The sequence below is a fragment of the Papio anubis genome, chromosome 1 (assembly GCF_008728515.1).
Source record: "Papio anubis isolate 15944 chromosome 1, Panubis1.0, whole genome shotgun sequence".
In the NCBI taxonomy this organism is placed as follows: Eukaryota; Metazoa; Chordata; class Mammalia; order Primates; family Cercopithecidae; genus Papio; species Papio anubis.
Window position 1 is genome coordinate 17,513,968 of NC_044976.1, and position 285,852 is coordinate 17,799,819.

General features: G+C 48.7%; 5 protein-coding genes, 3 non-coding genes and 1 pseudogene across 19 annotated transcripts; 2 read left to right on the top strand and 7 right to left on the bottom strand.

Annotated features, from left to right (window-relative positions):
- Positions 1–3,397: 3,397 nt before the first annotated feature.
- LOC101009235 (aflatoxin B1 aldehyde reductase member 3) lies at positions 3,398–9,625 on the bottom strand. Its single transcript, XM_003891222.5, has 7 exons — positions 9,348–9,625; positions 7,024–7,211; positions 6,730–6,834; positions 5,866–5,962; positions 5,533–5,632; positions 4,835–4,964; positions 3,398–3,726 (listed from the first exon to the last, which is right to left on the bottom strand). Exons 1-7 carry the CDS (start codon positions 9,559–9,561, stop codon positions 3,565–3,567), a joined length of 996 nt encoding a protein of 331 aa, XP_003891271.1. The 5' UTR covers positions 9,562–9,625; the 3' UTR covers positions 3,398–3,564.
- Positions 9,626–29,716: 20,091 nt separating this feature from the next.
- Positions 29,717–37,904, bottom strand: LOC101010515 (aflatoxin B1 aldehyde reductase member 2). The gene is made up of 7 exons (XM_003891225.3): positions 37,590–37,904; positions 34,187–34,374; positions 33,891–33,995; positions 33,049–33,145; positions 32,738–32,837; positions 31,758–31,887; positions 29,717–30,136 (listed from the first exon to the last, which is right to left on the bottom strand). Exons 1-7 carry the CDS (start codon positions 37,885–37,887, stop codon positions 29,975–29,977), a joined length of 1,080 nt encoding a protein of 359 aa, XP_003891274.1. The 5' UTR covers positions 37,888–37,904; the 3' UTR covers positions 29,717–29,974.
- Positions 30,827–30,933, bottom strand: LOC116271933. Its single transcript, XR_004180663.1, has one exon. It is a non-coding gene; the product is annotated as a U6 spliceosomal RNA (small nuclear RNA).
- Positions 37,905–37,964: 60 nt separating the features above from the next.
- Positions 37,965–54,033, top strand: SLC66A1 (solute carrier family 66 member 1). Of its 5 annotated transcripts, XR_004176076.1 has the most exons (10): positions 37,965–38,124; positions 38,520–38,679; positions 43,319–43,560; positions 49,153–49,282; positions 50,006–50,093; positions 50,743–50,885; positions 51,029–51,121; positions 51,730–51,915; positions 53,308–53,539; positions 53,646–54,033. XR_004176076.1 is itself a non-coding variant. In XM_003891226.4 (9 exons), the coding sequence occupies exons 3-9, from the start codon at positions 43,358–43,360 to the stop codon at positions 53,380–53,382; spliced, it is 918 nt and encodes a 305-aa protein (XP_003891275.1). In that variant the 5' UTR covers positions 37,965–38,124; positions 38,520–38,679; positions 43,319–43,357; the 3' UTR covers positions 53,383–54,033. The 5 variants fall into 5 exon arrangements, 4 of the variants coding, with proteins under 4 accessions (XP_003891275.1, XP_031506414.1, XP_031506369.1 ...); XM_003891226.4 differs by having other exon boundaries at positions 53,308–54,033; XM_031650554.1 differs by lacking the exon at positions 43,319–43,560 and having other exon boundaries at positions 38,032–38,124; positions 53,308–54,033.
- A 9,705-nt stretch (positions 54,034–63,738) lies between these two features.
- Positions 63,739–209,607, bottom strand: CAPZB (capping actin protein of muscle Z-line subunit beta). 8 transcript variants are annotated; one of them, XM_003891230.5, is made up of 10 exons: positions 209,408–209,607; positions 146,536–146,625; positions 111,096–111,217; positions 104,396–104,509; positions 82,090–82,231; positions 80,989–81,105; positions 69,743–69,808; positions 68,919–68,995; positions 67,377–67,489; positions 63,746–64,248 (listed from the first exon to the last, which is right to left on the bottom strand). In XM_003891230.5, the coding sequence occupies exons 1-9, from the start codon at positions 209,408–209,410 to the stop codon at positions 67,387–67,389; spliced, it is 834 nt and encodes a 277-aa protein (XP_003891279.1). In that variant the 5' UTR covers positions 209,411–209,607; the 3' UTR covers positions 63,746–64,248; positions 67,377–67,386. The 8 variants fall into 8 exon arrangements, with proteins under 8 accessions (XP_003891277.1, XP_003891278.1, XP_003891279.1 ...); XM_009200670.4 differs by lacking the exon at positions 209,408–209,607 and adding an exon at positions 208,177–209,187; XM_009200681.4 differs by lacking the exon at positions 209,408–209,607 and adding an exon at positions 156,238–156,261.
- On the bottom strand, positions 75,636–79,680 carry LOC103882058 (annotated as a pseudogene).
- Positions 115,591–118,560, bottom strand: LOC103882056 (protein GVQW1-like). The gene has a single exon (XM_031650716.1). It carries the CDS (start codon positions 118,299–118,301, stop codon positions 117,807–117,809), a length of 495 nt encoding a protein of 164 aa, XP_031506576.1. The 5' UTR covers positions 118,302–118,560; the 3' UTR covers positions 115,591–117,806.
- Positions 209,608–233,430: 23,823 nt separating the features above from the next.
- LOC116271901 lies at positions 233,431–233,565 on the top strand. The gene has a single exon (XR_004180643.1). It is a non-coding gene; the product is annotated as a U4 spliceosomal RNA (small nuclear RNA).
- Positions 233,566–255,954: 22,389 nt separating this feature from the next.
- LOC116272460 lies at positions 255,955–256,059 on the bottom strand. The gene has a single exon (XR_004181135.1). It is a non-coding gene; the product is annotated as a small nucleolar RNA U13 (small nucleolar RNA).
- Between the last annotated feature and the right edge of the window lie 29,793 nt (positions 256,060–285,852).

Here is a 285,852-nt window from a genome sequence, read left to right on the forward strand (position 1 = left end):
GGCTGAGTGTGGTGGCTCATGCCTGTAATCCCAGCATTCGAGGCACTAACAGGGGCATATCAACTGAGGTCAGGAGTTCAACACCAGGCTGGACAACATGGCAAAACCCAGTCTCTACAAAAATACACAAATTAACCAGGTGGGTGGCTCACACCTGTAATCCCAGCTACTCAGGAAGCTGTGCAGGAAAAATCACTTGAACCCGGGAGATGGAAGTTGCAGTGAGCCGAGATTGCGCCACTGCACTCTAGCCTGGGAGACAGAGTGAGACTCCATCTTGAAAAATCAAATCAAATCAAATCAAATAAAGCCAGTTGGGATTTGGACAAGGATTATGTTGAATTTTCTCATCATCTTGGGGGATTTTGTCATTTCAAGCAATTGAATTTTGGTGTGCTTTTTTGTCCAAAGATAACTGACAGACCACTACACATCAGGGAGAATCTATGTTGTATGGATAAAAAGAATCAGGGGTTGACTTCTTTTTATAAAGAATAAATTTTGTCTGGAGGGTGTCTCCCTCTGGTCAGCAAATGGGACTTTTCTTGGGGTCAGGCTTTGGATGAGTGGTGTTATCTAAATTTCCAAGTTGGGCCCCTTTCATCATTTTAAGGGACTGTTCCAAGTATTGCCTGCTGCCCTGCCCACGGCTGAAAGGATTTTGCTGCAATGGTCAAACAGCAACCACCACACCTGGGATTTTCCTTTCCCAGCCTTGAGTGCCTCCTGTTTGGAGGAGGGGTGTAGGGGTGTTCTGAGGAAAATGTGGACCCCGCTGCCCTTGCCCCCAAGCCCAATAAAAAGAAGCCCAGAACCACCACTGAGAAAGTTATGGATGAAAAGACAGGAGGCTTAGCTAAGACAAGAGGAAAGCCATTGCGGAGATTATGGAATATTAAAAAATGTTCCACATTAATACAGTTTGAATGTTCCCTCCGCTTCAAATCCCGTGTTGAAATGTGACCTCCAGGCCAGGTGCTATGTGGCTCAAGCCTGTAATCCCAGCACTTTGGGAGGCTGAGGCGGGCAGATCACGAGGTCAGGAGTTCGAGACCAGCCTGGTCAACACAGTGAAACTCCGTCTCTACTAAAAATACAAAAATTAGCCGGAGTGGTGGCATGCGCCTGTAGTCCCAGCTACTCGGGAGGCTGAGGCAGGAGAATCGCTTGAACCCGGGAGGCAGAGGTTGCAGTGAGCCAAGATCGTGCCACTGCATTCCATGTGGGTGACAGAACTAGACTCTGTCAAAAAAAAGAAAGGGAAGGGAAGTGGAGGGGAGGGAAGAGGAGAGGAGGGGAGGGGAGCGGAACCTCTAGTGTTGGAAGAGGGCCTTGTGGGAGGTGTTTGGGTCATTGGGGCAGATCCCTCATGAATGGCTTGGTGCTATCCTCATGATAATAAATTCTTCCTCCATTACTTCACATGAGACCTGGTTGTTTAAAAGAGTCCGGAACCATCTGCCTCTTGCTCCCTCTCTTGTCATGTGATATGCCCGCTCCCTTTTTCCCCTTCCACCGTGATTGTAAACTTCCTGACGCCCTCACTAGAAGCAGGAACTGGTGTCATGCTCTTCGGACAGCCAGCAGAACTGTGAGCCAAATAAGTCTCTTTTCTTTAAAACGTACCCAGCCTCAGGTGTTCCTTTATAGCAATGTGAATGGACTAACATAGAAAATGGGTATTGAGGAGTGCAGCATTACTGTAACAATACCTGAAAATGGATGCGGAAGCAGCTTTGGACCTGGGTAATGGACAGGAGTTGGAAGAGTTTGGAGGGCTCAGAAGATGACAGGAAGATAAGGGAAAGTCTGGAACTTCTTAGAGACTTGTTAAGTAGTTGTGACCAAAACGTACTAGAAATACAGACAGTGAAGGACAGGCCGAGGAGGTCTCAAATGGAAATGGGGAATTTATTGGGAGCTAGACCAAAGGTCACCCATGTTATCCCTTAGCAAAGAGCTTGGCTGCATTGTGTTCTTGTTCAAGGGATTTGTGGAAGGTTCAACTGAAGAATGATGACCGAGAGCATCTGGTGGGAGAAATTTCAAAGCTGCAAAGCATTCAGGATGTGGCATTCTTGTTTCCAAAAACCTACAGTCAGATACAGGAGCCAAGGAATGAATTATAGTTGGAATTCATAATTAAAAGGGAACCGGAGTGTAATAGCTTGAGAATTAGCAGCCTGGCCATGTGATCAAGAAGGAAAGAGCATTTCAGCAGGGGAATTCACATTGGCTGTAGAACAACCACTTGCTAGAGAGATGAGCATGACTAAAAGGGAATCAAGTGCTAAATAGCCAAGATGATGGGAAAAGGGCTCAAAGCCATTTCAGAAGACTTCAGGACAAACTTCACAGATGCTGCTAGGGCAATGCCGGAGGCAAAGTGAGGCTGGAGCCCCCCGCCACAGTCTCCACTAGGGCACTACACAGTGGAGCTGTGGGAAAGAGGCTACCACTCTCCAGACCCCAGGATTGTGCAGCCACCAGCAGCTTGTGCCCAGAGCCTGGAAAAGCCACAGGCACTTACTCCAACCAGTGAGAGCAGCCATGGGGGTGCATCCTGCAAAGCCACCTAAGTGGAGCTGCCCGAGGCCTTGGAAGCCCACCCCTGGCACCACTGCGGACAGGATGTGGGAAATGGAGTCCAAGATTATCTTGGAGCTTTACATTTGTCATGCCTGCCCTACTGGGTTTCAGACCTGCGTGGGCCTGTTGCCCCTTTCTTTTGGCCGATTTCTCCCTTTTGCAATGGGAATGTTACCCAAAGCTGGTACCACCATTGTATCATGGAAGTAAATGACTTGGTTTAGATTATACAGGTTCATAGGTGGATAAAACTTACCTTGAGTCTTGGGTGAGACTTTGGACTTACGATTGAGTTGATGCTGGAACAAGTTAAGATTTTGGGTGACTATTGGGAAATGATGACTGTATTGTGCAATGTGAGAAGAACATGACATTTGTGGGGAGGTACTGCTACAATGACATCATTAGGGTTTTTTTCCCCTCCAAATCTCATGTTGCAATGTGATCAATGTTAGAGGTGGGCCTGGTGGGAGGTGTCAGGGTTTGGGGGCAAATCCCTCATGAATGGCTTGGTGCCATGCGGACAGTAATGAGCGAGTTCCGGCTTTATGAGTTCATACAGGATCTGGTTGTTTAAAAGAGCCTGGAATTTCCTCCCGTCTCTTGCTCCCTCTCTTGCCATGTGACACACTGGCTCCGCTTCCCCTTCTGCCGTGATTGTAAGCTTCCTGAGGCCCTCGCTAGGAGTAGATGCCGGCACCACACCCCCTTGTACAGACTGCAGAACCGTGAGCCAAAGAAACCTCTTTTCTTCATTAATGACCCAGTCTCAGGTATTCTTTTATAGCAACGCAAACAGACTAACACACAGCATCCTGGGAGGTTTTATTCTTCATTTGGTGGTGACTCTACTGTTAGGTTTTTGTTCAAATAATTCCATTCCTAAGAATGTACTGAGGCAGTTCTAAATTAAAGAAAGCGTGAGAGACAAAAGAGGTTACAGAAGAGCCTTGGGCAGCCTGAGAAACGATGGGCCTAGCGGAAGTAGTTGGCACATTCGTAAGCAACCAAATTCCAGGCTTGATTAAAGGCGTCCACAACAGCCGGCTTCAGGGGCCCTTCCTCTGCCGCTGCCAAGTTCTGCTCCAGCTGCTCCAGGCTGGACATGCCCAGGATGACCGCATCCCCGTGGGCACCCTGCAAGGGAGATGGCCAGACTTCAACCTTCTGCTGCACAGCAACTCCACTCACAGCCCTCCCAGCCACTTCCCTGCTGAGATTTGGGCTCTCTTGTATCCCAGACGTCCAGAAATAAGATGCCTTGGATACCTGTACCTATGTGACTCGAAACCTGTATTCTTTCACCTACTGCCACACGATACTTCCAAACAGACCTACATTCACAGCCCAGTTCTGCCCCCCAGCAGCTGTGTAAACGTGGCTAAGTTATTAAACCTCTCTGACACTCAATCCTCTTCTCTATTTTCAACATGGTTATGGGTGTGAAAAATTATGTAGAGTGCTTAGCTCCCATTTATTGAGCACCTACTGTATATATGCCAGACACTATTGCAACATCTGAGGCTGAAGCTGGATATAAATTTGAATGAGGAAGACATGGTGTACCAAGAGAGGGAAACTCCAGCTCCCACCAAAGGATGAGACTAGTGGGTTTTACAGTTAAACCTGTGTTAAAATGTTAAAATGTCTGCCCCTTTAATAGCTGGGCGAAACTCAGGTTCCTCATCAATAACACCGGGACAGTCATTTCATAAAGCTGAAGGAATAATGAAATCCCTGCAACAAAGCCCTTCTTACAAAGCCTGGTACTCAGATACCATCAACGCCAATGGGAAGGCCGAGCGCAGTGGCTCACACCTGTAATCCCCACAATTTCAGAGGCTGAGGAGGGTGAATTATCTGAGCTCAGGAGTTTGAGACCAGCCTGAGCAACATGGTGAAATCCCATCTCTACTACAAATACAAACAATTAGCTGGGCATGGTGGCACATGCCTGTAATCCCAGCTACTCAGGAGGCTGAGCAAAAGAATTGCTTCAGCCCAGGTGGCAGAAGTTTCAATGACCCGAGATCATGCCACTGCACTCCCACCTGGGCGACAGAGTGAGACTCTGTCTCCAAAAAAAAATGAAACATAGAAAAAGACCAGTGGGAAGAATGTTTGTGAGAGTTGAAAGAAAGAGAAATTTTAGAGGAATCAATAAACAAATGTTTTAGCCCTCATCGAAAGACATTGCTGGTCCCCCTGGAAGGGAAGGAGCTGTGGGCCCAGGGTTGCTGGTTACCTGCAGCTGTGAGTGGTGGTACATCCACCGGAGGGTGGCCGAGGTCATGCTGGGGGCGCCGGCGCCATACGCAGCCTGCAGGGCCTTCTCCACCAGGGCAATGCCCTTGAAGTGGTTCTCCTTCCAGTAGCTGGGAAGGGGGGGACAGTGGCACAGGGGTCAGTACCATGGGGGTCACACTGGGAGCCAAAACCAAAGAGCCAATGATGGCCACTGCCCCACCCCACACCCTGCAGCCCTGAGGGACAGGTGCGCTCTCCAGCCATGCATCTCCCACTTTGCTGGGCGTCAGAACCACCCAGGATGCTGGCCCCTCAGCAGAGACCTCAAAGAGTCTTTATTCCTGACGACTCAGCAGCCTGCTCTTATTTTCATTAGGGACACGAGGGCCACTGGGATGGAACAGGACTCGGCCCCAGGCCTCCTGGACCTCCCTCCAGGGCGCCTTCTTTCCTTCCTAGCAGGTGATTGCTCAGGAAAGAGCTACGACTTCAAGACCCTGAGGTCCAGGGAGCCTCATTTCCTCCTGGAGGTCCCAAGACAACAAGAAAACCCACGGAGGGTTTGGAAATTCCTGAAGGAATGCAGGGGAGGAGGTGCAGCAGCGAGGAAAGGCCTTACCCCAGGAGCAGCCAGGACTTCATTCCACATAAAGCCGACCCCACCCCAGCCATCCACACCAAGCACCCCCAGCTCACCGATTCCTGTACAGTTCTGCCCACTGATTCCCAAAGAAGCGGCTCACGGGCTGTTTCCCGTCCTTGTCCTCATACTTGTACCTGCCAGTCAGCAGGCCCCCTGCGGGAAGGCAGCAATCAGCCCCCGGGCCCAGAGTGCCCCAGAAGCTGCCACATCCCTCAGGGCTCTGGGTCTAGGGGAGGGGCAGGGATGCAGGAGGGCTGAAGGATGCAGCCTTGACTTCTTTGACCTGAGAGGTCAAAGTTTGTCAAACCCTCCCTGCTTCCCAGGTCCTGGGCTGAGCATCTGTGGGTTGGAAATAGGCGAGTCAGGGCCAGGAATGCTCCACGTACCAGCCAGAGGGTTGAAGGCATAGAACCTCAGTCCAAAGTGCCTGAGGCAGGGGAAGAGCTCCGTTTCCACCTGCCGGGTGATGGCGTTGTACATGCCCTGCAAGGAGAGGGGCCCAGGGGAGAGGGTGGATGTGTCAAAAGAAGGGACCTCAAATTTACCCTTATAGAACCCTTATTTCAGACCTTAACAATTCTAGCACTTTAACCATCTGGGCATTTACTTATTCTTACTGGTGCTGGTGAAAGGGGCTTATGCCCGAGGAAAATTCATTCACTGAGCCAACTTTCATGAGCACCAACTACGAGCTGATTGTCAGATTTAGATTCTTAAGCCAAAAGGACAGGGTCCCTTCTCTCAAGGTTTTATAATAAGGTCAAGTATAAATAGTTATAATCGAGTAATGAGGCATTCACAATAGACTAGAAAGTTCCGTGACCAGTGCCTGGCACCAAGCAGGTGTACAAACATTTGTGGAATGAATGATGAGGAGGTAAACGAGGATCTGAGGTCTCAGGGTCTTCTGGGCCCATCTAGAAAGGCTTCCAGAGGAAGACACCATATGTGAGACCTGAACCGTTCTCCCAGGGAAGGGGCAGTGCAGGGCAGGGCGTGTTCCAGGCTGAGTGCAGGGCCAGGTGGGGAAGGAAGGGTCCAAGGTGCACAGATAGGCAAGAAGGAAGCAGATGCCTAGTGGCCAGCCTGAGGAGCTTGAATGGCATCCTGAGGGTATGTGGGAGCCATCTGCAGGGTTTGAACAGGGGGTGGCTGCTATGTAGAGGGTACCGGGGGAGTCAGAGGGGAATAGAGAGCCCAGGATGAGCAGGAGTCCTGGAGACCTTGGCCTCTGCAGCCCCGGCCCTCACCTGGTACACAGTGGGCACGATCCAGCCATTGCTCTTGCAGAGGGTACAGATCTCAGCCACTTCCCAGGCGGCATAGTTGGAGAGGCCAAGCTCCACGAACTTGCCCTGCAGGGGTGAGGTTCCAGTCAGAATGCAGTGCAGCCCAGACCAGGAAGGGGAGGCCAGGGTGGGGCCCCTGGGAGTGGGGCTGTTCCCTGCTCCACCCTGGGACTGCCCTGGTGCCTCTGATCTCACCAGTGGGATCAGAATGAGAGCAGCAGTGGGCCACCTCCTAGAGCTCAGGGGTCCCCTCACCTCCTGGTGCAGCTGGTGGCAGGCACGCAGTGTCTCTTCCACGGGGGTGCTGTGGTCTGGCAAGTGCAAGTAGAAGAGGTCCACTCGGGGACACTGCAGCCGCTTCAGTGACGTCTCCAGCTGGAACCGGAGACTGTCAGGCTTCAGGGAGTTCCCAAACAGTGGATTGGCCTTGGTAGCAATTTTCACTGAGAGGAGAGGGAAACGAAATTCAGGGCCTGGCACCATGGCTCACACCTGTAATCCCAGCACTTTGGGAGATCGAGGAAGGCAGATCAGGAGGTCAGGAGTTCGAGACCAGCCAGACCAACATGATGAAACCCCTTCTCTAATAAAAACACAAAAATTAGCCGGGCGTGGTGGGATCCGCCTGTAGTCTCCAGCTAGCCAGGAGTCTGAGGCCGGAGAATTGTTTGAACCCAGGAGACGAGGTTGCAGTGAGTCGATATTGTGCCATAGCACTCCTGCCTGGCAACAGAGTGAGACTCCTTCTAAAAAAAAAAAAAAAAGAATCTTAGTTCTCAGTGAGTCAGTGAGCTGGACTAACAGGGGAGTGGAGAGTCCTCTTCCCACTTTTCACACTTAGAAAGTCACTTAGGCTGGCAGGAGGGCCGTCACTGGAGCCCTTGAGACCTGGGAGGGAGCAGGTTTGAGGAACTATTCATTTGGAATTCTTCCATGCCACCTCCACCCCTCTGCTTCGCAACTGAACTTCACTTCAGATCTGAGATCTGAGGATTTTCACCAGCCAACCTTGGACTCAAAGACAGAAGACAAGAAAGGATTTAAAAAAAAAAAAAAAAAACAGAAATAAGGCCCAGGCAGAGGGTGCAGATCTGTGTTGGCTCACACCTGTAATCTCGGCACTATGGGAGGCCAAGGCAGGAGGATCACTTGAGCCCAGGAGTTTGAGACCAGCCTGGACAACAAAGTGAGACTCCCATCTCGATGAATAATACAAAAAATTAGCTGGGTGTGGTTTCACAGGCCTGTGTTAGTCCCAGCTCCTCAGGAGGCTGAGGTGGGAGGATCACTTGAGCCCTGAGAGGTCAAAGCTTCAATAAGCCATGATCGCACCACTCCACTCCAGCCTGGGCAAAAAAAGCAAGATCCTGTCTCAAAAAAAAAAAAAAAAAAATCAGAAATATGGTTAGAGCTCTCAATGAGTGGCAGCGGGGTGATCTAGAAAGCGTGTGGCACTGAGATGCACGCACAGGCTGGGTTCGTTCGGGATCTACCATGTGGTGAACCAGAGGAGAAATGACTCCACTCAGACACTCAGAGTGGAAGGAGGCAAATGGTGCTAATACTAAGAACAAAGAAACAGCTAACATTTCCCAGCCCTCACTATGTGCTTGCCAGGCACTGGCCTAAGCACTGCACATGGCATCAGACTGAGGGCGGTTCCTCCTGCCCCTATACACACATCTTCCCCTCAGGCTACACCTGCTTCCTCCAGCACCCTCGGCATTGCCAAATCACATTTGCTTTTCCACACCCGTGCCCACTGCCCTGACACCCTTGCCCCTCGTACTCTTCCTGGCAAACTCCTCTCTGTTCTTTCTTCACGGGGTCCCTCCCAGGGAGGGCTCACTCCGGGCTCCCCAGCCATCTCTAGAATTGGAGCTTCCTGGAGTGGGTTAGTGTCCATTTCTCTCCAATAGCTTCAGACAGAGCCTCCCACAGACAGGGCAGTGAGAACCTGTACCACTGCAATCCCCCATCCCCCTGAGGGAGCTGCCAAGGCTCCCGGGCACTGCCACCCTGGTGAGGTGCCTTTGAACCTGGTGAGGTGCCCTTGCGAATACCACAAGGTACTCAGAGCAAAGTCCAGGGAGCGAGCAGGCTAGCACGTGTGAAGAAAGAAGCAGAGAGTGTGCTGGGTCCAAACTGATTTCGGACTGTGCCAGGGAGTGCCAGCCGATAAGCACAGAATTTCTGCAGATCGGGCCCGTCAAGAGCACCTGCAGGGCACAGGTGGGGACAGGAGCTGCACAATGCCAGATTCCAATGTTTTTCGTGCTCCAGAGAGGGGCTAGCCAAGTCATTCCAGGCAAGACCAAGTCATACAGACGTCAATGAGGGTGGTGGCTACCTCCCGAAGAGAAGAGAGACGAAGAAAAGAGAAGACCAGAGAAAAGTTGTCCGGAGCTAGATGTGCCTGAAAAGCCTGGGGTTCCCAAGGGTGCGAGGCGGGCCGGGGTTGGAGGAGCGGGGAACAAAGCCGTGGGTGCTGCCTGGGGCCAGGGAGAGCTGGGCGGTGCACGGCGGTGGACAGTCTCAGTTCTGCACGGTGCAGGGGGAGGATCAGGGGCCAGTGTTACCTCTGCAGTCGCTGCCCCCCAGCCCGAGTCCCAGGCCGCCCAGGATGGTCTCGGACTGGCCGTCGCTGTACACGAAGGCCGTGTCTATCTCGGTGTGACCGCGCTCCAGGAAGGCGCGCGTGGCTGCGGCGCTGGTGGGCGCGTCCATGCGGCGCCCCATCTCCATGGCGCCCAGCACCGTGGCGGGCCGGTCCAGTGATAGCTGCCGGGACATGACGGCGGCAACGGGATACTCCGATAGCAGCGCGCAGCGGTCGATAGCACCTGCTCCGGAACCGGCAGCTGCTTGCCTTTAGGGACTGGCTCGGGCCCCGCCCACCGTGGGGTGGAGCTGACAGCGCCCCCGAAAGTCCTCAACGCCGCCCACGCGCTCGACTCTGCGCTCGAGTAGGACCGTCTGCATTTGCACCGAGCAAACTGCGAAATGGCTGGGGCTTCCTACCGGTGACTCTCGTCTTGGAGATTTTAACACTCTTCAACGTCCCTAAGGGTGAGGGGGTCCAAGGGTGGCGACGATCCCAAAGGGCGGGGACTCCTCGGGCCTCCCTGCCGCGTCGTCCCTCCTTCCTCGGCCTTGCCCCGGAGCTGTCCCGGGTCTCTGTCTCCTCCAGGAGGGAGCTTACGGGGTGGGGTGGACCTAGGGCTGTGGCGCCTGCCGTGTGGTCCTGGAGAACGAGGCTTACCAAAACTCAAGACAGCGTCCTCATGGAGTGACATGGTTAACGTGTTGAAAGAAAAGAACTGTTGGCATTGAATTCTATACCTAAGTGAAAAAAACCTGACTGACTCTGGTGACTTCCGCCTGTAATGCCAACACTTTGAGAGGTCAAGGCAGGAGGATCACTTGAGCCCAGGTGTTTGAATCCAGCCTGGGCAACATAGGGAGGCCCTGTCTCAACAGAAAAAAAAAAAAAAAAAAAAAAAAGATAGAAAAATGGACCAGTGCCCAGCTGCAGTGAGCTGTGATAGCTCTACTGCACTCCACCCTGGGTGACAGAGGGCATATCTGTCTGCAAACACAAAAGAAAAAAACATCAATAGACAGATGGAACAAATGAAAAAACAATAGCAAAACTGATTTAAACCCAATCATATCAATAATGACATAAATATAAATGATGTAAATGCTCAAGGTAAAGGGCAGTGATTGTTAGAATGGATAAAAAAGCAAAACTGAACTATATGGTAAATACCAGAAAGGTATTCAAATATAAAAACAGAGATAGTTTAAGAGCAGAAAGATGGGAAAAGGCATATACTGACAAAACCAAATTTTAAAAAGTTGGAATGGCTAAATGAATATCAGAGAAAGTAGATTTCAAAACAAAGACTGCCCCCACAGTGGGCGACATACTGGCCCACACCTGTAATCTCAGCACTTTGGGAGGCTGAGAAGGAAGGATTGCTTGAGCCCAGGAGTTTGAGACTAGCCTGGGCAACACAGGGAGATCTTATCGCTACAAAAAAAAATTAAAAATTATGAAAATGTGGTAGCATGCACCTGTGGTCTCAGTTACTTGGGAGGCTGAGATGGGAGAATCATCTAAGCCTGGGAGGTCGAGGCTGCAGTGAGCTGTGACCACACCACTGCACTCCACCCTGGGCAACAGATTGATACTCTGTCTCAAAGCAACAACAGCAACAACAAAAACTATCAAAGACAAAGAGGGACATATCATAATGACAAATAGGTCAATTAATAAAAAAGATATAATTCTAAATATATATGCACCTAAGCATAGATCATCAAAATACATGAAAAACAATAATAGAACTAAAGAAGAAGTAGACAAATACAACATTATAATTGGAGATTTCAACACACCATTCTCAATAGTTGTAGAACAGTTATCAGTCATAATTTACAGAAACTCAGTAAAGGTGTACAAGACTCAATGCTATTAACCAATTCCACATAAACAACATGAATGGAATATTCAACAGCAGAATATGCATTCTTTTCAAGTGCATATCCCCCAAGATATACCATATTTGGAGGCATAAAACAAGTCTTAATAAATGTAAAAGAGGCCCGGAGCGGTGGCTCACACCTGTAATCCCAGCACTTTGGGAGGCCAAGGCAGGTGGATTAACTGAGTTCAGGAGTCTGAGACCAGCATGGACAACACAGTGAAACCCTGTCTCTACTAAAAATACAAAAATTAGACAGGCGTGGTGGCATGCCCCTGTAATCTCAGCTACTCAGGAGGCTGAGGCAGGAGAATCACTTAACCTGCTTGGTGGAGAGTGCAGTGAGCCAAGATCAGGCCACTGCACTCCAGCCTGGGCAACAGAATGAGACTCCATATTAAAAAAATAAATAAATAAATAAATAAATAAATTTTAAAGGATTCCAATCATACAAAGTACATCTCTGAACACAATGTAATTAAACTAGAAAATAATAATAGAGGCTGGGCATGGTGGCCCACGCCTGTAATCCCAGCACTTTGGGAGGCAGAGGTGGGCAGATCACTTGAGGTCAGAAGTTCAAGACTAGCCCGGCCAATATGGTGAAACCCCATCTCTACTAAAAATACAAAAAAAATTAGCTGGGAATTGTGGCGTGTGCCTGTAATCCCAGCTACTCAGGAGGCTGAGGCAGGAGAATTGCTTCAACCTGAGAGCTGGAGGTTGCAGTGAGCTGAGATCATACCACTGCACTCCAGCCTGGGCAACAGAGAAAGACTCCATCAGACTCCGTCTCAAAATAAAAAAAGAAAAAGGAAAAGAAAAGGAAAATAACAGAATTTAGAGCCTGAGAGGGAACTGAAAGTAAGTAAATAAGTTAATAAATAGAAGAAAAAGGAAAAATAGAAAATAATAATGAAATGATATCTGGACAATCCCCAGATATTTAGAAATTAAATAACCCATGGGGCAAATACGTAATCACAAGGAAAATTAGATCATATTTTGAACTGAATGAAAGTAAAAACAGGACATATCAAATTTTCTGAGATGCAGCCACAGTAATGCTATGAGGGAAATTTATAGCACCACTCTGACATATTATAAAAGAAGAAATATTTCAAATCAATAATGTAAGCATTTACTTTTTTTTTTTTTTTGAGACAAAGTCTCACTCTGTCGCACAGGCTGGAGTGCAGTGGTGCAATTTCAGCTCACTGCAACCTCGGCCTCCTGGGTTCAAGCAATTCCCATGCCTCAGTTTCCTGCGTAGCTGGAATTACAGGCATGCATCACCGTGCCTGGCTAATTTTTTTATTTTTAGTAGAGAAGGGGTCTCACCATGTTTGCCAGGCTGGTGAACTCCTGGCCTCAAGGGATCCCCTTGCCTCGGCCTCCCCAAGTGCTGGGATTACAGGTGTGAGCCACTGCACTGGCCGAGGCTTTTACTTCAAGAAACCATGAAAGGAAGAGTCAAGTAAAACCAAATTAGCAGAAGAAAGGAAATAATAAAAATTATAGCCAAAATAGGCTGATGTGGGAGAATTGCTTGAACCCGACAGGTGGAAGCTGCAGTGAGCCAAGATCACTGCTCTGCGTGCTAGCCTAGGAAACCGAGCAAGCCGCCATCTCCAAGAAAGAAAAAAAGCCAAAATAAATGAAATAGAAAACAAAAACATTAGCCAAGGTCAGTAAAACCAGAAGTAGGTTCTATAAACAGATCACTAAAGTTGATAAACCTCTGACTAGACTGATCAGGAATAACAGAGAGAATACACAGATTAACCACACCAGAAACAGCAGAAGAGACACCACTACAGATTGTTCAAAAATTAAAATGACAATAGAGTAGATGATTAAAACCTCTATGTGAATACATTTAATAAGTTAGATGAAATGGACAATTTCCTTGAAAAACACAAACTACCAAAGCCCACTAAGGAAAAACGAGACAGCCGGGCATAGTGGCTCACGCCTGTAATCCCAGCACATTGGGAGTCTGAGGCAGGCAGATCACTTGAGGTCAGGAATTGGAGACCAGCCTGGTCAACATGGTGAGACCCCATCTCCACTAAAAATCCAAAAATTAGCTGGGTGTGGTGGTGTGCACCTGTAATCAGTTACTTGGAAGGCTGAGGCAGGAGAAACGTTTGAACCTGGGAGGCAGAGGTTCCAGTGAGCCAAGATCACACCACTGCACTCCAACCTGGGCGACAGAGCCAGACCCTGTCTAAAAAAAAAAAAAAAAAACACCCAACAACCTGAATTTTTTTTTTCTTAAGACAGGATCTTGCTCTGTCTTCTAAGTTTGAGTGCAATAGTGCAAGCATAGCTCACTGTAGCCTCAATCTCCTGGGCTCAAGCGATCCTTCTACCCAAGCCTCCCAAGTAGCTGGGACTACAGGTGCACCTCATTACACCCAGATAATATTGTAAAAATATTTTTGTAGGGACAGGGTCTGGCTATATTGCTCAGGCTGGTTTCAAACTCCTGGGCTCAAGTATTCCTCCTGCCTCAGCCTCCCAAAGCGCTAGAATTACAGGTGTGAGCCATCTCGTCTACCCCAGATATTGAATTCTTAATAAAACAATATTTCCGGCCAGGTGCGGTGGCTCAAGCCTGTAATACCAGCACTTTGGGAGGCCGAGACTGGCAGATCACGAGGTCAGAAGATTGAGACCATCCTGGCCAACACGGTGAAACCCCGCCTCTACTAAAAAAAATACAAAAAAAAACCACAACTTGCCGGGCGAGGTGGCGGGCGCCTGTAGTCCCAGCTACTCGGGAGGCTGAGGCAGGAGAATAGCGTAAACCCGGGAGGCGGAGCTTGCAGTGAGCTGAGATCCGGCCACTGCACTCCAGCCTGGGCGACAGAGCGAGACTCCATCTCAAAAAAAAAAAAAAAAAAAAATAAATATATATATATATATATATATATATTTTTTTTTTTTTTTTCCAGAAAGAAAACTCCAGGTCTCCATGGCTTCATTGGACACTTAAGGAAGAAACTACATCAATTCTGCACAATGTTTCTAGTATATAGAAGAAAGATCACTTACCCACTCCTCTTGAGGCTACATTACCAGATAACAAATGACACAAAGATGTTACAAGAAAGAAACTACACACATATCCTTCATGGATCTAGACACAAAATCCTTTTTATGTTTTTCAAAAGTCCTTTTAAAACTTAGCAAAATGAATACAGTAGTATATACAAACAATAATGCATCATGACCAAGTTAGTTTCATCCCAGGAATATAAGGTTGGCTTAATATTTTAAAATCAATCAATATAATTTACTGTACTAACAGGCTGTAAGATAAAACCCATATGACCATCTCAATAGATGCAGAAAAAGCACTTGACAAAATTTAATACCTATTCAAAAAAAACCTCTCAGCCAACTAGGAATAGAAGGGAAGTCCTGAAACTGATACAAGGCATCATAGGCCAGGCGCGGTGGCTAATGCCTAGAATCCCAGACTTTGGGAGGACAAGACGGGCGGATTGCTTGAGCCCAGGAGTTCAAGACCAATGTGGGCAACATAGCAAGACTGTTCTCTATAAAAAATAAAATAATTAATAAGTGGAGTGCAGTGGAGTGATCTCAGCTCACTGCAAGCTCTGCCTCCCGGGTTCACGCCATTCTCTTGCCTAAGCCTTCTGAGTAGCTGGGGCTACAGGCGCCCACCACCACGCCTGGCTAATTTTTTTCTAGTTTTAGTAGAGACGGGGTTTCACTGTGTTAGCCAGGATGGTCTCGATCTCCTGACCTTGTGATCCACCTGCCTCAGCCTCCCAAAGTGCTGGGATTACAGGCATGAGCCACTGCGCCCGGCCAAAATAAAATAACTTTTAAAGGGCATACACGAACACCTACAGCTAATATATTTAATGATGAAATCAGACAGTTTTGCCACTAAGATTGGGAACCAATGATGTCCACTCTTATTCAACATTGTATTGAAGATGCTAGTTATTTCAACGTATTTCTGTTTGTTTGTTTGTTTTTTGAGACAGGCTCTTGCTCTGTCACCCAGGCTGGAGTGCAGTGGCATGGTCTTGGCTCACTGCAGCCTTGACCTCCTCCTGAGTTCAAGAGATCCTCCTACTTCAGCCTCTGGAGTACCTGGGACTACAGGTGCACACCACCAACCTGGATAATTTTGGGGGTATTTTTTTTTGTAGAGATAAGGTTTCACTATGTTGCCCAGGCTGGTCTCCAATTCCTAGGCTTGAGTGATCCTCTTGCTTTAGCCTCCCAAAACGTTGGGATTACAAGGGAGCCACTGTGCCTGACCATGAACGTATTTCAGTACATGAGTAATAATAGACAATTTCTTACATAACTATAATACCCATGTCATGCTAACAAAATTAACGACTCTTTGGTGTCACCTAATACTAGGTCCATATTCTTTCTTTCTTTTTTTTTTTTTTTTTATGGAGTCTTGCTCTGTCACCAGGCTGGAGTGCAGTGGTGTGATCTCAGCTCACTGCAACCTCTGCCTTCCAGGTTCAAGTGATTCCCCTGCCGCAGCCTCCCGAGTAGCTGGGACTACAGGTGTGCACCAACACACCCAGCTAATTTTTTGTGTGTGTTTCAGTAGGGACAGGGTTTCACCATGTTGGCCAGGATGGTCTTGATCTCCTGACCTCGTGATCCGCCCACCTTGGCTCCCCAAAGTGCTGGGATTACAGGTGCAAGCCACCACGCCCGGCCCACCAGGTCCATATTCAAATATCCCTGAGTGTTTAAAGAAATGTATGTTTCAGTTGGTTCGAGTTAGGATTAAAACGTGATTTACATACTGCATTTGGTTGGTATATTGTATTTCTGTATCTATTTTAAGTATCAGCCGTCCCACCCATCTCTCCACCCTTTTCATACATTGGCTTGTTCCAGAAACCCATTATTTGGGCTATTGAATGTCTCGTGTTCTATTTGCATAAGTCATGTTTTTCTCTAACTTGTTCCTGTCTTCCCTCATAATTCTTGTCAAATGGAATTTAGTGCTAAAGGCTAGATCATCTTCTGGTTCAGCTTGTTTTTCTGTTTTGTTTTGTTTAGTTTTAGTTGTTTTAATATTATTTTTTTTTTGTAAGAATACTTCTTCAGTGGTGTGTGTACTTCCTAATACATCACATAAGGGAAGCACACACAGCAGTAATGCTGAGACGATTTCTTACATGCAGGTGTAAGAAACAATACAGAGAGATTCTTATAAACTTTCCCCAGTGATAGGGTTTGGCTGTGTCCCCACCTAAATCTTATGCTGAGATCGAACAGTGGGTTCATGTGGGGTTAGCCTGCTTCCTCCACTGAAGAGCTCCTCATTAAACCTTTCATCCTATGGTTTCTTTGTTTTTAGAGGCAAAGTCCCACTAATTTGTTTTATATGATTTGTGGAATATCTTTAGAAACTGCAAAAATATCCTCACACAAAGATTACTTGAGAGATATGGCTTGGATTTTCTCCTCATTCAAGACCTGTTCATTTTGTTCAGCTGTCTTGGATGGCATGCAATGACAGCATTTTATTCCATGGAGGCTACTATCAGAATCTGCTACTGAATTTCATTCTTATAATGGAATATTGGCAAATATTATTGTGCTAGTGTTTCTCTACCCAAACTCCTGGCTTCAAACAATCTACCCATCTTGGTCTCTCAAAATGCTGGGACTACAGGTGTGAGCCAACACACCTAACCTCATCTTATGGTTTTATCTATTGATGATCTTTGCCTGAATCACTCAAAATAGAGTTTTAAACTCTGGGACTATGTTTTGTGCATCCTCGATATATTTTGTACATCCTCAAAACAGATCTTAGGACTGTAAGATTTATAGGTACAACCTCTGTTATTTTTATTTTTATTTTTTTATTTCATTTTTATTTATTTATTTATTTGAAATGGAGTCTTGCTCTGTCACCCAGGCTGGAGTGCAGTGGCGCGATCTCGGCTCACTGCAAGCTTTGCCTCCTGGGTTCACACCATTCCCCTGCCTCAGCCTCCTGAGTAGCTGGGATTAAGGCGCCTGCCACCACGCCCGGCTAATTTTTTGTATTTTTAGTAGAGACGGGGTTTCACTGTGTTATCCAGGATGGTCTCGATCTCCTGACCTCATGATCCACCCGCCTCGGCCTTCCAAAGTGCTGGGATTACAGGCGTGAGCCACTGCACCCGGCCTATTATTTTTATTTTTAATTTTGTTTTTTTTCTTGAGACAATGTCTTGCTGTGTTACCCAGGCTGGAGTGCAGTGGCAGAAACATGGCTCAGTGCAGCCTCTACTTCCCAGGCTCAAGTGATCCTCCCACCTCAGCCCCTCAAGTAGCTGGGATCACAGTCATGTGCCACCACACCCAGCTAGAATTTTTAATTAAAAGTTTCTTTAATAAGAAAAAAAAATTGGCTGGGCGCAGTGGCTCACGCCTGTAATCTCACCATTTTGAGAGGCCAAGGCAGAAGGATCACTTGAGGTCACTTGAAGTCAGGTGCTCGAGACCAGCCAGGCCAACGTGGTGAAACACCGTGTCTACTAAAAATACAAAAAAATCAGGTGTGGTGGTGCGCGCCTGTAGTCCCAGACACTCACAAAGCAGAGGCAGGAGAATCACTTGAACCCAGGAGACAGAGGTTGCAGTGAGCCAAGATTGTGCCACTGCACTCCAGCCTGGGTGACAGAGCGAGACTCAATCTCATAAAATAAAATAAAATAAAATAAAATAAAATAAAATAATAAAAATAAAATAAAATATTTAAGAGATAGGTTCTTCTCTGTTGTCCAGGCAGGAGTTCAGTGGCAGGAATATAGATCACTGCAGCCTCAGACTCCTGGACTCAAGCGATCCTTCCAAGTCAGCCTTCTGAATCACCAGGACTGCAGTCAGCCTACATTTAAATGGAAAGTACAGTTGTTTGGTTTTTAAAATAAGCCTTAAAATGTTTGAGATAATGTTGGAGTCACAGGTGTAAGAAATAATACAGAGAGATCCTTGTACCCTTTCCCCAGTGATACGGTTTGGCTTTGTCCCCACCCAAATCTCATCTTGAATTTCCACGTGTTGTGAGAGGGACCCAGTAGGAGGTAATGGAATCATGGGGGTAGGTGTTTCCCGTGCTGTTCTCATGATAGTGAGTCTCATGAGATTTGATGGTTATTATAAAGGGGAGTTTTCCTGCACAAGCTCTTTTTGCTTGCTGCCATCCATGTAAGACGTGACTTGCTCCTCCTTGCCTTCTGCCATGATTGTGAGGCTTCCCCAGCTGTGTGGAACCATAAGTCCAATTAAACCTCTTTCTTTTGTAGATTGCCCAGTCTTGGGTATGTCTTTATCAGCAGTGTGAAAACGGACTAATACACCCACTTTTCCCCAGTAGTAACATCTTTCAGAACTATAATATATCACAACCTGGTTGCATTGATACAGTCAAGATACTGTTGTTGTTGGGCCATGTGTCCTATAAATGCTGATTAGGCCTTGATGTTGATGGCTTCTTTGAGTTCTTCTATATCATTGCTAATTCCGGGCAGTTGTTCTATCAGTTGTTAAGAGGGGGGTGTTAAAGTTCAACTATAATATGAACTTTTCTCTTTCTGCTTTCCAGTCCACCAGTTTTTGCCTGACATATTTTGGGAGCCCTGTTTGGTGCTTACACATTTAAGATTGCTATGCCTTCTTAGTGGATTGACTTTTTTCCCCTCATTATATAATGTCCTTCTCTGTTTCTGATAATTTTCTTTGTTCTGAAGTCTACTTTATTCTAATATCACATTACAGTATCTCTTTTTTGGACCTCATTCATGTGGTATTGATTCAGAAAGAACTTATTAAGGATGGGAATGCTGGGTCAGAAAGTCAGAACTTCTTAAATGAGACAATCTCTCTCTACTAGTATCTAGTAATAAATTAGCCAGAAGGGCATGCACTGCTTAGCAGCAAGAATTTCAAGTTCAAAGTTTAGGGAACAGTAAATGCCACCAGTGTCAAAATGCCATAGCCGCCAATTAGTTAAGTGATTATTACAGATATCTGTAAGACTTTAGGGGTTTGAATGAGACAGAGGACTTGAAAGCAGACTTGGATTTACTAGTACCTGGACCACTTACAAAGCTTTTTGCTGTAGGAGGCTCCTTTCACATTTTGATGTTTGTCTTATACCTTGGTACAAAACATGTAATAAAATTTCCAGGTGCAGAATATGCTGTCTGCAAGCCTCATGATGTTAGGATTTGTCCTTCATGACTGTGGGCTATGAGCCACTAATTTGTTTTATATGATTTGTGGAATATCTTTAGAAACTGCAAAAATATCCCCACACAAAGATTACTTGAGAGATATGGCTTGGATTTTCTCCTCATTCAAGACCTGTTCATTTTGTTCAGCTGTCTTGGATGGCATGCAATGACAGCATTTTATTCCATGGAGGCTACTATCAGAATCTGCTACTGAATTTCATTCTTATAATGGAATATTGGCAAATATTATTGTGCTAGTGTTTCTCTACCCATTAACCAAAAAATCCGGGGAATTTTCCATAACTCAGTGAAAGGAGTACCTTTGGCCAGGTGAAAACATGGAGTTTCAGCATTTGTCTGAATGGAAACTGAAAAGAAGACATTAACAAAACACAAAGTCAAAAAGTGCCAGTAGTGGCAACAACTCAATCACTAATGTTCAGTGTTGATGGAGCAAGCTGGGTATGGTGGCACGTGCCTATAGTCCCAGCTACTCAGGAGGCTGTGGCAGGAGAATCACCTGAACTGGGGAGGTGGAGGCTGCAGTGAGTTGAGATTGCACCATTGCATTCCAGCCTGGGCAATAGAGCGAGACTCTAAAAAAAAAAATAAAAACAAAATAAAAATAAAAATAAAATTTTTTAATGCTTTTGACAGCATGTCAGGCTTCTGGGTTCTGTTCCCCAAGCTCAACTCTAAGGCAAGCATTTTAAGGTTTGGGGAAATAAACTTCTCCCAGTTTGGAGGAACATTATAGAAGAAGAGAAAGGAGCCATCTTAAATCATGAATGAAGGAAGGAAAAATACCATAGAAAAGTCTGGGAGTTTGGGTGGAAGAATTGGAGAAGGTGACAATGTGAAAGCAAGGAAGGGCCAGGGCATCTGGAAGTTGCATTTGAAGGTTTCCTGGGGGTTTGTTTCTCTAGTTTTGGGGAATCATTTGGGCCTGTCTGATATGACTGCTGAAAGAGCTGAGTCAATTGTGCAGTGTTAGAAAAAGTCTAGTACAAAGGCCATGCTCTTGTGCAAAAGAAAATGTGCTGCTTTTTCTTCAAAGTTTCAGGGTCAAAGGAGTCCCAGTGCTTCAGAATGCACTCCAGAGGAAGGGAAGGGGAAGACAGTGAGGGCGCCACCCCTACTGTTTTCCCTCCTTGGTTCCTGGGTCCCAGCATCTTGTTAAACGTGTCCCCATGGTTGCAGGTGTGACCCCCTGCCATGGAACCAGAGGAACTAAGTGATTGGGGTTAGTTGTGCTTACCCATGTGACTCTAGTCCTGCACTTGTGATTTCCTTTTGACTTCTAAGACTTGTGTGACCTGTGTGGCTCCCAGAAAAATAGATCTTGGGAGAGGCTATGTAACAGTTGCATTTGGGCAACTGTTGCATTTCCCTCCATAATGGAGGAAGTGTGCAGGTTTGAGCTCTATATCCTGCTATTATGACCCATGCTAAAGTATTACCCTTAGAGTATGGTTCCAGTTAACTTCGGACTTAAATTATCCTTACTATTTAAGTACTATTTTAATTAGAAGCAGAATAGATGCCTTAAAAGAAAGATAGGAACCAAATGGCTATTTTCCTGCTTATGGGACAGTATTGAGACTAAAATTTGGTTTTGGAGGACATTTTCCTCCTTATTGTTGAAGGCAGAGTTTTCCCATTTATGGAAGTAGCATAAAGGCTGGTGTCTAGCAGAGGGGTGCAAAAAGGGAGGAGAATTGGGAAGCTAGAGTGTTTTGGGAAAGGGCTGACAATGTGCCTCATGGAGAGGATTCCTATGCCACTGGGTGGTGCTGTTGACCTATAAATGTCATGTGCTCTCCAGACCAAGGGCAGAGAGAGACCTCACTACCGGGGGGAGGAGGGGAACACCCACCGTTCCTAGAAAATCACAAAAATGGCATTACCTTGAGCTCTACTTCAGTTACTATGGCATTTCCTGATCTTGCCTAACAGGGTTACTTCCTTGAACTGTAAAAATTCCCAGTGCTTCAGAATGTTCTCCTCAGCAAGCCTGTCCCCCAAGTCTTGTAAAGCTGCCAGTCACACTAATCATGTTTAAATAGCTGAAGGGGGCCCACTATTTGATTTGATTTTAAAATGGAGGCCAAGAACCTTGGAATGAACAGACAGGGTTGAGGTCCACTCCTGTCCTCACTGTTCTGATGATGATACCTTGATCCCACGTGGGGCCCCAAAATGAAGCAGTGTCGTTCATCTGGGTAACACCCAAGGTTCATTGCCTCATGTCGAGGAGGTCAAGGACACGAACACATGTGAAGTGAGGTTAAGAGCAGAGGTTTAATAGGCAAAAGAAAAAGAGAAAAGCTCTCTCTCCGGCAGAGAGAGGGACACCTGAGTGGGTCTTCCCACCTGCAGCAGCATGCACAAGGACAGGCATGAGGAGGCAGTGTCTGATTTACACAGGGCCCAAAGATTGGTTGGAACAGGTATGAGGTGTGATGTTTACATAGTGCAGAAAGAAGCTCCCTGCCCCACCCTTATCTTCTATTATGCAAATGGATCTTTTTTTTTTCTGAGATGGAGTTTCACTTCTATTTCTCAGGCTGGAGTGCAGTGGTGTGATCTCAGCTCACTGCAACCTCCACCTCCCAAGTTCAAGAGATTCTTCCGCCTCAGCCTCCTAAGTAGCTGGAATTACAGGCGCCTGCCACTATGCCCAGCTGATTTTTGTATTTTTAGTAGAGACACAGTTTCAACCCGTTGGCCAGGCTGGTCTTGAACTTCTGACCTCAGGTGATCTGCCCGCCTGGGCCTCCCAAAGTGTTGGGATTACAGGCGTGTGCCACCGCACCTAGCCACAAATGGCTTCTCTACCTGGCCGGCGCTATGTTGCCTGCTCCTTTCTGTACATGTGGTTGATAAAGAAAAAGGGAAGATAGAGCCATCACTTTGAACATGCCTAGCCTCCAGGGGGCCTTTTCCTATTAGCAGAGCTGCCAGCATTCACCCCTGCAAGCTTCCAGCTTGCTTATCTATGTCTGCAGCTTGATTTTACAGGCTGTACTTTGTTAGGAAAGAAAGGATTCGGGAGCTGCTTTTCATTAAAAGGAAAACCTGCCGGGCGCGGTGGCTGAAGCCTATAATCCCTGCACTTTGGGAGGCCGAGACGGGTGGATCACGAGGTCAGGAGATCGAGACCATCCTGGCTAACGCAGTGAAATCCCGTCTCTACTAAAAAATACAAAAAAAACTAGCCAGGCGAGGTGGCGGGCGCCTGTAGTCCTAGCTACTCGGGAGGCTGAGGCAGGAGAATGGCGTGAACCTGGGAGGCGGAGCTTGCAGTGAGCTGAGATCCGGCCACTGCACTCCAGCCTGGGCGACAGAGCCAGACTCCGTCTCAAAAAAAAAAAAAAAAGGAAACCTTACCTGAGGACTTCCTTACCCTCACTATCTGCCTAAATAAGTTCTTAGATCACAGGGAGTGTCCAGTGTGCCCACTGGCCTCCAGATGCCTGAGCCTGTAGACCACACACATCTCCACCTTCTTCCAGCACTTCCAGTGCATCATTGCACTCACAAGGTTCAGGAGTTCCAGGACAGCCAGCCGTGGAGCCTGTGGACAGGGAGTGCATCGTGAAGGCTGCCAAGGCAGCGGAGGCCCAGGTTATGGCAGCCCAGGAAATGAGCTGGGAGGAAAGCATTCAGGAACTAATGAGCATGGAGAAAGAAAGCATTTTGTAGAAACAGATGAGGAAGATGTGTGGGATGATGTACAGAAGTTACAAGTGGAGCTGATATTAAACAGGATTTTGCTGGAAAGAGAAAAATGCTAGAATGTATACGAATGCTTTTTTTTTTTTTTTTTTTTTTTTTCCCGAGACAGAGTCTTGCTCTGTTGCCCAGAGCTGGAGTGCAGTGGTGCGATCTTGGCTCACTGCAACCTCTGCCTCCCGGGTTCAAGGAATTCTCCTGCCTCAGCCTCCCAACTAGCTGGGATTACAGGTGCCGCCACCATGCCCAGCTAATTTTTTTTTTATTTTTAGTAGGGATGGAATTTCACCGTGTTGGCCACTCTGGTCTTGAACTCCTGACCTCGTGATCCGCCCATCTCGGCCTCCCAAAGTGCTGAGATTACAAGCGTATAAGAATGCTTTTATCCACACCCCTAAGAAGAGAATTGAACATGTTTTGAAAACACAAGAGGAAAGGCAGAAACTTCATTACAAATATTCTAAGCAGTTTCTGACTTGGTTTCAAGACTGGAACACACATGGGGAAGGCTGAGGAACAAGAGGAACAAAAACTAGCTGAAACTTTTCGAGAGCAACAAAAGAGTTGTCTACAAGCTAGAATGGTTCAGAGAGAGAGAAAGCGAAACAAATTAAACTGAAATGAGCAATTCCTATGGAGTTTGGAGGACCTAGAAAAGAATCAGAGTTCATCTTACTGATGAACAAAGTGACCTTAGAAAAGAAATGGCCAGTTGCAAACAAAACTTATGAAGGAAACTCTGCAGCAAGACTTGGCACTTATTCATTTGTCTCTTCTACCTGTGTTACTCTTGTGACTGAAGAAAGAACTTGAACCAATGTGTAATGGTTAATATTGAGCATCAACATGGTAGGATTGAAAGATGCAAATTACTGTTCCTGGTGTGTCTGTGAGAGGGTTGCCAAAGGAGATTAACATTTGAGTCAGTGGACTGGGAGAGGCAGACCCACCCTCAATCTGGGTGGGCACCACCTAATCACCTGCCAGCCCAGCTAGAATAAAGCAGGCAAGAGAAGATGGAAGAGCCGACTTGCTGAGTCTTCCAGCTTTCATCTTTCTCCTGTGCTGGGTGCGTCCTGCTCTTGAACATGAGACTCCAAGTTCTTCAGCTTTTGGACTCTTGCACTTACACCATTCATTTGTTGGGGGCTCTCGGGCCTTTGGCCACAGACTGAAGGTTGCACTGTTGGCTTCCCTACTTTTGAGGTTTTGGGACTCAGGCTGATCCACCACTGGCTTCCTTCTTCCTCAACTTGCAGACGGCCTATCATGGGACTTGACCTTGTGAATGTGAGAGTCAATTCTCCTTAATAAACTACCTCCCCGTTTTTGTTTGTTTTTTGAAACAGAGTCTCACTCTGTTGCCCAGGGTGGAGTGCAGTGGCACAATCTCGGCTCACTGCAACCTCCGCCCCCCAGGTTCAAGCGATACAGTCTTAGCCTCCCGCATAGTTGGGATTACAGGCACCTGCCAACATGCCTGGCTAATTTTTGTGTTTTTTAGTAGGATGGGGTTTCACCACGTTGGTCAGGCTGGTCTTGAACTGCTGACCTCAGGTAATACACCTGCCTCGGCCTCCCAAAGTGCTAGGATTACAGGCGTGAGCCACCACACCCGGCCAATAAACTCCCTTTCTTATATACATATATCTTGTTCTGTCCATCTAGAGAACTCTAATATGCTATGTTATATGACATAAGCATGACATTAACTACACTAAACCGCATGACAGTGTTTTTAAAATTCGTGTATAGAGCAGTATCTCATTAGTTTGTGTGTTAAATCCAAGACTTTGCTTCTGTAGTCTGTTGAATGAACCCCAAACAGTTATATCAGTAACAGCAATTGCACAGTTATATACACAGTCAATTAAGTTTTAGCACTAACGATAATTTAATTTTAGGTGTGGCCTCTGTAGATCTGTATCAGTCCCAAAATTTAGAAAGCACAGGCATGAAAGGGTACATTTTTCTCACCTAAGGAAAAACAGTAAGAGAAGACAAAATGTTAAAATAAAAAATCGATGCCACCTCCTTCTTCAGTCTTTCATACAGCACAGAGCAGCTTCCCGAGTTTGAGGATGATTAAATATACGAGATGCTCTCCAGATCCAGTTCTGCTTCTGTAGACTTTTTTGTTCTCTCTCACTTATTTATTACTTTTTTTGAGACGGAGTCTTACTCTGTTGCCCAGGCTGGAGTGCAGTGGTGCAATCTCAGCTCACTGCAACCTCAGCCTCTCGGGTTCAAGCAATTCTGCCTCAGCCTCCTGAATAGCTGGGATTACAGGCGCATGCCACCACGCCTGGCTAATTTTTGTATTTTTAGTAGAGATGGGGTTTCACCATATTGGCCAGGCTGGTCTTGAACTCCTGACCTCGTGATCCACCTGCCTCGGCCTCCCAAAGTGCTGGGATTACAGTCATGACCCACTGCGCCTGGCCTCACTTATTTATTTTTAAATTAACATATAAAAATTATAAATATCTATTTAAGGTGTACAACATGGTGTCTTCAAGAATCTCTTTATATATGCAATAGCTGAATTCAAGAGACCATCAACTATGTTTGAAATACAGTAGCCGGAAGAGTCTAACAGATGGGATGTGACATAGCAGAAAATGCATCTCTGATGGGGATACTCAAGACACAGTCTCCTGGCAGGTCCCGGGACTCACCTTCTCCACTACTCAGGACTGTTGCTCCAAATGTTAGAGTTTATTTTCCAAAGATGACCACTCCATTCTCTCACATGCTCTTTGCACAGGTATCTTTGACTCTCCTCCCAGGACACAAGAGTGATGCTATGGACTTCTGCGGGATATAAAAGGCCACACGGCTTCTGCCTAGTTTGCTTGGGATGTGCTCCCTTGGAAGCCACATGCAGAGGCCACGTGTGTGCTGGTTGATGACAGCAGCTGATATTCCAGCTGGCCCTCAGCAGCAACTGCCACATGCTTGAGTGAATGCCCTCAGGCGATCCTAGCCTCCAGCTGCTAGATCACCTCTCAGACACTGAGGAACAGATGAGGCTTCCCTGCTGGGCCCTGCCCAAACAGATTTCTGAGCTAATTGATTGTTTTATTACACATAATTGAGGCATTATATACAATTGACCCACTTAAAGTATATAATTTAATGGTGTTTAGTGTATTCAGAATTGTGCAACCACCACAACTTCAGAACATCTTTATCACCTCCCCAAAAGAAACTCTGTACTCAGTAGCAGTGCATCTCCATTTCCTCCCAAACCCCCTCAGTCCTAGGCAACCACTCATCTATTTTCTGTGTCTAATAGATTTGCTTATTCCAGATACTTCATATAAATGGAATCATACAATATGAGGCCTTTTGTGATGGGCTTCTTTCACTTAACATGTTTTTAAGGTTCATCCATATTGTAGATGTTTCATACTTAATTCCTTTTTTGTTTTGAAAAATGTTCCATTGTACATACAGATATTTTGTTTATCCATTCATCTATTGATTGACATTTGGGCAGTTTCCACTTTCTGGCTATTATGAATAATGCTGCTATAACATTCATGTAATTTTTAATAAGGACATATATTTCTTTTTCTTTTTTTTTTCCAAGACAGAGTCTCGCTCTGTTGCCCAGGCTGGTGTGCTGTGGCGAGATCTCAGCTCACTGCAACCTCCATCTCCCAGGTTCAAGCGCTTCTCCTGCCTCAGCCTCCCAAGTAGCTGGGATTACAGGCATGTGCCACCATGCCTGGCAAATTTTTGTATTTTTAGTAGAGATGGGGTTTCACCATGTTGGCCAGGCTGGTCTTGAACTCCTGACCTCAGGTGATCTGCACGTCTCGGCCTCCCAAAGTGCTGGGATCACAGACGTGAGACACTGTGCGCGAACTCATTTCTTCTAGGTATACCTAGGGAGTGAAATTTCTGGGTCATATAGATGCTTAATCTTTTAAAAAAAACTGCCAGAATGTTTTCCAAAATGGTTGCACTGTTTTACCGTCCCAATGGCAGTGTCCTAAGGCTCCCATTTCTCCAAACCCTCAACACTTGTTATTTTCTGTATTTTACTGACTCTGATCATCCTAGTGCTTAGTGGATTTGAAGGGGTTTTAATTTGCTCTTCCCTGATAAGTACTGATTTTAAGTAGCTTTCCATGTAGTTACTGACCACCTGTATAACCTCTAGAAAAAGGTCTATTCCAATCATCTGCCCATTGTTTAATTGGGATTTCTTTTCTTTTCCTTTTTTTTTTTTTTTTTTTTTTTGAGACAGGTCTTGCTCTGTTGCCCAGGCTAGAGTGCAGTGGTGTGATCTTGGCTCACTGCAGCCTCCACCTCCTGGGCCCAACAGATCCTCCCACCTCTGCCTCTCGATTGGCTGGGACCACAGGTGCCCGCCACCATACCCGACTAATTGTTTTGGTATTTTTTGTAGAGACAGGGTCTTGCCATGCTGCCCAAGCTGGTCTTGAACTCCTGGGCTCAAGTGATCTGTCCGCCTGGCCTCCCAAAGTGTTGGGATTACAGGCGTGAGCCACTACACCTGGGTGGGTTTTCTCTTTTATTACGTTGTAAGAGTCCTGTATCTATTCTAGCTACAAGTTCCTTAACAGATATGTGATTTGTGTGGGTTGTCTTTTCACTTTCTTGATAGTGTTCTCTGAAGCATGAATACTTTAAACTTTGATGGTGTTGACTTTACTTTTTCTTGTCACGTGTGCTTTTGGTGTCAACATCTAAGAAACCACTGCCTAATCCAAAGTCACACTTACTCAAATATTTTCTTCTAAGAGTTTTATAGTTTACCTTATACATTTAGAAGGTGATTCATTTGAGTTAATTTTTTGTTTATGGTATGGGGAAGGGGTCCAACTTCATTCTTTTGCAGGAGGACATCTGGATATTGGTGAAGATGATTCTTTTCCCTATTGAACTGTCCCTATTGTCACTCAACTCTAAAATCAGTAATTTATTTCTGGACTCTCAGTTTTGTTCAGTTGCTCTACTCTTATGCCAGAACCATTGTCTTTATTACTGTAGCTTTGCAGTGTTTTGAAATCAGAACGTGTGAGTCCTCCAACTATGTGTTTTTCAAGACTGTTTTGGTTCTCCTGGGTGCTATGAATTTCCGTATGAGCCTTAGGATTAGTCAATTTCAGTATTAAGAAAAAGCCAGCTGGGAGTAAGAGGAATTATATCAAATCTTTTGATCAATAAGAAGGATTTTTTTTTTTTTTTTTTTGAGATGGGGTCTGATTGTGTCACCCAGGCTAGAGTGTAATGGCATGATCTCGGCTCACTGCAACCTCTATTTCCAGAGCCCAGGCGATCCTCCCACCTTAGCCTCTGGAGTAGCTGGGACCACAGGTATGTGCCACCACATGCAGATTAATTTTTTTGTATTTTTGGTAGAGACGGAATTTCACCATGTTGCCCAGGCTGGTCTCAAACTCCTGAGCTCAAGTGATCCACCTGCCTTGGGCTCCCAACATGTTGGGATTATAGTCATGAGCCACTGTGCCAGCCTTGGATTTTATCTTTTCAAGCAACTTATTAATGTGGTTTGTTGTGCAAAGATAACTGATACGCTCCTCCACATGGGTGAGCATCTGTTTTGTTATGGGTAAAGAGAAAAGATGGTGACAACATAGGGAGACCTCCACTCCACAAAAAGAAATAAAAACTTCTTGGGAGGCTGAGATGGGAGGATCCCTTGAGCCCCGGAGGTCAACATTGCTGTGAGCAGTGATCATGCCACTGTACTCCAGTGCAGGTGACAGAACGACAGCCTGTCTCAAGAACAAATAATAAATATAAATGAAAAAGTAAATTTCCAGGTTGGGCCTCTTGCATCGCTTCAAGAAGCTGCTCCAAGTGCTGCCTGCTGCCCTGCCCATGGCTGGAGGGATTTCACTGCACTGGGAATGCAGCAGGTTCAGCAACCACTGAACCGAGGATTCTTCTTCTCAGCCTTGGTGCCTCCTGTTTGGAGTAGGGGTTTCTAAGGGAAATGAGGACCGTGGCTGCCTATGTCCCCACGCCGAATAGAGGCCCAGAGCCAAGGCTGAGAACCTTATGGGTGAAAAGACAAGAGGCTTTAGTTAAGACAAGAGGAGGCTGAGACTGAGAGCGTTCAAGATGTTCCACAGATCCTGGGAAGCGTTCTGCTTGGTGGTGACTCTAATGGTAGTTTCTTTGCCCCAGTTGTTTCATTCCTAAGAATGTACTGAGGCAATTCTGAATTAGAGCAAAGGTACTGCAGGTGTACAACCCTCTTTTCTATCGTGTGTAGAAGAGTGAGAGGCACCTCAGTGTTGAGAGGTCAGGTGAGTATTCAGACCAGGGGAGACCGCGGAGACCCTGGGAGGACAGTGTGCTTCTGAGGCCCTCCCACTACCTCTGTCCTCTGAAGACTCCAGCCCATGGTTCTGCCCTTTCTCAGTCCCCAGGTAGGATGGGAAACAAGGTGTCAGCAGCAGAGAAAACAAGTTTTGGGGGTTCACTCAAGACCTGGGCGACAGCCAGGTCAAGTGCCTGCTTTATTCAACAGGGAGTGCTCAAGTGGGACTCACCCCCGCCTTTCACAGTGTAAAGTAAACAGGGAGCAAGGCAGGAACTAGAAAAATAATGCATGGATCTAGACAATCCAGAAAGACTCTGCTGAGTCAGCTTAAGGCCAAGACTGGTCAGTGTGAGAGAACAAAAGAGGTGACAGAAGAGCCTTGGGCAGCCTGAGCCACGATGGGCCTAGCGGAAGTAGTTGGGACATTCGTGAGCAACCAAATGCCAGGCTTGATTAAAGGCGTCCACGACAGCCGGCTCCAGGGGCCCTTCCTCCGTTGCTGCCAAGTTCTGCTGCAGCTGCTCCAGGCTGGACATGCCCAGGATGACCGTGTCCCCATGGGCACCCTGCAAGGGAGACAGCCAGACTTCAACCTTCTTCTGCTACACAGCAACTCCACTCACAGCCCTCCTAGCCACCTCCCTGCTGAGATTTGGGCTCTCTGTTTATATTTCTATCCCATATGTCCAGAAGGACGTAAGGTGCCTTGGATAGCTGTACCCATGTGACTTGAAACCTGTATCCTTTCCCCTACTGCCACACGACGCTTCCAGACAAACCTACATTCACAGCCCAGTTCTGCCCCCCAGCAGCTGTGTAAAAATAGCTAAGTTAGCTGGGCACAGTGGCTCATGCCTATAATCCCGGCACTTTGGGAGGTCGAGGTGGGAAGAATACTTGAGCCAAAGTGTTCAAGACCAGCCTGGGCAACAGAGAGAAACTCTGTCTCTACAAAACACAACAAAATGAACCAGTGGTGGTGGTGCATGCCTCGTCCCAGCTACCAGGGAGGCTGAGGCAGAAGGATCACTTGAGCCCAGGAGGTTGTGGCTGCTGCGAGCTATGAGTGCACCACTGTTCTACAGCCTGGGTGACAGAGTGAGACCCTGTCTCAAAAAAATAAAAAAGCAGGCTGAGTTATTAAGCTTATTTTGACATTCAATCTTTTTTTTTTTTTTTCTTAAACAAAAACATTTTTCCTTGTGTTTTGTACAAAAAAGGGGGTGGGAGGTGGTGCAGTGCGGTGGTGGCGGCGGAAAAATATGGAACGTTTCACAAATTTGCGTGTCATCCTTGCGCAGGGGCCATGCTAATCTTCTCTGTATCATTCCAATTTTAGAATATGTGCTGTCGACATGGGCACGACATTCAATCTTTTTCTCTGTTTTCAGCATTGGAATGAGAGAAAACTTATGTAAAACACAGCTCCCACATGCTGAACATCTACCGGATACATGCCAGACACTATGCAACATGGAATGCTGAAACTGGAGGTAAGTTTGTTGCTGTTATTTTCGTTGTTGTTTGCTTGTTTTTTTAGACAGGGTCTTGCTTTGTCACCTGGGCTAAAGTGGAGTGGTGTGATCTCAGCTCACTGCAGTCTTGACCTCCCAGCCTCAAGCCATCTTCCCATCCCAGCCTCCAGAGTAGCTGGGAACACAGGAGCAAGCCATCACACCTGGCTAATGTTTTTGATTTGTTGTAGAGATAGGGTCCCACTTTCTTGCCCAGGCTAGACTCAAATGCCTGAGCTCAAGCAATCCTCCCATCTTGGCCTCCCAAAGTGCTGGCCTACAGGTGTGAGCCGCTGCCACCGGTCAGGAAATAAGTTTTAACCAGGAAGACAGGAGGCATCAAGAGAGGGAAACCTAAAGGGTGAGATGGGTGGGCTTTAGTTAAACCTGTGTTAAAATGTCTGACACTTTAATAGCTGGGTGAACCTCGGGTTTCTCATCTATAACACTGGGATAATCATACTCCATGAAGCCTAAGGAATAAGAAGATCCCTGTAACGAAGCCCTCACTACAAAGCCTCCACTCAGATACCATCAAAGACCAGTGGGAAGAGTGTTTATGAGAACTGGAAGAAAGAGAAATTTCAGAGGAATTGAGAAATCAAATGCTTTGGGCTTCACCTAAAGGCTCCCCTGGAAGGGAAGGAGCTGAGGGCCCAGGGTCGCTGGTTACCTGCAGCTGTGAGTGGTGGTACATCCACCGGAGGGCGGCCGAGGTCATGCTGGGGGCGCTGGCGCCATATGTGGCCTGCAGGGCCTTCTCCACCAGGGCAATGGCCTGGAAGTGGTGCTCCTTCCAGAAGCTGTGCAGGGGGGACAGTGGCACAGGGGTCAGTACCATGGGGATCACACTGGGAGCCACGACCAAAGAGCCATCCAGGGCCACTGCCCCACCCCACACCCTGCAGCCCTGAGGGGAGGGTGTCCTCTCTAGTCATAGGTCTCCCACTTTGCTGGGCATCAGAACCACCCAGGATGCCAGGCCCCTCGACAGAGACCTCAATGAATCTTTATTCCTGAGGACTCAGGAACCTGCTCTGACTTTCCCCTAGGGACACAAAGCCTGCTCAGATGGGGCAGGACTCCCTCCTGGGCCTTTTTTTTTTTTTTTGACACATGGTCTTACTGTCATCTACACTGGAGTGCAGTGGCATGATCATGGTTCACTGCGGCCTCAACCTCTTAGGCTCAAGTAATCCTCCTGCCCCAGCCTCCTGAGTAGCTGGGGCTACAGGTGTGCACCACCACGCCTGGCTAATTTTTTTTTTTTTTTTTGTAGAGACCATGTTGCCCAGGCTGGTCTTGAACTCATGAGCTCAAGCAATCCTCCCACTTCGGTGTCCCAAAGTGCCGGGATTACAGGTGTGAGCCACCATGCCTGGCCCATCCTGGGCTCGCTCTTTCCTTCCCAGCAGGTGATTGCTCAGAAAAGAGCGACGACTTCAAGACCCCAACATCCAGGGAGCCTCATTTCCTCCCGGAGGTCCCGAGACAACAAGAACACGCCCAGAGGGTTTGGGAATTCCTGAAGGAATGCAGGGGAGCAGGTGCAAACAGCAAGGGAAGGGCTTACCTCAGGAGCAGTCCAGGACTTCATTCCACACAGAGCTGACCCCACCCCAGCCATCCTCACCAAGCCCAACCCCAGCTCACCGATTCCTGTAGGTCTCAGCCCAGCTATTCCCAAAGAAGCGGCCCACGGGCTGTTTCCCGTCCTTGTCCTCATACTTGTACTTGCCAGTCAGCAGGCCCCCTGCGGGAAGGCAGCAATCAGACCCCGGGCCCAGAGTGCCCCAGAAGCTGCCACATCCCTCGGGGCTCTGGTCTAGGGGAGGGGCAGGGACCCAGGAGGGCTGAAGGACGCAGCCCAGCCCCTTGCCAAACCCTCCCTGCTTCCCAGGTCCTGGGCTGGGCATCTGTGGGTCGGAAATAGGCTGAGACAGGCTCAGGAATGCTCCACGTACCAGCCAGAGGGTTGTAGGCATAGAACCTCAGTCCAAAGTGCCTGAGGCAGGGGAGGAGCTCCGTTTCCACCTGCCGGGTGGTGGCGTTGTACATACCCTGCAGGGAGAGGGACCCCGGGGAGAGGGTGGACATGTCAAGAGAAGGAACTGTTGCCTTCCACTTTTAAAACTCTAAAGCAACACCAGCCCAGGCCTTCAGCAATCTTCTAACATGACTACTGTTAGCAGGGGATAGAGGGACGGTGTTGGGTCCAAGGACAGAAAATTGAAGTGAAATGATATCTTTCCACAAATATCTGGTGTGTCAACTCCACGCTGGACACTGGTTACAACCACAAGTAGGTGTCACAAAATCCCTGCCTCCGGGAGATGTTTACTCAAGTTTAAAAAAATAGACAGGAAGGCAGTTAATTACAATAAAGTTAGGTTCTACGATCAAACAAGGAGCTGGAAAGTACTCGCTGAATGTATGAAGATGAGGTTTGGAGACTGGAGACTCCTGTGGGGCTGTCTAGAAAGGCTTCCGGAGGAGGAGACCTCTACGTAAGGCCCGAGTGCTTCTCCCAGGGAGGACGGCAGGGGAAATGTGTTCCAGGCTGAAGTACGAAAGGAGGTGGGGAAGGAGGGGTCCAAGGTGCACAGGCCGGCAGGAAGGAAGCAGACGCCCAGTGGCCCGGCTGAGGAGCTTGAATGGCATCCTGAGGGTACCTGGGAGCCATCTGCAGGCTTTCAGCAGGGGAGTGGCTGCTATGCAGAGGGCATGGGGGCAGTCGGAGGGGCAAAGACAGCCCAAGATGAGCAGGAGTCCTGGAGACCTTGTCCTCTGCAGCCCCAGCCCTCACCTGGTACACAGTGGGCACAATCCAACCGTTGCTCTTGCAGAGGGTACAGATCTCGGCCACTTCCCAGGCAGCATAGTTGGAGAGGCCAAGCTCCACGAACTTGCCCTGCAGGGGTGAGGCTCCAGTCAGAACCCAGTGCAGCCCAGACCAGGAAGGGGAGGCCAGGGTGGGGCCCGGGGAATGGGGCTGTTTCCTGCTCCACCCTGGGACCGCCCTGGTGCCTCTGCTGTCATGAGTAGGATCAGGATAAAGAAAGGAGCAGGAGCCCACCTTCGGAGCTCGGAGTACCCCCTCACCTCCTGGTGCAGCTGGTGGCAGGCGCGCAGTGTCTCTTCCACTGGGGTGCTGTGGTCAGGTGCATGTAGGTAGAAGAGGTCCACTCGGGGACACTGCAGCCGCTTCAGTGATGTCTCCAGCTGGGACCGGAGACTGTCAGGCTTTAGTGATTTTCCATCCCAAGGGTTGGCCTTGGTGGCAATTTTCACTTGGAGAGAGAATGGAATGGTTAAGTAACCTACTAAAGCCATTTGCCAACTTGTGTAACCCTAGCTAAATTACTAATATTCTCTTGGCCTCAATTCTATGATCTGTAAAAATGGAGTGATAATAATCAAACTGTCCTCATTGGGAGGTCCTGGGGATTAAATAATGTCATATATGTGAGTTCTCAATGTTCACCAATTAGAATAACTATCATTAGTCACCAACCTACTGGCTGTGCAAGGCCTTGCACTAGAAACTGAGTATGCAGAGATGAACTGAACACAATGGATCTCTGCCCTCCTGGAGCCCTAGAGGATGACGGTACAATATGGTAAGCACAGGAGGGAAAGGCACACTGTGCCAAGGAGACCAGATGAGATGCATGAAGCCAACTTGGAGACTCCAGGGAAGGCTTTCTCTAGGGGATCACTGCCAGAGTCCCAGCCAATAAGGAGGAGCAGGAAGTACCTTCCAGAGCATAGGAACCTATGCAAAGTCAAAGAGGCAAAAAAAAAAAAAATTAATAAAATAAAATAAAATAAAATAAAATAAAAAACCAGTACATGAGGCTCCAAACCTTCAAGTCTAAGTTATAAGAGCATAAATTCCAGAGCAAGGAGCAGTGGGACATAGGACAAGACACAGGGACAGACCTGATCCCAAAAGTTCTTAAATACCATCCCACTGAATCTGAACTTGATCATTCCAGGTTTTGTCAGGGTGTGAACCGGTCACCTGTGTTCACACTTGGCTGCAGTATAGAGAAAGAAGTCAAGGGGGTAGGCCTGGAAGAATTTAGGAAAGCGAAGCAGTCACATGAATGTGGCCTAGTGGTAGAGATCAATTTGTGAGCTTAGAAGGCAAACTGAGCAGAATGTAATTATAATTCTCCCCTCCCCTTCCCGACTCACAGAAGCATGAGCATACATCCAACTACTGTAGAGACACATCGCTATGACAACAGTGTTCTGCATCCAAGCAGCTTGGAAATGAGTTAATTTTCCACTAATCTTTCACCTAGAAAGAACCCCAGCTGTTGGTCCAGGTATAGTGGCTCGAGTCTGTAAACCTACTTTGGCAGTACTTTGGGAGGCTGAGTAGGGAGGATCACTTGAGCCCAAGAGTTTGAGATAATCCTGGGCAATGTAGCAAGACCCTCCCTCTATAAAAATAAAAATTAAAAAAGAACCCCAGCTGGGCCAGGAAAGGTAGCTCACGCCTGTAATCTTAGCACTTTGGGAGGCTGAGGTGGATGGATCACCTGAGGTCAGGAGTTCGAGACCAGCCTGGCCAACATGGTGAAACCCCATCTCTACTAAAAATACAAAAATTAACCAGGTGTGGTGGCAGGTGCCTGTAACCCCAGCTACTTGGGAGGCTGAGGCAGGAGAATCACTTGAACCCGGGAGGCAGAGGTTGTAGTGAGTCCAAATTGTGCCATTGCACTCCAGCCCGGGTGAGAGAGTGAGACTCTGTCTCAAAAAACAAAAAACAAAACAAAACAAAAAAAAGAACTCCAGCTGTCTGGATTGGTGGGTGGATGGATTCTGCACTTTTCACACTTGGCAAACTCAGCTCAGTAGCTCAGAGGGGTGTCATGAGATCAGCTGGGATATGGAAGAGAACAAGTTCCACAGTTCCTCATCCAGATTTTCTCCATTTCCCCACAGCCCTGCAGGCATTCTTGGCATGAACTTTGTCTCAGGCCTGGCTTGAGGACTTGGGTCCAGTGAGCTCCTGGCCTCAAAGATGGAAGCGGGGAAGGGCTGGAGAAGAAAAACCAACTCAGGGACAAAATCTTCATTATTAATAATATGTAACCTGGCTGGGCACGGTGGCTCACACCTATAATCCCAGCACTTTGGGAGGCTGAGGTGGGCAGATCACTTGAGGTCAGAAGTTGGAAACCAGCCTGGCCAATATGGTGAAACCTCATCTCTACTAAAAATACAAAAATTAGCTGGGCGTGGTGGCGTGTACCCGTAATCCCAGTTACTCGGGAGGCTAACACAGAGGTTGCAGTGAGCTGAGATTGTGCCATTGCACTCCACCCTGGGTGACAGAGCAAGATTCCATCTCAAATACTAACAACAACATGCAGCCAGGTGAACTAGAAAGCACGTGGGCCTGAGATTCACATTCACCCTCTTCCCCCAACCCCACCCACCACACGCTACGACTCTAAGGTGGGCGCAGAGAGAGCCTCTCCTCAGGGGTGAGCAGCAGAAGCCTCAGGATAGTCCAGTGGGTGAAGCATGGTAAGGGTAACAGCCCATGTTCCCTGGGTCCTCACTGCGTGCCAGGCACCCTCCCAAGGGCTATCAAGGGCACCAGGCTCACAAGGAACAGTCCCCTTCATCCTCCGCTCAAGCCCCACCTGCCCACTGGCCTTCCTTTCACACATCACACACACTGCATTTCCAAACCAAGTCTTTGCATAGACTCTAATGCTCCTTTCTCCTGTTCTCCTCCAACCTACCACTGAGCCTTTAAGGCCAAGCTCCATCCAGCATTTGCTGAGCCTTCCCTAGTGCCTCTCCCTGGCCTGCAGCTCCCCAAAGTACTCTCTCTTCTGGGCTCTCCAGCAATCGTTATTTCAGTCTTCCCCATTAGACTCTGAACTCCCTGTGGAGGGCTGGAGTTACTTTCTCTCCTATGATCCATGTCAAAGCTTGGCATAGAGTGGAAAGTCCCTACCCCTCACGCGTCTGCACTCCCAAACACCCCCACTCTCCCAGCCAGCCTGAGGCATCGCCACAGTTCTCCCTGAGACAGGCAGAGGTACTGCCAGCTGAACAGGGCAAAGTCTAGTAGTTAAGAAAAGGCCAGGATGAGAAAAGGCTGCCCAGAGAGTGCATGGGTGATGATGGCAACGAAGGGGTAGAGAAAAGGGGGAGAGCCTGGATAGGGACCGGTTATGGGCACCTGGCAGGTTTGGAGGCGGGGGCATCAATGGAGGTGGGAAGCGACGGGCCAGACCAGGCTAGGGGGGTACTCTCGCGCTGCAATTCCCAGTGGAAGGACGGTGGGGGAAAGGAGTCAGGGTAAAGCACTGTCCAGTTGTCCTGGGGTTCCCAGAGCTGCGGGGTGGACGTGGGTGGGGCGAGGGACAAAGCCGTCGGTGCTGCCCGCGGCCGGGCCCGGGCGGGGTGGTGCACGGCTGGGGACGGGCTCAGCTCTGCACGATGCATGGGGAGAATCAGGGGCCACTGTTACCTCTGCAGTCACCGCCGCCCAGCCCGAGCCCCAGGCCGCCCAGGATGGTCTCGGACTGGCCGTCGCTGTACATGAAGGCCGTGTCCAGTTCGGTGTGGCCGCGCTCCAGAAAGGCGCGCACGGCCGCGGCACTGGCGGGCGCGTCCATGCGGCGCCCCATCTCCATAGTGCCCAGCACCGTGGCGACCCGCGGTGGCGGTGGCCGGGACATGGCCAGCGCGCGGGCCTCGGGCTGCGGGGAGCGAAGGGCGCAGGGGACGGCGGCCCGGGAGACTACGCGAGACGCGGCGCTCAGCATAGCAGCAGCGCTTGCGCGTTGGGAGCCGGAGGGCCCCGCCCACGCCGGGGCGGAGCGCGGAGGTGGTTGGGGGCGGGGACACCAGGCGCGGCCCCAGGGGCGCCTCCAGGCCGGGTCCGCCCCGCAAGCGGCGTGGGGGCGGGGCCTGCGGTTCCCGGGGCCGGGCGGCGGCGCGCGGTCAGCTGACCCGGCGGGCCCTGACCCAGAAGCTGGGTCCTGGCGGCGGATCTGGACGTGGTGAGCCGGCCCGGGGACAGGTGGCAAACTCCACGGCTGGGGGTCGGGGCTCCTGGGCTTCCCTGCCACGTCCTTCCAGCCCTCTCCTCCGGCCGCTGGACTGTCCGGGCTCCTGCGCCCTCCTTGTGGCGCGACATCCTGGGGCGAGGCTCCGGGCCGGGACTGGGTGGCTCTTGGGAATCCGCAGCCCCGTGGCCCCCCACCTCAAGGGCGACCAGCGCAGCCTCTCGAGCTGGCCTGGCCAGGAGCTGGGGGCCGGGTCCCCTTTCACCTCCTGTCCCGGCCGACCGGCCCCTTGGCATCAGATGGCTGCTTCGTTTTTCCCGGGCCGGTCGGGCGAGGGGCCCTCGCGGCGCTGGCCCCAGCAGCTGTCCTATCATTATCCCTCCAAACAGGCGGCCCGCGCCGGTCTGAGTCACCAGGAGGGAGCTGTGGCCGAGGACGCGGAGGCCTGGAGTGGGTGGTAGCCCCGAGCCGGGACGCTCCTCCCCCCACATTCTCCCCAGGTCTGCAGGGACGAGTACCCACACTGCCTCCTCCCACGCCGTGCTTAGGGTAGGTTTCCAAACGTGTGCATGGAGAGTCTGAGTCTGAAAGTGTGAGAGGTCCTGGGCCGGGGTCACAGGTCATGTCTGATCAAGGCTTACTGAAGGCACCTGTGTGCCTGGACGCTGGAGGAGCTACAGCGAGAACAAATAATAGTCATTTTGGGCTGTTGGTGTTGAGTGCCTGTGCCAGGCACCCTTGTAATCGCTTGGCCTGGATTGTCTTATTTAACTCTGCAGTCAGCCTAGGTGGTGGGTATTGCATTATTCCCCTACTTTTCAGATGAGCACTACAAAGCTAAATCACTTGAGTTCCAGACTGGTAGGCATCGGGCAGGTCTGTTCCAGAGTGCTTTTCTCCTCAACCCTGGACTGTTCGAGCTCACAGCTATCCCCTCTTCCTCCTTTCTCCTTTCCTTCCTCTTCTGTCTCTTTACCCCCTTTCTCCTTTCCTCGCCCCTATTTCCTGTCTTCTTCACTCTGTCCTTCTCTCTGCCTCTCTCTCTTTCTCTCTCTCAACATTTGCTGAACCTCTAGGTGTGTTTAGACCTGGAGAATAAGAAATGCACAACCCAGAGTCGGGAGAGTATGTTTCAAGGACACTGGTCGCAGAGGACGGTGGTAGCGTTCTTCAGGTGTGTGGAGGAGGGGAGAGGGGAAGGTGGCAGGCCTTATCCAGCCAACTCTCACGGGACATCTTTGAAAGGGCAATTTAGAAGTGAGTCTTCTTATTTCATGACCAGGCCCTTGAAGGGGAGCAGGACACTTCTAGGGGAAGAGATAGCACGTGCAAAAGCCTGGAGACCTGAAATGACTGAAGACGTGGGTCAGGAGGCAGGAGATAAGGTTGGGAGGGCAGTTCTTGGAGTAACTTGAGGCCTAGCCTCAGATAATTTGGACTTGATTCTGCAGACAAAGGTGGACACATGATCGGCTGTGATCATGTGCCTGAAGCATCCCTGACTCAGCTTGGGATCAGGGAGAAGAGTTTGGGTGTGGCAGGAGATGCCATCTCCAACCCAGCCTTTCTCAAAGTGCACCAGATGGAGCAGAGTCGCTGGAGGACTTCTTAAACCCAGAATCTCTAAGCCGCAGCCCAGGTGCACTGACTCCAAATTTTGAACATGCACCCTCCAAGGGTGATTCCAGGGTACCCCTTCTGGGGTCCTTGCCATCCTTACAGATGAGGTCAAGCTCCATTGCAACCTTGGACATCCATTTGCTCAGTGCTGTATGAACAGGAAGTGGGCCCATGCCTGGCTTCTAGGTGACAGGAACTACGCAGGATGGCCCTCAGAGCAAGGCCCTTCTGTTCGGGGATCAGGTGTGTCTCAGAGTGTCCTGAGTTGCAGATTGCATATGGGTCCTGTCCAAGGTTAGGGGGCCAGCCACCCAGTATCCTGGATCCATAAACCAAGGTACCTTCCTCAAGACAATTCCCCAACACACACATATTGAGATGTGTCCGTTTCATTTCCTCCCTAACCTGGGGAAAGGGAAGTGAGAGACAGGCTGCAGGCTCCATAAACCAAGGTACCTTCCTCGAGACAACCCCCCAACACACATGTACTGAGATGTGTCCATTTCATTTCCTCCCTAACCTGGGGAAAGGGGGAAGTGAGAGCCCCCAAGGTGGTTGAGATGCTGGACTCTCATCCTGAAAACAGTCGCTGCCATGTGTCGTCAGGCACAGGGGCTGAGAGCTTTATGTGCATTTAGTCAGGACAGCTGCCCCAAGGAGTGAGTGTCATTAGCCCCCTTTTATAGACAGGCTCAGGCCGGTCAACTCACTTCCAAGGCCGCTCAGCCTCACCTGTCAAATGAGCACAGTATACCCGACCTTGCTGGGGAGTGGTGGGGATGGCAGTAGATGAGCTGCAGCCTTGTCTTCAGATTCTGCTAGGGGGTGTGGGGTTGCAGCCCAGTTGGGAGTGGTGGCTGAGAACATGAGGACTTGATTTGAAACGCCTTTGGCATTGCAAACGTGTAGTTCTCACCTGGACTATATGGTTTTTTTGTTTGTTTCTGTTTTGTTTTGTTTTTGAGACGGAGTCTCGCTCTGTCGGCCAGGCTGGAGTGCAATGGTGCGATCTTGGCTCACTGCAACCTCTGCCCCCTGAGTTCAAGTGATTCTACTGCCTCAGCCTCCCGAGTAGCTGGGATTACAGGCACGCACCACCATGTGCAGCTAATTTTTGTATTTTTGATAGAGATGGGGTTTCACCATGTTGGCCAGGTTGTTCTCCAGCTCCTGAGCTCAAGTGATCCAACTGCCTCGGCCTCCCAAACTGCTGGGATTACAGGTGTGAACCAGTGCGCCCGGCCACACGTGGACTCTATGCTAATTTGAAGTGGTCTTTCAGGGGCCGGAGATGGGGCATCAGGTGAAGGCTTCTAACATCAGCTGTGCTGATGGTCCCCCAGGTGGGCCACGAAGACACAAGGAAGAGGCTTTCAGCCTCCCTGCCTGTGCCAGGCCCTGGAGGTAGTCCAGTGACCTGGGGCGCCCTTACCTTCAGGTCCAGGGCCTCTGCCCATAGCGAGTCACATTAGGGCTGAGGGTCTGCGGCTTCCTGAGAGGAGGTGCTGACTCACTTCCTTTCCCTCCTGGTGCTCCCTGGTCTCTGTCCTCAGCAGTTCCGTGGGGCCAGCCAGGGACTAGCTGGGGAGTCTAGGCCTCCTGATACAAGTGGGAATGAAGGCAGCTAGAGACAGCCGCCGCCTGCGTGAGGAAATCCCCTCTGAGCACAGGGAGAAGAGGGGAAGCCCACGTTGTGGCTGTGCTGTCCTGCCAGACCACAGAGGCTTCTCTCTCTCTCTCTTTCTCTCTCTCTCTCTCTCTCTCTCTCTCTCTCTGCGTCTGCTTGCTAGGCAGCCACAAAAGGCTTCTGCTTCGGTGGTGACAGATGCACCTGAGGCGGGCGGTGTGGCAGGTGGCCGTGAGCAGGGGTGTCGGTCTGAGTCTTGGGTTTGACTCTGTAGCTTCCTGGCTGGGTGGCCTTGGCACATCACTTCCGCACTCTGGCTCAGGCTCCTTGTGGATATCAGTGGTCCCCACTTCATAGTTGCTGTGAAGATGAAACATGAATGCATGCAGGAGGCTTGGCTCACTGGTCCGAGCTGTGGTGACGATCGCTGATAGAGATGGCCCAGCCGAGCCTCACTTTCCCTCCCTCCTCTAAGGTGTCACGCAGGCAATGACTGCCTTACGCACTGTCCAGGATGCCCGGGTACCGGGAGAGGCCTCCCTGCCCACCTCTGTGATCAGCCATATTCTGGCTTTGTCAGTGTGACAGTGAGGAGGTGGCTGTGGACTCCCTGCTGGTAGGCGTCCGCCACGCTCTGTGAGCTCCTGGGAGAATACAGGCTGCAGTGTCCCAAACTTGAGTCCTTGTCACTCAGGCAAACCCGGGGATCCCTTGCTCCTCTTCTCCACTTGCCTCATCTGTGTGGGGCAACCTGCTTTATGGTTTGTGTGTGTGTGTTTTTCTTTTAAGACAGAGTCCGGCTCTGTCGCCCAGGCTGGAGTGCAGTGGCACGATCATGGCTTGCTGTGCACCCTCCACCTCCTGGGCTCAAGCGATTCCTCCACCTTAGCCTCCTGAGTAGCTAGCTGGGACTACAAGCGTGTGCCTCCACACCTGGCTAATTTTTGAATATTGTTGTAGAGACAGCGTTGCCCAGGCTGTTCTCGAACTCCTGGGCTGAAGTGATCTTTCCCGCCTCAGCCTCCTAGAGTGCTGGCGCAGTGCCTAGCCCTTATCTTTTGTTATTGTTGTTTCGACACAGGGTCTTGCTCTGTCATCCAGGTTGGAGTACATTGGTGAGATCGTGGCTCTCTATAGCGTCTACCTCCTAGGCTCAAGTGATCTCCCACCTCAGCCTCATGAGTAGCTAGGACCTGAGGCGCACACCACCTTGTTTGGCTAATTTTTGTATTTTTATTTTTATTTTTATTTTTTTATTTTTATTTTTATTTTTTTAGAGATAGGGTCTTGTTATGTTGTTGCCCAGACTGCCAGGCTGGTCTCCGTCTCCTGGGCTCAAGCTGTCCTCCCGCCTTGGTCTCCCAAAGTGTGGGGATTACAGGCATGAGCCATCGCTCCTGGCTACAACCTGCTGTAAATTAGATGAACTTGATGGGCCTGGCCTCAGCAGATCCTTACAGAGTAATTTACAATAATAACAATAAATTAGGAACAACCTAAGCGTTCAAGAGTCATAGGAAAAGATAACATGGAGGGCTCCGTTCATCACACTGTGTATGAACTCACAGAACCCACACAACATCCGTATGTGGGAGGAGCGCTGTGAGGACCCCAGTTACAGATGAGAGGGCTGAGGCACAGAAACGCTGAGTCTTTGCCCAAAGTCCAGCATGAATGTGTGGTGAAGCAGGGGTTTGAACACGCCCGTCCCTTCTGCAGATCCAGCGCGCTGCCTGCACGCGTCTGTAGCTGGCATGTGTTTGCTGTGATCTGTGTACCTGGGGGCTGATCGGGTCTTGGTGGGTGAGGATTATGTCTTTGCCCTTCTCTGGTTCCGGGCGAGGCACCCGGTGAAAAGGCTGGGATGAGCTTCGTTTGGGATGACCATGAATAGGACCTGGACTTCCCAGTGCTGAAAGCCTCCTCTCTTCCTCCCTGTAGAACCCTTGCCAGCCTCGGAACACCAGCACCCTCCCTCCCATGCAGACCCGCCTGGCCGGGGGCCCCTCCTCCACAGCCATGGTCTGGAAGAAACTGGGCTCCCGCAACTTCTCCAGCTGCCCTAATGGCTCCATCCAGTGGATATGGGATGTGCTGGGTGAATGTGCCCAGGACGGCTGGGATGAGGCCAGTGTGGGCCTGGGCTTGATCTCCATTCTCTGCTTTGCTGCGTCTACCTTCCCGTGAGTAGTGTCTGGGTGGCAGGACCAGGGCAGGGCTGTGGGGTTGGGGCAGTGGCTCCAGCTACTGCTCAGAGAGGGTGTGCCTGGTGGGCCACAGGCCTCTCCAGACTGGAGGCTGGGTGTGCTTCCTTGATTTCCTACCCACCCAGGAGAGACCTGCACTGGTCCCTCCCACAGGCCAGACCTTGTGCTGGGCGATGCTGATGCAGGGATCATCACCTTTGCAACAGTTTATTAAGCGCCTGCCACATACCTGGCTTGCTTCTAAGCACTTGCCGTATTTCCACCTCATTTAATCCTCACAACAACCTTGTGAAATAGGGGCAGTTACCATCCATCTGTTTTACAGACGAGGGATCCAAAACCCAGAGAAGTTAAGCAATTTGCTTTAGGTGGCACAGCTGGTCAGAGATGGGGCGGGAGAGTGGGAGGACTGGAACGTATCAAACACAGCCTCTGTCCTCCAGGCTTTGACGGTCAGGTGGTGGAGATAACAGCAGTGAACACAACATTGCATGGCCGCTGCTGTGATCGGGGAGCGAGGACACGATGCACAGGGGTCAAGAGCATCCTGACCTGGGCGTGTCACCTCACTGCTCTGAGCCTCAGTTTCCTTGCTTGTGTCATGGAAATGTTGTTACCTAACTGAGACAACTGCTATGAAGATGGCATGTGGGTGTGTAGGGAGAGCTGCCCACTCAGGATCTTCACACAATGTTTGCACAAGCCTGAAAGCTGTCAGTGGTGACACTGCTATTATTACGTGAAGCACAGAAAAGGGACACCCACCCCGATCTGCAGAGGTGGAAGAAGATTACAGTCAGGAAGGACCTGGAGGCCAGGCACAGTGGCTCACGCCTGTAATCCTAGCACTTTGGGAGGCTGAGGCAGGAGGATCACTTGAGGTCAGAAGTTCAAGACCTGCCTGGCCAACATAGTGAGACCCTATCTCTACCAAAAAAATTAAATTAAAATTAAAAAAAAGAAGGGAGCTGGAGGTGTTGGCATCTAGGCTAAAAGCCGAAGATAGGACAGCATTGAGGGGTGAGAGCCAGGGGCTGGGTGTGGAAGAGCAGTTCAGGCAGAGGAAGCAACAGATGTACAGAGAAGGGGCGGCTGCGTTTATATGGCAGACAGAGTGTGTGGGGGTCAGGGCAGGGAGAGGGGAGGTCACAGGAGTCATCATAGGCCCTATGGCCTAAGGGGCATGCTGTGCTGTTAAGAAATGTGCTCTTTATCCTAAGGGATAAAGACAAGGGTTTGATCAGGGGCTTGACATTGTTTTCACAGCTTTATTGGGAGAGAATTCACATTTCATGCAATTAACCCATTCAATGTACAAGTTATTTTAGTATAGCCACAGAGTTGTGTAACTGGCACCACAACTAATTTTAGGACATTTTCGTTAGCCCGAATGGAGAGCCATGCCCATCAGCAGTCATTCTTCATTCCTCCCGGACCCTCTCAGTCCCTGCCAGCCACTAGTCTACTTTCTGTCTCTGTCGATTTGCCTCTTCTGGACATTTCATGGTTCGTATAAATGGAATCACACAAGACCTTTTGTGATTGGCTTCTTTCACTTAACATGTCTTCAAGATTCATCCGTGTCATAGAATGTATCAAAGCAGTACTTCAGTCCTTTTTGTGGCAGATACTGTTTTACTCTGTGTATGCCACATTTTCTTACCCATTCACCCATTGATGGACATTGGGTTGTTTCTACTTTGTAGCTATTACGATTAATGTTGCTATGCACATTCATGTATTTTTGTTTTGTTTTGTTTTGAGACAGAGTCTCCCTCTGTCTCCCAGGCTGGAGTGCAGTGGCCAGATCTCAGCTCACTGCAAGCTCCGCCTCCCAGGTTTATGCCATTCTCCTGCCTCAGCCTCCCGAGTAGCTGGGACTACAGGCGCCCACCACCACGCCCGGCCAGTTTTTTGTATTTTTTTAGTAGAGACGAGGTTTCACCGTGTTAGCCAGGATGGTCTCCATCTCCTGACCTCGTGATCCGCCCGTCTCGGCCTCCCCATGTATTTTTTTTTTGTTGGGTGCAGTGGCTCACGCTTGTAATCCTAGCACTTTGGGAGGCTGAGATGGGCAGATTGCCTGAGGTCAGTTCAAGACCAGCCTGGCCAAGATGGTGAAACCCTATCTCTACTAAAAATACAAAATTAGCCGGATGTGGTGGCGCATGCCTGTGGTCCCAGCTACTTGGGAGGCTGAGGCAGGGGAATTGCTTGAGCCCACCAGGCGGAGGCTGCAATGAGCCAAGATCACACTACTGTGAAAAAATGGAATTTTTCTTGTTTTTTTTTGGTAGAGACAAGGTCTCACTGTGTTGTCCAGGCTGGTCTCAAACTCCTAGCTTTAAGCTATCCTCCTGTCTCGGCCTCCAAAGTGTTGGGGTTAAAGGCATGAGCCATCATGCCCAGCATCTCTTGTTCTAAGAGTTTTATAGATGTAACTCTTAAATTTAGGTGTTTGATCCATTTTGTGTTATATTTTGTAAATGATGTGAAGTAGGAGTTCAGTCTCTTTTTTCTTTTTTTGAGACAGAGTCTTGCTCTGTTGTTCAGGCTGGAGTGCAGTGGTGCAGTCTCGGCTCACTGCAACCTCCGCCTCTTGGGCTCAAGTGATTCTCCTACCTCAGCCTCCTGAGTAGCTGAGATTACAAGCATGTGCCACCATGCCTGGCAAATTATTGCATTTTTAGTAAAGATGGGGTTTCACCATGTTGGCTAGGCTGGTCTCGAACTCCTGACTAGTCATCTACCTGCCTCATCCTCCAAAAGTCCTGGGATTACAGGCATGAGCCACTGCACATGTGGATATCCAGTTGTCCCAGTGCCAGGTGTTGAAAAGACTGTCCTTCCCCATTGATTTCTCCGGGCACCCTCTCAGAGGCTTGACATTTTTACTGAGTCACCTTGTTCCAGGTGCCATGTTGGATGTGGGACAGGTAAGCCAAACAGACATTGTCCTTGCCTTTGGAGAGCTTCCATTCTGGTACCCTTGAAAAGATAATCTGTGAGTGATGGGGAGGAAGGAGCAGAGTGACAGAGAGAGAGTGGAGGCAGGGAGGCCGCCATGGAGGCTGTGGAAGCCTTCAGAAAGCATCAATGGTGAGGGGATTGGAGAGGCCCTTACCAGGCAGTCTGGACAGGTGTAGGTAACTGATGGGGCCAAGGGTGGGAGGCTCCCTGTCCAGGGGTGAGAGCTTCCTCAGGGCTCTCCGAGGAGCTGGCTGAGGCTCCCCCTTTCTGCCTGGGCTGGTTGATTAACCAGGGAGGGGATTGGAGGCCTGGGAGAGAGCCCTAAGTGATGGAGGGAGGGTGGCTGCGCCCTTGGTCTTCCCTAGGACTCCATCTCTCCTGAGTGGGACAGAATCACTTTGCTGCAATTGATGAAGGCAAGTTGAGTCATAGCATCTTAGGAGGAGCTTTACTGTAAGGGCCATGGGATAAACCTTGGTTCAGGGCCTTCTCAGTGCTGGGCCTATGCTCGTCACTCCCCCTGTCCTCAGGAAATTTGAGTGAATCTGGGAGGGACGGGGATGTCAAGTGTTACAAAGGAGGAAGGAGAAGATGCCAGTGGAGCTCGTGTCAGGGGAGGCCCAGAGGAGGAACCGACATTTCCTGAGATGGAAAAGGTGACTCCGAGGCCTCTGGGCCTGAGGAGGGGTGGGCGGGACATATGAGACCAGAGCTGGGAGGAGAACAGGCATCCTGGGGCGACGAGCCTGGAGCCTTGCAAGGGCCCCCTCTCAGAATGGGGGTCCTTGTCGAAGAGCACTGGAAGACTCTGACAGTTTTTGGTGACACTGGGATTTTAGTTTTTTTATTTGTTATTAAAGACAATTTTTTTTTCTGAGACAAGGTCTCACTTCCAGGCTGAGGTGCAGTGGTGCAGTCCTAGCTCACTGCAGCCTCAACCTCTTGGGCTCAAGTGATCCTCCCACCTCAGCCTCCTGAGTAGCTGGGACCACAGGTCCCCACTCCACACTTGGCTAATTTTTTTTTTTTTTTTTGGTAGAGGCGGGGTCTTGCTGTGTTGCCCAGGCTGGTCTGGAACTTCTAGGCTCAAGTGATTCTCTTTCTCAGCCTCCTGAAGTGCTGGGATTACAGGTGTGAGCTACCACACCCAGCCTCCAAAGTGTTGGGATTATAGGCATGAGCCACTGCTCCTGGCTGAGATGGGGGTTTTAGAAAGATTTCTGAAAGGGAGGATTCATCTGAAAGGAGGGAGGCTTGTTAGGAGGCTGAGGGAGGCGGATGGAAGGACTGGCTGTGGGAAGAACCCAGCCAATGCCCGTTTCTTAGTTTCTGGCTTGGATCATGGATGGGATGAGCTGCCATTTAGTTAGTTTCTTTGTTTCTTTTTATTTTCTTTTTTGAGACAGGGTCTTACTGTGTTGCCCAGGCTGAAGGGCAGTAGTGTGATCTCAGCTTACTGCAACCTCCACCTCCTGGGTTCAAGCAATTCTCATCCCTTAGCCTCCTGAATAGCTGGGATTACAGGTGTGCACCACCATGCCTGGCTGATTTTTTTATTTTTGGTAGAGATTCACCAAGTTGGCCGGGCTGGCCTCAAACTTCTGTCCTCAAGTGATTCACCTGCCTCGACCTCCCAAAGCGTTGGGATTGCAGGTGTGAGCCACCATGTCTGGCCACCATTTAGTTTCTTTCTGTCTGTCTATTTTCCTTCATGCATGCAGGTGGTTAAAAAGAAACTGGAACAGTAAATGGCAGTATGTATAATGGTTAAGAGCAAGACCGGAGGCTCAGGTAGGGGTTGAATCCGAGCCGTATGGCACAGCTTCCTCCAGGCCCAGTGAGGAGGTCATCGTGGTAGACTGGACAGCACAGGTGTCTTGAGGACAGAATGAGTCAACACACATACAGAGGGCTCAGAACTGCCCTGGGCCTCAGTGCCATCACCAGCTTTGGCTTCAAACCCGCACCTGACCAGAAGTCCTAAGAGGGTCCCAGCACCGGGGACCTTTGGGAAAACAGCTAGGGGACCAAAAGCCCACCATCTTGGTAGTGGAGCCCCAGGCACCTCAGCCCCGCCCTTCTCTGTTGCCCTCTAAAGAGAACCGGGCCGGGGTTCTGCCTGTCTTGGCTGCAGCTGCTCCTAGAGACCCGGCGTGCCCAGGCCTTCGGTCCCTGTGTCCCTTCCCCAGCACCGTTCTTGTTGCGGTGCCCCTCCCTGCATCCATAGGAGAAAGGATCCAGGGTTCTATGCAGTGGTTCTCAGGGCCCAACACAAAACTGCAGGACCCTACATAAGCCCCAGATCCCCACTGGAGACCCCAGGGTGTGGTGGAGAAGAATCTGAGTAAGGCTGGGGCTTTCCCTGGAGAGAGGCATAGCCTTAGAGCCCTCGGCTTAGAAGGGATTCCCCGGGAGACTCCTCCAAAGAGCTGAGAAGGCTCCTGAGGATCCTGCCCATGGGGAAGGTGGGCCCCCAGGCCATCTCCTCTCTGTTACCGCCTCACTCCCCTGTGGTCATCTCTGGGCGGTGTCCCCTGTAAGGCGGCATTCCCTGTAAGGTGGCCCGAACATGCGTCCCCTCCTCTTCCTCTTCCACAGCCAGTTCATCAAAGCCTACAAGACGGGCAACATGGACCAGGCGCTGTCCCTGTGGTTCCTCCTGGGCTGGATCGGTGGAGACTCCTGCAACCTCATCGGCTCCTTCCTTGCCGACCAGCTGCCCCTGCAGGTGGGCCGGTACCCGGGCAGGGTGGCGCTGACCCTAACCCTGCCTCACCCTGCAGGGTTGCCTGAGGAGATGCCAGGCTCTTTGGCCCGCCTGGTCTCCAGAACCCTGACCCGTCGTTGCATCTTGTGAGGGCCCATCCTTCTGTCTGCCGAACTGCGGCTGTGGGCAGGCCACTGCTCTTCTCTGGGCCCCAGTTTTCCCATCTGCAGTGTGGGCGTGTCTGACAGGAAGGCTTCCGCTCTTCCGCCTTCAGGGTGCTGGGATGCTGGCGAAGCTTCCAGAGGGTGGGCCCTCGAGGAGGAAAGGCGTTTTTCCGTGGGAGGCCTGGGTGCCATCCCGCTCCTGTGGGCAGGCAGAGCTGGGGCTCCCAATCAGGAAGGCATTGTCTTCCCACGTGGGACCAGAAAGTTGACTGTCCCGGCGTCAGGCGAAACCAGAGCCATCTCTTCACCGCGGAGTCCCGCTTTGTCCTGACTGCTGGCACTGACCACCAGCTCATTGGCACTTCCTGGGCTAGATCCTTTCCTGGGTCTTTTGCCCACCTGTTCTGTCATTGCCAGGGGGGAACTGTGAGCTCTTCCTTGCCAGATAAGGAAACAGAAGCTCAGAGAGGCGAAGTGACTCGGTCAGGGTCACTCAGCTGGGATGGGACAGGGGGCTGCGGGGGCGCGGTCCCAGATCCCGGCACCACACCAACCCCCGGGCCCGCTGCGTCTCTTACAGTCCTACACAGCTGTGTATTACGTCATGGCAGACCTGGTGATGCTGACGCTGTACTTTTACTACAAGTTCAGGAAACGCCCCTCTCCGTGTGAGTATGGGGACCGCTCTCTGTCAGATGCTCCACCAGCAGTGGGGGGCTGTGGGCGATGGGGGCGCCTGGAGTGTGGGAGGAAGCGGGTTTCCCATGGCTGGGTGATAACCCGAACCTCAGAAAGGCTTCCCCGGCCTTATCTAAGAGCCTGAGCCTTAATCGGCCAAGATAGAGACTTGAGGGCAGTGAGTGTATCCTGGCCCAGACCACAGGCCGGTTCCTCTCACCCAGGGGCCCGTTCAGCAGGCACAGCTCCAGCTCCTCCTCTGTGTCCAGCCCTGGGCTTGGAACTGGGGAAACGAGGACAAGTCACACAGGCTGCCTCTGCCCCAGCCTTCAGGAGGAGCAGGAGACAAGGTCAATTTGAGGCCATACGGACATGGGGAGGGACCTGGGAAGGATTGTTTTTCTTCAGCATTTCTGCTTCGTATAACCCCTCCTGACCTCCCTGCCCTCAGCGTTTCACCTTTATAACTCTAGGAGAAGGGTACTGTTGTACCCATTCAACAGATGAAGAATTAAAGCTCAGAGAGGTTAGGTCACTTGCCCAAGGTCACACAGCCCCTGAGGGGCAAGGCCAGGACTCAGCCTCCCCCCGCTGCCACTCAGCCATCTAACCTCAGCTTCCCTCCTGCCTTGTGTGCAGTGTCTGCCCCCATCAACTCCATGCTGCTATTCCTCATGGGGACAGCGTGCGCCACACCGCTGCTGAGCGCTGCTGGGCCCGTGGCTGCCCCGCGGGAAGGCTTCCGGGGACGGGCGCTCCTGTCCGTGGAGCCGGGCAGCAAGGTGAGCCGTGGGTGTGGTGGTAGAAGGGATGGAGGCTGGCTTGTCCCCAGGGCTCTCCCCTGCACAGCCTCGTGGGCGCTAAGTGGGGAGGGGGATCACCTCTGGCTCCTACGAGGTACCAAGTGCCCCCTTCTGCCCCACAGCCCTTCACCCGGCAGGAAATCATCGGCTTCGTCATCGGCTCCGTCTCCAGTGTGTTGTACCTGCTCTCCCGGCTGCCTCAGATCCGCACCAACGTGAGCCTCCAGCAGGGGCTGGGTGGGGCCAAGTAGAGGAGAGCCGGCCTGGCCACCCGGGCCCTCTGGGCTAAGGAGTAGCACGGCATAGGAGCCTTGGTTCAGAAAGTCTGGGCTGCTCCCACTGTTGGCTTGGGCAAGTTAATCCAGTCTCCGAGCTTCCATTTCTGCTTCTGGAAAACAGGCACGATGTGGCCTGCCAGCCAGGCTGCAAGAGACCCATGTGTGTCTTGGAGGAGTAGGAGTTCAGGGGAAGGTGAGGGGCTGAGCTTGGAGGCCTGAGGGGAGAGGAGAAGCTGGGGAGTCGGGGAGGGGAGGCTTGCTGGGCAGCTAGAGCCTGTGTGGGGTGGAGTGCAGGGTGGCATGGGGCCGGCAGGCCTGGCACAGCCACGGTCTCCTGTGGACCCGGGCAGGGGCCTGGGAGGGCTTGTCTGTGGGTGAGAGGAGGCTCTTCTGTGTGTCGGGCCCATGTCAGATACTGGGCACCCAGGGAGAGGGGAGCTCAGGGCAGGTGCACTGTGGTGGGGCAGGTGGACATGTGGACAGTTACAATCCAGAGTGACAGGAGGCCTGTTGGAGATCTCTGACCCAAACTCCTTCTGCCTCAGTTCCTCCGGAAGTCCACCCAGGGGATCTCCTACTCGCTGTTTGCGCTGGTGATGCTGGGGAACACGCTGTATGGGCTGAGCGTGCTGCTCAAAAACCCCGAGGAGGGCCAGAGCGAGGGCAGCTACCTGCTGCACCACCTGCCCTGGCTTGTGGGCAGCCTGGGCGTGCTGCTGCTCGACACCATCGTATCCTTCAGGGCGTGTGGGGCTGGTGGTGGGGGTGTGGGCAAGGAAGCCCCTGCCTGCGCACAGCTTCAGCACTCACCCGTCTCTCCCTCCCTCCCTCCATCCATCCATCCCTCCCTTCATCCATCCGTCCCTCCCTTCATCCGTTTCTCCCTCCCTCCATCCCTCCCTTCATCCGTCTCTCCCTCCCTCCATCCATCTGTCTCTCCCTTCATCCGTCTGTCCCTCCCCTCATCCGTCTGTCCCTCCCCTCATCCGTCTTCCCCTCCCTCCCTTCATCCATCCGTCCCTCCCTTCATCCGTCCATCCCTCCCTTCATCCGTCCGTCCCTCCCTTCATCCATCCATCCCTCCCTTCATCCGTCCAGCCATCCCTCTCTCCCTCCCTCCCTCCATCTGTTCACCCAGTTGTGCACACCTGCGTGCTGGGCATCCAGCTGGACCCTGGAGCCATGAGTGAGCAAGAACAGCCATGAGTGCCTTAGAAGCTTACAGTTCAGGGGGGGGAGGGAGGACACAACGTTATCATCAAAGAATTAAGTGGCACCAGGTACTGCAGAGAAAAGCAAAGCGTCTAGCCAGGGGCTGTCCAGGGGCTGTCCAGGGGCTGTCCTGGTTAAAGTGGCAGCAAAGGCCCCTGTAAGTCTCATTGAAGCTGTGACCTGACAGAGAAGGAGAAGTTAGTCAGGTGAAGGCAGGAGAGGAATGTTCCAGGCTGTGCGAATGACAGCTGGAGTGTGGAGACACACATGAGTTGGGTGGACAAACCTGGGTTCAAATCCTGGCTCCTCCCCTGCTTCCTAGCTGTGTGATGCAGGGCACAGGGTCAACCTCTCTGTGCTGCTGTCTTCACCTCAGTTAACAGCTGCTGTCTCGTCCGGATATTGTGTAAGACGAGGTATCTGGAAACAGAACCCCGTGATCAATGAGGGCTCAGAACGTGTTTGCTGAATGGCTGGACAGAGCGTTATCTGGGTCTCATTTGGGAGAAAGTAAACATGGCCTTGGTTTTAATATTTGCTAAGTCCCTGCTGGGTGCAGGGAGAAGTGAAAGTGTAGGCTCTTGTGCCCCCAAAATGGCCCAGCCACCTGGCAAGCTCCAGGATGCCACAGGGTGAGAGGAAAAGAAGATCCTGGGCCAGAGTCAAGGGAGGGAGAAGTCAGTGCCGGGCTTGGAGGCAAATGGAGCTTGGCTAGGGCTTGAGCAGCCGGACTGGTGTTCCGAATGGAGGGCACAGCTAAGGTAGAGGCCAGGAGGGTATGGCTGGCCCTTCCCAGCTGCAGCGTGGGGGTGGGAGGGAGGGGAGGGGGAGGCAGCTTCCGGGAGTGGAAGGCCCCCAGGGGCGGGTCCAACTCAGTCTGCTCAGCTTGGCCTTAACTGCGGCACCCCCAGATCTCCATCCAGTTCCTGGTGTACAGGCGCAGCGCCGCCGCCTCGGAGCTTGAGCCCCTCCTCCTCCCCAGCTGACCGAGGCTGGCTGAGCGCAGGAGGACAGGGACCACCGGAAGCCACACCAGGCAGGGGGAGGTGTGGGCAGTGATGGTGCTGCAGCTCTGCATCAGTGTGTGGGCGGCCTCTGGATCCCCCATGGACTGAACCGTCCCCTCTGGGAACACACCTTCAGGTAGACCCTGAAGCCTCGAGGCCAGGGCTGGAGCGGAGACCCCAGGGCCTCTCAGGAGACAGGCTGCCCCTCCTACCACCTACCTCATTCTGCCTACTCACCCCAGGGGCCACAGCTGCAGCCTGCGGGACTCAGGACTGTCCTGTCAACTCCAGACAACCGAGTAAACAGGCCGGGTGTGGTGGCTCACACCTGTCATCCCAGAACTTTGGGAGGCGGAAGCGGGTGGATCACTTGACGTCCGGAGTTCGAGACCAGCCTGGCCAACGTGGTGAAACCCCGTCTCTACCAAAAATACAAAAATTAGCCAGGTGTGGTGGCACACACCTGTAGTCCCAGCTTCTTGGGAGGCTGAGGCAGGAGAATTGTTTGAACCCGGGAGACAGAGGTTGCAGTGAGCTGAGATCGTGCCACTGCACTCCAGCCTGGGTGACAGAGTGAGACATCATCTCAAAAAAATAAAAAAGACAACCGAGGAAACGGTACCTCCCCGCGAGACCTGCTTCTGTTGCTCCTTCAAGGTGCTGATGGATCGGGGCTGCTTTGGGGACCCGAGTGGTGGATGTGGATGGGGATCCAGGATGAGCCAAGCAGAGGGGAGCACATCTGTCTGTAGCCCTGGCCCAGCCTCCTGGGGCCTCTGGTTTCTGTAGCCTGCTTGTCTGTGCCCTCTTCTGACAGGCTCCACACCTCACGGTGGGGACGCAGCAGGGAGAGAGACTCCCCACGGGGAGCCTGCCCCTCGGTGCGCAGGAAGCAGCAGAGTGGTGAAGGTTCTGTCGGATCTGGGTTGTGCATTGCAGCTCCTCAGTGCCTAGCTTATCTCATCTGTGAAATGGACAGTACTACCACTTCCTATGTCCCCTCAAGGATTACATAAGATGCTGACATTATGCAGTTTAGCCCCAAATGTGGCGCATAGTAAGGGCTCAATAAAGGTTAGTTTTGAGGACTTTTAGTTGGAGAAGAGGAGCAACCAGATCTCCTTGGAGATCAGGGAGAGCCTCCTGGAGAAGGTGACAGGTCAGAAGGATGAGCGGGAGATATCAAAGGGAGAGATAGGATTGAAGGCAGGAGGAAGAAGTGGCGGGTACAGAAGCAAGGTGGGAGGGTGGAGAGGAAGGCAGGGCTGAGCCCTGAGTGCTTCCTGGACCCCCAAACTCAGTGTTTTCCAGACCCTGTTTTTTTATTTTTAAATTTTTTTTAGCCCAGGCTGGAGTGCAGTGGTGCGATCATAGCTCACTGCAGCCTCGAACTCCTGGGTTCCAGGAATCCTCCTGCTCAGCCTCCCGAGGAGCTGGGACTACAGATGCTCACCACCACGCCTGGCTCCAGACCCTGTCTGATTCCACTTTGCTGGGGGTCATGACCCTCAGGTACTTGGAGCACAGAGGCGCCGGCTACCCACCTTGCCGGCCTGATCTCAGCCCACACACCCAACCCTAGCTCTGGAAAACCAGAACTAGGGACTTGGGGCATCCGGTGGGGTAGTCTTGGGGAGAGAAGCTGTGTCTCCAGAGTGAGCCTTGCCTTTAGAATCTCACTTCCCAGCCCCGGAGAAGGGAGATAGCGCCGCGCCATTCTGGCGCTGCAGATGCTTGGTGAGTGCAGCCCTCCGCTCGGCCTTTGCCATGTCAGACACCCGGGCTGTGGTGAACCAGCTCCAAGACCCTGCCTTCCAGGAGAAGAGACGGTTACCATGACCAGAGGGCAGAAAGGCCAGGAAATGAGCAGATGAGACCAGCCCCAGGAGGGTCAATCAGGGAAGGCTTCTCAGAGGAGTGGCCTTTGAGCTGGATCTTGAAGGCAGAGGGGAGGGCAACTCAGGAAAAGGGAGGGGCAGGTACAGAGGCCTGGAGTTGGGTGTCTGGGCTGCTTCCAAGGCGGGGCTGCTTCCAAGGAGCCTGAAAAGCCACACCAATGCCAAGGACAAGGTCCTGGAGCACACCCAGCAGCAGCCCAGCAGCAGCCCAGCAGCAGGGGATGGGGTTTGGTCGGGGAAAGAGCCTTTTGCTGGAGAGAGGAGGCGAGGCTCACCTCTGAGACCCAGGTGAGCAGAGAGGGCCAGTCTCCCCTGCCCCATCCTCCTAGGGTCACCCACGGAGCCCGGGATGCCATCTGGCCTGCAGCTGTTAGTTGCACACTTGCTATATGCGGGCTGCGTCGCCTGCCGTCAGTGCGCGAGATCTCCCGTCTTCACAGCCAGCTCTGAGATGGGGGAGTTTTTATTTTTATTATTTTTTTGTTGTTGTTTTATTTTTTTTGAGACAGATTCTTGCTCTGTTGCCCAGGCTGGAGTGCAGTGGCGCGATCTCAGCTCACTGCAACCTCCACCTCCTGGGTCCAAGCGATTCTCCTGCCTCAGCCTCCTGAGTAGCTGGGATTACAGGCGCCCGCCACCACACCCAGCTAATTTTTGTATTTTTAGTAGAGACATGGTTTCACCATGTTGGCCAGGCTGGTCTCGAACTCCTGACCTCAGGTGATCTGCCCGCCTCAGCCTCCCAAAGTGCTGGGATTACAGGTGTGCCACCACGCCCAGCCAAGATGGGAGTATTCTTATGGCCATTTTACAAATGGGAAAACAGGCTCAGCGCAATTGAGCAACTTGCCCAGCTAGGAGCAGCAGCAACACGAGGCCCTCCAGCTGCGGGGGCCACCCCATGCCTGGCCAACATTGGCGACCCGTGTCCCTTTCCTCCGTGCTGGGGGCCCAGGGCTTGTGGCAGTCCAGCCTCACCCTCAGGAGTGGCCCGAACCCTGCCGGGCCCAGGCTCCCTTCTCACCATCCTGAATAGTGACTTTCCTGAGCCCCTGGCCCTGCTGAGATTTCAGGATAAGTTACCCCCAGGTCCCCAGCCCCCGCTTGCCCTGGCCTGTGCCTGCCTCAGGTGCCAGCCAGATGTCTTGCTCCACCTGGGTCTGGGACCCGGCTCCACACCAGTTACCTGGGACCAGTAGGTGCCCCTTCAGCCTGAAGATCTGGGGGCACCATATGGCCACATGAGTGCCATGTGTGGGCCTGAACTGGTGCTGGGTGGGGAAGAGTGAGACGGGATAACACAGCCCCTGCGTGGAGGCCCTTGTCTGATGGGCTGATGTAATCCCTTCCTCCTGGGAAACACCAGCTTTTGGGGTGATAGCACTTTCAGGCAGGAGCTGTGGTTCCTTCCTCCCCCTGGGGAGTGCCCTGTGTGATGGAGGCAATACAGCCCCTACCCTCAGAGAGCAGCCGGCCTGCAGCTCATCCAAACCGGAGTCTCCTCTCCCTTGGAGGCCTCATTCCAGTGCCCCAAGTAGGATTCAAACGGCTGGGGCTGGAAGAACTTGGTGGCCTGGGTGCCTGGAGCCCTGTTGAAGGAGCTGGTGACATCCAGATGCTGGAGGCAGGTGGCAGGGAGCACAGACTTTGTGTCCTGCATACTGAGCTCCAAGTGTGCTCCAGCCACTGTGAGCCTTGTGACTTGAGCAGACATCTGAAGCCGTTTCTTCATCCCATGAGACCAATAACACCGCCTGCCTCAGAACAGAGCCGTGATCAAGATGAGTACGGAGGCTCGTGTCCCGGCACCTGGCACACAGTAAGTGCCTGGTAAATAAACAATGGCTCTATTTGCTTGTCACCAGGGGGCTTACCAATGCCTGGAACCTCCCCCAGGTTCCTCCCAAAGAGAAGGGCCAAGGCCCGGCATGGTGGTTCACGCCTGTAATCCCAGCACTTTGGGAGGCTGAGGTGGGAGGATCACTTGAGCCGAGGACTTCAAGACCAGCTTGGGTAACATAACAAGACCCCATCTCTACAAAAATTTAAAAAATTACAATAAAGGTGAATCTCATCAATGGGATTCTGCCATACTGATGGGGCCATGGTTGCTGATGGCAAACATGTTACCAAGTTAAACGCCTCCGCAGGTGGCGTTTCTTTCTCCCTGGCTCACACCTCCTGCTCCTTCCTGCAGGTCACAGGATGGCAGGATGCTCATCTCCAGGTGTGGCCTGAAGGGAAAAGTGTGGATGTTTTGGTGTGGTCAAGGAAATGGAGCTATGCTAACCAGTTGCCTTTGTCCAGGAAGGGCTGGCTCCCTTAGGACGCCCACACGGAGCATGAGGCTGGGCCAGGCACCCCCAGAGGTCCCCGCCTTGGCAGGTTCTGTTTTACCTGTTGAACAAGAAACTGTATGGGGAAGTGACATGCGCAGCGCCTGGCCCAGCTCCTTTGCTTCCTCAGGTTCCAGGGATGGGATGGGACAGAAAAGCTGGTTTCTCAGTTGGTGGCATTCTCCAGCAAAGCAGAAGGGATGATCCTGGCAGCCCTGTGCTCAGCACTGGACCCCATGGGGCTCTCCCAGCCCCGAGGTCCCATTGGTTATCAAACCTGGTTTTTTGTTTTTGTTTTGAGACAGAGTCACTCCGTAGCCCAGGCTGGAGTGCAGTGGTACGATCTTGACTTACTGCAGCCTCCACCCTCCTGGGCTCAAGTGATCCTCCCAATTTAGCCTCCTAAGTAGCTGGGACCACAGGCATGCACCACCACGCCCAACTAATTTTTGTATTTTTGGTAGAGATGGGTTTTCGCCATGTTGCCCAGCAGGCTGTTCTTAAACTCCTAAGTTCAAGCAATCCTCCCACCTTGGCCTCCCAAATTTGCTGGGATTCCAGGTTTTTGAAGCCACAGCCAGGACAACATGGCCTTCCATTCCTGAAGCTGAGGTAGGGAAGAAAGCCTCAGCCTCCACCACTCCCCACCCTTTCTGTCTGACTTGGCTTTCACTGGAGCTGAATGGCTCCGATGGGGACCCCAGAGGTGCTGGGTGACAGCCAGGTGCAGAGCCTCAACTACCGCAGATGGTAGAGCTTTAAACAGATCCACTGGCCAGGCGAGGTGACTCACGCTTGGAATCCCAGCACTCTGGGAGGCTGAGGCAGGTGGATTGCGTGAGCTGAGTTCGAGACCAGCCTGGGCAATGTGGTGAAGCCCTGACTCTACAAAAAATACAAAAACTTTAGCTGAGCGTGGTGGTGTGCACCTGTAGACCCAGCTACCTGGGAGGCTGAGGTGGGAAGGTGGGAGGATTGCTTGGACCCTGGAGGTCAAGGCTGCAGTGAGTTGAGATAGCACCACTGCTCTCCTGCCCGGGTGACAGAGACCTTGTCTCAAAAACAAACAAACGAACAAAAAAACCCCAACAACAACACAGGAAAACCTGGATCTGCTTAGCATTTGCCCTAGGGCAGGGGGTGGGTTACCTTCCACTGTGGATTAACTCAGTTCAACTGATAACTACTGCTTCAGGCCCCCAGCCTGGGACAGCCCTGGGGACACAGTCACCCAGTAGCAGCACTGTGCCCAGCATAGGTAACCACTCAATAATGATGACGGTTACTAAGTACTCCACCCCCACCAAACAGTAGGCAGAGACTGTCCCCTGTTTGCCATCATAACCCCAGTACTCAGTAGGTGCTCAATGTTCAGTGAATGAGTAAGTGAAGGGAAAGCTGAGGCACCAACCCTCGGGGAGCCCTCGGTCTGGTGGGTGTAACCAACAACCACAGAACTACAGAATTGTGTGGTATACGAATTATATCTCAATAAAGCCATTTGAAAAAATATCAAATGTGCCATTGAGTATTAAGATTTGGATAGGAAGCTATGGGTAATGAGAATATAGTGACATCTTGCAACGTTTTATCAAGAAAAATATAAATTGAAATGTTTTATCATATTTAACTTACATGATATTTAATTTACAGTATTTAACTTATACTATTTGAAACGAGGCATATTTTTTTTTTCTTTTTTTGAGACAGCCGTGATATGTTTGCCAGGCTGGAGTGCGGTGGCACAATCATGGCTCACTGCAACTTTTGCCTCCCGGGTTCAAGTGATTCTCGTGCCTCAGCCTCCCGATCTAGCTGGGATCACAGACGTGCATCATCACACCTGGCTATTTTTTGTATTTTTAGCAGAGATGGGGTTTTGCTATGTTGCCCAGGCTGGTCTCGATCTCCTGGGCTCAAGCGATCCACCTGCCTCGGCCTCCCAAAGTGTTAGGATTACAGGCGTGAGCCACCACACCTGGCCAAGACAGAACGTCTTCTGTCCCAGTGGGGATCACGCACAGGGGAGGAGGGAAGGTCCTGAGTGCATTGTGCTGAGGTGCCATGGAGGTGGTTTGGCACCAGAAAAAGAGGAGCTGTCCCACCTAGTAAAATCCACAATGCCTGCTCCACCTCACCTGCTGAGAGGGTGCCACACCTTCGGGCATGACTAGCCCAGGGCCCGCCACAAAGCAGTCACCTAGAAAGTAACCTGAATGCGGGAGAAAATGTTGGAGACTAGGAGTCTTGAACCTAGGGTCCCAGGAGAACCTCAGGAAAGGCTTCAGTCTACGCGCAGTGGCTCACACCTGCAATCCCAGCATTTTGAGAGGCCAAGGCGGGAGGTGCATTTGAGCTCAGGAGTTCAAGACTGCAGTAAGACCACTGCACTCCAGTCTGAGCGACAGAGTGAGACCCTGTCTCAAAAGAAAAGAAAAGGCCGGGCGCGGTGGCTCACGCCTGTAATCCCAGCATTTTGGGAGGCTGAGGCGGGCAGATCACGAGGTCAGGAGTTTGAGACCAGCCTGGCCAATATGGTGAAACACTCTCTCTACTAAAAATACAAAAATTAGTTGGGAGTGGTGGCGCGTGCCTGTAGTCCCAGCTACTTGGGAGGCTAAGGCAGAAGAATCGCTTGAACCCAGAAGGCAGAGGTTGAGGTGGGCAGAGATTGCGCCACTGCACTCCAGCCTGGGCGACAGAGCGAAACTCCATCTCAAACAAACAACAACAAAAAAAGGCTCTGGAGGCTAATTTGTTAAGGCCAAGCAAGGGAGGAATGAAAGGGCTTCAGAGAGACAGGGAACCCCCTGGATTACTCACTTAAGCCCTCAGCCCTGGAGAGACCCTCACCAATGCTGCCTCCCCTTCTGTTAGTTGGCACCAAGGGGACCTCCAGGAAGCATCTAGTGAGCCCTTGGGATGGGGGACAGCTCTGCTGCTGCCAAACCCCAGGAGTCTGTCGCCTGCAGCCCACGAGCCCCAGGGACTCCCATACGCCTTTGTTCTCTTCTCAGGGATGCCTGAGGTGCCCTGCTGGACCCCAGAGCTTTCCCCACCAGGCAGCCAAGGAATGAGCAGGGAAAGGCATGGCCAGGAGGTGGGAGAGGGTCCCAAAACACACCCTTGAGGCTCACTGTCCCTAATCTCACCAGCTGAATTTAGCATCAAAACACTAGCAGTGAGGGCCGGGTGTGGTGGCTCACACCTGTAATTCCAGGAGTTCGAGACCAGTCTGGCCAACATGGCGAAACCCTGCCTCTACTAAAAATACAAAAATTAGCTGGGTGTGGTAGCGGGTACCTGTAGTCCCAGCTATTCGGGAGGCTGGGGCAGGAGAATCACTTGAACCTGGGAAGCGGAGGTTGCAGTGAGCCGAGATCACGCCATTGCAGTACAGCCTTGGTGACAGAGCAAGACTCCATCCTAAAACAAAACAAAACAGAACAACACTAGCAATGAGGGCTGGCCATGGTGGTTTACACCTGTAATCCTAGCACTTTGGAAGACCGAGGTGGGGGGATCGTTTGAAGTCAGGAGTTTGAGACTAGCCTGGGCAACAGGGTGAGACCCCATCTCTACAAAAACAAACAAAAAAACCCAACTGGTAGTGAGGGTCCCTGTGGAAGATTCCAGATAGCAGAGCAAGATCAGGCCTGGCATACATCACAGTCACAATTTCTGGGTTTCAAGCATGATTTTTGGTCCCAGGATTGTACGGCTGATGAAGGCGACAGCGCAAGGAGCAGCTGGTTTCCTGAAGGGAAATGCCCTGAGAGGAGAGCGGGCCTGAGCCTCCGGGGGTCACTCTCAGGTGAGTCAGTCCACTCCACCTCAGCAGCTCTGCGAATCGCCACTGGCGTGCACAGGAGCTCCCGGCCTGGCGGCCTCTGCTGCAGGAGGGCAGGCCTCTGCTGTGACTCTCCGGGTGAGCCTGTCTCACTGACTTCAGGGCGGCTGTTTCCCTTGCGACCTCACCAAGGAGAGGTATTTTCCATTTGTCCAGTTTCTTCTTGAAGTGACAACTGACAAAGATTATTTGCTTGGCCAAACTTTACTCAGGCTCCTGAACCTTCCCATAGGCCCACCTGTGGGCCCTTGTAAAACCCAGTTTCAGCAATCCCTTGCTAAGTCAATTTTACAAGAACGCCCATCCTTGACATTTTTTTTCTTTTTTTTGAGATAGGATCTCACTGTCTTCCAGGCTGGAGTACAGTGGTACGATCTCGGCTCACTGCAGCCTCGACCTCCCAGGCTCAAGTGATCCTCCCAACTCAGCCTCCCAAGTAGCTGGGACCACAGGTGCACACCACCACGCCTGGCTAATTTTTGTGTTTTTTGTAGAGATGGAGTCTATGTTGCCCAGGTTAGTCTCGAACCTCTGGGCTCAAGCGATCCTCCCAACTTGGTCTCCTAAAGTGCTGGGATTGTAGGCGTGAGCCACTGCACCTGGCCTCATCTTCCATCCCCGCCCCCAGGTGATGTCTGGTCACCCTGGCCTGTCTTCAGCAAGAATCCTGTTAGGGGTGTTTGGCCAGAAGGCCCCTGACCCCTGAGACTTCCTCTGAGTCATTTTCCACCCACTGCCCTGCCCTGCTCCTCGGCTCTAATCCCCAGCTGCCCGTGCTGCTGCACTCAGAGTTGAGCTCTCTCTCTCTCCCCATCCGCAAGACCCCACTGCAGTGGCCCCTGTCCCTACCTTGATGGTCCTGGATAAAACTTTAGCATGAAAGAAAGTGAAAAGCAAAATGTTTGCTTTCCCAGCCCCTTCTGTGTGCCAGGCACCTTGCTAACATGACCCGGGAGGCTGCAGCACCCGTGTGCCCATGGGGAGTGGCTCGCTGGTGCGTCTCCTCATGGCCCATGGCTGGAGCCTGCTTGTGTTCTCCACCTGGCACTAGGAACTCAGGGGGCAGGGGCTTCTCTGCTCTCTGTATGCCATGGTACTTGCACTCCATAAAGATACTGCAACGGCCGGGCGCAGTGGCTCACACCTGTAATCTCAGCACTTTGGGAGGCTGAGGCGGGCGGGTCACCTGAGATCGGGAGTTCGAGACCAGCCTGACCAACATGGAGAAACCCCATCTCTACTACAAATACAAAATTAGCTGGCCGTGGTGGCACATGCCTGTAATGCCAGCAACTGAGGAGGCTGAGGCAGAAGAATCGCTTGAACCCGGGAGCGGAGGTTGCGGTGAGCCGAGATTGCACCATTGCACTCCAGCCTGTGCAACAAGAGTGAAACTCTGTCTCAAAAAAAAAAAGGTGCTGCATCAGACGCAGGAGCCAGGGACCTCAAACAGATGGGCTGGCCAGGATGTGGAGCCCGCTGATTGGCCACGGACAGATGGGGGGTGGTATCGGCAGGGACTTTGAGATTTGCTTCAGATCTTCCCTGGGGCATTTTGGAGGGGAGAAGGCAGACTGGCTCTGTGCTCTGTGCGTCTTGGCTGAATTACTGCAACTGAGCCTCGGCTGCCTCACATTTGCACTAGGCACAGTGGGAAGGCGGTGGGAGGCGTGTGGGGCAGCGCCAGAACACAGTGTTTGCTGCTGCCTGTGGCCTCCAACGGCGGAGAGCGGAAAGGGACAGGGACCTTGCACCTCATCACATGCCCGCTGTGTTTTCAGGGCGGCGGGGCCGGGGACCGGACACTTCCTTGCTGCTGTGAGCAGGGCCCACACACGTCCCCGCTTGGAGCCAGCGCGCAGCCACGGCCACACGCGCTTGGAAAGTGAGGCCGGCGAGAAGGAACACAGAAGGCCAGCGCTAACTGTGTCCCAGTTTCTTTTTTATTAATTTTTTTTTTTTTTTTTTAAGTATGGAGGCTCAAGTATAAGATGTAGATTTTTTTTCTTAAGCTTTACAAAAAAACAAAATAAAACAAAAACCTCCTTTTGCATTCCATAGAAATTGACAGAAAAGCACCTGGCCGGAAGAGCGGAACGGTCGGCGGCCCCCCCCAGCCCCCACCCCACGGCCTCCGTGGGACGGGCGAGTCTGTGCAGGACGGCACCGAGGGCCACCTCTGCTCCCAGAGCTGTCCCCTGTCCCCACGACCCCCAACCCCAAGCAACTCCCAAACACACACGGAATAAGATTTCCAGTTTTTCTTCTCTCTTTCACACACCACAGTTAGTTCATAAAATTTTTTTGTTTTACATTTTTTACACCAATGTAACAAAAAGGTGGGAGGGAAGGGAGGCTGGCAGACAGTGGATTTTATGCCTATAAATGGGGGGACGGGGAGGAAGACAGGGGGCCTGGGTGAACAAAAACCACATGGTCTCTATGGAAATGTGGAGAGAGCTGAGAGCGAGGTGTGGCGGAAGCAGGCTCGGAGCCGGAGGAGGGTGGCTATCGGCTTTATTCTCAGGGAGAGATGGCGCTGTGCAGTCAATGATGCAGCTGTTATGTGACCTGTCGGGGAGGGAAGGGACGAGGGGAGGGAGCAGAAAACGAGTTTTCTAAGAAAGGAATCTAACGAGTGCACGGCGTGTCTGGTTAGCATGAAGCAGAGGTTTAGCATTGCTGCTTTCTCTTCAAAGCCTCCACCAGGTCATTCTTCAGAGCTTCTTGTTTTGATTTGTCTGCAAAAGTCTGCACAGACCTGCAAGGGAGGAAAGGCGTTATCAGCAGATTGAACAGGGATTGGTGAGGCGGTGGGGGCCTGGGGGCCACCATGCCAGTGCCTGGCTGGTTTGCTGCATGGACCCACCTCCCGGGGTGAGGCTCTGGGTCACTGGGCTGGGCATCTGCCCCTCTCAAAGAGGGGTGAAGGGGCACATGGCCGAGACCTGCACCCTCTGCACCTTGCCAGGCCCTGGGGGGGTGGCATATGCCTTACATGGACAGGTGCTCATCTCTGCCCCTGGCCGCCGGTGACCCGGCCATAGTCACTAGAACCCTAAGTTCACTCCTCTGTGTGTAGATCCCCATGTCACCCTAAGCCACAAGGTGGCTTCTGGGCTTCCAAGCACAATGGAACAAAGTTCCTCTGCTTCAGAACAGCTACCCGGGGTTGCTGGCTGGGGACTCAGGCCAGGGGCTAAGATGTGAGGGCTCTGGCGCCATGCGGGTTCCTCTAGAAAAGCTTCCCCCTTGCCCAGGCCCTGCCCAGCAGAAGAGCCTCATTCCTCACCCCACAAGTGCAAGGTGCAGCGTTCTCCCAGCCCTGGCAGTGGGTAGGAACCAGTGTCTCTGTTTCTGAGCACACCGTGTTCAAGGCTCACGCAGCAGGTGCTTCAGGCCTCTGCTGTGAGTACCACCCGCTGTTAACTTGGCCCAGAAAACCCCTCAGCCTGGACTGCAAAGGGCGGCACAGGAGAGCCAAGTGCCCCCGGGATCCCTGCTGTCAAATTCTGGATTTGTGGGGAAACGTTCAAGGTGACTGCATTCACGTATGTGTGGGGACACTCATCAACAAAGCCAGAAACAATGAAGGCTTGTGGAGATTTCGTAGTCTACAAAACACCTTTCACATATATTATCTCATTTAATTCTTACGGGCATCCTGGGGTAGTCTCAACTATCAACCCAGCCAGATGTGGTGGCTCAAGCCTATAATCCCAGCACTTTGGAAGGCCAAGGCGGGAGGATCATTTAAGGCCGGGAGTTCGAGACCAGCCTGGGCAACACAGTGAGACCCCATCTCTACTACAACAACAAAAAAGAGCAAAGTCAAGGCTTTAAAAAAAAAAAAAAAAAAAAAAGCTATCAATCCAATTTACAGATCCGGAAACTGAGGCCCAGAGGAATGCCCGCTAGCAATTCTTTGATCATTTTGTCAAATTTAGCCAACATATTGGTTAGGCAATGACTTCCTAAAAGTGGGTTTTATAACAGTTTAGAAGCAGTGGAAGGAGTGGGTAGAGGGCTGCCCAAGAGTGCTACGGAGGGTGCACTCAGCTGGACTCTCACGTTTGATTCACACCAGCCATGGGAAGGAAGAATCAGAAAAATCAGTCCCCAAATGCAAAAATGGGTAAATAGAAGTGAAGCAGGGCCCAGGAGAAGCAACAGCACCCAGATTGAGTTCCGGCTACTGAATCCCTACAAGTCACAGGAAGAGCCCTCAAAATACTCAGCAGGTGCCATAGACAAGACCTGGAAGCAAGCTGCATACAACTGAGAAAACTCCCAGGAGAAACGCGGACATTTGGTTCATGCTGGGGAACTACACGTTTCTGAATATCTTCCCAGGACTGTCCCTGGCTCTGCGGCGGCCAAAGGCATCAGCCCTCACGACCCTCAGGCTCCAAATCTCAGCCGATTCCCCAGGGGCTTCTTGCCAAGCTCACAGCGGGAGGTCAACATGGCCAGCAGGAGATGCGGTGGGCAAAGCAGCAGCGCACAAGACCCCTAGGCTGGGTGGTCACTGGCTCTTCTGGGAAGGAAGAGCCAAGCCCATCAGGTCTTGGCTGGACTGCACAAAGGAGAAAGTTCCAGAGCCAGAATCAAGTTAGACACAGGAAGTTAGAAGTGAAATGGTGGAAGGCGGAAGGAGCAGGGGGCTCATTTAAGGGACAGAGCTTGGGAAGGTCACGGCCAAGCACCCTCGAATCAGCGCTTGGAGACAGAGCTCGCCTCTGTGGGAGGGAGGAGTCGTCCTGAGCAGACCTGGCTGTCAGGGTTTCTACGCCAGGACGCCCCCAGTGGGTGGCCAGGTAACTGCACCATCACAGTGTACCTTAAACAGGGTTTTTTCTCAGTGCCACGATGGAAATGCCTGATGGCCCCACTGTGAGGCTGACCGGAGTCTTCGGCCTTAGTTGGCACACACAGACTAGACTGGTGCACTTAAGTCCCACGGCCTCGGAAAAGCAGCTCCGCCCGGTTTTCTAAGTGCCTGACCCCCACCTCCACCTTGGAAAGCCTGCTGCACCCATTCTGGGGTGGGCCTTCAGTGTGGAGCCCCTGGACCTGGACTCTGCAGCCCCAGCTGGCAGGGTTCCAAATGCCTTCTTTTACAGACAAGTTTCCCTCCTGCTCTCCAGGGATGCTGCCTCCTTCCCTACATCTGGATCTGTCACAAGCTCAAGTCATGGTTCTTGGCCATTACCAACAAGCAAGACTATTTTCCTTTCCATCCGCGGAACCTGTTTAAAGGAACAGCTGCAGCTCGTTAGGGGCGGAAGGTTATGCTGGTTGAGGCCGAGTCTGCACTGGGCGTCCAGGCAGCTCCAGCAGAGCATCGGGGCCGGCCGGGGTGGAGTCCAGCCCTGACTCTGCCCTCCAACCCCAGAGACTCAGAGATCAGAGCGTGAGGTCACCCCTTCCAAGCCAACTAGCCCTGGACAGCCAGTGTACCGCTGAGCAGGGGCTTATTTGGCTTCTGGGATCCCTGCACCAGCATCCGAGGCTCCTCTGAAGCATGGGGAGTGGACGGCACGCAGACCCCTGCCCTGGGGACAGTCAGGCCGGTGCACACAAGGGGCTGCTGCTGGAGAGGCAGCATCCGTCCCTTGGCCTGGGCTTTTTCACAAGCAAAAGCCAAAAAATCAGCCGTCTTCCCCACACCCAACCTCCGCCCAGAGTGGAAAGCGCACACACGTGATAGGTGCCGTGTTACACGGGGCCGCGGCTACACGGGAATGCGGCTGCGCACCGGCCGGGAGCACACGTGGGGGTTAGTGGTGTTTTAAATGGCCGCGCAGCAGCAGCCGGACCGGCAGGGTCTCGGCGGGTTGGTGAGTCCTGTTTTAGTGGGGAGGGTCTCGCGGCTCTCAGGCAGGGTACCTGGATCGGCTTAATTATCAGGCTGGATGTAGATCTGGCGCTGGGTCAGCACTTGAGAGAGCTCCCTCTGCAACTGCTTAAACTTTTGGTTGTCAGGGATAGCATCAATAGATCTACAGAGAGTGTTCAAGATGAGTGGAGTGGGAGGGAAGAGAACCACGAGAAGCCAGGAACGCAGGGGGCCACAGCTGAGGAGGAAATTCAGGGAGACCCACGAGGCGGAAGGGGGGTGCCGCGGCGGCTCTGGGCTGTAGAGTGGTATCACCGCTGCAGAGGCCCACGCTGGCGGTGGCCGTGGTTTTCAGGGGCTCGCCACCACCACCCATAGGCTCTTCCGCTTCTCTCCCCCACTTCCCAGCCACTGCCTGGGGACTGTGTATGTTGGCTGGGCGGGAAAGTGCGCTTGGTGTATTGGGCAGTGGCTGCAGGTGGCAGGCCTAACACCAGGGACCACTGGGCTCTGACCCTGTCACAGGTCATGAAGACCAAACCTCCCCCAGGTGGGCAGGAGATCAGAAGACCAGGGTCCAAAGAGGAGGACTCCTCTGTTTTAAAACTGTAAAGCAGGCGACTGAAATCTGTCACCCACCCCAGTCCATGAGCTGGTGCAGCAACAGAACTGCAACCTGCCTCTCCTCTGGGCTGGGCTGTGAGAGCTACGTCACGGCAGTGGGTGAGAGGGCTGGCTGCTAAGGGCATAGCATGGCCCGACTCACATGGTGCTGCTGGACTGCAGAGCGTGTTCTAGATTCACCATCTCAGCCGACCCTGCCTCCTCCATCGGACAAGGGCCTCTTCGAGGAGTGCCAGAGGCCACACAGCTCAGGATGACAGAGCTTAGGGGAGATCCCAGCCTCCTGACTCCAAGGCCAGTGCTCACTCCACAGCTGTCTACTGCCCCCAGCTGGGCTCTGGCCTCATGTCAGAGGCCTGCCTCCTACTCTGTCCATCATGGACCTGGAGGGTCCAGAGAGCCCCCAGCTTTTGTTCAGGCTGACACTGCAGAGACGAGGGCACGAGGTGGGTGGGACGGTGCAGGACATTGGCCACTGGTAGCAGAGCCCTGGCAGAGGACGTCAGAGAGGCGGGGGGCCCCCTGAGAAGGCCCGGGCTGAGGGCCCTGCCTGCACATTGTGCTCTGCTGTCTCGGAAAGCAGGCCAGCCAGAGGCGGCCGGGCTGCCTGGGATGTAGTGTCAAGGCTCCCCTAGGCCCAGGCTGGAGGGGCTGGGCAGATTTTTGAGTGGGGACTGACAAACTGCAGGGCTGAGGAGGCTCTGGGGGCAAGGGTACCAATGGCTGCTAGGGTGAACGTGCCCCAGAAAACAAACGGTACAGGTAGGGACCGACAGCTGCTACTGAGAGTGCAGATGACACACCAGGACTTTACTTTCCAAAATCACCATAATGATCATCCTAGAAGAGGGGCACTGCAGCCTGAAAATGAGAAAACCGAGGCCCAAGACCACACAGCTAGTAACTGGCAGAGCCAGGGTTCAAACCCCTCTTTCTGCTTCTAAAGCGTGTGCTTTCTGGTACATTACCTCAGCCCATTGACGATATCCTTTGTTTTTCCAAAGTAGATCTCGTTCAGCGTACTTCTGATTTTATTTTCCATGTCCTGGAAGGGAGGTTGGTCAGCGCCTTGGCAAACGGTCAGGAACCCTGAGGCCAACGCCCTCTCTCCACCCGCCAGCCCTGCAGTCCCCCCTGTGGCCACTGGAGGGCAGCACACACCTGCTCTGGGACACGGGTGAGCGAGCTCCAGGCTGCCAAGACCCCACCTGCCATCTGTGCTCCAGGCGCCTTCCCGTCCTCAGGAAGGGAGGAAGCCAGTACCCAGGTATTGGCGGCCAACTCTGCCCATGCCTGGGAGCTGGTCTAAACCACATCACCGCCCCTCAGACTCCCCACTAATTTTGTGAACAATTCTGTGAAACCGGAGAGCACCTCCCTGCCTTCCCAAACAACGTGGTGACAGGAGGGCCAAGGCAGCCGCAACTGAAGCCACGCCAGGGCCCACTGGCATTTCTGGGATCTGCTTCCTCTCCCAGCGCAGGGCCCTGTTCACACCCAGGCGATCAGGGGAGACAAGACCTAGTGCGCCCCAGAGCCAGCGCCTGAGCAGAGTCTTCTGGGAGCCCGGGTCGGGGGGTGGAGCAGGAGGTGGCCCTGAAGCCACAGCCTGCTGGCATCCAAATCAGAGGCTCCGAAAATATGAGGCCAGGGCAAAATCCAAGCAGCGCTCTGCCGGCTGCTGTGGAGCTGGGAGAAAGCAGCAGAGAAGGAGGCCAGCACAGCGGTGCCGGGGGTGCAGTGTCACTGCCGTGGGCCAACACAGGAGCCAGCCAGAGCCCCGGCCACTCACCTCTACCAGGCGCCCGATGTTGGCTATGTGTGGGGAGCAGTCACCCACAGTTTCATCTTTCTCCATCTGCAAAAGACAGAAACATTCCAAGTCAGAGAAAGCTGGGGCTTTCTGAGAACGGCAGACAGCCCAGCCCATCTCCACGGTCTGCAAAGAGCCTATTGTTCCCACCGTGGAGCCAGCTGCAGGTATGACAAGGCCACTTTTGCAGCCTGGGAATTGAAGCACAAACCGACTTCAGTTTCAGACCATAAAGAGCCCAGCCGGCAGAAGCCCAGGGCCCCCACTTTCAAGGGAGAAGATTTTGCTGCTGCCCATGGTAGAGCAGGCAGATGCCCAGAGCCACAGCAGGGAGGGCAAAGGCAGAGGCTCTTGACAGACACCGGCTCACCCGAGCCAACTGGAGAAGACTCGCTCAGTTTGTCTTCAGGCCTTTACTGGCAGGCCCAGGCCAGGCCGTCCACCCCAGGTTCAGGGCCTGACACTGCAGGGGAAGCTCCCAGGCTGCTGCTGCGCCCTGACGCTCCCGAATGGTGGCTTTGGGGTGCCATCTGCTGTGGTCTCGCGGGGAGGGACAGACAACCTCTGATGGAGACTCCAGGCCACAAGGATTCAGTGGCTCACCCTAGTCATGCAGGTGGCAATGGCAGAGCCTGGGTCAAACCCTTCCTCGCACCAGGGCCCGTTTGTTCTATTCTGTGAGGGGAGTTTGAGCGAGAGTCTCAATACAGACTGAGGTGCTGAGGGGTGCAGCAGCACTCAAGCCCCATCTCCTCTTCCCACGCCCAGGAAGAACTGGCTCTGACCCAATCATCTCCATTTGGAGGAGGGAGGAAATGGAGGCAGGTTAGGGAAGAAGGAATTTGGCACTTCCCCCCCTCCATTTTTTCGTATCTGAAGCCTTATTTCCCTGACAAGAATATAAATTCTTTAAGGAGAGATGTGCCTGTCTCATAACTCACAGGGTGCCTGGAAGAGTGCTAGGCACATAAATGCTCAATGTTACTACACTGAAAGTAAGAATCTGTAGCTACCATGACCGATGTTGTTGAAATAAAATGTGGAAGCTGAAATAAATAATCAAGAAAGAGGAAGAAAAGAACAGCATCAGAAAGGGTAGAGTTCAAAATGAGTTCAGGCCCATAGAAGAAAAACCAGCAAAAGGCGGGTTCCTCTCTTTGGAACCAGGAGACAGGGTGGAGGCTGGGGGGAGATCCTGTCTCAGAGGGTACGGCTCTGTTGCTTCTCACCTATTTCTACTTTTCCTCATCAGGGAGATCGACTTTCAGGCTGCGAAAGGTGGAACCAACCTGGTTACGGGGGTGAGCAGAGGGCAGGAAAGAACCAAGTCACTTTAAACAACCAGGCTTGCAGGGTCGGGGCAGACCTGACCTGTGACTGCAATCTTTGACACTGGGGGGCGGCAGTGGCCGACCTGACTTTTGTCTATTTTTCTTGTTTTTTTTCTTTTTGAGATGGAGTTTCACTCTTGTTGCCCAGGCTGGAGCGCAATGGCGCAATCTTGGCTCACTGCAACCTCTGCCTCCCGGGTTCAAGTGATTCTCCTGCCACAGCCTCCCCAGTAGCTGGGATTACAGGTGCCCGCCAACACGCCTGGCTTTCCTTTTTTTTTTTGTATTTTTAGTAGAGATGGGGTTTTGCCATGTTGGCCAGGCTGGTCTTGAACTTCTAACCTCAGGTGATACACCTGCCTTGGCCTCCCAAAGTGCTGGGATTATAGGTGTGAGCCACTGCGCCTGGCCGACCCGACTTTTGTCAAAAAAGGAAGAATGGCCTCTGCAAGGAAATGCTAGCTTGAAACTGATCCAGACAACAATTTTTGATGGGATCATTACAATCATCTGCTGGCACATTTTAAAGTCAGAGATGACGAGGAGCCAGCCAGGCTCACTATGAACAAGCCCTGCACGAGAATACTTCTTTTCCTGTTTTGGTGGGGATGCTGGGCTGGAAGAAAACACAACTACTGAAATAGGGTTGCATCCTTCTGGCAAGTTCTCGTCTACCATCCTGCACCTGTGGCTGAGAGGAAGGGGAGGATGGAGCCTGTGCCGATAGGGGTGGGGACCTGGCCACAGTTCCACAGCCCCGTCGCCCACCCCTGCCCACTCCCCTCCACACCTGGTCAGGGTCAGCTCACTGGCAATACCGACCCACCAAAAATAGAACGATTTGTGCACTGCATATATTATGGGGCACCCTGTGGCAGTCTTTGCATGCCCTTGGTCAACTTGTTTGTCCACGACTTAAGTAAAGGCCCGGCTGAGAGAATGACTAGCTTCCTATCGACTGTGTCAAGGATTTAGATGGTCACAGGGTTAATACAGAACCCGGAAACCTAGGCTAGCTACAGAAGAAAACCGAAGCTTAAAGATGCAAGAATCATACAGCACTGTTAGATTCCAACGCCTTTGCTCTTCCTACTTCACCATGCCAGTTAAATGTACCGGGGCAAATTCAAGTCAGATATTTAGGCTCAACGGTGCATTTCATGGAGTACAAAATGGGGAACTGCTGACTTGCAAACAGTTCCTATGAAGAGACTTGCGGTTTTTAGATAATTTCAAGCTTGACAAGGACGAGATGTGGCTACTAGGAAAGCTTTGGTGCAACTTTAAGGTGCATAAATGATAGTATTCCTTGTGCCCAGATAAGGGGAGGCGTTCCCATCCCATCGCATGATGAAGACACTGCAGCTGCCAGGTCCCACCGCTTGCTTGAGAAGGCAGTGGTTCCCCTCTGTTCTGTCCTGGCCTGGCTACATCTGCAGGGCTGGAATCAGTTTAGGGCTTTTTTTTTTTTTTTTTTAAAGAGACGAGGTCTTGCTACGTTGCCCAGGCTGGACAGGAACTCCTGCAATCCCCCACACAGCTGGAACTATAGGCGCGTGCCACTGTATCCTGCTAAGGCACTGGGTTTTAAAAGTTTTGAATGAGTTAGAGTTCATCTGCTTAAAAGGTCTGAACACCCTGACACCAAGAAATGGAAAAGAACTAGGGCTATCCAGGCCTCGGGGGGGCACGGGGGAGATGTGTGTGGGTTAGGGGAGACCCAAGAGAATCTGGCAGGGCTCTGAAGGCCTGCTGTCTTCCAGGGGAACAGATCCAGCCTATGTCGCTGCAGATGGCAGAGGGGGACCGAGCAGTGAGAGAACACCATGCAGATCCAGCCTATGTCGCTGCAGATGGCAGAGGGGGACCGAGCAGTGAGAGAACACCATGGCTCACTGGGCTAGACTCGGTCTGTTCTGATAGAGCTGTCCCTGACAGGCATCTGCTCACAAAGTAATGTGGTCCAGGAGACCGACGAGTCTGAGAAAGCGGATGGCATCTGACAAGGAGGGGGGTCTAGGTGAGGGCAACAGTCCAGAACCTGCTGCCTCCCAAGTCATAACAGTAAATCTCTGCAGAAAAACAGACACCTGATTCTGGCAAGACTGTTTTGCTGAAGGCTAGTGGAAAAGAGGGAGAGAAATGCTAGAAAGACTGGCTTCTCTGCTCCCATCTGTCCTGGCACACTCTGGTGAGTCATCCTGAGGAATCTCGACCCTCAGACTCCAGGGGGTCTCCATAAAACAGGAGTAGTGAGTGCCCATGAACTTGAGACTGACAGTTCTCATTTCGGGTCTAATAAACACGCCACCTGTGGCAGCACTGGAGCGTCTGCTGGAACATCATCTTTATCTGCCACTAGCAAAACCCTGGTGCCAAGATGATGGGGTGGGCTGTCTGCTGAACAGGAGCTGGGGCGCACCCTCAGGAGGGAGGGGGCTCCATCCACCCATCTTCAAAAAGAACTTTGCCTGCCGGCCCCCGGGGACCGTGTGTTCTCCCCGACGTGGAGGTGGTTACTGTGCCCAGGCTCAGGGCTGGGTGGAGTCAGCTCTGCGGGCAGGGAAGCCTGGGGGTCAGATGGAAATGAATGAGGTCCTTCCAGCAAATCAGAGTCTCTCCTCCTCCCCAGCTCCATGTGGACGGCAGCTTCCCGGCCACCCTAGGGAAGGAATGAGGGTTTGGGGCTCACTGTGGGCCCCATTTTAAATGGGCACCAACAGCCCAAAGTGAGGCCTGGGCCGTCGGCAAAGGTCCTGGGTCATCTGGGCAAGTCCAGTCACATCAGCAATTTGGCCTCTTTGTTCCTATCTTTGTGTTTCAGAATCAAGAGCCATCTTCCAACAAACAGGCCAAACCCCATGGCCACCAAAGGTAGAAGAGGTTGGGTGGAGAAGGCTTGCAGTGTGCAGCGCTGTCCCCAGGAGCAGACTTGATTCCCCAGAACACAGGGGGCCTCAGCCCGTGGTCGGGAGGCTGAGCCCACGTAAATGGCCACGCAGGGGCTGGGGAGGGAAGGAGAAAGGCACCTGGGGAGTGAGGGGCACAGGGCTCAGCGCACCCGGCCATATTTCCACAGCCCCCTCACCCACCCCTGCTCACTCCCCTCCACACCTGGTCAGGGTCAGCTCGCTGGCAATACCAACCCACCAAAAATAGAACCATTTGCGCACTGCATATATTATTACATCCTTATAAAAGTGGCTGCCAGAAGGAAAACATTTTTATGTGCTGTGGCTGCACAGATGTTCCACAAGGTGGTTCCAATGGAGTTTGAAGCCAGAGCCTGGCCCGCGTGTCCCCAGCAGGCACCTCTCCCCCTCCCCATGGCCCTAACACAGGCAAGCGTTTGGAAGCCGGAAGCCTTTCCCCCAGAGGGGCTATATTACACCTCCCACTGCCACGCAGCATCTTCTAGCAGGACCCAGAGGGCACGGCCCTAAGGCGTGGGCCCCACTCAACAGCTCTGAGGCCGCCCAGCTCCTGTGCTACAGCCCGAGAGGAAAGGGCCTGGACCAGGCCTCCGTTTCCTTGCCTTCACCTCGCACTAAATAAACAAATGTACACAAAAGGCCTAGAGCGGGGCCTGCCAGAATGGCAGCTCTCGCCGACTGTCAAAGCACAGCTCCATCCCCAGGCCTCTTCTGGCCTCTGGCGTCCTCCTGGTCACCACACTGTGCTGTGGGTCAGAGGCCAGGAGCCGGTGTGCAGCCAGGCCAGACGATGGTGGTCAGACGGCCTCCCAGGGAAAGTTAGGGTTGCCCAGGTTAGGAAAATTTTGAATCTAGAAATTGTACATGTTCTAAAAGTCTCTCCTTGCAAGACATGTGGCAGTAGCAGTAAAAGCTATTGTTTGTATTTTTATTTTTGAGACAGGGTCTAGTTGTGTTGCCCAGGCTGGAGTGCAGTGTTGTTATCACGGCACACTGCAACCTCTGCCTCCCAGGTTCAGGCCATCTGCCCACCTCAGCCTCCTGAGTAGCTGGGACTACAGGTACATGCTGCCTCACCTGGCTAATTTCTGTATTTTTTGTAGAGACGGGGTCTTACTTTGTTGCCCAGGCTGGTCTCAAACTCTTGAGCTCAAGTGATCTGCCCGCCTTGGCCTCCCAGTGTTGGGATTACAGGCATGAGTCACCACGCCTGGCAAAGTTATTATTTATTGAGCATAAAACTGTGTGTAAAAATAGTTTTTTATTTCTACTTTACAATGATCTTTCCTTTATTTTTGAGATGGAGTCTCGCTCTGTCACCCAGGATGGAGTGTAGTGGCGCGATCTCAGCTCACTGCAACCTCTGCCTCCCGGGTTCAAGCGATTCTCCTGCCTTAGCCTCCTGAGTAGCTGGGATTACAGGTGCACGCCACCACGCCCAGCTAATTTTTGTATTTTTAGTAGAGATGGGGTTTCACCATGTTGGTCAGGCTGATCTTGAACTCTTGACCTCATGATCCACTTGCCTCGTGATATACCTGCCTCAGCCTCCCAAAGTGCTGAGATTACAGGCATGAGCCACTGCACCCAATTTTTTTTTTTAAATAAAATTTGTTTATTATGTTTTTTAGAGATAGGGTCTTGCTCTGCTGTCCAGGCTGGAAAGCAACGGTGCAATCATAGCTCACTATAACCTCAAACTCCTGGGCTCAAGTGATCCTCCCATCTCTGCCTCCCAAGAAGCTGGGACCACAGGTGCCGCCCCACCGGGATAACTTTTTGGTTTATTGGGAGGGGGGAAGGGGTGGGGAGCAGGGCAACTGTTGTCCAGGTTGATCTCGAACCCGGAGCCAAGCAATCTTCTTGTCTCAGCCTCTCAAAGTGCTGGAACTATTATCTTTGAAAATGAGCACTATCAACACTGAGCTTCAAAGAGGAGGAGGTCTGTCTAGGCCACAGAGCTGGAAAGTTCCCGGGTTAGGATCCGAACCAAGGTCTGGGTGATCCTGAAACCTGCTTCCTTTTATGAGATCTCTCTGCTGGCTCAATTTCATCTACATCTTTTACCAGAAAACTGAAGGACAAACCACAATCCAGGGCTCAGAAAACCTGAGCAGGGTCCATCCCTGCCTCAGCCACCTCCTGCCAGGGATCTCCAGTCCCTTCCTCTCCTGTTTCCGTCCTTCACAGCATGGGATGGTTGTGGGGAGCCTGTCTCAGGCCAGCTTTCCTTCTCAGCCAGGCGCTGGTCACTCCACCCCAGGTCATCTGACAAAAACCCAGCCGCCCCTCGAAGCTGTGCTGCTCAAGCATCTCCACCCCCGAACCCAGGCAACCCCACGGGACACGAGGAGCATGTGTGCAGCTGCAGCCAGGCCTCCCCAGCGAGCGTGCACTCCTGGAACTGCCAAGCTGGGCCCAGCCCACCCTTTGTTCCCTGCATCTGGAAGGGCAATGGGCTTCTTCCCTGTGACAGAAATATACTGCCTGGCCTAACTGCCAAACACGAGTCAAAGAGCATGTTCCTGCTAGGATACACAGGCAAGTGCCTCTGCCGGGGTTTTACTGCCTCAAGATATATTGGGGGTGTCTACTGCTGAGTGGGGAGAGAGGGCTCACTAGCCAATGACCCGCCTGATCTCCCCACTCAACAAAACATTCCACCTTCATTTCTAAATATTTAGAAGCTGAGAAAATATCAAACGAACATCTGCAGGCCCTTCCCCGGATGGGAAACCTTGGATCTCTTTCCAGAGATTTACAGTTTCGCCTCTTTCCCACGTCTCTGCTGTCACACAGAAGAAGTGACCTCTCAGTACAACTTCCTCTGCAACCTTTTGGAACTGGGGGCTTGCAACCTTTTTTCACTTGCTCTACAACCCTCCCACGGGGGCCCACGTGGCAGTGTGCTAGCGGGTACCTTCTGCCCGCCTTTCCTCACACGCATCCGCAAGTCTTGGCAGGAAGGTACGATCTGGCTGGCTTGCGGCTCACCTTCTCTCCGACAGTCCCACTGCCGCGGGAATCTGCTAGAAGACTAGCTATTTACCTTGTCTTCCAGTTGACGTCCCTGAGAAACATCTTTTGGTGGTTGGAGGTGGGAGAAATAAAAGGTAAAATGACGGAGGCAGGGCTGGGTGGAGGGAGCACCGCCTGGTCTGGCTGTGGTCTGGCTGGCGGGCAGGCGCAGCTCAGGCCCTCCACCTCTGTCACACGTGCCCAGGAGAGTGGCGCTCTGCCCCGGTCACTGGCCTACCATCAGCCACCTACACTGGGATATGAATGGGCCCAGGGTATACCCTCATGTGCCCACGGAAGGGACCCCTGTGAGATGCCAGCAAGCCGAAGCTGGCGGCCTTCTCCAGATGGGCCGTGGGAAACAGGAAGACGAGGGTGCCCCTAGGACCACACACACGGAAGGGCAGCTACTGCTGCCAGGGTGAGGCAGGCTGGGCCACAGGACCCTGGGAAAGCTGGGGACCCATGGGGCCTTGCTGAGGGTGCTGATGCTGGCTGGGATGGCTCTTGGGGCTAGGGCCTGGCACTGTGGGCCTGGGGAGATGGCTCCAAAACCAAGCAGCCTTCCTTCCTGACATGTGGGGCAAGGGCATGTGAGCGTGGGTGACCTGGATGAGGCCAAGTTTCCAGAGGAAAAACTCAGGTCCAGGTTGCTGTGAGGACTGTGTAAGGAGGAACTCGAGTGAGGGGGCTCTCATCTGACGCCTGTCTCACATCTTGGTCGTCCAGCCCCTGCCCACTCCACTCCAGAATGCCTCCCAGCCTGCCCTTCTTCCCCTGCCCTTCTCTGTTTCCGCCCTTGCCACCTCCTGCCTCAGATGGACGCTAGCTTCTTCACTGACCTCTCTGCTGCAGGGCTGTCCCCTCCAACCCTCCCAGGGTTGTCTGATCCAGGCCCTTGTCGTCTCTCTCCTGGATGACTCTAACAGCTTCCCTCTGACCACCCATCCCCCAAGCCCACGGGCAGAACCACCTTCTGGAAACGCAGATCCCATCAGATCACTGGACTCCCTAGAAACCTCAAAGCCCTCCTGACAGCCTCTAGCAGTGAATGCACCCCAGTGGCCAAGTGGCCTCCAACAGGAGACCATCCTGAAAGACAAAGGCACACCTGCAAGAGGGGCCCAGAGGGCAGCACTGCTCAGCACACGCCTAGGGAGCCCTGACCCCATGTGGGGCTCTGCAGGGTTGGTCCCGCTTGCTTCTGAGGCCACAGGTCCACTGCAGCTGCCCACGCCGGCTGCTGAGACAGTGTGCCGTCTACACCGAGCTGACTGCTCCATGCACTTCCATCTGACAGCTTATTTAGCAGTCGCCGAATGGCAGGCACAGAGGATGAATCGAGACCACAACAGCTGTGGTGTGGTAGAAAGTAGCATATTTTTTTTCTCACCAAGCAAATGTGGGTTCACATCCTGGCTTTGCTTCTTACTGGTTAAGTTATATGGGCATATTATTTAAGTTTGAACCTCAGTTTCCTCACCTGTTAAACGAGAATAACCTGACCTTGGTCACGATCTAATCCAAGGGGACAGCTTGCAAACCATGCGTGTTCATGCTACCACCGATCCGCTCACCTCTCCCGGAACCCTTCGCCTCCCACCCAAGCAAGCACAGGCATTCTTCCAAGGCTCCTCTGGGACCCGTAGCCAAGTTCTGCAACCCTCACTTCCCCTGTTTGCTCAGAAGCTGTGCATCATTAACTTAGATTTGTCTACCTCGTTGCAATCCCTCCCCCTTCTGCAGTTACTTACATTGGAACCCAGCCCCAGCTTTAATGCACCTCAAATGAATGATGTGATCAGCCGTTAGAATGATGGCAGAGCATGAATTTCCTCATTAAAGCCCCTAGAGCAAAAGGCAATGCAAACAAGGTCCGAAGCCCTGGCCAAGGTGTGCTGAGGACAGGCACTCATCAGGCCTGGGTTGAGCTTGGCAGGAGACACTGCTCACGGCAAGCCGGAACCAGACTCTGGCCATGGGCTGACAGCTTTGATTTAAACTATTAGGAAGGCTGAGGATTAAATATTTGTCCAGGTCACTGTAAACCGGGTGGAATTATCAACAGCCTGGAGTGGTAAGTGATGCAGGAAGCAGTCTCTGGATACAGATTCAGGATTTTCCACCCACTCCCCAGGTGGCAGGATGTGGGAGAGTCAGGCTGCAGGGGAGCTGGCTGTCTGGGGATTTGGCTGCTCCTCCCCAGCTAATGGCCCCTGGAAGATAGGAGTCCACTTCCATGCAAAAAGGCTAACCACCACCCCCTCCCCCCCGCACTGTCAGCACTAGTGAGTAGTTCCGGGATGGGACCGCGATATCCCTGCTCAGACGCCAAAAAGAGGACCCCAACATCCCTTCTGGCCTCCAGCCCCTCGGACACAAGAGAGGCAGTGGAGCTTCTATAGGTGGAGGGAGGCTCCCAGGCATGATGGCTGACATTCACCTTGCATCACTATTTTTTAAAAGTATGTAGGTGTTGTTGTAACTAGTAGAATACAAATTCACTTAAAAGATTTACTACACTGGGCTGGATGTGCTGGCTTATGCCTGTAATCCCAGCACTTTGGGAGGCCGAGGTGGGTGGATCACTTGAGGTCAGGAGTTCGAGACCAGCCTGGCCAACGTGGTGAAATCCCACCTCTACTAAAAATACAAAAAAACGAGCTAGACGTGGTGGTACATGCCTGTAGTCCCAGCTACTCGGGAGGCTGAAGCAGGAGAATCGCTTGAACCCGGGAGGCAGAGATTGCAGTGAGCCGAGATCACACCACTATATTCCAGCCTGGGTGACAAAGCGAGACTCCGTCTCAAAAAAAAAAAGATTTACTACACTGATCCTTTCAGTCATATGTTTTCTATCCACAGCTATCGAGAGCATAGTTATCTTACTGAAAGATATCTCTGATGTTAAAAGGAATTCTCACAGTGGAAAGTCAGGGACTACTGGAACTGAGAATGGAAGGGCATCCTCGCAGAAAGTGGCACCCCTCTGAGGCTCCCAAGGCTGTGCCGTTTCTGCCAATACCGACTTCTCCGAAGGCAGAGCGGGGTCCTTGTGAAACCCAGTTGTGCACCTGGTCTATGCTTTCTCTTCCCCCTTTACGCCAAGCATCTTGTGGCCCCACACCAGCACAAGATTAAGGCCTTCTCTTGGGATGGGAATGTAAAGGGTCCTGAACATGGATCCTTACACAAGGTTCTTAAACCCACCTAGATGCTTATGGGAGCATCTAAGGTAGAAGGGGAGGCAAGTTTGCTCAGGGAAGGCAGTACCTTCCAGTCCAAGTCCAAGTTTGCCTTAGACAGAACCTGGGAACAACGTCGTGGAGAAGGGTTGCTAGAGATACCCAAACAAAAGATGGATAAGAGAGAGGTATCCAGTAGGGCACGTCTTAAATTTCAATGTGCACACACATTACCTGGAGAATTTTGTGAAAATAGAGATCCTGATATGCTAGGTCTGGGGGCGCGTCTGACATTTCTGCCTTTCTGACAGGCTCTGTGGTGATGCTGATGCTGGTCCTTGGACTGGGCTGAGGGCAGCAAGGTGCAGACACTCTGAGCTCAGGTAAGCAGCTCCCGGAGAGCTGGCCTGACTGATGAGCTGGGCATGGCCACAGAGAAGGCAAACAGAGCCAAGCACCACTTCTCACAGCACACCATGAGCCGAAGCATGGGGATGTGCGGTGCCCTGAGGAGTAAGGAGGAGCCACGCCAGCACCTGACCTCCCTCAGCAGGAGGCCAGCAGAGTGCCAGCAGCTATGGGCAACCTTGCACAGCCCAGAGAGCTTTCATTTGAAACTGCGAAGCCCTCCTTAGGTGGTGGATTTATAGCTGGCTGAACATGCTTACCCTAGGGCACCTGCTCACTCATCTCTGCAGGTCAGCGCTGAGGCCAGCACCTGTGGGCACTGGCAACTGGCTATGAGCGGGTAACTCTACCTGTCTGGTAAGGCTGCCTCCGAGGTTCATGGTGCCAGAGCCGGATTTGTTGGTCTGCAGCCACAGCATCACCGTGGAGGTCAACTTGTAATGGGCAGTGCGGCCACTGGATTTCTCCTGGAAGGACAAGACAGAGATCTGTTGAGCTGAGGGAGAGCCTGAAGTGGCCCCTTGAATTCAGGGTCATCCTAACATCTCCCTTCCTAGGTCATTATCACAATATTACCTTTTTTTTAATTGGAGACAAAGTCTTGCTCTGTCACCCAGGCTGGAGTGCAGTGGTGTGATCTCAACTCACTGCAGCCTCCACCTCCCAGGTTCAAGCAATTCTCCTGCCTCAGCCTCCCAAGTAGCTAGGATTACAGGCACCTGCCACTAAGCCTGGCTAATTTTCTTTGTGTTTTTGGTAGAGGTGGGGTTTCATCATGTTGGCCAGGCTGATCTTGAACTCCTGACCTCCAGTGATCTGCCTGCCTCAGCCTCCCAAACTGCTGGGATTACAGGCATGAGCCACCGCACCCGGCCTCACAATGTTATCTTTCTTATAAAATCCCAACTGGTTTTTAAAGGGACATTTGTAATTGTGTATTTCTTTTGGGAACTTAATCATCAATGACTACTGCAATCTTTTTTTTTTTTTTTTTTTTGAGATGGAGTCTCGCCCTGTCGCCCAGGCTGGAGTGCAGTGGCCGGATCTCAGCTCACTGCAAGCTCCGCCTCCCGGGTTCACGCCATTCTCCTGCCTCAGCCTCCCGAGTAGCTGGGACTACAGGCGCCCGCCACCTCGCCCAGCTAGTTTTTTGTATTTTTTAGTAGAGACGGGGTTTCACCGTGTTAGCCAGGATGGTCTCGATCTCCTGACCTCATGATCCACCTGTCTCAGCCTCCCAAAGTGCTGGGATTACAGGCTTGAGCCACCGCGCCCGGCGACTACTGCAATCTTGACTTATCTTTATCCAAATGGCTTGGAGGCATTTCTCAGAATGAGGGGTTCAGAGATCACAGCATCCCCCTCACTGCATCTGCTAGAGAGCAGCGCGGCACTGTTTGGTGTGATTCTGTACTTAGTGGCCCCGGCCACCAGCTGCTGGGAGGCGGTACCTGCACTTCTACCACGTGGATGGAATCCCAGCAGCCTTTGATCTTCTTTGATCCATCTCCAGCCTTCTTTATGAGGATCACTCCAGCAAAGCCATGATCCAGATCCCAGAGGTAGACAGATGAGACGCCGCCTTCAAAATACCTGCAGGAAACAGGCCAATGTGCCTGTTAGATGCTAAAGGACAGACCATCAGCCTGGGTCCCAGGCTGTTGCTCAGCAAAGATTCTGGCATTTGGGGTCCTCCCTGCAACAGTTATAGGAGCCGATCCTTGGGTGTGTTCTGATCGTTCTCTGGCTCGGGGAGGGGGTGCAGCATTTTTGGGGGTGTAGTAGGTTTAGGCATCATAAAGATGAACTTGAGTTTGGGCTCTGCCACCTCCCTTAGCTTTGTGGTCTTTGGCTTACTGGACCTCTCTAGGCGTCACATTCCTCCCAGATAAAGAACGCAGCACGAGTGACATCCAGTGACAATCCATGCAGGCCATGACTACTGGAGTGACCACGGTTGTTCAATATTTCTGTCTTTTGGGTTACAAGGCAGATGAGAAAATACAGCAACAAACTCCCTACACGCTGATCCCTCCTGAGCCTGGCAGACCAGGGCTCCAGCTGGTCTTTCGGAGCAACTTCCTACAAAGCGCTAGCCGGAAATGAAGGGCTCAGCTTGAGACAGTGCTTCCTCCTCAAATCCGAGTCAATACAAAAACATCTCTCTCTCTCTTTTTTTTTTTTTTTTTTTTTGAGATGAAGTCTTACTGTATCCCAGGCCAGAGTGCAGTGGCACCATCTCGGCTCACTGCAACCTCCACCTCCCAGGTTCAAACGATTCTCCTGCCTCAGCCTCCTAAGTAGCTGGGATTACAGGTGTGCACCACTGCGCCCGGCTAATTTCTGTATTTTTAGTAGAGATGGGGTTTCGCCATGTTGGCCAGGCTGGTCTCGATCTCCTGACCTCAAGTGATCCACTGCATCTGGCCCAGAAACATTTCTAATTATGATCAAATGGAAGAGGGAATGAAAAGGTTAGATGAGAAATGGGAATCAGTCTGGGATCCCAAACCCAACAGACCCAGGTCAACCACTGTGGCTCGCTGGGGCTGCCGTGAGCAGAGGTGAGGGGTGGAGTCAGCTGATGGGAACTGCAAATGCTGGTGATAACCAGCGAAATCTCATTTCTTGTGGCGAAATCTGTAGCCTCTCCGACCCCAATTAAGCCCCAAAAAGAGAAATCTCATCTCTGCTGATAACCAGTGAAACTGTAAGCAATCGCATCTCTCATGGTGAGCACATCTTTATCAGAAAGTCTGGGGCCTCTCTGACCCCTATTAAGCCCCAAAGCCCTGGTGCGGCAGGCGTATTCTGGGAGCACGCCACCCTCAGCCCCGGACAGCTGGGAAGGTGGGCCCAAGCTTGGGAGTCAGACGGACCCAATGACAGCTCTAGCACGCCCAGCCCCAGCTATGAGCTATGCTCACGCATGCATGCGTCCAACTGTTTACTAAGGGACCAGTGGCGTGAACATGGACTTTAGGGACTTAATCTACTTTCTACGGCTGTTGAGAGACAAACAATTAGGAAAAGCAGACACCTACCAAACGGTTAATGTAAAATTAAGTACTAGAAATTAACATGTATCTGTAGATTATGTCTCACCAAAGCTATTCTATAATAAAAAATACACACGGCAAATGTGAATATTTACAGAATGTGGGTGATGGGTATACAAGAATTCTCTGTACTTTTTTTTTTTTTTTTTTTGCAATTTGACAGTAAGTCATACTGTTCCAGACTAAAAAGCTTTTGTGAAAAATCAGTACGCGAATACACCAGAGTGTAATGTAACTAAGAGACCACCAGACCAAGGAAGCAAAGCATCCTCCCAGGAGAATGAGGGTGCCCTGGCTGGTCTGCTCTCACTCCAACCCTCAGACCTGTGGAGCATCCAGGAGGGCTGATACTCAGGTGGGCTACCCTTGGCTCCGCCCCGAGGGCTCCCTCAGGCAGGCTGCAGCCAGCCCCTGCGGCAGGACCACATTCTGTCCCGTTCCCTCTGTGGCACTAACCACTATGATTAAGCTATCAAACCGAATACACCATGGTGCGTCCACAGGCGAGTCTGCAGGAGGGCAGATGAGGGCAGGGCTGCCTGGCTAACACAAGTGCCACTCAGGGAACACCTGTGGGATGGATGTGTCAGGTGCCAGATGCTGAGCTCATCACTGGTCAACTGCACAGGGTGGGGAAGGGCCTGGCTCTGGCAAGGTGTAGCACAGGCACCCTTTCCTTCTACAGGAAAAGGACCACTGGATGAACAGACACACCTGTGGGGCTCAGCGCTCACTGCTGGCAGAGGTGATGTCCAGGACACCGGCCAATACTGGCACTCAGAGACCCCACTCCAGAAGATCATTTCCTTTATTCCAGTCTGTCTCCAAACTCTCCCTTCTTGGGGCAAGGCGAGCTAAGCAGATGAGTGTTTTGGTCCAGGGCCCAAAGCCCCATCTGCCTCCATAGGGCCCTCCTGGTCTGGACCGGCCCCATACAGAGTTGGAGAGATCAGGCCATTCTGGAATGTTCCCGGAACACCTGGAGAGGGACTGACTGCCCCTGCTAGACCTGAGGTTTAGCAGGGCTCAGATGACTGGCAGCATGGGCTCTGTGAGCCTTTCTGGCTTATTCTCCTGGATTCTTGCAGGTTAACTTACGAGGCACACGAACACTACCGAGAGAAGAGCAACTCAGAACAGACCTGCTAATACCCTTTCTGTTGGCGACAGATGGCTTGGTTCTAGCACACGGTTTTCTCTTTCAGCCAGCTTATAGGGAGAGCAGCCCCACATCAAAAGAGGGGGAAGAAAAACAAACAAAAAAACCCTACTTTGCTGGCAAAAAGGATGGGCCAATAATTCCTTCTTTCCTTTGGCCATTCTGGAAAGAAGGCTTGCAGCCCAGGGGCATTTCATCCTTCCGCTCCTTCACAGATCCACACAGAGCTGCGGTGCTGTGCCCGCCCAAGGCTTGCTCTCCTCTGTGTGCTGGGACACTGGGGAGAGGCAGGTCAGGCTGCCCTGGAGGGGAACCAGGAGAAATCCCGATGGCCTGACACTGTCGACACCCTCCGGCGACCAGTTCAAAAGCACCAGGTGGCCCACGGCTGCTTCCCCTCAGTCCCATCCCTGAGCGTTCCGTTTCTTCCAGAAAAATAAAACAACCGCATTAAAGTTTTATAGGGTGGAACTGGCCGTTTCCACTCCAACGTCCCACCCCGTGGCCTGGCTCCCACTACAGGCAGCTTCTCCTTGGCAGGCCACAGTGACCAGATCTAAAGTTTCAAATGCTGGAGCCAGGGGAGGTAAAAATGCAAGCTCAATTGTGACCTCCTTGCGGGGTTACTATTCTTTTACCCACAATTTTAAAACTTACTGCAGGAACATCATTGTTTTTTAAAAAAGGAAATCTGAAAATTAGCCCACAATACCATAAATCAACTTATCCCATAAATCTGATTTTTCCAAATTCCCGTCCAGTCCAGATGCATTTTTATATAACCGTAAGCACAGCAAGAGTACCACGCTGAATTTGGCTTTTTACACTTGGCATAGAATCATTAGCATTTTTCCATGGAGCCGCATGATCTCCATAATCATTTTTAACAGCAAGGATAGTATTCAGTCGGATAGTATCCTAATTTACCGTCGATCTGACTTTTAATAAAGAAACGACGATGACAGAGTTAGAGGCGGCGTGGTTGGTCTCTCGCTTTGAATCTGTTCCCTCTCTGAATCGGGGTGTTCCAACTGAGGTGAGTCAGACGTGCTGAGACCTGGCCTCTGCAGGTACAGCTCAGACACTACAATAATTCAAGAATGGGCTTGCATTCCATTCACCAAAAGGGATCACCAGGGACTGGAGCAGCCACAAGTCTCAACCTGACATTCCGAGACAAAGGGAGCAGAGGACTGCATGGTTAGAAAGGCTTGTTTCAGAATCGCCCAGAAGCACCGGCCTCTCCTGTGAGTGCTGTCGGGATGGCTCCGGGACCTTCAGGTGGGAGGTGACCGCAGGGCGCACAGGCAGCGCCCCCACTACTTGGTTTATGGCTCTGCTCTGCGCGTGAAGCATTAATTAAAGAGGGACCACAACATGTTTTTGAAAATTTATTTCTTACCTACTGTACTTTGATCATAATGACATGAAACAAGGAAAAAAATAATTTTTATGTGGTTTGCATTTATGAGTTTTTACATAAAGGCTTTTGTGGGTATTTTAAGAATGTGCTAAAACGTTGTCTGAAACCACATAAAGCCATCTGAGGAGTCGCCCGCCAGAACTAACAGCACACACATGGAAGCACTTTAACTGGCCTTTGTATATTTAATGAGTCAAATAGTATTAATATTGTTTAAATGCTAACATGCTATTTCAATAAGGTGGCTCTACCATCGCCTGCGACTCACTCTCAGGCCTCGCACATCCATGTGAGTGAATGATCAAATGTGGCCAAGCGCTGAGAGCAGGCTGCAGAGGAATTCACCCGCCCTGCCTTGGCCCCTGCCCATGCCTGATAATTTCAAAATCCCCCAACTCTGCAGGGAGGGAGGAATGGGCCCAGGACTCACTACCACAGCTCAGCTGATTTGGGCTCAAGAGGAAAAGCCCAGAGAGTCCCTGCAGTGAGATCTCTGGTCAAGGAGGCAGAAGGAGAGCTTTTTATTTTATTTTTTTGAGACAAAGTCTCGCTCTGTCGCCTAGACTGGAGTGCAGTGGCATGACCTCAGCTCACTGTCACTTCCACCTCCCGGGTTCAAGTGATTCTCCTGCTTTAGCCTCCCAAGTAGCAGGGATTCCAGGGGTCTGCCACCACGCCTGGATAATTGCCTTTTTTTTTTTTTTTTTTTTTTTTGAGACAGAGTTTTGCTCTTGTTGCCTAGGCTGAAGTGCAACGGCACGATCTTGGCTCACTATAACCTCTGCCTCCCAGGTTCAAGCAATTCTCCTGCCTCAGCCTCCCAAGTAGCTGGGATTACAGGCATGCACCATCACGCCTGGCTAATTTTGTATTTTTAGTAGAGATGGGGTTTCTCCATGTTGAGGCTGGTCTCGAACTCCTGACCTCAGGTGATCTGCCCACCTCGGCCTCCCAAAGTGCTGGAATTACAGGCATGAGCCACCGCGCCCGGTCTAATTATTGTATTTTTAGTAGAGATGGGATCTCACCATGTTGCCCAGGCTGGTCTCTAACTCCTGGCCTCAAGTGATCCACTAGCCTCGGTCTCCACTTAAGTGTTGGGATTATATAGGCGTGAGCCATCGCGCCTGGTCAAGAACCTCTTTTAAACATGCAGGCCTAGGACCAGGCACAGTGGCTCACATCTGTAATCCTAGCACTTTGGGAGGCCGTGGTGGGAGGACTGCTTGAGCCCAGGAGTTCGAGGTCAGCCTCTATAAAAAAAGAAAAAAGAAAGAAAAAAACAAACCGTGAAGGCCCAAAGAGAAAAGCATGGGCTTTTCCTAGGCTTCTTTCCTAAATGGAAAGCCAGGCAGCACAGGGAGCACAGGGCTGAAATCAATACCCACAGTCAAGAGGCTGAACAACACGCTCAAATCAGGGCTCCCCAGTGGCCAGGACAACACAGGGACTAGCTTGCAAAGACTGCGGAGAAGTCTGCTTAGACAACTGTTGAACCATGAAGTCGGGGGGGCCTCAGAAGCTCCAGGAAGATGAGGAGGGGGTGAAATGACAGACCAACTCAGGAATGACTGGGAGCAAACTGCTGGAGTCACCCGTTTGCTTGTGTCCACCGAAGAGCTAACTCCTTCAACGGAGAGCCATCAGTTTTACCAACGGTCCTGGCGCCTTTTAAAACTTTCCTAACATAGATTAACATTATGTTTTGTTTTGTTTTTTGAGACAGGGTCTTGCTTTGATGCCCAGGCTGGAGTGTGGTGGTGCAATCATGGCTCACTGCGGCCTCAACTTCCCGGGTTCAAGTGATCCTCCTCCCCCAGCCTCCCAAGTAGCTGGGACCACAGGCGTGCACCACCATGCATGGCTAATTAAAAAAATTTTTTTTTTTTGTAGAGACAGAGTCTTGCTATGTTGCCCAGGCTGGTCTCAAACTCCTGGGGTCAAGCAATACACCTGCCTGGGCCTCCCAAAGTGCTGGGATTACAGGTATGAGCCAGCTCACTCAGCAAAGATGAACATTTTTAAGGCAAACAGAATGGCAGAGCACTCAGTCAGCTGGGACTACTGAGTGGGGTAGTGGGGCCACTCTGAGCTGGATCTGTAAGTCCTGCCATTTGAAAATTGCTCATCACAACAGGCAGATGCAGGTTTCAAAACGCCAGGAGACTGGCAACACAGGGGGCACCTCTCTGGAGGAGCCAGGAGGCAAGGGCAAGGCCCTCCCATGGGACCAGCTGTCTATCAGCACAGCCGATCACAATTGAACATCTGGTTGGGTTTGTCTCTATCATCACCTTAGTCCCTAAATGTGGATCAGCTAAAAGCCTAATGTGTCAGTAATTCTCTTCTTCTCAGAGTTTTAGGTCGTTTCTCCCCGAAAATCACTCTTCCAGTTGAATAATGTCATAGTCACGGATATAGATTCTATGTCCGTAACTTTTTAACCACAGGACTTCTGGGGGGAGGGAGAAAACAGGGAAAACATAATACTTCACACTCAAAATGACCTACTTCACCAAAGTAAAAAGAAAAGAAAATATTTCAGCTACAAAAGCTTTATGGAGTGTCTGAAGCTGAGGTGTGCGTGGAGGCCTGGGGTGGAAACTCGCTCCGGGAATCTGAGCTGTAACTATGAATTACCCAATTCCCAGGCCTGGCCAACACTGGGCTACAAATCTAACAGGGAAAATGGGAGGGGAAGGGGCTTTGAAGTTGGTCTTTACTCCTTCCTTTCAAATCACCTCCTGGGAGAAGAGCTGGATTCGTGGCTCGAATACAAAGTCTCCCAACAGGTAATGAGTACATGCCACAAGAACCAAGGCCACGACAGAACGGCTGGGAGCAGGGCTTTCCAGCACGAGCCAAGAAACAGACTCTGTGGTTCTTGGGTTCACTGAGACGTGGCCTTCTGGCTATTGGCGGGCTGGGCCACACTCAACAGGACTTGGACCTCTGGCCTGAGTCGTCTGTGACACTGAGGCACAGGCAGCACCCACAGACACTGCCAAGTTAGGGGCATCATAAGGTAAGCTCCATAGGTGCTGGAACAGGGCCTTCTCCTGCAGTCAACTTCACTGAATAAAGCCAAAGGAAAGGCAGTACTTGGCACCAACACAGTGCAAAAGACTTTTTTCTTATTTGTAAAATCAAAGAGCTGGATCAGAGGCCAGTATAGAGGGGTCCCTCCCAGCTCTGACTTTCCAGGATTCAGTGGTTGCATCAAGGCCTGTATGAGGCAGACTGAGCACCACAGGGCAGGTTCCTAACATCTTAAGTCTCTGTCAAACCTTTGCTTACACACCTCCAGTGACAGTGAACTCATTACATTTCCGAGGCAAACATTTCTGTTCTGAACAACTCAGACAGTTCTCTCTGGACGTGAGTGAAAACTTCTCACTACTGCCTTCCGGAATCACAGAAAACAAGAACTTAATGCCCTTTCCTTGTACAGTCCTTTCAAACATTTAAAACTGGCGCACATAAACTCCATGATTTCTCTTTTCTGACCTTCTCCTCCTTGTATTATTCCTCATACGACTCAATACCTTGTTTATCCTTCTGAACATACTCCAGGTTGTCAATGTCTTAAAAGAACAGAAAACAATGCCCCAACTAAGTGTTAACCAATGCATAGCATAGCAGAGACCAGCACATCTCTTGGCAAAAAGGCTACTCCTCCTTCCAGCGCTCAAGACCACATTCGCTTTCATAGTAATCACACCTAATTCATGCTACACATACTGAACTTGCAGTCATCTCAAATGGAATATTTTTTCTTTTTTTTCTCTCTCTCTTTTTGACACAGGGTCTCATTCTCTTGCCCAGGCTGGAGTGCAATGGCATGACCATGGCTCACTGCAGCCTCAATCTTCTGGGCTCAAGTGATCCTCCCACCTCAGCCTCCTGAGTAGCTGGGACTACAGGTGCATGCCACCACACCTGGGTAATTTTACATTTTTTTTGTACAGATGGGGTCTCACTATGCTCAGGCGGGTCCTGAACTCCTAGGCTCAAGTAATCTTCCCACCTCGGCCTCCCAAAGTGCTGGGATTATAGGCATGAGCCAGGGTGCAAAGCTGAATATTTTTTCTTATGTGTTGCCATGAAATTGCCTCTCATACCCTGGACTTGAGAACTTGGTAGACTGGACCCAAAAATGTCACTTTCCACTCAAATCTGTTACAGATCACTCTCGCAGACATGACTTTAACATTTCAGTCTCTTCTGGGATCCCAAGTCTGTTGTGATCTGTATTCTATCCAAGCCACTCTTCCCCCGAAGTCTTTATGCACGGGAATACATGTGGAAGCAGGGGACCGTGCAGATGAGGATGTCACTGAGTTACAGATCGCGTGGATTTCCAGAAAGAGCACTGGCAGCTCTACTGAAGGCTTCTGTGGAGAAATTGATGGTCCACTAGGAAGGAGGGCTCTGGTCTGGGCACTTTTTTCACGTTGGAGTCAGTATAAAGATGGAAACCAGGCCGGGCGCAGTGGCTCACGCCTGTAATCCCAGCAATTAGGGAGGCTGAGGTGGGCAGATCACCTGAGGTCAGGAGTTCGAGACCAGCCTGACCAACACGGAGAAACCCTATAACCCTTCTCTACTTAAAAAAAAAAAAAAAAAAAATACAAAATTAGCCAGGCGTGGTGGCGCATGCCTGTAATCCCAGTTACTTGAGAGGCTGAGGCAGGAGAATCGCTTGAACCTGGGAGGCGGTGGTTGCGGTGGGCTGAGATAGCACTATTGCACTCTAGCCTGGGTAACAAGAGCTAAACTGCATCTCAAAAAAAAAAAAAAAAAAAAAAAAAGATGGAAACGCCCACAGCCTTGACTGAGTCGAAGGGACCTGCTATGGTTGATGAGGGAGAGGTAAAAGGGAACACAGGAGGTGAGGCTGGCTGGAATGCTGGCTGAAGAGTTCAGACTAAAAAGTTTGAAATGTTGATGTAACTGAAAAAAGCAGATTCCTCTACGATCTGGTGCTAAGCTAGGGAACCCGGGCCCTCAAACAGCTCCAACATGTAAGATTCCACGAGTCTTCCTTTCCCCACCCTATGTTCTCCCATCACACGTATGCTGTGCTCTGCTTCTGGGATCTCACCAAGGAATAGCAGCAAGACCTGGGACAAATAAGTGGTCTTAGGCCAGGCGCGGTGGCTCATGTCTATAATCTCAGCACTTTCGGAGGCCGAGGTGGGGGGATCACTTGAGCCCAGGAGTTCAAGACCAGCCTGGGCAACACGGTGAGACCCTATCTCAAAAAAAAAAAAAAAATATATATATATATATACATATAAATAAATGGTCATGAGGGATACTTTTTGCTGTAACTGGTGCTTGGTCATGACAAAGACAAGGTCACACAGGCATTAGTTCAAACAAACTCGCGGCCGGGTGCGGTGGCTCATGCCTATAATCCTGGCACCTTGGGAGGCCGAGGCCGGCAGAACACCTGAGGTCAGAAGTTCGAGACCAGCCTGGCCAACACGGTGAATCCTGTTTCTACTAAAAATACAAAAATTAGCAAGGCGTGGTGGCAGGTGCTTGTAATCCCAGCTACTCAGGAGGCTGAGACAGAAGAATTGCCTGAACCCGGGAGGCAGAGGTTACGGTGCGCTGAGATGGCGCCACTGCACTCCAGTCTGGGCGACAAGAGCGAGATTCCATCTCAAAAGAAACAACAACAAAAAAAGAAACAGAAACTCTCAAGCTCCATGACTGATTTTATGGCAAAGAGGAAGAGAATAAAACCCAGAGGCAGAACCATTCCCCGGCAGCTGAGGTTCTGGCCCCAAAACAATGCCTTTTTGTTCCCTCCTAGGAACAAACTGCTATCAGCAGTAGTTTGTTTTTCTGATCATCCTTAACATCCTTACAACAAAACAGGCACCTGGTGTTCACAGGTGGGAACAATTTAACTCCACCCCAGGAAAAAGAGAAAACTGTCCATTCTGCTCAGAGAGGCATCTAAAACTTGGCCCCCTTCCTCATGGTGTAGACCAACATTCCTTTTTGCTCTGCCGGCTGCCCTCTAGCCAACTTCGAAAAGAAGCCGAGTACATCCTCTGTCCAATGGATAGGCGTGGGCGCTGCCCAGTGGGCACAACGTTGCAAAGTCCAGAGAGCTGCAGACGGCACACGAGGGGCTGCAGAATGTGGCTTCTCTTCCTTATGCTGTTGTACCAGCCTGCACTCAAGATGCATCTGGCAAACAAGCATGAGGAGATACAAGCAAGATCACAAGAGAAAAAACAAACGGGCAAGCACTTGCCATGGCACCTGGCAGAGCAAGCACTCAACAACTGGTGGCTGTTGGTTTTCATCAGGCTCTTACTGTCTGAGCAGAGGGGAGAAGGCAACCTCGACATGTTCTGAGCTGCCCTGGAAACGTCCCTCGGAAACACAAAGTGCCGCTTACTAGGAGCGGTTCCGTACCCACAGGCACAGGCCCCACACAAAATGGAGAAAGATCTACACTTGGCTTTGGGCGGACCGTGTCCAGAGCTGATGCTGAAACTCGACCACCCTTGTTTGTGTGTTGAGACCAGCTGTTTTCACCACGGTTTAGGGAACACGGCCCAGAGGCTGCCCGTCGACACGAGACAGGTATTCAGCGGAAATTCCTTCCAGTACACACAGGTGCAACAATCCCTCGAGTCAACATACCAATCAGCTTAGGCATGTGCGACTTTAATGCCAGTTGCGCTCAGAAGGCACATCTGGACTGCGGCTGCCGTGCTTCAGAGCCTCTCTTTTACGAGACTTTTATTTTTTTACTTAAAGAGAAATAATGAAGGCCTCTCTGGAAACAATGGTGCCGCTGCAGGGGCCGGCTATCTGGCTCTGGAATCTGGTTTTGGGATCTGACCAAACTGTCCACACACGGCACCACTGCGACTGTCTTCTGCCCTCTGGACTACTTGTGAAAACACCGCTGGCCCCATGGAGCTACCTCATGAGCCGTCAACAGTCAGGGCTTTCTGGGCTTCCAAGTCATCACTCTCATCCAAAGTTGCCATTGTTGAGAAATTCTGTGTCGGGGGCTTTGCATATCTTTTTTTTACAGTTAAGAAAACTGTAACCCAGAGGGATAAGAAATGTGCCCAAGTCACAGGCTGAGAAGCAGGGATCTGGGAGGAGATGTCAGGCTTGGCTAGCCCCAGTGCCCGTATTCTGCCCCATGCCAGTCTGCCTGGCCATCCTGAGACATGCCAGCTGTGGTGGGATGGAGTGCAGATGGACAGAACAGGGTCGGCCTGTAGGTTAGATGCACGTATGAAGCCACATCACTGAACACAAAGCTGCCCCAAAGTGGAGAAAGTCAGGCCAAATGCGGTGGCTCACGCCTGTAATTCCAGCACTTTGGGAGGCCAAGATGGGAGGCTCACTTGAGGCTAGGAGTTTGAGAGCAGCCTGGGCAACACAGTGAGACCCACCTATCTCCATTTTTTGTTTTTCTTTAAAAAAAAAAAAAGGGGGGGAGAGAGTCAGGGTTAAAAAGGGAGCCCACTGGGTGACCAGGAATCTGGGACATACCCTGAGCACCCCGTACTGGGGATTTTGGAGGGTTCTCTGCCTCAGTGAGGCAGCTGGGGCTGCTGGCTGGGTCACTGCAAGAATGCCTTTTTTTTTTTTTTTTTTTTAATTAGACATGGGGTCTCACTCTGTCACCCAGGCAGGAGTGTGGTGCTGGGATCATAGTTCACTGCAGCCTCCACCTTCTGGGCTCAAGTGATCCTCCCACCTCAGCCCCCAGACACTGAGATTACAGGTGTGAGCCACTGCGCCCCACCCCACCTACTCTTGATACTAGCACAAAGCAGCTTTCCGTCACAGAAGCCCGGGAAACATCTTAGCAAGGGGAGTGCAGGGTCTCTGGCAGGACGGCAGGGCTTGACCAAGGGAGGGAACTGGTCCCTGCTTCCAGCCACGGGGTTTCACTCCAGCATGTGCAACGGCCCGAACCAAAGCATGACTGTGTGCCGTCTGGTCAGAGGAACCCAAGAATTCCAGAGGCATCAGAGTCCCTGATGCTGACGTGGGGATCATGTTTATAAGCAAACTTGTTTTCTGCACACTCCTGTTTTCCATTTAACTTTCTTTCAGCAGATGAAAATCAGACCGCGCATGCCAAGCAACCAGACACTGGCCTGCAGCCTTAGGATGCCAGATGAAAGGGACCCCCAGGACAGGGGGCAACATGCAAGCCTGTCTAGACCCACTCTTTAGGGGCTTGCTAACTGTAGCAGACACCCCCGCTAGGAGCAGTGGTCGCGAAAGAGCTGAAACGCACTGTGAGAGCAGGAAGCAGGCTCAGCTCTACTCCCCCAGAGCTGTGAGGTTTCTCCAGACCTTTCTCCCTGCTCTGCGAAAACAACACAACCGAGGCGGGCTTGGGTTTCCCCATTAAGTGCTTCTGGCACTTTCTCACAAGCCCCAGGCAGTGGCAAGCCAGTGTCCCACAGCAGGCAGGGCGGGTTCTCAGAGGCCTGTGCGCACATGGCTGAAGACACAAACATGTTCAAACCCAAGTGCTAATCACACTGCGGACATGCCAAAAGCCAGCGAGGGCCTGGCCCCACCCTGCTGTCCCGAGTGCAAGAGGAGTGGCAAGCGGTGCCCATCACAGGACCCCTCTGGAGGCCTTTACATCCGGGGAAAGGTCCTACCTCTGGGGAAGGAAATGAGAACACAGACCTCACTGAAGGGGCAGGGAGTGAAGGGGGATGTCCCCAACCAAACCGTCCCAGCAGCTCCAGAACATTCCTAAGCATTCTCCGTTACTCCCCTTATTCTGCCCACCTCCCAGTGGGACTCTGACTCCGCAGGCCTGGCTGTTTCCAGCGGTGGAAAAAGGCCCGGGGTACCTGGAACTGCAGCGCTCACTCAGCCAGACCAAGGGAAGCAGCCCCCACTCTAGCTGAGCTGTCAGGTCCTTCCCACGACCGGCCTCTCCAATCCAGCCCCCACACTACTTCTGAGGAAATTCTCAGGATGCACCTCAGAGCTGTCCTACCCTTGGAACCTTTCAGACAATTCCCAAGGCTCCCAGAATGACACCCAGAGCCGGCGCCCCACAGGCCTGTGCGCCTCTCCCCACTGCCTTGTCCTGTTCCGGCCTCCACTCACTGCCCACGACCACTGGGAATCGCTTCAGGGCGTGGCCCAGGCGGTTCCCACTGCTCAGGGCACTGTCCTTGTCCTCCGCCACCACGGTACAGGGCTGTGCTCGGGATCCCCAGACCACCCGAGGCTCCATAATTCGCTACAAGGACTCATGGAATGCGGTACAAACTTGCCCTTGGGGCCAAGGGTTACTGCAGTGAAAGGGAATAGGGCAAAGGAGGCCGAGGGAGAAGGCGCAGGGGCGGGGGTCCTGAGAAACCAGGCGCCAGCTTTCAATGCCCTGCTCCATGAAGTCACACAGGACGTGATATACTCCCCCAGGGATGGGTTTGACTGCATGTGTGAAGTGCCGTCTACTGGGGAAGCGCGCCAGGGACTCAGTGCCCAGGGCAGTATTGCTAAGCACCCTCTACCTAGCACTCAGTAAAATTTCAGATGCCCACAAGGAAAGGAGAAGGAAGGCCATCCTGTTTGCACACAGTGCAGGCGTCGGAAGCCACTCTTATCAGGGAGTGGTGAGACCCCTCCCAAAACCCAAGTTCCCAGATGCCAGTCACAGGCCAAGCTGGCAAGCAGGCCTCCAAGGGACAGCAGTCTCAGGGCAGCTCTGTTAGCTCTCTCAACTCAAATGCAAGCCCCCTGTAACTGACCCACAGTTCCTTCCTCAGAGCCCTCCCTAACTCCACACCCTTCGCTCTTCCCCACCGCAGGACCCCGCTCTCGTTCCTTTGCAGCATTTATCAAATTGTGCAAGTACTGTGTTCATCTGTTCACTCGTTCCTGTGTTGAAACATGGGCCCCGGTGAGGGAGGGACTGGGCCTTACGCGTTTGCCACTGACTCTGGGCGCATGGCATCGTCGCCGGCAGGCTCTCGGTAAGGACCTGGTGACCGATCCCAAGGACTCTCTCTCCAGTCACTGCAGATGGGCACTACACCAGCATCTCTGTTCAGCCTCACTGCACCCTGATGATGTGGACTGAGCAGCAATCATCAATTCCATTTTTGAGACAGATTTCCTGGAGGCCTTGCTGTGGGAGGTGGTGCAAGAGCTCCATCCCGAAACCACAGCTTTCTCGAATGATCACGAAGCCTGCTACGCCACCCAAACAGCCCCATATCCGTGATCATAAACGCACAGAATGTAAGACGCACATACAGATACCTGCTGCACAATTCAAAGAGCCCTGTCACCCAGCAGCCTGGAAGGTGCTGGGTGGACTCAAGGCCTGAGTGCAGTAGGGGCCTGATGCACAGTGTGTCACTGAGTGACACCTCAGCCAGCAGGATGGGTAAGGAAACGGAGGCTCAGAGAGGTTAACTCACTCGCCCACAGTCGGTCAGCAAGAAAAGACCAATAGAGAATCCAGTCGAAAGCTCTTTAAAGCCGAGGTCCTCTCCGTTCTGTGGCCGGGCCTCAGACACCTTGGTGAGGGTCAGAGGCTTTTGGCGGGAGGTGGTGGTGTCTTCTGCCTGGGAAGCCTCCCAGCACTTACAGCTGCCTGCTCACACTTCTGCACCATTTCCCTGGAAAACCTCCCCCTATCGCCCGCAGTTCCTCCATGCTCGCCTCTCGAGGAAGGGGCGCCCTGAGGGGCCCGGGGCTGGGAACCTGTAGTTTCAAGGACCCCGGAAATCAGGTGCCAACATTTCTCACATGTGAACGTGGACGTCCTGCCCTTCCTGGGCCAATGTTCCTCAAACATCAAATGGCAGGAAGGAGCAGGAAAAACCGCAGTTCTGAAATGGCCCAGAGAGGGTACAGGTGTTGGAAAGCCTGGGAGTGCCCATCCACCAAGCTCCTGGCTCCTCCACTCCTGGAGAGGCCCTTGGGCCCTGGGACTGCCACGGGGACGCCAACCTTGTTTCACTCTATAAACTTCTTCCAGACAAGGAGGCCTGATTGGAAAAGCTAATTAAAGCTTTTGAAGATTATCTCGGAACTGAAGCAAGGAAAAACACAAAATTCCCTCCCACCCTGCTCCTCCACCCCCCAGACTCTGGCCTTCATTAGGCTTTGATTTCAATCAATTGCACACCCACTAAAATTAACTTATAAGGCCAATAAATTGCAACCGCATGTTTGAAGGTATTATCTGCTCCAAGCCAAGAGCCAAGGACTTCAGAGCATGGGGCGAGATGTCTGGCGCAGATGGGAGTAATCATCTTTGGAAGAAGGCAGTGCCAGCCCTTTGGTCAGAACATCTGGTCCCAGGCAGAACCCGGGGCCGACACAGGCCAGGGCCAGACTTGCTGCAAAAGCTCGAGCAGGGAAGGTTTCCTCTCTTCTCCAGGAACCTGACAAATCAAAGTGTTAATCTTTGGGTTCATGGCAGCCCACTGGTCGCTCACACCAGCAAGATGTTCCTCTGAGAGCTGCCGGTGCCTGACCTACAGCAAAGTCTCCACTTCTAAGTCTCTCCCAAGCAAGATCACTTAGGTCAAAGATGAGGCTTTGTGACTGATGAGCTAGACTAGGCTTGGACCTAAGAAAGCAGAGTCGGCTCTGCCGAGATAGAACGTCAAATGATCCTCCGAGCCAGCGGCCCAGGAGCTGGCCCGCTCCAGTGCCTTTCCCTCTGCCTCAGCACTGAGTTCTCGTGACATCCCCTGGATGAGCCAGGCCCATCAATTACAGGCAGAAAACCATCTCGGGGCTTGGTAGAGAGAATAGCCTAGATGTTGGGGACCAGGTGGGTGGGCTGGCTGGGGAGGGGAAGTGATGAAAATGAAGGTGACTGGAGAGCAGATAATACCCTCACCTGGCCCCAGCACTCCAGCAAAATGTGCTTGTCATCTCCCAAGCATTTGCACAAATTGGCTCTTTTAATCTAAAAGCAAGGCTGTTTGGGCAGTGCTATCCACAGGGGCTTGACGGTTACTCTCCTCGGGTAAGTGCTACTATGATCCCTTCTGCCCCTGAGGATGGCAGAGAAAGGAATCATCAGTATGGAAGGGACGTGGAAGTGAGAGTGCCGCAGGGACCCAGCAGGGGCAGGGCAAGCCAGGAGCTAGCGGACTTCAGAGGAAGCCGTGAGGACACACAGCTCAGCCCCCTGCACCCTCACTTGCCTTTTGCCCACCTTAAGGAGTCATGCTCCCAACTGCTGGCCCTTTCAATCCACAGGGGAGAGGGGCTGCCACATCTCCAAGGAGTTACAAGCCAGAAAGGCCTGCTGGTCAACCCGTCCCCTGGCCCAGCTCCATCATTCTGACATTGATTCCATGTGCTGATGATTAAATCCAACTCCCTACAAAGTCAGAGCCTTTACAGAGCCAGGGATCAAAGCCCAGAGCCTGAAGACAGAATCCACGTCTTTCCCTCAGGATCCAGTGAAGAAGATTTTTCTCTCCGGTGGCAGAGGGAGCCTCTGGGGAGACGGTAAGTTCCGCTCTCTGGGAAGGCTGGTGTGGCCCATGGGCCGCCTGGATCATGCTCTAGGTCTCTGGACCCTCAAGCCTGTCTCTTCACCAATGTCTCCTTTCACATATTTTTTTGGTTGTGTTTTTCCCCCCCCCAGAGACAAGGACTCACTCTGTCACCCAGGCTCGTGTACGATGGCATGACTATAGCTCACTGTAGCCTTGAACTCCTGGGCTCAAGTGATCCTCCCACCTCAGCTGAGTAGCTAGGCCTATGTGTGTGTGTGCCTCTATGCCTGACTAATGTTTATATTTTATTTTTTGGAGGTACAGGGTCTTGCTATGTCGCCCAGGCTGGTCTCGAACTCCTGGCCTCAAGCAATCCTCCTGCCTCGGCCTCCCAAAGCACCATTCATCTTTTTAAGCAGGGCCCCAAGGAGTAAGGACAAAGCTAACGGGCGAATGGGTGGGGGACAAGGACCTCGTTCCAGACTGTGGCACACACACGGCCAGTGCCTGTGGGTGCTACGTCAGCCGACAACAAACATACCCACAGACGGCAAGTCCAGTCTTCTGGCACGAGCCAGGAGGATACAGCAGGGGCAGGAACGGGGGTAGAACAGGGTATCCGAGGCCTCTTTATTCCTTTTTTTTGGGTCAAATCTCTGTGTGAGCAAAGTCCAGTGTGACCTTCCCAGCATAAAGAGACTTTTGAGTCCATAAAATAAGTGGCTCCCTGGAAGCTGGCTGCAGCATGGTGTCCCCACGGGAGGATTCTGAGCTCCACCATGGCAGGAGCCTGGTAGCTCTCAGTCATTCAATGGGGTTGGTGGTCATGAGGCTGGAGCGCAAGCCAAACATAGTCCTAACTGCGATTCATCAGAATCCGAGAATTCAGAAACACCTGGAATCGTTGTGAATTAAAGACCCTGTCAACACAGTCTGCTCTTCCAACCCCCAACCACCAGGGGCGCAGGCCAAGCTCTAGCTTGAAGTGTGTGGCCTGAAAGTGGCAGCTGCACCTATGCAGTCCTCCTGGGCACAAGGGCAGGCCCAACCTGCTCTTAAGGGGTGGCTTCTCCAGCCACTCCCCTTTTCTCCTCGCAGGGTGGGTCTGGCTGAAGCTCCGGCCATCTCTCACCAGGCCAGGGACACCGACCACTTTCCTGGCCCCTCAGGCAGCAGTTCAGGGTGACCAAGCCAGCAGACAGGAGCATTGGGTAGAGGTCTCCTCTCAGAGTGACCCTTGCCTGAACCCATCTGCCAACCTGAACAGAAGACAGGTGGGAGAGCTGTGGCCTCGCTCAGGGGACAACAAACAAGTCTTTCTGCGAGAAAGCATTTGTACGAGGAAGGGCTGGACGAAAGATGAAGAGAAAGCGATGGCCGGCTGCCTCTCCACCCCACGGAACAGCTGGTCCCTAGAAAACCCAGTGTGACCCTGGCCAATGCCCCTCAGGAGACAAGGCCACCCAGCTGACTCCCCTCTGCTCCAAAGCCATGAGGAAAAGAGCTTGCATTCCAGGGCCTGCTGTGGTCACTCACATGGCCACCAACAGCCTCGCGGGGCACTCTGGGAATGGGAACTTCTGGAGATGGGCAATATACACCAAGATGTTTTTTAAAAAGAAAAAAAAGAGACTTGTTCTCTTAATTTTTAGACTATAAATGGGTTTGTTCGTCACATGTGGTTCAGCCGGGAAAATGTTCCTCGCATATGGTCCCAGGAGAGAGAGCTCCTCAGCACACCCCAATGGCACTGGGTGACTCAAAATTCATGCCTCTGGTATCCTGGATGACAGCTCCAACTGCTGTCCCTTTGGTGGTCTGCGATTCCTGTCACCCAAGAAAAGCCTGGCCCCACTGCCCCTGCACATGCAAGGGAAGGAAGGGCCTCCTGCCTCTCCTGCGGGGCTACTGAGCCCTTGTGCTCCCCTCTCCTCCTTCCTCCTGAGGTGCTGGGAACAGAACGGCACCGGCCTGGATCCCACTACACACTGTCACAGACCCTCGGGGTCTGGGTTATCCAGTTTAACCCCCAACTGGGCGCAGGATGCTGTCTTGTCACCCCTCTTTCAACTCCACCGAGTCAATTTACCTTCAGAGAGGAGTGTGTAGGCAAGTCAAAGGCACACAGAAATCAAACGCCACCTTACAAATACACATTTCCCAGGGAAGGGAAAGGCTTCACCAGAGCCAGCACGAAGAGTGAGGCCTCAGCTATGGCTTCCGGCTCCTGTGGTTTTCTAGCTGTGTTAACCAGCTTGAGTACTTCTCTGAGCCTCAGCTTCATCAGCTGCCAAATGGAGTAACTCCCACTTGTCCTACAGTCACTGTAAGGATTCAGTGATTATTCTGAAGAGTTTTAATGATAATAGGGAAATTCTCATGATAACAGGCCAACCAAGCCCCTGCAGAAGCACACACCATGTATCGTTACATATGTGAACGATGAGATGGGAAGGGAGGACAAGGGAAGCAGAAGTTCAAGATGAAACTGGGCTCCTCCCCAAGGCTGGCCCTGAACGGCAAAGTAAGGTAACACATCTGAATCACTTTATTAAGGGAGTAACAACATGAACGCTTAAGTCTCATTAAAAAATCAGAATCCCCCTCCTCCATATCTCAACATGTAGCCCAGTAAAAAGCCAGAGTACAGCCTCCTCAAAGAACAGAAGGGGTGAGGCCAGGCAACTTCCTCAGGCTTAGGCGATGGCATGCATGGCAGGTTAGCTCCCTAAGCTGGGGGAAAATCTAGCAAACACTTTCAAGGGGGAACATTCCACTTCCACCTTCAAACTTGACTGAAAAGGCAGGCTGTATTCCTGGAGTATCCTGAGATGGCTCCTGAGAAGCTTACAAAGCTATAAAAGGGGCCAATTTTGCCCAAATCTCTTTCAAATCGACTTGCAATTTAAAAGAGGCTGAAGGTGTGCACTTACTGGTTGACAGCTATGTGTGCACATCAAGGGGCACCCATCTCAGGGCCTTAGACAGGTGAGTTTGCCCCCGCCTCAGAGACCCTGCCACAACCAGCCCCGCTGCCTGGCTGGCTTCCTTGATGTTAGACCTCAGTCAAGTGTCTCCTCAAGAGGCTTCATGGGCCGCTCTACATAACAAGTCAGCTGCTCCCTGTTATCACCAGCAGCACTGACTTGTTCACTTGTCCACTGTTTGTTTTTCCACAATGGAGCGTGGTGAGGGGCCTCATCTACCACGTACGAGGTGCATCCCTGGTACTCAGCGAGCACCAGGCTCATGGGAGGCACTCAAACATCTGCTAAGTAAATAAATTGATGTTGGACTCTGGAGCTGGATCAGGATGGTTTGATATCCCAGTTCCATCACTTACTGGCTCCGTGAACCTGGGTCAGTTATATCACCTTTCTGATCTGTCAACTCGTTTGTAAGAGGGGATAGCCCTCTCTCATGGGTTCTTGTGAAGACCGAATGACAGAACACCTAGAGGCCCACTGGCATGGCCACTGGTAACTGTTATCCCCATCGTTATTTTATTACCAGTAGTATCACTTTAATATCAAACTGATTCTACCTGGCATTCTTGTTTAATAGCTGGATTGGCTTCTTACCAAATGGGCAGGTAGAAGACAGTAAAAAACAATGACAAGTAAACTACCACAGAGCAATGAGTCAGCTTTTCAGTATCACTGGGGAAGGAGCTATTCTACAATAGGACAAAGTTCTAGATATAATAACCTTTAAAGACTGAAGCCTATTTTAACTGTGAAAATCAACAATTTGTGGGAATTTCAGACAAATATGGGTTCAAATCCCAGCTTTTCATCTCCATGTCCTGTGGTCTTGTGTGAGTCATTTAACCTCTTGGAACCTTGGTCTCATTTGTAAAAAGAGGAACAAAACCATCTTCCCCAGAGGTTCTTGTTAAGGAGTAAAGGTAACGTATATAAAATATTCGTACATAATAGATACTGAAGATAAGGTTGTGTTACATACTGATGCATTTCAAGGACACTGAAATGTTTAAGGCCATTTATTCCTGTCTTCTGTAGATCTGTGCTTGTGTATTTCATTCTACTAAGTGCTATGGGTTTTCTGTTTGTGTGTCAGATATTGAGAAGTATCACTTTTCCTCGAAAATCAGCTTCTAAAAGAAACTTTTTAATTTTTTTGAGGCAGGATCTCACTCTGTCGCCCAGGCTGAAGTGCAGTGGTGCCCTTACAGCTACTACTGCAGCCTCAAACTCCTGGGCTCATGTGGTCCTCGCACTTCAGCCTACCAAGTAGCTCAGACTACAGTTGCATGCCACCATAGCCAGTGAATTTTTGTATTTTTTTTTCGTAGAGATGGGGTTTCACCATGTTGCCCAGGCTGGTCTCAAACTCCTGGGCGCAAGCCATGTGCCCACCTTGGCCTCCCAAAGTGCTGGGATTACAGGTGTGAGCCACTGTACCTGCCAGAAATTCTTTATGTGATACAGCAAGCTGCCATGAACTATACAGCCACTCCGAATACTTGCAAAGTGAAGACATGAACCCCTCACACTAAGTAGGGCAGCACTACCTTTCTGACACTGTTCGGATGATTCCTTTTCTTATGTCCATTTTCTTGCTTACATCCTAGGCCAGGGGTGGGCGAACTACAGACTGGAGGCCAAGCCCCACCCATCTCAAAGCTCAAGAGGTGAATTTTACATCTTAAAGGTTAAAGAGAAAACAAACCAAGAAGCAGCAACAGAGACCTTATGTGGCCTGCAAAGTCTAAAACGTTTAATATCTGGTTCTTCACAGAAAAAAGTCTGCCAACTTGAATTAGTATTGCCTATTTTACAGTTTAGATGTATTTTCAGTATAGAACTTAATTATAAAAGAGATTCTGTTGATTATGGCTAACTTTCTCTGGAGTCCTTCCTTGTAAGCCTGAACAATTAAGTGACATGTTGGTGTTGTGGTGCTGAGAGGCAGGATTAGACAGAGCAGGAAGAAATCTCAACAGATCTAGCAAAACGCTTTTTAAGGCAGGTGCCGAGGCCGCGAACAACTCAGGATTCAGGAAGATGTTTGGTGCTCTGCTCCCACCCTGTAAGGACTGCGCTCGTCCTGGCCTGGGAACAGCTGGAAGTGGAGGCCTCTGAGCTCCAGGTCAGAACTGAGCCTGTGGTACGGCAAAAAATCCATAAGCGCCTTTGGAGATAAACAGGCCTGACTTTAATTCCTGGCTCTACCCCTTACTGTGGACAAACACTTTAATCTGTGTCTTAATTTCTTCATCTGAGAAACAAGGACTAAACTAGCTATGTTTGTGAGGACTTGAGATGCTATGTAGAAATACCTGGCACTGTCTCTTACACACAGTAGGCGCTGTACTGTGGTACCTGCTGTTATGATGAATCATGATGCAGGGGAACAACACATAGTGAAGTATGGTAGCATTCTATGACCGAGTCATCTCATAACTAACCCAATCACCAAACGAGTGCCCTGCATCCTGCTATGGAGGGCTCCCAATTTTAGTTAGGTGAGCCAGTTAACAGACTCAAGGGAGAATGCCTGGCCAGGTAACAGATTCAAGATAGAACACTGCCACTTAGGATTTACCTCTCAAAAATCACAAGAGCTAAAGTACAACAGGAGAAAGTGACTCACAGGTCTCGATACTGGTCAAAGGCATTGTTGGCTTCCACCTCCAGCTTTCTCAGCCGAGCCGACGGCATGGCCCCATCCTCCAAGGGAGGGTCATACTTGTTACTCCATGGTGACCTGGAGGGAAGGAAGGAAAAGTACATTCCATGAATCATTCCATGAAGACATGGCCAGTGAGCAGGGAGCCTGAGCTCTGGCTATCTGAAATCTCGGAGGCAAAGCTGCTAGCTCCAACAAAGGTTCTTCTGGGTCCTGGCAACAAACAGGGCTTTCTGGAGGTTTGGACAAGGGCTCTGATGCAGGCAGACTGGGACACACGCCCGTGCTCCACCTCTCACTGGCTGTGAACGCTCAGCAAGTGTCCCAACTCCCTGAGCCTCACTTTCCTCCTGTGTAAAATGCGGCTGCTACTCGCTCTGCACACAGGGCTGTCATGAGAAATGAGACAAGCAGATCAAGCGCCCAGACCAGAGCTTGCCAGACTGTCAGTGTTCAACAAATGCTAGTTCTTTCTTACCCGCTTTCTCAGTTTCGTGTTCACCACCTATTTATTCTTTTTTTTTTTTTTTTTAGACAGAGCCTTGCTCTGTCGCCCAGGCTGGAGTGCAGTGCCACAATCTTGGCTCACCACAACCTCCGCCTCCCGGGTTCAAGCGATTCTCGTGCCTCAGCCTCCTGAGTAGGTGCAAGCCACCAGGCCCGGCTAATTTTTGTATTTTTAGTAGAGATAGAGTTTGGCCGTGTTGGCCAGGCTGGTCTCAAACTCCTGGCCTCAAGTGATCTGCCTGCCTCAGCCTCCCAAAGTGCTGGGATTATAGGTGTGAGCCACTGCGCCTGGCCATGTGTTCACCACCTTATAGTTCAATAGATGCCCACTCTCCTCCCTGACTTGCTGGAGGCTCTAGATAAACTTTAAGACCTTCTTACACAGTAAGCATTAAGAAGAGAGCTGTCAGTTACAGAGGCAGGCAAGAGACACAGCTCCACAGGGAAACGCTGATTACATTAGAAGACCTGAGCGATCAGGTTCTCCATGTGAACAGAGGATAGCTTTTCCAACATCCAAGGGCTATGCACACATATAAAGACTGCTAAGTAATGAGAACCAGTCTTTTTGCAGCCCAAAAGACTTGCTGTATTTCTTGAAATGTATTTTGCCACATCAGGAAAGCATTTAATCACACAGAGAACTGGAAAGGGGGTTATAAGGGAAAGATCTACTCATTAATTCCTGCAGGTGGGGTTCAGAGGGCCGAGTGTTCAGAGAAAGTAGCAGAATTAAAAAGGTGAAAGAGGAATGAAAAGACAGAGAAGACAACATGGAATTCAGAAAAAGTCCTTCACACTCTTGGTCTGAACGCCTCGGTGTTTCCACTGTCAGAGACCCACACTGCCTTTTCCACATCCCCTCCTGACCACAGACCTTCATTCACATCACTGTGATGTGGAATGCATGTTAAGGAAAAAAAGAAGCATGCTCATCATCTTCCAAACCCCAGTTTTAACGAATTCTGTGCACAGACATCTTTCTTCTTGGTTAAGTGATGCTCCACCAGGCACCTCCATCAGTAGATCGTGGAGCATGGAACCAGAATAAGCTGGGCAGCCTCTTCCACCAGCCACCCGCAGGCAGCTTTCTCGGAGGCTGGTTCACAGCTATGTGAGGGAAGAGTTGCTGTGCTTGGTGTCCCCAAAGAGTCTCCAGGCAGGCATTACACTCCTGATCACCTCCAAGCAGAAGGAGTCTTTGGAAATCCTTCTTTCCAAGCCGACCACTTTTTGCTGCTCATTGCAGTTTTGGTAGAGACTTTGCAAGAATGGGATGAGACACCCCTTGTGGCCCCACGACCAGCAGCCAGTTTTCATGGTCACACTGGACCACGTGCACACCATGGGAAGGAAACCGTCAACAAGCTGGGACCCCAGATGGCTGGGAAGACAGGCATGCCGCCCACAATAGATGGCTCGGTTCTCCTGGGAAGCCAAGCGCAGGCTGGCGTGTCGGTTCTTGTAGCCTGCTGCTCCTCCCTCTGAAACGGGGATGCCCAACAGAACTTCCTGAGACGTTGGAGATGTTCTCAATCTGTGCTGTCCAAAACCAGTCACGAGCCATGTGGGGCTGCATGAATACTTACAATGTGACCAGTATGACCAAGTGACTAAATTCTTAATTTTATCTAATCGAAATCAATGTGAATGTAGATAGCTCACTCTAGAACCTCAGCTATGAGGGGGCAAGAGCCTTTTCTGTCATCTTCTCTTCGGGTTGTTCAGCACCTAGAACAGTGCCTGACACTCAACTACACGCTCATTTTTTTAAAAATGTTTTTAAGAATGAATCTGGCCAGGCGCAGTGGCTCATGCCTGTAATCCCAGCACCTTGGGAGGCCGAGGCAGGAGGATCACAAGGTCAGGAGTTCAAGACCAGCCTGGCCAACATGGTGAAACCCCATCTCTACTAAACATACAAAATAATAGCTGGGTGTGGTGGCGTGCACCTGTAATCCCAGCTACTCAGGAGGCTGAGGCAGGAGAATCGCAGGAGAAGGCGGAGGTTGCAGTGAGCCGAGATTACACTGCTGCACTCCAGCCTGGGTGACAGAGCAAGACTCCATCTCGGGGAAAGAAAAAAAAAAATGAATGAATTCTTCTTGCCCAATCACAGTTGTAAAAAAATAAAAATAAAAAAGAATGAATTCTTGCACCCACCCCGCAACAGAACCCACCACTCCCTCCTCCCTCCCACTCCCTCTCACACAGACGTTGATCCTCATGCCTGTCATATTCTTGCCCTTCTTCCCTCACCTTCGATTGCAAGAGGCCTTTGAGAGAAGAGAGCCTGTGCTGCCTGCCTTTGTCCCCAGTACCCGGCCCTGAGTCAGTGCCAAGCGGATGTTGCTGGTGGACCGAAGCCTCACAGCCCGGGAGAGGAAGAAAGGGGAATCTGCTGGTGTTCTGCTCCTCCAAACCAAGAGATGGAGCAGCTTTCTGCCTTTTTATGCTGAGGGGCACCTAAGCACTAAAATACAAAAACACCAAATCAACAAAGGCCTCTCATCAGATCTCAGAGACAAAGATCCAGGTGAAAAGATGCTGTCGCCATGATTTATCTATAAACAAGGCTTGGTTCTTCTGCTGGCCGGGGGAGTGGATATGAATCTGAGGGTGTGGAGCTGAACTCCCTCCTTCCCCGGGTGGCCCTTTGAGACTCTGCAGCACTCACAGGCAGGACCGTTCCCACAGTTCGATGACGGCCATTGCCTTCCTGTAGGCCAGAAGACCCGACCCAAGCGGTGTTCACTTCAAGGCACCCTGATTAGACGCAAGAGCCCATCTCTCGGGCAGACTGGGGGCCTGCAATTTGCAAGAAGCCTGTAACTCACATTTCTACTGGCTCACAGACAATAGCATTTCAAGCTGTTAGTCCCGAAGCCAGGGTAATTGTAGCTGAGGGAAATATCATAACATTACCCAGAATATTCTTAGTGGAAGGGGCACTCAGAACACATTTAAGAGCTTAAATGGAGGCCATTTGAAAAAAGACAGATGGACAGGAATGCTTAGATTTCAAAAGTCAGGCCTTTCATTTCCCTCCGAGTAGGCTTTCTGTTTCAGCTAACAGGTTTCAAACGGTGCTGCTGGCAACGGTCACACCATAAGGATCTTATTTAAGTAAACCATCAAAAACAGTTAGGATGGAAATCTGTGGAGAGAATCAGAAGACCTTGAAGTTTCATATCGAGAAGAGGAGAAAGGAAAGACATACTTTCTGCCTCCACACCCCAGGCTCCTCTCGAAAGGCCTGAGATCCCCCAGAGCCGGTGGTGGGGCCTCAGGAATGCAGGTGGAGGATAAAGGGGTGACCTGGAAGGGCTGCAGGTACCAAGTTGCCCTCAGAGCCTGGCCTGGCCACGGACCTAGACATGATCCCGTCCTTCTACCAGCTGCTACAGAAGAGCTGCCTTACACAGTAAACTGGAGTTTTTAGGTGCAAATAATAAATATAATAATGATGTTGATTAAGTAAGACCAGTTCAAGGACCACCTTCTCCCGGAAGCGTTCCCTGAATTGCATGCCGGGTGCGAATACTCCTCCCTGCTTGCTCCCTGGTCTGTCAGACCACTCTCCACCTTCACTGGACTACTCTAAGGGCTGGTCCGGTCTACCCACCTCATCAGTGGCTCCCTGGCTGGGCAATGTGGCTCACACCTGTAATCCTAGCAATTTGGGAAGCTGAAGTGGGAGGACTGCTTGAACCTAGGAGTTCGAGGACAGCCTGGGCAACAAGTGAGGCTCCCATCTCTACAAAAAGAAAAAAAAAAAAAAAAGGAAAGAAAGAAAGAAAAAAAGTCAAAAAATTAGCTGGGGCTGGGCGCAGTGGCTCATGCCTATAATCCCAAAATTTTGGGAAGCCAAGGCAGGAGGATCACTTGAGGTCAGGAGTTCAAGACCAGCCTGGTCAACGTGGTGAAACCCTGTCTGTACTGAAAATACAAAAACTAGCTGGGCGTGATGGCGCACACCTGTAATCCCAGCTACTTGGGAGGCTGAGGCAGGAGAATCCGCTTGAACCCAGGAGACAGAGGTTGCAGTGAGCTGAGATCGTGCCACTGCACTCCAACCTGGGCAATAGAGTGAGACTCTGTCTCAAAAAAAAAAAAAAAAAAAAAAAAATTCACTGGGCATGGTGGTACATGCCTATGGTCCTGTGCAGTGGGCCACGTTTGCACCACTGCACCACTGCACTCCAGCCTGGGCGACAAAGCAAGATGCTCCCAAGAAGCACAATACCTGGATGCCGTGCCTGTGACCAGCAGTTCCAGGCACAGAACAAGCCCTTCAAGGATGAACTTGACCAGCCTCAGGGCTGTATCACCACCTATATGCTGTGACATCTGCAGCCACATCCCCAGCCGAGACCTCTCTCCTGGAACTCCACGTGGTACATCCACAGCCTACCTGGTATCTCCACGTTGATCTAATGGGCCTCTCAAGCTTCAAGTGTCCCTATGCCAGCTCCTCCCTGAGTCCTCCTCACCTCAATCAACAGTGGCTCAGTTCTGAAGCCTTGTGATTACCCTTCACACCCCACCTCCTCTCCTTCCATCCCCACCCACCTGCAGATGCCGCTGGCTCTACCTTTAAAAGTGACCTCAAATCTCACCACTTCTCACCATTTCAACTTTAGTCTGTGGTCTGAAGGAGGGCAAAATATATTCTCTACCTACTTTCCATTTGAAGCTAGGAAAGGGACATGATTATAAAACTTGTCTAGTCGCTTATAAGTCAGTATTAAACTTTTTACATATATGACAAGGTCTGTGCCATTCAACATTTCATGTGTGTTACTTCTTTTATCCCCCAATAAACAACCCTGTGCTAACTTTTGTTACCCTCAGCCTGGGCTTCAAGACCCTGCCAGACCTGCCCTGGCCATGCCTCCTCCCTCATCTCCGCCCCCACCGCCCTCCCCTCACTGCCTTCTCCACCTCTGGCCTTCTGCCAGCTCCATCCTGGCGAGCTCATCACCCAGGGCCTCAGCACCCAGCAGGCTCTTCCCCAGACCTGGACCTTTTCATCCTCCAGTTCCCACTTGTGGGAGAGCCTTCCCTGCCTGCCTGTCCTCTCCCTCTCCCACTGTCCTCTTTATTTTCTTTAGGAAGCATTCTGTTGAGTAAACAAATACTATCATTTCCATTTTACAGATGACAAAACTAAAAGACCAGCAACAAGAAGTGATTTGTCAAAGTCCCACTGACACAGGGAGCTGTGCTGGTTTGAAGCCCACACTGGCTGACTCCTGATCATTTTTTCTGCTTTGACTTCCCAGAAGCGTTGCCCCGTCTCCAAAGAGAGCATTAGGGTGAAGCTTCAAGACAGCCCTGGTTCTGTGGCCGCCAAATAAACCTAAAGCAGGCTGTGTTCCTCTACTGTTCTCTAAGGCAGTGACTACTGCAATTCATCATGGAAACACTGGGCTAGTTTAAGAATTCTCACTCTTGAAAAATAGAGGTATAACTCCTACATGCTCTTAAAACCCAGCTCAGACATCACCTCCTTCAGGAAGTCCTCCTGGAGTTGACCATGGCCTCTTCTGTGCTACTCTCCCACCCTGAACAGACTTTGCACTGGCTGTATGAATTACATCGTACAGTTATCAGTTACCCAATGTGTCTCCTATGCTAGACCTGGTGATCAGACACCCAGGGCAGGGACTAATGTCAACTTAGTTATTTACAGCCTTGGGCGAGGTGACGGAAAGAGAGAAGAGAGCTGCGTATCTGACAGAGCTGCGTTCGTAGATCCCTTAACCACAGAGATCCTCCCTGCCCTCAGGATCCCCATCATAGGCACACTCTGTATGCTGCCCTTTGCAGGCCTGAACGCAATTATAACAGAACAGCTGTTTTCGGGAACAACATCCCTCTCCTATTAGATTGGAAGATCCATAAAGGCAGGGGGCCTTTTGTCCACTGCTCTATCTCCCATGCTTGTGGGTGGCCCTCCTCACACATCCGCTGCCTGACTGGAATAACAGATGGAAGGAGGAGAAGGATGGGGAGGACAAGAGAAGAAAGGAGAGGAGGGCAGCCAACGGGCTGCCAGCTGCCCAAGTCCAAGGTCCACGTGCTCTGCAGCAGGCACCTACGGCAGCCCGCATGTGGCTGGTGTGCCTGCTGCATACCCGGGGCATGAGCTCACCTATAGGAGTCCCCATCTCTGTTGTAGTCACACAAAAGGTAATCCTTTCCCACCACCTTGTCTCTGGCAATTTTCAGTGGCTGGTCAACAGAAGACAGGAGATCCTCACATAGACTGGGGACCTGGCAGAGAGAAAGGACAAGGTCGAAACAGAGGTTAAAATAGCACACCAAACTCAGGTGGCTAACAATACTGCAGCTATATCATGGTCAGTACCTTTAACATCTGGCCCTGGGTACTGAGCCAAAATTATGGGCCTGTTCTTTTCTTTTCCACGTGTCTGACACCAACTGTGTCCCTCTATTAAGAAACCCGTTCTTGAATTACAGCGGAGCGTGATTTCCAATACGGTCTTCCTTCCAAAAACTGTGTGCAGCTTTAACGACCTGGTCACCAGGGTGGCCTAGTAAATTTCAGTGTGTATGTGCTTGGTATTGGTCTCTGGTGGGCAAAGTACAAGCTCAAGTCCCGAGAAGAAGGTCAACATTTCAAATACACAGGAATCTAAAGAACTCGGAGTAGAATAACTCGTCCGTGCCGGGGAACTCCCACAGGCTCCCATGCTGGGTGGAGTCTCCAATACTTTCCAGGCCCCTAGCCAAGTGTTACCAGTTGGCTTGTAGAGTCAACTCTATCTGCTGCAAAGACAGCTTCACCCCGGCTCCCACAGCACGGAGCCCCAGTGGGCTCAACCCCGGCTGGCCGGCCAGGGGGCTGCCTCACCAAGAAGGATGACCCTGTGGTTGGGGGCTGGCAGGACTCAGACTCTGGGTCAATGCTGCGACTCTGACACAAGGCTCTGCAAGTAACCAGGCCACTGGCCTCCTCCTCCCAACTCAAACATCAATTTCTACCAAAATCTCCCAGACAGGGATGGCAGCACTTTCAGAAATGGATTCCTTCAGGCTTGAGTCACTTCCATGCTATATTTTCAATGTGCTGACTTATTTGTTTCATGGGCCTGGGTTTATGGGGGCCCCACCGTATCATTTACCAGGAAAGTGCCTGCCAACTGCACCAATAACCCTTCCCAATGGAAAAGTTAAATTGTATGGCAAAGACAGCAGCAGAGCAGCTCAGCAGATGGGATGACAGTGACAGTGGTTCCTGTGTTCTTCCAGAAGACCCTTGCCACCATCCAAGAGACAGGCAGGGACAGGGAGTCCCACCACCACAGGGACCACCCAGCCTCCATGGGCTCCTCCGCTGCCCCTCCAGGGTGCCTCAGAACTCAGCTTGGAAAGCAATGTCCAGCACAACTAAAGGACTGTAAACCTGCCTCGTGACTCACAGAAATTGTGGCCTTGGTGAGATGATCTGTTTCTTGTACAGGGGACAGCACCGAAAGAGACAGACATACACCACCAACCCCTGTGTACAATGTGCTGGGCTTAAAGGTGTGAGCCCCCAGGCCTGGCCTGTACCTGTGCTTGTTTTCAGAATTCTCTCCATGTGTATCTGCCCCTTCCAAACAAACATAATAAAATTGGGGGTTACTTTCAAAGTTGGTTTTGGTGATAATATCAGGCCCCTTACCATTTCCATGTGCCTGTCATGCACCACGCACTATGGTAGGCCCTTTATAGAGAGCATATTGTTGACTTGAAAGCTCACATGCATTCTGCAAAGTGGCTATGCAAAGCCCCATTTTACAGATTAGAGTTGAGGCCCGGAGTCATTAAGTTACCCAAGGGCCACACAAGAAGCAAGCAGTGAACACAGAAAACAAAACCAGGGCCAGATGAGTCCAAACTCCCTACTCCTCCCCTTCTAACTTTGGTTTACTGTCCAGCTAACGGGAAGGACAGTGCATGCCAAAGGCACCCTATAGTGGCAAAGCACCCTCTCCTAGCCCCAGTCCTGCTCAGCTGTGGCCACAGAGCCCTTTACCTGGAAGGAAGTCCTGGCTGAGGAAGGAAGGTCTAACAGCTTCCACCCAAGCCCATCTGGGACCTGGAAGGGGCCCTGCTGTGCTGCCACAGCCAGTGAAGCCACCTTGCCTAACACATCACTCCTGTCCCTAATCTCCTCCATTTATAATACTGGGCTGTTGCCTTGGCTTATCTGTTGGGCCTCAACTTTTGCCTGGAACCCATTCTCTCTGGTTGGAGTCCTGACACCAACAGCCCAATTTTTCCTCAATTACAGTAGAGACTGAGCAAATAGGGTCTGAAGTTAGACTTTCTGACTCCACTGCGTACAAGTAGCTTTATGGCCTGGGTAAGTCATTTTACTTCTCTACTAAGATTTGGTTTCCATACTTGTAAAATGGAGATAACAAAACCAACCCATCTGGGTGCCCATCCCCATGTGATTTTGAGGAGTCACATGAGATAATGCATTCAGTGTTCAGGGCAGAGCTGGCACAGGGAAATGCACGTATGTTACTGACTGACATATTCAGTCTCTGACATATTCAGACTGACATACTCCTCTCCCTTCCTTTAGACAGTATCATCTGTCACCTGTTACTCTCAGATAACAACACTAGCCTGGATCACACCTGAATTCACTGTGCTGCTTCAGGCACGGGGTACACACGTACTTGTGAGGATCCGGTGCTTCACCCCAGTTCCGCCTGCAGCCAGCTGCTTCCCTTCTCCCGCCAGAAACACTGCTTGCAGCCAAGTCGCCGCAACATAGGAAAGCTCACAAGAAAATGGGGTTTGGTATAAAAGAGGCTTGACTCTACTCCTATCCAAGAGATTCATCTATGAATCAAAAGCATCTGAGTAATTTCTTCCTAGCACTTAACACCAGGTGGAATATTTTTTCATTGATCAGCTGTCTGTATCCCTCACTAGAATGTAAGTTTTACTGGGGCAAGGACTCAATCTTATTCACTGCGGGATTATCAGTGCCTGTAGCTGTGCCTGACACACAGTAAATGCTTAATATATTTGGGAGGAAGGAAAGAAAGGAGGGAGGAAAGGAGAGTTTTACAACATGGAGCCTTCCAAACTCCAATCAACTTTATTTTTAAATTAATAAATTGGCAGGTAATAGGAATCTTTAGCAAAAGCACTTGTCCAGAACTAAATTTGAATGGATGCTTATGACAAGCTTCACGTGTGGTTCCAACCCAGCACTCTCAGATACAAACCATGGTGTGGTAGGAAAGCACTGAACAAAGAGAACCGGAGCTGTCATGAAAGCCCTGGCATTTTTAGTAACATATGACCTCAAGGAGCCACAGCAATGGTGGGAAGAGTGAGAACTAAGAGACCTGGGTTCTAGCCTCTGCTCTGCTGTGAGCTGGCCACGGAACCTTAGGCAACGACCAAGATGGTTCATTTGTCAAACACAGTAGATGAGCTGCACGGAGACAGACCACCCTTGAAGATCTGTGACAGGACTTCTGAAAGCCAGTATGCCAGGTACTAACCAGCCCCAGAAAAACATATATTTAAACTGGAACTAAAACACTGGCACTGCTTGTCCTACAGTGAAAAGCATCTGGGACTTGATATGGTCAACTGACTTCACCCAAGCAGGCACCGTTTTTGCCTTTTGGAACAACTCGCAAGTTGGGCCATAGTTTTGGCCGTATTTCCATCAGCCCTGTTTCTTTTGATGAAAGACAATCTGCTCTGGAATAGTAACATTTTCGTTGTCATGGGAAATGAGAAGTGTGGAATAAGGCATGGTGTGCCCATAGACTTGGACCACAGCAGCCACCCAAAGGTGCATGAGTCATGACCTGGCACCACCACTGATCCCATCTCATACCCACGCCATCTCTCTGCCTCTGCCCTAACATCCTCAAACAACCACACGGTCCCATTCACCACTCCCTGAACATGCATGTGCATTCCTCCACTTAAACATCTTCCCCATTGAGGGCTGCTGGGTAAAATAGAGAAAGGCTAGTTCAATCTGAATTTTAGATATACAATGAATAACATTTTAGTATGAATACTTCCTAAAGGTTACATGGGTCATGTGTGTTTTTTTTTTTTTCTCAATGAGATGGAGTCCAGCTCTGTCACCCAGGCTGGAGTGCAGTGGTGTGATCTCGGCTCACTACAACCTCCGCTTCCCGGGTTCAAGCGATCTTCTTCCCTCAGCCTCCCCAGTAGCTGGGACTACAGGTGCATGCCACCATGCCTGGCTAATTTTTGTATTTTTAGTAGAGACAGAGTTTCATCATGTTGGCCAGGCTGGTCTTGAACTCCTGACCTCACGTGATCTACCCATCTCAAGCTCCCAAGGTGCTGGGATTATGGGCATGAGCCACTGCGCCTGGCCAGGTCATGTATCTTTTTTCTTTTTTCTTTTTATTTTGAGATGGAGTCTCGCTCTGTCGCCCAGGCTGGAGTGCAGTGGCGCGATCTCGGCTCACCACAAGCTCTGCCTCCCAGGTTCATGCCATTCTCCTGCCTCAGCCTTCTAAGTAGCTATGATTACAGGCGCGTGCCACCACGCCCAGCTAATTTTTGTGTTTTCAGTAGAGAAGTGGTTTCACCATGTTAGCCAGGATGGTCTCGATCTCCTGACCTCATGATCCGCCTGCCTCAGCCTCCCAAAGTGCTAGGATTACAGGCGTGCGCCACCGCGCCTGGCCAGGTCATGTATTTTTATTTGCTAAATCTGACAGCCAATCCCCACTGCTCTCTTAAATCTTACTGATCCTTCAGGGCCTGGCCCAAACTCCAACTTCTTTATCAAGATGTCAAATTCTTCAGAATTCCTGCAATAACACTAATATCGACTGAATCCTAAATGCTTTGAGGATGGCTGTTCTAATACTGTCAATGGCTTTCACCTTACTCCTTCCTTACCACTTAGCATTTTTCACTGTGAATTGACTCTACACCTACAGAGGCCAAGACAGGCCCTTCAGTCTCAGCGCAGCATCACGCCCGCGGCAGCAGGGATCGTTCAATGCATGCTGATTCTATGTAAGTGGATATTAATCCTGTGGTCTGAGGTCATATTACAGAACCAGAATAAAAACAGTGTATCTCGGTAATCTAACCAGTCCCTACGCTCATCTGAACCCCGGCCCCCGCCCCCTACTCATGTCGAGTGCTTAGAGCAGTGGAAGAAATCACATTAAGTGTCACGGGCCATGGGTTTGTACAGCGATTTAAATGAAACGACAGGTCCAAACAAAGCCAAGAGTTCACTTTGGGGTGCATGTGGCACCGGCTCTGTCGCCTCCAAAGCCAGGGAGGGCCTCTGAGGAGGAGGAGTGGTGCCAACATGCAGCAGCCGGATGGTTTCTGTCTAAACCACCCATCTGAACTGCCTAACAGCCTTGGAGGGGGACGTTCAGATAACACCAAAGGTGTCAGACCAATCCAGGCTGTTGGGGGGATTTAAACATAATTCCCAGTGACTTGGAATAATAAACACTGCACTGGTCAGGACGGTGCCTGCCGTCTTTCTGGCGGGGAGTTCAGGGCTCCACCACTTCCTCTGCTGCCACAGGAGTGTGCCCACCCTGGGGAGCAGAAGCCGCAAGTCCCTCACCACCGAGACTTTCGCCGGGCTCAGCGGTACCCGGGGGCCACTGGAAAGATGGGTAGGGAGTGGGTAAAGTGAACCAGGGCAGGGAGAAGAAAAACCCCAGAAGGTAGAAGGTAAGGGAGAGACTAGGACGCTATTAGCAGTGGCCTCAGGTGACACCTGAATAATAATCTGTAGAAGGACCAGGTAATCGTAACAGCCCTGTCCTGCAAGGTGGGCACTATGCTAGCCGCTCTCCCTGCCCTGCCCCACGATCCTGAAAACTGCTCTCCACGCAGACATGCGCTCCCGTCCTTGTTTTAAAGAAAGGGAAAAAAGGGCCTTAGAGAAATAACTTGACCAGAGCCACGCAGCTAGGGGCCAATGTCCGAGGAAGGACATGCAGACCCAGCACGGTTAGGTTGAAAAAGAAACGAAAGACATTCTTGCTTTTGCCCAAACTGAACCCTTTTTTTTTTTTTTTTTCTCCCTCAAATCACCCAACCCAACAGCTGATCACACGAAGAGATACAAATCAGAAGTTTCCGGCCACAAGTGAGGTTCGTGTTTATGCCGCCATATGGTTCTACTTTTGCCTCTTCCTCTTCTCCATTAGTTATTAATGTTGAAAAAAATTGTTCAACCAGAAAAAGAAACTTGAGATGAACCCTTAAAAAAAGCACAAAAGCCAGACCAGCTCAGACCCACGGAGTCTAACCCACGGCGCCCTTGTCTTTAAGAAGTGCACCCTTGTACCTCAGTTTTTTAAAAAATGGCCAAATGAACACATTCCGTCTTTTGATCTGCCTGTTGGCCGAGAGCCCACCACCAGCGAGATAGGAATCAAAAACAGACTCTGCGTACTCGGGTGCGCTCAGAGGAAACCACCACGCCAGGATGCCACAGCTGCCGACGTCCACCAGAGGGCTCTGTGACAATTTGTTCCTTTTATTTTTGCAGAAGGCCCAAAACTCTTAAAAAGATAAAAGTGGTTTCAAGTGGCACGCACACTAGTGTCAGAAGCAGAATATACAGCGTGGCATTCGGTAAAAACACCAACCTTGAAACCAAACGGCCTCAAATCCTGGGTCGGTCACTTGCTGGCTGAGCATAACCTTCCCAAGTCTCTGGAACTGGGGGTTACGACACTCATGTCAAGGAGAAATTCATGCTGTTCCATAAACCCCGAATGCCAGCTCCAGGCCCATGTCAGGTGCAAGGGCTCAGCACGGGAAGAGATGGACATGGGCGGCCCTGCTCTCAGAGCAAAGTCCAGCCACAGAGGCGTCCCCAAGAGGTAAGGGTAGGCTGGGCGCGGTGGCTCACGCCTGTGAACCCAGCACTTTGGGAGGCTGAGGAGGGTGGATCACTTGAGTTCAGGAGTTTGAGACCAGCCTGGCCAATATGACAAAACGCTGTCTCTACTAAAAAAATACAAAAATTAGCCAGGTGTGGTGATGTGTGCCTGTAGTCCCAGCTACTCAGGAGGCTGAGGCAGGAGAATCGCCTGAACCTGGGAGGTGGAGGTTGCAGTGAGCCGACATTGTGCCACTGCACTGTAGCCTGAGCAACACAGAGAGACTCTGTCTCAAGAAAAAAAAAAAGAGGCAAAGGTAGGAAGCAAACCTGCAGGACACGACGGAAGTAGGATGCCACGGGGGGAGTCAGCAGTCTACGAGGTGGGACAGAGATGACATGTGAATAATGACCAATGAGCCAGCCCTCCAAGACTGCAGGGAAAAATAACAGGGGCATCCCAAGCAGAGGGAAGAGCCAGCATGAGGCTCTGCTGCAGAGGCCACTGAGGCAAGTTCAAGAACAGAGAGGAGCAAAGCGCGGCTGGAGTGAGACCCAGCAAGGGAGCACCTCCTGGTCCACTCTAAGTGCAAGGGCAGGCCCTGGCACACTGCTTTTCTTAAGAATTAAAAAAAAAGGCCAGGTGCGGTGGCTCACTTGAGCTCAGGAGTTCGAGCCCAGCCTGGGCAACATAGCCAGACCTTGTCTCTACTAAAATAATAATAATAATAAAAATAGCCAGGCACGGTGACGTGTGCCTGTAGTCCCAGCTACTCAGGATGCTAAGGTAGGAGGATTGTTTGAACCTGGGAGGTCGAGGCTGCAGAGAGCCGTGTTTACACCACAGTACTCCAGCTTGAGTGACAGAATAAGAACCTGACTCAAGAAAAAAAAGTGTTTACTTACATATAATAGGTAATACATTCATATAGGTCAGAATTCAAAAAGGTACAGAGCACAAGCTGGGAAAGGCCTCCCAGTGAGGGCCTGCAGGCTAGCTGCCCTCACCTAGGGAGATGGCCTCCAGGTCAGGACCCCTTCAGTGGGGCTCCCTTCACCGGTCTGTCCAGGTGGACACGTGGCCTCCACCAGCCTATGAGAGATGCAGGGATCCCCACCCCACCACCACTGCTCAGTGTGGAGAAGACATAAGCCCGCTCCCCAACTCCCCAAGGGCAGCTTCGTTACAGGGACCTCAGTTTGCCATTAGGAACACTGAGCCACGGAAGCACAGCTTCGTGTAGCTGAGGCTAGAGCTTCCAACCCATTTTGCCTAACGGCTCTCTAAGCATGGCCACCCCTGCAATGAGAAGGCACCTTCACAGGCGGCAGCTTTGCACCGGGCCTGAAAGGCACACCCAGGTGGTCAAGCTTGTTTTGGATGGGAAGCAGCTGTGCTCCCGGAGACTCAGGCAAGTGGTGCCCCTGAGTAACCAGAGGGTAGCCCCACAGGCTCCTGCTCACTCCAGGAAGCATCAAAACATATCTCCTTAGGATAACAGCCACGTGAGCTAGGGTATGGCTCACCTATTCAGAGACAGGACTGAGGGCACCCTTACCTGCGGATAAGAAAACCCAAGCACGGGGAAGCTGCTGGTCCCAGCTGTCCCAGCCAACATGAGGTGGAGAGGAACGAGAATCTCAATTTGAGACTGACCCAGCTCTTCCAAAGACCAAGCCCCACCAGGTCAACAAGGCGAGCTACCCCCATTCCCAGTCAAGCTCAAGGGACAGGGGAGGAAAAAAGAACAGAATCGGGGGAACTATGGGACTGTGAGGACCAAAGCTTTCTCCCCCAAGGGCCCAGTCACGGCAGACCCAAGGTGCCCAGGGTCGCCTGGGAAGGGCTGCAGGGCTGGGCTCTCCTGCTGCCTCACCACAGCCCACAGCAGATCCAACAGGTGACCTTTCCACTCTGGGCCTCGGGGACTCCTGGAGTATGGGCAGGGGCTCAGTGCCTACCACCCAGCAGAGCCTGGTGAGAAACGGGCCCCTCGCCTGCCAGGGCCACACACAAGGGGGACTCTTCCAGTTCCAGCCCCTCTCCTCTTTAAGCAGTCCCTTGGCGCTGAGGGCCTTATTTTTTTGTTGTTTTGTTTTTGAGATGGAGTCTCACTCTGTTGCCCAGGCTGGAGTGCAGTGGCGCGATCTCGGCTCACTGCAACCTCCGCCTGCCAGGTTTAAGCGATTCTCCTGCCTCAGCCTCACGAGTAGCTGGGATTATAAGTGTGCACCACCATGCCCAGCTAGTTTTTATATTTTTAATAGAGATGGGGTTTCACCATGTTGGCCAGGCTGGTCTCAGGTGATCCGTCCGCCTTGGCCTCCCAAACTGCTGGGATTACAGGCATGAATCACCTTGCCTGGCCAAGAGCCATATTCTTTAAGTGCAAGCACAGCCTGCTTTCTTCCTGTGAAGGTTGTAAGTTGTAAGATGCACCAGTAATTATAACATCACTAAGTGTACACATTAAGTTTAAGAAGTAATTTCCCAATTTTGGCAACATTAAAACGTGAGTGATAGCTGGGCACAGTGGCTCATACCTGTAATCCCAGCACTTTGGGAGGCTGAGGTGGACGGATCACCTGAGGTCAGGAGTTCAAGACCAACCTGGCCAACATAGTGAAACCCCGTTTCTACTAAAAATACAAAAATTAGCCGGGCATGGTGGCGCATGCCTGTAATCTCAGCTACTTGGGAGGCTGAAGCAGAATTGCTTGAACCCGGGAGGCGTAGGTTGCAGCAAGCTGAGATTGTGCCACAGCACTTCAGTTTGGGTGACAGAGAAAGACTCTGTCTCAAAATACAAAACAAAACAAAACAAATAAAAAAAAAAAAAAGTGAGCAAGTCACGCACCACAGAGTTGAGATAATGGTACATGCAGCACATCTGGTGGAGTAACACAGATGTTTCCGACTTAAGATTTGTTTGACTTTGCGATGGTATTCAGTAGAAGCTGTAGTCTGAATTTTGATCTTTTCCTGGGCTAGCAATGCACGGTCCAAACCTCCCTCATGACGCAGGGAGACAGCAGCTCCCGCAGCTCCCCACCAGCCCCGTGATCACAAAGGTGAGTGATGACACTCTACAGCCACTGCGCACCAGGTGCTTTCACCAAACTGTAGGCATGTTCTGAGCACGTTTAGGGTCAGCCAGCTGAAGCCATGATGCTTGGCAGGTTAGGGGGATTAAAAGCATTTTCTACTTCCAATGGGTTTTCCAGCATGTAACCCCTTCGAAGGTGCAGCAGCATCTGTACCTGCTCATATGAGGCACACGACTCGAGGCGGGCGTTGTGGTTGGTTACCTCGGGTTTAATGTAACTGAGGCTGGCCAAGAGGGCCAACATTAGGAAATCATTTTTGACCAACAAATGATTTATTCTACTTAGAAATGAGTCTTCCACATGCCATTAACAACAAAGAGTTTTTTCAGGAAATGGTAAGTCCCCTCCATCTCTTTCTTTTCTCAGACAGGTGCCCTGACCATCCGGAGATAAATAATAAACAAAAGCAGGCCTCCTGGGCTCGCTTGCAGCCATTCATACTCCAGACCCCAAAGCTTTGCCCTCTGGAAGCTCGCAGCCTGGAAGGGGCCACGACAGTTTCCTAAAGAAAGGGTCAGGAAGGGGCAGAACAAAGACGACAAATGGAAAGGAGAAATGAAAATCACTATATTTGGGTCAACCACAGTCACACACAAGGCTCCTGTTGTCCACATGTAACCTTAAGCTTCCCTGAAGGGGATGAACCAGGCCCTTGGAGCCTAATTAAATTAACCGTTTCCTGGCCAGGCGCACAACCCATCACCTGTGTGCAGAGAAGCCAGGGTCTCTCGAAGCTGCCTGGCTGCTTTTAATTAAGGACTCATCCCTGAGAGATGAAGCACAATATACACAACCACCTTCGAGTCCCCAGAATGGAAGTGATCTTGGACTCAATGCTGAGAACTGCCTGCCGTCCCCCAGCCGGCAGGAGAAGCTGCCGCCTACAGCCAGGCGGTGGCCTCGGGCTAAGGAGCACAGGGAGGCTCCCCCGCACCCCTGCCCTCCACCCAACGTCCTGCACGTCTATCCAGACCACCTTCCTTCCCCGCACTCCACCTAAGTCATCCTTCAGGGTCTGATTTGGCCACGCCTGCCTCTTCCACTGCAACCTCCCAAAGCTGCGTCGGCAGAGACCCTAGGCTCCTGCATCCTGTGCAGGATGCGGTGTTGAGCCTCACAGGTTTGTGATGTGCATGTCTCTCCCCAGGGCAGGGATGAGCTGTCTGGACTGCCTTGTGCCTGGCTTGATGCTGGCAGGACTTCTGAAGCGCTGGTGGGATGGTGGAAAACGAGGGCCGCTCAGGTCAGGTTCTGATCTTTTGAAGCCCAAGCCTGCCTTGGTGGGAAGCAAGTTCTCAGCACTTCAGCGCCTCCCTTAGAGGAGGGACTACGGGGTCTTTGGTGGGTAGGAGAGAGACCGACCCTTGACATGGATGGCATTTCATCCTCATGACTGCCAGCCCTGAGTTGGACGAAGGTGTGCACCCACGGGGCGTGGGCTGCCGCCTGCTGTAGGGCTGCCGCCAGCTGTGGCACTGATGCTGCCCCTTGTACCCTACACAGCCTCCTCCTAAAGCCAGACCTACAGCCTTCCCAGCATGAAGGCAAGCACGGGGTAGCTGCTGTTCTCTTCTGGGACGGTCCTCAGTCCTTGGTCTGGCTTTCTTAGTCCACATTTTTATTAGGATTATTGGCCAGATGCAGTGGCTCATGCCTGCAATCCCAGCACTTTGGGAGGCCGAGGCAGGCGGATCACTTGAGGCCAGGAGTTCAAGACCAGCCTGACCAACATGGTGAAACCCCCATCCCTACTAAAAATACAACTCCCCCCCCCAAAAAAAATTAGCCAGGCATTGTGGCGAGCACCTGTAATTCCAGCTACTTAGGAGGCTTAAGGGAGGAGACCGCTTGAACCTGGGAGGTGGAGGGTACAGTGAGCCGAGATGGCGCCACTGCACTCCAACCTGGGCAACAGAGAGAGAGACTCCATCTCAAAAAATAAAAAAAAGTGATTATCACATTGGTTTGTATTCTTCTGTCACCTGAAATCTTTTTGGGAAAAGACCAGGTAAAAATATACAAACATAACTCAAATATAAGATGATTTTTCTCCAAAGACACTGTAATTTCACAGAGGGATTCCATCCTCTGGTTTAAGTGAAAAGATACATAGTGAAACCAATTTTTTGTTCTCGTCAACATTTTAATGAAACAACATTATTCAAGGGCTTGCTGTAGGTCATAATTCCCAAGAACCTCAGGACGACGTTAAGTGAGGACTCACTGAACTATCAAAGTTATGAAAGGAATAACAGCAAAGATGTTTAAGTCTTACCACGTAAGAGGCATGTAACACACATCCTCATTTTATCATCACAGCAACCCTGTAGGAGGCAGGGGTGTTATTATCCCACATTATTGTTTACAGGTGAAAAAAAGAGGCACAGGTAGGTTAAGCAACTTGGCTACAGTCACACAGCAGGTAATTCAATGAAAGCCATGCAATCCCACCCTAAGGTCATGGGGACTCTAGAATGATGCCTGGTGAGAAACCTAGCGGGCAAAATACTTCAGCTGAAAGAGTCACCAGCTGGATGGTGGCAGAGAGAAGTACTTGGCAAGATGGGGTTTTCACACAATGAGGTCAATGTGAATGGAACCTCTCATACAAACCTCCTAGGGTAGAGCATCAAGGCCTAATTGCAGGGAGGGTAACGGGAAATCCATCCATTTCGTCATCACTGGATAAAGGGTTAGGCCTCGCCTCAGGCTTTAAAAACCACATGTGTGCCAAATGTCCACGTCTGAACTTAAGAGTTTAGGGTGAAAACTATGAATGGACTACCATGGAAGTTACAAAATAAGAATGCAGCGGGGAAAACCTGAGGGCGTGCCAACCGAATGCGGGAGGAGCCAGACGGAGCAGCGCAGGAAGGGCTGTTCTTTGCCACTGATCTGGGGGGCTCATGATCGCCCAGGAGGACAGACCAACGGCGTCGGGGTCTGTGGTTGACAGTTACCTGCACGTCGACACTGATGGGGATGCCAGGGAAATCTCACATACTCTGTTGGGCAGAAACGAGATACCCGAGGCAGAACGTGACAGTAAGGAGTCACATGGCCAGGCCACCATGGGCAACGGCAGCGCAGGGGATACTTTGGAATCTGAAAGCCCATGAAACACCCTCGAGTCCAAGAGGATCTGCTCCAAGATGAGGAACTCCGTGACCTCCAGGGCCCATACATGGAAGTGAGCCACGGTCATCCTGCCGCACCTGCTCAGTCCCCCAACGAGCCAGGCGAGGTGCTGAGTCCTGTACTCCTCACCCCATGGGTCCTGACAGCCCCCTGGGAGGCGAATGACCTTTGAAGCCACAGCAGAGGCTGACCAGCTCAGAGCACGGAGCCACTGAGTCAGAGGGCGGAGGTCTGGCTCCCTCCAAGATTCTCCAAAAACCCTCACGACCACAAGCTTCTAAACCTCAACGACCTACCAAGATTCCAGTAATACTTCTGCTTCTCTTCAAGCGGGAGTGTTTGTGCCATGTTTGTGTGTCTGAGTCGGGGGGCGGGTGCTGAGGTAGACTCAACAAGTCGGTGGCTTCCCTGTTTTCAACACAAAAGTCACCCAGGCTGTCTGGCCACAATGTTTCACGCTGGATTCCTTCCACTGGATGGATGTCTCATCAGGTTTTGCTGTAATTTCACTGAGTCACCCACAGAAATGACCAAGCAGGGGAGACGGGAGGGGACATCTCCAGGGGGCCACATCTGAGCTGAGTTACAGGAAGTGAGGCGGGTGCGGCAGTTAGGGCAGGTCGCAAAGCAGCCCAAGGATGAAGGTGCAGAAGGAGGGTCTGTCGGTCAAAGGCGGGCAGCGTGGGATGCCGAATGCTGATGGCTGCACAACTTTTATTTTTTTTATTTTTTTATTTTTGTCATCACCCAGACTGGAGTGCAATGGAGCGATCTCGGCTCACTGCAGCCTCCACCTACTCCCAGGTTCAAGCAATTCTCCTGCCTCAGCATCCTGAGTAGCTGGGACTACAGGTGCTCGCCACCATGCCTGGCTAATATTTTCTTTTTTAGTAAAGACGGGAGTTTCACTATGTTGGTCAGGCTGGTCTTGAACTCCTGGCCTCAAGTGATCCGCCTGCCTCGGCCTCCCAAAGTGCTGGGATTACAGGCATGAGCCACTACACCCAGCCAGCTGCACAACTCTTGAGTGCACTAAAAACCACTGGACCGTACATTTTAAAAGTGTAAATGTCATGTTATATGAATCATATCTCCAGAAAGCTGTTGTTTAAGAAGAAAAGGTGAATCAAGAGAGGATATTTTAGGCAGAGAGAACCACAGGGATCCAAGACATCACAGGTAGACATGCAGGGAACCAACGGTTTCAGAATACGAGTACGTCATGTGACCCAGGGTTAGGCTGGTAAAAAGCGAGCCTGGGTGTCAGGAACCATGGGCAGTGTTGTCTTTCTCCGCACTCTCCGTTGTAGTTGTTTGACTCTTCACTCTTACCACCCAGAGCTTCTCCTACATCAAAATAAACCAAGGGAATGCAGGGACTCGCCACTGGCCTGGAAGTCAGAGCTGGTTCTGCCACGAAACGGTGCTACATTGGGCATGGGCCGCGGCTACCTGGTCTCTGCAATGGATGGTTCTTTGAGACAGGAGCGCCTTGAGGGCTGTGAGTACAGAGGGAGGAGCTCAGGGTGACAAGCGTGGGAGAGGAAGTCTGGGCCCATCACTTTCTACCTGGTTTATTCAAGTTCTAAGATCTTGCTTGAAAAAAGGGTTGTACCAATTTTCAAAATGTTTGAAAACCATTAGATGAGATAATCAGTAAGGTTTATTTTAGTATCAACATCCTACAAAGTTTCATAGTTCAAGACTTGAGAGTTAATCAAAAGTTTGTGTCATCCTTCCTAAAACAAACCTTTACTGAGCAAGGTACTCTGAGGCTCCAACCAACTGTGGCCTGCCCGGCTCTTCTGCTCACAGCCTTAGGACACAGGCGCAAGCAGCTAAGTGAATTATTCACAACAAGGGGAAGAAGGAAAAGGCTTGCACCCCATAAGCTTCTGACCCTGAATGCCATGTTCAAATTTAAAACTCTCAGGGAATTTCTATATTTGTATACAGAATCCAAATTCCCTCCTCTTTTCTCTTCCAGGAGAGATTCCGAGTCCACCCCTTGCCTGCCTCAGACCCCAACACCATCCTGCTTACTAAAGGGAGCCCAGTTTTCCCTGCTACCCATGGCACAGAGCTTCATCAATTTCATTGTGCCCTTCATGAATCTGGCACGTGGTCACTGGCAGTTACAGGGGTGGTGATGGAGAGAAGAAACCCCAGGCTCCAACTACAAAGCCCTGCGGGACACACAGGCTCCTCTGGGCTTCCGGGCCCACATTCCTGGCCTATTTCAAACATCAGGGAAACAGACTGAGCATGCCATGCCCTCCTCAAGTATTTTTAACCTGCTTCCAAAACCAGACATGTTCTAAGGGGGGCGACCCAGGAATTCCTCATCCAGGGCCAGTGCCTGCCAACCGCGAGATGTTGGCTTTCTAACAGCTCTGGGGAGGGAGTGTTGTCTGCCTTTTCTGGCAGATGGGGAAGTGGGATCTCTCTCCAATTCACTTTTACATCTCACATTTCTCATCAACCAGAGGGCAGGATCTAACTTAAAGAGATAGTCTTCAGACCCTCCTCAATGGAAGCTCTCCAAACACTGTTCTCTGGCTTCCAACAACAACAGGAGCCCATAAGGTTCCCCAAATGAAGGAGCTGGATAGATCGTGTAGGAAAAAAATCCTATGAGGACAAGGCCAAGGAAGGGGCCTATAGGCACTTCACTTGAATTATGCCTCCCAGCTCTAGGTGACAAGAACCATCTTTTTCACTGCTGGAGAGCTCAGCTTCCTACCACCTTGCCCTGATCCTGACCTGGTTCAGATTCCTCGCTTACGTACTTCTCTCACCTTGTAGCACTGCTGCACGTTAAACAGGAGGGAAAAGTTCTTTTGTTCATTTTCCTTAGAATGGAACCAAAATGATACTCCAGTAACTCCATCTAAAAGCTCAAGTGGCAGCTAACAGCACGGACACCAGGGGCATCCCTTGCCAGCTTCCAATGCCATGGTGAGAGACACTTATCATGGTTTTATCATGAGTTTTATCAGAGAGCATTTTCACAAGCAATTCCTAAGAGACTTAAATTTCCTACACATAGGCAGAATAAAAACCAAAAAGGAAAAAAAAAAAAAAAAAAAACCTTCCCCCAAACAAAAGTGAGGGCTTTGGAGGAGACTTGCTGAGTGGGCAAACATTTTGGAAAGATGGAATTTTAAACACAAACACAAAAGGGCAGAGATTTGCAGCAGAAGAGCTATGCACACAGCCGGGAGGCCTTTAATTAGGGAAAGCTTTGCAAAGCCCACGGAGCATCGGCATCGGCAAATCTCCCCTTGGTCTCCGGAATGGAAAGAATGTGGAAACCAATGGGTGATCAAGGAGTTCGAATTTTGCCTGACACTCTTGCTGGGAATGAAGAATGCGGTCCTGTCTTTTGCCACCTTTTCAGCAGCCTCAGGTGAGCCTTTTAAAAAGGTGAAAGAGGAAGGAACACCTAGCCTGGGAGAAGCCAGGCTGGATCCTCTCCTTCCTAGAGTGCTTCCTGCAGATGGCACATAGGAAAGTTCTTCTGGTATTTGAAGGCATTAACAGAATTCAGGGGAGGACTAAACAACCCCCTTAGAGCTACGTGCTCTATTGTTTGCATTTTTACAAGTCCAGGCATTTTTACAGGTATTTCCAATGAGACTGAAATGGCGTGCACATAGGCAGACGACCTACAATAACATACGAAAGTGAGGTTAGCCCCCTGCTCCGCCCAGAGGGGACATCTGCCTATTTGGCTTCCAGGTTGTAGCAGCAGTCGTTTTCCCTAAACAGCTGATACCCTTTCAATTCTTTGCTTTCTGTATCATGAAGTACACTGGAGTCTGGAGCACAAACGCTTTAAACTAGTAATTTAACTCTACTTTTGAGGATACCCTATGTCCCCAGCAGTTAAGAGAAGGGCTGCCAAATCTTAACTCATGAGGGCGACAGGATCAGGAACAAAGGCCCAAACTCTCCACCATTCTCCTCTGCCAAAATCTACGAGTTCAGGAAAATGGCAAGCCAGGAGTTTACTTCAGGTTCCCTCAAGAGCAGCAGCTGTTCCCACCAGGGCTGTAAAGGAGTCAGCAGGAACTGAGAGACCTGAATGGTCTGATTCAGAAAGTCCCAGCTCCCTGTGAGGTCAATAAAGAACTCTGTCTCAACAGAGGCAACAAGGCCACTGACTCCCAGGAAAAGACTGATGTGGGCTTTTCTAGAGGCAGGCAGGCTCTTGGATCAACAGGCTTACAAGGGCACATTTCTCAGTTATGATCTTAAAATTGCAGGGAACCTGCTGATCTCTGTCCCTTACCCATCCAGAAAGTCTGAGTGGGAGCTAGCAGCTGATCCTCAGCAAAACCAGAGTGTGCGCCCATCACCTGCTTTTTGGTAAGGGACCCATGTGGCCTGAATCAAAACTCAAAGCTCACCAGACACCAATTCACAGGCTCTATCTAACAGGGCAGAAACCCACCTGCTCCTGCTCAGTCCCTGACCAGTTAGTTCCTTCCCACCACCCACCAGCTGTGTCTCGGGCTCTGCCCACTCTAAGCTTTCCCTGGGACTCGTCTGCCAAGGGTGGGCCATGGTGTCCTTCGTGGTGCTCCACAGCGCCCATGTTCCTCATATCAGAAGCCTTGCATTCTGGCCAGGAGTGGTGGCTCACCTCTGCAACCCCAGCACTTTGGGAGGCCGAGGCGGGTGGATCACCTGAGGTCAGGAGTTTGAGACCACCCTGGCCAACACAGTGAAGCCCCATCTCTACTAAAAATACAAAAAAATTAGCCGGGCGTGGTGGCAGGCGTCTGTAATCCCAGCTACTTGGGAGGCTGAGGCAGGAAAATCACTTGAACCCGGGAGGCAGAGGCTGCAGTGAGCCAAGACTGCGCCATCACACTCCAGCCTGAGCAACAAGAGCTAAACTCCATCTTCAAAATAAAAAAGAAGCCTTGCGTTCTATCCATCCTGAGTATCTGTCTCCCACCATGGCTATGAGCTCTTTAAAGACACAACTATTCTCTTGTCACTCTGACCCTGGTGCTTCAGCTTAGGCAGGGCCTTGCATTCATAGAGGCTCAAGTAGGCGTGCACTCACTGAATGTCCACTTCAGGCTTGACAGTGGGGATACAAAGGTGAACAAAAGACAAGATCCCTGCCCTCCCAGAGCCAAAAGCTCCTAGGATCGAGCAACTCCCAAGAGACAGGAGAAGCAAGGGGCATGCCTGGGGGCAGGGTGGGGGCGTGAGGGAAGTGAGGTCCCAGCGGAGGTGTGAAGATGAGCAGTTAGTGGGAGCAGAGTTGGTGTGGACATGTGTCCCAGTCAAGGAAACAGCATGTACAAAGATGCAATAAGACAGGGCACAGGCCCGGGAGTGTGCAAGACGAGGAAGCAGGAGGAAGGGACAGGGCCAGATCAAGAGCTCTTCCACCCAGATGTGTTCTCCGGGCTTGATCCCGACAACGTGGAGTCATAAAGGGACATTATCCGAAGTGCATTTTGGCAAGACTACTCCGTATGCAGAGCAGGCTGGCGTAGGCGTGGACGACAAGCAGGAAGGCCTGTCTACAGGCTGTTATGATACTCCAGTAATGCAGGGAGGAGCAGTAGCAATAAACATTCATTGAACTGCTCTAAAATGAGGATTGGGACATACCTTTACATAACAGGCTGGATAAGGTGGATGGCACTCTATAAAACAGTGAACCTTCTTGGGCAGGAACTACATCTCCACTGGCCTCCAGCAGCCTAAGCTGCACCCAGTGCCCCTCCTGCCTGCCTCCCTCCTGGACTCCAGCTGCAGTTCCTCCCTGTCACATGCCCTGCTTAATGCCTGCACTGTCAAGACTTAAGAAGTGAAGTACAAGAGGTAACAGCAGTAGGCCGGGCATGGTGGCATCACTTGAGGTTGGGAGTTTGAGACTAGCCTGGCCAACACGGTGAAATCTCATCTCTACTAAATGTACACAAATTAGCTGGCTGTAGTGGTACGCATCTGTAGTCCCAGCTACTCGGGAGGTGGAAGCAGGACAATCGCTTGAACTGGGGAGGCTGAAGTTGCAGTGAGCCGCAGATCTGGCCACAACTGCGGCCTCCCAGCCTGGGAGACAGGAGTGAGACCCATCTGCAACATCTCTCATCTCTCATCTATCTTATCTCTACTTCATTCTATTTCTATCCCATCTATCTATCTATCTATCTATCTATCTATCTATCTATCTATCTATCTATCTATCTATCTACGGCTGGGCGCAGTGGCTCATGCCTGTAATCCCAGCACTTTGGGAGGACGAGGCAGGCAGATCACTTGAGGTCAGGGGTTTTGAGACCAACCTGGCCAAAATGGTAAAACCCCATCTCCACTAAAAATATAAAAATTAGCCAGGCACAGTGGTACAGGTCAGTAGTTCCAGCTACTCCAGATGCTGAGGCTGGAGAATCACTTAATCTTGGGAGGCGGAGGCTGCAGTGAGCCGAGATCACGCCACTGCACTCCAGCCTGGGTGACAGAGCGAAACTACGTCTCAAAAAAAAAAAAAAAAAAAAAAAGAGGTAATGGGAGAAATGCTTGCTTGTCATTGCAAGATCTGAGCTCACCTCACAGTCTCTCTCCCACCTGGAAGAAGGCACGACCTTTCAGAGCCTGATCAAGCAGCATCCACCCACCTACCTGGCCAAACAGAGAAACACAGGCTGCTTTTGACAAGGGGCACGCACTCTCCTCCTTAAAAGGACAGCTCAGTGATCACGGCAAAGCAATGGATTCCAGCCACTCCTGTCACCACCTTCATGAGATAATGAACCGAAAATCCCGCTATCCCCAAATTCTGAGAGGAGTCCACATTAGACATTCTAGGCTGTGTGATCTGAGACCAAGAGATGAGAGGGGACAGGGATGCCTCGTGGAGCTGAGCTGTGACTAAGGAGATTTCAGCCCCTGGGCACTCAAGGGCTGGTGGTCCCGGCATGTGGCAGTATATGGACAGTCTTTTTTTTTTTTTTTTCTTTTCCCGAGACGGAGTCTTGCTCAGTTGCCCAGACAGAGTGAGACTCCATCTCAAAAAAAAAAAAAAAGAAAAAAAAATACATATATACATATATATATATATATGAAATAAAATATGACTGGGCGTGGTGGCTCATGCCTGTAATCCCAGCACTTTGGGAGGCCGAGGCAGGCAGATCACTTGAGGTCAGGAGTTTTGAGACCAGCCTGGCCAAAATGGTAAAACCCCATCTCCACTAAAAATATAAAAATTAGCCAGGCACAGTGGTACAGGCCAGCAGTTCCAGCTACTACTGGAAGGTGAAGATTCCACCACCTTCCTTGGATGATCTGCACCAAGCATTTTCCCCACACGACTTCCTTTAATAATCACAACTGCCCTCTTTGAGAATGAGGCAAATCCAGAATTCTTTCCATTACAAAGATGAGGAAACTGAGGCCTGGAGTCTAGGTAGCTTACTCAGGTCACCTAGATATTCAGGGTGCATGCACCCAGCCCCAGCTGATTCATGACTCCGTGACCTTAAAAACTCTGTCCAGGCCGGGCGCGGTGGCTCACACCTGTAATCCCAGCACTTTGGGAGGCCGAGGCGGGCGGATCACAAAGTCAGGAGATCAAGACCATCCTGGCTGACATGGTGAAACCCCGCCATCTCTGCTAAAAATACAAAAAAAATCAGCCGGGTATGATGGCAGGTGCCTGTAGTCCCAGCTACTCAGGAGGCTGACGCAGAAGAATGGCATGAACCCAGGAGGCGGAGCTTGCAGTGAACGGAGATCATGCCACTGCACTCCAGCCTGGGCAACTGAGCAAGACTCTGTCTAAGGAAAAAAAAAAAAAAAAAAAAAGACTCTGTCCATATACTGCCATCTGCCAGGATCACCAGCCCTTGAGTGCCAGGGGCTGAGGTCTCCTGAGTCACAGCTCAGCTTCACGAGGCATCCCTGTCCCCTCTCATCTCTCGGTCTCAGATCACATAGCCTAGAATGTCTAATGTGGACTCCCCTCAGAATTTGGGGATAGCAGGGTTTTTGGTTCATTATCTCATATTTATTTGGCATCAACATGTGGCCAAAGACTGTGTTAGGGTATGGGGGTAGAGATAAGCATCATGGCATCCCGCAGGTGCTCAGAAGCCAGAGGGCCCTCCAGTGCTAAGACTACAGTTACAGAACACAGCAGTGCTTTCAGTGCATTAGATACAACCTGGAGATTTGGCTGTCCCTACAGGCAGCGTTTGGGACTAGGAAGGTCAATGAGACAAGAAAACAACGTGGGTGAAGTATTAAGCCTCTTTAAAACACCTGATGTACATATTGCCTCTACTCCCAACTGATGTTCAACACATGGTTAGAAAGAGGCAAAAAAAAAAAAAAAAAAAAAAAAAAAATCCCCTTGTATGAAGGATAATCCTTTCAGCCTGGGGCAAATCTCCTAAAGAGTTTTGTTCTGAACCAGGAGTGTTGTTTTAGCTTCCAGTCAATAGTAATTAAGAGTCCCAATATATTCCAGAAAGAGAGAGAGGGAGATTAACGATCATTAAATCTCTTCTGCATTTGGTTCTGAATCTCTTTTTGGAGGGGCCGGCTGTCAGATGCTCCCTCCAAAGCGTCCATCTGACAGCACTCCCGCCGCCACCATCTGGAACATCAATTCCAGTGCTCGCCTGAAGGTTTCAATTACATAAAAGGCAGTGGGCCCACTAGGACCTGAGAGTCTGGAGTCTCACAAGGGCTGCTCACACCCCCTCTCCTGCACACAAAGCCTCTAGAATTTGGTCGGCAGTCGTTTGCAAAGGGACTCATTTTGGTGGGGGCATGGGACTGGCCAGCCCCTTGGCAAGGCCTCTCTCAGGCAGGGTCTGTGCGTGCTATGACTGACAGGGTCTCTAATGAACCTTAATTGTGAGCTCGACAGGCCCAGGAAGGCAGCCACAGATGTGGCAAAGGGCAACCGCAAACCGTCTGATTAGTGAATAAGAAGTGTCCGGCCCAGTGAGGGCCAATGACCCAAAAAAGGAGGAGGGCGGGACTATTCCTCCCCCACGCATCCCTTCTAAGGCTCTGGAGCGCCTTTATGTAAGCAGTGCAAAGCCTCTGGGTGCACTGGAACCTCCCCGCCCGCTGATGCCCACGGCACTGCTGCTTGGCAGCTGGCAGCTGGGATGTCGGGGTCTTGTGCTTGTTACCATGGATGCTTCCGTCTCCATCAGCAGTGCACCTTCAACCACAGGAGGCCAGAACAGGACGTCCTTTCAACGTGGGAAAGGGGAAGCTACCCACTATGGAGACTGAATAACTTCTTGCTGGTGCTAAGAATTGTGAAGATAGCTACATTCAGAGCCAGTCGTCCTCTGGTGACCTGCAGTGACACGGAGAAAGCTACTCCTGGAGCAGCTTTCGGCACAAACAGCGCGATGACGACAGGCTTTGCAGTCAGGGGTAGATCCCAGCTCTGTTCCTTACTAATTAGCTGTGAGGCTTGGACCAACTCATGAAACCTCACTTGGTTTCCTCATCTGTAAAATGGGCATAAAAGATCAACCTTGTGGTGTGCAGTTTAAATAAGCAAAGTGTCTGGAACAGTACCTGGCACACAATAGTTATCTCTTAAAACCCAGGAGAACAGCAGAGTATTTTACGCAAGTTTGACGTGACCTCAGAACTTCTTGCAGTCAGCTACTACAAGCCAGGTAGTAAGCTAGAAGCTTTACACCCACCATCTCTAATTCTTGAGGTTAGTGTTGTTATGCCCATCTCACAGATGAGGAAACTGAGGCTCAGTGGTCACACAGCTAAGACGTGATAAAGATGAGAGCTGAACTGGATTGTGCCTTTCGATTTCGAGGCACTCCACCATCAACTTCAGTGCTCCTAACCAGGCATTTCAGGCATCCAATCTCAGACTAACAGCCTAGAAACACCTAACCAAGAATTTTGTAGAACCTGAATTCCCAAGTACACCAAAACAGGCTTCTCTGGACTGGCATATAAAGGAGTGGTAGGGGGCACTAAATGGCCAACCTGTTTCCAAGAGTGTCTGCAAAACAAATGAGGACTCCACTTTCAGCCTTGATCTGCTTCTTGGCTAGTGGCACCTCACAAGTATTTTCTGCATCAGGGTCATGAACAGGTGCAGCAGGTGAGCTGCTAAAGCAGCCTCCCCACCAGAGAGCAGTCCCAGGAGAGGCCCAGAGAGGAAAGACGCTACAGAACAGAGGCCCATCACTGGGAGGTTGCATAGGACCCTCACACATAGACTGGGAGGCTCTCAAGCTGGGGAAAAGGATGCCTGGGGGGAGACTGGAGATGTGGGCAAGAGGTGAGCAGTGCTGATAAGGAAGAGGGTAAACGGCAAGGAAGCGGGAAACCGACAGAAAGGATCCTGAGGAGCTGGGTCTCACAGGTAACCTGGCACCTCCAGAAGGCTGAGGAGTGAGGGGTCTGATGACCTGGGAGGCTGCAAGGCTGGCTTGTCCTTGGACACCGAGCTCAACCTAAGACTCCTTCCTACCGCCTCAGACCATCCAGCCATGCTCTTCTCTAGCTTTCTCTCCCAGGGCTTCCGAAGACTTTCCCAAAGATAACCGGGGGCAGCTCCTCATTCAGCGAGCAGAAGCAGGAAGAAAAGCGCCTAGCGAGCAATCAGGAAGAGGAGGGGAAGAGACCCCACCAGGGCAGACTGTGCAGCTGGTGTCAGATGACCCTTATCTCTGCAGAATGGAAACCAGTCAGCCACAGCCTGGACGCTCACCTTCTGACCTCCACGACTCGCCTTTGGGTGGGGGGCCGTGGAGTTTCCAGCTTCCTGTTCGGGCATCCTCACCTTGACAAGTTCTCATGACTATCTACAAGGCCTCAACGGAGGGCCTCTTAATCTCCTTCCTCAGTTAAATAAGCCGAGTCCTTGCAAACGTGCACTGGGTTATAAAATGCCCCACTGGTACCAAGGCTGGGACTGGGTTCACCTGTGAAAACGCAGCCCAGAAGCCTGCCCAGGACGTCAGAGTACAGCCTCTAGGCTGACAGAACCCAGGAGTGAGCCAACCAGCCCTAGGAACCCAACGAAGGCGGTAAAGGCATCAGCTGGCATCAATTAAGTGCCTGTCTTCCACTCACATCTGCAGTTTACACGCACCCCGAATCCTCACAACCGTCTCATGAATTCAGCTTTCGGAAACTATGAGATGAAGTCTCCTGCCCAAGGTCTCAAAGATGGAAGGTGACCAGGCCAGGATTCAAGTCCCAGTAAGCCTTCTCTTCTGGCCCTAGTGAGCCACCCAGGGACAAAGACTGTGGGCTGGAGCATCTGCTGGAGGCCTCTGCCTGTTGTGTTCTCTCCACCTATTTACCAGATGGGGCAGGTCATAGACCTGAGAGAAACTGAGGCCTCTTCTGCCAGCAAAAGGGGAGCCTGAAAGTGGTGACATCAACAGAAGAGTATCCATAGTGATGTTCTTTTAGTTCTAGGCAACAGACCCCTGGTTCTGAGAGACGGAGAGGCCATCAGGCCGGCACTTTGCAGAGTGGGGGCCCGAGACCCAAGGAGATCTGCAATTCCCAAAGCAACTTAGTGGCAGACTCAAAGCCACAGCCCAGGTCTCCTGACTTCAATAAGATTTGCCAAGGCACCTTCTTAATGGACACAGTGCTTTCTTTTCATCTACCTTTGTCCCTCCTATTGAAGCAGGAGGAAGTTTCCTGAAGCAATTCTCTATTTGCAAATATAAATAAATAATTCCAAAAAAGCTACGTTTCCTTCTATCCCATTTTACCAAACAGTTATGAAAATAAAAGGTTTGGCTAACATCACACTTAGGGATATTGTCAAAAAAGGGTGTAGAATCCAGGCCATTTAGTGTGTAGGTTATGACCCTTCCCAGGAAACCAATGTTTCCCAAAGCGCATTCCTTGAAAGTGAGTTATGAAAAACAGGTTCAGTTCTTTTTTTATTAACTGCGGGACTTCTCAGAGCCTTTAATATGCCAACATGGGTGATGATGCTCCTAATAGACAAGGGAGTCTGAGTATCCAGACTCTGGATTTCTGGATTTCTCCCAGTCAGTCGCTGCCCTTTATCCCTCAAGGGACTCAATGCCAAGGTAAGGGGATCCCCTTTACTAGAAAGTCACAAAATGTGCAGGTCACAGTCCAACAAGAAATGAATCCACCCACCAAGCAGAACGAACAGTCGTCCATGAAGGAGCCTTTTCCAGCCATCCCATCCCCGTTTATTTGGCACCTCTGACTACCAGTGAGGACCAAAAGTTTCACATATTAGGCATTTGCATTTCTTCCTCTGTGAACCGCCTATGTAGCCAGCTCTTTGTTCTAACAAAATATTCCCACTTTTCTTATTGATGGAGGCAATGCCATGTGGTGGCTAACAGCCCCGGAGTCAGGTTGTCTGGGTTCAAAGCTTAGCTCCACCACTATACTTGATGACCCTGGATAAACTGCTGGAGGCCCTGCTTCTTCATCTTTCCAATGGGGACGACAACTGTAATAGCCTCAGCAGGTGTTCTCAGATTTAAAGATAGAAGTGTTTTACCAAAAGGTACAAATGCTTTTCAGAGTGTGTTCCTTGCTTTTTCATTTTGTGTAAACTTCTAAGTTAAATTTGCATGCAGTCAAAGCTATCATTTCGGCACTGGCTTATGCACCTTCTAAAAGCCTCTTCCATCTCAAGATCAAATACTGATGTTTGCTCTCTGGGCCTTTCATGTTCGTTTAAAGGTTAATTCTTCAGTCCATGAGAAATATGAAATACGACTACATGCTGTTGCAATAGAGTTTTAGTGTGTTTTCCTTCAAAAGCATTAGCTGTTTCAACACATTTATTGAACAATTATTTTTCTCCCCAATAGGAATACCACTTGTGATTGTTCTAAGTGTTCCATTACTAGGTCTGTTTCTGAGAATTCTGACCCATTTGATTCCGCCACTCAGCCCGGAGCTCTGCAGCTGTCTTCAAGCACTGCCTGCTTGCCTCTTAGATGACTGCCTTTAAATTAAATGTACCAAAATCAGCCTGTGCTTCAGCATAAACCAGTTAGAACAGATAAGATGCCAGGGGAGATGGGGGGACAAGAGCCCATTTGTAACAGCAAAAGGACATGCCACCTAGAAATAAGCCCCCTTACTGAACCATCCCATTGGTTCTTGCAGTGCACTGCTTTTTCCAAACTTTTTACATTTGTTTTAACTGAAAGTATAGTGATATGCTACTTGTGTCCGGGCGGGATGCTTTCAAAATAGCACTATCCCCCCAAACACACACAATGCAAAGTGTGGAGGGGCGCGGGGCTGCAATAGGAAGCTTTGCCTTTGCCCCACTGTTCCAACTGAGCCTGGGTTCCCCACAGCCCGGCCGGTTGAAGGCAGTGGCGGCTCCTCTGCTGGTCAAGCTCTGGAGGAGCATCGCCTGCCCAGAGCTCCACACCAGCAGCAGCAGGAAGAGAAGTTTAAGTCCTTTTCCCTGAAGGTGACCCTTCTTCCCTGGCCCTCAGTATAAATTTCCTTTACATTTTCACTTTTAAAAGATGACTTAGCTTTGGCAGGACATGTAAGAAACGGCACTCTATAATATTTTCATTTGTAAGACTGTAATTCAGTGGAAAATACCGACTGGAATCAAGAGGTGGGCTTGACACCTCTTCTTCCCAACCTCACCGTACGCATCACCTATCAGGTCCGAGACTCACTGCCCTCCTCCATTCCTCGGTTTCCTCCCACTCACTTCACAGAATGGCTATGAAGACAGATAAGGTCTGGATGAAGTGTATTAATAATGAGACCATCTATCAGTACTTGCTGACATCTGATGGAGATCCATTAAAAATTTATTTATTTTGGCCAGGCACAGTGGCTCACACCTATAATCCCAGAACTTTGGGAGGCCAAGGTGGAAGGACTGCTTGAGTTTAGAAGTTTGAGACCAACCTGGGCAACATGGTGAGACCCCCGTCTCTATTTTCTATATTTAATTTAAAAAGATGAAACAAATTTTTTTCCACGTAATTGAAAAGTATTTTATAGGGAATGAAAGAGGGAAGAGTCAAATTGTTAATCTGAGATCAAACAAAAAATAATTTCTACTTTGAAATTCGTAATCTCTGAAAAATAACCAAAGCTTACTGGGGTGACTATCTTAAAGACGATGGGAGAACATCAATTTTCAAAGTAGTTGGCTTTGGAGAAATTCAAGCCCCTTCCCCTAATGGAAAATCAACCATGACTGTTCTAGGACAGCTCAGGAGTGGTGGATACATCGTTACAGTCTCCTGGAAACAGTCTTTGCTCCCCAAGGAACACACACACAAAATAAAGCCAATGGCCCTACTAATCTCTTTGGTTCATTTCCTTTCTCTCTCATTCATTCTACCGTAATTGTCTGGATTGCCTTTACAGGAGGCAATTCATCTCATTCTTAATTGGATAAAATGAGGAACCATTATGCTGCATGTAACAGAACTCATCAGAATCTGAAATCACTTCTGGCCAAATCTATGAGGGAGCCGGTCAGGTGAGAGCACCCCAGGAAACCCCACTTCCTCTTTCTAATCAAATCATGCCATTTCTTCCTGGTGGAGAAGGGCTGCCTGGCTGCCACCTGGACACAAATCAGAGGCTGCACTATTAGGTGGCAGGTCCTCAGGTCAATAACAGGCCAGGGTCATGAAAGGCCGCCACCCTCCGGAGAGGCCAGGTTGGGCGGGAAATGGCCAGCTCGGCACCTACGGTCCAGAGCGTGCCTCCTGTTCTCCCTGCCTCAGTCCCCACAGCTGCCGCCCATTCACAGAGCAAAAGGCCCACGTGAAAAGACTCACCACAATTTTCCAAGGAATGGAGTTCATTAAAATCCTGCTGGAGGCTTTTGGCTGGAATGCTTTTTCTCCTTGTATAACGGGAACTATAGCAGTGTTGTCTATACGACAGCTCCGAATACGCTCAGAAACATCAGTCACAACAGAGACTGTGTAGGGGCTGGTGCATATTACCAATGATTCCATCCATTCCCCGGCTCCTGCTCCAGAGACAACACTCGGCCCAGAGGAGAAAACTTCCAGGCAGACCCCAGGATGGGGAGGAGAGAGGAAGCCAAGTTTCCCCACCCTTAACATAAACCCATGGGGAACTTCAGTGGAAAAAGCATTTTTTTAATGTTAAAATGTCTTGCATGTGGGCATGTTTATGGATTGGAATACAATTTATTTTTTAATTTTTTTTTCTTAAGAGATGGGGTCTAGTTATGTTGCCCAGGCTGGTCTTAATCTCTGGGGTTCAAGCGATCCTTCCACCTCAGCCTCCCAAGTAGTTGTAACTTCAGGTGACTGCCACATTCCCAGACAGAATACAATTTCTAAATAAGACAAAACATACAATGCTCTCCTTGAGGCAGGCACCTTTGGATTTTCCCCTAAAACTCCAAAGATGTGTATCTGCTCTTCTTTCTTCCTCTATTGACATGAGTACTTTGGGAAAAGAATCTGAGAAGCACCAAGGCACAAGTCGCTGAGAAAACAGTGAAAAGGTGGCGAGCAGTGGCTTACAGAAGTGGACAAACATTTACTGAGAGCTGGGTACGACCATTAAAGAGCCTCTAACGCCTTTATGTGTAAAACAAATAAGCACAGCTGCCAGTTATCCTGTTCAATAGATGTACAGCGTGTAAAGCTGACCACAGCCAAGTCCTCCTTCCAGAAACTAATTCCCCACGAAACGTCAGCTCCATAGATAGTGAAGCCTTTCATCTGGTTCTCCACGAAAACCCTGGCACCTAAACAGTGTCTGGTGCATGGATGGTGCATATAATAAATGCTTGCAGAAAGAATAACTCAGTTCTACAGCTCTTGCTACTCATCCTCAGAGCTTCTGGTGCATATAATAAATGCTTGCAGAAAGAATAACTCAGTTCTACAGCTCTTGCTACTCATCCTCAGAGCTTATTCACTGGTCAATGACCAGTGGCCCGAGAGAATCCAACTAGGGTCATTCTTTTCGGGGATCAAGCTGAAGAATCCTTGCATTTTGACCTGTGGAAGAGAAGGCAAGGAATAAAGGCTGCATTTCTTCCCAGAGTAAAACACAGTGCCTGACTTCCAGGAGGTGCTCAATAAATGTCGACTGAATCCACTACCTTTTCATCTACTTCAGCTGACATCCCTTTAGAAAGGCAAAAACTTTAAAAAAAAGAAAAAAGAAAAAAAAGCAAGGTCTCATTCTCTCACCCAAACTGGAGTACAGTGGGGTGATCATAGCTCACTGTGGCTTTGACCTCCTGGGCTCAAGTGATCCTCCCACCTCAGCTTTCTGGGTAGCTGGGACCACAGGAGCATGCCACCATGCCCAAAATTTTTTTAAAATTTTCAGTAGAGATGGAGTCTCCCTATGTTGCCCAGGCCGGTCTCAAACTCCTGAGCTCAAGCAGTCCTCCCACCTTGGCCTCCCAAAGTGCTGGGATTGTAAGTGTGAGCCACCAGGCCTAGCCTAAGTGAAGACATTTTAAATGTTGTCTTTGAAATAAAGGAGGAAACATGCTGGTCTGAGATTGTTGGAATGACAATGCTAAAGGGGAAGCCAGGGAAGAAGAAAATGTAAGCCTGCTTACTCTATTAACACAGATAAAGCAGATGGTATCTGGCCTTTAAGATCCCCAAAGGCCGGGGTAGTCATCTTGGGTCCCAGGCCCAGTGCACCTTCATCACCTGGGGGACAAAACTGAGTTGTGCTCCACACAGCTGTCCCTGGAAAAATAATTTCCAGATTTCATTGCTTTAACTATTAAAGACTGAAAACTGAGCAGCACTGCTTAGCAGACATCAGATATTCTGCTAATCAATCGTATTAATGAACTATTAACTAATAGTATCAGCCTTCATGTCACCAATCAATTACAAATGTGTGTGAGCTGGCTCCATGGGCTGCTTCATGGACAGCAGGTTCTTGGAAACGTAAGCAGCAGGTCTCCACTCACTTGTTCACTGAGGCCCGAACGTGGACACGTCCCCCATGTGCTCAGCCTTCTCATCTGTCAAATCACACTCCCTGCAGATTCATGCAGCCCTGATGGGGGTGGCGATGCAGGGGTGTGACAGAGATAATTTCAAAGTATGGCTACTGCTGAGGCTGGCAGTGTGAAGACCTATGCCCAGCTGGCTCTTTCTGTTTCTAGAGCGCTGTTCTAGCTACTTAAAAAGAAGAATATGCTGAAATGAATTAACCTACGAAGTTATCAACTCCCCACTAAAAAATCAGAATGTCTCTTCCACCTTTACCTCACTGGCCTGGATACTTTCCCAGCCCTGATGTCTTCCCCTTGCTTGAGTAAAGTCTGGGGACACCCAAGAGCTGAGCCTTAGGGCGACTATAAGAAAGAAAGAAGTAAAGGAACTAAAAACATGAAGTGCCCAATGTTTGCAAGCAGAGACTTTCTTGCCTAGTTAAACAGATTCACGGCTATTTTTGGTTTGCTCTTAAAAAGGCAAAGGACGGAAGGCCTGCTGGGTGCCAATACGCAGAAACAAACACCTTCCTCAGCTCAGGGCTCAAAATACACCCCAGCTGAGACATTTCTGCTCTTGCTGCCAGTGTGCAGAGTAAGGCCATAGAAGGGCCAAGTTTATGAAGCCAAGGGAACATCTTCACATCATATGATTCTTGGCCCTCATGGACATGTGGGTATTTTTGAAACAGCTTAACAACAGATTTCGGCTGGATTCACTCTAGCACAATGGGATTAATATGTAAGAAAATGATGTTTTGGCCATCTGCAAAGGAAGGTCATTTCCCACCAATCAGAGCAGGCCTCATAATCCCAAGGCAGCAAAAACTCTGATGCTGGGAAGAAAAAAGAAAGCTGATCTGGCATGATAAATTGGGCTGCCTTGTCCTGGCTGCCAAGCATCCCTCATATTTCTCTTTAATGCCACTCTTTAATCAGACCATGGTGGACTGGATCCATTCCCCCACAGTTCCCTGGCCCTGACATCTAAGCGAGGCCATTCCCTTCATGGGGAATGCTGGCAAATCCTGACATTCTCGTCCGTCTTAAAACTGGAGACTTTTCTTGAAAACAACAGTCTCCCCACCTTCATTATCTTGGGCAGGTGAGCAGGGAGGAGTGACTGCTGTTTGCACGGAGCAGCAGTGCATTAGCTACTCTCAAAACATCTGGCTGATCCCGGATTACACCAGACAAAGGCCTGGATCCTTTGCCTTTAGACAGGTGCGTAATAGTGTGAATTTTCTGAAAATACAGCTTTGGGAAGAAACTAAAACTGCATGTGAACTTCAATGCCACAACAGTATACTCAGCACAGACCAATCCTTACAGAATAAAAGCATTTTGTAAATCCAGTTAAACAGGAAAGAAGAAAAGCTGTCATTCCCAGAGAACACTGGCAGTAATGAAAATAAAACATTCAAAGAAGAAACTTCCAGGATCAGTCACAGGATCCAGTACAAAGCCAGTGCACCGCCCCTTACACGAGCATCACACGTAGCAAGGAGCTCAAAGCCAGGCCATCAATCCGAAAATGGCTTTTGAAGCATGTCAATATAGTTTTTTGTCAGTAGTGATGGGGTTTCACCGTGTTGGCCAAGCTGGTCTCGAACTCCTGGTCTCAAGTTATCCACCTGCCTTGGCCTCCCAAAGTGCTGGGATTACAGGCACGAGCCTCCGCGCCTGGCCAATGCGTGTCAATATAGTTTTAATGAGGCATGCATTACCAGATCCTAATTTGTTGAAAAGTCATGCTCCATTTCCATTGTGACATTCCTCATACTTCAATTAAAAAATTAATGAGAACACCATTTCCCCAACCCACTCTGGATGATGGAATCCACTCTGGCCTCTTGTTCAGCCTCTGAGGTAGACAGGGCCCCCAGGTAGCCTCCACACAGCCAGAGAGGGGAGCTGGCGCCTCTCAGGCCGCCCCCTGAGGCAGCGGAGGAAAGAGAACCACTAATCATAAATGAGCTGGCTCTGAGAAGGGATTTTTTGCCCCATGACTAGTTCTTGCTTTTAAATTATGTGAAGTTAACATTATTCTCCATAATATACCTATGTGTTAACATTTTAGATTACTAATGAATTTAATTAACAGTTTCTCTCCCAACAGGCAAAAATGACACACCACATAGACATGCCACATTTAATCTGTTGCTTTCAGTGTGACTAACCCAAAGGAACCTGGCAAGTAGGAGAAACCAGACCTCCCGGCGCTCCCAAGCCACATCCCTATCCTGGCTTCTTCCCTATAGAGTCTAAATCATCTAAAGGAGGTGAGGTGGTCATATGTACCTCACAGGGGTGTTATATGACTTTGAAGAAATAATAAACAACACAAACAGAAGTCCCCAGCTTAGTCCTGGGCATCCAGCAGGTATTCAACACATGTCAGCTGTCCACCTCAACCTCAGCCCACCTCCACCAGCTCTAGCATACATTCTACAGAAGAGAAAGTTAAAAACAGAGAAGCAGGATTGCCTGAGGTCAGCAGTTCAAGACCAGCCTAGGGAACATAGGGAGAGAACCAGTCTTCATGCAAAATAAAACATTTTTAAAAATTGGCCAGATGTGGTGGTGGGTGCCTGTAGTCCTAGCTACTGGCAAGGCTGAGGCAGGAAGATCATTTGAGCCCAGGAGTTTGAGGCTGCATTGAGCTTTGATTGTACCACAGCCTGGGCAACAGAGCAAGACGCTGTCTCTCCAAAAACAAAAAAGGAAAAGTAGTATGCTCTGACAGTAATCTATAGAATGTCACACACTACATCATAGATCAGTGGTAGATATGGTCTGGCACTTCAACCCATGTCCAAGTACCATCCTGCAACTAAGCTTCAGAGGTGATCTCTCTCATTATCTGGCTATGGCGAAAGACAGCTCTTGATACTCTCCTTCATTCGCCATCAATGCTGCAATTTCCCTGTCGAGCCTAGGAAAAACCGGCACAGGCAGCAAGGGAACCAGTTGACCAGGTTTTCATAAAAGCAGCTACATGCACATCCCTGAAAGAGAGAGTGATGAGGGAATCCCGGAGAAAAGACACAGCTGTAGTGAAACACTTCAGTTGCCATAAGAACAAAACAGCCTATTAAACACCAGGAAGGGTCTACTGAGAAAAATTTGTTCATCATTTCCTACTTCTATGTTTGGCTTATTTCTAAAATACAGTAATAACTAAATTGGCAAACTAAATTTAAATTCAGCCAAGCATGCTTTCATGCTGAGTTTAGAGGAAAAACAAGCCCCTGCAGCTGACCAAATTAAAGGCGGATCACACCTTCAGCTTTTGCCCCCCTCTTCCACATAGGATCAATCATAGATTTCTGACCAAGAAAAATGCAAGGCCATTAAAGCACTTCCCAGACCGCACTCTGTAGTCCTACCTCACAGGACTGCTGAGAGTTTAAATATGGCTGCGCATGAGGCGCTGCATACAAGCTCAGCAGTCAGTGGGCTGATGGTGACCATTCTCACCACATCAAGTCCAAGGTCTCCTCACTTTCAAGGATACCTCCTACCTATCCAACTTCATACTTCAGTATTTCTCAACAAAGGACATCTCCTCCAACCCCTCCAGCCCACACCGCCCACCCGCCCCCAGCTCACATTTCACACACTCAGGTCCAGGTTCTACACAAAACTGGACCCAGCCAATCTAATGGGCAGGCCAATGTTTAGAAATCAGGATATTCTGTCGTGCGCAGTAGCTCACGCCTGTAATCCCAGCACTTTGGGAGGCCGAGACAGGCAGATCACTTGAGGTCAAGAGTTTGAGACAAGCCTGACCATAATGGTGAAATCGCGTCTCTAATAAAAATACAAAATCAGCTGGGCATGGTGGTGGGCGCCTGTAATCCCAGCTACTGGGGAGGCTGAGGCAGGAGATTGCAGTGAACCAAGATCGCCCCACTGCACTACAGCCCAGGTGAGAGAATGAGACTCTGTCTCAAAGCAAACAAACAAAAAAACCAGGGAATTTTACATAAAAACCCAAATATATGGCTCCTCTAGAAAAATGTGAAAATGAGCAACAGAGGCTCTATTTCCAACAGGGCAACAAGCACCGGGAGTAACGCAGGCAGCTGCCCTTTCCACAGGGGCCTGTGCCTCCAGATCCCGCCAAGCCCACTTCAATGATCTTCCTCACTCGCTGGTTCCTGGCCGGGGACCCCTTATCCTGAGCACACAGTGGATTCATTTGCATCACAACTATGTTACTACCCATCTGAAATGTCGACTGTCTGGCGGGGCCCTCTCTTTTTGATGCCTGCCTTCTCTCCACTTACATCAGAAGCACGTGCAGTTGTCTCTCTGAGCAGCCAGTGACCTCAAGAAACCTCTTTCTTCCCATTTCCTGAATTACTATGAATGAGATACAACAGATTCCCAACTCCTTCCACAGGCTCCGCTCTGTGTCACACACTTGCCTCTCAGCTGGGAGTTTGCATCCCTATAAATATACAAATAGTGGCACTGCAGACCTTTCGGGCTGCTGTGTCAAGTTTTCTCTGTGAATAACATGCGTGCCTCTCCTAGCAGTCATATCTTTTTCCTAGTAAAACTGTTTTGAATGCATACAATGGAATTAAGTAAATCACTACAGCATATGAACAAGTTCCCAACCCACTCTAAAAAGATACCTCACTAATGAGCCATGCTTGGCAATGGATAATCACATCCAAGACCACATGGGACACAACAGAAAAAACAGAGGACCAGACTCAGGGACTCGCGTTCCAAACCCAGCACCGGAACTCACTGCCAAGTGATCAGGGTGATTCGGTTGGCCTCTTAAGACCTGATTTTATTCCTTTCCAATACTTCCTGTGGCTTTATAGATGTTTTTGAATATTTTGGGCACTCTCCAATAATATGGTGCTAGTGAATTTGAGGCAACATCTTGAGACCAATCATTCTGAGCGTAAAAATCTATGAAAATGAATAGAATATTTAAAAACTAGATGTGACAGGCCCTTTAACAAGCCAACTTTTGCTTGTTATACCTTTTCAAACTAGAAATGAAGCCACGGAAGCATCTTACAGGTAGACGCTTGTACTGTGTTGGCTGGAGAAACTCATACAATAGCAGAGACTGATAGTGTCTGGCCTGCGTGCACTGCCAAATGCCTGCGGGATGGGTATAGCCTCTTCCCCGCCATGTCTAAATGCACGCTTCTAGACACTGAAGACAAGGCAGGTGGGGAGGAAGCAGGCTGTCATTAACTTCAGAACTCCTAACTTGGGCTTCATCAACACAGATGGTTCTGAATGACAGACCACCATATGAAACCCATCTTCTCTCTGCCTGGAGGAATCTCATAGTCCAGTGGCATGGTCTGCCAGGGAGAGAAAAGGTTTCCTGTGTTGTGAGTTCTGCATGGAAAAAGCTACACAAAAGCAACCCACTCTTAGCCGCAGTCTCAAACGGAACCATATGAAGGAGGCACGTACCAGGTCGATCAGGTCGCTGAGGTTTTTCTCGATTTGCTGGGGAGGCAGGCGCCTCATTAGGTCCAAGGCACAGTCCAGCTGCTGATCACTCTGTGGAGGGAGAAATACAAGTGCATCAGTCATTTTTGCCAGAAGGAATATCAAAACCTCCTTTTAAAACGCATGCTTGTCCAAGGCATTCTAAAACCCAAAGAGCCGTGTAGTGGGCCCTCTGCCAGGTCTCTGTGTGCTGCTAGCCTGGAGGCGGGGACTGTGCAGGCTGTCTGCTCCCCTTTGACAGCAGTCTCTGTCTCAAGTAGGGGCATCCAAAAGACCCTGAAAGAAGTGGAAGCAGGCTGGAGACGTCAGAAAGCTTCCTCGCCGGCTCCCCTGCTCTGCTCAACGGGCCCTGGCGGCTGCAGATGTCGTGCCTCCCAGTTGGTTCCATGGTGAGCACACTCAAGTAGCGGATTACTTTTGCCCTTTGTTGTAACCTGGGTATAAACATCAGGTAACATCCCCAAGCCAGGTTCCTTGATGAGCTCCAAGCGAGGGGGAAAAGCCAGGCAAAGAACAAGTGGCAAGATGCACACGGGTTAAAAGTGCTTCATTCATTCAATGGAAACTTAGGACACTAAGACCTGAACTACACCAGTCAAGAGCTCGCTCCACCCAGCAAAGTGGACTGCAAATGCAGTCAACTATGTCACTGCAGCAGCAGAGGACTGGAAAGACAACTATGACCCTTGTTTATCAAGTACTCTTTTAAAAAATGTTTTTAATTCTTTTAAAGACAGGGTCTTGCTGTGTCACCCAGGCTGGAGTGCAGTGGCACGATCTTGGCTCCCTACAACCTCCACTTCCCAGGCTCAAGTGATCTTCCCACCTCAGCCTCCCAAGTAGCTGGGATCACAGGTACATGCCACCACACCTGGCTAATTTTTATATTTTTAGGGGGACAAACATGGGGTTTTGCCATGTTGCCCAGGCTGGTCTTGAACTCCTGGGCTCAAGCAATCGAACTGCCTTGGCCTCCCAAAGTGCCAGGATTACAAGCATGAACCACCGTGCCCAGCCCAAGCACCTTTTTAACGCTATGCATCCTGTGCTTCACAATACTCTCCTCACAGTATATATGCTGCAAGTATTTACTAAGAGCCACCATGTGCCAGTCACCATAAATATATAAAAAAGAGATAAAGGGAGGGGGAAAGGAAGAGAACTGAGCAGAGGCGAGGCTGGTAAAGTGCAAAGTAAATTCAATGCACAGTGGGTTTTACATGGAAGCCTAGACCTCAGGAGATGAGACAAGAAATAAAGTGAGAAAGGTGGGCCAGGTCCAATGGTGAAGACCTGTGTATGCAACTCTAAGAGGTACAGGTGACTCCAAGTAAGGCAGATGGAATCTCCAACACTACCCAAGCAGAGAGGCACTATCTAATTTGTATCTGGAATCTGCTCCGCTCAGACCAATTTCAGGATTTTTGAAAGGCCTAAATCAACAAGCTACAGCCTCACAGAATACACAGAGTAATCCTCAAAATGCCACATTTGGCCTTAATGAAATACAACTTTTGAATATTACCATTTATAATCCAGGTCTCTTAACCACTAGTAGGCCGTGGGACAAGGACCCACTTCATAGTCACCAAAGACATAACACATTATTAAGGAGAGTCAATTTCATTTTTTTAAAACAAGATATTGACATAGCATATACAGCCAGCTGTTTAAAAAAGAATGAAAGAAAAGAAAAAGCCTGTCCCTTGCTCAAAATGGCTATCAGTGACAACACACAACGAACTGGCTCTCCTGCAAAGAGTAAAGAAAAACACCACCCCAGAAACTCTACCACTTGTTTTCCTTAATGCCAGCAACATGAATTCCCCACTTGTGCCACGCACTTCTATGCCAACATGTCAGCCAAGGCCACAGTGACGGGTTTGGCCCACTGGCATGAGAGGAAATTTTAACACCATGTCTAGGGCAGAACACACAGATAAGCTGATTTGACTCTAGAGGGACATATTCAATTCCCAGTACTGCCATTCATTAACTTATGGCCTTGGGCAGGTTTCTTAATCTCTAGAAGGCTCTATTTATTTATCCATAAAATGGGAACACAGTATCTTTCTTAGAGACTTACAATAATTTAGTAATGCATGTGAGATGTTTAATACACAGTAGTATGTGTTTAATGATTAGGGATATTACGTGCATACAAATATATATACAGCTTTTAAATATTTTAAAATTTTAAATGATTCCCCTGCCCAACCTCCCTGCCCCTCAACCCAGCCCTGGATCTCTCTCTCTTGCTCCCCTTATACTAGAGCTAATGTTCAAACTCAATAAATAGCTAAGTATTCTCTTGGCTGAGCAAGAATAGAAAACCCTAAATGATTCAAGTCAAACTCGTTAAAAGGTATAAACTAGTATTTCTCAACTAGGGATGATTTTGCACACGTGCACACACATACACACACACCTCCAACCAACCCTGCCAGGAGACATTTGGCAATGTATGGAGACATTTTTGTCACAACTGGGAGAGAAGAAACTACTGACATCTAATGGGTAGGGGCCAGGGATGCTTCTAAATGTCCCCAAACGTGATATACAGCCTCCCCACAACAAAGAATCACCTGGCCCAAATGTTAATAGAGTTAAGGCTGAGAAGCCCTGGGCTAAAAATAATTGCTTCGGGGGCTGCAGATTCCCAGAGTCTGATAGACGATAAAGTCCCTCTCAAGAACAGTGCACATGCAGGGAAACATTTTATATTCAATTCTAATTTAAAGACCACACAAAACCCCTAAAAATTTCTGGTCTTCAGAAAGTATCTCAACTAGATATTAGCAATCCTCCTTATAAAAGAAAAGCAAATTAAGATATAAGAAAGCCTGTCTAATTTGAAACTGTGATCCAGGCAGAATATAGAAGGGATTAACCAGAAACTGAGCAGTGTTATCCAGGAAAAGACCTAAGTTGACCAGAGAAGCTCAAGGTGAAAGACGCTGTTTTAATCCTTCTTCAGAGCCTGTTCACAACCCCAGTTCCCATATGCTGATCACATCCCCACCCCGCAAGGGGGCTAGACAGTCCTCTGTCGGCCTGTATCTAGTTGACAGCACTAGAATACCACTATGAAACGATCTGACTGGTATTTTGCATTAATCCCAATTAATCTTAATTGGAAATGTTTCACTACAAATTTCTAGGGCTAAGGATGTTTAACTGTCATTCAATGAGGAAATGACTAAATGCTTCCCATAAGTGAAGCAACATGGGAAAGCTTAATGACAGCTTGTAAGACGTTAAAATTAGAGTTAACTGGAGCCATTTGCTTGGGAGTCATCCCAAACCCTAAGGGGTCCAAACAGGAAACGGCACCGGAGAATGAAGCAGATGTGGATGACCTTCAGCTACAAGCAACGACATAAGTGACCCCGGAAATGGAACGATGGGGACGGAGGGAAGGGGCTAGTCCCAGGGGCCTCCCTAGGATGCTGCCACTTTTATATAAAGCTCAAAAACAAGCAATAGTGAACTGGTTTTTTTTTGTTTTTTTTTTTTGTTTTTTTTTTAAGATAGGCTCTCACTCTGTCACCCAGGCTGGAGTGTAGTGGCACAAGCTCAGCTCACTGCAACCTCTATCTCCTGGGCTCAAGTTATCCTCCCACCTCAGCCTCCCAAGTAGCTGGGATTACAGGCACACACCCCCATGCCTGGTTAATTTTTGTTTTTCTTGAGACAGGGTCTCACTTTGTTACCCAGGCTGGCATGTAGTGGCACAATGTCGGCTCACTGTAGCCTCGACTTCCCAGGCTCAAGCCATCCTCCCACCTCAGCCCTCCAAATAGCTGGAAGGCCACCATGCCCAGTTAATTTTTTGTAGGTTGGTAGAGATGGGGTTTTGTCATGCTGCCCAGGATGGTCTCAAACTCTTAACCTCAAGCGATCTGCCCACCTCGGCCTCCCAAAGTGCTGGATTACAGGCATGAGCCACCATACCCAGCCAATTTTTCTATTTTTTGTAGAGACAGGGTTTTGCCATGTTGCCCAGGCCGGTCTGAAAGTCCTGAGCTCGAGTGATCCACCTGCCTCGGCCTCCCAAAGTGCTGGGATTACAGGTGTGAGCCACTGCACCTGGCCATGAACACTCTTATTATTTAGACATGTGTTTTAGACTAATATAACAAGGCTTTTTTTGTCTTTAAGCCAAGACAAGGGAATGATAAATACAACATTTAAGAAGAGTAGAAGAGCAGTTCCAGGGAAGCCACGAGGGGAAGATGAAAGCTAGGTCTCACATGGAATGGCAGGTTCAAGGGTATTCATCATAATCGTGATGCTTAAGTTATGATTATCAGATATCTAAACTTTTTTTAAAGGTAATAGAAAAAAATACAAAGTACGCAGGGAGTGGTGATGCGCTCCTGTAGTTCCAGCTACTTGGGAGGCTGAGGCAGGAGGATCGTTCAAGCCCAGGAGTTCTGGGTTGCAGTGCACTATGCCCGTCAGGTGTTCGCACTAAGTTTGGCATCAATATGGTGACTTCCTGGAAGCAGGGAACCACCAGGTTGCCTAAGGAGGAGTGAACCAGCCCAGGACAGAAACGGAACAGGTTAAAAAAATACAAGAAAGAACAAGTAAAGAGAGGGCTTAGGACTCAAGAGTCCAGGGTCCAAGGTTATGCCCTGTCATTAGACGTCCGTGTTCCTTGGACTGCTCACTTAATCTCGTGGCCTGGGATTTGGCCCAGATGAACTCTAAGACTCCTTCTAGATGGACTGCCCTCTATCCTACTGCGAGAGCAGACACACCCAACCGCCACACCCTTCAAAACAAGACCATTATCCTGGATTTGGCCGCTTGCAGGCCAGCAACTGGGCTACAATTCAACAACTGTGCACTGAGTGCCAACCCTGGGCCAGGCCCTGAATCTGGCCCAACAAATGAGACCCAGTCCCAAGCCTCAAGGAACCAATTGTCCATAAAACAGCAAATAACCACAAGGCCAAGTGGTGTGTCCAATAATGAGACAGAGAAGGTACAAAGAGACAAGGCACAGTTCACCATACACTGATTTGTACTTCTTTGTGTCAATTATTTTCCTAGGACTTCCCTCCCTCACATGGCTACAAAATAAACAGAAGGCCAGTCAGGGGAAGTCACCCGGTGGCTAAGAGCTCCTTAGGCTCCACAGGCCGGCTCCTTCAAAACTCTGACTGGTCCAGGCACCTCCTTTATAAAGTGAGCTTCACCAGTTCCACCTCCCCGTGGTGTGCTCCAGGTGGAAAGGTAAATAGTAAAAGAAGGACCGTTCCTCCTCACCCTCTGGAATTCTCTGCCCATTCAATTACTCATCTGATCATTTATGTGAGTGTTTCCTAGGTAACAAGCACTGTTTTCGATGCTGAGTGGTCAACATAAAAGTCTCTGCTCTTCATGGAGCTTATGGTGCAGTCAAAATCAGTATGGAAAAAAAAAAAATCAAGGAAGAGTCCTTGTTAGGATGTCAAATAATAAGGAGGGGACACTTACCCCACTTTAAGCTGGCAAGGCTCCAAGGGGTAGGTTTAGGGATTTTTTTGTGTTATTTTTTTCTTTTGGTATACAAACTGAGATAGGAAATATTTCACTTTGTTTTCATATGATTTAAAGAAAAAGCATAAAATTGCTTAAATCATCCTGCAATAAATAAAACAACCATTAATATGGACTAAAACAATTTCTCAGAATAAGAAATCAGTCAAATAAAACCCTACCATCTACATATCTGCTACAGTGTTCAGACATCTGAGAGTATTGTGAAATCATCTGCATACAGGAAAACTTGGCCTACTAAGCAAACTCCAGGGCAAAGTCTGATTTGGAAACCATCATCCAGTGAGATGTAACCAGTCCCTACACTCCAAGTTTGGTAGACTAAACACACCATCCACAACAATGTCAATGTCAGAGTAGAGGTTCCCACTAAGTAGGGCAGGGAGCCCCAGAAGATGTCTCAGAATGGGGCCACAGGAGTGGTTTAGTCCTGGATGAGCAGCTGTGCCTTTCCAGGCAGCAGGTGCAGCAGGGTAAGGAGAGGTGAGCCAGGTGCGTGGAGGAGGTGGGGAACCATGGGGGGTAGCCTGGGAAGGTGGACTGGGGCCTTGTCACAAGGGCCAGATCACACCCAAACTACTCAGGGGGCAGCTAAGCTGGCCCTAGGAGCTAGGCTCAGAACCTCACTTCTCCCTCAGTTTTTTGCTCCTGTCCAGTTTATAGGTAAGGCATCTGTGCTACATTCTTTAAAATCTACTTTTCTGTGAGGGTTCTGGAGTCCCCAGAGATTTTTCCACAGGGAATGACAACTGTTGTTGTGACTTAGAAGGTGAAGCAGATTATATTTTCTAAAAATGACCATAACAAGCAGTCCCAGACCACACGCTCCTCCTGCATCGTGACTGTGACACTCCTCCCACATGGGGGGAGCGAGGTCTGTGACCCCTCCGCCCTAGAACCAGAGGAGCTTTTGTAACTTTTTATCACCAGAACCCAGCACAAATGATGCCCTATGACTTGTGAGCCCACAAGAGACAATGCAGCTTCTCTCTGCCTGCTGAACACACAGGCCTGGAGTCCACTCAACTGCCCTGAGGCTACCTCGTGCAGAAGAGTCCCTGAGACTCCATGGACAGAGGGAGGCCCACGGAGCCCCCAGGTGCTCAAGGCTCCCACTGTTTCAGCTTCAGCTATCTGACTGCAATAGCAGGAGACCCCAAGCCAGAACCACCCAGCCAAGGCCCTCCTGAATTCCTGACCCACAGAAACCATCAGAGACAATGAAATGAATTATTATTTTAAGTCACTAGGTTTTGGGGTGATTTTGTCAGACGGCAATAGTAACTGACACAGAAGAATTTGTCTGGTGACCTTGGGGAGACAGCCTGACCAGAGATGAAACTGGGGGCAGAAGAGCTAGTAGAGGAGCCTCTACAGCAGCCAGGTCTCTGGCTGGATGGCCGGAGAGGAAGAGAGCCAAAGACTTTAAGGTCAGAACAGATAGGACGAGGTCAGTTACTGGAAATGGGAGGAAGCCCAAGGAGCCTGAGATGACTATGTTTCCTAGCTGGGGCCAGCTGCTAGAGGATGGTGACACAGCCTCATCGGAGTGTGTGCGGTTTGTGTGTGCTTTTAAAACCCACTGTTTTTAATTTCAAAGACAGGCACAGGCAGTAACTCAAACTGCTAATGCTTGCAAGCAGAGGTCCTGCTTGGCCTGCTGCAGTGGCTGGTTAAGGCAGATTTGTGCTTAACAGCATCTGTCTGTACATAAACAATCAACCAAAGCTTCAAGACCTTCGGAGTTTGTTCTTAAGTTCGTCAAGACCTTCACTCGTTTACATTCCCAAGAGGCTTAGCAAATAACTTCATAGACAGCACAAAGGTAAACTCTGCTGGCGCCCAGAATGACTTACCACAAATTTATGGAGTCTCACTTAACCATGGTTTGTCTTGTATAATCTATGACCCAATAAGCAACTTTGTTTAAACGTCGAATCTGTTTTCTGCCATGTGGCCCGGGAACAGTTTGTGCTGGGGGCAATTTGGGGAAGGAATCCTGGGCCAGCCCAGCCGACCACTCATCTTTAGGTCACTCTGGAAAACCACACATTTTAGATTAATAAAAAGAAAAGTGCTTCCTCCACTGCCTGAGTGTCCTCTGGGATGTGATGATAGCTATGCAGGAGGGAGATGCCTCAAACACAAACACACACATACCCCTTGGATGACTTTCTGTTCCCATGGGAAAATCCAATACCCAAGCTATCAAGGGAATCACAACCACGGTGGAAGTCCACTTGGTAGACCAAGCCTCCTTCAACCTTTTGGGGTCTGCTGTCTACCATCATAGCTGAGTCAATGTCATCTTCTTAAATTGAGGTTTTTTTGTTTGTTTTGTTTTCTAAAAAAAACATGCAACATAAAATTAACCATTCTAGTCCTACTCTGACCATACAGACAAATATAAAACCCTGGGTGATGGCAGGGCAACATGAAGGAGGAGCCTGGCTCCTTGGACAACCCACCTTGGACATCCAAGGTGGGACAACAGCTCAGAATGGGTGACCTGTTGTTATATGAAAAATAAACTCCTATCTCATTTGAGGAATAAAATTTAACCACTTTAGGGCTGGACACAGTGGCTCATGCCTGTAATCCCAGCAGGGAGGTGGAGGTGGCTGGATCACTTGAGGTGAGCATAGCCAACATGGTGAAACCCCATCTCTACTAAAAATACAAAAATTAGCCGGGCATGGTGGCAGACGCCTGTAATCTCAGCTATGCAGGAGGCTCAGGCAGGAGAATCACTTGAAACCAGAAGGCGAAGGTTGCAGTCAGCTGAGATCATGCCACTGCACTCCAGCCTGGATGACAGAGTGTGAGACTATCCCTGCCCCCCGCCCACCCCCCCCCCAAAAAAAAGAAAAATTAGCCATTTTAAAGTGAACAATTCAGTGGCTCTGTTGTTAAGGTCGTTTGGATTACCATGAAAACATAACTGCTTTATGTGTCTCTCTCTTTTTTTTCTTATAAACAAGTCTCTCCTTTAAAAAAAAACTGTTGGGATCACAGAAATTAGATCTGGACTGACATCTCAATTTCATGTGAGTCCCGCTCCTTCATTTTACAACGCATAATGAGGTCCAGCGCCAAGTTTTGCCAGGTTGCACAGACAGAGGCAAAATCCGCACCTAAACCCGGATCTTCTTCATGTTTCGAGGCCTAGTTCTGCCCCGAGCCCTTCTCCCCCGTGAGTCTTTCATCCAGGGACTGTGTAAGTGACTGGCAGACACAGCCGAACAGTGAGATGTGATTCTCACCCTCAAGGAGCTGTGACCTAAGATAGAGGACAGCCAGAGAAAAACAGCAGGAAAGAATTACACCATCCTCCTACATTTAACGCCCAGCATCCCAGCTACCCCATTATTTTCGAGGACTGGTCCTCCCAGTGACTTGTTCAGGTCATCAAGGTATCAACTTTTAAAAAAATTCTAGAAGACAGCAATCTCTCTAAAATGTATTACCTGCTCTACATTTTTACATAATGCAAATGATCACAGGACAATGCAATGAACACAGCGAAACCATTTCTCATTAGCCTAAGGACACTGTATGAGTAGCCATTCTTGGAACGCAGCCCTGTGTCTGCTTTTTAAATTTATCTGCTGCTTCTGCCAGGCTGTCAGCTACGCTTCCTCAACGAATATGTTGCTTCTAATCTGCTATGGGTTGAGAATCCAGAAAATTAGAAATCTGCTCTCATTTCAAACAAAAACAAACAAACAAAAAAGAAATTTTAAGAGAAGGAATAAATCAGGTTGAAAACTTGGGGTCCAGAATCACAGCCCACAAATAGTTTGTAAACACCTTGACACTATATGAAGATTACTTCTTCCTTTTCTTAAAGAAGTTCAAGACTCTAAAGGCACAGATAACGATATACTAACAATTCCTGCTTTCCCATACAGCCTGCGTAAGCACGTCCCCACCTCATCCCTTGAAACCTCAGTCTTCTTTAAAACCTGGGCCTGACGGTACCGTCTACCTCACGGGCCACTGGGAACGAGGTACCACGTCTGGGCCATAAGGGCACTGCCTACAGAGCATCCTCCATAAAGGGTAGGAACTCTCCCAGAGAGTAAAGCACGTGGCTTATCTGCCAGGACTTACACATAACATTCCTTAGGTGCTAGAGGGCCCTTTCCGCCTGGATTTTTCCCTCACTTGACACAGGTTTTCCATTCAGGCTGCCAGGAGTCTCTAGAAAGGTAGGCGGAGTGTTATGTCAGTTTCCAAGTCATTAAGCACCCACAAAGGAGGGCAGGCTTGCACAGCACTCACTCCACACAACTGCCCCTGCCCTGAGTATGATGCAGCACATGACTTCCCTGAAGCCACAAGGAGAGGAGGGGCAGTGACAGTGAGAGCTGAAGGAATTTCACATGTGTCCATGGAAGATCACCTTCCCCTTGTTTTCCCACACTCTAGTAACTCCCTCATGCAGTTTGCTTTCTGAAGCCCTCTGCTCCATTTCCCCAGCCCAGGACAGCATCAAGAAATATTTCCACCATCTCAACTATTTGAAACTTCTCCCTTTTTACTGGTGCTCCCAACCCCATCTGAGGCCATCGAACCCAGACAACTGTGGCAGCACTAACTAGTAGAGTCCCCAAACTACCCTGACACCCTCCCCAGCAATGAAAATTTCCACGTGCCTCTCCCTGGCATATTTATTCCAGAGGAAAACTTAGCAACCTACACACAGGCTCTGTGTCAAACTCTACAACAGCCATCAGTTGATTTTTCCCTTACACATCCCTCCAGGAAGTGAAATATCCGAAATGAGTCACACTCAGGAATCGGAGCTATACTTCTGCTGTAGCTTTTTGGATAACCAATTCACTGTTTACACTCCGAAACCTCTAATTGCTGAATACAGAACAGTTCCTTTGCAGAGATCAAAGTTTACCTGGTGAACCTGGCGAAATGACAAAATTTCTTAAAAAGGAGGTAGCCATCTAGAGTACCAGAGGAGGGTGGCTGTACAAGCACATTTTAATTGGCAAAGCACAGTCACTGCCCAGCAAGGAGAGTATGCAGGGGTTTATTCTGCTGTTCTTCTATTTCCCCTTTAAGGCACATGTCTCTTACCCCTGCACCCTCCAACTCCAGTCACTCCCAACACACAGCTGGCAGTCGCCCACCCACACCCGCACCTCGGGGAGCTTGCTGATCCCTGAGCCCAGTACTGAAGCTCCCAAGCAGCTCCACCTAAAGGCAATCACTGCCTGCTTTTTACAACATATACAAAGCAAATGGGCCAACCTGATGCACAGACAAACCCTGGGTCACATGATGACCGACAAACTCATTGCTCAGGGTAGCTCTCTGCCACGTTTCTCAGGCACTGTGCTTGGCTCTGCTGGTCAACTGAGTGAGCTGGAGCATTTTCTCTTGGGTGTGCCTACCCCTTCACCTGTCCAACTTTAAAACACAGATTCACAGGGATGTGACACTAAAGGGGACCCTAAAAACCATCTAAACTGGGGAAAATTGAGGCCTGGACTGACCCGTAACAAACGAGACATCACATAGTAGCAAAGGAGCCATGACCAGAAAACACATCTCTTTAGTACACACTTTAGTGCTTCTGCTTATACACGTTGAGCAGCCCTAACCCAAAAATCCAAATCCAAAACTTTTTGAGCACAAACATGAGGCTCCAATGAGCATCTCAGACTTTTGGATTAGGGATGGTCGACCAGTAAGTTCTGCAAATATTCCAAAATCTGAAAAGAATCCCAAGAAGTCCCAAATCCAAAATGCTTCTGGTCCCAAGCATTTCGGATAAGAAACCTGTAGCTTAATCATCAGTCAAAATTTAAGAATACAGCTAATTTTATCCAAGAAAATACTACTTCGGGCCGGGAGCAGTGGCTTACACCTGTAATCCTAGCACTCTGGGAGGCAGAGGTGGACGGATCGCTTGACCCCAGGAGTTCAAGACCAGCCTGGGAAACATAGCGAGACCCCGTCTCTACAAAAAACTTTTAAAATTAGCCAGGTGTGGTGGGGCATGCCTGTAGTCCCAGCTACTCGGGAGGCCAGGGCGGAAAGATCACCTGAGGTTGAGGCTGCCCAGTCTGCGTAACAGAATGAGATCCTGTCTCCAAAAAAAAAAAAAAAGTAAAACACTCTTTTACTCTTTTGAATAAAATTCTACATTATTACCATTAACAATGGCAGTATTAAGAATATTTCTGTATTGTCCAGACCGGGTGCAGTGCCTCACACTTGTAATCCCAGCACTCTGGGAGGTCGAGGTAGGCAGACCATTGAGGCCAGGAGTTCGAGACTAGAATGGAGAACATGGCAAAACCCTATCTCCATCAAAAACACAAAAATTAGCCAGGCGTGGTGGTGTGTGCCTGTAGTCCTAGCTACCCAGGAAGCTGAGGTATGAGAATCACTTGAACCTGGGCGGCGGAGTTTGCAGTGAGCTGAGATAGCACCACCGCACTCCAGCCTGAGTGACAAGGTGAGACCCTGTGTCAAAAAAAAATTTGAAAAAAAGAATTCTTGTATATTGTCCAGATAATGCTATTTTGATTTTTAAGTGAATTGATCTTTATTGAGAATACTAGGTATCCAAAAGGCAAACCAATTTCAAAAGCAAAAGGGAAGGAAATTAACAACTGCTAAGGGTGGCCTGGCATGGGCCAGGCGCTGCACCCTGTGGGTTTCAGGAGAGCCTCGCAACAGCTGCAGGAGGTGGCTCTTACCCCAGCTTCACAGATAAGTAAAGTGAGGCCCTGAAGAGCGAAGTGACTTGCCCCAGAGCACTGAATGACACAGAAGGTCATAACACAGGTCCCCTCCCATGCCCAAACATTCTCCACAGAATGTCAAACAATCCCAATGAAATAAAATTAATCTCTAATGACTTGGAGGGAACAACTTGCAAGCTCACAAAATCAGATAGGGACGAAGAGTCTCTTCTCTTGGGATGAACAAATTATGGACAATGCCATCTACTACCAAATTCTGAAATCTGTCACTGTGGATTACAGACTGTATTCTCACAAACACTATCCCTCGCAGGTGGATTTGTCAAAAACAAGAAAGCCTTTCCCAGATAATTTCTCTGGTTGATGGTTTCCTAGACTCCTTGAGAAGATCTGCAAGGCGCCATCACCTCGTGTCTCATCATTAATGTTTCACAGATGTCTACAGCTGCTGCCTCCACATGATCCTGGCTGGTTTCAAGTAACAAGCGACTAATCCCTCCACTTTGTCAACTGGCAGTTAGACACATAATTATGGGCAATCCTGAGACGTCTTCAAGGGACGCCATACGTGTTGTCCATTTCCCCCTCGATGGCACAAGAAATTCAAGAAGCCTTTCACCAAAGTGGAAGCTGAGTAAAGCAGGGTGCTCCTGTCTTCCAAATAACAGTTAAAAGAAAAAACAATTCGGAAAAACATCGACCACGTGTTCACTGACGAGGGCTAACAAAAGTAAACTCCTTTTTTCATGACAGAAGCACCCAATTCGCATAAACCAAACAGATTTATAAGATGGCCTGGATGAAATCTATAATATTTGGACATAGGTTTACTCCAGCAAAACCCTGCACACAGCTTCCGGAGACATCGGGGAGAAGCTTCGGTTCAACCTGCAAACAGCACAAATGGGCATGTCTTGATGAGACAGCAGCAAGGTTTAAAGGATTTGGAGAAAATGAAGCCTCCATCAATCCAAGTATTTTATCTAGAAGGGGGTGGTGCTGTTTTTTTGACTTATGTCCAAAAGGAAGCTTGAGGAAAAGAACACTGTGCTTACTGATCCAACAAAGCACTTCCCTGGGTTCCTAGGCTCCAATTTCAGATGCCTGCGTGTGAATCAATACAAAAGACTATCCAATCTCCACTTGTCCCTGTCGGCCTGCCCTATCCAGCTCCAGGGTAACTCTCTATTACAGCACCATGCTCTACACTGACAACCACAGGCCCAGCACAGCAGAGCACAACAGAATCCTGCAACAACTGGCCCTCTGGCTCCCCTAAATAGATGGCCAAAGTTTTTCACATGTTTTAGTGACAGAAATGTACAATGCAACACTCTACCCACCCATGACACGTTTGCAAACTTAACCCAAGACCTGTCACAAAGTCGCCCTCTTCCAATCAATGTCAGGACCCACTGGGCAGGGAGATGACTAAAATGTGACATCCTTTGGGCTTCGATTTTCAAGACCAAAGACAGAGGCCTTGCAGGTCTGGAGCTGGCAGAAAGGACCTTGGAAGTAAGACAGACAAGAGTTCAAAGCCCGTACTTGCCATTTCCTAGCAATGAAGGTCTGAATAATTCCTTCACTTCTCTGAGCCTCAATTCCTTCATCTGTTCAGCGGGAATAATGATAAAAACCTATCTTACAGGGTTATTTTGAGAACAGTATCACAAAATATGTGTAAAGAAACTAGTATAGTTCCTAAAACAATAACTATTCTATTTAAAAAAAAAAAAAAAAAAAGCAGGTATTGGCTGGGCATGGTGGCTCACATCTATAATCCTAGCACTTTGGGAAGCTGAGGCAAGAGGACAGCTTGAGGCCAGTAGTTTGAGACCAACCTGGCCAACAGAGCAAGCCTTTTTTTTTTTAAGGGCTAAAAAAATACAAAACAGGTATTATCACCATCCTCTTATACAGAACTTAATTCCAGAAAGCATAAGATTATAATGTTTCTAGCCAGGTGCAGTGGCTCACGCTTAGAACCCCAGCACTGTGGGAGGCCGAAATGGGAGGATCACTTGAGCCAAAGAGTTCAAGACCAGCCTGGGCAACATGGTAAAACCCCATCTCTACAAAAAATACAAAAATTAACTGGGCCTGCCTGTAGTCCCAGCTATTTGGGAGGCTGAGGTGGGAGGGCAGATTGAGCCTGGGAGGTCGTGGCTGCAGTGAGCCACGATCGTGCCACTGCACTCCAGCCTGGGGGACAAAATGCCCAAAAGGCAGGAGAGTGGGTAGCCACGGAACAAGGGGCCTGAAGATCAAGTCAGTCAAAAAGTTGTTTTTTTTTTCTGTCTCAAAGGGGGGAAAAAAAAAAACACTCATTATAAAATGGAATCAAACATATACACACACCCTCTCACTTACGTAAGTTAACATTATCTAAAGGCATGAGAGTGGGTAGCCATGAGGCCTGAAAATTGAATCAGTCAAGGCTGCTCCTTTTTGGTTCTTTTGGGGAAGCCAAAATGATCTTTACAAGTGGAAACATTATTCCTCCATCAACAGACAAGTTTCCTGAGAGCTGGTGAACATCCTGCCAACAAGACATATTTCGCAAGCTCAAAACCTTCTTTCTTTCCATCCCCAATCAAACGCTGAGTGTTATGTCTCAAGAAGAAAGCTGGCTGAGGAAGGAGCTTAACATCCTTCCATGAGCAAAAAGAATTAAAAGAAAGGGAAGCAACAAGCTCCAGGTCCAAAACAGCTTTTTGATAACTAGGAACTAAGCCCAGCCCTGGACAGTATGACTGACTCTCATCACCACCTAAAGCAGGCTCTGCCAAACACAGCACAACAACCAACTGCTACTAACAACTTTCATTAACCAGGTACTCCGCGGCAGGCGCTGCCTTAGGGCTTAAAACACAGTGATAAAAGTAACAGCTAAAACGGATTAAGCCATTCTTCTAAGTGCTTTATATGCCAATATCTCATTTAATCTTAACAATGAACCAAGGAGTTAAGTGCCAGTACTAGTCTCAGATGTGGAAACTGAGGTACAGAGACAGTGGTGAGCTTACACATTTCAATGGATGGCAGAGCTGGGATTCAAAGGCAGGTGCATCTGACCGCAGAACCTGTGTGCCTACTAGGTACTCCACAGAGCCCAGCAACTAGGCCACCTGTGCTAAGAACCACTGCCATCTCTTTGTTTTAAAGTCTCCAAAAGAAGAGGAGGGGGTTATTTAGCACCTGCTTTTGCACAGTTGAGCCACAAGTGAGGAAGGCAGAGCAGCACTCTGGTTAAGGATACACGTCTGAAAGCAAGATTGTCTGCATTCAAATCCTGACTCCACCGGGTCCCAGCTGTATGACCTTGAACAAGTCACAAAACTCTTCTGAGCCTCAAGTTTCCCCATCTATAAATGAGGGTAATAACACAGTAGCCACCCCTTATCCGCAGTTTTGTTTTTTGGCAATTTCAGTTACCTGTGGTCAACCATGGTCTGAAAATACTAAGTGGAAAATTCCACAAACAATTTGGAAGTTTTAAATTTCATGCCGTTCTGCGTGAGGAAATCTCGCACCTTCCCACTCTGTCCTGCCTGGGATACCAATCATCTTTTTGTCCCGCGTATCCACACTGTACAAGCTATGCACCCGTTAGTCACTCAGGAGCCGGCTCGGTTCTCAGATCCACTGTCATGGTGTCACAGCGCTTGTGTTCAAGTTACCCTTATTTTGCTTCATAATAGCCCCAAAACACAACAGTAGTGATGCCAGCAATTCAGATATGCCGAAGTGAAGACAAAAGTGCTTCTTTAAGTGTAATTTCTCCAATAAAGGAAGGGAAAAACTGCATGCGGAGACTAAGATCTACAGTAAGAATGAATCTTCTATCTGTAAAACTTCAAAGGAAAAGAAATTTGTGCTAGTTCTGCTGTCGCACCTCAATGCAAAGCATATAGGGTTCAATACTATCTGTGGTTTCAGGCATCCAGTGGGGGTCTTGGAATATATGCCCCATAGCTAAGGCGGGACAACTGCTATACATACATTGCACTGTTATTTTAAGCATTATGTGGGGGTCATCCTCATCCAGCACCTGGCACATACCAGGGACACAGTCACTGCTGCATATGTGCTACATGTTAAGTCAACAGAAAAGAGGAAGAAACAAAAAAGTAAAAGGATATAATCTAACAATTTCACAACAAAGACCTCGCTGGCCTTCTGCCAACCTCTAGAAAACAGTGCTGGACTCTGTGTACGCACAGTGTGGCTGGGACTGCAGACACCAGGAAGACTTTCGGACCTGCGGAGCCTGGATGGTTCAGTTGTCTGAGCCAAGGAGGGCTGGATTAGGCTCAGTGATCTAAGCTGAGCAAGTTTCAGCACATACCTCTACAAAGTGGAAGCCCAGGGATGGCTGATACAATGGTTCTTTAGGAAGCCAAATGCTCAGTTTCTCAGAAGGGTGTTTTCCTGTTTCATGACAGATAAAAAGGTTTCTCATCCAGACATATAAATCCACTGACTGAGAGCTTTCATTAAAAACAAACAGTCTTGCAATAAGGAACATTAAACTAGGAAGGCCTTCCATGAACATATGAAATGTCACAAGTCCTCACAGCCTGTGTCTGAGGGTGGGAGAGGGAGAAATCCGAGGAGAAGGTGCTGACTGGCTCAAAGACTGGGATATCATAAGCCTAACAACGTCCAGTCAGTACATTCCTCATCTACAAACGAAAATCACAGGCAAGACCACACACCGCTGAGTCCCAGGACACACACCTTCCCAAATAAGTGTTTGAGTGGGTTGCTTGTTAATTTCCAATAGAGGAGATAAAAGGTATCATCAATTGCTTCCTGTCTTCAGGTCTTGTCAATACGGAACGCTAAGTCCACAAGCCTCGAAAGCGTGTGTACCTTCCGCAGTCTTAAAGACTTGACTTGATGGGAAACTGGAAAAGCAATCAGGAACAGAACACCATGGGCACGAGACTCATTCCAGGTACTGTCACAGCAAGACACCCTTCTAGTATTCCAAATCTAGGAACGTGCCTCCCCTTGCTCCCGCCAGCCCAGGGAAACCGAATAAGCTGTTTACCAGGGACCCCAGCAAAGCGAGCCTCAAAACTCACCAGTGGGAGAGTTTCATGACACAAAGAGAAAACATCTTTGCTTTCATTTGCCAATTTTTAAATACTTAGCTCATAAGTTCTGTGACCAAAACTAATAGGAGGCTCAGTAGGAGAGCTCAGAAAAGCAGAGGGGGTTGTTTTCCTAGGCTCCTTCCTCTCACATGAAGGTGGAAATCAATTCGCCTTCCCCTTTTAACCCTCGAATCCCTGGAGAACGATCGTGTTTGGATGGCCTACAAATGCTCAGCTTTCCGGCAGTGCCCCAGACGGGGAATCCATCCATCCAAGTATTGTTCTTACCTCCCACCACCTCCTACGTCAGGGGAGGGGACCGGGCACATGGTTCCGAGGTCACGCTCCTCACTTAGAGGATCGTGGGAATGCTTACGGAAACACTTGTCACAGCGCTGCCAGCTGGAATCGCTGCTTAAGAAGAGGCTGGAAACCTAGGGTGGGCGCGATCAGAGACAGGAGGCTGGGGAGAGCAGGGAGGCAGATGTTGTGTGTTATCACTGAAACGAACACAAGCCATCCAGTTGTGTACTTCAGATATGTGCGGCTCAGCGTGCTTCGATAATGCCTCCAGAAAGTTAGGGAAAGGAAAAACAGAGGAAGCTGGGCCGCTCTTCTACCACCTCAAAACTGTCCTGTTGCCAAACAGATCTGGGAAGGCAGGTTTTAATGAGAACATTCAATTAGGAAATAAACTTAAGTAACCCCAGAGCATGCTGAGTGAAGAGGAGCCTTTCTCAAGTGTCTCATGCCGAGGAGTGGACCAAAGGGCTCTGAAAAAATGACCAATGAGGCTTCCCGCCACTCAGAGGAAGCCAAGCTCAAATGACCAATGAGGCTTCCCGCCACTCAGAGGAAGCCAAGCTCAGAAAGGCCAAGAAGAACATCCTCACTTATGCGCGGGGCCAGATTCCAAGGCCAGGTCTGCTCCACCTCATCCATTTCTTGTGCTGCTTCCCAGTGAGACTCAGCAGAGGACACACGAGGCCGCGTGAGATGCCCATGTCAGGATCTCAGCTCTCCAACACAGGGCGGGGTGCAAAGAAGGCAAGGGCACAGGTGCTGTGCGTGACTCCCCAGTGGGGCCAGTGGGCACTGGGTGGCCTCAGAGATCATTAGGAACGGTCACTCCCTCCCCTTCTCCTGGTTTCCCTTCTGTCCTCTGACAGAGGAAAGTGGCTTAGATCATTCTCATAGGAAGATTAAATCCAGAGCAAGGGGAAGGGGTAGGAATCCGTTTCCAATCAATGATGGAAACCAGATTCCCTCATCAGTTGGGATTCATTCTTACATGCTGTAAACATCACGGAGCTCCACCCACGGCCACAAGCATTCAGGAGGTATGAAGCGTGGTGGCACATCCCGGGTGAGAGCTGCCTGAAGCCCCCCGGCTTGGGCTGGCCCATCTGAGGGACAGGAAGCAACACCTCTCTTAGAAGTTATCCCCAAAACTCCCACATCAGAAAGATGAGATAAAGCACAAGACTATCCCACTCTTGTAAACGTTCTATATTTACAGGAATAAAGTTTTAAAACCATCTTAGACAACTATAACCTCCTTCCTGTAGAACATACCCGTATACCTTTGTATTCGTATGGGAAAATACGGTATCAATTATTAATAGTAAAGTCTTTGAATTAAAGGTCTTTTGTTCCTGAAGAACCCCGGGATCTCAGTTTTTAGTGGCCTTGGAGTCCCACTTCCCCCATATGAAACCCCTAAAGCACTAGGTGTTTCAACCCCTGCTTGATCTTGACTATGGGGAAAATGCGCCATATCCCCGGGCAGCCTGTGTCACGCAGCGCTGGCTGTTCGGCAGCACTGCCCTACGCTGCAGCCCCCCGCAGAGAGTCCTCTGTCCAGAACCACCTCAAGGATGCGCAAGTTCTCTGCCACACGGCATCCCTCAGACACCTGAAGTGAGCCATCTCGGCCTCCCTCCAAGCAGCTTCCCTCCTGGCTGACACTCCCAGTTCCGCCATGTCCTGCACATGGCACGCTTCCGAGACCACTTGCCCTCAGCTGTCCCCAGAGGTTCATGCCACCGGATCACTGGGTGCTTAATAGGTGCCACTCATTTCAGAAACCACCTCTTATTCCCGTGAGAGCAGCCCCTGCAAGTATTCTGTTTCGGTTTTGGTTGTGCTTTTTCTTTTTGCAGGAGGAATCAAGGCCCTAACATCCAGAACCTCAGCAGTCTCTCTGGCTGCCATCCACATCATCTGCCCAGACACGAAGAGGGCAGGGCAGGACCACAGCATGGCCAGGTGGGGGTGCTACCAGTTTTCCCTACAGCTGACGTAAAACACATGTATTACTGCAAATCTAATAACCTGCTTAGAAAGCACTTCAAGATAGAACCATTCAGGAAATACCTTAATACAAAACACCTTTGTTTTTCTTTTCCTTTTGTTTTTCTGGAGCAGGGTCTTGCTTGCATACCACCATGTCTGGTTAATTTTTGTATTTTTTGGAGAGATGGGGTTTCACCGTGTTACCTGGGCTGGTCTTGAACTCCTGGGCTCAAGTGATCCACCCATCTCAGCCTTCCAAAGTGCTAGGATTACAGGTATGAGCCATGCACCCGGCCCATAAAATATACTTTTGTAATGAATATGTGAGAAATACATATGGAAAAAGATGATGTAAAAACAATTTTTTATTTTTATTTATTTAATCTCTTATGCAGAGTCAGCATTTCCCCTGAAACCCAACCCTCACAGCTCAGTCCAAACTTTTCCTCGCCGTGAAAAGGTGAACTCCAGTCCAGCCTAAGGCCAACCGTTCTGAAGGGCAACCACTAGATTCAAAGCAAGGTGCTGTTACATCGCTAGGTGTTTGGTTTGTGCTCCTATGACCAATGTCGGGGGAGGGACTTGTGCAGATATCCAAGCTGAGGTCCCCTGGGCAGAGTGACTCAGAATTAGTGTCTGGACAGGCATCCGTGCGCCCAACACTACTGACTTACTCCAGTTCATCCTGAAGACAGACTATTACAGTAAAATCCATGTTTTAAAAAAGTTACAGCTGCTAAAACCTTAGGCAGAAAGTCCATGCAATTTGAAAATATACATCATATAAATGTAAGCAAGGCTGAAAACGCGTGAATCCCAGTTAGCTCACCCTGCATTCCTGCCCATGCAGCTCGTGACCCAGCTACAGCCTTGGGGCTGTACTCTCCCTGCAGTCAGAGGATGGGGACACGTGGCACACTGCCGGCCTGAGCACAACAGGAATCTTTGCTTGGGGACATTTCTTGGAAATAAAGTAAGTATAAGGGTGTACTCAGGAACACTGCATTTTATCTGGGACTCAGCTTTGCTAGCACAGGGAAAGAGGAGTTTTAAAGTGTTTCAGAGGCAGAAAGAGAAACCTTATTTGGCCTCAGGGAGGTGGGGTATAGCACATTCATTCAACTTCACTCACTGAGTATCTACCTAGTATACAGAGCAGGGCATGTTCACCCCCTTTTTTTTCACAACATACACCCAGGGTGGCTCCAGTCCACTCAGAACTACAGAACTGAAGAAGGTTCACATCACATCTTTCCCAAGTGATGCTGGGTGGGGTCCCCAGTGTAGAAGGCAGAGAGAAAAAAAAACCAGCAGCACCAAGCTGCTCAAAAGCTCAGGAGAGGCCAGGCACAGTGGCTCACGCCTATAATCCCAGCACTTTAGGAGGCCAAGGCAGGTATCGGATGACCTGAGGTGAGGAGTTCAAGACCAGCCTGGCAAACATGGCAAAACCCTATCTCTACCAAAAGTACAAAAGTTAGCTGGGCGTGGTGGTGGGCACCTTGTAATCCCAGCTACTTGGGAGGCTGAGGCAGGAGAATTGCTTGAACCGGGGAGGCAGAGGTTGCAGTGAGCTGAGATTGTGCCACTGCACACCAGCCCGGGCGACAGAGCAAGACTCCATCTCAAAAAAAAAAAAAAAAAAAAAAAGGGGCGCAGGAGAGGTATTCACAGGGCCCTTAAAAATCAACACAGTGATAGCTCCAAATGCTGAAAGATGAAGGGCTCTGTCATCTTTAAACCCTGTTTGTGATTTCCAGTTTCAATGAGGCTACATTATTACTATAATCCTAAAAAAGCTCACAAATTTTTTAACTGACAATTTCCAAAAAACAAAAGTGAGTGCTTAGTCCCGTTGTTTACATCGGGGATGGTGTTAGAATTCAGCTCTCAGAGCGGAAAGACCCCGACTGCTCATGACAATTACACCAGAGGAGCTGATTCAAACGGATTCAAGCTGGGGAGTGGGGGCTGTGGAGCAAGCGGGAGCAGCTGAAACAACGCTGGCCACAGAGGATAACTGCTGAAGTTGGGTGACAGATAACTGGGGGCTCATTATATCACCTGCTTGAAATTCTCTGTAACAAAAAGCTTTTTAAATTTAAATTAGGCAACACTAACTTAAAAGTTCCCTTACGGTAAGGCCTGGTTGCCACCTACTCCAGGCTCCTGCAAGCTTTAAGGCCAGTATGAGTCGAATGTTTACTGGACATTAGGCAATTTTCTCACACTCGCACTCGGTCCCGGAAAGCCCTCCTGGGGCAGGGGCCAAAGGAAACCCTAAATGCAGCTTTGTAGCAGCCCAGCTGCCCTGAAGGACTGAAAAACACAGGGTCCTCAAAAATCACCAAAAACCCTTTGGCTTGGACAGCTTTTCCTTCCCTGGCTTCCTGTAAAGATGCCACAGGCTCTCTAGAATCTCCAACTCTGGTTTGTTTTTAGGAAAGTTCCGTTGCTCCTGCCTTCAGCTTGGCTGCCTACTCCACGTTATACAAATAGAGCTCCTCCGTGCGGCGCAAAAGACCTCTATGCCAGTAGAGCTAAAGGAGGCCTTTGCTACTTGCATCCATCCTATCAGCGTCCAGAGGGGTGAACACCATTGACTTCATACCCCTCCCCCAACAAAAACCTTAAAATCATAATTACATCCTGCTCTACAATGCTCTACAATGACCTTACTTTTATAACAGGATTTTAAAAATCCATTCCCGGCCAGGAGTGGTAGCTCACGCCTGTAATCATAGCACTTTGGGAGGCCAAGCTGGGAGGATCACTTGAGCCCAGGAGTTCGAGACCAGCCTGGGTAACATACTGAGACCCCCGTCTCTACAAAAAATACAAAAAAATTAGCCAGGCAAGGTAGCACATGCCTATAGTCCCAGCTACTAGGGAGGCTGAGGCAGAAGGATCACCTGAGCCTGGGAGATCAAAGCTTTAGTGAGCAATCATCACACCACTGTACTCTAGCCTGGGCAACAGAGCAAGATCCTATCTCAAAAAAATAAATAAAAATAAAAGATAAAAATCCATTCCTTATTTTAAAATAAGACCCTGTATAATATTATAACCACGGCAGCACCACCGGACTTACAGCCTGGCTTTAGGGATACCTCAGGCTGTTGATGTCAGTTTCTGGTCAACAGTTGCCTTGGAAATCTCCCTGAGCCAAAATTAAAACAATAGCTTTCTCTCAGGGTATGCTTAAGTTATTGTTTTCTTTTTCTTTTTTTTTAAAGAAAAAAAAGACAACAGCTTTGATGTGACACTGAGTGTCTCTGGTGTGCCAGACACCGTGTCAGATACTTTACAAACAAGGAAAGCAAGGCACAGAGAGGCCAGGTCACCTGGGCAAGGCTGCCTGGCAGATGTTCTGTGTGGCCGCAGAGTGAGGCATGTCCCAGACTGAGCGTTCCTCACCAAGAGGGACTCAAAGCCTCTGGGATACTCTGTGATGAAAGCTATGGACTCTCTCTCCAGGGATTCCACACACACAAAAGTCTGAATGAAATACCTGGTGGGTTCATAGGGCCCCTCCGTTCCCCAAACGTCCCCTCCGGTTAAAAAAACGCTATTCAGATTTTCACCAATGAAGAGCTTCAGCAGGAGTGTATCCCATAGAAAGAGGCAGGTGTGTCTCTGGCCTCAATCCCTCTCTCTCCTGAAGTGTGCATGGCCCCAGGGCTTGCTCCTCCATCTGTCCGCAACACCCCAATCCTGAGGTCTCAGACACCCAGCTACCGCCTCCCCATCCTGTGACAACTTGGGCTTGCATCTGATCAAAACTCTCTCGGGTCCAACCCTCTTAAAACAATGAAAACATTTTCTCACTCATATAAACAAACAAACCTTTACTGAAAACTAATGATAAACATGAAGGGATTATTTACAGAAAACACAACGTGCCTAGCCCCTTCTAGATTACAAACATAACTGCTCTCTGGCTCTAAGGACCCTGCCATCTTCCCAGACCCTGGCCTGGCTGTTCTGCCACTCCCCACCTCATGCTTCAAACTGACACAAAGGAGCCAATCTTCCAGCCAAAGTAAGCAATTCCAATATGTAGGTGAAATTCAGAGAGGTGATCTAGAAAGCAATTTTGTAAGATAGCTAAATTGGGGAAAAAAAATGTTTTTAATTTTATTTTAATTTTTGAGATGGAATCTCACTCTGCCCAGGCTGGAGTGAAGTGGCGTGATCCTGGCTCACTGCAACCTTTCCACCTCCCAGGTTCAAGCGATGCTCTTGCCTCAGCCTCCCGAGCAGCTGGGACTACAGGTGCACACCACCACACCCGGCTAATTTTTGTAGTTTTAGTAGAGACGGGGTCTTACCACGTTGGCCAGGCTGGTATCAAACTCCTAATCTCCAGTGATCTGCCCGCCTCGGCCTCCCAAAGTGCTGGGTCTGTAGGCATTAGCCACCATGCCTGGCCTTCTAAAATTTTTTTTTAACCCATGAGATCTGCAAAGGTCTTAGAGAAAGCTTTGACACAAAGATATCCATTTCAGCATTATTTATGAGAGCAAAAAGTGAAAACAGCCTTCATGTCCAACATGAGAAACTTACGGTACAACTGTAAGATGAAGCACCGTACGATCCTTAACGGGAAGTTTGCACACGTGTTTTAAGTAAGTGAGAATAAGACTTATGTGACCCAATAGGAAAAAGCAGGACGCAAATTTGAAAGCTGTATGTTAAAAATGTGCTCAGAGAAAACTCGAACAAAAACCCGCAAAAAAAAAGCAAAAGTGGTTTTATCCATAAGGGGGAATTTTGAGTGACTTTTTTTTTTTTTAATTCTCTTTACACATTTTTGCAATTTCCAAGAGTAAAACATGCACTCTCCCCGCTTTGCCCTTTCCTTCTGATTATAAATGTAACACAGGCTCTCTGTAGGAAAGTCAATGCATTACAGAGAGTGAAACGTCCCCCTGTGATCTCACCACCTTGAGACTCCCCAAAGGTAACTGCCAGTAACAACGTGGTTCCTATTCTTCCAGATGTTTTCCAACAGGGATTACTTTTAGAATCAAATAATTTCTTTAAAAAATAATCCGCATGACTCCACACATATGAAACGGCCAGACAGAAAGTGAACGGCAACCCGGGGCAGGAGTGGGCATGAAGAATAACTGCAAATGGATGCAGGGGGTATTTTGGGGGTGACGGAAATGTTCCAAAATTGGATTGTGGTTATGGATGCCCAACTCTGTAAATTTCCTAAAAATGTACAAAACTGCACTGTACACTTAAAGCTGCAGAATTTTATGTGTAAATCAGACCTCAATAAAGCAGCTGAAAAAAGAACAAAACCACCACTAGAGGCAGGGAGTGCTGGGCTGTGCAGAAGGGCAGTCCACAGCTTTATGCTCTACCCTCAAGAGCACATGGTAAGACCCTGTAGCAGGAACAGAGGAAGCTGGAGGCCTCCCGGCATCACCTGGACAAACAGCCCTCGGCAGAGAGGCTCAACAGATAATCTGAGGGCGTCAGGGTCAGCGAGGTCAGTTCCAGTCTACCCGGGAGGCAGGAAGAGCGTGGCCCTGAAAGTGCATTCCTGAGGCTCAGGCTGCACTGCCAGGCTCACTTCAAAGCCAGGTGGGCCAAAGGAAGACAGCACTGGTCAGAGTGTCCAAATCAAGTTCAGGATGCACTGCATGCAGGAAAACTGAGAACATTTTTCTCTCTTTCAACAGAAACTTGAAAGCCACCCCTGACAACATGTTAGTCCCTGGAAGTACTCCATTATGGTGAAAAGACATTGGCAAAAGTTAAAGTGAGTAATATGACAATGAGCCACGTAAGAAGTAAAGGCAAGTGGAAGATTATGAACTACATAAAAGGCACAATGATCTGAGTATAGAAAGGCAATCTGGAAGCCTGAAAAGGTACAAATGGGTGCAACTCTCTTAGAAAGTAATGGGCAAGTACATGTCAAAAGCATTTAAAATATTCATACCCTCCTAGGAATCTACCCTAATGAAATCACTCAAGCTGATGAACAAAGATGCCCACTGCTCTATGGCAAAAAAACTGGAAATAATCTCCCCTAACAACAGGGAAGGGATCTCATCTCCTGTGTAATCCTTACAACTGCACAGTGTTAAAAACGTGGGGAAATGTTTCATGTTTAATTAGCAAAACTGAATATAAAAATTTACTATCAAGTGAGTAAAAAAAATGCCCAAATCCGGGAAATGACATATAAAAATTCCTTGGGTGGAAAGATTGAGTGATTTTTTTTCCCCTCCTTTTATATGTATTTTGTGAACGCCAAGTTTTTTTATCACATGATTTCAGTCTCTAAAAATCCGTGATCCATCATACCAACTGGATTTTGTCAATTTTACCCTCTATGATTTGTACCGTGCAAAACTAGTCTTCACTTTATTTTCCAGACAAAAAATACTATTACTGAGTATGTTTTCTCAAATTACCACTCCACTGCCCAAAAAATAACACCTGCCACACTCAAGATTATCATGGCCCCCAGGAGGTGTGCCCATCCCAGCCCTCCCTGGGTGCAACCTCTCTCTTTCTTCTATCATCCTTCTGCAGAGAAGGATTCTGTAGTTGTTGTTGCTTTGTTTTAAAGTGGGAAAGAAAAATACTGACGAATTTTAAACTTGACCTAGACAGAGACATTGGGCAGCACCAGACCTAATCCTTTTTCTGTTTTTTGAGATGGATCTCACTCTGTTCAAGCGATTCTCCTGTCTCAGCCTCCTGAGCAGATGGGATTACAGGTGCACTCCACCACATCCAGTTAATTTTTTCTGCATTTTTAGTAGAGATGGGGTTCACCATGTTGGCCAGGCTGGTCTCAAACTCCTGACCTCGGGTGATCTGCCCACCTCGGCCTCCCAAAGTGCTGGGATATAGGCGAGAGCCACTGCACCTGGCCCAGACCTAATATTTGAGGGAACTCAGCATCATCATAGAACACTGAAACCACAACATCTTTTTTTGTGCCTTCCTAAGTGTTTTGTGGATGTAGCAATCCAGCGAAATGGTGAGTTGCACAGACACACCTGGGGGATGCCAGCCTAAGATCAGGGCCAGGGCAGCACAGCAGCACCCTGGGAGCTGGTGGAGGAGGGCACAGTTCACTGGCCCCATCCGACCCAGCCCCAGCAGCTCGCAGGCCACACTGCTCCTCTCTGCCTTGGTGGCCTCGCCAGAATGCTGGGCCTCTCTGATGCACTGGTGCCATCTAAGAGATCTGCAACTAACAGTAGTGAAAGCATAGTTCATTTTAGGTTTAAGAATTAGACAGGCTGTGTTGCTCTCGAATGACACCCTCACTCCCCTGCACTCTAATAAGCTTCTGTCAGCGTGGAGAAGAGGGCGGAGGGAGGGCTTACTCGAGGGAACTGTGAAACACACTCCACCAGGGAGTGGGTGGAGCTCAGGATACCCCTCAGGCCTGGCATGGCTAGACTTTTCTTTTGGAGGAAAATTAAGTAGTAGCCAGCCAACCTATCAGCCAACTGCGCATCAAGGGGCCACAGTCTATAGGATGGGAAGCCAAAATATCTCCAAGAAGGGTGGTGCACCGCTGCGCCCATCCCACACGCCCACTTCTCTCCAGGCACTGCCCACCCATGAGGGGCTTTCCCTTTTCCAAGCGGCAGAGCTCCACTCCTGGCTGTCAACCACTGTGAATAGCATATCTCCTTTCCTCCTCCCTTCCCCACTTCCGGGTGAGCATTTGATTAATATTTTTCTACTTTTGTTGCCCCAAGTTGAGGAGTGTTTAGAGATGGAAAATAATACATTACTTCCCTCTCTGACAACCACCTTAATCCACAAAGCCCAGAGGTAAAAACTCACAAGCTGTTTCCTCTCTGAACCACGGAAACAAACCTGGTTACAGTTGGGGCACTGTGGACCAGAGAAAGATGCAGTGTTTCAGCATCACCTCCCCATGATAAATGCTGCAGAGCTTTTTTCCTATTCAACTGCAGATGATTCACATTAGAAGTTGCCTGGTGACCAGACCAACTTTCCTCCCTACTTTGGCAAAAAGTTGTCACCTCACCAAAACATTTCCTGGGGGTAGACTGTGCCTTGTGGATTCCATCAGCTTTGCTATTTACTTCTCCCTTCACCCTGGCAGTTAACATTTCAACCCTGATGGCCATGGCCACCTGTTGCTCCTCCTCCCCCCTCAGATCTAAAGTGCGTGTCACCTTTCTAGGTTCTGGGTCACATCTTCTGGGCTGGCCACGGCCTGGGTGAGAGAACCCTGTATCCTGGAACTGCCTGGGCACTGGAGGAGGTGATGGGTTAACAACAATCGTTTTGCAGGCAGGGGAGGCGAGGGGGCAAGAGGAAGTGGAAAGATGATGTGACTGGGGACGCTACCCCAGGCTGCCCGCTGCCCGCCCCTGACTTCTCCCATCTGGTTTCCATCTGACCCAAGCAGCTGGCCAGGTGGTTTTCATTTGCAGATGAAACCCCAGCAGTTCCATTGCTACAAAAACTCCTGACCGTGGAGTCTCTGTAAGGCTGATAATGCACAAAGTGCACTGGGGTGTCTCTGAGCAGGCCTGAAAGGTCACGCTTCCCAAAGCCGGAACCAGGACAACAGGAACAAAGTGGGGTCTCGACGCTTGAAAATTCTGATCACAGCCAGAAAAGGAAATGCACTGGCCTGGCGAGATGCAAGTCACAGTCAGGCATAGAGCTGAGGAAGGGGTAAGATTTTGCCAGTGAATCAGACCTTATCTCTATGCCATCCACTAGCATCCTTAAGGTGAGAAAAGAACCAGCAGGTCTCAGTGTGAACCATGGTATGTCCGCTCAGTGGAACAGTATGAAACAGCTAAATCCAGGTTCATAAACAAAATGTAGGCTGGGTTGGCTGGGTGCGGTGGCCCGTGCCTGTAATCTCGGCACTTTGGGAAGCTGAGGCGGGCAGATCACTTGAGGTCAGGAGTTCGAGACCAGGCTGGCTGACATGGCGAAACTCTGACTTTACTAAAAATACAAAAATTAGCTGGACATGGTGGTGTGTGCCTATAGTCCCAGCTACTTGGGAGGCTGAGGCATGAGAAACCTTGAACTCAAGAGGCAGAGGTTGCAGTGAGCCAAGATCACACCACTGCACTCTAGCCTGGGTGACAGAGCAAGAGTCTGTCTCAAAAAAAAAAAGAGAGAGAGAGAGAAAAGAAAAAGGGAGAGAGAGAGAGAGAAAGAAAAAGAAAGAGAAAAAAGAAAAGAAAAGAAAAGAAAGGAAGGAAGGAAGGAAGGAAGGAAGAGACAGAGAGAGAGAGAAAGAAAGAAAGAAAGAAAGAAAGAAAGAAAGAAAGAAAGAAAGAAAGAAAGAAAGAAAGAGAGAGAGAGAGAGAAAGAGAAGGAAAATGTAGGCTGGGCACAGTAGCTCACACCTGTCATCCCAGCACTTTGCAGGGCTGAGTCAGGAGAATCGCTCAAGCCCAGGAGTTTGAGATCAGTCTGGGCAACATAGGGAGACTCTGTCTATACAGATAATTTAAAAATTAGCCAGGCATGATGGTGTGCACCTGTAGTCCCAGTTACTCAGAGGAGGCGGAGGTGGGAGGAGTGCTTGAGCCCAGTAGGTGGGGGCTGCAGTGAGCAGGAATTGCACCATTGCACTCCAGCCTGGGCAAAAGAGTAAGACCCTGCCTCAAAAAAAAAAAAAAAAAAAAAAGTAGTAATACATGGAAATGGTGATAATGCAGGCTGAGTATTAGTTTTCCTTATCCGAAATGCTTGGGACCTGAAGTGTTTTGGATTTTGAATTTTTTCCAATTTTGAAATACCTGCATTATACTTACTGGTTGAGCATCCCAAATCAGAAAAGCCAAAATCCATGTCCCAAGGAACATTTCCTTTGAGCCCCAGGTCAGTGCTCACAAAATTCTGGGTTTTGGAGCATTCTGGGTTTTAAATTTTCACATTAGGGCTACTTAGCCTCTGAGAGTGTGCCAGGCACTGTTTCAGGCATGTAAAATGTGTCGACTCAATCTTCGTAACATGCCTGTGAGACAGCTTATGTTATTAATCCTACTTCATAGATGAAGGGACTGAGGTAGGGAGAGGTTAAGGAGCTTACCAAAGATCACACAGGTAGTAAGTGGCAGAGCTGGAAGCATGGTTCCAGAGACCAGGTGAAGCCCCAAAAAGAGAAGCTGGGCACAAGGCCCCAGGGAAGCAAAAACCTGAAAAACTCTCTTTTTACACTTGCGCAGGCTCAGCTGATGTTAGGCTCATATTGCAAAATTGTATACTTCTGAAGAAGGAGAAAGCAGCAAGAGGGAAAAAGTATCTAAAATACAGACACACACACCACGTTTGTTTTGGAAAAGACCCGTCAGGAGTCCACAAAAGGTTATGAAAAACCCCAGTGACATCACCACCAATGTTTGTCTTTGGAATAATGGAAAGAGATGTGTATTATTTGTAAGAATGATCTTTGCTATTACATGACTCATTCCGGCACGCAAGGACTGCTCTCATCTGGTGCCAAGGAAAGAGTGCTGAATTATGGAATTGCAAACGTTATCACTGACTGATACTCACAACACTGCAGGGCAAACTGATACGCGCCAAATCAGCCATGTGAAGGGATTGTTATTACGCCTCTCATTAGGACCAGCTGTTGCTATTTCGCATTAAGACCTTAACCATATCTTAATCCAAGAACTCATCAACCCCAGCAGTTGAGTTGATCGGAAATGCCCAGGGTCCACACAAGTTCCCAAAGGGAACCCACCATGGGTCTGGGGACCGGAGTCACGGGACAAAAAGGGGAGTGGTAGAGACAGAGAACAAAAACAGGGAAGGGAAAACAACAGATAAAAGGAAATCACCCACACAGATGGCATGCAAGAGGCCTTTCAGAGTGGAAATGAACAATCCTGTAATTGGCAACATATGATGTGCTCTTTATTCCTGCTCCCCACTGGCATGTGGTGGAAGGATGGAGAGGAAAGGACGGTAATGGGTAAAATAATATGAATACCACCCCTACAGGCATGTGTCATCTAGGAGCCTACTGAGTGTCCCACCTTAGTGATCTGACCCTCAGACAAAACTGTGAGGGAGATGCCACCATCCCCACACTGCAGATGGGAGACAGAGGCTCTGGGGAGTGGTCCCCAGAAACAAGTGACTACTCAGAGACAAGGCTAGGACCAGGGGATGATCACTTTCCACACAGACAGTGTGGAAATATCAGCCAATAATGTGTCCTCTAATCTATTTATTATGGTCTCCTCTCTGATGACTTTAAATGCCTCACCCTCAACCTATCTGAAACCAAACTGGGTTTGCCCCACCAAAACCTAGCAGTTATCATGCAGATAACAGCTAACATTTATTGAGCATTTATTATGTGCCAGTAATAATGCTATGAAGCAATTTTATTGTTTATTATTGTAATAATTATTTCTCTCTACCCAAGTACCAACCCTGCCCCACTTTGTCCAAGAGACCACGGTGATTGCCCCACATCTGCCCCAACCCATCCTCTCTGCACATCTGGGTCAGGACAAGCTTTCCAAGACTTACCTGGCCAGTCCTCACTGCCTGCCCCTGCGGTCCCTTACCTGATCATCCCTCCACCCCTCCCCACCCGATGTCCCAGCCTGCTTCTGCCCCCCACCCAGCTCCTTCCTGCCAGGCTTCTGCATGTGCTATTCCTTCTGCCTGGACTGCCACCCCCTCAGCTCAAGCCTGCTCCCCCCGCCACGGCTCTAAGGCAGCAGCCCCCTCCAGATGCCATGACTCCACAGTTGTTGATCATTGCCCCCACTGGGACATAGGCTCCAGGGGAGCAAAGGGAGAGGCTGTTCTTGGTCGCCTCTGTACTGCCCAAGTCTGGCAGAGTGTTCGGCTCATAGCCAATGAATAAACACTCCCGGAACTATTCTATGACTCTCAAATTAGCCTGAGCACCAAAAAGAGGAGCAAGGTCTGAGTTGTGGGCTGAGCTATCCTGGTGCCAAGGCAGACCTTCCACTGCCACGTACACACCCTGGAAGCAGAGTCAACTTGCCCAGATCCTGTGGGGCCTGATGGTGACCACTCAAGCTCGGACAAACACCAAGTGTGATCTCATTGGAATCCATGTCAGCGCCCAAGTCCTCAATTCCAGCAGAAACTCCCCATCTGTTCCTCTGCTCTCCTCTCCACCACACTGCCCTCCTGTCCAAGCCCCCTCAACTCTCCCCTCCAAGCCCCTCATTCAGCAGTCAGAATAATTTCTTTTTTTTTTTTTTTTTTCCGTCTTTTTTTGAGATGGAGTCTTACTCTGTCACCCAGGCTGGAGTGCAGTGGAATGTTCTGGGCTCACTGCAATCTCTGCCTCCCAGGTTCAAGTGATTCACCTGCCTCAGTCTCCCGAGGGGCTGGCATAACAGGCACCTGTCACCAGGCCCGACTAATTTTTGTATTTTTAGTAGAGATGTGATTTCACTATGTTGGCCAGGCTGGTCTCGAACTCCTAACCTAAGGTGATCCACCTGCCTCGGCTTCCCAAAGCATTGGGATTAGAGGCGTGAGCCACCGTGCCCGGCTGGCAGTCAGAATAATTTCTTTTAACATAAATAGTCATCGCCCAGATTGACACCTTCCAGCTTCTTGTGACTGTTAGACTTAAACCTGGCACACAGGCCCAGTGTCACTGGGCTCCCGTGCTCCTGATAACTAACAGCGCCTCTTTCTTTTCTTTTCTTTTCTTTTTTTTTGAGATGGGGTCTCGCTTTGTCGCCCCAGGCTGGAGTGCAGTGGCACAATCTCGGCTCACTGCAGCCTCCACCTCCCAGGTGAGTAGCCCATCTCAGCCTCTGAGTAGCTGGGATTACAGGGGCGCACCACCACGGTCAGCTAATTTTTGTATTTTTAGTAGAGACAGGGTTTCACCATGTTGGTCAGGCTGGTCTGAAACTCCTGACCTCAAGTGACCCACCTGCCTCAGCCTCCCAAAGTGCTGGGATTACAGGCGTGAACCACTGCCTCCGGCCACCAGCGCCTCTTTCTATACCTCAACCTGGGAACCCTTGCACCCATAGCCCCTTCCTTGTCTTCTCCTCCCACCTGGAGGCCCTCTCTCTCCTCCTAGGTCTTCCCTGTCACCCTGCTTCACAACACATCTTACAACTCAAAATGATGGTGTTTGTATCACAGTCACGATCTGTCCTGCCCCAGGATAGCCTGGGGCTTTGTCTTGTTCACCATCCCTGTGAATATTTGCTGAATCCATCCCTTTTACTATGTGAATAGTGAACAATGACTGAGCCCTAGGCAGTGAAATGCACGTTAGATGCATCAACTCATCACCCAGTAGACATCCCTATCGCCATTTTACAGATGAAGAAAATGAGGAACAAAGAAGCTAAGGACAGGGGCCACTTGGGACTCACACCCAGGCAGCCAGCTGCAGGGTCTGCGATTTCAACCCTTCCCTAAGTGCGCTGCCTCCTGGAGCTGTGGAGGACTGTGGACTCATCCCCCAGAGTCTCCCGGGCACCCGGAGGGCAGGCACCACATCTTAGTCAGGTTTCTCCAGGCTCAGGCCCTCCAACAGGAGGTTCTGGATAAAAGCTCAGGAATAACTGAAGAAGTCCAAGGAAGCCTTGGCTAGAAAGCCCTACAACAAAAGGCAGGCAAGACTGGCCGTAAGTAGCACCATCCCTGCCGTGCTGATAATTCACACCCTTATCACCCGCACTCACAGGCAGGATAAGGCAGTCCCTCTGGTGGGCTGAAGAATGAAATGCTAGCCATGTAACATGTAAACCCCAAAGAGCGAGTCTGTCCCATCTGGTCCCCTATTTTACCCCATAATATCTGCATCCTGATCTTTAAAACTTTTTTCCAGAGAAAGTCAAGCAAATGATATTTGGAGGGCTTTCCTGCTGCTTTTATTTTGGAAACTTATATAAGATTACTAAGAGTCCCTCCTGAGTGCTTACGGTAGTGGCACATTTACGCACATTCCTCACTCGGTCCTTACAACAACCCTCTGAGTCACACACGATCATCCCAAATGACAACTGTGGAAACTGAGGCTCAGTGACCTGAGGGACTTGCCTAGGGCCACAGAGCTGCCAAGCAGGAAATCCAGGCTGCCTGAGTGCAAGCTCCCATTCTGTACTGTAATGCCAATGGCTTCACTAATTCATTTCGGAAAACAATTGTCACAATCTTCTCCAAACTATTCATACTTACAAATACTCATTCAAGGAGTAGAGCTTAGAGGCTATGAGGCAAAGGCAGAACCATTTTCGGGTGTCACAGCTGAGAAAATTACTGTTCCGTTCATGTAAATGATGTTTAAAATGCTCACTGCAGCATGAAAGTGCCTCTGGTGAGAAACTGCAGACGTCAGCAGGAGCCATAAAGGAAAGATAAACTCGTAGTAAAAGGAAGGAAGAGGGGCTGAGTGGGTGACTTACAGCCGAATTCACAGGACACCCATCCCGCAAAGAGGAAGCCAAACTGCAGTCCAAGCAGCCAGGATGAGGAGGGCCCAGACGGCTCGGAACCCTGCAGGCAGCCTGGCTGTGGAGACAGAGCAGGACAAGCTCTGAGACCCACCCAGGGGCAGCAAACAGAGACAATTCACGCCTCCCAGCCTGGGAACAGGCAAGGGTTCCTGGGTTAAGAGAAAACAAAGGGGCCCATCTAAGTAATATGAAAGGCCTGGCTGTGCTGAGTGTGGGTGAATAAGGTGGAGTATGGTTAATAAAATGATTCCACATCAGCTAATGCTAACACAGGGCCCCTGGGATCCCACAGTGACAGTCTATTTCCATTTTCATTTCTTAACGCAAAAAATAAAATAAAACTTTACTCTCTAGAAGATGACGATATGAGAGGAACGCTGGGTGGCCACGTGATGGATCAGACACGCAGGCCTCCCTTGCTGGTTCCCACTGGCCTCATTAAGGCTGGGACTATTATTCCTCAACACACATGGTCTGTCCTGTCACACGCTAGTGGTTTCTGACAAGCAGGACACCAACAGCAAGTGCCCTCCAATCCATCACAGTGCCTGCCACATTTCGGGTCTCTCGACCTGGCCTATTTACTCTTATCTACTAGCCACTGTGGGCCTTTGGATTTGCAATCCTGCTTGATAAAGATCACTGAGGAGCTACAAAGAGACGAGATTGGCCCTGACGCCAATTGTCACTCATCTCACACCCTTCCAAAACGGATAGCAGACTCAGAGGTCCATGGACACCGTCACATCCAGTACCAGAGGCTACAGCACACACACTTCCTTTCTAAGCCATGAACAGGTCACAATCTCAAGCAAGTTATACACACAGGAACAACAAGGGCCAGTTTCCTACATTTTATAAGATTCTTATATGCAAAGCTCTTGTTTATTTGTTTTCAGACCGACTCTCACTCTGTGGCCCAGGCTGGAGTGCAGAGGCGCGATCTCAGCTCATTGCACCCTCCGCCCCCTGGGTTCAAGCGGTTCTCCTGCCTCAGCCTCCCGAGTAGCTCGGACTACAGGCGCCCGCCACCAAGTCTGGCTAATTTTTGTATTTCTGGTAGAGATGGAGTTTTGCCATGTTGGCCAGGCTGGTCTTCAACTCCTGGCCTCAAATGACGTGCCTGCCTGGGCCTCCCAAAGTGCTGAAATTACAGGCGTGAACCACCAGGCCCGGTCTGCAAGCCTCATAATTTTAAGGGCAACCAACAATCTGCTGCTATAGTAAACAGAACACACTGAAGAGAGAAGCAAGAGCTTTGAGAAGTAAACAAAAGAAATTTTAAAATAATCTGAATACCAATGACACCTCTAAGAAGAGGGTCAGGTACAAATCCAAGGATCAGGTATTGTTGGAAACCGTTGGAAACTAGTTAAAAAAAAAACCCACAAGATCATCTCTGGTTTCACACAGAAACTGGTATAGAGGACCATGTTTCCAACGTTAGCCTCAAGATCCCAGCCTTGGGTTCCCTTCAACGTAGGTGTTCTTGGTTCATCAAGGGCCTCACTAGCAGAGCTATCCCCCCATCCATGTGCAATTTCCCTGTACAGAAAAAAACTCAGAGCAAGGCATACTCCAGCCCACAGGCCCAGCCTGTCTTTAAGGATCAGACCATCCCACAATGTGACATCCTCAAACAGACCATTTCAATGGGGCTGCCCATGGAGTCTATTCGGGAAAGGCAAACAGAGCGGCTGGTGACAGGGGCTGCTCAGATCACAGGAATCCCAAACCCAACAAAAACCCAATAATATTATAAAGGGAGAAGAGAAGATGATACTTAAATCTCAAACACAACTTCAGCAAAAGGTATTGTTACATGGGTCATCTGTGTTCCTCCAGGACAGAAGATGGTAAGAGCACTAATAAAGGTCATTATACTCACTTGAGCAGGGCACTCTTGAAGATTTTCATCCAGGAAATGCACCAGCATTCCAAACTATTACTTAGAGATTAGCGCTGTGTGTGCTGGAGGGTAGCCTAAAGGGTTAGGGTTAACCCCAGAAAGGCAGGAAGTACCAACAAAAAGGCAGTCATCTTATCCAAGTCTTGTTGGAACTAAAGCACAGCGGGAAAATCAAGCAAACCAAAGGGGAATTAGAGACATTCACAAAGGGAGGGGCCTTGGGATTAACGGACTCTCTAATTTTTGAATTTCCTGAGGTTTACGGCTAATTAGGCCCCTTAGCCATACTGTAATGTGATCAAATTTCAACTGGGTTCACAGAACAGTTGAAGGTAGAAGATGACATAGACATCACCAGTGGGCCCCAGAGACTACAGACAAGGTCCACAGTGCTCGCTTCCGGGCTTGATCCGCACTAATTAGGCACCTTTAATTCCCCAAACAATGGCACAGAGGCTGGCTCAGAGGGTACTGGGTGATCCACCGCATGCCTGGGGATCTCTTACAATACCACGTACTGATAATTCTCTAATTTGGTACAAGCATATTTACGCACATGGCTCAAAGATGGGGAGAAATGACATTGCAACCGGCAAACACATATGCACAAAAATATTCAACTTTGCCAACTGAAGACATACAAGTGAAAAATGAGGGATTATGTACTACTGACTAAATCAGAAATTAAGAGAGAAAAGCGCCCAGTGTTAACAAAGAAGCGATAACCTGGCGCTCATCCTGTGGATGGCGTTATGAATCGGCCTGACACTTTGGAAAGCAACTTGGCAGAATTTGTCAAGAGCTGTGAGAAGTGTTCATACTGTGGCATGATAACGTTACTCCTGGGAATCCAAACACAAAAACAACTGCAGAAGGACCAGTCACTGTGACATTGCTTATAAGGCAGGGAAAAAAAAAAAAAAAAAAAACTGGAAAAAACCTAAAGAGCAACATCAGGGAAATTATCCCCCTGCCATCTAATGTGTAAGGAGTATGGAGCAGCCAGTAAGCAATGATGGTTGTAAGGACTTCCTGATAACGTGGGAAAAGTCTTAGGTCATATTAACTTTTAAAAAGGAAGATGAATAATTATATGTAGCCTACGACCACAACTAATCAAAAACCTCATGTATGTAAGAAATAAAAGGAGCTGCCAAAAAAAAAAAAAACTAAACTGGTACAGGTGACTTTTTTCCTTCTGTGATCTAAGCTTCCACAATGATGCTTTATTAAGTTGAACCATATGAAATTGCCAACACAGCCATTTCTGACCTACACAATTAGCAATTTCACATGGGTCGACATAGTACTTTTTGAAAGTTTTAATACTTTTATAAAAGTATTTTTATGAAAGATTTAATACTTTTATGAAAGTATTTATGCAACTTTTGTTTTGTTTGTTTGCTTGATTTTGAGATGGAGTTTCACTCGTCACCCAGGCTGGAGTGCAGTGGCATGATCTCAGCTCACTGCAACCTCTGCCTCCCGGGTTCAAGTGATTCTCCTGCCTCAGCCTCCCGAGTAGCTGGGATTACAGGTGTCCGCCACCACATCCGGCTAAGTTTTTATATTTTTAGTAGAGACAGGGTTTTGCCATGTTGGAGAGGCTGGTCTTGAACTCCTGACCCCACATGATCGGCTCACCTCAGCCTCCCAAAGTGCTGGGATTACAGGCATGAGCCACCACACCCTGCCTTATGCAAGTTTTAATAACTTTAAGATGTTCACAGTATCTGCCCTTGCTCTGCGCTACTACCCTTCTTTAATCTAAACACAGATCTGTAAACACACGTGACACACAAGTGGAGTGGCCTAAAAGCCAGTCCTCAGAACTCTGTAATCCAAAAAGGAGAGAAATCCTCCTAAGGTGTGAAGCAACGGATAGAAACAAAATGACCAAAGTCAGTTTCACCACGTTTAAGCCCAACTCTGAAAAATGCAGGCAGGCTTCTCTTTAACTGCTGGGCAGAGAGGGCACCTCCCTGCGGAACATTCGAAGGGCAGAAACAGCTCACCAGGTCAGGAAAGCCGGCAGGCAAAGCCAAACACAGGAGACTGTTGGCAGGAAGGTGTGGTAGGGGAAGTGCCACCCCACGGGTTTGACCCTCCCTACTGCATGCCGTTTCAAAGGCCTCCTCCACCTTCAACCAGGTCCCATTTTTCCAGGCCAGAGTCTTAAAGGATGTTTGCTTCCCTTTCCTGCCCTGAGGACAAGCCTAATTTTACTCAACAAAGTAAGAAGGATCGAAAAGAACACACTGAAAAGAACAGGCTGAACAACCACCTGTGTGGGTAGAGCCATTGAAAAATTATACAAGCACAGGCACAGAAAACACCTCAAACAACGCCTATCGAAGTCTTAGCAGTATCTCGGGAGTAGAATGAAAAGTTGTTAAAGTTGTTAAAGTTCTATGTTACTTAAATAAAATAAGTATTACTTTTACAGGTGGAAAAACAATTCAGAGATTAAAATATTTTTAAAGAGAGAAAATAGGAGACCTGCTTTGATTTTTTAAAAAGTTTCTACCACGCCTTGCTCAGCCTCCCAGCCCCTACACCTTCATCATTCCAAAGTGGTAGAATTTCTTCATCCAAAAAAGGGGTTGGGGTTGGGAGAAAGAAATGCCAGTACCCGGACAGCCATTGTGGGCCAAGCACTGAGCTGGGAGTTTTAGCCACATCATCCGCCCTTCCACTTGGCTGAAGAAGAGTATAACAGTCCCTTCTAGCTGCAGTTTCACTTTCTGCAGTTTCAATTACCCATGGTCAACAGTGGTCTGAAAATATTAAGTGAAAAACTCTAGAAATGAACAATTCAGAAGTTCAAAATTTCCCACGGTTCTGAGTAGCATGGCGACATCCTGCTGTACTGCCCCACATGTAAATCACTCCTTTATCCAGTGAATCCACTGTCTACACCGCCCACCCCATAGTCACTTAGTTGCCTTCTTAGGGATCACACAGTCTCAGTACTTGTGTTCAAGTCGCCTGTATCTGACTTAATAATGGCCCCAAAGCGCAAGAGTAGGGATGCTGTCAATTCCATTATCCCAAAGAGAAGTTGCCAAATGCTTCCTTTAAGTGAAAAGGTGAAAGTTCTTGATCTAATAAGGAACGAAAAAGTGTATGCTGAGGTTGCTAAGATCTACAGTAAGAACAAACCTTCTATCTGTAAAATTGTGAAGGAAAAATAAATGCTAGTTTTACTGTCACACCTCAAACTGCAAAAATTACAGCCACAGTGTGTAGTAAGTGCTTAGTTAAGATGGAAAAGGCATTAAATTTGTGAGTGGAAGACATGAAAAGTATTGTGTTCTTTTTGTTGTTATTGTTGTTGTTACTGTATTTTTGGTAGAGATGTTGCCCAGGCTGGTCTCAAGCTCCTGAGCTCAAGCGATCTGCCCACTTCGGCATCACAGAGTGCAGGATTACAGGCATGAGCCATCAAGTTCTGATCAACGATACTATCTGCAGTTTCAGGCATCCAAGGGGGTCTTGGCACACGTCCCCCACGGATAAGGGAGGATGGCTGTACCACTCCTTAACAGCAGCGGGCAGCCAAGGACCCCAGCTCAACACCCACTGACACATGATGTCTACTGTGTTCTGAAAACGCATAAGCATATAATTTGAACTGCACTGTTAGCCTTCAGGAAAGGGGCACCAGGAGCTGTGTTGGCCAGGGACCTGGATCATTCACTCTTCAAAACCACCCCAGGAGCTGAGTTACTGAGTTCAGCCTCCCTCTCTCAAAGCTGGGAGAGGAAAGCTCATCTTCACTCAGATGCAAGCTTCAAGTAGGTAGAGCAGCTGTCTCTTATTCAGCCCTGGGGCCCCAGCACAGCACGTGGCTCATGGGCTGAGCCTCCAGAAGTATTGTTAGCAGATGGGAGAATGGATCTTCATATGGGCTCAGAGAGGTGAAGGGACTTGCACAAGGTCACCCACCTACTAAGCAGCGGGTGGAGCCCGCTTTCAGGTCCAAACTGGCAAGCCTCAGCGTAGGTCACTATTGCTTTGCAGCACACAGAGGGACAAGTGAACGCTGTAGGACCAGGCTCTGCCTCCTTCTCTCTCCCCCGACCCACCTGCCACTCCCTGGAGCTCCTGGCTGAGGCGGAGCTTCGCCCAGCCTGAGTTGAGCATGGGCATCCGGGGCACTCCAGTCGGGATGTGTTTCACGGAAGCAGGCCCTTCAGGAACATGCATGAGGGGCGTGAGCTGGCCTGCAAGCATGCTTCCTGATCACCTCATCCTAAATCCTAAACCCGCAGGACCATTGCCCCCTTGACTTGAGCACTAGGGTAAAACCTATTTTTGTAAAAACCTGATTGAACTTTTACTTAAGAGTTTTAAGTGTTTATGGAAATGAAATCTATCTTTTAGAAGCCACTGCACACATACTTAACTGAAGAAGAGTTTGGAATGGGGCAAGCCTGAGTAGGAATCTGAATGCCTTGGATTACCAGAAACATCGTAACAGGCAAATTACCTACCCTCACTGAGCCCCAATTTGCTTGTCTATAAAACTAGGATAATAACACCTAGCTCACTGGGATGAATGAAAATTAAGTCATTACATTTAAATGAGATGAGGCATTGACTTAACGTCTTGAATACTGCCTCTGGCACACAGCAATGAATAAATATGTGCTATTACTACGGATTCTACTAATAACACAATCATAAAAATGACTGCCCAAGAAGGGACCTGCAGTCCCGGCTACTCAGGAGGCTGAGAAAGGAGGATCACCTGAGCCCAGGAGGCTGCAGTGAGCTGTGATCACACCTGTGAATGAGCCACTGCACTCCAGCCTGGGCAAGACACTCCATCTCTTAAAAAAAAAAAAAAAAAAAACTAAAATAAAAAAAGTCATCTGGTCCAAACCCTCAATACAGGGGGGCAAACTGAGGCCCAAGGAGGGTAAGCATGTTAGATAACTCCTGATAGTCCAAAAGCATTTATTGCAGTGTTTAAAAAATAGTAGGCACACAGTAAGTGCACTGAATAAATAATAACCACATATGAAACAACATATTCACCTAATCTGCTTCAAAATAGTTAAAAACAGGTCCAGTTGAATGGCATTCCCTCTGACTCCAATCCAGAAGAATTCTTTAAAGAAAAGTCCTCAATGGCAGTCAACATTCATCAGCACCTGCACTGTTCGTTAAGGCAGTCACTAGCCTTCGATAAGGCAGCGGTTATTGAAATTTCAGTCCGCTAAAATGAAATAAAACCGAATATTCAGTTCCTCAATCACACTAGCCACATTTCAAGTGCTCAAGAGCCGTATGTGGATAGTGATTATGGAACAGCCCAGATATAGAACATTTCCATCATCATGGAAAGTGCCAGTGGACAGCACAGCTGCAAAGAGAAGATATCATTAATGTGTAATTTCAGTTCTTACCCAGCAGATTTAGTTTCCTAAATCCTATTCCAAGGCGGCAGGAAGGGAAAGACGTCGTTAGCCTTGCTTTATTATGCAAATCTGCATATTCCTGTCAAGTCCAATCTCCCTCAGAAAGTTCAAATAGAGTATTATTAGGTGGCTGCAGGGGTCTAGAGGGCAATGTCTGGGGTCTGAGGGCAGGTGAGAGTACACAGGATCTTATGAAAATGTGTTCTGTGCAAACACCTCACTTGTGCCACTCTTCTCCACACCAGCAAACTAAGCATTCTTTAACACAGTTCAGCGACCGCTCACCAAGCCTCACTTACATAACAGTGCCATAAAAGACTGGGTCGGCTGCTTCTGCAAAGCACCTGTGGTTTTGCAAAAGGATGTGATTTCTTAGAAGTCAGTAAACAGGCTCATTTCCTTTACAGTTAAATTTTGGCATCAAAATACCAAAATACTCTATGACCCCACCTAAGCCCACATAACCTTACTTCCCACCTTAAATGGCTGGGAGAGCAAAAGGCCCTGTAAGATGGAACTGCCCAGGGTGTCAGCCTTGCTGCTGGGCCAGTGGCCACCATGTCCACCTCCACCACTTTCCTTTGAGGCCCCAGGAGGCTGGTACCCGCTCCAGGAGCCAGGAAGACCACTTGGCACCCTTAGCTCCTGGGACACTAGAACACATGGCCAAGTTATAAAGACTTCATATGCATCTTCTCATCTGGAGATGAAGCCCTTTCAAAGCACACAGGGTAGAGAAGCATGTGGATAATATTTCACCCTCTATGTTAAAAAGAGGAGAAATGAAATGTATTTGTATTTGCTTGTTATGACTAAAGAAATGAGGAGAGCAGGCTGGGCATGGTGGCTTACGCGTGTAATCCCAACATTTTGGGAGGTCAAGGTGGGCAGATCATTTGAGGCCAGGAGTTTTAGCTGGGCCAATGTGGTGAACCCCTATTTCTACTAAAAATACAAAAAAAAAAAAAAAGCTAGATGTGGTGGTGCGCACTGTAATCCCAGTTATTCTGGAGGCTGAGGCAGGAGAATTGCTTTAACCTGGGAGGCAGAAGTTGCAATGAGCCAAGATCATGCCACTGCACTCCAGCCTGGGTGACAGAGCAAGACTCTGTTGAAAGAAGGAAGGGAAGGAAGGAAGGAAGGAAGGGAAGGAAGGAAGGAAGGGAAGGAAGGGAAGGAAGGGAAGGAAGGAAGGGAAGGGAAGGAAGGGAAGGAAGGGAAGGAAGGGAAGGAAGGGAAGGAAGGGAAGGGAAGGGGGGGAGGGAGGGAAGGAAGGGAGGGAAGGAGGGAAGGAGGGAGGGAAGGAGGGAAGGAGGGAAGGAAGGAGGGAGGGAGGGAGGAAGGCAGGCAAAAACAAAGTCCACATAAAAGCTTATCTGTGAAGATTTACAACAGATTTACTCTCAATATCCAAAAACTGGAGGCAACCCAAATGTTCAACTGCTGAATGGTATGCCCATACCCAATGCAAGAGTTAAGAGGTGAGGCCTTTAAGAGGTGATTAGATCATGAGGGCCCCACCTTCATGAATGACATTAATGCCCCTATAAAGAGGCCCAGGGGAGCTGGCCAGTCCCTTCCACCACGTGAGGCGCCGTCTATGATGCAAAGAACAAGCCTTTGCCAAACACTGAGTCTGCCAAGGCCTTGCTTACGGACTTCCCAGCCTTCAGAACTGTGAGCAATCAATTTCTGTTGTGTACAAATTATTCCGTTTAAGGTACTTGTTCCAGAAGCCCAAAAAGACTAAGACAATGTATATATTTTTATTTTTGAAACCTGTGACTGAATTGCCTGTTCCAAACTTGAGCTCTAATTCTTTCAAAGCCAACTGCAGAGGTGGCTCTGTGCAATGGTTCAGCTAGAAGTGGTCCACTGCTGGGCTCCTGTTGGTCAGGAATATAGGCACCAAAAGCTTAGAGGGTGGGGAGAATGAAAAGCCTCTGGATCTAACCAGAGCTGAATGTAGAAAACCGTCTATCTCCTCTCCTCCCAGAAGCCAGTGCCTCCTGTCCTGGGCCTCTAGGCTCCATGTGATAAAGACAAGAGCTACCATTTATTGAGCACTTTTATTGAGCACATTTATTGAGCTACTACTCATTTGACATGCATTAACTCATTAATAGTGATAAGACCAACAACATGTATGGAGCCCTAACGATATGCTAGGTGTGACAGGCCTTCTTCCCTGCTTGACCTCATTTAATTAGCCTCAAACTGATCCTATGACAAGGAACCAGTCCCAGAGAGTTAAGTGAAGCCCAAGGCTACACAGCTAAAAGTGTAAGGGAACAAGGATTTAAACCCAGGCAGTCTGGCCCCAGGAGCCCAGCTTTATATCCATGACCAAGGACAACCCTTTTATTGGGACAGAGGCAACACTAATCACTGCACCCACTTAGGCTGAGGTGTGGTGGGTGGAGGATCAGACCCAGAGGTGAATCTGTGCTCCTGGCCTCCTCCACCAGCTCCACAGCTCTGCCAGGAGGGTCTTTCACTCCCACACTGGGGAGGCGGAGCCAGATGCACGGAGCTATTCAAGATCCTGCCTAGCTCCAAAGCCCTTAACTCTTTGCACTAGACCAAGCTGCTTCCTTGGCTGATAAGCAGTGAGAGCTGAAACCCAAACAAAAATAAGCAGCACATGTGAAGACTAAATGTTCCTGAGCTGCAACATTTTTAAATCTTTTGAGATCATGGATTACATGTCTAGGTCAGAGTCTTCAGGTTCCTCATGGCGCAGGTGATGCAAGAGGGGCTGAGTGACCTCGAAGTACCACTGAATGGCATCCTGCAGTCACTCAAAACCCGTGAGCCTGGAGGGACCCTGGTGCTCACGTGGTCTGATATGCAAAGAAGAAAAAGAGGCATGGGGATCAGGAAGAGTTCAACATCACCCGGCACATCAGGGGCCAGGATGCAGCCCGAAGTCACACTCCAGACTCCCGGTACAGTGTTCTTCCCACGCCTGCAGCATTTCCCACAGCGTGCTGTGCAGGGAAATGGGGTTTAAGGGAGGTTTTAGAGAGTGTATGGATGAACGCAGTTTAATAACTACCTATATTTAATATTCATAGGAAGAATATAACTAGCACATCAAACATGACTTTGTAGATGTTTCTGCTTAGGAAAAGACTAGATAGTGGTGTTAGGCTCAGGCCAAAGTTTTGTTTTGTTTTTGAGAGAGGGTGTTGTTCTGTCGCCCAGGCTGGAATGCAGGAGTTATTCATAGGAAAAATCATAACACACAGGCTCCAGGGATCCTCCCGCCTCAGCCTCCCAAGTAGCTGGGACTCCAGATGGACCATCACACCCAGCTTTTTTTTATTTTTAGTTTTTTTGTAGAGATTGGGTCTCACTAGGATGCCTAGGCTGGTCCCAAGTGATCCTCCCACCTTGGCCTCCCAAAGTGCTGAGATCCACCATGCCTGGCCACTATGGACACCGAGCCCAGCCCTCAAGCCAATTTTAAGGAAAGCCTTAAATGAATACTAATAAAAGTAGCACACAAATCCAGCAAACACTGTGCTGGTAGACAGCCACACTGGGCTCATTCCTGCAGTGCAGCAGGCTAAAGCAAGAAAGAATAAAAGGAAAGATAAAGCAAACAGAAGGGAGAAGGGAGGGCAGGAGAGGAACAGTCCCCTCCAGCGGCTCAGCTCTTGCACTGAGGAGTGAGGCCCCCACAACATAGGACACAGATGTGCCACGCTCATTCTCCCTACAAACTCATCTAGCTTAAGTCACCAGTCTTCTCACCCCAAATGTGCTAAGGTCCAAAGGTCCAAACACCGTGTATCAGCCCAGTCACAGGGAGCAAATGTCCTGGGTCCTAGATACCCTTCAACACCTGCCCCGAGACTACTATCAGAATGGCCTCCCTCTATCCCAGTATGTGGGACAGATATCAGCTCAGATATTTAATCCATTTTCTTGCCTGAGTGATTCAGGTGACCCCATTAAACTCTCTTCCATCTGCTGCATGCTTCCCAGTGCAGAGAGGCCAGAGTGCCCCCCAAAGCCTCCCCATTCACAAGCGCCCAAATGACCAGGGCTGTTTTGGTTTAAAGCACAATTTGGGTTCACGTAACACCTCATTATGCTTCCCCAACACCTGTTTCCACACCAGCATCAGATGCTGGGAACTAGAGCTTGAAAACACTGCAGGGCTACAGAGCTCTCAAGAGCTGTGCCCATCACACCCCTGCAGAGCCTAAGAATGGAGCCTTCGGCCAGGCGCAGTGGCTCACCCCTGTAATCTCAACACTTTGAGAGGCTGAGGCAGGAGGATCCCTTGAGCCCAGGAGTTCAAGGCTGCTGTGGGCTATGACTGAGCCACTGCACTCCAGCCTGGGTGACAGAGGGAGACCCCATCTCCTAAAAAAGGGGCCTGGGCACTGGCAATACGAGTTCCAAACTATGCATAGACTAAGACGCTGAAACAATATATTGAAAGGTTAACAGTGCTGCTGGCAAGCTAAGATTACGAAAGACTTTTGTTTCTTCCCTCTTTTCAATATTTTCAAACTTTTCCATAATAAACATGCTGGTTTTATAACAAAACAAAAAACACAATAAACTTTTATTTAATGATACTATCAGGTTACAAAGGGCTCCCTCCTGGTGGGGAGAGGGGTCCCTTGCCATTGGTGCTCACATTCAACCAAGCCCCATCCAGCCCACTCCACTAGGCTGGGAGCCTTTCACTAGCTCGGGTCCCCAAGGCCTGGCACCTAGGAGGCGCTCAGGGAATGATGATACATGGGGGTTGGGGGTGGAGTCATGAAAAGGAAGTCAATGATAAACTCTGAGATATCAGCTGTGCAGCAGGGCAGGGTGGAGCAGGGCAGGGCGCAGCAGGGCGGTGAAGGGCAGGGCAGGGCAGGGCAGGAGAGCATGCTGAAATAGAAGAGGGTAAATCAGAGCCTCCTTCCACCCAGGACTTCCTTCTCAGCATGGCCCTGCCTCCCACCCAGCCACTTTGAATGCTCTCCCACCCCTCACTCTTCTGGCTCCTCCGAGTTTAAATTAGTCGGTTCCCCAGCACCCGCCATGCCCTCCTGGGCCTCTGAGTCAGCACATGCCATCTCTCTGCCTGCCATGTCTCTGGGCCCACCTCTCCTCCTCCTGGCAAATGAGCCCTCTCACCTCCGCTTCAACAAAGTCAGTCCCGTGGAACCCATGCCTTGAATTTCTCAGTCAGACGCCTCCTTCAATGCACGGCTGTGCTCAGACACAGCCCCTGACAGTAATTATCTTCCATTCTACAAGTCCATCCGTCTGTCTGACTGGTCCCCACCAATGCTCTCCCTGTAGCGATGGCAAGTACCTTTTCATGCCCACCCCCAAGCAGGGCACACAATATTAATCAATGTCTCTTTGAATGAATGGACAGGGAGACGGGTATGAAGGCCAGCAGTCGTCAAAGGAAGCTTGGCGGCGAAGACGAGATGGAGCCAAGCCCTGAAAGGCAAGAGGGAAAGACACAGGCAGGAGGGAACAGGCAGGGAAGGGGGAGCCACGAGCTGTGGCCAGAGGCAGGAACGCGCCATGAACTGGTGGTCACCAGAGGATTGCGGGTGGTCTACAGATGAACATCTTTTATAGCAGTAGATGACTCTATGTTTATTTCAGCGTGTACTTTCTATATATGGCAATTGACATTGTTTTTCGTTCATGGTAAGGACAAGGTTTCCTTCCTAAATATTTTAAGTTAAAAAGTGAAGAAACTTAAAGAAAAAGTTAATAAATAACAGTTCTGGCATAGAGATAAAGATGGCAAAAACCATGAGTTAACCTTAGAACAACACATTTTTGCAGGAAGGGAGTCCTCTCAACTTGGCCAGAACAGGGAGATTGAGGAAGTGAAGTGAAGCCTGCTAGGCAGGGAGGATAAGTCAGCTCAGAGGGCTCTGGGGACAGGCAGTGAGGCGGCGGCCACCAAGAGAGCATTTGTCAAAGCAAAGTGACTGGAAGAAAGTGCGGAGAGAAAAAACACTCCACACTCTCCCTCCTGGGGACTTATCTTAAGGAAGGCAGACACTCAAAAGGAGAAAAACAATACACACAGACACACACACACACACACGCCCACTGCAAGTAACAGAGAGCACAGTAAAGGGCCTGCAACTTGTTCGCTTCTGTAATCCCCACAAGCACCCAGGTGGCAGGGGGAGGGGGGACTTTTCCGCAGAACCACGAGCCCGGGACAGACGGACGACTGTGCTTCACTCAACACTAGCACATCTTCCAAACTACGACACCGTCTTCACATGTCGCATTTTAATGGCTGCATTCCATTCCATTGTGACTTGAGCATAGGAGTTTGAGATCAGACTGGGCAACATGGCAAAACCCCGTCTCTACAAAAAATACAAAGATTGCTGGGTGTAGTAGAGCACATCTGCAGTCCCAGCTACTCAGGAGGCTGAGGCTAGAGGACTGCTCGAGCCCGGGAGGTGGAGGCTGCAGTCAGCTGTGATTACACCACTGCACTGTATAGCCTGAGCAACAGCATGAGACACTGTTGCCAAAAAAAATAGTCCATTGCATAGATGTGCCACCATTTTTTACCAACTGTTGGACAACCACTTTCTCCAGTGTCTTGTTAGTACGATTCCTGTCCCTATGTACCCCACAACACAACATGACCTACAGATCAAAGGGACCTGGACTTGAATCCGGACCTTTCCTTAGATTTCTTCTTGAACTCAGGCCATTGGCATTCTGACTGGTCAACCCAATCGCACGAAGCTCTCTCACAATGTCCTATTTGGAAAATGTGGTCTTTCCACGCATCACCAGAGAAGCATGTTCAAAGATGAGCTTTGAAACAGGCCTAAGTTTATGTGGCAGAAAAGAGTCACTCAAGAATATAGAATCCAGATTCTAGAGTGTTAGACACAGGACCTAATCCCAGTGCTCCAGTGGCTTACTGTGGGACCTTGGTCAAGCCCCAAACCCCTGTGGACAGTAGAATTCCATGACACAGCAGAGACTGAGGGCAAAGACTTTAAAGTCAGAGCAACCGGGTTCAAGTCCTGACTCTGCCACTTATTAGCAATTTACATAAAGTCTAAATTTGTATCACTCTAAATTTACATAAAGGCCTAAATTCACAGGATCCCATGCTTAGAAGGATTCTGGGAAGGAAACGGAATGGTGCATGCATAGGACTAGGTGAAGTGCACGAGAACCAATGCCAGTGCTACCACCTGGCCTGCCTTCCTAGCTCTGAGGCCTGCTGAATGCTAAGGCTGAGGTGTGAGGTGCTTGTATAGTGACCCCCCTTTATCCTCGGGGGATACCTTCCAAGGCCCCAGTGGATGCCTGAAACCTTGGATAGTACCAAACCCTATATGTACTATGTTATTCCCTACACATGCATACCTATGATGTTTAATTCATAAACCAGGCACAGTTATTATCAATAACTGATAACATAGAACAATTCTAACAATATACCATAATAAAAGCAATGTGAATGTGGTATTCTTTTCAAAATACTGGACGGGGGTTGATGGCGGGTGACTGAAATTGCAGAAATCGAAACTCTGGAAAAAGGGGGGATGATGATACTTGCTCCAAAACGAGGCCCATCACCTAAGGCTTGGAAATCCCTCTTTCCCCATTTGTTTCCCTTTAGATTCTGACATGTAATGAAATTCAAGTGGGAATTTTATCAGTTAACCCAATGCCTCAAACTGACGCTGGAGTAAGAGTCAAGCCTCTCAAAGCACTCGGAGCACATCGCCCAAGGGTGGTGGGCTGAGGATCCCACACTCACAGTATTTACATGTTCACGTTCTGACAATTAGTCACATGATGGGAGGGCCCTTCATTGGAACCATGGCAACCAGTTCTTGTCTGTTACGTCAAGAAATGCTTCCTCATCAACCAATACGCATCTAACAGATAGTATGTAACCAAGATAAAAGCAGGATCCTGGAGGAAATTCCCAGGATTCTCCTACGTGCTCTCCATTTGGAATACAGAAAGCTCAGAAACCATGGGCCATCAGCACACAGGGAAAACCAGTTCTATGGCAGGCAAAAGGACAAGGGTATTCTAGTTACAAGGTTGATAAATGCCTCTGGGTAAAGTTACTAGAGGAAGGACACACGAAATCAGTGTTGAAGAAAATGCAAAGCCTGTTTCCCAGGAATATCACCTAGTGCAATGTAAGATGAAAAAGTAAAAGAGCTTGTCATGAACTGAGGACATGGAGACCCTACTCATCTTGCGGGCAGGTGTTGCCATCTACAGCCTAGAGCTCTAAACCCTCTGAGGTTAGGGATCTCTTTCAACACCTCTGGGTGGCTCAAACCCTCAAGGCACGAACTAATAACCTGTCCGTTTCGCAGGCAGGCCAGCAGACTGTGGTCTCTGTTCGTCCCTGGCTGCAGGTGTAACACAGTCAGGGCATGGAACCAGCTGGTCCTGAGTGTGAACACCAGCTTAGTCAATGACAGCTTTATCCTCATACTATGCTCCATTATTCCAGAGTCTGCCTAGATGTGTGCAGAGATGAGGAGGATAAAGGGAAGTGAGGGGCAAGACTATGCAGTACTCAGGGACTCAAAGGTGATTCCAGACCCTGACTACTGATTAGAAGCTACTATGTAGAGAATGAGGCTCCCTTCTAGATGAAGAGTGGCAACTATTGTGCTTTCATTCTTCCCCCATTTTAAGATGGGTTCCAAGTCATCAAAGCAAGGCTGAGGCAGCCACCAAATAAATACTCCACTTTCAGCTGCAGAAGTTTAAAAAACTCTAAAGAACATCTGTTACAATCACCAACATAAAGCACTTTCCCCCGTACATGAAAATGACATCCTTGGATCAGACTCCATGGTGTCTGTGAGGGACGAGTTTTAGAATCTGAAAGGAATGGCTTGGAAGGCCATCTCTGCCCCTTCCTAGCTGTGTGACGTTATACAAGGTATGTTTTAACTTCTCAAGGCCTCCATATCCACATCTGCAAAATGTGGGCATGCCAAGGCTATGGTAGTGATTGTATAAAATAGTACCCACAAGGTTCAGAGGCCAGCCTAATCCAAGTCCCCTTGCATGATAACCCCCATAAGCAGAAGTGCAAAGGCCTGATCAGCTGAAAGGAGCAGCCCAAGGGCAAGCATCCTAGGGCCTGAAAGTCATGATCTCTCCTTAGTGTGATCACCATGACTTGCATTTTAGATTTACAGACTCCTTCAGCACAGAGACTTTCAGACCTGGCTGGGCACGGTGGCTCACACCTGTAATCCCAGCACTTTGGGAGGCCAAGGCGAGTGGATCACCGGAGGTCAGGAGTTCGAGACCAGCCTGCCCAACATGGCGAAACCCTGTCTCTGCTAAAAATACAAAAATTAGCCGGGCATAATGGCATGTGCCTGTAATCCCAGCTACTCGGGAGGCTGAGGCAGGAGAATCACTTGAACCCCAGAAGGTGGAGGTTGCAGTGAGCTGAGACCACGCCATTGCACTCCAGCCTGGGCAAAGAGAGTGAACCTCTGTCTCAAAAAAAAAAGAGAGATTTTTAGACCCAATCCAATAGTGTTAATAGCATGACAAATGATGGAATTCCTATGGACAATCACAAGACTGTATTAAATGTCCACATGGGAGGACTAAGCTACAGCATTTTATGTACATTCTTTTTTTGTTTTTTTTGAGACAGGGTCTCACTCCGTCACCCAGGCTGGAGGGTGGTGGTATGATCTCAACTTACTGCAACTTCTACCTCCCAGGCTCAAACGATCCTCCCACCTCAGGCTCCCAAGTAGCTAGGACTACAGGCTTGTGCCACCATATTTGGCTAATTTTTGTATTTTTTGTAGAGACAGGATTTCGCCATTACCCGGGCTGGTCTTGAACTCCTGGCTCAAGCAATCCACCCGCCTCAGCCTCCCAAAGAGCTGGGATTACAGGCGTGAACTACCGCACCCGGCCCTATTCACAGTATTCTTACTTAACCCTCTTGACAACCCTGTGAAGAGAACAACAGTATTTCCATTTTGCTGCTCAGGAAGTTGAGGCTGAGACATGAAGTGACAAGGTTCAAGCCCGCACAGTTCATAAGCAGCCACAGTGGGGTGTGGATCTGGCGGGCTCCTTTCACTCTACTACCCCAGGCTGCCTTCCAACAAGCCCTATTTTTCTTCCTGCATTCCTTTATCTTGCCCCCTCCTTTTTTTTTTCTTTTCTTTTTTTTTTTTTTTTTTGAGACGGAGTCTCACTTTCTCGCCCAAGCTGGAGAGCAGCGGCGCGATCTCGGCTCACTGCAAGCTCCGCCTCCTGGGTTCACGCCATTCTCCTGCCTCAGCCTCCCGAGTAGCTGGGACTACAGGCGCCCGCCACTGCGCCCGGCTCATTTTTTGTATTTTTAGTAGAGACGGGGTTTCACCGTGGTCTCGATCTCCTGACCTTGTGATCCACCCGCCTCGGCCTCCCAAAGTGCTGGGATTACAGGCGTGAGCCACCGCGCCCGGCATCTTGCCCCCTCCTTAAACCTAAACCTCGACACTTCACATGCCTTAGAATCAAACACCTGCCCTTAAAATGAAATATCAAACCCTGAGGCAGGGCAGCTTGTAAGTACGGGGCAGTTTACCAATGCAAATGGGTTAGTAGAAGTTGAGAGTGCCTATGAAGACCTGCCACCTTCACAAGAGGAGAAAATGGACCAGAAAATAAACACAGTACCTGTTGGAGGGTTGTGGGGGTGACAAGGAGCATCCAAAGGCACCATACTTTGGCTGCCTCAAAGGCACTGGGTACCAAATGTAACTGGCACGCCTGGGTGGGCCACTTACATCCAGAGAAAGAAAAAAATTAAGTTGTTTTCCAGAAGAGTGACTTGTATTATCACCTGAAACAAAAGCACCAATTCAAACAACTTGTTCACGGAGAGGCAGGTGCATGGTCTGCGAGGCCCAGAACTGACAAGGACCTGCAGGGACCTATGGAGGAAGCAGATCAGGCGTCCACACTAAGTCCAAGCTCCCAACACAAAGCAAAGGGAGTGTCCACATGCGAAGACCCTTTCGGCTCTAATAACACACTACGAGTCCATGTCACTGATTATAACATCGTGTTGTGGTTAATGTTAACAATTACGGTTAACCCTTGCCCAGCTTTACATGTATTAACTCATTTAATCCTCATAAAATCTATCAGAAATACCTAGTTTTAGGCTCATCATTCCTTAGACAAGGAGATGGAGGCACAGAGTGAAGGGAACTGCCCCGGTCTATACGGCTTGGACCTGAAGCCAGTCTCTCTGGCTCCAGAGTCTGCCCTTCGTTGGCCCTGGACTAGGAATCATGACTGCCTGAGATCACGCAGAAACTCCAAGAAAGCTACCCGTGAGACTTCGGGCCAAGCGCTCAGCACCCACCATGTACAGAGCCTTCAGTAAATGTCAGCTGTTTTTAGGATCACTGCTCCCACCACAGTCCAACCCTGACAAGACCAGCACCACTGGGGCAGTCCTGAGCAGCAGAACCCCTCAAGACAGCACTGCCCCATCTCGGGGGCAGACCCCGCTCGGCTCCTCTGTTCTCGACTGAGAGCCTGACACTGAAAACTGGGTAGGCCCTAGCAGAAGGCCAGGCTTGGCCAAGAGCTCAGGCCCAGAGATCTGGACGTGTCTAGTTCACAGTGGAACTGCCCGGCCCCAGGGTTTACTCTATATTAGGTTGAACCACATGAAAGGCTGATAATTCAACCTTTTTTCACCTAGGAAAACGGCAACTTCATACGGTTCAACCTAATGGAGGGAGGGACACTTACACTTATTAAGGACCTACTGGACATTCAGTCATTCATCTAACACCTGTAGAGCACTGGCTGTGTCCGGGCCGGTGTGTAACACTGTTTCAGCACCCCCGAGACTGACAGCCAGGATTTTTCATCTTCCCTCCTAAGGATAAGAAACAAACTTATCAGGCAGAACAAGGGTAACCAACTCAATCTGCCTGAGCTCAGGTAACTACTAAAACAGGTCAATTTTGGCCAGGCATGGTGGCTTCATGCCCATAATCTCAGCATTGTGGAAGGTCAAGGAGGGAGGATCCCTTGAATCCACAAGTTCGAGACCAGCCTGGGCTACAAAGTAAGACTCTGTCTGTAAAAAATAAGTAGGTAGGTAGATAGATAGACAGACAGACAGACAGACAGGCACTGTGGCACATGCTTGTGATCCCAGCTATATGAGAGGCTGAAGGGGGAGCACTGCTTGAGCTGAGGAGGTCGAGGCTACAGTGAGACAAGATGGAACTACTGCACTTCAGCCTGGGCGACAGAGTAAGACCTTGTCTCAATCAATCAAACCGGCCAATTTTGTCTTTCCCCTCAAAATCCCTGCATCTTACACTGTACATGGTGTCCAGGGCTGGGATGGGGCTTCACAGGAAAAAGCCAAAGGATCCCTGCAAGGCTTTGTCACCCAACAGTCCCCATGGAGGGCTGTCACAATGATTAAGATGTGCTGCTGCCACTCACGTCACAGGCAGGAGGAGCCAGGGACACTGACACTACTGCACAAAGAACTGTCCTGCCCAGGAGGCCAAGCCGCACAGTGGTCGACGCTAGGCTAAGACTATCTCACCCTTTCAGCTGAGTGGCTATCTTTTGGAAAACAGACCGCGGTTCACGAAGTTCCATCTCCTTGCATTTCAATAAGTGGAACCGAAAAAACCTCCTAAACAAAACCCAGACTTCTTCAGCCACTGGGGCTAGACGTCATACAGGGGAACCTCTCGGCCCCGGATTCCTCATCTATAAAATAAGTACCCCCATAGGCCGGTGCCAGAGAGGCAGAAGAGCGGAATTCCATCAGCACGTGTTCCCAAGTGGGGTGGACCTGGACCTCCGTGGCAACTCCCATTAACTAGCTGGGGGGCCTTCAGCAAGTTACTACACCTCTCTGAGCTCCGGTTTCCTTATCTGCAAAATGAGGAAACAGATCTCACAGGGTTGGTGTTGAGAGAATACAGATAATGACTGTGGGCATCCGGTAGATACTGGCAGAAGGGAGGGGCCGCTCTGTGAGTGAACACTCAATACCAGCCTACAGACTGAAGGCATCCTTCATTTCATGGCATCCCCTAATGCCTGCGCCATGAGTGCGCTCCCCAAAACCAAGAATGGACTCCGCTTAACCACACCCTAGCCCATCCTCTCTGCCTGAACGAGGTCTCGAATCTCAGGACAACCAGGAATCCACACCACCCCATGCCCAGAAGAGATTTCAGGATAGGAGGTGTCTGGAGGGTATACACTGAGAACACGACAACAGCTCACATCGGAAATTCTCAGCAGAGGAACTGAACAGCCAAGCCTGGCCGCTGCTCTTTTGGAGTCTGAGTTCTTCAGGGTCTTAGACTTTTCACACCAGAAGGATGTGGTGGATTAAGGCTCCTCCTTCCAGTTTCTGAGCGCAAAACTGCAACGCAGGGAGCCCACTCGTGTGAAACCAACGACAGCCCACCAGGGCCAAAGCCTCATGACGGAGAAGCCTTCAGTAGCAACACTCTACCTGCCAATCACTGCTGCAACTGAGAAGGGAAAAGGGCACGGGTACCACCGGAAAATGCCACTGGCTGAATTATAATTGGAAGCTCCAGCATATAGGGTGTAATGCAAAAGCATCATTTCATAACTTTTCTTTGAAAGAAAGACGGGGGTCTTACTATGTTGCCCAGGCTGGCCTCAAACTCCCAAGCGATTGCCCAAGCGATCCTCCCCCCTCAGCCTCCTGAGTAGCTGGGACCATTGCCACACACCACAGCACCTGGCTTACCTTTCTCTTTCACCAGGTATATCTATCATATATACCTGGTAAATACGATGCCTGAATCCACTTATAGAGGGCTCTGAAACAGCACGCCCAAACACTGCTAAATAAGATACCGAGTCTAACTCAGGAGGGTCCTGCTGCGTTCAGCACTAGAAGAGGAAGCTGCACAGAGCAGTTGAAGCAGAGGGTGGAAAAGTGCAGGGTCTGAGCCGGTGGTAACAACTGCTCGCAACCTGCAATGTGGTGAGAGCTCTTGAGACCAGAAACCCTGGGCTGTTGTTTTCAGCAGTTTGGTGTTTAAACAGATTGAACCCCCTAAGACTGCTCTCCTTGGGCAAGGGACTCTACATCTTGGAGTCTCAGAAGAAGGAACCAGCACCTGCCTTCCAGGCTGGCTGGGAAGTTAAATGAAACACCACCTATCATCCATCCATGTTAATAGAATAACCACAATAATAGGAGATAACACTCGTACTGCACTCACAATGTGCCAGGCATTGTCTACATTTTCCACACAGGAACTCGCTCAGTCCTCACAATCATCGCTCCATGCCAGGTGAATGGCAATCACCAGGGTTGTTGCCTTACATGACACAGGACTACATGACTGGAAACCTAACACTAGAAAGTTGTAGGCAAAGCCTCCTGTTCACAGGCGTTCAGAGATGTCAGAAACATGTGGGGTGACCGCAGGAGGAAGCACGGGAAAACGCAGGCAAGCGGCCTCCCTGCCTGTCTGATGCTGTGGGCCTCCCCACGCTGGTTCTGCACTCACTCCTGAGTCTTTCAGAACTTTGGACATACTTGCTTCCACCCGCTTCCTCCATTTAACCTTAAGACTCGGATGGCATATTCTATCAGGTCTACCTAACTGCTCAGCAGGCATCCACGGAATGAATGACCTGATGGAAAAAATCACTGCAGGCAGCAGAGCCCAGTGCCAGGACTGCCAGGTGGGCCTTGGTTTCCTCACCTGCATAATGAGGATGACATGAGAATCTGCCTTGTAGGGCTGGCTGGAATATTAAAAAGTCATCAGTCAAAACTAGCTCCTGGCCAGGTACAGTGGTTCATGCCTGTAATCGCCAGCACTTTGGGAGGCCGAGGCAGGCAGATCATGAGGCCAGGCGTTCGAGACCAGCCTGGCCAACACGGTGAAACCCCGTCTCTACTAAAAATACAAAAAGTAGCCGGGCACAGTGGTGCGCACCTATAGTTCCAGCTACTTGGGAGGCTGAGGCAGGAGAATTCCTTGAGTCTGGGAGATGGAGGTTGCAGTGAACCGAGATCATGCCACTGTACTCCAGCCTGGGCAACAGAGTGAGACTCTGTCTCAAACAAACAAACAAAAAAAAACTAGCTCCTGTTATTCCTACAGCTGCCACACAGAGCCCACCACCCCACCATCTCCCTCAGCAGACTGATGTCTTAGGCACCAGAACCTAACGCTGTGTGCATCAGGCTGAACTTGGTGCCACCTGCAGTCACGGAGTCGCTGGCTGGATGGATCACTGGGCTAACCAGACTGAAATCCCCATTCAGTTGTTAATAGGATCTCAAGGCTTTGCAGACACCACTATCTAGGATTTAAACTGACCTGAAATAGCTGTGTATCAATGATAAACTGTCCAATCAGAACGCCTACATGAGACAGCTCTGGGGCAGACCCCCTCAGCCCCAGAGGTGGTAAATCATTCCGTCTCCCTCTGCCTTTATCTCCTTCCACCATCCCTTCCTTTCCACGCCCACAGCTGCACAGTGGCCAGGACCCTCATAAGCTCACAGGCTGATGCTTGTGAAGGCCTCTCTCCCATCTCTTTCACCTCCCCAGGCCTACTGCACACACAGCCAGAGGACCCTTCCCAAAATACCACTGCTCTGCCAGCCTCCTCGAATTTCTACCTGCCCTGTCAAAAATTTCACTGGCTCCACACTGTCCCAGATCAAATGCAAACTCCTTAGCTTAGCAACTCAGGCACTCTACAACTCACTCCTGAGACTGAGGCACCCCATGGGCTCACATCTACTCCTTGTCTGACCACACCCCCTGACCTCAGTTTTTGTACCAGTCCCCTTGACCATACCCCACCCCGTTCTCTCTGCCTGAGCACGCTCTTCCCGGGCTTCCTTACCCAACCCCCAAGCCGACCGTGGGCTGGAGTAGTCTGCAGGGCTGCATGGAGGAGGGGGAAATGCAAGCCAGGCCTGCAGGGATGGGCAGACCACAGCACCCATGGGTCCCTGGTTAAGTCTTTTCTAGACTACTTCCTTCCTGCTCCACTTGGCTTTTTGGACACATCCTGCCTCCCCATCCTGGATTAGAGGACAGGGACGATGGCTTCTATTTGTGTCCCTTACTCTGTGGTATGCAGAATAAGACAAGCAACAACCATAGCTGCTGTGTGCCAAGCACTGAAGTACATTACAAATTTCACCCCTACCCCCCATCCCTATAAAATGTTATCTTCATGCTACGGACCAGGAAAACAGAGACCGAGGGAATTAGCAGCCTCACTGACAGTCACATGCTGAGTGGCAGACAGGACTCAACTCCAGATGTGCCCAACTGCAGACACCATGTTCTGTGGAGCAGCCAGCCGCCTCTCAGCTCTCACTCAGCGTTTACGTAGCTGGTGTTCACTAAGTGCCAGGTGGCCAGTGCAAGGTGTGGGGTACTCAGAGGGAAGCAAACAGACAAGGTCCCTGCTCTCACAGAGCTCATACGCTCTGTCCCCAGCCCTGTCTCTCTTCTTCCAAGCCTGGAATAGGGCAAGCACCCTCCAGTCACAGGGGGTTCCACTGGCACAGACAAGGCATTCGGGCCTGACGTATAGCATGGGGCTCTGGCAACACATGATGCCCCGCTCACAGCCAGCTTGTCTTCAGTGGAGAAAACAGCCCCAGGCTCTATTAGGGAAGTTGTCCATTCAAGGCACAGCCCAGAGCCAGGCAAACTCCAAAGCAGCCATCAGCAGGCAGTCCGGAGTGGAGAAAAATGGTTTGCTCTGGGGTCAGAAAACCCAATTCCTCCACGTAGTAGCTAGACAGGGACTCACCATAAACCCCTTTGCACACTTTTGGAAAATGGTGATAATAACGATAGTTAATGTTTATAACATCATGTGCCAGATGCTACTGGATGCACTTGACAGATACTACTTAATCCTCATTACAACCTTATGCAGAGGTACCGTCTGGCTCCTAACTCTATTTTCTTGTACTATGCTGCCTCCAGCCTAAAGTTGAACCTACCTTGTCAGGCTGTGGTGAGGACAGTTCTAACAGACTGCATAGCACATGGCTGACGACGCTCCATAACCTCCCCTTCCTTCCACTGAGACGTGAATCTCTGAAAGCCTAGGTCTGGAAATGGCATGGCTCTAGCTGGTCCCATTATGGGTGATCTTGCAGTTGCACCCCCTGGAATTCCACACTGCACCCTCACTGGTGGATCTGCTACAAGGGGAAATGGGACAAGATCCTGTATTTATGGGACCCTCTGCTCACTGCTTCTGGAAAACACAGTGAGTGGGGTCCAACACAGTGAGTCAGGCTGACGTGGATCTGAATCCCAGGCCTGCTGCTCACACCGGTCACTCAAGCTCTCACTCTTATGAGTAAAACGGGGGCTGGGCTATAACCTAAGTCATGTTTCTGGGTCAGGTCCCTCAGCGACCCAGGTTGGACATGCTGGACAAAGCTACCCAGACTGGAGAAGCTGGACTTCCACGGTACTGTAAGGTTTCATTTTGGGACCCCAGAAAGCCTTGGCTGTGCAAAGGAGCCAGCGGACTGCGTGCACGTGCAATTCAATTCCAGCCAATGGCAGACACAAGAGCAGGCACACCCCAAAAGGCCTTGGAGTGGAGCCTGGCACAAGCCCCAACTTTCTCTTCAGTTTCCTGCCATAGCTCAAGCAGCTGTGCCTGCTGTTACACTGAACAAGGCTCTTTCCCCCTTCAACTTTAGGTAACAGTGACATGCTCACCCCTCAACAATGTGAGCCGTGAGGGCAGAGATCCTTGTCTGTCTTGCATCCTCCACACATAAACAGCACAGAGCAGGCACTTGATACACAAAAAGCTGAATTAACATTACCCTGTAGCTTCAGGCACCCCACAACGTGCCTCAGTATTTGCCTAACAATAAGCCTTTCCCAGCCTTGAGGGCAGGCTTCTAATGGGTGAGGCACCTGCCCTGCCACCATTTCCCTGTGGTCAGTCATATGTCCTGTTCCTCGACTCATGGAATGGAATGTAAAAGTATAGGACGTCTGAGTTATAAATAGGAGTATCTGCTTTCAAAGGCATGGCTTATCATTTCGTTAATCTCAAGCCATTGATCACTGGCTACTTTTTATAAGCATGCTACCAAAAAGAGGCCAGGTGGGCTCAATGAACAGGGCTGTATAGACAGACAAGAGGGATGTGAGTTGAACAATGTATCTTATCCACACCAAGAGACATTAATGTCAACTATGTTGTTTCACCTTGTAACAATACCAAGTTCCCATCAGCTCCTGCCAGGCAAAACCATCTGTGAGCTGGAGCAGCGATTCCTGAAGGGGCCTCCCTAGTCCACCTTCCTGCTAAAAGCCTCACCATCATCATAACTAAGAATAATTGCCAAGTCAGAAGCTGGAGCTGCGTAAGGAACGGTGCTCTGAAATTGTACAGCACTCAAGCAGTGGTAAGATTATTACCTGCTAAGGGAATGCAAATAAATTCCATCTGCCTATGCATTTTAACTGAGAAGGAGAAACTCATGCCAACAAAAATCATGGCATTCACTCCAAAGTCAAATGCTTTTTAGATTCTCAAGCCACTATTTCCCTCAATGGGTAACAGAGATCTAGCTGTATTCTCTACCATCGAATCTACTGAGAATGAAAAACACGGTGATCTGATTTCATTTCCCTTCAATGCAACCTCACACCACCACTTCTGTCCTACCCCAACCATCTACACTGGCTTAATGGTCAGAGTATTCAAATAGGGGATAAACCTAACAATAAGCAGTCAGAAATTACAAGCCTGAGGGATACTAAGAACAAGTGACTGAGAGAATGAATATGAAATCCAAGCAGGTAAGTTCATGGACACAGACACATCCCAAAGAGAACATTCCAAGTGGTTTCTTCCAATGCCAGGTGCTGTTCTAGGCCCCACGGATACAGCTGTGGAATACACAAGACAAAAATCTCTGCCCTCCAAGAGCTCATTCTGGCCCATGCTAAATACGCCTGTACCACCATACAGCTCTTTCGCTGTAACATGATTTTCTATACAAAGGATTTAAAATACAAACCATGGGCAATAAATACTGCTCCTCCCCCCTTGCCATGTTTGAATATCCCATTCTATGTTTTTCAAACAGTGTCATTAAACCTCCTGACATATAAGCAGCTTGGTACAATGGGAATAACACTTTAGAGGCTGCCGGATGGGCTTCCACTGACCAACGGTGGTTCCTCCACTGGCTGGGCAACACCTTGAATAAGTGACTCCACCTCCTGAGCCTCAGCTGCCTCATCTATCAAATGGGGACAGCCCCAGAAGGGCTTCGTGTGGATGAAACCAGCTTGTACAGGTGAAGCACACCACAGTGACTGGCAGACAGACAGTTCCTCCACCCTTTCCAGTCTTTTCAGATGACAGCTGAGTGCAAGACTCCTGAGAAGCTTCAGGTGTTATGTGCTCCTCCTGGGGCACTGGGGCACTTTCCCATCACCTGGGGAGCATCACCGCTTCCTGCCGCATACTTTGTCTTCAGTGCACACTCAGTACACTCACGAAACTTCAGCCCACTTTCAAAGTCCTCACCCAACACTGCCCTGGAGAAGTCGTACTCCACCCAGACCTGGGGTCAAAACAAGGCCTCCCCAAACAAGGAGTTTTCAGCCAACGTTACTGGAGAAATCCGAAGGCCTTAAAAGTGGCATTGCCCCTGTTTTTAATCAGCATACAGGAAGGTATCAAAAGAAAGCTTAACTCATCTCAACTCCTCACCCTCGTTCAGCAGCAACATCCCTTGACTAAACAAGGAACCAGGGTCCTCAAAACACTTTGAGGCCCAAAGCCCACATACAAATATGCTCCAAAAATCCCTTGACCCTGTCAGGAAGTTCTCTGGCCCTTCCAACCCAAGTGCTGGGCCTGTCCTGCGGAATGGTCAAGAGGCAGGAGTGCAGGTCTATCTGTGGGGGCCTATGTGAAACCCCAGGTTCCTCAAAAGTCTGGATAGCATCTGCCTTCTTTACCAAATCAAACACTACGAGTGGAGCCAGCACTCTCCCTCGGAGTTCTGCTCACCTGATCCGAGGGACTTCCATAATCAGCAGTTCCAACCCTTACAAGCTGACAGTTCAGAGGGAAGGGGAGGCTGCGCCTGCTCGGGTGCATGGTGTCCAGGCCATATGCTGGATCCTGGGCCTAATGGCCCCCCAAGGCCATGGCCTCACAAGGGCGATTGTGCGTTCATCCTTGTCCTGTGGGCCACCCACCCTCAGCTCCCACTCAGGCCTGGGCGCCGCGGACCCCGGCCCGCCCTGCAGGACGCTTCGCAAGCACAGCACCCACGGCGGCGACCTCGAGAACGGCCCGCAGCGCAGCGCGCTGCCTTCTGGGCACACCGATGCCCGCCCTTCCCTCGCTGGCTCCCAAGCGGCCTCCCTATAAGGGGCAACTGAGAAGGCACAGCAGCGGGACCACCCCATCCCTGCTGGAGAGTTCCCCTCGCTTCCCGAAGGCTGCAAAGAAGGCGCGCCCCAGGTACAGGGAAGGGTACCCTGGGTCGTGCACGGGGCAGGGGACAGGACCCTGGTGAGAGGGTCAGGGCGGAGACCAAGCGGGGCTGACGCAGGTTACGCTAGGAGTGGCGAGAAGTCCAGGGAAGGGGATCACGGTGGGGAGGGGGCAGTGAGGTCCAGGCGGGGCCATGGGCGGAGGAGAGGAGGTCCAGATTTAAGATCACAGAGGGATGAGGAGATTCAGGCTGAGGCCACGGAGAAGAGGGGAAGCAAACCTAGACCGCTGCAGGAAGGGCTGACGGGGGTCCAACCTGAGGCCATGGAGAAGGCAAGGGAGGGAGGGAGGCAGCGGCCTAGCCTGGGCCATGGCAGGGAGAAACGACGGCCTAGCCTGGGCGGGAGAGACGGGGGAAAGCAGACCTAGCCCTAGACCGGGGGAGGAAGGGGGCCCACGCCAGGGTCACCGGGGGGGTGCCTGGCTGGGGCCACGGTTCGGGAGGGAGGGTCTAGCCTGGGCTATGGGAGAGACCAGCCTGGACACAGAAGTGGTGAGTGGGACTCCAGCTTGTGCCAAGGGCGAGGGCTGGGAGCGGGGGCAGGGTCACTGCCACCCAAGTCGTCCGCGCCGGCGGCACCCTCCTGGGCGGGGAGGGACCGGGTCCACCCAGGGTCCGGGACCCCGCCCCTCCCCCACCCCGGGAAGCCACCAGTCCCGGGCCACGGATGGGCCGGGGGAGGGGGACGCGAGCTCCGGAGGGGCCCCCGGGCCGGGGAGGGGGCCGTGCGGCCTTTACCATGGTGGCGGCGGCGGCGGCGGTCCCGGTCCCGGCGTCAGTGGCTCTCCCCCCCGCAGCAGGGCCCGGCGCTTCCACTTCCCCGGGTGCCCAGGAGTGAACATCCGGGTCAGCGCCCCCCTCCCCCCGCGCCGGGCCGCCGCCACCTTCCTTCCCCGCCCCGGCCCGGCCCGGGCCCGCCCCCCACGCCGCCAGCTCGCGGCCAATGAGCGCGCGGGGCTGCGGCGATCGCCAAGTATGGAGAGCGGCGCGGGAGGCGGGCGCCGACGGGGTGCGGGGGCGGGGTCTGCGCGGCGGGGCGGGGTCTGCGCGGCGGGGCGGGGAGCGGCGCGGCTCGCCTACCGGGGGTCCCGGGCCAGGGGTACGGGTCTCGGGCCGGAATGGTGTCCGAGCCGTTGGAGGTCCAGTACCCGACTCTGGGCCTGCAGCAGCGGGTGTCGGCGAGGGAACCGCGCCCCACAGTCCCCGCGGGCGGGGATGCGGAAGGCACCGGGACTGTGAGGCGACCGGCCCTCTGCGCCCCACCCCGTGCACGCGCTCACTCCTGCTGCGCACCCGGAACTGCCGCCGAGCGGAGCGCGGCCCGGCCCGGCCCATCCCAGCCCATCCCAGTACGGGGCGAGCGCGCCGGGAGCTGGGCCGGAGCCCAGCGCTGCCGCTCGCTACGGCGGGACCTGGAGCGCCGCGCTGCACCTGAGCCCGGGCAGGAATTCAGGAGCCTCGGGCTGACACCATTTATTCAGCACCTACTATGTACCAGGCCTTGTTTAGGCACCGGAAGATAACAGATGAATAATAAGACATAAAGATCCCTGCCTGTATAGCTGCAGACAGAATAGCTGTGAGGATGACACAGGTAGAGATTAGAAAATTAAGTTCAACAGGCCGGGCGCGGTGACTCACGCCTGTAATGGAGGCGAGGCACTTTGGGAGGCCGAGGTGGGCCAAGGCCAAGAAATGGAGACCATCCTGGCCAACGTGGTAAAACCCCGTTTCTACTACAAATACAAAAATTAGCTGGGCGTGGTGGTGCCGACCTGTAGCCCCAGCTACCCGGGAGGCTGAGGCAGGAGAATCGCTTGAACCCGGGGGACAGAGGTTGCAGTGAGTCGAAATCGCGCCACGGCACCCCAGCCTGGCGACAGAGCAAGACTGTATCAAAAAAAAAAGAAAAGAAAAAGAAAATTAAGTTCAACAAATGCTAACTGTTATGAGTACTGTTGGATGTGCTGCAGAGAACCATTCCATTTGCCCAGACGGGCTTCCTCTCTCCACAAGATGACTCAAGTTTCTCTCTCCCAATCTCTCTCTCTCTCTCTCTCTCCTCTCTCTCCCTCTCAATCAAATATTTGTTGAGCTTAGTCTAGGTGGCAGGAAACCTGGATTGCTAATAATATCTGCCCTCCGTGGCCTGTTTGCTTTGGTTAAATCAAATTAGGCGATCTGTGAGGGGATGGTAAACGGTACAGATGACAGGAATTGTTTCCCTGAGCCAGGCCCTGTCCTCAGGGAGCTCATAGACAAGTAAAACCTTTCACAGGTAGCCACTGGCGGAAATAACGGGTAAGTCTCGCAAGAATAGTATTGGATGAATATTACAGGAATTCAAAGAAGAGAATGGCACAAGTAGTAAGTATTTATTGAGCATCTGCTATGTGCCAAGCACTGTGCTAGGCTCTGGAAATACAGCAATGAGCAAAACAACCCGAGCTTGAGTGTTGTCAGGGAGACAGTCGGGCACCAGGCAAATACAGGCCAGGCACAGTGGCTCACGTCTGTAATCCCAGCACTTTGGGAGGCCAATGTGGGCGGATCACGAGGTCGGGAGATCGAGACCATCCTGGCTAACAGGGTGAAACCCTGTCTCTACTAAAAATACAAAAAATTAGACGGGGGTGGTAGTGGGCGCCTGTAGTCCCAGCTACTCCGGAGGCTGAGGCAGGAGAATGGCTTGAACCGAGGAGGCGGAGCTTGCAGTGAGCCAAGATCCCGCCACTGCACTCCAGCCTGGGAGACAGAGTGAGAATCTGTCTCAAAAATAAAATAATAATAGTAACAACAGTGTCGGGTAGTGATTAGAGATAATGAGAAAAATTCAAGCAAGCAAATAGGTAAGCAGGCAAGGCCTAACTTAGCAATATTTGATCATATAGCTGAAAGGAAGGAGGGAGCAAGCCATGTGGACAGCAGAGGCTCAAGGAGCAGCAAGGGTAAAAACCCTGAAGGTGGGACTGTGCTGGATCAACACTGGTGTGTTTTCAAGGGACCGACAGGAGGCCAGTGTGGCTAGCCTAAGTCCAGCAGGAGCTGAAGGGCAGAGCCATGACAAGATCTGACCTAGGCTTTAAAAGGATCATGAGGCTGCTGTGTCCTGAATGGACTGTAGGGGGACTAGGGCCTTAGAAAGACATTTCTATATTGAGGATATTTATTTATATAAAAAGCTACTGATATGGCGCATCCTATGTGACGAACACTGTTAAGCACCTTACAGATAATAAGTCATTTAATCATGACAGAAGCCTGAAAAGGTAAGGAGCTTGCCCCAAGGTCACACAGCAGAGAGATGAAGCTGGCTTGGACCAGGGTAGTAGCATTGGAGATGGCAAGAAGTAGATAGTATTCTAGATATTTCCTGATGTATTGGTGGTAGGCATGAGAAGAAAGGAATCAAGGATGATGCTAAGATTTTTTTTTTTTCTTATAAAAAGACTTTGTCTGTTTGTTTGTTTGTTTTGGGACAGTGTCTCAGTTCTGTTGCCCAGACTGGAGTGCAGTGCAATCATAGCTCACTGCAGCCTCAAGACCCCCAGGCTCAGGTGATCCTCCCACTTCAGCCCCCTGAGTAGCTGGGACTACAGGCATGCATCACCCTGCCCGGCTGATTTTTTTGTAGAGACTGAGTTGCACTGTTACCCAGGCTAGTCTCGAACTCCTGGGCTTAAGCAGTCCTCCCACCTCAGCCTCCTAAAGTGCTGGGATTACAGGCATGAGCAACTGCACCCAGCCAAGACTTTGTTTTTTAGAGCAGTTTTAGGTTCACAACAAAATTGAGAGGAAGATATAGAGATAATCCACATATCCCTGCCCTACATATGCAGAGCCCCCCCGAATTGTCCCCATTCCCCACTAGAGTGGTACATCTGTTGCAATTAATTAACTGCATTCATACATCATGATCACCCAATAGTTTACATTAGGGTTCACTCTGTTATACACTCTATGAGTTTGGACAAGCGGATAATTACATCTAGCCACCATTAGAACCATCATACGGAATATTTTCACTGCCCTAAAAATCCCCTGTGTTCCACCTCTTCATCCCCCTGCCCCCTAGCTCCTGGCAACCACTGATCTTTTTCCTCCATAGTTTTGCCTGATGCTAAGATTTTTGGCTTAACACTGCATGGATTTGCCATTTATTGATCTCGGGAAGACCGTAGGAGGAGCAGGGTTTTTCTGAGGGGAGGGTTGTGGATAAGAGGGAGCAAGTTATGTTTGAGATGCCTATTGGAGTTTTTTTTTGTGTGTGTGTGTGTGTGTTTTTTTTTTTGAGATGGAGTCTCACTCTGTCGCCCAGGCTGGAGTGCAGTGGTGCAGTCTTGGCTCACTGCAGCCTCCATCTCCTGGATTCCAGCAATTCTCCCACCTCAGCCTCCCAAGTAGCTGGGACTACAGGCGTGCGCCACCACACCCAGCCGATTTTTGAACTTTTAACAGAGACAGGGTTTTACCATGTTGGCCAGGCTGGTCTCGAACTCCTGACCCCGCCTTGGCCTCCCAAAGTTCTGGGATTAGAGACATGAGCCACTGCGCCCAGCCTCCTACTGGAGATTTAAATGGAGATGTCAGGTGGGCGTGGTGGCTCACACCTGTAATTCTAGCACTTTGGGGAGGCGGGTAGATCGCTTGAGGTCAGGAGTTTGAAACCAGCCTGGTCAACATGGTGAAACCCTGTCTCTACTAAAAATACCAAAATTAGCTGGGCTTGGTGGCACATGCCTGTAATCCCAGCTACTGAGGAGGCTGAGGCAGGAGAATTGCTTGAACCCAGAGGTGGAGGATGCAGTGCACAGAGATTGCGCCACTGCACTCCAGGCTGGGTGACAGAATGATACTCCATCTCAAAAAATAAAAATAAAAATAAATAAATGGAGATGTCAAGTAAGTAATTAGATATGGAAGTCTGGATTTGGGGGAAGAAGTCAGAGCTGTCATAAACTTACGAGAACTGCTGGCTAGTAAATGGCGTTTAAAGATACTTGAAAGCACAGACATCTTGATGAACTCACTTCATGGGTGAATGTAGAGAGAAGAGGTCATGAAGATAAAGAGGAACCAGCAGGAAGACTGAGAAGGAATGACCCGTGTGGCAGGAACAGGACCAAGAAAAGGTGGTGTCCCTCTTGGATGCCAAGGGATGGAGGCCAAGCATGAAGGAAAGTTCATTCATTGGACAGATCACTCCACAGATTGGCTGCCCATTGCTCAGATCCTGCCCCTAGATCCGTCAGCTATTGCTATGAGCATGGAGGCACGTGGCGTTAAACATGGTCATCTACAAGGGGTTGTGAATTGGTAGACAGGCACTGTAAATTTTTTTTATTTTAAAATTTTTGGGCCAGGGATGGTAGCCAGGCATTTTTGGCCAGGCATTCCTGTAATCCCAGCACTTTGGAAGCCTAAGTGAGAGTATTGCTTAAACCTAGGAGTTCAAGACCAGTGCAGGTGACAAAGTGAGACCCCCGTCTCTATAAAAAAAAATCAAATAGGCATGGTGGCACATGCCACTGGTCCCAGCTACACAGGAGGCTGAGGCAGGAAGATTCCTTCAGCCCAGGAGATTGAGGCTGCAGTGAGCCATGATTGCACCCTGCATTCCAACCTGGACAACAGAGGGAGACCCTCGTATCCAAAAAATAATAATAATAACTTTATAATTTAAATAGGGACAGGAACTGACCATGTTGGTTGGTGATCCTCCTGCCGTGGCCTTCCAAGTGTTTGGTTATCAGGTGTTAGCCACAACATCCAGACCCTAAATATCTTTAGCACTGTTTCTCCTCTCATCCTCTTTTAAAGACCCTAACCCCCTTGAAGTTCATACTGTCATATTTTTCAACCTGCCACCCCTTTTTTCACTCTCATGAACTTACCTCCATCTCCCCTTCCGCACTTTCTTTAGGACTTCAGTACCCGTAAGCATAATCCACCAGAAATCTTACTGACTTCTCACTGATTTCTTCTGTACTACTGAGTTTCCTTCCCCTCTCCGCAGGTCCCACTCCTGTGGTCTTACCCTGGCCTGTTCTCGCCTTTAACTGCACTATCTCAGAAATCCCAATCACACTGGCTAGGCATGGTGGCTCCTATCTCTAGTCCTAACACTTTGGGAGGCTGAGCCCAGGAGTTTGAGACCAGCCTGGGCAACGTGGCAAGACCCCATTTCCATAAAGATTGTTTTAAAATTAGCCAGGCATGGTGGCACGTACCTGTGGTCCCAGCTACTCGGAAGGCTGAGGTCGGAGAACCTCTTCAGCCCAGGAGGTTGAGGCTGCAGTAAGCTGTGTTTGCGCCACTGCACTCCAGCCTGGGCAACAGAGTGAGACCCAGTCTCCAAAAAAGAAAAGAAGAGAAGAGAAAAGAAATCACAGTCACAAAAGATCTCAAATCTGACTGTAACCCACTTACCATAGTATCACCACAAAAGCATTTCCTCAACCTCACTATTTCTTCAGCCTCATCAAGGTCTGCAAACCTTTGTCCCTGCCAGATTTTCACATTCATTTTCCCCCTCATGCTCACATCCCTCCTGACCCAGCTTAGTAATGAGTATTATACAAACTCCCTTATGAAAGCCCATAGCCCCTTTACCCCCACCTTTTTTGCATCAGAACATCTGAACATTGGCTGGGCAAGGTGGCTCATGTCTGTAATCCCAGCACTTTGGGAGGCTGAGATGGGCCGATCACTTGAGGCCAAGAGTTTGAGACCAGCCTGGCCAATATGGGGAAAAAACATCTTTACTAAAAATACAAAATTATCCAGGCATGGTCGTGGGTGCCTGTAATCTCAGCTACTCAGGAAGCTGAGACAGGAGAATCGCTTGAACCCAAGAGGCAGAGGTTGCAGTGAGCCAATATCACGCCACTGCACTCCAGCTGAGGTGACAGAGTGAAACTCTGTCTCAAACAACAGAACAACCACCAAAAAAAACCATCTGAATATTGCTGGAAAGTTGAAAGTGATTTCTCTTCCTTTAAGGTGAGGTCCACAAATTTCAAACGAGCCCTCAAGCCTGCCTAGCAATTCTACTATTTCCCCGCTGTAGCCCACCACTGCTCACATTCTTAAATTATGATTTTTCAACCTTCTTCCTCCTTAAGCTTCCTTTGTCCTCTTGGCATCCTTCTCTCTAAGCAGATGGCTTTACCTCACACTTCACAGAAATAATTTAAATAGGGACAGGATCTCATCATGTTGGTCGGTGATCCTCCTGCCTCAGCCTCTCAAGTGTTTGGATATCAGGTGTTAGCCACAACATCCAGACCATAAATATCTTTAGCACTGTTTCTCCTCTCATCCTCTTTTAAAGACCCTAACCCCCATGAAATTCATACTGTCATATTTTTCAACCTGCCACCCCTTTTTTCGCTCTCATGAACTTACCTCCATCTCCCCTTCCACACTTTCTTTAGGACTTCAGTACCCATAAGCATAATCCACCAGAAATCTTACTGACTTCTCACTGATTTCTTCCGTACCACTGAGTTTCCTTCCCCTCTCCCGAGACAGGAGATTATCATCTCCCAACATATCTGCACTTTCCCTGCAATCTCTGCCTCCCCAGATTTTATAATAAATGAAGCGTTTTTGTTCCTATCAGAGTCACCCCTCCACTTGTTCTCTGAATCCTTCTTTCCTTAGTCACCAGTTTCTCCCTCAGTACTGGATCATTCCCATCTTCTTCAGAAAACATGCCCTAATAGCTCCTATCATAAAATAAAAGTTTTAAGAGCCACCCCTCAAAACTCCTGGATCCTGCGTCTCCCTCTAGCCACTTCCCCCATTTTTCTGCTCCCAGTCACACCAAAACCTTGTAAATTCTTTGCAGTTGTTGATTCTACACCTGCTCCATTTTCTCCTCAAGTCAGTCTGATCAGACCTCTGCCCTGACCTGCCCAGGAAGCGACATTGCTCTACTCAAGCTGGCCTGGAAACTCAGTGTTGTGGAAGCCAGTGCTCACTTTGGAGCTTCATCTTACTCCTGCCTTCTCCTCCTTCATGTACCTCTCTTGGCTTGCCTGAGATGAGTAAGGCTACCACATCCCAGCACATAGCATGGCAATTACACATAGTAGGTGCCCATAAGCATTTCCTGAATGGAGGCAAGGTGGAAAGGTTTCCCCTCAGTTTCCTTGGATGGTTCTTCCTTTTCCTGAAGGCTTAGTTCTGCGACCTTGTTCTTCTGCATCTGAGTCCTCTTTCGGTCGTTATGGACCTAGGTGTTCAGCACCCAGAACATAATCAGTGCTCAATGAAGGTATGTGAACGAAGATAATAGTATCAACAGGATAAGATTGTCTTGTGAATAAACAGACAATGAACGAGGAATACGGCTAGTTTTTCATGAGTGCTTGCTATGCGCTAAATACTTTTCATGTGTTATAGACTCCTCCTAACCATCCTTTGAGCTAGGAACTTTTTTTTTTTTGGGAGACAGGGTCTTGGGTTGGAATGCAATGGCACAGTCTCGACTTACTGAAACCTCCGCCTCCCAGGTTCAAGCAATCCTCCCAACTCAGCCTCCCATGTAGCTGGTACCACAGGTGTGAGCCACCACCGCTGGCTAATTTTTATATTTTTTGTAGAGACGGGGTTTTGCCACGTTGCCCAGGCCGGTCTCAAACTCCTGGACTCAAGCAATCCCCCCACCTCAGCCTCCCAAAGTGCTGGGATTTTAGGTGTGAGCCATCATGCCTGGCCAGAACTTTTATTATGACCAATTTATAGAAGAAGTTGGGGCTTAGATGAAATGACTTGCCTAAAGTCACACATAATACGTGGATGGATTTATTCTCACTTTGATCTTTCTGACTCAAAATCTGTTCTCAGAATCACCAGATTGAGATAGGTAGGAAAGGGCTTTGTAAGCTACAAAAGGCAGTGCTACTATATCGCAGCACATAGGATGGCAGTTACACATGGTGCCCGTAAGCATTTTCTGAATTGAGGCAAGGTGGAAGGGAAGCCCCAAGCCACATAATACCATCACCTGAGGAAGGAAGCAGCAACCTCGAGGTCCTTGAAAGACAGCCTTCTACCCTATGCCAAATCAGCTCCTACGGGTCCCATTAAAGCAGACATTGCCCAGTAGTTGCCCAACATCTGTCTTTCCTTCTTCAATTACATCTATTAATTGGGTTAATAAATGCACAGTTATCCCAGGAGCTGGGGATTGCCTAGCTCCTAAATTACCTCCCATCTAACAGGTCTGGGCCTGCTTCCTAGGTTGAGCATCTTCTCAAGTTACTAAAACAGTTTTAGGTGTTTTACTGTGTCTTTAGAAATGCTCAAGAACCCTTAGAATAAGCCAGATTTTAACTCTTCAATACACTGAATTCTATAGCTAGCCATATTGCCTGAACATCCTAACTCTATATACTGAAGTTTCAATGGGATTCAATTTAAGAATCTTTGTTACCGGCTGGGCATGGTGGCTCTCGCCTGTAATCCCAGAACTTTGGGAGGCCGAGGTGGTTGGATCACCTGAGGTCATGAATTCAAGACCAGCCTGGCCGACATGGTGAAACCCCATCTCTACTAAAATATTTAAACTAGCTGGGCGTAGGGGTGCGGATCTGTAATCTCAGCTACTCAGGAGGCTGAGGCATGAGAATTGCTTGAACCTGTGAGGCAGAGGTTGCAGTGAGCCGAGATCACGCCACTGCACTCCAGCCTGGGTGACAGAGAGACTCTGTCTCAAAAAAAAAAAAAAAGGAATATTTGTTACCAAGAGTTCCAAGAGGGAGGGAACACCACATGGCAAGGCCATCTGCCCCATCATTCAGCTGGCTTCGAGGTCACTGCTGGGGTGCCTCCCAGGTATGAATACCCTCTCTTTCCTACAACTTAACCCTGTCCCATTTTCAGACATTTAGTTTGGGTGGAGTTTAGCCCACCCCCAGCTCTAGAGGAGAGGATTCTGGCCATAATCAAAGTGTAGCCTTGGCCATGCTGTTTGGTTTGCGGATGGGCCCTTGACCTGATTTGGGCCATGGTGCTTTCTGTGGAACAGTAATCAAAATGAACTTGGCCCAAAGAGAGGCGATCCACCAAGTGAGTTTGGGAAATGCTGTAAACAATATTCCCTCTTGGGGATTTTATTTTCTCAAGAATCTTACACTTCAATTATCCTGTCTCTCCCCAGATTGTTCAACTAATGATTACTCTGGTTTTAAACATGCCTAAGTGTTCTGATTTTTTTTTTTTTTAAAGAAAGAAACTTACGTGAATTCCTCATCTTTTCCAGCTTACCGCCAACTCCTCCCTTTCCCAGCTGGAGAATTGTCTGTGTTTCCTTGCTCCACTTCCTAACCTCCCATTGTCTTTTATAACTCCTCCACTGAAATAGCTCTGAGGTCACCCATAACTTTCGTGTTGAAGGTCACATGCACAACTTTCTTTCTTTTAAAAAAAAAATTTTTTTTTTGAGGCAGGGTCTCGCTTTGTTGACCAGGCTGGTCTCAAACTCCTGGGCTGAAGCACCCCTCCCATCCCCGCCTCCCATAATGCTGGGATCACAGGCATGAGCCACCTTGCCAGGCCACATGCACGATTTTCAATCCTCACCTCCTGTAACTTCCCAGTAGCATCTGGTGCTTTGGCCACTTCCTCCCTCCTTGAAGCAAGCACTCTCCCATTGGCTTCCATGACATCATGTGACTCTCCTGGTCTTAATCCTACCTCTACGCTCCTTCTCTGGGTTCTCTGCGGACTCCTTCTCCTCCACACACCCACTAAACGATGGAGTTCCTTGAGATTTGGTAGCAGTTTCTTTCCTTCTCTAACTTTGCCCCTTTTCCTTAGACAATTTCAGCCATGTTCATTTCTTTAGTTACCAGTGGCCTCAGCCCTGGAGCTGGCAGATGGGGACCTGATGATCAGGGAGGGAAACTGTTTCCCTGATGATGGGGGAAATCAGGATACTGTTACCAAAAGAAGGAGAAAGGGCTGCTGAAAAGTAGAGAGAAAGAAAGAAACAGATGGATGTTACAGGCATCCTGGGCAAGTGAATGAAACAGACTTCTTTGTGGTCTCAGAAATTTCTAGTCATTGAAACCTTAAGCAGGACTGAGTACAGGCCAAAAAAAAAAAAATGCTGATTTCCTTTGAAGACAGAAAATTGTGTGGTTTGTAGAAGAGGCAGCCTCGGCTAGACAGCTTAGATCAACTTTTTCCAGCCTTCAACATCTTGAAAGAACATGTAGCAGGGAGTGGGGAGGTGGACAGACCACTAGCAATCCACTTCTTTTTAATGCATCCCCAAAGTCTTCAGTGCCAAGAGGATACTTTACTCTGAGGTTAGACACAATCATCTCAGGGTTTTTGCTTTTGCTTTTCTAATAGCTACCTGGGAGAACTCACAGATGCCTTCTGCTGGACCAGAAGTATTTGCATGCTGACCATCTGTGGGGTCTCGGTCAGAGTCATGGAAGGGCCTCTCACATGCAGGCCAGCTGTTGCAGTTTTTATATGCATATTTGGGAGACTTCACGTTTAGTGTATTATGCATATTTGGGAGACTTCACGTTTAGTGTATTAAGCTGGCCAGCCAGTCACCCACCAGGGTTGGGCTGGACTCTACAATGTGTTAAAGCTGACTCTTCCTTTAGATTCAGCATAATCACCCTCTTCTCCTGGTAGTAGTCTCTGATACTCCCCTCAAAAGCTGGGTTTGGGACCCCCTGTTCTGTGTTCCCATGGAAACCTATACTTTGTGTACCTTATCAGATCACTTGTCACTCGATCCCTACTGCGCTATGGCTCCTTGAGGCAGGGACTGTGAGTCATATCACTAACGATTAGCACGGAACCTGGGATATGGCACAATATGAATGAAGTCTGTCATATTGTGAGCCAGAGAACCTCCAGTCATCCAGGATGCAAACCTCAGCCATCCTCTACTTCTCCGAAGCTCCTATCTCTCTTCCCAATCAGACATTGCAGTGTTCCAAATGAAACTAAACCAGATGCAGAACTGACATAGGACCCGATAAAGTGGTAGGACTTGGAGAACAATCTAGTCAAAGGCTGAAATAAAAGAGCAGAGCAATGAACAATTGGAAAATAAATTTAAATACCTTTATAATAACATCGAAAATATAAAATACTCAGGGATATATTTAATGAAAGATGTGCAAGGCCTGAAAACAAGAAAACATTGCTAAGATAAATTAAAAATCTAGATCAATAGATGTACCCTATTTATGGATTGGAAGATTCAATATCATCAAGACGTTCATTCTCCTGAAAATGTACTATAAATGCAATGCAATTAAAATCACAATCCCAGCAAATTTTTGTATATAAACTCACAAACTGATTTTTTTTTTTTTTTTTTTGAGTCAATGTCTCACTCTGTCACCCAGGCTGGAGTGCAGTGGCACAATCATTGCTCACTACATCCTTGACCTCCCAGGCTCAAGTAATCCTGTCACCTCAGCCTTCCAAATAGGTGGGACTACAGGCACATGGCACCACTCGTGGCTAATTTTTAATTTTTTTTAGTAAAGTTGAGGTCTTACTATGTTGCCCAGGCTGGTCTCAAACTCCTGGACTCAAGCAATCTGCTTGCCTTGGCCTTCCAAAGTGCTGGGATTACAAGCATGAGCCACTGCGATGCCCAGCTATTTTTTTTTTTTTTTTGTGCATTTTTTGTAGAGACAAGGTCTCACTATGTTGCCCATGCTGGTCTTGAACTCCTGGGCTCAAGGGATCCTTCTGCCTTCTCCTCCCAAGATCCATTTAGGAAAAAAACAATCTTGACCCTTACCTCACACCATAAACAAACATTAACGGAATGGATCATAGACATAAACATAAAGAGCTAAAACTTCTAAAAGAAAACATATGAGAAATCTTCGCAACATTTAGTTAGGAAAGATTTCTTAAGATACAAAAAGCACTAACTAAAAAAGAAAAAATTTGATAAATTGTATTTGATGAAAACAAGAAAATTCTGCTCTTCTAAAGATGCCATTTAAGAAAAAGATTTCAGAGCTATGTAAAGCATTATTTAAACATACACAGAACATTAAATTTTTTGGAAGAAAAGGCATTCTGTCTATAAGTTTCAATTCTTCCAAGTAAATAAACACACATATCAGCTTAATATTTTTGTTCAAGTGAACAGAGTGTATAGCATAAAAGGACCTTGGTTGAGATTCTTAACTCCCAGGACCAGACTAGACCTGATGACCTATTTATTGGAAGTAATCAATAAGGCAATCAATGCCACTGTAGTCAGAAAGACTCTAGATTGTAGTCTGAAAGAAAAACAGAGGTCAGAGAAGTGATGTTGAGTATCTGGTCCAGCAGTATAAAGTGAGACTATAAATGGGGAAAATGAATCACCAAGCCTGAAGCTTGGCAGATTGGGAACAAAATGCAAAGGGGGAAACTGAGGGGCACAGAGAGTTAGGATGATTGAGCAGAGAGGCCCAGAGCAATGTCAATGGTGATAGGGCCTATTTCATAGGTGCTGCCTCTTTACAGCTTAAAACTGCCAGACTGGATCATACATATGTGATCTAAGATGCTATAAGATCTGGCCCAGCTTCGAATACATATCTGTCAAGAAAAACTTAACTCCTAGTGATTTCTGTCTGTCATACACCATTGCTTGGACAACTGCCATTGCAGTTCTCTTGGGCTTTATCTTTTCTTTCTATCTTTTTTTTTTTTTTTGGAACAGGGTCTTACTTTGTTGCTCAGGCTGGAGTACAGTGGCATGAGCATAGCTCACTGCAGCCTCCACCTCCCGATCGAAGCGATCCTTCTGCCTCAGCCTCCAGAGTAGCTGGAACGACAGGCATGCACCACCATGCCCCACTAATCTTTTAATTTTTTGTAGAGACAGGATCTTCCTATGTTGCCCAAGCTGGTCTCAAACTCCTGGACTCAAGCAATCCTCCTGCCTCAGCCTCCTGAAGTGTTGGGAGAGCCACTATGCACAGCAAGGGCTTTAATCTTAATGACCTTTCATTCTCTACCTCAATTACCCGCAACTGATACAGGTATGCTAGCATTAATAAGCTATATGGTTACCTTTTCCATTTCCTCTTCCTGGGCACAAACATAGTCACATGCTCACGTGACTGTGTTTTAACTAATGGAATATGGGCGGCAGTGACATGTGCCATCTCCAGGCAGGGACATAAAATGGCCCTTGTGTCCTGCCGCACACTCTTTCTTTGTTCATCAGCAAATTGAATGCAGAGGACCTAAGGGAGGACTCCAAGATGGAAGAAGCCTGTGTCTCTTTCCACGATAGTCACTGAAAACACCCAACCAGACTGTGCCTTTGGGGGCGAGTAAACCATTATCGTAGCAGCAAGCCACTCAAAGTTGGGATTTCTTTGTTCCAGCAGCTATAATTACCCCCAACGAATTCAGGTCTGAAGAGCTCCTATGATAGCTTTCAATATAACGGGAAATGTTTGGGATAATAAATCGAAGCAGGATTTCAGCCAGGTGTGGTGGCTCACGCCTGTAATCCCAGAACTTTGGGAGGCCAAGGTGGGTGGATCACAAGGTCAGGAGATGGAGCCATCCTGCCTAACGGTGAAACCCGTCTCTACTAAAAATACAAAAAAAAAAAAAAAAAAAAAAAATTAGCGGGGCGGTGGTGGCGGTAGCCTGTAGTCCCAGCACTTGGGAGAGCTGAGGCAAGGGAATAAGCGAACCTGGGAGTCAGGTGGAGGTTGCAGTGAGCGAGATGCAGCCTTGACACTCCAGCCTGGGCGACAGAGCAAGACTCCGTCTCAAAAAAAAAAAATCGAAGCAGGATTTCCATAAAAGTGTGAAGGTGCCACAGGGATCTCAACGTCAAGCTGGTGAAGCTGCACAAGATCCGCATTAATGTAATACATGGTAAGCCAGGATTTCAATGGAGGTCTGTCTGGTTCCTCAGCCTATGCACTTTCACTCCTCTACCTTATCCCAAACACAGAGGTGTTTAGATGTTTTGAGTGATGATCATAATGATAATAGACTCTGGACTTCTGTGTAATTTACTCTCTGGCGCATCGGTACTATGTATTGCTACAGAACTTCCACCACTTCCCACAAGCCAGTGAGGCTGAATATAATGACACCCCGTAATCTTCATTTTTTGTCAACATCATCCCCAAGCGCTCAAAGGAGGGTAGTTAAAATTATTATCATTTTCTCCAGCTTGCAACCTGAATGTTTACTGGTCTAGGTAAAAGGCTTTTGTAACTCTTCGTTCTCCATCCACTTGTACCTTCCTATCTTAACTATTTAGTCTGAGAAGCTCTATGCCTCTCTTATCTGAATAACTGCATCTACCTCCTCCCTGAAATGTTGAAGGAGCAGGTGACTAAAACCTCCTTCTATACCTACTTTTCCCTTCTTTAACTGGAGAGCACGATACCTATCTCATACAATTGCTGTGAGGGGTGTGTGTGTGTGTGTGTGTGTGTGTGTGTGTGTGTTTTAAGATGGAGTCTCGCTGTTGTTGGCCAAGGCTGGAGTGCAATGGCGCGATATTGGCTCACTGCGACCTCTGCCTCCCAAGTGCCAGTAATTCTTCTGCCTCAGTCTCCCGAGTAACTGAGATTACAGGCACCCGCCACCATGCCCAGCTAATTTTTGGATTTTTTTAGTAGAGACAGGGCTTCACCATGTTGGCCAGGCTGGCCTCGAACTCCTGACCTCAGGTGATCCACCTGCCTCAGCTTCCCAAAGTTCTGGGATTACAGGCATGAGCCACCGTGCTGGGCCTTTTTTTTTTTTTTTAGACGGAGTCTCGCTGCTGTTGACCTGGGCTAGAGTGCAATGGCGCAATCTCAGCTCCCTGCAACCTCCACCTCCTGGGTTCAAGCGATTCTCATGCCTCAGCCTCCTGAGTACCTAGGACTACAGACACATGCCACCACGCCTGGCTGATTTTTGTATTTTTAGTACAGGTAAGTTTTCACCATGTTGGCCAGGCTGGTCTCAAACTCCTGACCTCAAGTGATCCGCCCGTCTTGGCCTCCCAAAGTGCTGGGATTACTGGCATGAACCACTGCTCCTGGCCAAAATTATTTTAAAAGGCCTGACACACTGTCTTCCCTGCTCCGTCATGGTAAGACGTGCTTGCTTCCCCTTCACCTTCTGCCATGATTGTAAGTTTCCTGAGGCCTCCTAGTCATGCTTCCCGGTAAGCCTGGGGAACTGATGCAATTGGAGACACTGGTTATTTTATCAAGGTTTTTTTTTTTTTTTTTTTGGCGGAGTCTCGCTCTGTCGCCCCCAGGCTGGAGTGCAGTGGCGCGATCTCGGCTCACTGCAAGCTCCGCCTCCCGGGTTTACGCCATTCTCCTGCCTCAGCCTCCCGAGTAGCTGGGACTACAGGCGCCGCCACTACGCCCGGCTAATTTTTTGTATTTTTAGTAGAGACGGGGTTTCACTGTGTTAGCCAGGATGGTCTCGATCTCCTGACCTCGTGATCCGCCCGTCTCGGCCTCCCAAAGTGCTGGGATTACAGGCTTGAGCCACCGCGCCCGGCCTTTATCAAGGTTTTGACTGGAATGGCATGCTTTCAAATACAAACGGACTGTTTTAAGAAATCAGAGTTGACTTACAGAGCCAATGAAACTCCTCAGGAAAGCTGGCCTCATACCTTGTCACCCAGTCCCTGTATAGGGTTCCTGACCTGTGGGTTTTTGCATGTCTGACGCCCATGGCTCCACCTGGACCTGCCATTCCCACTCCTGTGGCCTCACCCAGAAGCAATTCAGCTCACAGGAGGACCGTTTAGACTCCCTGTGATTTCATCTCCACCCCAACCAATCAGCAGCAAGCCCCAGTTACCTGACACCTCCCCTCTTTCCCCAAACTGCGTTTGAAAAACTCCTAACCTAGAACTTTGGAGGAGATGATTTGAGTACTAACTCCATCTCCCACATGGCATGGTCAGCCTCGTGTCTGTTAAGCTCTTTCTTTACGGGGGAAAAAAAAAACCAAACTTGACAACTTATTATTTTTCTGAAAAATAGCATTTTAAACATCTCACTACAGAAATACATGCCCATTACAGTGGCCAGGCATGGAGGCTTATGCCTGTAATCCTAGCACTTTGGGAGGCCAAAGTAGTGGATTACTTGAGGCCAGGAGTTCGAGACCAGCCTGGTCAACATGGTGAAACCCCGTCTCTACTAAAAATACAAAAATTAGCCAGGCATGGTGGCACATGCCTGTAGTCCCAGCTACTCAGAAGGCAGAGGCAGAGAATTGCTTGAAGCTGGGAGGCAGAGGTTGTAGTGAGCTGAGATCACGCCCTGTGCTCCAGCCTGGGCGACAGAGGGAAACGATTTCAAAAAAAAAAAAAGGTCGGGCACAGTGGCTCATGCCTGTAATGTCAGTACTTTGGGAGGCCAAGGCGGACAGTTGATCACCTGAGGTCAGGAGATCAAGACCAGCTTGGCCAACATGGGGAAACCCTATCTCTACTAAAAATACAAAAATTATCCAGGTGTGGTGGCACACACCTGTAATCCCAGCTACTCAGGAGAGTGAGACAGGAAAATTGCTTGAACCCAGGAGGTAGAGGTTGCAGTGAGCCAGGATCTCGCCACTGCCCTCCAGCCTAGGTGACAGAGCAAGACTCCGTTTCAAAAAAAAAGCAAGAAAAAAAGAAATATGTGCCCATTGTAGAAAAATTATAAACAAAAGCACCAAAAAAGAAAATTCCCAAGAAATACTTTCATCTTTTTGAATCTATCCTTCTAATCTTTTTTATTGCACATATATACATATTTTTAAAAAATGAGATCACACCACACATCTGTATTTGTAACCTGCTTTTTTCTCACTTGATAAAACATTGCGAATATTTTACACATTATTAAAGATTCTCCTGTGGCTTTTACTTTTTCTTTTTCTTTTTGAGATGGAGTCTCACTCTGTCACCAGGTTGGAGTGCAGTGGTGCCATCTCAGCTCATTGCAACCTCCACCTCCCAGGTTAAAGCGATTCTCCTGCCTCAGCCTCCCGAGTAGCTAGGACTACAGGCGCCCGTCACCATGCTTGGCTAATTTTTGTATTTTTAGTAGAGACAGGGTTTCACCATATTGGCTAGACTGGTCTCGAACTCCTGACCTTGTGATCTGCCCGCCTCGGCCTCCCAAAGTGCTGGGATTAAGGGCATGAGCCACTGCACGTGGTCTTTTTTTTCTTGAGACAGAGTCTTGCTTTGTCACCCAGGCTGGAGTGCGGTGGTGTGATCTCGGCTTATTGCAACCTCTGCCTCCCAGGTTCAAGCGATTCCCCTGCTACAGCCCCCCAGGTAGCTGGGATTACAGATGCCCACTCCTGCACCCAGCTGATTTTTGTATTTTTAGTAGAGACAGAGTTTCACCATGTTGGCCAGGCTGGTCTCAAACTCCTGACCTCACGTGATCTGCCCACCTTGGCCTCCAAAATTGCTGGGATTACAGGCATGAGCCACCACGCCCAGCTGGCATAATTTTTAATAGTGGCTCAATATCCATTGCATGGAGCGGATATCATGATTTTTTGTTTGTTTTACTTTTTAGTAATTTTTTGTAGAGACAGGGTCCCACTGTGTTGCCTAGGCTGGTCTCAAACTCCTTGGTTCAAGTGCTTCTCCCACCTCAGCCTCTCAAAGTGCTGGGATTATAGGCATGAGCCACTGCACCAGGCCTGGATTTTGATTTTTTAAAAGTAATCTCCTAATGTTGTACGGTTTGGTTGTTTCCAGTTTTTCACCATCATTAGCAATAAACATTTTTGTATGTATCCTTCTGCTCATCTCCCTAATTATTTTTTTAGCACCCACAAGTAGAATTTTGCATCTAAGGAAGAGCTACATTGTCAAGGCTTTTGCTATATTCACTGCCAAATTTCATTAGAAAGTTGTACAAATACACACCCCTGGCAGCAGTGTATGAGAATGCTATAATAAAGGCTTTGGGCCAAGTTGACAATTACGACCAAAAAAAAAAAAAAAAAAAAAATTCAAGAAGATAAGTGTTTGCTAAAGGCTCTCCCTACGCCAGCTGTGTTTATTTGTTGAACTCTATCACCATGTTCCTTGGCCCAAACACTGAAGGTCCTTTAGATTCTTAGTTTATTTAGTGCCTCTTTCAACACTCTAGTACTTTGACCCCAATCTTATCTGAAGGAAAGAGGATTTCTGGTAAATACGGTTTCCAATTTGGAAATTCAACCCAAGCACTTCCATCCCTCATTCCAGTGTGGACCATCTCTGTGGTTTTAACTGCTGGGGATGAGTCAGAAAGTGATGCTGGGTGAGTTGGAACTGAGAACTGTAATGCTTATAAGAAATCAAAGAGAAGGTTTGGGTTGAAAAAGTCATGTTCCGAGGTACAAAGGAAAAACCAATAACAACCCAGAGTTTGTAGTTTCATTCTGCCCTGCCTCTGATAATATCACTATGGTGATGTTCTCCATAAACAATTGCAAAATAGCAAGATGAAAAGGAACAAGCAAGTTCCACCCAGGCGATCTGGAGTTATTTTAGGGATCAAGGCAATGTCATCTGGGGTAAATATGGAATGCAAAATCTGTTCTTGTAATAATCATCCACTTCTTTTGTGAGTCTGAACAAAGACCTGGCAAATCAGTCGTTTTGTACTCAAAGAAGCACTGACCCAGTGTTCTCAGGGCCAAAGAGAAAGTGAAGCCAAAAAAATAGAAATGATGGTTAATAACAGATGCTGGGATTACTCTTCTCACACCCTTGGACTCAGAGACTCCACTGAGCCTGGTGTGGAGTCCAAGCGGGTGGAACAAGGGTGATGTTCTTGGGAAGGGTTGGCCTAGTTGAGAGGCTGGAATGGGGACCCCGGGGAACTGAGCTTGGTTGCCTGCCCTCGACCTTGATTCTTGGGCCAGAGGTGGTGGAGAGAAGCATCTTCAAGGCCACGTTCTGTCTCTGGAGCATCACCATCTGCTGCAGATGACATTTACTGCTCCTATCCTCATGCTATTCTCTTTGAACCCCTGAATCAGCGAGTCCAAAAAGCAGAACTAGCTATTTTTTGCATCAAGAAAAAAAATGTCAGGCAATATGCTTGCTGAATTCTTTGCTGACCCTGAAACGCTTCCTCTTAGCACTTAACTCCTGTTCTTCCCTTCTTCTCTTTGCTGCCTTCTCTTCTAGGCCACTAAATTACAAGCACCACTATCTTCTCTAGTGAAGATGCTCAAGGGAAGGGCTGTACTCAGCCATGGAGGCTGGCACAGTGCCTGGGGCACGCAAGTTTCTCCGTAAATGTTAGCTCATAGGAGGTGAATTCAAAATCCCATGCCTACCCTAAAATGGACATTTCTCTGGCAGATCTGAGACTGAGGCTATTTGTTCATTCATTCATTCAACGAATATTTATTGAGCACCTACTAGAAACCAGAACTTGTGCTAGGGACTGGAGCTGTAAGGGAAACAAAATCCCAGGGCCCTGTCCTTATGGAGATTACATTCTTGTACACTGTAATACAAGTGGTGAGCACAGTTTCCATCTTGTCACAGTGGTGAGCACAACTTCCTTCTCTGACCATTGGACAAAAAATTGCACTACCCCCTTACCTTGTCTTATTTTATATTTCTTTGTTGCTGATTTTTCAGTCTTTGCATGCAAAAATGTATCCTCTTTGAGGGTGCTTTATGATGTTCATTGCTGAATCCCAAGCACCTAGAACCACTTCTAGCACACAGCAGGTGTGTTGGTCTATTTGGGCTATTATAACAAACTATCATTGACTGAGCGTCTTATAAACAGCAGAAATTTACTACTCACAGTTCTGGAGGCTGGCAAGTCCAAGATCATGGCGCCAGCAGATTTGGTGTCTGGCGAATGCCCTATTCCTACTTCACAGGTGGTGCCTTCTCACTGTGTCCCCATATGGTGGAAGGAGTGGTTAGTGCCCTGTGGTCTCTTTCATTAGCACACTGATCCCAATCCTGAGTTCTCCACTCTCATGCCCTAATCACTTCCCCAAATGCCCACCTCCTAATACCTTGGAAATGAAGATTTTAACATATGAATATTAGGGACACAAAAACATTCAGACCATAGCAAAGTGTTCAACAAATACATGTCAAATCAATTTATTTAATAAACTCTGCAAACTTCTAGAACTTTCTAGCACAAATCTCCAGAGAATGAGCTGAGAACTCCAGAGATTCATAACTACAAATTACAACAACCCAGGACTTTCCAGTTTACAAAGCAGGGAGGTGCATGGGAAGGAGCCTTCCCCTCTCCAAGCCCTGCATTCGTCCTTGTAAAATGGAATCAATAACACCTACCTTTGGGGCCTGTTGTGAGGATCAGATGAAGTCATGCTTGGGAATTACTCAGCCCAGGACCTGGCAAGCAGTATTTGCTCCATGCCTAGGGACAGCGCTATTGTTTATTATTTGAACTTCCCAATTCTGTGTGGATGTTATTATTAGCTTGGCCATTTAACTGACAAGGAAAACAGGACTAACGGGGGTATAGTAATTTGTTGAAGGTGGCTCAGGAGGGACTAGAACCCCAGCTACCTACACCCATGGGGCTGAATTCCAAACACAATGCCTTATCTACCACCCCAGGGATGCCACCTCTGGAGGGAAAACACAGGGGTTCCTCCTAATTCTTCCAACCTCCGGCTCCACCACCCCATCCTCTCCCACCATTGTGACGTTCTTCGTTCTCGGTCTCCCCCACCCATCACCAAGGTTGCAGAAGAGCTCAGAGGAGAAGCAAGCTTAAGGGGAGGACTGTGCATTTGGTTAGTAGGAGCAGGAGGAATCCCCCTCCCGCCCACCTGCGGCTTCCTGTGATGCTTCCTTCAAGTTCCCCACAGCCCTCTCTTCTCTCATGCCTTGGGGACCCTCAGCCTGCCAGCCTCTAAGCTGTCAGGGATTCTGATCCAATCAGAAGAGATGGGCCATGACACCTGTTAGCACAAACAAATCGGGAAATCTTGAAACAGAGAAGTTCTTGAAATTGAACTTCCTAAAGTAGTTTTTTTTTTTTTTTTTGGAGACGGAGTCTCGCTCTATCACCAGGCTGGAGCTCTGTGGCACAGTCTCAGCTCACTGCAAGCTCCGCCTCCCGGGTTCACACCCTTCTCCTGCCTCAGCCTCCTGAGTAGCTGGGACTACAGGCGCCCGCCACCACACTGGGCTAATTTTTTTGTAATTTTTTTTTTTTTTTTTTTTTTTTTTTTGGAGGCGGAGTCTCGCTCTGTCACCAGGCTGGAGTGCAGTGGCGGATCTCAGCTCACTGCAAGCTCCGCCTCCGGGTTTATATGCCATTCTCGGCCCTCAGCCTCCCAGTATGGGACTACAGATTGCCATACCTACGCCCGGCTAGTTTTGTATTTCTTAATAGAGGCAGGGGTTTCACCGTGTTAGCCAGGATGGTCTCAATCCTCTGACCTCATGATCCATGCGTCTCGGCCTCCCAAAGTGCTGGGATTACAGGCTTGAGCCATCGCGCCCGGCCGTAATTTTTTAGCAGAGATGAGGTTTCACCATGTTAGCTAGGATGATCTCGATCTCCTGACCTCGTGATCCGCCTGTCTCGGCCTCCCAAAATGCTGAGATTACACGTGTGAGCTACCGCACCAGGCCAAAAATGATTATGATTTTTTAAAAAACTAGGCCAGGTGCAGTGCCTGACAGCTATAATCCCAACACTTTGGGAGGCTGAGGCAGGAGGATCACTTGAGACCAGTGTTACCGGAAAGGAGTCCCAATCCAGACCCCAAGAGAGGGTTCTTGGATCTTGTGCAAGAAAGAATTCAGGGCAAGTCCATAGAGTGAAGTGAAAGCAACTTTATTAAGAAAATAAAAGAATAAAAGAATGGCTACTCCATAGGCAAAGCAGTGGTATGTGCTGCGCAACTGAGTGTACTTATAGTTATTTCTTGACCATATGCTAAACAAGGGGTGGATTATTCATGAATTTTCTGGGAAAAGGATGGGGATTTCCAGGAATTGAGCATTCCTTCCCTTTTTAGACCATAAAGGATAACTTCAGAACATTGCCATGGCATTTGTAAACTGTCATGGAGCTGGTGGGAGTGTCTTTTAGCATACTAATGCATTATAATTAGCATATTATGAGCAGTGAGGACAACCAGAAGTCACTTTCATCACCATTTTGGTTTTGGTGGGGTTTGGCCGGTTTCTTTACCACATCCTGTTTTATCAGCAGGGTGTTCGTGACCTGTGTCTTGTGCTGACCTCTTATCTCATCCTGTGACTAAGAATGCCTAACCTTCTGGGAATGTAGCCCAGTAGGTCTCAGCCTTATTTTACCCAGCCCCTATTCAAGATGGACTTGTCCTTGTTCAAATGCCTCTGACACTAGGAGTTCAAGACCAACCTGGGCAACATAGTGAGACACCATCCATACAAAATAAAAATTTTTAAATTAGCTGGGCATGGTGGCATGCCTACAGTCCCAGCCATTGGAGAGGCTGAGGCAGGAGGATTGCTTGAGTCCAGGAGTTTGAGGCTGCAGTTAGCTGTGATGGCACTACTGCACTCCAGCCTGGGTGATAGCGTGTCTAAACAAAACAAAACAAAACAAACACTATAATAGCGTTAGTTGTAATTCATTAAAGATTTCCATGGTGCTGGGTAGTGTGAGAGGCAATTTATAAATGTCCATCTCTGATAACAACCAGGAAAAGCAGGTAGTAGTATTCCTATTTTATAGATGAAAAAGTTGAGGCTCTGGAAAATGAATGCTTTTGTGGGCTGGGCTTAGTGGCTCGTGCCTGTAATCCCAGCACTTTGGGAGGCTGAAGCGGGCGGATCACTTGAAGTCAGGAGTTCCAGACCAGCCTGGCCAACATAGGGAAACCCCATCTCTACTAAAAATACCAAAATTAGCTGGATGTGGTGGCACGTGCCTGTAGTCCCAACTACTCAGGAGGCTGAGGCAAGAGAATTGCTTGAACCTGGGAAGTGGAGATTGCAGTGAGCCGAGATCATATCACTGCACTCCAGCCTGGGCGACAGTATCAAGAGGAAAAAAAGAAAGAAAGAAACAAAGAAAGACAGAGAGAGAGAGAAAGAAAAGAAAAGAAAAGGAAAGGGAGGGGAGGGGAGGGGAGGGGAGGGGACGGAAGGGAAGGGAAGGGAAGGGAAGGGAAGGGAAGGGAAGGGAAGGGAAGGGAAGGAATGATCTTGTCAGGGGTCATGTGGCTACTAAGTAATGAATGCCCAAGATTTTAACCCTGGTCTATCTGCCCTCAAAACTCATGCTCCTTCTGCCTTACAAAAATGATGGGGGTGCCCGGGAAGTTATGTGGCACCCATCCTAGTGTCACTCTGAAAAAAATTGGAAACATCCTAAAAAATACAAAAATTGAGGATGGTTACGTGATTTATAGTGAGTGTAGTCAGTAGACTATTGCAGTGACTAATAATGATGCAAGGGGCTGGGTGTGATGGCTCACGCCTATAATCCTAGCATTTTGGGAGGCCAAGGTGGGTGGATCACCTGAGGTCAGGAGTTTGAAACCAACCTGGCCAACATGGTGAAACCGTCTCTAACAAAAATACAAAAACAATTAGCCAGGCATGGTAGTGGGCGCCTGCAATCCTAGCTACTCGGGAGGCTGAGGCAGGAGAATTGCTTGAACCCAGGAGGCGGAGATTGCAGTGAGCAGAGATCGCGCCACTGCACTCCAGCCTGGGTGACAAGAGTGAGACTCTCTCAAAAAAACAAACAAAACAAAACACAAGAAGTTTTGTGCTGTGGCAGTATCATAGCCAATGATTATTATCCAAGGCATGATTGTTGCTAATTGAAAACTTTCCCCAACACTCCACCGTGACAACTTGCAACGTAGTGAGCATTGGCAACTTTTTTTTTTTGAGACAGAGTGTTGCTCTTGTTGCCCAGGTTGGAGTGCAATGGTACAATCTCGGCTCACTGCAACCTCCATCTCCTGGTTCAAGTGATTCTCCTGTCTCAGCCTCCTGAGCAGCTGAGATTATAGGCACGTGCCACCATGCCTGGCTAATTTTTGTATTTTTGCAGAAATGAAGAGTTTCACTATGTTGACCAGGCTGGTCTCCAACTCTTAACCTCAAATAATCGGCCTGCCTTGACCTCCCAAAGTGTTGGGATTACAGGCCTGAGCCACTGCGCCTGTCCAGATGGCTTTTCTTTAGTACCTCTCTAAACCTGGAGACTCACCTGCTTCTAAGCCGTGGTAACCTTTCCTGCCCAAGCAAACACTGGCTATTATTCTCATCTACTTCTGTGCCTGTCTGCTAATGCCATGCTCCAATCTGGAGCTGCTCTGTTCAATATGGTAGCCATTGCCACGTGTGGATATGTAAATGTCAATTAATTTAAATAAATAAATAATTCAGTGCCTCAGTTCCACTAGTCCTTTTCCAAATGCTCAGTGGTCACATGTAGCTTGTGGTTACTCTGGTAGACAACAGAGATATAAATATTTCCATCAGAGAAGGAAGTTCTATGAGGCCGCAATGTTCTAGCGTCTAGGCTGAAGACCGTTCTTAGAATTCTAGCTGAATGAAAGATTCCCCAGTTCCTTGTCATCAGTGGAGGGACTGGACATTGACCTTTCCATTCTGAGATTTGACTCTCTCATCCCTTCTCTGCTCTCTGGAAAGCTCAAGGGTCAGGGAAAATTAAGTATGGCCCTTCCCACTAAAAGGTAGGTCTCCCAATTATAGCTTTTTAGAGGAGCTTTACAGAGCAAAGGTTGATCAGGCAGGGTGGAACAGTGAGGAAGGTTAATTAGAGTAGTGCTTTTTATTATAAAGGTTATCGACAGAAGCCACTTACTGATGTCTACTCTGTGCCAAGCACTCTATTTTATCTCAGTTAATCTTCAAAGAAGTAAAGAAACTTGCCCAACTCCATGAGCCAGAATCCATAGCTCCAGTTAGCAAAGCTCATGCTTCCTCTATTATATTAACTTGCCTCCTGGGAGATTCCCAATCTCATAGAAGGATTCTGATTGGCCCTTCTTGAATAACAAGCCTATCCATAGGACCAGCCATATTGGATGAAAAGCTTGGCTACTATGACTGGTCTGTCCCAGGTCATTGTCCACCACCGTACTGGTAGACAGTGACTCAGGAAACTTACAATCTTGAAGAACAGTGGAGGTCCAAGTGTGAGCATCAACAATAGCATAAAAAGCACACAACAATAGCATAAAAAAATTACAGGCTTGGTGACTGACACCTGTAATTCTAGCACTTTGAGAGGTCAAGGCAGGTGGATTGTTGGAGTCCAGGAGACCAACAGGAGATTTGGGTGGGGATGGACTCCAGCGATCCACCTGCCTTGGCCTCCTAAAGTGCTAGGATTACAGGTGTGAGCCACCAAGCCCAGCCTCATGTGCTTTTTATGTGCTCTATTGGTTGATGTTCACACTTGTACCTCCATTGTTTTTCAAGATTGTAAATTTCAGTTCCCCTTAGAACCACCTAAGATCAGGCCAGGCATGGTGGCTCACGCCTGTAATCCCAGCACTTTGGGAGGCCAAGGCAGGCAGATCACGAGGTCAGGAGTTCAAGACCGGCATGACCAACATAGTGAAACCCCGTCTCTACTAAAAATACAAAAATTACCCGGGTGTGGTGGTAGTCTCCTGTAATCCCAGCTACTCGGGAGGCTGAGGCAGGAGAATTGCTTGAACCGAGGAGGCAGAGGTTGCAGTGAGTCGAGATCGTGCCATTGCACTCCAGCCTGGGTGACAGAGCAAGACTCTGTCTCAGAAAAAAAAAGAACCACCTAAGATCAGAGAAAGCCAGTCACCAAGTAAAAGGATAGGACAGACAGAAACTACTATTAACTGAATTAATTCTGTCGGTATAATTCCCACGGGACCTACCCACGTGCTAATCTCATTAGTTGATATGGTTTGGCTGTGTCCTCCCCCAAATCTCATGTTGCATTGTAACCCCCACGTGTCAGGGGAGGGACCTGGTAGGAGGTGATTGGATCATGGTGGTGGAATTCCCCCTTGCTGTTCTTGTGATAGTGGATGAATTCTTATGAGATCTGAGTTTTAAAAGTGTATGGCCCTTTTCCCTTTGTTCTGTCTGTTCTGCCATCATGCAAAGAGGGTCCTTGCTTCCCCTTCCCCTTCCGCCATGCTTGTAAGTTTCCTGAGGCCTCCAAGCCATGATTCCTGTTAAGCCTGCAGAGCTGTGAGTCAATTAAACCCCTTTTCTTCATAAATTACCCAGTCTCAAGTGCTGCTTTACAGCAGTGTGAAAATGGACTAATAAATTAATTTTCCAAGTTATCTCAATGAGAACAATAATAACAATTACTACTACCTTTTATTCAGGGCTTGGGACTGTGGCATGTGCTTTTTTTTTTTTTTTCTTGTGAAATAGGGTCTCGCTCTGTCACCCAGGCTGGAGTGCAGTGGTACAATTATGGCTCACTACAGCCTCGACCTCCCAGGCACAAACAGTCATCTCTCCTGAGTAGCTGGCACTACAGGCTCATGCCACCATGCCTGGCTACTTTTTGTATTTTTTGTAGAGATGCAGTTTCACCTTGTTGCTCAAGCTGGTCTTCAACTCCTGGAATCCAGCGATCCACCTGCCTTGGCCTCCTAAAGTGCTGGGATTACAGGCGTGAGCCACCGCGCCGGGCCGTATGTGCTTTTTATGTGCACAATTGTTGATGTTCGCACTTGTACCTCCACTGTTCTTCAATAACATAGGGCTTGTTTTCTTGCTTTGGGTAGAAATAGCAGATCGTGTTTCCTGAACACTCAGACTTGACCTTCCTAGGTTCTCTGTGGCCAGTTTCCCACAGCTGGCCCACCTCCTGAACTATGCTCTAGACTAATTCAAGTCACTCACATATTAAACATCAACTCCTTTTCCCTGAAGCTGAAGCTCTCTCTTTGGAAGTTAAATAAATGAGACGTTCACACACATGATTACTCAAAAGGTTGGGCGCGAAGGGGCCAATTCTTGTTGTTGTTGTTGAGACAGAGTCTCACTCTGTCAGCCAGGCTGGAGTGCAGTGGCGCAATCTCGGCTCACTGCAAGCTCCACCTCCCGGGTTCACACTATTCTCCCGCCTCAGCCTCCCCAGTAGCTGGGACACCTGGCTAATTTTTTGTATTTTTAGTAGAGATGGGGTTTCACCATGTTAGCCAGGATGGTCTCTATCTCCTGACCTTGTGATCTGCCCGCCTCAGCCTCCCAAAGTAGTGAGATTACAGGCGTGAGCTACTGTGCTCAGTTTTTTTTTTGTTGTTGTTTTGTTTTCTTTTGAGACTGAGTCTTACTCTGTCACCCAGGCTGGAGTATAGTGGCACGATTTTGGCTCACTGCAACCTCTGCCTCCTGGGTTCAAGCAATTCTCTGCCTCAGTCTCCTGAGGAGCTGGTATTACAGGCACCCACCACCACGCCCGGCTAATTTTTGTATTTTTGGTAGAGACAGGGTTTCATTATCTTGGCCAGGCTGGTCTTGAACTCCTGACCTCATGATTCACCCGCCTTGGCCTCCCAAAGTGCTAGGATTACAGGTGTGAGCCACCGCGCCCAGCCTGGGAATTCTGAAAAAGGACTTAGTCTCCGTTGTCTAGTCTGGGCACTGGACGGTTGACCAGAGACTGAACCGGATGCTTTCGAGAGGGCCCTGGAGAACTGAGAGGTCTGCGGTTCAATGGTCAGGGGAGAAGGAGGAATGTTCCCGGGCCTTGGCTTCTCCTTGGATTGAATTCAGTCTACACAAGGGCCGCTTGGGGCCCAAGTTGTCTAAGTAAACACTGATTCCTTGACAAGTTTCCAAAAGCGGGAACAGAGCAACTGTTTGGTTTGAACAAGCTGTGCTCTGTAAACCACCACTTGCATATGACCAGGGCCCCGTGTAAATATTTTAGCTACAGATGGAAAGAACATAACTTTTTTTGAAATCCCATCACTTCACTGCTAGACTTATAATGAATTATGTGTTGTCTCTATTTGCTGTTAGACCTAAAATGAATTATGTGTTATTTCTATTTGTTGGGAGGTCCAGTTCTCTAATTTAATTGTAGGCTGCTTAGATGTGCCTCTGCTGAGACTGCTAGGGTTTGGGGGAAGCCCAGTAAAGAACATGCCACATTTGGCCAGGCGCAGTGGCTCACGCCTATAATCCCAGCACTTTGGGAGGCCGAGGCAGGCGGATCACCTGAGGTCAGGAGTTCAAGACCAGCCTGGCCAACATGGTGAAACCCTGTCTCTACTAAAAAATACAAAAATTAGCTGGGCGTGGTGGCAGGAGCTTTAATCCCAGTTACTTGGGAGGCAGGGGCAGGAGAATTGTTTGAACCCGGGAGGCGGAGGTTGCAGTGAGCTGAGATTGAGCCACTGCACTCAAGCCTGGGGGACAAGAGAGAGAATTCTCTCAAACAAACAAACAAAAGGAACATGCCACTTTTTCCTGCTGGAATTTGGCACAAAATGAAGGGAAGACACAGGAACCAAGTAGGCGGGGATGACAATATCACTTGATTTCCAGTGAACTGATTTTGGAGAGATTTGGTTTGTTTTAGGTGTATGGCTAAAGAGCTGCTTCATCTTCTTCTTCTTCTTCTTTTCCTTTTTTTTGAGACAGGATCTGGCTCTGCTGCCCAAGCTGGAGTGCAGTGGTATGATAATGGCGCACTGCAGCCTTGACCTCCCAGGCTCAACAGTCCTCCCATCTCAGCCTCCCAAGTAGCTTGGACCACAAGCACATGCCACCATGCCCAGCTAATTTTAAAAATTATTCTTGGTAGAGATGGCGTATTAGTTTGTTCTTGCACTGCTATAAAGAACTGCTGGGCTGGGTGTGGTGGCTCACACATGTAATTCCAGAACTTTGGGAGGCCGAGGCAGGTGGATCACCTGAGGTCAGGAGTTCGAGACCAGCCTGACCAATATGGTGAAACCTTGTCTCTACTAAAAATACAAAAATTAGCCAGGCGGGCATGTGTAATCCCAGCTACTTGGGAGGCTGAGACAGGAGAACTGCTTGAACTCAGGAAGCAGAGGTAGCATTGAGCTGAGATTGTGCCACTGCACTCCAGCCTGGGCGACAGAGTGACACTCCATCTCAAAAAAAAAAAAAAAAAAAAAAGAACTACCTGAGACTGGGTAATTTATTTTTTTTAAAGTAAGTTTGTTTGTTTGTTTATTTGTTTGTTTTTGAGAGGAGTCTCACTCTGTCACCCAGGCTGGAGTGCAGTGGCGTGATCTTGGCTCACTGCAGCCTCAGCTTCACAGGTTCAAGAGATTCTCCTGCCTCAGCCTCCCGAATAACTGGGACTACAGGTGTGCACTGCCACACCTGGCTAATTTTTGTATTTTTAGTAGAGATGGGGTTTTACCATGTTGGCCAGGCTGGTCTCGAACTCCTGGCCTCAAGTGATCCACCCGCCTCGGCCTCCCAAAGTGTTGAGATTACAGACATGAGCCACTGTGCCTGGCCTTAAGAGGTTTAATTGGCTCATGGTTCCACAGGCTGACCAGGAAGCATGGCTGAGGAGGCCTCAAGAAACTTAGGATCATGGCAGAAGGTGAGGGGAAGCAGGCAAGTCTTACATGGCTGGAGTAGGAGGAAGAGGGCAAAGCGGGAGGTGCTACACACCTTTTAAACAACCAGATCTCCTGAGAACTCACTCACTATCACGAGAACAACAATGGGGAACTTCACCCCCAGGATCCACTCACCCCCCAACACCAGGCCCCTCCTCCAACACTGGGGATTACAGTTCCACATGAGATTTGGGTGGGGACACAAATCCAAACCATATCAGGTGGGGTCTCACTATGTTGCCCAGGCTGGTCTCGAACTCTTGAGCTCAAATAGTCCTCTCACCTCAGCCTCCCAAAGTGCTGAGATTACAGCCACTGCATCTGGTCAACTAAGGAGCTTCAAATTCCTCACCCTAGAGATAGGCAGACTTAGCCACCCTGTCTGAATGCTTAGCGCTTTACTACCCAGCACTGAAGTGGGCAGACCCAGGCCTCAGAGGTAGAGCCTGGCCCTGTAGGACTTAAGGCATGGAGGAACAGAAGAGAAGGCAAAAAGAACAGAAAGAAGGGACTAAGTGGAGCATGCCCAGTTCCTTCTCCCACACCCACCGGAGTGTTATTCTTCCTCCCATGGGAAACAGTAAGGAAGGGGACCAAGAGCAGCTAAGATGTTACTCTGATGGACCTCCTGCCACATGGAAACTTGAAGCCACAGCAAAGGAAGTTTGCCACCAGCAGACACCTTGATGAAGAATGACGCAAAGGAGAGGCCTGGCCAAGGAATCCAGACACAGCCTCTTGGCAAGGAAGATGACAACTGCTTGAATCAGAAAGCAGAACTAGGCACGGTGCGGTGGCTCACATCTGTAATCCCAACATGTTGGGAGGCCAAAGGATTGCTTGAGGCCAATAATTAAACATCAGACTGGGCAACATAGCAAGACCTCATCTCTACAAAAAATAAAAATATAGCTAGGCGTGGTAATGCACAGCTGTATTCCTATCTACTTGGGAGGCTGAGGTGGGAGGAGTGCTTGAGCACAGGAGGTCAAGGCTGCAGAGTGAGCTATGATTGGACCACTACACTCTACCCAAGAAGAACTTGACCTTGAAAAGGAAGTTTGCCTTCAGGAATAGTTCCAAAACTGGTAATACGTAGACCCTGTATTAATCAGTTCTCACACTGCTAATAAAGACATACCCGAGGCTGGGTAATTTATAAAGGAAAGAGGTTTAATTGACTCACAGTTCCACATGGCTGAGGAGGCCTCACAATCATGGCAGAAGAACAAGGGACATCTTACATGGTGGTAGGCAAGAGAGAGAACTTGTGCGGGGAAACTTCCCTTTATAAAACTCATGAGACTTATTCAGATCTCATGAGACGTATTCACTATCATGAGAACAGCACAGAAACGACCTGCCCCATGATTCAATTACCTCCCACCAGGTCCTTCCCAAGACACATGGAAATTGTGAGAGCTACAGTTCAAGATGAGATTTGGGTGGGGAAACAGCCAAACCATATCAAACCTCTTTATAGGTAGGAAGACAGACTTTGAGAGTATTGCCTCCAGGTCCAGTCACTACAATTGACATTATTTGCCTCTGCCAAGAGCACTCCACTCCCTGTCCAACCGTGCCTCCCTTTGTGATTGAGGAAGACCAGGCTGTGCCCCAGTCAGGTGGAAATTAGCATCATGAATTTCAAACCTGATTCTTTATATGTTTCCTCTCTGGTTATGTGGCAGGATGGATTTTTCTGGTGCCTCTACCCTCTCTGGACCTTCCAATTCACAAACCTGGAAGGAGATGAGAGGGCAGATCTTTTACCATTTAACATTTTAACATAGAATTAACATAATAATTCCCCAAAGATCTACAAGAACCTATTCATATTACTAAGATGGAAGTACATCTCTTTAGCCTCAATCACAAAGGCTGAGGTTGTAGTTGGATGGAGCCAGAGACTCTGAAGGAGGGTGGCGGGGTAGAAAATGAAAAAGGGACTGGGCAAGGTGGCTCATGCTTGTAATCCCAGCACTTTGGGAGGCCAAGGTGGGAGGATTGGGCACCTGTAATCCCAGCAGAAGGCCGAGACGGGCAGATCGCTTGAGCCTAGGAGTTTGAGACCAGCCTGAGCAACATGGCAAAACTCCATTTCTATAAAAAAAATTAATAAATTAACCGGGAGTCCAGGCACAGTGGCTCACACCTGTAATCCCAGCGCTTTGGGAGGCTGAAGCGGGTGGATCACTTGAGGTCAGGAGTTTGAGACCAGCCTGCCCAACCTGGTGAAACCCCATCTCTACTAAAAATACAAAAATTGATTACACTTGTAATCCCAGCACTTTGGGAGGCCGAGGTGGGAGGACTGCGCACCTGTAATCCCAGCTACTCGGGAGGCTGAGGCAGGAGAATCACTTGAACCTGGGAGGCAGAGGTTGCAGTGAGCCGAGATCACGCCATTGCTGTAATAAGATGGGAACCTTCCTAGAGGTGGAGGCTGCCTGTTTGCCTTTCTGGAGGTTGCTGGGAGTAAGGGCAGGGTTTTTCCTGAATAGCCTAACCATCCTCAGTCACTGTTGACCTCTCTACTGCGTTCCGCTCTCCTCGTTGATTTCTGCCTTAGTCTGTTTGGGCTGCTAGAACAGAGTATCATAGACTGGGTGGCTTATAATGGAAAGTTTCTCACAGTTCTGGATGCTGGGAAGTTGAAGATCAAAGTACCAACAGATTCAGGAACATCGTTCTGGTAGGTAGGAACTGAACAGTAGGAGGGCAATCAAGGCAGGAAGTATAGGTAAGAAGTTTTTCCAACAGTTCAATTTAGCGTTGATGAGGCTGGGTGCAGTGGCTCATGCCTTTAATGCCAGCACTTTGGGAGGTCGAGATGGGAGGATTGCTTTAGTGCAGGAGTCTGAGACCAGCCTGGGCAACATAGTGGGACCCATCTCAAAACAAAAAGAAAAGAAAAGAAAAGAAAATGAGTTGATGAGTAGGAGGATTGAAAATAGAGGGCCGGGCGCGGTGGCTCAAGCCTGTAATCCCAGCACTTTGGGAGGCCGAGACGGGCGGATCACGAGGTCAGGAGATTGAGACCATCCTGGCTAACACGGTGAAACCCCGTCTCTACTAAAAAGTACAAAAAACTAGCCGGGCGAGGTGGCGGGCACCTGTAGTCCCAGCTACCCAGGAGGCTGAGGCAGGAGACTGGCATAAACCCGGGAGGCGGAGCTTGCAGTGAGCTGAGATCTGGCCACTGCACTCCAGCCCGGGCGACACAGCGAGACTCCGTCTCAAAAAAAAGAAAAAGAAAATAGAAACGAGGAAGCAGATGAGAGAAAGACCCTGGCAGAGAAAGAACCCACAAGGCTGGTCATTGCTATAGTCTGAATGTTTATGTCATCCCAAAATGTCTGGTGAGCACCCACTTTCTGGTTCATAGAGGGCACCTTCTCACTGTGTCTTTACATGGTTGAAGGGGTGAGGAGTTTCTCTGCGGGCTCTTTTATAAGCGTACCATTCCCATTCATAAGCGCCCCCACCCTCATGATCTAATCACCTCCCAAAGGCTCTACCTCTAATACCATCACCTTGGGGATGAGGATTTCAATATGTTAATTTGGGGATGACGTAAACATTCAGACTATAGCAATGACCAGCCTTGTGCATTCTTTCTCTGCAAGGTCTTTCTTTCATCTGCTTCCTCGTTTTTATTTTCAATGCTCCTACTTATCAACTCTTTTTGTTTCCTTTTCTTTTTTTTGAGATGGGGTCTTGCTATGTTGCCCAGACTGGTCTCGAACTCCTGGGATCAAGCAGTCCTCCCAACTTGGCCTCCCAAAGTGCTGGGATTACAAGGGTGAGCCACTGCGCGCTGCCTCATCAACTCTTGGATTGAACCGTTGGCAAAACTTTTTACGTAGACTTCCTGCCTTGATTGCCCTCCATCTCTCCATCTCTACTTACTGTTCAGTTCCTACCAGAGTGATGCTTCTGATAAAACCGATCTAATGTACTTAAGGCCCTCTGCTACTTAAGTCTTTGCTCATTCTCCATTGTCTATAAAATAAAATCCAAGATTCAAGAGTCTTAGGCAAGCTTGCAGTTTATCTTCCACTATGATTGTTCATACATCCTATATACTGAGACAAGCACAGCTAAGCAAGTATAGAATGTTGGGTTAGAAGGAAAGAGTTTTGGGTAAACTGAATAAATGGGCCAGTTTTGCAGGAAATTGGTGGAAAGGAGAAGTAATTTGGTATTTCTAATATTTATTGGGTCTTCCTAAAGGGAATGGACAAGTGATTTATGGAACCACTACTTATGATACGTGATAAACCCTTTAAAAAATTGCATTCGCACTTCAAAAATAGGGTTATATGTATACTAATAGAATCCATGGTATATTAATATAATACTTTATTATTAAGACATCTAAAAATCAAATTGGAATAATATTTTATGGGAGTATAAAATGCTCAACATATTAATATAATGTTAAAGTGAAAAAAGTAGAATAAATTTATTATTATAGTATCTTTTTTTTTTTGAGACAGAGTCTCCCTCTGCCACCCAGGCTGGAGTGCAGTGGCACAATCTTGGCTCACTGCAACCTCTGCCTCCCAGGTTCAAGCAATTCTCATGACTCAACCTCCCGAGTAGCTGGGGCTACAGGTATTGGCCACTGCACCCAGGTAATGTTTTTTGTATTTTTTAGTTGAGATGGGTTTCACCATGTTGGCCAGGTTGGTCTCAAACTCCTGACCTCAGGTGATCCACCTGCTTTGGCCTCCCAAACTGCTGGGATTACAGGCGTGAGCCCCCCCGCCCAGCCAATTTTTTTGTTTTTATTTTTATTTATTTATTTTTTTTGAGAAAGATCTTGCTCTGTTACCCAGGCTGAAGTACAGTGGCATGATCTTAGCTCACTACAGCCTCAACCTCCTGGACTCAAGCAATCCGCCCACCTCAGTCTCCTGAGGTGCTGGGGTTACAAGCATGACCCACCTTGCCCATCTATACTATATAATTTCCACAAAAAGAACATAGACTAGAATGTATTACAAAAACATATTAATATACGATGAGATTATAGGAGAGTTTTTATTCATTCTTAAATTTTTAAATGTTTGTCTTCCTTTTTCTTTTCTTTCTTTCTTTTTTTTTTAAATTGAGACGGGGTCTCACTATACTGCCCAGGCTGGTCTCAAACTCCTGAGCTCAAGTGATCCTCCTACCTCGGCCTCCTAAAGTGCTGGGATTACAGGCATGAGCCACCTGCATCCAGCCAATTTTTTGTATTTTTCAAATGTCCTACAATAATCCTACTTTTATGATTAGAAAAGAGGAACAATGGTTACAAGGTTTATAATATGAGGAAATGCAATGTGTTATAATATTAAATGTAAAAGGCAGAAGACAAAATTATGTAAAGTGATCTCAACTGTGTTAATTTTTTTTAAGTGGGAAGGAAACATACCCAAATGTTAACTGAGAGAAAAAGAGAGGGTGAGAGAGAAATTCCTTATAAGAAATTGGCTCATACAATTATGGAGGTTGGCAAGTCCCAAATCTGCAGTGTGGGCTGGCAGGCTATAGACCTAGAAGAACTGGTGGTATAGTTTGAGATAAAAGGCAGTCTTCTGGAAAATTCCTCCTTGCTCACAGAGGCCAGACTTTTTGTTCTATTCAGGCCTTCATCTCATTGGATGAGGCCCACTCACATTATGGAAGGCAGCCAGCTTAGTCAAAGATTCAAATGTTGATCTCATCCAAACACACCCTCCAAGATGACACATAAAATTAACCATTACAGATGGCACCACCAGTAAAGTATTCCTGCCAAAAAATATAAATCTAGCTGAATCTCATTAATCTTCTCAATTTAATTATCAGATGATGTGAACAGCAGGGGATAGAGGAGCATGTTAAAAGACACTATGAGGAGATTAGTCAATCCTCTACATGATAAATGAATGGCATTAAAAAGATAGAGGAATCATGATAGATGAAAAGTGATTCTTTGTTTGTATCCTGATTTGAACAAAACAACCCTAAAGAGACATTTGTAAGAGTATCAGAGAAATCTGAACGCTAACTAGACATTAGTGGATATTAAGGGTTTTTTCATGTGTTACTTGTATCATAGTTTTATTTTTTAAAACAAAAGATCTTGTTTCTTTCTTTCTTTTTTTTCTTTTTTTGTTTTTGTTTTGGGATGGAGTCTTGCTCTGATGCACAGGCTGGAGTGCAATCTCACAATCTTGCTCACTGCAACCTCTGCTTCTCGGGTTCAAGTGATTCTCCTGCCTGAGCCTCCAAAGTAGCTTGGATTACTGGTGTGCACCACCACACCTGGCTAATTTTTGTATTTTTGGTAGAGACAGGGTTTCACCATGTTGACCAGGCTGGTCTCGAACTCCTGACCTCAGGTGATCCACCCACCTCAGCCTCCCAAAGTGCTGGAATTACAGGCATGAGCCACCACACCTGGCTGATCTTGTTTCTTAAAAATACATGGTGAGAGGGCAGGCACAGCATCTCACACCTACAACCCCAATACTTTGGGACGCTAAGGGAGGCAGATGGCTTGAGCCCAGGAATTCAAGACTAGCTTGGGCAACATGGCAAAATCCCATCTCTATGAAAAATACAAAAATTAGCTGGTGGTGCATGCCTGTAGTTCCAGGTGCTGGGGAGGCTGAGGTGGGAGGATTGCTTGAGCCTGGGAGGTCAAGGCTGCAGTGAGCTATGATCATGCCACTGCACTCCAGACTGGGTGACACAGTGAGACCCTGTCTTTCATACACACAAAAATACATTGTGATGCGTTTGCAAATGGGAAGATTTGATGTCTGAGCTTTGCTTTAGTATAATCAAGCACATTGGTTTTAGGGCATGGAAATTCTGTATTCTCAAAGTCACACTTATGTGTAAAAGAGCAAATCAGCGGGATTCTCCTGGCTTGCACAACTATAAATCTGGAATGAAAGCAGCATATGTAATTTAAAATTTTCTAGGTCACATTAATGAAAGTAAAAGAAACAGGCTGGGCAAGGTGGCTCATGCCTGTAATCCCAGCATTTGGGAGGCCAGGGTTTGAGGATTGCTTGAGCCCAGGAGTTTGAGACCAGCCTGGGCAATATGGTAAGAACCCATCTCTACAAAATTTTAAAAATTAGCCAGGTGTAGTGGTGTGCACCTGTGGTCTCATCTCCTCAGGAGGCTGAGGCAGAAGGATCACTTGAACCCAGGAGGTCAAGGCTGCAGTGAGCCATATTCTTCCCACTGTACTGCAGCTTGGGCAGCAGAGTGAGACCCAGTCTCAAAAAAAATAAAAATAAAAATAAAAATAAAGAAGAAGAAGAAAAGAAATGAAAGAAGTAAAATTAGTGATCAGTATTAATTATTATTATTATTATTTTTGAGAGAGAGTTTCACTGTGACACCCAGGCTAGAGTGCAATGGCACGATATCGGCTCACTGCAAGCTCCGCCTCCCAGGTTCTAGCGCTTCTCTTGCCTCAGCCTCCCCAGTGGCTGGGATTACAGGCGCCTGCCACCGCACCCGGCTAATTTTTGTATTTTTGGTAGAGACGGGGTTTTACCACATTGGCCAGGCTGGTCTTGAACTCCTGACCTCAAGTGATCCACCTGCCTCGGTCTCCCAAAGTGCTGGGATTACAGGCGTGAGCCACCGCGCCCGGCCTAATACAAATTTTTCTAATCCAATATATTCATAAGATTATTTCAATATGTAATCAGTGTAAAAAAGTACTGAAATATTTTGTCTTTTTTCATCCTAAGTCTTTGAAATCTGTTGTGTATTATACACTTACAGCATATCTCAATTTGGCCTCACCATATATTTTGAGTGCTCGGTAGCCACATGTGGCCACCATATTGGACAGCACAGGGCCACAGTTGGTTGATGAGGACTCTGGATACACTATTTTGGGGGATTTTCTCTGCTTTTTTTTTTTTTTAATTCTTTTTTAGAGACAGGGTCTTGCTCTGTTGTCCAGGCTAGAGTGCAGTGACACAATTATAGCTCACTACAGCCTCAAACTCCTGGGCTCCAAGCAATCTTCCTGCCTCAGCCTTCTGAGTAGCTAGGACTACAGGCACACACCATCACTCCTAGCTAATTTTTTGTTTTTATTTTTATTTTTAGAGATAAGAGTATCGCTCTGTTGGCCTAGGCTGGTCTTGAACACCTAGCCCCAAAAGATCCTCCTGCCTCGGTCTCTCAAATCTCTGGGATTGTAGGTGTGAGTCACTGCACCAGGCCAGTATTTTCTATTTCCCTCCCTTCCACAAAATATATTAAATTTATAACATCCCTCAAATGTTTGGAACAATTCAAACATAGAATCATTATTTAAACTTAAGAAAAGTAAAATTTAAAAGGGCTGAAATTTTAGAAAGCCACTACTTCTGATATATTCTGATTCTTACTTACTCTATCTTACTTCAAATATTGTCTAGTTCTCAGGGTGTCTTTTTCATGGTTGCAGAAGGACTTCCCATAGAAACTAGAACAATGTGTTTCTAGTTTGCATTCAAAAGACTGAGAACTTAGCAAAATTTTCTATTATCTCTTTGGCCCACATTGGCCTTGACCTGCCATCCCTAAACCAAACATTGGCCAAAAAAAAAAAAGGGGATGGTTGATTAGACTAATCAGAGGCCTAGAGGTAGCATCAATTCCTTGAGCCTCTCAGCCATTATTCAGTGGAGGAGCGATGGAGAGGATGTTGAGGGCCAAGCCCAAAGTCATCTACTTTAGAGAATGTTCTAGCACTCAGAAATACCATCCAGCAGGCTCAAAATCTTCTCCACTAGCTGGGTGCAGTGGCTCCTGCCTGTAATCCCAGTGCCTTAGGAGGTTGAAATGGGAGGATCCCTGGAGCCCAGGAGTTTGAGACCAGCCTGGGCAGCATAGCAAGACCCCACCTCCTCACAAAAATTTTTGAAAATCAGCCAGGTGTGGTGGTGCGCCCCTGTACTCCCAGCTACTCAGGATGCTGTGGTGGGAGGATGGCTTGACCTCAGCTCACGAGGTTGAGGCTGCAGTGAGCCGTAGTCATGCCATTGCACTCCAGCCTGAGTGACAGAGCAAGGCCTTGTCTCAAAACAACAAAACTTCTCCAACATTCATGGGACAAGAAAGCACAGCTCCTCCAGGGACCACCTTCAATGATCTTTGCCATGAAGCAAAGAGCTCTTTTTTTTCTTCTTCTTCTTCTTTTTTTTTTTTCTTCTTCTTCTTTTTTTTTTTTCCGAGAGGTTCTCCCTCTGTCACCCAAGCTGGAACACAGTGGTGTGATCACAGCTCACTGCAGCCTCGACCTCCTGAGACCAAGCAATTCCACCTCAGCCTCCTGAGTAGCTGTAACTACAGGCACACATCATCACGCCTGGCTAATTTTTGTGTTATTTTTGTGTGTGGAGATGGGGTTTCACATGTTGCCCAGGCTGGTCTCAAACTCCTGGGCTCAAGGGATCTGCCTGCCTCGACCTCCCAAAATGCTGGAGTTATAGATGTGAGCCACTGCACCCAGCCAAAGAGCTCATTTATACCATCTTTTTTCAAACTGGCATGGAGCTGAGCTGTTAACCAGTGATGTATGAGACTTCCCTAGGAAAACAAGACCCCAAAATTCCAGTCTTTCAGCACAGTATAGACAGCGCAGTGTAGTGAAACAGCCCTGCCCTGGCTTCTGCACCTGTTCTACCCACCTCTCAGTTGTGGGACCTTGGGTAGAGCACATAGCTGTCCTGGTTGTATTTCCCATTTGTAAAGTACAGGCTTGCATTACAACACGAGTGAGTGTCCACCCATTGTTCTTCCTTTTAATGACATTTTACAAGGAAGCCCAATATATAAAACAGATAAAAACAGAGCTTCTCTGCTTGTAGTGAAAACAGGGACCTGGCCTTTCCCTCAGTAGGGCCACTGAGTCATTCTTTAACAAACACTTAAATTGTATTTACTTTAAGCCCAGCTCTATTCTGAGTGTATGACATGCATTAATTTAATATTTCACTTAAGTCTTCTTAATAACCCTGTGAAGTTGGCATAATTATGATCCACAATTTCCGTGAGGCAGTTGAAGCCCAATGGAGTTGAGCAACTTGCTGAAGGTCACACAGCTCGTAAGTCACAGAGCCAAGATTCAAACCCAGATTCAACTAGACATCAACTCCAGGATCCACGTCTCTAGCTTTTCAAAGCCCAGTGACTCCACAAACCAGCTCAAAGCCACTCAGCTGGATGATGCCTAAGATACTCTTCAGTCTTCAAGTCTGTCAGCCTACGAGTAATAGTCTGGTGTGTAGCTTGTTTATTTCAGCATAGTAGACATCCTCAATCGAAATCCCACTGTCCAGCTTCCAGCACTCCATACATGGGTGCAAGTAGGAGTGGTGGTGGGGAGAGCAATGGAGAGGGCATGTCTTCTGCAGACTTAGACTTAAGTCTAAGTCCAGGCAGCTCACCCCAGTCCACTTCCACTAAAGCCCATGGACTCTTACTTCAGGCTTTTGACTCTACTCCTACACCATAACCTCAGGGGGAGTATATTTTTCTAACCTCAACTCATATACTCATGGGGAATATGGGAGAGAATTGTAGTAATAAAAGTTATCCAGGATATGGAGTGTCCCCAGAGTCCTGATCACCCAACCTATAGCCCTGTGCTGTCCAATATGGTGGCCACATGTGGCTACTGAGCACTCAAAATATATGGTGAGGCTAAACTGAGATATGCTGTAAGTGTGAAATACACAGCAGATTTTGATGACTTAGGATGAAACTTATATGATGTACCTAGATCAGTCAAATTCATAGAGACAAACCAGAGTAGTAATTACTAGGGGCTGAAGGGAGGATGGAATGAGGAATTATTTTTTAATGGGTACAGAGTTTCACTTTTGAATGATAAAAAAGTTCTGGAGATAAATAGTGCACAGCAATGTGAATCTACTTAATGCCACTGAATTATACACTAAAAAATGGTTGAAATAGTAAATTTTATGTTATATATATATTATGTAAATATATATTTATAAATAATTTTGGTGTATGTTTATATATAGCATACATATATAATATTAATATATACATATTAAAATATTCATGATATATATTTTACACATATGTAAATACACATACACATATGTATATATAATATACACATTATAATATATACATATTAAGTATTTATGCAATGTGTATACATATTAATATACATAATAATTAATAAGTACATTGTAAATTAATACATATTATGTAATAATAAATATATTATATACATATTATATAATTAATATGTATATACTTATATATAATATGTATATATACAGACTATATATTATGCATTATGTATTATATATACACATAACATGTATATACACATATTATATATGTATACATATTATATATAACATGTATATATTTATATATTACATTATTGTATTTTTACCACTGTATATATATGTTTATATATAAATATATAGTGGTAAAATATATACTTATATACATTAAAAAGTGGCTACATAGTCATAAAATAAGTATAACAAAATTCAAATAAATGATGTCTACTTCATAGGGAGATATGTGTGTGTATGTTGTATATATATATAGTGGTAAGATATATATAGTGGGCTCACGCCTGTAATCCCAGTACTTTCGGAGGCTGAGGTGGGTGGATCACCTAAGGTCACGAGTTCGAGACCAATCTGGCCAACATAGTGAAACCCCGTCTCTACTAAAAAAAAATATATATATATATACAAAAAATTAGACAGGTTTGGTGGTGTGCACCTGTAATCCCAGCTACTCAGAAGGCTGAGGCAGGAGAATCGCATGAACCCAGGAGACGGAGGTTGCAATGAGCTGGGATTGAGCCATTGCACTCCAGCCTGGGCGACAGTGCAAGACTCTGTCACAAAAAATAAAAAATAAAAAATATGAAAAAAATATATATGTTGGTCATATATATAGTGGTAAAATATCTGTTACATAAAGCTTAAATAATGTCTACTTAATAGGGAGAGATGTGTGTGTGTATGTGTATGTGTGTGTGTGTGTGTGTATATATAGACCCTCCTGGAAAATTTACAATGTGTTGACTAACATTGTAACATCCGTTAGTTGGGGAACGGATTCACTGTAGCCCAATTCTCAGCTCTGTTCTGCCACTTATTCTCTCATCACGTTGAGGAGGTTAGATCAGAGATTTGACAGTCAGTTAAACCTAGGGTACACTCTTAGCTCTACCACTTGCTAGCTGAGGGACTAGTACAAGTTACTAAAAAAAAGAAAAAAATCAACTAACATTTATTAATTGAGCATTTTCATTTATGGCAGGCACTGTATTGAGTATTTTACACATATGAGTTCATTTCATCCTCATAATCACCCCATACAATATAGTTTACCATTTATTCCCACATTACATAAAGTGAGGCACAGAGAGGTGAAGTTGGCCAAGGTCACGCAGTCAGCACATGGGAGAATCAGGACTCACCCAAAGAGGCCAACTTCCCCATCAGACACCACAAGCACGGGGCCCACAAGGCTTTATTTTATTCTAATAACACTGTTTTATTTTAATTTGTTTTAAACTCAGAAGAAAAACATAAATATAATAAAAATGAGCATAGAATAGTGAATTCAGCCAGGCTTAATGGCTCACACCTGTAATCCCAGCACTTTGGGAAGCTAAAGCAGAAGGGTCACTTGAGTCCAGGAGGTTGAGACCAGCCTGGGGAGCATGGTGAAACCTCATCTCTATTATTACATTTTTTAAAATTAAAAAATTAAAAAACACATTTTAAAAATAGTGACTTCAGTCTGGATTAGATTTAACTTCATTCCAACCTAGTCACAAAACATAAAGTCAAATTTTTTTATGGAGGGAAGGGGCCCACAGAGGTAAGATTGTCTAGGGCCCATGAAATCAGGCCTCTTCACTGCAGACCCGGGCTTAAACTGTTACAGCTTACTAGCTCTCCGCACCCCAGCTAACCCGCTTGAAGACCGTCTATCTGTGTGCACCCAGACAAGTCGTCCTTTTTGTATTTTCTCTCTCTCTCTCTCTTTTTTTTTTATGAGAGACCAGGCTAGAGTGCAGTGACGAGACCTTGACTCACTGCAACCTCTGCCTCCCAGGTGCAAGCGATTCTCCTGTCTCAGTCTCCCGAGTAGCTGGGATTACAGGCATGTGCCACCACGCCTGGCTGATATTTGTATTTTTGGTAGAGATGGGGTTTCACCATGTTGACCAGGCTGGTCTCGAACACCTGATCTCAAGTGATCCACCTGCCTTGGCCTCCCAAAGTGCTGGGAATACAAGCGTGAGCCACTGTGCCTGGCCCAAGTCCTCCTTTTTGTGCCTCAGTTTCCTCCTATTTAAGATGGAAATAATCAAGAGTATTGATTTGTGTATGGCCATGAGGATGCTGATGAGTAAATGTGCACACCTTAACACTGTGCCTGACACTCAGCAAAGGCTCCATAACATGTAGCTACATCTGACCTCATTCCCTGTGGCAGCAACAGGGTCTGGAGCTTTTCTCAGAGAGCCAGCTGTCTGACAGGCTCGGTGCAGCAACACCTCATCAGACACACCAGGAATTCCACGGCATCTTCACAGCAGTCTCTGGAGAGATTCTGATCTAGTCTTCAACCAACCAGGGGAAATCCACGCTTGTGAAAACTTCCAGGCACCAGCAATAATTTCTCCCCTTCCCACACTCCTCCCCAGTCTCCTGGGCCCTTTTCCATCTTAGCTCTGTTTCTGCAGGAAGCAGGACAGAAAGGACTCCGTTTTAAGCAAGTGTAGAAGAAAGAGCACAGACTCGGCACTCTTGGGACCTGGCTTTGCAGCTTGGCTCTGCCAAAAACAACCTTGGACAATTCACTTGTGCTCTCTGAGCCTCAGAGTTGTCGGCTAGGTAACAGGAATCCATCATTAAAACAGTAAGAATAACTGTCACTGTTATTACTAGAACACTCTATATGGTATAAGCATACAGACTTTCAGGTCAGAGTCCCTTGGTTCTGCTGTGGCCTGGATGTCTGTGATCTGCACCCCTCCCAAATTCATACATTGAAATCCTAACCGCCAAAGTGATAGTATTAGGAGGCGGGGCCTTTTGGAGGTGACAGGTCATAAGGGTGAAGCCCTCGTGATGAGATTAGCACCTTTGTAAAAGAGGCTCTAGAGAGACCCCCCTCCCCTTCTACTATGTGAGAACACAGTAAGGAGATGCCATCTGTGAACCAGAAAGTGGGCCCTTATCAGACATGGAATTTGCTGGTATCATGATCTTGGACTTTCCAGCCACCGGAACTGTGAGAAGTGGTTGTTGATTATAAGCCGTGCAGTTCATGGTGTTTTTTTGTGTGTATGTGTTATAGCAGCCCACACAGACTAAGAGTCACATCATGGGTTCTACCCCTTGAAAGTACAGGACCTTCCCTTTCTAAGGCTTCTCATTCGTAAATGGGGAATAATAACAGCCCCCACCTCAAAGGGTTATTGGGATAATTAAATGAGATAATTGATGGAGTCGTTGTTTTTTTGTTTTTTGTTTTTTTTGAGAGGGAGCCTCGCTTTATCGCCCAGACTGGAGTGCAGTGGCCGGATCTCAGCTCACTTCAAGCTCCGCCTCCCAGGTTTACGCCATTCTCCTGCCTCAGCCTCCTGAGTAGCTGGGACTACAGGCGCCCGCCACCTCGCCCAGCTAGTTTTTTTTGGTATTTTTTAGTAGAGACGGGGTTTCACCGGGTTAGCCAGGATGGTCTCGATCTGCTGACCTCGTGATCCGCCCGTCTCGGCCTCCCAAAGTGCTGGGATTACAGGCTTGAGCCACCGCGCCTGGCCTTAAATGAGATAATTAAATCCAAAGATCTTTGCAGTACTGGGCACACAGTAAGTGCTAGAAAAAGGCCAGCAATTGTTGTTGTTGTTGTTGTTGTTATTATTATTATTATTGAGACAGGATCTCACTTTGTCACCCAGGCTGTAGTGCAGTGATGCAATCTTGGCTCACTACAGCCTCAGCCTCCAAGGCTCACAATCCTCCCATCTCAGTCTCCCTAGTAGCTGGGACTACAGGCACACACCACCACATCTGGGTAATTTTTAAATTTTTTATAGAGACAGGGTTTTACCATGTTGCCCAGGCTGGTCTCAAGTTCCTGAGCTCAAGCGATCCTCCTGCCTTGGCCTCCAAAAGTCCTGGGATTACAGACATGAACCACCGTGCCCAGCCAGCAATTGTTATTTTAATTATAATGGTGTTTGTTCTTGAGCCCTGTAGCATATAATAGAATTTTCCAACTGCATACAGTAACGATCAATTAATAGCTGTTGAATGAGTGGATGAATGAATGGATGGATGAATTAGTGAACGAGTCTTGCCATCACTGTCAATCTAGAACTCCTTTCTTCATATTAAATTCCCATTCTCTTAATGGCAGCAGGAGTTTTAGCAGCCTCGAGACTTTCAGGTTTTGGCCGGGCGCGATGGCTCAAGCCTTTAATCCCAGCACTTTGGGAGGCCCGAGGCGGAGGCCCGGGATCCGCGAGGTCAGAGAGATGAGACCATCCTGGCTAACACGGTGAAACCCTGTCTCTACTAAAAATACAAAAACTTAACCCGAGGCTGAGGTGGTGGGCGCCTGTAGTCCCAGCCTTCTTTCGGGGAGCTGAGGCAGGAAAGAATAGAAGTAAACCGAGGCGGAGCTGCAGTGAGCTGGAATAAGCCACTACACTCCAACCTGAAAGGCGACAGAGCGGGCTACATTAAAAAAAAAAAGACTTTCAGATTTCGTGTTCCTTTCTGATTTGATGAGGTGGTTTAAGATATGTCCACAATTTTGACACTTCCTTCAAAAGGTGTACCCTATTTCCCTTCCCCTTGACTGTGAACTGAATTTAGTAACTCACTTGTAACAAACAGGATAAAGTGGAAGTGACGGTGTACAACTTCCAAGACCAAGGTCACAAAAGACCTTGAGGCTTCTGTCTTGGTCTCTCTCTCTTTCTCTCTCTCTTGGATTGCCTGCTCCTGCAGAGGGCTGCTGCCATGTCATGAGCACACTCAAGCAGCTCTAGGGAGGGGTCGTGTCTTAAGGAACTGAGAACTCCTGCGAATAGCTGTGTGAGTGAGCCATCATGGAGGAAGATCCTCCAGCCCCAGTCACACCTTCAGGTGATGGCAGCCCCAGCTGACGATTTGACTACAAACTCTCATGCAACCAGGAATAAGAACCACTCAGCAGAACCACTCCCAATTTTCTGACCCACAGGAACTGTGAGATAAATAAATATTGTTTTAAGCTGCTGTGCTTAGGAATAATTTGTTACACAGCAATAGATAAGTTACATATTTTGTATGACTATTCTTTTTTTTCTTTTTGAGACAAGGTCTCACTCTGCCACCCAGGTTGGAGTGCAGGGGCATGATCACAGCTCACTACAGCCTCAGCCTCCTGGGTTCAAGTGACAGTTTTGCCTCAGCCACCCGAGTAGCTGGGACCACAGGTGTGCACCAACACCCGTGGCTAATTTTTGTATTTTTTTGCAGAGACGGGGTCTCCTTATGTTTCCCAGACTGGTCTTGAACTCCTGAACTCAAGCAATCTGCCCACCTTGGCCTCCCAAAGTGCTGGGATTACAAGTGTGAGCCACCATGCCTGGCCCATGTATGACTATTATTATTTTTTTTTCAGGTTAGACGGGTAATGTGCCAATGTTGTAACAAGGTTTAGAGAGTGGCAGATCTCACATGTGTGCATAAACACCCAATCATGATGCTCATGAACTACAAAAGGATCTTATATGACTATTTTTGGTAAAAGGTTGTTGAATTAATTCTTTTTTTTTTTTTTTAGACGGAGACTCGCTCTGTCTGGAGTGCGGTGGAACGATCTCCGCTCACTGCAAGCTCCGCCTCCGGGGTTCACGCTATTCTCCTGCCTCAGCCTCCCGAGTAGCTGGGACTAATTTTTTTGTATCTTTAGTAGAGACGGGATTTCACCGTATTAGCCAGGATGGTCTCGATCTCCTGACCTCGTGATCCGCCCGTCTCAGCCTCCCAAAGTGCTGGGATTACAGGCGTGAGCCACCGCGCTCGGCAAATGAATTCTTTTCTATCAATCCTTGCTCATGGAGACTTTGGACTGTTCATTCTCCATATTATGTTAGCGCTGTTCAGAAAGCCTAAATCCCACATATTACTTGTGATGTTACTGTTACTAAACCATGCCTGCTACCTAATGAAGAAGCCCCCTACCCCTTAAGGTCTCAGGTGGGCTGCATCCTGACCTCCGTTGAACACCAGACCTCAGCGGGATTGGCATCACTAGATCCCTGGCTGGGGAGGAAGATTCAGGCTCGGTAACAAGCAGGCTTCTTTCCAGTCAGTAGCTCATATTTGGAAGCCTCATGTTGTATATTTCAGCAGGGCCCATCTCAGAGAGAATATTTCCTTACTCACAGCTCTCACGCTGTTTTAACAACAGCTAATCCTTTCACCTTATTTGGATGCAATGTCAGAATCCCTTCTGTGGCTGGCCAAGACTCAGCACTAACTGAAGAGAAGACTCACAGGCCTTTGCATCTGAAGACAAACTCTGCCTGAGGTAGAAAAGAGAGCCTGGGAAGAGTGTTGAGGTTGATGCCTGACAGCCTCATCAGCTCAGGGCTGATGAAGACAAGCTGGCCAGGCACAGTGGCTCATGCCTGTAATCCCAGCACTTTGGGAGGCCAAGACGGGCAGATCTCTTGAGGCTAGGAGTTTGAGACCAGCTTGGCCAACATGGTGAAACCCCATCTCTAATAAAAATAAAAATCAGTAAATAAATAAGATGAGCTGGCTAGCTCTTTCTGTTTCACCACGAGGACCTTAGCCAGGCTGTCCTAAGGGTATGGTAGTGTGACTAAGGCCAGCAAGTTCAACAGTTTTTAACCAAGCACGTGCTATGTACCAGTCACTGTAGACAAGGCCAGCACACAAAGATGGGTAGCCAAGGTCCTTGCCCTTGGGGAATTCATGGTCCAGTTGGAGAAGACAAGCAAACCAATTAGTTCAGAGCAGTAGCTGCTGCATTCACTTGGCCAGGTGCGGCAGCTTCTGCCTGTAATCCCAGCACTTTGGGAGGCTGACGCAGGTGGATTGCTTGAGCCCAGGAGTTTGAGACCAACCTGGGCAACATGGCAAGACCCTGTCTCTACAAAAAAAAATACTAATAATAATAAAGAATAATAATACAGAAATTAGCTGGGCATGGTGGCACATGCCTGTAGTCCCAGCTACTTGGGAGACTGAGGAGGATCGCTTAAGCCTGGGAGGTCGAGGCTGCGGTGAGCTGACATTGCACTCCAGCTAGGGCGACCAGAGTGAGAACCTGTCTCAAAAAAATAAAAAACAAAAAAAACCCAGAAGCAGCAGCACAGGTGTACTGCCACGCCAGGCGAACTGCAGGCATGAGACAGGGGAGGCCAAGAAAGGGTTCCCGGACTCTTGGAGGCGGTGTTTCCTGAGCTAATTGTGAGGCAAGAGAAGTAACCACACAACAGAGGCTGGGAACAGTTATCTAGGCGGAGGGAAGAGTCTAAGCCAGGCCTCACCAGCAAGGCAGGAAGTGGAAGGAGGAACACCAAGTGCTAGGTGAGGCTGGGGGTCAAGTGGGAGCGAAGTGGGAGGGGCGGGAAGCGTAGCTGGAGGAGAAGGCAGCGTCAGCGGAGGACAGTCTTGCATCCCATGATACAGAGCTAGCGTTTCATCTTGGACATGATGGGCAGTCACTGAAAGGTTTTGAGCAGAAAAGGGACTCCATCAAGTTCGGGTTTTAGGATGTCCATTCAGTCAACCCAGGGGAGGGTGGATTTGAAGACTGGAAGCAGAGAGGCCGGTGAAGAGGGAGGCTGCCATCACTTGTGCAGCCAAGTGTGATGAGGGTCTGGAAGTGGCCTTGGAGATGGAGAGGATGGGATAGATCCAGGAAATAACAAGGCTCATCAGCCAGGAGCCAAGTACAGGGAAGGGTATTTCCTGGCTGGAGGACTTTGAAGGCTGGGGCTGGGATTCCTCTACGTTCTTGGTTATAGCTTCTGAGACCTGGCTGGCAGGATCTAATTCAGCCTCCTCCGATCCCTTGTAGAGTCTAACTGGAACATTAACTGCCAACTGGATTTGATATTAGAAGAGGTATCACTAAAAGAGGTCTATAAACCCACACCAGTGTGTGGCGAGGATCCCGCAGCAGGATGAAGTGCAGATTTCTTGTGGACTCTGCATTCTGGCTGCTTCTCTCCGTCTGCTCTTGCCCTCACCTGGATCTCAGCCAACATCTTTTCTTGCCTAGACTGTTGCAGTAGCTTCCTAACTGGCTGGCTCTTTTCTTTTCATTTCTCTTTCTTTTTTTATTTTATAGAGTCAAGATCTTACTATGTTGCCCAGGCTGGTCTTGAACTCCTGTGCTCAAATGATCATTCCTCTTTGGCCCAAGTGATCCTCCCTTCCTGGCCTCCCAAATGCTAGGATTACAGGTGTGAGCCACTGTGCCTGTCCTTTTCCTTTTCTTTTCCTTTCTTTTTTTTTTTTTTTGAGACAGAGTCTTACTCTGGCACATAGGCTGGAGTGCAGTGCAATCATGGCTCACTGCAGCCTTGAACTCCTGGACTCAGGTGATTCTCCCACTTCAACCTCTTGAGTAGTTGGGACTACAGGTGCATGCCACCACCATGCCTGGCTAATATTTTACTTATTTTTTTTTAGAGACAGGGTCTCACTCTGTTGCCTAGGCTGTTCTCAAAGTCTCAGCCTCAAGAGATCCTCCCACCTTGGTCTCCTGAGTAGCTGGGATTGCAGGTGTGAGCCACCATGCCCGGCTGGTTGATTCTTTTCTACCCCTTACTTACTACTCTGGACCCCTACATTTGGGCCTAACATGGCAGCCATTGTGACCCTTTAAAAATACAAATTAGATAACGTCACTCTGCTACTTAAAACCCCTGAAAGGTCTTCTATTATTGTTTAAATCCACCCTCATTTCCATGGCCTAGCAGCCTGTGTATCTGCCCCCGACCACTCCTCCAAGCTCCCCTCCTGCCCTACTCACTTGCTCCCTTATCCCATCCACTGACCTTCTACTGTTGCACAAATATACCAAACTATTTCCCACACAGAGCTACCTATTCACTCAACAAGTGCTTATGAAACACCTACTATGTGCCACACACTGTACTTGGTGCTGAAGAGACGAATGAAAGGCATGCAAATCCCTGCTGCTGGGAAACTTACATGCTAATGAAGACAGACAGACCGTAAACATGACAAGTAAATAAATATAGTATGTCAGGCCAGATGTGGTGGCTTACACCTGTAATCCCAGCACTTTGGGAGGCCAAGGTTTGAGAATCACTTGAGTCCAGGAGCTCAAGACCAACCTGGGCAACATAGTGAGACCCCGTCTTTATAAAAAAAATGAACAAAATTAGCTGGGCCTGTGGGGTACACACCTGTAGTCCAAGCTCCTCAGGAGGCTGAGTTGGGAGGATCACTTGAGCCTGGGAGATCAAAGCTGTAGTGAGCCGTGATTGTGCCACTGCACTCCAGCCTGGGTGACAGAGTGAGACCTTGTCTCAAATGAATGAATGAATAAATACATAAAGTATGTCAGATGGAAATCAGTACTCAGGGAAAAGAAAGAAAGCCAAGAGAGGGGATTTGAGGCATTGGGGAATGGATTTGCAATTTTCCACATCAGAGCTGGGGAATGTCTCAGTGAGAAGGCAGTGTATGAAACGTGGAGGAAGTGGGGGAATGAGCCACAGATTATGTGGAGGGAAGAGTGTTCCTGGTAGAGGTGATAGTGAAGGCAAAGTCCCCAAGGCAGCAGCATGTCTGGTGTGTCCGAGGAACGGCGAGGAGGCCAGAGGGGATGGAGGGGACTGGGAGGTGAGATGAAAGAGGTACCCCTAATCAGGTGAGCCTGAGAGACCAGCACAAGAACTTCAACATCTGTGGAAACCTCTGCCAGGACACTCCATTCTGATTCCCATCTTTCAGTTCTCAGAGGGATACCCCTTGACTACCCTCATACTTCACTATAACAACACTCTCTTTTATTCATAAGTAGCAAAATTTGGCCGGGCATGGTGGCTCATGCCTGTAATCCCAGTACTTTGGGAGGCCAAGACAGATGGATCACCTGAGGTCACGAGTTCAAGACCAACCTGATTAACATGGAGAAACCCCATCACTACTGAAAATACAAAGTTAGCCAGGCGTGGTGGTGTACACCGGTATTCCCAGCTACTCGGGAGGCTGAGGCAGGAGAATCACTTGAACCTGGGAGGCAGAGGTTGCAGTGAGCTGAGATTGCGCCATGGCACTCCAGCCTGGGCAACAAGAGTGAAATTCCATTGCCAAAAAAAAAAAAAAGAAAAAGAAAAAAAAGTAGCAAAATTTGAAATTGTTTGATCTATTTCCACGTACTATCCCTTTGCTATAATACGAGCTCCACTGAGGTTAGGAGCCCTGTGTTTTTGACCTATTGTAAACCCAGACTTAGAAGACAGTTCAGCCAATTGTCCAGCAATTGTCCAGTACATGCTCAATAAATCACTGGCTGAATGAAAGAAGCAGGGAGATTCTATTATTATGATTTCTTAAACCTTACAGAGTATGGAAAACTGTGTTTTGATGTGGGAGGAATATCCCCAGGAAACTTGTGGCCATTGGCCTAGAGGTAGGAGAGGTAGAGAGGAACCTAACAAGATTTCAGAGAGAGAGAAAAAACCCAAAAGAATGCCACATCTAAAGACTTGGGGTATGGCCAGGTGCCGTGACTCATGCCTGTAATCCGGGAACTTTGGGAGGCCATGGCGGGTGGATCACTTGAGCCCAAGACTTCAAACATCAGACTGGGTAACATGCGGAAACCCCATCTCTATAAAAAGAAAAAAAGCAAAAATTAGCCAAGCATAGTAGCTCGCACCTGTGGTCGCAACTACTAGGGAGGCTGAGATAGGAAGATCACTTGAGCCTGGAAGGTGGAGGCTGCAGTTGAGCTATGATTGCAGCAATGCACTCCAGCCTGGGCAACAGAGTGAGATCCTGTCTCAAAAAAAAAAAAAAAAGATTTGGGGTATATTAATTATATCTCAATAAAATTGTTTTTTAAAAAAGATGGGAATTGGGATGGCCTTGAACTTCTAAATAATAACATTAGAAACTAGAAGGCAAAAAACAATAACAACAAATGATATCTTCAGAATACTCAAAAGTGAACTCTAGTTGACTTAATTAGAAAAGGAATTTATTAAGAGTGAAAAATATTGTTAACATAGAATTTTATTCCCAGCCAAGCTATCAACTAGATGTGAGGCAGAAGGAACATAATTTCTTTTTTCTTTCTTTCTTTCTTTTTTTTTTTTTGATACAGAGTCTCGCTCTGTCGCCCAGGCTGGAGTGCAGTGGCACGATCTCGGCTCACAGCAACCTCCACCTCCTGGGTTCAAGTGATTCTCTTGCCTCAGCCTCCTGAATAGCTGGTATTACAGGCACGCACCACCACTCCCAGCTAATTTATATATATGTGTGTGTGTGTGTGTGTGTGTGTGTGTATATATATTTTTTTTTTTTTGAGATGGAGTCTTGCTCTTGTTGCGTAGGCGCTGGAGTGCAGTGGCATGATCTCTGCTCACTGCAACCTCTGCCTCCGGGTTCGAGCTATTCTCCTGCCTCAGCCTCCCAAGTAACTGGGATTACAGGGTTTGCTGGAATGGGGGCAAGGAACACCTGGCCCACCCAGGGCAGAAAACCGCTTAAGGGCATTCCTAGACCACAAACAATAGCGTGAGCGATCTGTGCCTTAAGGACATGTTCCTGCTGCAGATAACTAGCCAGAGTCCATCCCTTTGTTTCCTGTAAGGAATACTTTTAGTTAATCTATAATCTATAGAAACAATGCTTATCACTGGCTTGCTGTCAATAAATATGTGGGTAAAACTCTGTTCAGGGCTCTCAGCTCTGAAGGCTGTCAGCCTCCTGATTTCCCACTCCACACTCTGTATTTCTTTGTGTGTGTCTTTAATTCCTCTAGTGCTGCTTGGTTAGGCTCTCCATGACTGAGCTGGCCTTGGCAAGTGGTGCCCCTATGTGGGGCTCGAACCTGGGTTGAAGGGTCACCAGAGCGACAGTTGGAGAATGTGGAACTAAGCTGCAGGACACCCGAGTACTCTCAAAGCAATCCCCGTGGTGAGTAAGAAGGGGAGCTCAGAAGCATCAGGGTAACAATGGGACAAGTGTGGGCTCTGGTTCCTTCCACCTTGGAACCTTTTCACACTAATGATGAGGAGGAAGGAGAGTGTAATGAAGTAACAGAAGAGGTGACAGAGCAGGTTTGTTTGCCAGCTAAAGCTAAAGTGGCAAAGGAGGAAGCAGTTCATCCTTACCCTTCTGCACCCCCTCCTTATTTTGAAGAAAAAGAGTAGCCTGACCCTCCAGATCTTTCTTTTCTGGAGGACACTGGGTGAAAAGTAGTGCCCCAGTGACTGTTTGAGCAGTGCCTCAAGCGACCACTCTCAGTTCTATTCAGACAGGAATCCAGGAAGCTAGACGAGAGGGTGATTTAGAGGCTTCACAGTTCCCTGTTAGAATACACCCCCCAGATCAACAGGGAAATATTATAGCTACCTTTGAGCCTTTTCCTTTTAAATTACTCAAAGAATTTAAACAAGCTATCAATCAGTATGAGCCTGGAATACATTCAAAATGCAAAAAAGGAAAACATCAGGCTAATCAGTGTCACTCTAAGTTTAATAAAGATGGGAACCTGATTTCGGGAAATGCCATGAGGGGCCCCTCCCAGGCCCTGTTCCAAACCGGGGCATTTCTGGCTCAGGCCACTCCCTCACCCCATACAATGTCTGTTCCCCACCACAGCCAGCAGTGCTGCAGTAGATTTGTGCTACACAAAAGCTGTGAGTCTTCTGCCTGGTGAACCCCCGCAAAAAGTTCCAACAGGGGTCTATGGACCCTTGTCAGCAGGGACGATAGGATTATTTCTAGGTAGATCTAGTTTAAATTTAAAAGGAGTGCAAGTACATATAGGAGTCATTGATTCAGATTACAATGGGGAAATTCAAATTATTGTATCTACTTCTGTTCCCTGGAAAGCAGAGCCTGGAGAACGTATAGCACAACTGATTGTGCTGTATGTGGAAATGGGGGAAAGTGAAATTAAATGAACAGGAGGATTTGGAAGCACAAATAAGCAAGGCAAAGCAGCTTATTGGGTGAATCAAATTACTGATAAATGTCGTACCTGTGAAATAACTATTCAGGGAAAGAAATTTAAAGGTTTGGTAGATACAGGAGTGGACATTTCAATCATTTCTCTACAGCACTGGCCATCCTCTTGGCCAATTCAACCCACTCAATTTAACATAGTTGGAGTTGGTAAAGCCCCTAAGGTACATCAAAGTAGTTATATTTTGCATTGCGAAGGGCCCGATGGACAACCTGGGACTATTCAACCAATTATTGCTTCTGTACCTATACATTTATGGAGAAGAGATTTATTACAAGAATGGGGAGCACAAGTTCTAATTCCAGAGCAATTATATAGCCCTCAAAGTCAACATATGATGCACAAAATGGGGTACGTCCCTGGTATGGGACTAGGAAAAAATTTGCAAGTTTCGAAGGAACCACTTCAAGCAGAAAGACAAAATTCCTGCCAAGGTTTAGGATGTCATTTTTGATGGTGGCCATTGTTAAGCCTCCAGAACCTATACCTTTAAAATGGTTAACGGATAAGCCAATTTGGATAGAACAAGGGCTGCTAAGTAAAGAGAAACTGGAGGCTTTAGAGGACTTAGTCACTGAACAATTAGAAAAAGGACACATAGCTCCAACATTTTCCCCTTGGAATTCTCCAGTTTTCATAATTAAGAAAAAATCAGGTAAATGGAGAATGTTAACTGACTTAAGGGCCATTAATTCAGTTATACAACCTATGGGGACATGACAGCCAGGATTGCCTTCTCCTGCTATGATTCCAAAAAATTGGCCTGTAATAGTCATAGATTTAAAAGACCATTTCTTTACTATCCCCTTACCTGAACAAGACTGTGAATGGTTTGCATTTACAATTCCTGCAATAAACAACCTGCAGCTTGCTAAGCATTTTCATTGGAAAGTGTTGCCACAAGGCATGTTAAACAGTCCACCAATTTGCCAGACTTATGTAGGGCAAGCAATTGAACCTACTGGTAAAAAATTTTCACAGTGTTACGTTATTCATTAAATGGATGATATACTTTGTGCTGCCCCAACTTGAGAAATATTACTCCAATGTTATGATCACTTGCAAAATTCAATTTCTCACTCCAGTTTAATTACAGCTTCTGACAAAATTCAGACTACTACTTCTTACTCCTACTTGGGGACCTTAGTAAATGACACTATCATTGTGCCAAAGAAAGTAACCATACGTAGGGATCAATTGAAAACATTAAACGACTTTCAAAAATTACTAGGGGACATTAATTGGATACGACCTGCTCTAGGCATTCCTACCTATGCCATGAGTAATCTGTCTTCTATCCTTAGAGGAGATCCTAGTCTCACTAGCCCTTGACAATTAACAAAGGAGGCTGAGGCAAAGTTACAGCTAATTGAGAAGCAAGTCCATAAGGCTCAAATAAATGGAATGAATCCAGGGAAGACTCTAGATTTGCTAATTTTTTTAACTCAGCATTCACCTGCTGGTGTTATTGTTCAAGAGCAAGATCTTGTAGAGTGACTTTTTCTTCCACATCCTAATTCATGGACTCTAACTCCTTATGTGGATCAAATCGCTACTATGACAGGAAATGGGAGAACTCGGATTGTTAAATTGCATGGATATGATCCTGGAAAAAGTATTGTCCCTCTCACGAAGGTACAAATACAGCAAGCTTTTATAAATAGTATTACTTGGAAAATCCTTTTAGCTGACTTTGTGGGTATTCTTGATAATCATTTTCCTAAAATGAAACTGTTTCAATTTTTGAAATTAACTAATTGGATTCTCCCTAAAATAACTAAATTTAAACCAATTGAAGGTGCTGAAAATGTCTTCACAGATGGGTCTAGTAATGGTAAAGCTTCTTATTCTGGCTCAAAAGGTAAAGTTTTTCAGACGCCCTATACTTCAGCTCAAAAAGTGGAGCTTGCAGCTGTAATTGAGGTATTGACTACTTTTGATATGCCTATTAATGTGATTTCTGATTCTTCATATGTGGTTCATTCTACACAGTTAGTTGAAAATGCTCAGCTATGATTCCATACAGATGAACAACTGATGACTTTATTTACCCAATTGCAAACAGCAGTTAAGGTAGAATGCACCACTTTTACATCACTCACATTAGGGCTCATACACCTCTTCCAGGACCTTTGACTGAAGGGAATCAAATGGCTGATTGCCAAGTTGCTACTACAAAATCTAATGCCAGACACTTTCACAGTTTAACCCATGTTAATGCCTCTGGTCTCAAATGCAGATACAGCATTACCTGGAAAGAGGCTAAAGCTATTATCCAACGATGCCCAACTTGCCAAATGGTACATTCCTCATCTTTTCCAGGAGGAGTTAATCCTCGAGTGTTGGAACCTAACTCTCTTTGGCAAATGGATGTCACACATATTCCTTCGTTTGGGAGACTAGCTTATGTACATATATGTGTGGTCACTTTTTCTCACTTTGTCTGGGCTACATGCCAATCAGGAGAGTCTTCTGTCTGTGTTAAATGTCACCTTTTGCAGTGTTTTGCGGTGATGGGCATTCCAACTTCTATTAAAACAGATAATGCCCCAGGCTATACTAGCCAAGCTCTAGCTACATTTTTCTCTATATGGCATATTAAACACATTACTGGTATCCCATATAATTCTCCACGACAAGCCATAGTGGAAAGAATGAATCTCTCCTTAAAACGACAATTACAAAAGCAGAGCAGGTTGTGGGGTGGAGGGTGGCGGGGACAGGGACTACAGGACACCCCATGTGCAATTGAATCTAGCATTAGCATTATTGACTTTAAATTTTTTGAGACTGCCCAAAGGCCAGATGCTATCAGCAGCTGAACAGCATCTACAGAAACCAGCTGCAAAGACAGAAGCAGAACAACTGATTTGGTGGAGAGATCCAATAACAAAAAGTTGGGAAATAGGTAAAATAATAACTTGGGGTAGAGGTTACGCTTGTGTTTCTCCAGGCCAAAACCAGCAGCCGATTTCATACCATCAAGACACCTGAAACCTTGTCATGAGCCAGATGCCAAGGAAGAGATTCCAGGAGGATCCCGAGGACCCCCCGGGTTGCAGCCATGTCGAGACTGATGCTGAGGAGGACCCCAACTGTCATGAGCAACACCCATTGAACACAGCCACATATCTGGGGACACATCAAGAAGCTGTCACAGATGGTGGGAAAAAACCTGAGAAAAGCAGGAAAACCAGTCACAACCAGTCACAATGAGCAATTTAATGGTAGCTATGATAACAGTGATCACCGTTGCCATGAATATTCCTTTAGCAAGGCCTCACACAAAGAACAATTATACTTATTGGGCATATTTATCAATCTTGGCTGGCAATAATGCCTGGATGTAATCACTCTATGACACAGTTACACATGCTTTCTGATCTCAGTATTTACCATAATGAATCTGCTCCTATAATTGAGTCATACTGCCCTCAAAAACCTATTTGTAAATAGAATTGGACCTGGCCAGAAAAAATGAATGTAGTTGTTTAGGAAGATTGCATGGCAGAACAGGCAGAGGTGCTATGCAATGATTCCTATGGAATCATTATTGACTGGTCCCCTAATGGGATGTTTAGCTTAAATTGCACCTCTTAGTCTGTGTGCCATGGCCACACTAGTTCAGATGGTCTGAACAAAACTGTCAGATAGTAGAAATGGTAAGAAATATGGCAAGAGTTTCTATTATCTGGAAACATGGCAGTATAGTGGCACCTCAACCTCAAATGATATGGCCCACTCTAGGAGCCTAACATAAGGATTTGTGAAAATGATTAATGGCTCTTAATAAGATCAAAATTTGGGAAAGAATAAAAAAGCATCTAGAAGGACACTCTACACACTTGTCTTTGGATATTGCAAAATTAAAAGAACAAATATTTAAAGCATCCCAGGCACACCTGACCTTAATGCCAGGAACTGGAGTGCTTGAAGGAGCTGCAGACAGATTAGCAGCTAATAACCCATCAAAATGGATAAAAACACATGGAAGCTCTGTGATTTCAGTGATGATTGTGCTCTTAATCTGTGTTGTTTATCTTTGTATAGTCTGCAGTTGCAGATCCTGATTCCTGCGAGAAGTAGCTCACCGTGATAAAGCTGCCTTTGCTTTTATCATCTTGCAAAAACAAAAAGGGGGAACATGTTGGGAACAGGCCCCCAAATCTGGCCATAAACTGGCCCCCAAACTGGCCATTAACAAAACCCCTGCAGCACTGTGACATGTTCGTGATGGCCATGACGCCCACACTGAAGGTTGTGGGTTTACTGGAATGAAGGCAAGGAACACCTGGCCCACCCAAGGCAGAAAACCGCTTGAAGGCGTTCCTAAACGACAAACAATAGCATGAGCAATCTGTGCCTTAAGGACATGCTCCTGCTGCAGATAACTAGCCAGCGCTCATCCCTTTGTTTCGGCCCATCCCTTTGTTTCCCGTAAGGAATACTTTTAGTTAATCTATAATCTATAGAAACAATGCTTATCACTGGCTTGCTGTTAATAAATATGTGGGTAAAACTCTGTTTGGGGCTCTCAGCTCTGAAGGCTGTCAACCCCCTAATTCCCCACTCCACACTCTATATTTCTGTGTGTGGTTCTTTAATTCCTCTAGTGCCACTGGGTTAGGGTCTCCATGACCAAGCTGGCCTTGGCACACTATATTGTCCAGGTAGGTCTTGCACTCCTGGGCTCAAGTGATCCTCCCACCTCAGCCTCCCAAAGTGCTCGGATTATGAGCATGAGCCACTGAACCTGGCTGGGTTTTCTTAAGGTAATCAAATGTATAGCATTTCTTGAGATTTAAAAAGTTGCCGTTTTCAGAGCCCAAACAAAATATAACTATTCAACTAGCATTTATCATGTGGAAAAAAAAAAAAAAAAGAATTAGAAACAGCCATGTTGTCAGAGCAATTAGTTTGTTTTCAATCTTAACAACACTATGACTCACACATCAAAAGTGTTTTCCTGTTTGCTTTGCCAACCAGGAAGCTCAGAACAAGATTTGAGTACATCTCTAACATTTATAAGGTGCTTAAGGCAAGAGATGCTTCAAGAACTCTGTTTTAATTTGCCTCTTAACCTAATTTTTGATTACTTCCAACTCGTTATTCTTTTTTTTTTTTTTTTTTGAGACACAGTCTTGCTCTGTTACCCAGGCTGGAGTGCAGTGGCAGTGGTGTGATCTCGGTTCACTGCAACCTCAGCCTCCTGGGTTCAAGTGATGCTTCTGCCTCAGCCTCCTGAGTAGCTGGGATTTTGCCTGGCTAAAATATTCATCTTTAAAAATATATATATTTTGCAGGCTGGGTGTAGTGGCTCACACCCTTAATCCTAGCACTTTGGGAGGCCCACGTGGGTGGATTGCTTGAGCTCAGGAGTTTGAAACTAGCCTGGACAACATGGCAAAACCTCATCTCTACAAAAAAATACAAAAATTAGCCCAGTGTGGTGGCATGTGCCCGTAGTCCCAGCTACTTGGGAGGCTGAGGTAGGAGGATAACTTGAGCCCAGGAGGTTGAGGCTGCAGTGAGCTGAGATCATGCCACTGCACTCCAGCCTAGGCAACATAGTGAGTTCCTGTCTAAAAAAATATGTATTTTTAAAAAACTATGCAGTGAGGAAACTTTTAAACACATGGTTGTGTTGTAAGTCAAGTTGACACTAATGAGTTAGGTGAGTTGTAATCTGCCTTGAGCTGTTTCTCCAGCAGTGGTAAAGAGGGACTTTGAGCCATCCCTACTGTCCCTTCTAGCTTTCTTTCCTAAGAGCCACAGAAAATTAAATGAGATTGAGTTAAGCGCTGCATCAATCAGGGTTCTTGGTTGCAAGCCACAGAAACTGACTCTACCTTAAGCAAAACCAAAATTTATTAGAAGAATGTAGAGGCTCATAGAATCAAGAGGAAGCTGTGGGGCCAGGCTTGGAAAATCAGGAGAAACAAACAGAGCTCTGGAGGCCTGGCAGCTATGTTTGCACAACTCTACAGGCAGAGAGTGCTATTCTCAAAGACCAGGGAATAGCAAACTATGGCCCATTGGCCAATTCTGGCCCACTACATGTTTTTATAAATAAAGTTTTAGGTTGGGTGTGGTGGCTCACACCTGTAATCCCAGCACTTTGGGAGGCCGAGGCAGGTGAATCACCTGAGGTCATGAATTCAAGACCAACCTGGTCAACATGGCGAAACCCTGTCTCTACTAAAAATACAAAAGTTAGCCAGGCATGGTGGTGGGCACCTGTAATACCAGCTACTCAGGAGGCTGAGGCTGAGGCTGGAGAATTGCTTGAACCCAGGAGGCAGAGGTTGCAGTGAGCCAAGATCACACCATTGCCCTCTAGTCTGCGTGACAGAGTGAGAATCGGTCTCAAGAAAAAAATTATTAAAAATAAATAAATAAATATAAATACAGTTTTGTTGGAACTACTTCTTTCTGATAACATAGCTGATTTCTTCAATCCAGTCTGCAATAAACAATAACTGTCCCCAAGAATGTTCATCAGCTGCTGCTTGTGGCTTCCTTCACACTCGACAGAGACCATGTGGCCTGCAAAGCCTAAAGTATTTACAGAAAATGTTTCCTGACCCCTGCCATAGCTTAACATAGATTAGAATGGAAATGGCGCTCCTCCTGCAGTTGTGCAGTGTACAGGTGGCCTTATCTGGAGGGAGGTTGAGCAGGTAAAACCACAGCTAAGGCCACGCTGCAGGACAGGTGAGGTTTATCTGCTTTCTCTGTGGTGAATCTCGGGTTTCCAATCTCTTTTCCTGTTCTCTGTCTTTAGAGAGTCCATGGGTTGAGCTTAAGTCCAATGTCCAGCCCTGTCTATTCTATGGGATAGAAGGTGAAAAGATCTGGTCCACTTGGTTTCATTTACAAGGGTGGTAAAGGGTGCCAGAATCACCCTCACCTCGAGACTCCAAGTGTGTTCCTGTAGAGGTGGACTGCGGTATTAACAGGAAGAAGAAAGGAGATGGATGCTGATTGGCCAAAAGTCTATAGATGTCCTCACAAATGCTTACAAATATCACCATTGCTGTTATATGACCCTTACAGGTAGATCTAGGTGGCTCCTTCATTCTTGTCCTTCCTCCAGCATCTGACTACTTCTCACCACCTGCTCTGCTACAACCCTAGTCCCGGTCAACTCCATCTCTCACTGGCATTATTGCAGCAGATGCCTAATACCCCTCTCCATGCTTCCACCTTTGCTTACTGCAGTCTGTTCTTCACACAGCTGCCAAAGTATTTCTTCTGTTGTCTGTGTGTCAGTTTTTTGGTTTGTGGGGTGTATTAGTCCGTTCTCACATTGCTATAAAGAAATACCTGGCCAGGCGCGGTGGCTCACGCTTGTAATCCCAATACTTTGGGAGGCCGAGATGGGCAGATCACCTGAGGTTGGGAGTTTGAGACCAGATTGACCAACATGGCGAAACCCTGTCTCTACTAAAAATACAAAATTAGCCAGGCGTGGTGGCGCATGCCTGTAATTCCAGCTACTCGGGAAGCTGAGGCAGGAGAATCGCTTGAACCCAGGAGGTGGGGGTTGCGGTGAGCCGAGATTATGCCATTGCACCCCAGATGGAGCAACAAGAGCGAAGCTCCATCTCAAAAAAAAAGAAAAAGAAAAAGAAAGAAATACCTGTGACTGGGTAATTTATAAGAAAAGACGGCTGGGCGCAGTGGCTCATGCCTGTAATCCTAGCACTTTGGGAGGCAGAGGCAGGTGAATTGCCCGAGCTCAGGAGTTCAAGACCAGCCTGGCCAACATGGTGAAACCCTGTCTCTGATAAAAATACAAAAATTAGCTGGACATGGTGCTGGGCGCCTGTAATCCCAGGCTGAGGCAGCAGAATTGCTTGAACCCGATGCAGAGGTTGCAGTGATCCGAGATCGTGCCACTGCACTCCAGCCTGGCGACAGAGCGAGACTCCATCTCCAAAACCATATCATTGCATGATTCCTTAACACCCAAAGTCAGATAATGCTCACCATGCCTACTGTCTTCCTCTCTCACTCAGAGTAAAGTCAACATTGTTACCAGGGTGACCTCCTTTTATCTCTCTGACCTCACCTCCTACCATTCTCCCTTTCACTCACTCTGTTCCAGCCACACCAGCCTCCTGGCTGCTCCTCCAACGAGGCAGGCATCTTCTTGCCACAAGGGCTTTGATCTTGCCATTCTCTCTGCCTGGAATTCCACTCCCCAGACAAGTGCACGGCTTCATCCATCACACCCTTCAGTCTTTGTTCAAACATCTTCTCAACAGAGAGGACTTGCTTGGCCACCTGGTGACTCTCTACTCCTCAGTCTGTTTCATCATTACTCCCTGCGTCTCTCACCACTGGACATGCCACACACGCCTGTTTCATTGGTCATGGTGTGCCCTGTCTTAGAGAGTAAGCTCCATGAGGACAGGAACTCTCGCTTGCTGCTGTATCACTGTGAACTCAGTGTGAAGCAGAGAAGGCACTCAATGATTAACTGCTAAGTGAAAGAATCCTGACCCAGGAAGAGGTGTGGCTTCACTCGAACCCCAGGGAAGATCAGGACCCTGAAACCACTACAGCTTGTAATTGAACATCTTTTCCCACCCTCAGAAAGTTGTTCATGAATTCCTTCACTTCACACCCAAAGAATCTCCAGAGTGTAAAGCTAAAAGCTGAAGGCATTGACCTTTCAAGCTCCAAAAATGCTTCAAGAGCAGCTTCAAAAGAGGTATTAGTTTCAGAGCAGTGAAGATTTTCTCTTTTTTTTGTCCCCATTATCCTGCTTAATTAATTAATTAATTTTATTTATTTTATTTATTTTGAGGCATGGTCTTGCTCTCTTGCCCAGACTGGAGTGCAGTGGTGCCATCATATCTCACTGCAGCCTAGACCTCCAGCCTCAAGCGATCCTCCCACCTCAGCCTCCTGAGTAGCAAGGGATGACAGGCATGCACCACCACGCCTGGCTAATTTTTGTATCTTTTTTTTTTGTTGTTGTTGTTACTGAGACCAAGTCTCCCTCTGTCACCAGGCTGGAATACAGTGGTGCAATCTTGGCTCACTGCAACCTCTGCCTCCCGGATTTAAGGGATTTTCCTGCCTCATCCTCCCAAGTAGCTGGGACTACAGGTGCGTTCCACCATGTCCGGCTAATTCTTGTTTTTGTTTTTGTTTTTGTTTTTTTTGAGACAGAGTTTCACCATGTTGGCCAGGATGGTCTCGATCTTTTGACCTCGTGATCTGCCCGCCTCAGCCTCCCAAAAGTGCTGGGATTACAGGCATGAGCCACCGCACCTGGCCTAATTTTTGGTCTTTTTGTAGAGATGGGGTCTCACCATGCTGCCCAGACTGTTCTCAAACTCCTGGGCTCAGGTGTTCCTCCCACCTCGGCCTCCCAAAGTGCTGGGATTACAGGTGTGAGCCATGGTGTCTGGCCCTGCTTTATTTTTCTTTGTAGATTTGTCACTATTTGAAATGGAGCTGAAGCCTCATCCAGCCACTTGGCTGTCCCTTTATTTTATGTCTTTTCTTGCTCAAATCTCCTTCTTCTGATTTTTCTTTAGGGATACTACCCCTTCTCCACTCTCAGTCCATGTGACTTGGTTGGAATAACTTACCATGCTCCAGGAATGGGCATGCAGATTAGGTCTACACTAGTCAATCTATTTTATCCCCAGGCCACAGTGACTGCTTTGAACATGGCCATGTGACTCCATTCAAACAAAAGAGAGTCAGGATCAATGCAGGCCAATGGGCTCCAGGGGCATTAGGGCATCTTCCTGCTGGTTTTAAGAGAAGATGAGGTGTAAACCTGGACTTGTTGGTGCCAGTGCCAGAGCTTTCAATGAGCCTTCCTATATAACATTCCACAATAAAAAGACAAAGAGAGATAGGTCCTGATGACCTTGAGTCCCTGGATCCAGCCATACCTGAAGCCAATAGACTTTTCAGAAACTCATTGCCTAACATGGTTTGAATTTCATTTCTGTTACTTGCCACCAAGGGATCTTTACTTATTCATCCACTCTTTCCTCCCAACTCACTGCTCATTCATTTGTTCTCTCTAACTCCTCTTCTGCTAGTGAGAGCATGTCTTTAGGTCAGACATCAAACCCTGAAATAGGACACAAAAGCACTTCCTGCTCAAAGTCAAAATAACTGGATCAAGAAGGGAAAAGATCAGGTCAGAGCAGTGGCTCACGCCTATAATCCCAGCACTTTGGGAGGCTGAGGCGGGCGGATCACCTGAGGTCAGGAGTTCAAGACCAGCCTGGCCAACATGGCGAAATCCCATCTCTACTAAAAAATACAAAAAACTGGCTGGGTTTGGTGGTGGGCGCCTGTAATCCCAGATACTCAGGAGGCTAAGGCAGGAGAATCACTTAAACCCAGGAGGCGGAGGTTGCAGTGAGCCAGGATCGCACCGTTGCACTCCAGCCTGGGCAACAGGAGCAAAACTCCGTTAAAAACAACAGCAGCAGCAACAACAACAAAGCCTTGAACTGAGGGCAGGCAGAGTGGCTCAACCTGGAATCCCAGCACTTTGGGAGGCAGAGGCAGGAGGATCACTTGAGCTCAGGAGTTTGAAACCAGCCTGGCCAACAAAGTATGACCTTGTCCTTGCAAAAAAATTTTTTTAATTAGCTAGGCACTGTGGCATGTGCCTACAGTAGTCCTAGCTAGTCTACCGCTAAGGTGAGAGGATTGCTTGAGTCAGGAGTTCGAGGCTGGAGTGAGCCATGATTGCACCACTGTACTCCAGCCTGGGAGACACAACAAAACCCTGTCTCCACAAAACCTGAACTGATACTAAATTGAGTTATTTAATGAATAATCATTGATACCTAAGTGATTGATACCTAAAGATAGAAACACTGTTTACTAAACATAATTTAAAGTTTATATACTTCTGCTTACATGCTATATAAAATATAACATATGTGCTATATAAAATATTTGGGGTTATGTTAATGGACATTTTTTTAAAGGTGTAAAAAAGGACGTGTGGCTGTAGAAAGTTGTACTATTATCTTTGTTAGTCAACTCCCATGCTGGATAAAGCAGACCGGCCTTAATTAGTTACCCTCTCCACCCCCTAGCTTGACCTACAAAATAGAAGTCAATTACTTTGGTAAAAAGTAAAACTTTGGTATCAAGTAAAAATTAATATGAGTGGTTGAGATTACACTAGACGCAACAGTGACCAAGAGATCCATCTTTATGAAAGCAGAGGTTCTCAGGTTTTTTTCTTTTTTTTTTTTTTTTTTGTCTCTTGAACCCTTTCCACTCTTGGGACTTCACGAAGATCCACAACAGTTTTTGTTTATGTGAATTATAGCTTTCAATATTTAATCAATATTTAATAAAAAATAATTAATTTTTTTGAGACAGGGTCTTGCACTATCACCGAGGTTGGAGTGCAGTGGCATGATCCCAGCTCACTGTAACCTTGAACTCCTGGGCTCAAGAGATCCTCCCACCTCAACTTCCCAAGTAGCTAGTACTACAGGTCCTTGCCACCATGCCTGGCTAATTTTTTATTTTTTATTTTTTTGAGGCAGGGTCTTGCTCTGTCGCCCAGGTTGGAGTGCAGTGGTAAGATCTTGGCTCACTGCAAGCTCTACCTCCCAGGTTCATGCCATTCTTCTGCCTCAGCCTCCCAAGTAGCTGGGACTACAGGTGCCCGCCACCACGCCCAGCTAATTTTTTGTATTTTTAGTAGAGACGGGGTTTCACCGTGTTAGCCAGGATGGTCTCGATCTCCTGACCTCGTGATCCACCTGCCTTGGCTTCCCAAAGTGCTGGGATTACAGGCATGAGTCACCACAACTGGCCCATGCCTGGCTAATTTTTAAAACACTTTTTATTTACGATGCCCAAACTGGTCTTGAACTCCTAGCCACAAGTGCTCCTCAGCCTCCCAAAGTGCTAGGATTACAAGTGTGAGCCACCGTGATTGGCCTAAAATGCTTATGAGTGACTCATTTAAAGGTAAAAATTATGAACACATTGTATGCTTACATAAATAACATTTTACTATTAATATGAAAATTGTTTTGACCTCATAGACCCACTGAAAGAGCAACATTGTGCTCAAGTAAAGCATTAATTTGTCCCCATAATGTAAAAGAGCATTAAAAAGGGACAAAACTCAAAAGTAAATTTCACTTGTCTTGGTTTGTCCACATCTGAGTCTGAAAAGAAGCTATGAAATACATTGAAATTGTAGCAAAGTTTGCTAAATCTTAATGGGCTTGATTTACCGCAATATAAAAGATTATTCTTTACTATATAATTGCACAGAGAACAAAGACTCCAGGTCTTAATAAATTCTTTTTCTCCCTAAATAATCAATTTACTTCAGGAATTATCACTTATGAAGAAGCTAATGTTCTTTATCATTTTTGTTACCTTATTTTTAAATACTTCTTGTCACAATCACAGGCACCCAAGATCCTATCTTTTTTTTTTTTTTTGGACGTACTCTTGCTCTGTCGCCCAGGCTGGAGTGCAGTGGCGCGATCTCGGCTCACTGCAAGCTCCGCCTCCTGGGTTCACGCCATTCTCCTGCCTCAGCTTCCTAAGTAGCTGGGACTACAGGTGCCCACCACCACACCCGGCTAATTTTTTTGTATTTTTTAGCAGAGATGGGGTTTCACAGTGTTAGCCAGGAGGGTCTCCATCTCCTGACCTCATGATAAGCCCACCTCGGCCTCCCAAAGTGCTGGGATTACACCAAGATCCTATCTTAATGGAATGTCCAAATCTCCCCAACAACCGTTTTGATTTTTGCCTTCCTAAATTGAATCCTAAAATAGAAAAAAATAAAATAAAACTTTCAAAATATGTTCTTCACCTAAAACGATCTTTGAGATTTCCTGAGTATCCCTGGAAAATCACAAAGATTTGTTCTTTCACTTTAGATGAAAAATGCAAGAAATAATTAGGTTTAATTAAAAAGTTGGACGGGAAGAGTTGTCAATTCAGAAGAGATGCTCAGGTTAAATTTGTGTAATCAAAATATTATTCACATAAATATTTTAAAATTGCATGCTTTACGGGAAGCCCCTAGACAATGGCTTGTCCCTTATGTTTTTGTTTTGTTTTATGGGGGTTTTGGGGGTGGCCCTAGCTAGAGTGCAGTGGCGCGATCTCGGCTCACTGCAGCATCAACCTCCCCGGTTCAGGTGATTCTTCCACCTCAGTCTCCCAAGTAGCTGGAACTATAGGCGCATGCCACCATGCCCAGTGAATTTTTTCTATTTTTTAAGTAGAGACGGGATTTTCACCATGTTGCCTAGGCTGGTCTCAAACTCCTGGAGTCAAGTAATCCACTGCCTCGGCCTCCCAAAGTGCTGGGATTACAGGCATGAACCACTGCTACTGGCCGTCCCTTGTATGTTTTTTTTCTTTTTCTTTTTTTTTTTTGATGGAATTTCACTCTTGTTGCCCAATCTGGAGCACAATGGCGCAATCTCTGCTCACTGCAACCTCCACCTCCCGGGTTCGAGCGATTCTCCTGCCTCAGCCTTCCGAGTAGCTGGGATTACAGGCGCCCACCAACATGCCTAGCTAATATTTTTGCATTTTTAGTAGATACAGGGTTTCACTCTGTTGGCCAGGCTGGTCTTGAGCTCCTGACCTCAGGTGATCCATCCACCTTGGCCTTCCAAAGTGCTGCGATTACAGGCGTGAACCCCTGCTCCCGGCCATCCCTTGTATGTTTTTATGCTCAAGGAGAACGCTCCCATGAGCTAGTTCTCTTATGAACTAGAACTCATGGAATAGATCTGTCGAGTTTTCTGATTTTTATCAAAGTCCTAGTCATGCTTTGCCTGATGATATTGGCAACAACAGTATAGTGTTATCAGTTATGAGTTCAGTGTTCTTTCTTCCTTTCCTTTCCCTTCCCTTCCCTTACCATCCCCTTCCCTCCCCCTCCCCTTCCCCTTCCTCTCCCGTTTCCCCTTCTGCTTCCCCTCCCCTTCCTTTCCCCTCCCCCACCCTCCCCTTCCTTTCCCCTCCCCCTCCCCTCCCTTCCCTACCCCTTTCCTTCCCCTTCCCCTTCTCCTTCCCCTTCCTTTCCTTTCCTTTCTTTTATTTTGTTGAGACAGGGTGTCTGTCACCCAGGCTGGAGTGCACTGGTGCAATCATAACTCACTGCAGGCTCAGCCTCCCCAGGTTCAGGTGATCCTCCCACCTCAGCCTCCCTTGGTAGCTGGGACCACAAGCAAGCACCACCATGCCTGGCAATTTTTGTATTTTTCTAGAGATGGGATTTCAACATGTTGCCCAGGCTGATCTTGAATTCCTGGGCTCAAGAGATCTGCCCGTCTTGGCCTCCCAAAGAGCTGGGATTATAGGCATGAGCTACCGCACCGAGCCAAGTTCAGTTATTATTTAAAATATTTACTTGCTGCAGCCTTCCTTCTTTAATTTGACTCTATCATGGTCAAAGCCAGTGTGTCTTGGTTAGGATGCACATCAGACTCGTCATGGAATAGAGAGCTGTAAACATTGGTAAGGTGACTAGGCTCTACTCTACTATTACTGAATCTTTCTTCCTTTTTTTTTTTTTCTTTAACAGAGTTTTGCTTTGTTGCCCAGGCTGGAGTGCAGTGGCACAATCTCGGCTCACTGCAGCCTCCACCTCCTGGGTTTGAGGAATTCTCCCGCCTCAGCCTCCTGAGTAGCTGGGATTACAGGTGCACGCCACCACGCCCAGCTGATTTTTGGTGTTTTAGTAGAGATGGAGTTTCACCATGTCAGCCAGGCTGGTCTCGAACTCCTGAGCTCAGGTAATCCATCTGTCTCAGCCTCCCAAAGTGCTAGGATTACAGGCGTGAAGCCACCACGCCTGGCCTGAATCTCTTTAGTTGATATTCTTGGTGCCAAAAAAAAAAAAATTACGTCCAGGAGCAGTGGCTCATGCCTGTAATCCCGACATTTTGGGAGGTTGAGGTGGGATGATGACGATTGCTTGAGCCCAAGTGTTCGAGACCAGCTTGGGAAATATAGTGGGATGCCATCTCTGTGAAAAATAAAAATAAAATTAGCTAGGCATGGTGGTGCATGCCTGTAGTCCCAGCTACTTGGGAGACTGAGGCAGGAGGATCACGAGCTCAGGAAGTTGAGGCGGGAGTGAGCCATCATCATGCCACTGCACTCCAGCCTGGGTGACAGGCTCAGAACCTGTCTCAAAAAAAAAAAAGTTTCTGTATTATCATATGTTCAATCTCAAGATTTTCTTTCCTCTGTACAAATTATGTTCATACATTTCTATGAATCAGATGTAGTATTTACTGATTTCTGTATGGATAGATGTAATCAATTATCTTTAGAGGCATTTTTGTCAAAATTTTGGATATGGTTTTATTATCTCTGTTTTTCATGCCACAGAAACAACCAAATTTCCTTGTTTCCTGATTCCTATTATGAACCTTCATCAGACCTTTCATATTTTATTTTATTTTATTTTATTGAGATGGACTCTTGCTCTGTTGCCTAGGCTGGAGTGCAGTGGCATGATCTCGTCTCACTACAACCTCCACCTCCTGGGTTCAAGCGATTCTCCTGCCTCAGACTCCTGAGTAACGGTATTACAGGCGTGCGCCTCCATGCCCAGCTAATTTTTTATATTTTTAATAGAGACAGGGTTTCACCATGTTGGCCAGGCTGGTCTCGAACTCTTGACCTCAGAGATCCACACCCCCCTTTGCCTCCCAAAGTGCTGGGATTACAGGTGTGAGCCACCAAGCCCAGCCAGACCTTTCACATTTTAAGATGATCTGTAATAAATTAACGAAAGTCATATTAAGACTCTGTCATCTACAATGCCTCAGAGGTTTACTGCTATAAGCTACAGGCTGGATTTGGTGTTTCCAACCAAGGACAGTCTCAGAGCTTTATGGGAAAGGACTGTACCAGGTACTTCAAACTGAGCTGAGCTGACATTACTTAGAAAATTCTTAGACTATTACTAGTGGAATGAGTCAGGATTTCCAGGGCTGTTGAGGGTTAGAAGCAAATAGTTTCATGTTTAACTCAGAAGAAAATAGAATAAGAATTAATTACATGGGACTGAGTGAACTGATGAGGGAAATTTTATTGTATTTTTCTAAACAAATATGTTTAGAAAACTGCTGGTGTTGTTTCAACATTCTATTTTCCTTATTTATTAAAGAATAAATGTCCTTTCTCTCTCTTCTTAATCCATCTGTAACCATAACAATTGCGTCATCTCTTCTTTTATAAATGGAAAGAAACCATTTAAAAATGATATCTGGGCCGGGTGCGGGGGCTCACGCCTGTAATCCCAGCACTTTGGGAGGCCGAGGCGGGCGGATCACGAGGTCAGGAGTTCAAGACCATCCTGGCTAACACGGTGAAACCCCGTTTCTACTAAAAATACAAAAAAGCCAGGCGTGATGGCGGGCACCTGTAGTCCCAGCTACTTGGGAGGCTGAGGCAGGAGAATGGCGTGAACCCGGAAGGCTGAGCTTGCAGTGAGCCGAGATCGCGCCACTGCACTCCAGCCTGGGCGACACAGCGAGACTCCGTCTGAAAAAATAAAATGAAAAATAAAAATGATATCTGATTCTCCCTGGCCTTCTAGAACTCAGAAACTCTTATAAAGTCTTTGTACTTTTTGTCCAGGTGTGGTGGCTCACGCCTGTAATCCCAGCACTTTGGGAGGCCAAGGCGAGTGGATCACCTGAGGTCAGGAGTTGGAGACCAGCCTGACCAACATGGAGAAACCTCATCTCTACTAAAAATACAAAATTAGCTGTGCGTGGTGGTGGGTGCCTGTAATTCCGGCTACTCAGAAGGCTGAGGCAGGAGAATCGCTTGAACCCGGGTGGTGAAGGTTGCGGTGAGCCAAGATTGAGCCATTACACTCCAGCCTGGGCAACAAGAGTGAAACTCCATCTCAAAAAAAAACAAAAGTCTTTTTACTTTTCATGGTAATAGTTATTTGCACATGTTCAGCAAAACTATGTCCTCCTTCTTACCAGGACAAATGGATTTATTGTAGCCACGGCCTCACTTGGAGCATCATATCGAGAATGGTGCTCACTAAATCAGGTGTGACAGGGCATTTTAAGGGATAACATTTGTATTAATACTTATGGAACACATGCCTACGAAGGTCTCCATGAAAACTGGCTCGAGGCCGGGTGTGGTAGCTCACACCTGTAATCCCACCACTTTGGGAGGCCAAGGCAGGCAGATGACCTGAGGTCAGGAGTTTGAGACCAGCATGGCCAACATGGTGAAACCTCATTTCTACTAAAAATATAAAAATTAGCCAGGTGTAGTGGCAGGCATCTATAGTACCAGCTATTGGGCAGGTGGAGGCAGGAGAATAGCCTGAACCTGGGAGGCGGAGGTTGCAGTGAGCCGAGGTCGCACCACTGCACTCCAGCCTGGATGATAGAACAAGACTCTGTCTAAAAAAAAAAAAAAAAAAAAAAAAAAGAACAAACAAAAAAACAAAACTGGCTTGGTACTTGGTTTACAGGTATTAAAGACAGTCGTGTTCCTGGAAGGCCAGGAACTTTATGATATTCAGAGAACAAAAAAAAGAGAAGAATTCACTCAAATATATAGGTTTGACAGGTGAAAGAAATTTGGTGGGAAGTGTCTTGAGCTGGGTTTCTTAACTTTGAAATAACAAATAATAGAGCCTTTTTAAGATTCCAACTGGGAAAAGAATAAAGATTCCAATTGGAGATTCCTTATGAAAACTTCTAGACAAAAGGTAATTTTGTAATTGTTGGAAACTGTATGGCTCGAAATTTTGTGAAGCAAATTTAGGAGGCCTATAGGACAAATTAATACTTTTTGTTTTTTCTTTGAGACAGTCTCATTTTGTCGCCTAAGCTGGAGTGCAGTGACGCAATCATGGCTCGCTGCAGCCTCAACCTCCTGGGCTCAGGTAATCCTCCCACCTTAGCCTCCCCAGTAGCTGGGACTACAGGTGTGTGCCACCATGCCCAGATAATTTTTCGTATTTTTTGTAGGGAAGGTGTTTCACTATGTTGCCCAAGCTAGTCTGGAACTCCTGAGCTCAAGTGATCCGTCCACCTCGGCCTCCCAAAAGTGCTGAGATTATAGGCATGAGCCATCATGTCTGGCTGACAAATTAACTCTCTTGCGGTACCTCCATAAACAATCAGGCCACATCTCATGAGAACAGCCAATTTTTAAATCAAGAATCATTTTTCTTTAAGATTATAATGATCCTAAGGGGTTGGGGAGATCGTAAGGACAAATTAGAAAAACCTTGACATTCAGCAGGTGTCCTAACTAGCTCAACGCATAGGATTATTTTTGGCCCTTCGTTGTTCTTTGAGCTACTTTATAGCTCTGTATCTTGCAGAAAGCTGTCAGTAAAACAAATTTTTTTTTTTTTAGACAGAGTTTCACTCTTGTATCCCAGGCTGGAGTATAATGGTGCGATCTTGGCTCACTGCAACCTCCACCTCCCGGGTTCAAGCGATTCTGCTGCCTCAACCTCCCGAGTAGCTGGGATTACAGGCGTGCACTACCACACCCAGCTAATTTTTGTATTTTTAGTAGAGACGGGGTTTCATCATGTTGGCTAGCTAGTCTCGAACTCCTGACCTCAAGTGATCTGCTGCCTCGGCCTCCCATAGTGCTGGGATTACAGGTGTGAGTCACCGTGCCTGGCATGGTTCTTGTCCATAGAAATGCAAATTGTGTCCAGTAGAATGCAATTAATTATGCCTTGTGGATGTCAACCAACTTTGCCAGTTTTGTACCAATCTGTAAGTTCACTTCCCTGTTCCTTATGTGACTATAACTGTGAGGTATTTTGAACTAGTCATAACGTCTTACCAATTCCCTCATTACTTAATGTGTTCCATAAAATCTTTGATATAAGTTCATTTAATATCCGTATGAGAGTCATAATTTTATTGTTTTTGAAAATTACCCCTGGGCTTAATAATGTAAGGTGGTTAGAATAGGGCCTGCCACCAAGTACGGGCTCAGTAAATGTTAGCTTTTGTAAGTAACGAATTAATAAGATCCCTCATTTTACAGATGAGGAGAATGAAGTGCAGAGGAAGCAAACACATTTGCTTAAATGGCACAGCTTGCCAGAGATGGAGCAGGAGCTGGAAGCCAAGTCTGTTTGCCACCAAGTCCCTGCTTTCTTTCCCCCAGCCCCATCCCACCCCTCTCCTACCCACAGTCCTCTCTGGCTGTGCTTTGCTGACCCCACACATTCTTTGGGTTTCATTCTGGGTCCTTCTAGGCTAGGTTAGCAGCCCCAACCCCAACCTTTGTGTCTTCCCCTGCGAAGTTGGTATTGTAAATATATTGCAACTATCAATTTCTTCATCCAGGCCAGGCTCATGCCTGTAATCCCAGCACTTTGGGAGGCCAAGGTGGGAGGATGGCTTGAGGCCAGGAGTTTGAGACCAGTCTAGGCAGGATAGTGAGACCCCATACCTAAAAAAGAAAAAAAATAAAATTATCTTCATCTAAGGCATGAGCCACACACAACCAGGGACCGAAACTGTCTTGATCGCCACCCAGCCTGGCACACAGCAAGTACAAGCGCCAGAAGTGAAGCCTCATGTAGGTGTGGCATTCTCTCCCCTGGGCATGAGGAGCAGGGATGTTTTCCAGAACTGACTGGAAACCCTCTGCTCTTCCGTCTTCTGCCGGCCCAAAACTCCCCTGGGCTCCTGGCAGCTCTAGGCAATACCAAGCCTCCTAGAGAGGATGCCTGGAGCCACTAGCCTCTCAGGACTTGAGTTTCTGTTTTATTTTGTTCTTGTCCAAATAAAATTCCAGAAATCCAGGTTTAAAAATAACCAAGCAATGCAATCTTCTCCACCAAGCTGCTTGGCAAAAACAAACCCTCGACAAAAACCAGTGTGCAGTCTTATTTCACACTTACTCATTTTCGGCCGCCAACTCAGTTCTGTTTTGGGTGGGGAGGAAAAGCGGGAGACAGGACTCCCAGGGGCAGAAGCACAAGGGCACAGGCACTGGGCAGAAGCTGGGCTGGACCGTAGCGCTGCCCCGGCTTTGCAGGCACACACCCGTTTGGGAAGACAGCTGCTAGAGACTGCTGCAGAGTCCGGTTTTCCTTGGAGTCCCAATTTGCTGGTCTCCAGCCCTGGATCTGGCAGGAGATCAAAGCAGCCCTGGAAAATGGTCTCCATTCGTAATCCAGAATTCATTCTCCTTCCCCAGGGGAGACATCAGCTTCTGCCTGAGCCTGCCTTTCCCCATCATTACTTAGGGAACTGGCCGGTCATAATGGGGAGTAGCATTTATGCTATTGCTGAACAACCACCTCAGACTCCCTACTTTTTTCAACGTGGTCTATTTTCTAACCTGTCATCTTTTTTTTTAAGGCCCATTTTGTGGGCGAGAAAAATGTGTGATGGAAGAGAGGCAATTCAGGACCAGAGGCCTGGAAAACTGTCAGATTTCATATTTCCTCCTCCTTTGAATCAGCATTAATGCCCCTCAGTGGGGTTTTCCTGCAAATGCTTGTATAACTCCCTTTTAAAACAATTTTTGCTGTTTTTTCCTTTCCCTGCCCCTGGGTAAGTTATTCCAACTGACTACTTTCCACCTCGAAAGAAAGTAGCGGACAGGAAAAAAGTGGTCGTGTGGTCTGTTGGCTACAGGTCCAAGTGGAGCCAGGAGATTTGGGTTCTATTCTGAGCCTTTCTGAGAACATGACGAGGGGGAGGGACAGAAGCTCAGCTCTTTTACTGGAGTCCAGGGGCTCCACGCCAACAGGAGGAAGTTACTTATTCCGGATCAGAAGGGGACCAGGAACTGGCATTTATTAAACACCTGCAAAGTGCCACGCCCTTGACCAACTAGCTCTTTTTTTTTCTTTTCTCTCTTTTTTTTTGAGACGGGATCTTGATCTGTCACCCAGGCTGAAGTGCAGTGGCGCAATCACAGCTCACTGCAGTCTCTGCCTCCCAGACTCAAGCAATCCTCCCACCCCAGCCTCCTGAGTAGCTGAGACTACAGGCATGTGCCACTGTGCCTGGCTAATTTTTTTGTATTTTTTGTAGAGATAGGGTTTCACCATATTGCCCAGGCTGGTCTTGAATTCCCGAGCTCAAGTGATTTGCCCACTCACCTTGGCCTCCCAAAGTGCTGGAATTACAGGCATGAACCACCAGGCCCCAGGTAATTCTCTCTCTCTCTCTCTCTCTCTTTTTTTTTTTTTTTTTGAGATGGAGTCTCGCTCTGTCGCCCAGGCTGGAGTGCAGTGGTGCAGTCTCAGCTCACTGCAACTTCTGCCTCCTGGATTCAAGCGATTCTCCTGCCTCAGCCTCCTGAGTACCTGGGATTACAGGCATGTGCCACCACGCCTGGCTAATTTTTGTATTTTTAGTAGAGATGGGGTTTCACCATGTTGGTCAGGCTGGTCTCGAACTCCTGACCTCATGATCTGCCTGCCTCAGACTCCCAAAGTGCTAGGATTACAGGCATGAGTCACCGTGCCTGGCCTCTAACTAGCTCTCTTAATCCTCACAACTTTGCGAGCTAGCTTCTGTAACTTCCTTGTTGCAGACTAAGAGTCGGAAGCTCAGAGAGATGCAGTGAGTTGCTCAGGGTAGCACAGCTTATTGGTGTCAGAGCTAGGAACAGAGTCCAGCTCTGGTTCTGGGGTCTGAGTTGTTTCACTACAACATGTAACCCACCAGCTGTGCTTTCGTCCTTGACTTACTCCATGTATTGAGTACCTATTATGTGCTATAAAGATAATAGCAAAACAAAGATTCTTTTTCATATGGAGTTCATTTTCTAGTTAGAGGTGGGTGGAAAAAAGGAGGAAGACAGAAAATAAATAGGTAAGTTATACAACATGCTGTAAGATCTTAAGTGCCAAAAACAAAAGAAAGATTAGAACAGGGTAAGGGGATCGGGAGGGCTGAAGATAGAGGTTTCACATTTAAAGAGGGTAATGAGGGGCCAGGCAAAGTGACTCACGTCTGTAATCCCAGCACTTTGGGAGGCCAAGGTAGGAGGATCACTTGAGGTCAGGAGTTTGAGACCAGCCTGGCCAACATGGTGAAACCCTGTCTCCACTAAAAATACAAAAGTTAGCCAGGTATGGTAGCATGCATCTGTACTCCCAGCTACTTGGGAGGCTGAGGTAGGAGGATTGCTTGAGTTTGGGAGGCAGAGGTTGCAGTGAGCCGAGATCATGCCACTGCACCCCAGCCTTATTTATTTATTCTCAAATAGATAAGGTAATCAGGGTAGGCCTCATAGAAGAGATGACATTTGCATGAAGAATTCAA

Coding starts and splice junctions, on each gene's coding strand:
- LOC101009235 (XM_003891222.5), bottom strand. CDS start 9,561: ATGTCCCGGCAGCTATCACTGGACCGGCCCGCCACGGTGCTGGGCGCC. Junction 7,212..9,347: donor GGGGGGCAGCGACTGCAGAG/GTAACACTGGCC, acceptor CTCTCCTCTCAG/TGAAAATTGCTACCAAGGCC. Junction 3,727..4,834: donor ACCACCACTCACAGCTGCAG/GTAACCAGCAAC, acceptor TCTCCCTTGCAG/GGTGCCCACGGGGATGCGGT.
- LOC101010515 (XM_003891225.3), bottom strand. CDS start 37,887: ATGCTGAGCGCCGCGTCTCGCGTAGTCTCCCGGGCCGCCGTCCCCTGC. Junction 34,375..37,589: donor GGGCGGCGGTGACTGCAGAG/GTAACAGTGGCC, acceptor TCTCTCTCCAAG/TGAAAATTGCCACCAAGGCC. Junction 32,838..33,048: donor TGCCTACAACCCTCTGGCTG/GTACGTGGAGCA, acceptor GCCTTCCCGCAG/GGGGCCTGCTGACTGGCAAG.
- SLC66A1 (XM_003891226.4), top strand. CDS start 43,358: ATGCAGACCCGCCTGGCCGGGGGCCCCTCCTCCACAGCCATGGTCTGG. Junction 49,283..50,005: donor CCGACCAGCTGCCCCTGCAG/GTGGGCCGGTAC, acceptor CGTCTCTTACAG/TCCTACACAGCTGTGTATTA. Junction 51,122..51,729: donor TGCCTCAGATCCGCACCAAC/GTGAGCCTCCAG, acceptor CTTCTGCCTCAG/TTCCTCCGGAAGTCCACCCA.
- LOC103882056 (XM_031650716.1), bottom strand. CDS start 118,301: ATGCCCCTGTTATTTTTCCCTGCAGTCTTGGAGGGCTGGCTCATTGGT.
- CAPZB (XM_009200670.4), bottom strand. CDS start 208,266: ATGCACCCGAGCAGGCGCAGCCTCCCCTTCCCTCTGAACTGTCAGCTT. Junction 146,626..208,176: donor ATGGAAGTCCCTCGGATCAG/GTGAGCAGAACT, acceptor CTCCCTCCACAG/AGTGATCAGCAGCTGGACTG. Junction 81,106..82,089: donor TCCACGTGGTAGAAGTGCAG/GTACCGCCTCCC, acceptor TTGTCCTTCCAG/GAGAAATCCAGTGGCCGCAC.